This window comes from Carcharhinus amblyrhynchos, chromosome 6 (genome assembly GCF_965287045.1).
Source record: "Carcharhinus amblyrhynchos chromosome 6, sCarAmb.v2.hapA, whole genome shotgun sequence".
NCBI lineage: Eukaryota > Metazoa > Chordata > Chondrichthyes > Carcharhiniformes > Carcharhinidae > Carcharhinus > Carcharhinus amblyrhynchos.
The window spans coordinates 125,435,276-125,668,059 of NC_137329.1; the positions used below are offsets into that span (position 1 = coordinate 125,435,276).

The 232,784-nt window shown below is 45.2% G+C and overlaps 3 protein-coding genes and 1 non-coding gene across 5 annotated transcripts; 2 read left to right on the top strand and 2 right to left on the bottom strand.

The window, feature by feature from the left end:
- The first annotated feature begins 56,246 nt into the window (after positions 1 to 56,246).
- On the top strand, positions 56,247 to 125,008 carry LOC145344388 (uncharacterized). The gene is made up of 20 exons (XM_080191516.1): positions 56,247 to 56,356; positions 65,212 to 65,360; positions 66,531 to 66,702; positions 78,950 to 79,097; positions 82,144 to 82,288; positions 83,983 to 84,088; positions 86,283 to 86,370; positions 90,158 to 90,260; positions 93,346 to 93,466; positions 105,355 to 105,502; positions 107,067 to 107,211; positions 107,658 to 107,826; positions 107,931 to 108,018; positions 109,769 to 109,874; positions 113,373 to 113,490; positions 116,557 to 116,638; positions 120,102 to 120,168; positions 122,616 to 122,730; positions 122,830 to 122,870; positions 124,934 to 125,008. The coding sequence occupies exons 1-20, from the start codon at positions 56,305 to 56,307 to the stop codon at positions 125,006 to 125,008; spliced, it is 2,238 nt and encodes a 745-aa protein (XP_080047642.1). The 5' UTR covers positions 56,247 to 56,304.
- LOC145344675 (U2 spliceosomal RNA) lies at positions 65,704 to 65,903 on the top strand. The gene has a single exon (XR_013886959.1). It is a non-coding gene; the product is annotated as a U2 spliceosomal RNA (small nuclear RNA).
- A 3,854-nt stretch (positions 125,009 to 128,862) lies between the features above and the next one.
- scyl2 (SCY1 like pseudokinase 2) lies at positions 128,863 to 195,087 on the bottom strand. 2 transcript variants are annotated; one of them, XM_080191426.1, is made up of 19 exons: positions 194,948 to 195,087; positions 184,204 to 184,401; positions 174,458 to 174,615; positions 174,205 to 174,349; positions 168,490 to 168,639; positions 160,949 to 161,170; positions 159,744 to 159,860; positions 158,714 to 158,839; positions 155,544 to 155,720; positions 154,447 to 154,458; positions 154,154 to 154,276; positions 151,109 to 151,222; positions 149,695 to 149,827; positions 145,366 to 145,484; positions 140,322 to 140,422; positions 138,636 to 138,699; positions 133,908 to 134,003; positions 130,924 to 131,043; positions 128,863 to 130,704 (listed from the first exon to the last, which is right to left on the bottom strand). In XM_080191426.1, exons 2-19 carry the CDS (start codon positions 184,378 to 184,380, stop codon positions 129,979 to 129,981), a joined length of 2,880 nt encoding a protein of 959 aa, XP_080047552.1. In that variant the 5' UTR covers positions 184,381 to 184,401; positions 194,948 to 195,087; the 3' UTR covers positions 128,863 to 129,978. The 2 variants fall into 2 exon arrangements, with proteins under 2 accessions (XP_080047552.1, XP_080047553.1); XM_080191427.1 differs by lacking the exon at positions 154,447 to 154,458.
- A 2,839-nt stretch (positions 195,088 to 197,926) lies between these two features.
- On the bottom strand, positions 197,927 to 227,815 carry depdc4 (DEP domain containing 4). Its single transcript, XM_080191785.1, has 9 exons — positions 227,743 to 227,815; positions 219,410 to 219,824; positions 217,693 to 217,838; positions 214,764 to 214,959; positions 213,728 to 213,954; positions 210,131 to 210,273; positions 204,877 to 205,002; positions 202,043 to 202,121; positions 197,927 to 198,984 (listed from the first exon to the last, which is right to left on the bottom strand). The coding sequence occupies exons 1-9, from the start codon at positions 227,813 to 227,815 to the stop codon at positions 198,785 to 198,787; spliced, it is 1,605 nt and encodes a 534-aa protein (XP_080047911.1). The 3' UTR covers positions 197,927 to 198,784.
- Positions 227,816 to 232,784: the final 4,969 nt, after the last annotated feature.

A 232,784-nucleotide genomic window follows, 5' to 3' on the forward strand; every position in this document is an offset into this window, starting at 1 on the left:
AAATAAAGAACCAAATAAAGAACTTGCATTTAAATAGCGCCTTTCACAACCTCAGGACATCACAAATGTTTTACCACCAAAGAAGCACTCTCTTCGAGTGTAGACACTTTTGGGATGTTGGGAACTCGGCAGCCAGTTGGTGCACAGCAAGCTCCCAGCAATGAGATAATGTTCAGGTAATCTGTCTTTATTAATTTCGATTGATTAATTATTAATTATTGGTAAGTATCCCCCCCTCCCCCCCACACTTTTCTCCAAAATTGTGGCACGGAATCTGTCCAAGACAGAGGTTGGATTTTCCAGCCCTTCCTGCTGGTGGAATAGAGTCATAGAGGTTTGCAGCATGGAAACAGACCCTTCGGCCCAACTTGTCCATGCTGCCCTTTTTATTAAACCCCTAAGCTAATCCCAATTGCCCGCATCTGGCCCATATCCCTCTATACCCATCGTACCCATGTAACTGTCTAAATGCTTTTTAAAAGACAAAATTGTACCCGCCTCTGCTACTACCCCTGGCAGCTCGTTCCAGACACTCACCACCCTCTGTGTGAAAAAACTAGAATCCAGTCCTGCCGAAGGCGACCACCCCACCCCAATAACGGTTTCCCCAAAGACGGGGCAGGTGAGCCACGCAAAACACCGTAGACATCAGCGGGCCCAGAAGATCCTGCCAACGACCAATGAAGAGCCACCTCCACTGCAGAAAACACGCCACAGGGTGGGGGTGGGGGTGGGAGGGGTCAGGATGCAAAGAAATCCCACCCAGAGTCCTGTGGTGCCCTGACAAAGGGTCACTCTAACTCAAAATGTTGCCTCTATTCTCTCTCCACAGATGCTGTCAGATCTGCCGAGATTTTCCAGCGTTTTCTGTTACTGTTTCAGATTCCAGCCTCCGCAGTAATTTGCCTTTATCTTGTTTTATTGTTTGAACCCAAAAAACAGCACCTCCCTCAGTTCAGCATTCCCGGACTGGGTTTTCCGCTTAGGCCTGTGATTCATGGCCGATAACACACTTTGGAACATTCTGGAATGCTCGGATAGAAATTCCACTCTCACCGAACTGGAATGAGGTCAATAAAGAACATAAGAACATAAGAAATAGGAGCAGGAGTAGGCCATCTAGCCCTTCGAGCCTGCCCCGCCATTCAATAAGATCATGGCTGATCTGTCGTGGCTCAGTTCCACATTCCCGCCCTCTCCCCATAACCCTTAATCCCCTCTCTTATCAAAAACCCATCAACCCGCGTCTTAAAAATATTTAGCGAGGCAGCCTCCACCACTTCAATGGGCAGAGAATTCCAGAGATTCACCACCCTTTGAGTGAAGAAGTTCCTCCTCAACTCCGTTCTAAACCGCCCCCCTTTTATCTTGAGGCTGTGCCCCCTGGTCCTACTGTCCTTTCTGAGCGGGAAGAGCCTCTCCACCTCTATCCTATCCATCCCATTCATCATCTTATATGTCTCAATGAGATCTCCCCTCATTCTTCTAAACTCTAACGAGTACAAGCCTAGTTTATTCAGCCTCTCCTCATAGTTCAACCCCCTCAACTCCGGAATCAGCCTAGTAAACCTCCTCTGCACTCCCTCCAAGGCCAAAATATCCTTGCGTAAGTACGGCGCCCAAAACTGCACACAGTACTCCAGTTGCGGCCTCACCAATGCCCTATACAGCTGCAGCAAGACCTCCCTACTTTTATATTCAATCCCCCTCGCTAATGAAGGCCAGCATCCCATTTGCCTTCCTGACCACCTGCTGCACCTGCAGGCTGGGTTTTTGCGACTCATGCACAAGGACCCCGAGGTCCCTCTGCACCGTCGCCTGCTGCAGTTTTCGCCATGTAAGTAATAGTCCTTCCTCCCATTATTCCTACCAAAGTGGACAACCTCACATTTGCCAACATTAAATTCCATTTGCCATTTCCTGGCCCATTCGCCCAGCCTATCTAGATCCTTCTGCAGACTCTCCACACCCTCCGCACAATTTGCCGTTCCGCCAATCTTGGTGTCATCAGCAAATTTCGACACCATACACTCGGTTCCCTCCTCCAGATCATCTATATAAATGGTAAATAGCTGAGGCCCCAGCACCGACCCCTGGGGCACTCCACTAGTCACCAACCACCGATCCGAATAGCACCCATTGACCCCCACTCTCTGCCTCCTATTTGACAGCCAATCCTCTATCCACGCTAACACTCTACCCCCAACTCCATGCCCCCTGACCTTCTGTAATAACCTCTTGTGAGGCACCTTGTCAAACACCTTCTGAAAATCAAGAAACACCACATCCACCGACTCTCCTCTATCCACCGCCCTAGACACATCCTCATAGAACTCCAATAAATTTGTCAGACACGACTTCCCCTTAACAAAACCGTGCTGTGTCTGCTCTATCAAACAATTCTCCTCAAGATGCCTCGCTATTTTCTCCTTGATCACGGATTCTAACATTTTACCTACAACAGACGTTAAACTAACCGGCCTATAATTCCCCGCCTTTTGCCTGGCACCCTTTTTAAACAATGGCGTAACATTAGCCGTTTTCCAATCTTCCGGCACTTCCCCGGAATCCAGCAACGTTTGGAAAATAATCACCAAGGCATCCACTATCACCTCTGCCATTTCTTTCAGAACCCTTGGATGCATTCCATCCGGTCCTGGGGACTTGTCCACAATCAGTCCCTCCAGTCTGTCGAGCACCGCCTCTCTAGTAACAGTAATGTCATTCAGGCCCTCCACTCCTACCATCTTTCCATCGCTAACACCCGGCAAATTATTCACGTCCTCCTCCGTGAAGACCGAAACAAAAAAGTTATTCAAGGCCTCAGCCATTTCCCCATCCCCTACCACTAAGACCCCCCTCTCATCCTCTAAGGGTCCAACGTTCACCCTAGTCAGCCTCTTCCTTTTTATATATTTATAAAAACTCTTGTTATCCTTTTTTATATTAAGTGCTAGCCCAGCTTCATAGTTTCTCCTACCCTTCTTTATCGACTTCTTTGTCATTCTTTGTTGACATTTAAATCTCTCCCAGGCACATGAAGGAAAACTGCAATTTGATTGGCCATCCTGGTAGAACTATGGGTGAAAGGGATGTGAGAAAGAAAAGAAACATACATAAATACCAGAAATCGCTTCGAAACAAGTAGGAAAATAGTGCTCAGGGGAACCGGCTGAGATGATGTGGAGATGCTGGCGTTGGACTGGGGTAAGCACAATAAAGTCTCACAACACCAGGTTAAAGTCCAACAGGTTTATTTGGTAGCACAAACCACAAGCTTTCAGAGCGCTGCCCCTTCATCAGGTGAGTGGGAGTTCTGTTCACAAACAGGGCATATAAAGATACAAACTCAATTTACAAAATGATGGTTGGAATGCGAGTCTTTACAGGTGCAGGCAATGTGAGTGGAGAGAGGGTTAAGCACAGGTTAAAGAGATGCGTATGGTCTCCAGCCAGTCTCCTGTTAGACTTTAACCTGGTGTTGTGAGACTTCTTACTGAACTGGCCGAGATCAGAGACATTGGCAGGAATCAACTTTTAACATAATGAGTCAAACAAAATCCAGTGGATGTTAGGGGAGGCATCAAGGAACCAACATTTCTCCACACCCCTCATAACATCACAGGGTTTGATGGTTGCCATAGCAGCTGATTTTGATCAATATGCACGTTTGTCTTTCACATCTCATCACAGTCACCCCCTATTCTCTCAATCCCAGTGCTGTCACTTGAAATTCAGAGAAAGTTAGGACTGACCTCCATTTCAACGCAAATACCTACAAAGCAGAGCATGGGTCCCGATAGGTCACAGGTCAGCCCTGCAATCATTGACACACTTGCTCCATTGGACTCTGTACTTTGCATCTGAGGTCAAAGCCAAGACCTCTGCAGAGTGTCCCCCAGTAAAGCATTAACAAGTGTGACCACCGCTTGTCCCTCCCCCAGACCCTGCTCCTGCCATCTGAATGCTGCAAATAAAGACATCTGGACCTAGGCCTTTTACTTCATCAGTTGAAAATGAACATGGATCAAGTGTTGTTTTCATAAATCTTACAGCCTAATTACATTAAAGGGGGGAATCTAAGGGGTGGACGCTATGGAAACAGCACAGCTTATCAGCTGTTCCAATCCAATCATTAAGATAAGTGTTTTTGTTCGTTCTTTCACCCATTGCCTCTGTGACAAATGTTTCAAGTCCTGCCTTGCTCATTACCGCAAAAACTTTGCAATAGTAAAATATTAACAAGCTCCTTTTTTTTTAAAGAAGGAAACTTGCAGTTACCGTTGGCAATAGTGTGGCCCGTATCGTGTGTGCCTCTTCGTTGGCAGCTCGCAGTCAAAAGCCCTGAATGTCAGAGCTGGGATTATTGCCGTTTGTCTGAAGCCACTTATTGGGAGCGCTGCCGCTGATTGTGTGACCCTGGAGGAGGCTCAGAGTGTGTGTGAGAGAGAGGCAGTGGGGCCCGGGCTTCAGCACAAACCCACCACTGTTTACAGGGAAGGCTGTGAGCAGTTCCAGGCCGGGAGAGAGTCACAACAAAACAAAAAGTCAAAATGGTGAATATAGGAGAGAAAAAAAGAGGAAAGCAGGAAAAGTAGAAATAAGAGGTGAGAGACAGAGCAGAAGAAAACTTGTTCAAATAAACTTTGAGTGAAGGAATTGAGAAAGGATGTCCATTTATATAGCACCCCCTCATAACCACGGGCTGCCCCAGGGTGACTCGGAGCCGTGAAATACTTTTGAAGTGCAACTTTTGCAAGCAAGATCCCACAAGTAGCAATGTAGAGCTCAAAAAAAGGCCATTCGGCCCAACAGATCTGTGCTGGTTCTTATACTCTATGCAAGCATATTACGTTCTGGGGGGGCAGTGGCATTGTGGTAATACCACTGGATTAGTAATCCAGAGGCCGAGGCAAATGCTCTGGGGACAGGGGTTCAAATCCCACCACAGTAACTGCTGGAAGCTAACGTCAGTTAATAAACCTGGAACTGCAGGTTAGTCAGTCATGGTGATCATGACATCAATTGTTGTAAAAACCCAACAGGTTCAACAAGGTCCTCTAGGGAAAGAAATCTGCTGTCCTAACCTAGTCTGGCCTACTTGTGACTCCAACAAAGTGGTTGAGTCTTAACTGTTTTCAAAGGCAATTGGGGATGGGCAATAAATGCCAGTCTTGCCAGCAGTGCCCGCATCCCAGGTAAGAATAAAGGATGATTCAGTTAAGTATTATTTGCGTTTTGGACACGGCTTAATTACTATACCTTGTCGGAGGTGCCATCCTTAGATGTTAAATGGATGTCTGCCCTCTTGGGGTAATGTCAAAGATCTCACGGCCAATATGTCAAAAAAGAAGGGAGATTTCCCCCTTGTCAAGGCTGAAATTTACCCTCAATCAAATTCACTAAAATCAGATTGTCTGGTCCTTGTTTAGGATTTCATCAGATGTGGGCATCTGGGCCAGCATTTATTGCCCATCCCTAATTGCCCCTGAACCAAGTATTACAAAGGGGAAGTTAAGAGTCAACCATATTCTGTGGTCTGTTATCAGATATAGACCAGGCTAGGTAAGGATGGCAGATTTCCTTCCCTAAAGTGAATCAGGTGGAATGTTACAGCCATCGGCTCTATGGTCACCATTGCTGAGACTGGTTTGACTTCTGGGATTTATTATTTGAAGTTTAATTCCATCAGCTGCTATGGTGAGATTTGAACCCATGTCCTCAGATCCTGAATGTGAGCTTGTGCCTTGTCAGGCTGGACTTCCAGTTTCCTCCCACACTCCAAAGAAGTGCGAGTTAGATGGATTGACTATGCTAAATTGCCCCTTTGTGCCAGGGGACTGGCAGGGTAAATATGTGAGGTTGTAGGAATAGGGCTTGGGTGTTTTTATTTATTAGTCACATGTAGGCTTACATTGACACTGCAATGAAGTTACTGTGAAAATCTGCTGCTCACCACACCCTAGCACCTGTTCGGGTACACTGAGAGAGAATTTAACATGGCCAATGCATCTAACCAGCATGTCTTTCGGACTGTGGGAGGAAACCGGAGCACCCGGAGGAAACCCATGCAGACACGGGGAGAGTGTGCAAACTCCACACAGACAGTGACCCAAGGTGGAAATCGAACCCGGGTCCCTGGCGCTGTGAGGCAGCAATGCCAATCACTATACCACTGTACTGCCCCTTTTTTAATAGGAGGCTTATTGTTGGTGCAGGTTTAATGGGCTGAATGGCCTCGTGCACTGTAGGGATTCGATGTTTTTTTGCTATCTTAAATCTATATCTTCTACAATCCACTGTCACTGGCAACAGTTTCTCCTTGTCTACTAGATTGAAACCCTTCATGAGTTTGTGCACCTCTGCTATATCTCCCTAATAACCTCCTCTGCTCAAAGCAGAACAATCCCAGCTTGTTTAGTCTCTCTACATTCAACAAAGTCCCTCTGCCCTGGTGCAATTTTAGTGAATCAGGGCGGCACAGTGATTAGAGCTGCTACATCACAGCGCAAGAGACCTGGGTTCAATTCCCGGCTTGGTTCAGTGTCTGCACGTTCTCCCCGTATCTGCATGGGTTTCCTCCGGATGCTCCAGTTTCCTCCAACAGTTTGAAAGACGTACTGCTTTGGCTGTGCTAAATGCTCCCTCAGTGTACCCGAACAGGCCCTGGGGTGTGGCAACTCGGGGATTTTCACAGTAACTTCATTGCAGTGTTAATATAAGCCTACTTGTGATACTAATAAATAAACTTATCAATGCTGAAACATTCCAGTGGCTGCCAACGAGGATTTTTTTTTCTCCTCTTCCTATTAGGTTTTTGTCTCATTGGAGGAGGATTGCTTCTGTGTATTTATTAATTTTCAAACTGCGTTTGTTACACGCCAGGGCACGCCAAGATGTTTCTCGACAGAAGGATCGCCAAGCGTCAGGGGCTGTGTTGGAGTGGGGAAGCCAACCCCTTCCGAGGAAACAATTGCTTTCTATGGAGATACTAAACAAAAGGGCGTTGACCTGAGCTGCCATACCCCCAGCGGGAGGACTGTCGCTTCCTCTCAGCAAATACACCAATGTCTGGCAGCAGCCGAGAAACGCCAAGCCACCACTGAGACTGTTGCTATTTGCACTTCCTATTAATCTGTCACTTGGCTAGTCAAACATTCAGCACAATCTGGACCGCACATTTCTCCATTAGTCACCACTGGGCATTCACTGGCACAGGATGAGTGAGTTACAAGTTGTGGCTCGCATCTCACCGGTACCTTTCCCGTAACAGTGCCACTTTTACTGGAGCGGGAGAGACTGAAGGAGTCACTTTGGGTGCCATTCAACCATACTTGCATCTTTATTATACTGGCTGGCCAACAATAGACTGAAGAGAAAGTGTTGTGGGGGGGGGGAGGCAGGCCCATTCCAAAAAAAAATAGCGTTAACATACAAAGTAGAACTTATCGACAATAAAGCATCATTCCCACTATTGTGGGGCACAGGTGTCTGTGAGTGCAAAGTCGCAATGAATTGGACCGGGTTTATTCTTCTGCACAGTTTCTGGCTACTTGGGGGGGGAAGGAACCTAGTGGCAGCTTCCTCCATGTATTAACTGATTTCCATAAACGGCGATGGAACAAGAAAGTTTGCCTGTGAGGCTGCTGAACTGCAGGGCTATGACATTAGTTTAGACAGCCTTGTAGCAGGGGCATTGTCTCTGGATTATTCACCAGTTAAAAGGGGGGCCTCAGGCTTGCATTATCGCAAGAGGAGGGAGTTTCGCTCCTAAAGGAAATCACTGATTTACTGTAGCCCAGTTTTCCAAGGCACCTGCGGGTTGTACACATAGAAACCAGAACGAAATGTGCTCCATTACACCAATCCCTCCCCCCCCCCCTACTTTCCCCCCCCCCCAAGCCCCTGCTAGCCCAGGCTTACCAATGAATCTTGCTGACAGCTATGAACTTAGTGTAAATCAGCGAATTGTCCCAATTGCTTTTATGGTGGTTCCTGCAATTTGCTACATTGGTTCTGAATGGGATAAAGCAAGGGGGGGAAAAAAGAGATGCCTGGGTCACCTCCCAATCCCACCTCCAACTACCCACCCCCCCTCCCCTTGCTCAGTATGAATAACACACTGTCTGCCCAGCCACAGGGAGAGGAGGCGGGGGGGCGGGGGGGGGTTAGGACACCGTGGAGAAACGGGAGCCGCTGGAAGAAAGAATGGCAGAGGACCGAGGGGGCTCAGAAAAGAAAGCAATGTGATCAATATGGTTTCATTGTTCAGGCCGTGCTTACCTCCACAGGAAAACCATCTGTTTGCTGTCAATGCATCACCTGCTTGTCTGACCTGTTGCTACAGCAACTACTGGAGGGGCTGATTAGAAACCAGAGGTTATGGGAGGGGAAGCCCGGGGAGCGGGGTGGGGGGGTGGGGGGTGCGAGAGGGACAAAAACTGGAGAATGTCACCCCCCCCAGCCCCACTCCCAATGCAAATCAACTTCTAGCAACTTGTGAACTTTATGCTTATTCCCCTGGCTCCTGGGTTCTCTCACCTCAGATTAATATCTTGAAGGGGAGAATTCCAAGAGGAGAACTATTCAACATTTTTACAGTCTGAGTCCACTGGGTATTTGAACCCTGGTTAGAGGGAGCTCTGGGACAGTGGAGGGAATAGCACACACGCGTGGCCCTTCCATGAGTTGGTTTTAAAGTTTAAAGTTTCTTTTAAAGTTTATTTATTCGTCACAAGTCAGGTTTACATTAACACTGCAATGAAGTTACTGTGAAATTCCCCTAGTCGCCACACTCCGGCGCCTGTTCGGGTCAATGCGCCCTTACCAGCACTTCTTCCAGACTGTGGGAGGAAACCCACACAGACACGGGGAGAACGTGCAGACTCCGCACAGACAGTGACCCAAGCTGGGTCCCTGGCTCTGTGAGGAATAAACTGCAATGCTGTACAGTGCAGGGCAAAATCTGACCAAAAACTGGCAGAGGTTTGTTTCCAGTGAGAAAACCGGCCTGGTTCTCTCCAGATGGATTCAGAGGGACAATTTTTTCACACAGAGGGTGGTGAGTGTCTGGAACAAGCTGCCAGAGGTAGTAGTAGAGATGGGTACAGTTTTGTCTTTTAAAAAGCATTTAGATAGTTACATGGGTCCGATGGGTATAGAGGGATATGGGCCAAATGCGGGCAATTTGGATTAGCTTAGGAGTTAAAAAGGGGCAGCATGGACAAATTGGGCCAAAGGGCCTGTTTCCATGCTGTAAACCCCTATGACTCCATGAGATCTTACCAAATTCTGCCAAAAAAAACCACCATCATACAGGGAGGCAGGGCCTCAAAACACTGTCAGAACCCAGCTGCTCAAAGACTGGGAGCCATCTTTAAAACCCTGATGGGAACCTGAGTAACCTCCCCCCCAATCCCGCCCACCATCGAGGTCTCACAGACGCCCCCCCCTACCCATCCCCGATCAGAGTCAGCTCTCCTCAGCAACACCACCTCCAATCATTGGCCCCTTCTCCACCCTCCCCCCCAGTGCACCATCCACCTCAATTTCCCCCCCACTCCCAACAACCATCACCCTCATCCCCAACACCTCCATCCGCTCCCAGCCGTCACCACATCAAAATTAATCCCCACCCCCATCCCCCTGAGACTCCCACAGGGGCCCACCTCTTGGAGTAGGTCGAACCTGCCTCCATCACATTTTCAGGCAGTGTATCCCAGACCCCAACTCCTCAGTCCCCTCTGTTACAAGGAGAACAGTCCCAACCTATCCAATTTTACAGTCCTGGCAACATCCTCATAAATCTCCTCTGTACCCACTTTCATCCTTTCTGTACTGAGGTGACTAGGTTTATCGGCACCACTCACCATCCTGACTTGGAAATATATCGCCGTTCCTTCACAGTCGCTGGGGTCAAAATCCTGGAATTCCCACCCTAATGGCATTGTGGGTCAACCCACAGCATGTGGACTGCAGCGATTCAAGAAGGCAGCTCACCACCACCTTCTCAAGGGCGACTAGGGATGGGCAATAAATGCTGGCCAGCCAGCGATGCCCATGTCCCACAAATGAATTTTTTAAAATTCTTAAATCTAAAGATTATACCTCTCAGATAATTTAACTTAGATATTCACCACATTATATATTGCTGGCTAGACCTCAGCTGGAATATCGTCTCCAATTCTGGGCATTTCAGGAACGATGTCAAGTTGAAATTGCTGCAGAAAATTGAATAGAAAGATACAAGGGACTTCAGTTGCGTGTAGAGTTTGGAGAAGCTTGGATCATTCTCTCTAGAGCAGAGAAGATTAAGAAGAGAGTTAGTTGATGCATTTTAAACAATGAAGGATTTTGGGGAGATTACACAGGGAGAAATCTGGATAGGCTGAGTGAGTGGGCAAGGACCTGGCAGATGGAGTATAATGTTAGCAAGTGTGAGATCATCCATTTTGGCAGAAATAATAGTAGGAGGGATTATTACTTAAAAGGTGAAAAGCTGCAACATGATATGGTGCAGAGGAACCTGGGGGTCCTTGTGCACAAGTCGCAAAAACCCAGCCGACAGGTGCAGCAGGTGATCAAGAAGGCGAATGGTATGCTGGCCTTTATAGCGAGGGAGGGTTAGAATATAAAAGTAGGGAGGTCTTGCTGCAACTGTACAGGGCACTGGTGAGGCTGCAGTTGGAGTACTGTGTGCAGTTTTGGTCGCAGCACTTGCACAAGGACATATTGGCCTTGGAGGGAGTGCAGAGGAGGTTCACTAGGCTGATACCGGAGATAAGGGGGTTGGCCTATGAATAGACACTAAATCGACTGGGTCTGTACTTGTTAGAGTTTGGAAGGCTGAGGGGGAATCTTACAGAGACGTATAAGATAATGAAGGGGATGGATAGGGTAGAGGTAGAGAGATTCTTCCTGCTTAGGAAGGATAGCAGGACTAGAGGACACAGCCTCAAGATAAGGTAGGGGCAGTTTAGATCAGAGTTGAGGAGGAACTTCTTCACTCAAAGGGTGGTGAATCCCTGGAATTCTCTGCCCGTTGAAGTGGTGGAGGCTACCTGGCTAAATATATTTAAGTCACGGGTGGATAGATTTCTGATAGACAAGGGAATTAAGGGTTATGGGGAGAAAGCAGGAAAGTGGAAGTGATCCACTTCAGATCAGCCATGATCTTATTGAATGGCGGGGCAGGCTCGAAGGGCTAGATGGCCTATTCCTGCTCCTATTTCTTATGTTCTTATGTTCTTAGGAACTGCTTCCATGATTATGAAAATCGATAATCAGAAATCACACACTTTAGGGAATTAACAAAGTAACTGGTAGACAAGGAGATTTTATTTTAACAGCATGTTTTAAAATCTCTTGCCAATAAAGCTGTTAATTTTGGGAGTCAGCCAAAATTGAGGTTGACAGATTTTGATTGATTGGAATACTAAGAATCATGTAACCTCAGCGAATAAATTGAGTTGAGGTAACAAAATAATTGAATGGTTGAACAGCCTCAAGGAACTGAATAGTCTCCTCCTGTTCCCATGTTCCTGTGAATTGTTGAGAATGGTGATGGAGTGGATTAATGGAGTGTTGTCAGGTGTCATTGAGTTTGTAAACCTGAGCTCATGCAACATTCTGCAAACTATCACCAAACCCTATTTCTCAAACACTGCTCACTGTTAAGCAATAACTCAATTTTTAATTTCTCATTCTTGTTTCCAAATCCCTCCGAGGCCTCACTCCTCCCTGTTCCTGTAATCACCTCCTGACTCAAGATATTTGCCTCCTCTGATCTCTTATGCATTCCCAATTGTCATGCTTCTACCATCTATCAGTTACTTGGACTCTGAATTCTTCCAAAACCTCCCTAACTATGCTAGCTATGGAGAACGGTAGGTCTGGCCCTAAAGTTAAAATTCTAAATTGGGGCAAGACCAGTTTTGATTGTATTAGACAGGAACTTTCAAAAGTTGATTGGGGGGAGTCTGCTGGCAGGCAAAGGGACATCTGGTAAGTGGGAGGCATTCACAAGTGTGTTAGCCCGGGTTCAGGATAAGCACATTCCTTTCAGAGTGAAGGGCAAGGCTGCTGGAAGTAGGGAACCATGGATGACTCGGGATATTGAAGCCCTGGTCAAGAAGAAGACATGTATAGGCAGCTGGGGTCAAGTGAATCCCTTGAAGGGTATGCAGGGTGCAACAGTAGATTTAAGAGAGAAATCAGGAGGGCAAAAAGGGACATTAGATTACTTTGGCAGATAAGGCAAAGGAGAATCCAAAGAGCTTCTACAAATACATAAAGAGTAAAAGAGTAACTAGGAGGAGATTAGGGCCTTTTAAGGATCAACAAGGTCGTCTATGTGCAGATCCACAAGAGATGGGTGAGATCCTAAATGAATATTTCTCGTCAGTATTTACTGTTGAGAAAAGTATGGATGTTAGGGAACTTGGGGAAATAAATAATGATGCCTTGAGGAATGTACATATTATAGAGAAGAAGGTGCTGGAAGTTTTAAAGTGCATCAAGGTAGATAAATTCCCGGGTCCTAACAAAGAACGTCCCAGGACATTGTGGGAGGCTAGGGAGGAAATTGCGGGTCCCCCAGCCGAGATATTTGAATCATCGATAGTCACGGGTGAGGTGCCTGAAGATTGGAGAGTGGCAAATGTTGTGCTTTTGTTTAAAAAGGGCTGCAGGGAAAAGCCTGGGAACTACAGACCAGTGAGCCTCACATCTGTGGTGGGTAAATTGTTGGAAGGTATTTTGAGAGCTAGGATCTACAGGCATTTAGAGAAGCAAGGACTGATTAGGGACAGTCAGCATAGCTTCGTGAGTGGAAAATCATGTCTCCCAAATTTGATTGAAAAGGTATCCAAGAAGGTAAATGAAGGCAATGCAGTTGATATTGTCTACATGGAATTTAGCAAGGCCTTTTGCAAGGTATCGCATGGTGTGTTGTGCATAAGGTTAAATCTCATGGGATCTAGTGTGAGGTATCTAAATGGATACAAAATTGGTTTGATGGCAGTTGACAGAAGCCAGAGGGTGGTTGTAGAGATTTGTTTTTCAAACTGGAGGCCTGTGACCAGCGGTGTGCCTCAGGGATCAGTGCTGGCCCACTGTTATTTTTCATTTATAGTAATGATTTGGATGAGAATATAGGATGCCTGGTTAGTAAGTTTGCAGATGACGCCAGGATTGGTGGCATAGTGGACAGTGAAGAAGGCTATTTAGGATTGCAACAGGATCTTGATCAACTGGGCCAGTGGGCTGATGAACGGCAGATGGAGTTTAACTTATATAAATACAAGGTGGTGCATTTTGGTAGATTGAACCAGGGCAGGACTTACTCAGTTAATGGTAGGGCATTGGGGAGTTATGGAATGAAGAGATCTAGGGTCCAGATTCATAGCTCCTTGAAAGTTGGAGTCACAGGTGGACAGGATGGTGAAGAAGGCATTCAGCATGCTTGGTTTCACTGGTCAGATAATTGAATACAGGAGTTGGAACGTCTTGTTGAAGTTGTACAAGACACTGGTAAGGCCACACTTGGAATACTGTGTGCAATTCTGGTCACCCTATTATAGAAAGGATATTATTAAACTAGAAAGAGTGTGGGAAGATTTACTGGAATGCTACTGGGACTTGACAATTTGAGCTGTAAGGAGAGGTTGGATAGACTGGGACTCTTTTCCCTGGAGCATAGGAGACTTGGGGATGATCTTATAGAGATCTATAAAATAGTGAGAGACATAGATCAACTAGATAGTCAACATCTTTTCCCAAAGGCTGGAAGTCTAAAACTTGAGGGCATATGTTTAAGGCAAGGGGGAAGGTACAAAAGGGCCCAGAGGGGCAATTTTTTTCACACAGAAGGTGGTGAGTGTCTGGAATGAGCTGCCACAGATTGTAGTAGAGGCGGGTACAGTTTTGTCTTTTAAAAACCATTTAGACAGTTATATGGGTAGGATGGGTATAGAGGAATATAGGCCAAATGTGGGCAATTGGGATTAGCTTAGTGGCTAATATAAAAGAGCAGCATGGACAAGTTGGACCAAAAGGTCTGTTTCCATGTTGTAAACCTCTATGACTATGACTAACTCTGTCTCCTTCTTTATCATGCTCCCTAAAATCTATCTCTCTGACCAAGGATTTAATTATTTTCACTAATATCCCCGTACGAGACACAGTGTCCATTTTCTGCTTTTTAGTGCTTTCATGAAGGGCCAGGGGTGTTTTGTTCTGTTAAAGGTGCTATAGAAATGCAAGTTGTTGTTGAGATAAATGGAGAGCTGTACTCACCCCTGTTGCTCATGAGACAATGAAAAGTCTTCCTACATGGAAGGCAGCTCCCGATACTGACCGTGGGTTTGCTGGATAGAGACTGCGGGGAGTCCCTGCAAGGCTGTGGAGTAGAATTGCCCTCCTTGTCCTGACCATCAACCTCTAGGAAGCATCAGAGAGCCTCAGGAGGTCACACTGTGGAGCTTTACCACTTGTTCCACACACACTTCACTTTTTTGACTTATTCTCTGGATTATTATTTCAATCATTTGCTGTCCAGAGAAAACATTAATTGGAAATCCTCTCTGTGTACTCGAAACTCATTTGTCTCCCGTGTTACACTGGATTTAGTCCACATCTGGTCCAATCACATTGACCTTAATTAGCAGTGATGTGTGGACTGAGATTGTATGAAAGAATAGAAGGTAACAGATGGGCAGCGGTGAGTTACAAGGCAGTAATTATGTCAAGCTTTAACATCAGGCAGAATCCCCAGATTGAATTATTTCATTAAACTCACTGCCAGCTCGCCTTTTCCAAATGTGGCCAATATTTCCCCTGCTCGGAGTGAGAGTTACTTGTCTGCAAGCTTCTTCAACCGGAGCCAGGCTGCAGCAGGAAGCGGTCTGGGTTCATCACCCTCCCGTTCTCTCCATTTTATTCTTGACACCAGCCAGAATCGAGTGGTGCAGGAGCCTAAGATGATCATTCAATATCTGTGAGCAAGAGACTGGATCTAGTGAGCACCTCCCCAGGACGACAGGCTTTCAGAACGAGAGGTTCAATCATAAAGGGGGCTCAGCAATACCAACAACAAACCTGTCCTGGTGTGTCGGAACATCAATGCGTGCATCACCATAACCATTAGAAACATAATCCTATACAATGTTGGTCACGGCTCAGTGGGTTGTGTTCTGACTTCCCCGTCCACTAATTGCTCATCATATAGGAGCAGAATTAGGCCATTCGGCCCATTGAGTCCACACCATTTGATCATGACTGATATGTCCCTCATCCCCATTTTCCTGCCTTCTCCCCATAACCCTTCATCCCGTTACCAATTAAAAATCTAACTCCTCCTTAAATTTACTCACTGTCCCAGCATTCACTGCACTTTGGGGTAGTGAATTCCACAGATTCACAACCCTTTGGAAGAAGTAGTTTCTCCTCAACTCTGTTTTAAATTTGCTGCCCCTTATCCTAAGACTGTGACCTCTCGTCCTAGAATGTCCCTCAAGAGGAAGCATCTGCTCCATTTCTACTTCATCCAGACCTTTCATCATCTCATGTACCTCAATTTGTTCTCCCCTCATTCTTCTAAATTCCAGAGAGTGTCGGCCTAAACTGTTCAATCTCTCTTCACACGGCAAACCCTTCATTCTGGAATCAATCTAGTGAACCTCCTCTGAACGGCCTCCAATGCCACTACATCTTTCCTTAAATAATAAGACTAAAACTGCTCCAGGTGCGACCTCATCAATACCTTGTATAATTGTAACAATACTTCCTTACCTTTATATTCTATTCCTTTAGCTATAACCGCCAACATTCCATTCATTTTCTTTATTATCTGCTGCACCTGCATGCTAGTCTTCTGTGACTCATTGTGGCTTCATCCTCTACACTTGAGACTTGTACGTGAATGCTAGTGTATTGAGAATATTGCACTGTCTAATGTTCTGTCCTTTGAATTCAATGAAACCAAGGTGTTGGCTGCACTCTCAGTTCAATGCAAAGGGTCCTACAGCATCATTATTCCTGGTTATTGCTAAAATAGCAGATTATCTGGCTGTGGCTAACTGTGGGATCTTGCTTTGTGTAAACTGACTGCTGTCATTACTACATTTCAGGAGTGACTGTTGTTACAGCCGTGGACCAGAATCCTGAATTGGATCAGATTAGAGCCCCCAATAACTTTTCTATTTTGACATAAATGTGACGATAGGATGGGTCACTCCAGAAGTAATTCCACTGACAAATTAATGATCTTTTATAGTAAAATAAACTTTATTTAATAAGACAGTTTAAGTATAACTCAAACAAAATGAAGCAGTTTAACTCTTAACAGTTGAACCATAATTAAAATATGAAAGGAACCAACTTTAACTTCTAACTTATCGCTGTTTCAGTTCCAAATAACTAACATTCTGTTACAGACTTAAAATTCCACCTTAAATGCAGTTAGCAACCATAAATATACTTGCTATAAGATTTTTAGCTTCAGAGCAGCTTGCAAACCTCTGTCTTTAAACAAACCCCAGCCAGAACTGAAAGTTATTTCTCTGCTACAAACCTAGCTCCTCCTATCAACTGCATTATCCCATGATCCTGACAATCAAAAAGGCAGGTGCAGAGAAAACAGGGAGCTATAGACCAATGAGCCCAATGTCAGTAGTAGGGAAGTTGTTAAAGTCCATTCTCAAGTATTTCACGGCACAGCATTTGGAAGGCAGTGGTATAATCAGACAAAGTCATGATGTGGATAACCTGGTGTTGTGAGACTTCTTACTATAATCAGACAAAGTCAGCATGGATTTATAAATGGGAAATCATGCATGACGAATCTATCGGAATTCTTTGGGGAGGTAACTAGTAGAGTTAACCAGGGAAAAATGGTGGATGTGGTTTATTTAGACTTTCATAAGGCTTTTGACAAGGACTCACGTAACAGACCTCTATGTAAAGTTAGAGCACTTGGGATTGCTTGAGATGGATAGAAAGCTGGTTAGCAGACAGGAAGTAAACAGTTGGAATAAATGGATCTTATTCCAATTGACAGGAAATGACAAGTGGGGTTCCGCAGGGATCTTTGCCAGGACCCCAACTGTTCACATTATATATTAATAATTTGGATGAGGGAAATAAATGTATTATCTCCAAATTTGCAGATGATACAAAGTTGGGTGGGAGGGTGAGCTGTGAGGAGGATGCAGAGAAAAGTCAGCATGATTTGAACAGGCTGAGTGTATTGGATTTATATAGAAGCTAAAATATCAATCTAAGCAAGGTTTTAAAATATTATTTTAAAAATAGCTTAAATTCTTCTGGTCATAATGGAGAAATTTGACATTCCACAACTATAACAGTAGCTTCTTAGGGTTACTGAGGATGTTTAGCAGTAATTATGAAATTTGTACACTGTTATAAACCTATTCAATGCAGTGTAAATGTTTTGAGTGTTTTTACAGTAAGACACAATTTGAGAATGGAAGTTCTCATTAATTCAGTGTGATTTCTACTGCTTCCAGTCTGGAGGGACTTCAGCAGTTCACCCTCTATAGAAAGGGAGAATCACTCAAAACAACCTCTGGGATGTCCGTGTTATTGTAAGCATAGGCAGACTCTGGTTTCAGTGGAATAGGGACAGTAACCTACCCTTCATATAATACTGCTTTAGCTGTGAAGGCTTTGAGACACCCGGTGTCATGTAAAGTGTGATATAATTGTAAGCCTTCCTTCCTGTAACTCCTTGTCATTATTGCTACTGCGCAGTCTGGGCCATACAGGTACAATGACACTCCCAGTGCAATAGTGACACACACAAGCCAATATCAATGGAATATAATGGCAATGCACTCTGCACTGCGTTTTGCTTCCCATTCACCTCAGGTTCACTGAAGCTCTTCAAACCCTGGCTCAGTGGATAGCAGCTTTAAAGTTTTAATCAAGACATTTTAAAGTTTATTTATGAGTGTCACAAGTAGACTCACATCAAGACTGCAATGAAGTTACTGTGAAGTTGTTTGCTCAAGTCCAATTCTAACCTATCCTGCATTTAGGTGTTGAGAGGTATTGATCGAGTGGATTCTCGGAGGCTATTTCCCAGGGCTGAAATGGTTGCCACAGGAGGACACAGGTTTAGGGTGTTGGAGAGTATGTACAGAGGAGATGTCAGGGGTAAGTTTTTTACTCAGAGGGTGGAATCAGCTGCCAGCAGTGGTGATGGAGGCAGATTCAATAGGGTCTTTTAAGAGACTTTTGGATGAGTACATGAAACTTAGTAAGATAGAGGTTATAGGTAAGCCTAGTAGGTAGGGACATGTTCGGCGCAACTTGTGGGCCAAAGGGCCTGTTTGTGCTGTAGTTTCTCTATGTTTCTATGTTTCTAGTCTTGTTCCCCTATCAGTGAAGCAGTTGAGGTGACCTTATTGAATGTTTTTAAGGCAAGGATAGATACATTTTTGAACACTAGAGGAATTAAATGTTATGGTGAGCGGGCGGGTAAGTGGAGCTGAGTCCACAAAAAGATCATCTACGATCTTATTGAATGGCGGAGCAGGCTCGAGGGGCCAGATGGCCTACTCCTGCTCTTAGTTCTTATGTTTTTATGTTCTTATCACACCTCCATGCTCACTGTCTCATGTTAATTCCTGATCAAGCAATGCCCCAGTTTTAAAATTCTCACCCTTTCCCCTCCATGGCCTCACATCTCCCTGTCTCTGTATTCTCCCCCAGTCCTGCAGCCACTTATGATCTCGGCACTCCTCTAATACTGGCCTCTTGCATTAAAATGGTTTAAGCATTTCACCATTGGTGACTGTGCATTCAGTTGCCTGGGCCCTAACTCTGGAATTCTCTCCCAAAACCTTTTCACCTCACTTTCAGTCTCTCTCTCCACCACCTCCTTTAAAATGTTCCTTTAAACCTACCTCTTTGACCAAGCTTCTGGTCAGCTGTTTCGATATCTGTGGTTTGGTGTAAATTTTGTTTGCTAATGATTCTACAAAGTACCTGGGACATTTTACCATGTTAAAGGTGCTATATAAATATACATTTCTGTTGCTTTATTATTGAGTCTACAAGCTAGAAACAAGCCATTCAAATTAATGATCCTAAGTCTTGTCCTACCCTCTTTCTCCAACTTGATCATCATATCTTTCTATTCCTTTCTCTCTCGTGTCAGTCCAGCTTATCCTTAAATTTATCTTTTGGTCACCTGTCCTGTCCTGGCTTAGTGTTGATTTCGTTGTCTGATTAATGCTTTGCAAACACCTTGGAACATTTTCCTATGATAAAGGCACTATATAAATGCAAGTAAGTTATGTCATAGAGTCATAGTGGTAAAAGTGATCATTTGGCCCATCGAGCCTGCACCCAGCTCCTATACCCATAGCCTCCCCCCCATATATACCCTCCTAATTCCCCCTGACGTTAAGGGGCAATCCACCTAACTTACACATCGTTGGACTACGAGAGCAAACCGGAGCACCCAGAGGAAACCCACGCAGACACAGGGAGAACGTGCAAACTCCACACAGACAGTGATGCAAAGCCAGAATCGAACCCAGGTCCCTGGCGCTGTGAGGCAGCAGTGCTAACCACTGTGCCACCATGTAGTCATTGAAGGCAGCATCTCCTGCTGAATGCTATGAATTGTGATAGTGTTTCCTTCCACACCCAGACACACTCAGCCAATTAGCAACACTGGGGCATTAAGCAAAATAAGAGTATCTTACACCTGCACAACCAGTCCAAGCAAGGACCCAGGGAAGTGTTTCTCAAGCTACCTCCAGATTCTGCATGTTGGGGAGATCCCCACAGAAGCAAGGTTTGCATTTCTATAGCGTCTGTCTCATCCTCAGGACATCCCAAAATGCTTGACAACCAATGTGCCAGAGACCAGAAATCCCACTGGCCAGAGGGCTCATAAAATTGTGCCCGAGGTTTGTGCACAGGAAGCTCCCACAAACAGCAGTGTGATAATAAGCAGATAATCTGCGACACTGGTGGAGAGGGATGAATATTAGCCCCAGGAATTCCCAGCTCAATAATCAGACAGGCTGCGAAATTCATTAATACTGTTTGACAGTGCGTCACTGCCCCTTATTTACCTTTGTATTAATAAACCATCTGAACCCCTCGATTGAATTTGAGCCTTGCAAACACTCCAATTTCATCAAGTTCAAGATGTGCAGCAGGGGAAGCTGTAAGAAGATTTGTAAATTATTTATTAAAATCAAACATGATGGTTTACACAGAAAAGTGGTGGTGGAGGGGGTGGCTTAATTTTAAACTCAATGAAACCTCAGACAGCCAATCGCCCTCTTCATTGAGGAAACAGCATGACCGCCCTTTATTGTGGAGGAGAAAATAATCCCTTTCACGTCGTTCATCGCACAGAACATTATGTTTGTTTTAGGGACACACAGGCACCGACGGGCTTGTTTAGATGGTCCGGTGGCGACAAGGCAGAGCCTGCAAACTCCGCTCTGAGCCCCAGCTTCACCTGCCTCCGTGCCCGCTCCTCGCTTTTCATCCCTGTAGATGTCCACCCGCCGGGGACACAGTGTGTGCTTGTAACAGTGCAGCCTTTGCGAGGCTGCTCCTGGCCCGATTCCACTCTGTGCCGGGCAAAAAAAATAATAAAACACCGGAGGTATCAATCCTCAGAATGTCGGATCCCAGCTCTCACAGGTGAAATGCCTCAGCTATCCGTCATTTTTCCAAAGTAACCGTGCCTGGCTTTCCCCACTGGCTACTGCCCCCCCCCCCAACAACCATCAGAAAATAACGTGGCGAATGGCAGCACTTTTTCATCCCCTCGGTTGGACCTCAAAAGATTTCCAACAGCAGCTCAGTTTGAGTCAAGTGACAGACGAAATGTGCTTCTCGGCTTCTCCATTGTCCGACATCCCAGCAACAATATTCTGGCTGTCAAACCTGCTTAAGGAGAAGCCCCAGGGAGGGACGGCCAGGCTGCAGATCCCACACAAACATAGAAACAAGACAGGTGCCTTCAACATCTGTATCTGTCACTCCCGGTTAGTGGGAACAAGCCGCTGGTTGTTGAGCCTGGCTGTGATGAATTTGGTGTTTTTATTCTCTCACTCTCACTCTCTCCCTGTTAATGGCCCGAGTTTAAGCATCTCAACGCCACTCGCCTTCTTAAAATGACCGAGCAGTGAAGGTTCCTGTGGGCCCTCAGGCAGGTCTGCAGGCCAGAGTTTACTGGCAGCAGTTAACCTGCTGGTACACACCAGCCTTGCCCATTGCCACACTGTGCCAGGGCCTCTGCCATTTCATTTTGTTTCCGCTGCAGTCGCTACGTAAAAATTGACCACCCCTCTCCAAAAAGGCATGATGTGGAGCTGTTGGACTGGGATGGGCTCAGTAAGAAGTCTCACAACACCAGGGTAAAGTCCAACAGTGGGTAAGACCCCTCACCTGATGAAGGGGCAGCGCTCCAAAAGCTTCTGATTCCAAATACACCTGTTGGACTTTAACCTGGTGTTGTGAGACTTCTTACTGTTCAAAAAGGCAGGCAAACTGCGTCAGGCAATTTGATTTTCACAGTCACAGAATTGTTACGAAGCAGAAGGAGACTGTTTGACTCATTGTGTCCACACCGGTTCTCCAAATGAGCATCGTTACTCAGTGCCATTTCCCTGCCTTTTCCCCGTATCCCTGTACATTGTCTCTATTTAAATAACCATCAGATGCTCTCTCGAATGCCTCGATTGAACCTGCCTCCACCATAGAACATTCCAGACTCCAACCACTCACTGGGTGAAAAAGTTTTTCTCACATCATATTTACTTAACATAGAACATAGAACACTACAGCACAAACAGGCCCTTCAGCCCACAAGTTGCACTGATCATATCCATATCTACCAGGCCTATCTATAACTCCCAATCCCATTAAATCCCATGTACTCATCCAGAAGTCTCTTAAAAGACCCCAACGAGTTCGCCTCTACCGCCACCGACAGCAGCCGATTCCACTCAAATTCAATTCACCTTAAATCAGTGCCCTCTCATTCTTGACCCTTTTATCATGAGGGACAGTCTTTCCCCATCCACTCTGTCCAGTCCCCTCATGATCTGGAACACCTCTAACTGCATTTCATAAATTTCTGGGAGAAAGAAACTTCATTTATATAGCGCCTCCCATGACCTGGGGACATTGCAAAAGCCATTCACAGCCATTGAGGCACTTTCTAAAATGTAGTCACTGCCGGAAATAGGAAATGTGGCAGCCAAATTGTGCACAGTAAGATTCCATAAACACTAGTGAGATAAATGACCAGCTAATCTGCTTTTTAGTGATTCGAAAGCATCTAGGCCATAAGGGAAGGAACTTCATTTTTCTTTGAAATAGTGTCAGGGAATCTCACCACCACCTGAGAGTGCAGACAGGACTGCCCTTCAATGGCAAACTCAAAAGGCCACTCCTCAGAGCTCCCTCGGTATTACATCGAGAGTGTCAGTAAGACTCTGGGCTCAAATCTCTGGACTTTCTGAATCAAACGTGAGGGTGCTACCCTCAGAGCCATGGTTGGCACAAGGAATAATTGGTGTTTGACAAACAAGGAAGTTGAGGAAGACAAAACCCTGTAACTCCAAGAGGATGAGACTCATTGCTGAGAGCACAAAATCAACTGAATATCTCTAACTGGCAAATTACAAAAAAACAGCAGTTTCACATCTGAATATAATTGGGCCAATTTTAACCCAAAACCACTTATGGAGAAACTGATGGGATTGGGTTCATGACCTTTATCCCTCCTACTATAAAATCTCCTTCAACCCTACTTGTCTCCCACTCCCAGATCTCCACATTTCTCCAACTTTGGCAGCTTGCCCACCTCAGATTTTAATCGTCCCACCATTGGCAGCCATCCAAAGGCCTTAAGCTGTGAAATTCCCTCCCTAACCCTCTCCGTCTCTCGATTTTTCTCCTTTAAGTTCCTCCTTTAGTACTTCACTTTTTGGCCAGGTGCTCTTATTGGTCCATATAAAGCTTCACAATGGGATTTTCCAGCTGTGCTTACCCCAAAACTGGAAAATCTTGCTTGAGGTCAACAGACCTTTGCATGATCCATCCCTCAGTCACAACGGTTCACGGGTGGGATGAGAAAAATCCCCCCCTCTGTGTTGAATTTTGTACAATTAACATTGGTGTGAAGCACTTTGGGATGGTTTTACTATGTTAAAGGTGCTATATAAATGCAAGTGGTGGGTTATTGTGAGATCTCACACATTTTACTCAAATATTGTCCAGGTTAATTTGCACGGCAATATGAATTTTCTAAGATTAAATCACTACAATAAGAAGCGCTGTGAAAGATCCAACCCTCACGGTACGACTTCCAGTGAGTATTAAATTACCACACCAGGGTTTCAGGTTATATCTATTTGTGGGATATTTTCTTCTGCAATTACAATGCATTATATGCTCAGATTGTGTGACAGGACAATCTGGAAGTTAGTCTGAATCAGGAAGCGAAACAAAGGAAAGACTAGCATTTAAATAGCACCGTTAACAATCTCTCAATACATCCTAAAGTGCTTGACAGCGAATGGAGTAATTTATGGAGTGTGGTCACTGTTGTAATTTAGGAAATGCAGCAGCCAATTTGTGCACAGCAAGATCCCACAGGAAGCAATAGCCAGAATGTTACTGCCCCTCCCGCCATGGGAATCAGAGTGGGTGAGGGGCAAATCATGGGAAGGTCTGTTGATCTCAGATGGAATTCTATAGCTTTGGGACAAGCAAGACCATAAATTCCCACCCAATGTTATAAATGACCTGAAATCTGTTAGTGGGCTTGGATGAGGGATAAATATTAGTTGGATTTGATATGATTTGATTTGTTTTATTATTGTCACATGTATTATCATACTGTGAGGAGTATTGTTTCTTGCACGCTATACACACAAAACATACCATTCATAGAGAAGGACTATTTCCTAGGGTGGATGTAGCTGTTACTAGGGGACATAACTATAAGGTTCATGGTGGGAGATATAGGAGGGATGTCCGAGGTAGATTCTTTATTCAGAGAGTGGTTGGGGTGTGGAATGCACTGCCTGCTGTGATAGTGGAGTCGGACACTTTAGGAACTTTCAAGCGGTTATTGGATAGGCACATGGAGCTCAGCAGAATGATAGGGAGTGGGATAGCTTGATCTTGAGTTCGGACATAGCTCAGCACAACATCAAGGGCCGAAGGGCCTGTACTGTGCTGTACTGTTCTATTTTATATTTCCTAAGGAAATGAGAGAATGCAGAATGTAGTGTTTCAGTCATAGCTAGGGTGTAGAGAAAGATCAACTTAATGCAACATAAGTCCATCAAAACTCTGACAGCAGCAGAGAAGAAGCTGTACCTGAGTCAATTGGTATGCGATCTCAGACTTTTGTATCTTTTTCCTGAAGGAAGAAGGTGGAAGAAAGAATGTCCAGGGTGCGTGGGGTCCTTAATTATGTTGGCTGCTTTGCCAAGGCAGCAGGAAATGTAGACAGAGTCAATGGATGGGAGACTGGTTTGCGTGATGAATTGGGCTACATTCACGACCATTTTGTAGTTCCTTGTGGTCTTGGGCAGAGCAGGAGCCCATACCAAGTTGTGATACAATCAGAAAGAATGCTTTCTGTGGTGCATCTGTAAAAGTTGGTGAGAGTCATAGCTGACATGCCAAATTTCCTTAGTCTTCTGAGAAAGTAGAGGCATTGATGGCCTTTCTTAACTATAGTGTCAGCATGGGGAGACCAGGACAGGTCGTTAGTGATTTGGACACCTAAAAACTTGAAGCTCTTGACCATTTCCACTGCATGCCCATTGATGTAGACAGGAGCATGTTCTCCTTTACGCTTCCTGAAGTCAATGACAATCTCCTTTGTTTTGTTGACATTGAGGGAGAGATTATTGTTGCCGCACCAGTTCACCAGATTCTCTATTTCTTTCCTGTACTCTCATCATTGTTTGAGATCCGACCCACTACAGTGGTGTCATCAGCAAACTTGAAAATTGAATTGGAGGGGAATTTGGCCGCACTGTCATAGGTGTATAAGGAGTATAGTAGGGGACTGAAAATATAACCTTATGGGGCACCGGTGTTGAGGATGATTGTGGAGGAGGTGTTGTTGCCTATCCTTACTGATTGTGGTCTGTGAGTTAGGAAGTTCAGGATCCAGTCGCAGAGGGAGGAGCCGAAGCCCAGACCACAGAGTTTGGAGATGAGTTTTGTGGAAATAATAGTGTTGAAGGCTGAGCTGTTGTCAATAAATAGAAGTCTGACATAGGTGTCCTTGTTATAGATGTTCTTTACTCAGAGTGGTTGGGGTGTGGAATGCACTGCCTGCTGTGATAGTGGAATCGGACACTTTAGGAACTTTCAAGTGGTTATTGGATAGGCACATGGAGCACAACAGAATGATAGGGAGTGGGATAGCTTGATCTTGGGTTCGGACATAGCTTGGCACAGCATCGAGATCCGAAGTGTCTGTACTGTTCTATGTTCTATGTTATCTAGGTGTTCCAGGGTTGAGTGCAGGGAGATGGCATCTGCTATGGACCTGTTGCAGCAGTAGGCAAACTGTGGTGGATCCAGATAGTCCGGGAAGCTGGAATTGATTCGTGCCATGACTAACCTTTCAAAGCACTTCATAATGATGGATGTCAGAGCCACCGGGCAATAGTCATTAAGACACGCTGCTTGGTTTTTCTTAGGTACCGGGGTGATGGTATCTTCTTGAAGCAGATAGGGACCTCAGATTGTTGTACACTTGGGACAGCTCCCCTGCTTACCTTTAGAATAGTGGCCATGGTTTCATTTACACCTATCTGGGAGGGTGGACAAGGAAATAAAAACAGAACATTTTCCAAACAATCAAGTTAACCTTGTTTCTTTCTCCATAGATGCTGCCAGACCTGCTGAGTATTTCCACCACCGTTGATTTTTATTACAGATTTCCAGCATTTTGCTTCCACATCAGGGCAGTCATTTATTGATTCCTATTTATTGACTTCATTAGTAAGTGTATGGAAAACTGTGCGCCAAAGAAGCAAATCCGTGTGTTCGCCAACTGGAAACCATGGATGAACAGGGATATCCACTGCTTGCTGAAGTCCAGGTCCGAGGCAGACGACACTAACCTATACAAGAAAGCCAGATACAATCTAAGGAGATCCATCAAAGTTGCCAAAAGACAATACCCGACCAAGCTGGAGTCGCAGGCCACACCAACCCTCGCCGACTGTGGCAAGGTCTGCAAGACATAACAGGCTACAAGATGAAGGCACGTAAAATCGCCGGCTCCAATGCACCCCTCCCTGATGAGCTCAATGCATTCTATGCCCGTTTTGAGCAAGAGGTCAGCGAGACCATGCCCTCCACTCTGGAAGCGTTGGATGAACTTGTATCTGGGGTCACCACTGCAGATACCAGAGCAGCTTTCTTGAAGGTCAACCCAAGGAAAGCAACTCGGCTGTGCACTCAGATCCTGCGCGGATCAGCTGGCGGGGATATTCACAGACATCTTCAACCTCTCTTTACAACAACCTGACCTCCCTCTCTGCTTCAAGAAGACGACCATCATCCCGATACCTAAGAAAAACCAAGCAGCGTGTCTTAATGACTATTGCCCGGTGGCTCTGACATCCATCATTATGAAGTGTTCGAAAGGTTCTGGCACAAATCAATTCCCAGCCTCCCAGACTACCAGGATCCACAACAGTTTGCCTACCGCCACAACAACAGACTCCATTTCCCTGGCCCTGCACTCAACCCTGGAGTACCTAGATAACAAGGACATCTATGTCACGCTTCTACTTATTGACTTTAGCTCAGCCTTCAACACGCAGCTGGGAGGCTGAAAAATTCCAGCCAATATCTTGATTTTAACATCTCACCCAAAAGATTTTACCTCTAACAGTGCCGCTGTCCCTCAGTACAGCTCTGGAATGCCATCCTGCATGGCCCCTGAATGGGGCTTGAACACACAATCTACTGATTCAGACTTCTACCCGCCAAGCTACAGTTCACAATACAACTACTAAGTGAGGGACTGACCCACATCTTACTGAGTCGAGCACCTCCTGACTCGCTGGTAGTTAGATTTATTCCCTTAACCCTTCAGCTCAATATATTTTAAGTAATTTGCTGGAAGTGTGGACTGATTGGTGAGGAGAATTGGACTCCTGTAACTTCAGTGATGGGGGTCAGTGGTCTACCCCCTAAACCAAGGAGATTCAAGGCTTGAAAAAGAAACAGGACAGAAAAGGAAATAAAGTGAATTTGAGTCAAATCAGAAAGAGAACTGGAGGGCGAGAAAGATTTCATTAACAAGCTGAGGAAAAAAGCCAACAATTTAAAATGTTGTATTATTTCAAGATTCTCTGACATTGAAATTGTTCTATTCTGGGATACAGAAATTAATTGATATTACGTAAACAGTTTATAAAGTTCATTTGTTCACAGGCTGTGAGCATTACTTGCGAGGTCAGCATTTATTGTCCATCTCTAATTGCCCTTGAGAAGGTGCTGGTGAGCTGCTTTCTAGAACCACTTTAATCCAGGTGTCCAAGATTCCGAGATGGTACGAGAGCGAGGCGACTTCTTGCAAGCTGTGCCCAGCATACTTTCTAATTCTATCTTTCACTCTCGTTCTCTATGAATGGTATGCTTTGTCTGTATCGCGTGCAAGAAACAATACTTTTCACTGTATAATAATACACGTGACAATAATAAATTAAATCAGATCAGGAATGGCCACACTCACGGTGCTGTTCAGGAGGAGTTCCGGGTTTTGATCAAGCTATCATGCTTTTAAGGAGGTTATTGTGCTACTATTTATCAGTCCTAACTTTCTGCAGGAAGTTTAATGTATAAATCCAACAATTTCTTAACAGGAGGCTAAGGAGGAGATGCTATTTGTACAAAAGCAAATGGAGAAACAGCCTGAATCAACCACCAAACTCTGGAGGTTTGTAACTCAATGCGTAAGTCCTCTGGAAGTGTTGGCTGTATTAGGCATTGATAGCAACATGAGTCATAATCAGTGTTACTTTTCCAGCAAGATTCAGGGCACGTGCCCCTTAATCTCTGAACCTTATGTAGAAAATTGTGCCAGTACTACAAAAATTGTTCAAACATTTTGAGGCCAACTCTGTTTCACATTCTGTGCTTAATCCCACTACACACAGCTCCAGAGTGACACACATTAATGTATTATCACACGACATATAGTTCAGAAAACAGTGGGGGATGATTGGTATAAAAGGGTTTCTTTATTAACAATATCATTTGAGTGGACTAGATAATTGAAAGCTTGTTTTTACTTGTGGACCTGTAGACTATCTCTGAATCTGTGAATGGGCTCTCAAATTGCCATCTGCTCCTGTCCCATGCCCTCTGCACATTAAAGGAAAGTCGACAACTGACAGGGGTCAAACAGCAAGAGATGACAGCAACATATTCCTTTTGTTTAAAGCACGGTTAACATTGATTTGGAAAGGTCTGCAATCTTACAGAGGGAGGGTCAGTGTAAACCCCAGATGGATATGCCACAGGGGGAATTCTTGCAGATGCCAGCAGACGTGGCCTTTGAATTTTCTTTGTGCTTAAGATTTCTTCCATATTTTAATTCGGAATTCCTTCACACGCTGACGCGACAACAAAGAGAAAAACATTCAGAAAGTTCACTAAGACAGCACAGACAAGGCACTGTCACAAACACTCTGTATAAACTGCTTCATTATCTGTAAACATTATCAGCATATCTAAAACTCTGCAGCCTTTACTTTAACTCTCACCAAGTATCATTCACCTATCATCCCTCTTTGTGATGATCTCCATTGGCTAAGACCCAGCAATAGCTCAATTTTAAAATTCTCCTCCTTGAGGTTCAAATCCCTCCGTAACCTCACCCCTTTCCTATCTCTGTAAGCTCCTCCAACCCTATAACCCCCCCCCCGAGGTATAAGAACATAAGAAATAGGAGCAGGAGTAGGCCATCTAGCCCTTCGAGCCTGCCCCGCCATTCAATAAGATCATGGCTGATCTGTCGTGGCTCAGTTCCACTTTCCCGCCCTCTCCCCATAACCCTTAATCCCCTCTCTTATCAAGAACTCATCAACCCGCTTCTTAAAAATATTTAGCGAGGCAGCCTCCACCACTTCAATGGGCAGAGAATTCCAGAGATTCACCACCCTTTGAGTGAAGAAGTTCCTCCTCAACTCCGTTCTAAACCGCCTCCCCTTTATCTTGAGGCTGTGCCCCCTAGTCCTACTGTCTTTTTTGAGCGGGAAGAGTCTCTCCACCTCTATCCTATCCATCCCATTCATCATCTTATACGTCTCAATGAGATCTCCCCTCATTCTTCTAAACTCTAACGAGTACAAGCCTAGTTTATTCAGCCTCTCCTCATAGCTCAATCCCCTCAACTCCGGTATCAGCCTAGTAAACCTCCTCTGCACTCCCTCCAGGGCCAAAATATCTGCAGGTAATTCCCACCTCTGATACAAGTCCTGATTTAATCGCTCCATCGCTGCTGGTCATATCTTCAGCTGCCTGGACCCTAAGCTCAGGAATTCCCTCCATAAACCTCACTGCCTCTCTCTCTCTGCCCATAGAGTCTTAGAGGTTTACAGCATGGAAATAGGCTCTTCAGCCCAGTTTGTCCACGCCACCCCTTTTTTTTAAATCCCTAAGCTAATCCCAATTGCTCACATTTGGCCCATATCCCTCTAGACCCCTCTTTACCCATATAACTGTTGTAATGTGTTTTAAAAGACAAAATTGTACCCACCTCTACTACTACTTCTAGCAGCTTGTTCCAGACACTCACCACCCTCTTGTGAAAAAATTGCCCCTCTGGACACTTTTGTATCTCTCCCCTCTCACCTTAAACCTATGCCCTCTAGTTTTAGACTCCCCTACCTTTAGGAAAAAATATTGACTATCCAGCTGATCTGTGCCCATACCTTGCTCCTTAAACTTATACCCACGATAAATCTTGAGTTCTGATAGTTCCTTGCATGGCTGTGTCAAATTATGTGTGATAACACTCCCATGAAGCACCTGCTGATGTTTTACGACATTAAAGCTGCTATATAAATGTAGACTGTTGTTATTGAACCCTCTCACCGCCCTGATAGATGGTTGCAACTTTGCCTGAGCTCAGTTGGGCTACACTCTCAGCTCTGAGTAGGAGGTTGTGGGCTCCACACTCAGAGATTTACTGGAATTTTACTGCCTCGCCCATCCAAGGCTCGTAAGATCTTGCCCGAGGCCAACGGAGAATGCCATTCCACAAGCCTCATCCACCCCGGAATCCGGTAAAATTCCAGCATTGAACTCATACCCAGGCTGACACATCGGTACCGTCCTTGTAATAAAGAGTAAGGAAGTATTCCCCAACACCCCGGCTCAAGTTGTTATCACTCAAGTGACTTCACTAAAGCAGATGATCTGCTGATTTAGCCCAATGCTGTTTGTGGGATCTTGCTGTGTTCAAGTTAGTTCCTGCATTTAATCCATTATGACGGAGACTAGACCCACTTCCAAAAGTATTTCGTTCGCTGCAAATCACTGCCAGACATTCTGGGGAGGCTCAGAATTTACCTGAAGCAATCTGAAAGTCCATTAAACAAAAACATTGGCAAAAGTGAAGCTTTTAATTCTGGCAGCAGGCCATCTGGATTCACACAGAGTTCACCTGAGCCTCTGAAATGGGCAGTCAGCATCCTTTAATTACACTTTAACCTAATTGCTGTGAGAATCTCAAATCTACAGGTGAATGGGGGCCACAAATTGTTGCCAACCAGTGAATCTGAAATAGATCAGGAGGTTACTTGATGGAGCAGTGAAACACCTCAGGAGACAGGTGCTGGACAGAGAGAAGGAGCGAGGTGGAGTTTAAGTTTTTTAAGTTTATTTATTAGTCATGATGTTACTGGGAAAACCTCTAATCGCGACACTGGGACACCTGTTTGGGTATATTGAGGGAGAATTTAGCATGGCCAGTGACCCTAATTTACCCAGCGTTGGAGTGTGGGAGGAAAGCAGAGCACCCGGAGGAAACCCATGCAGACACGGGGAGAATGTACAAATTCCACACAGACAGTGACCCAAGCCGGGAATTGAACCCTGGTCCCTGGCACTGTGAGGTAGCAGTGCTAACAACTGTGCCACCCAAAGAGGAAGAAAAAAGAGGGAGAGAGAGGAACTGTGGGAGAGGGGAGGCGTATAGGGAAAGAGAGAAGGAGGGAAGGAGGGAGTATGGGAGAGGGGGAGGGATGGACAGAGGTGGGAGGGGAGGAGAGGGAGAGAGGAAGAGGGAGGGCCGAAGAAGGTAGGAAGGGTGTGTTAGGAAGGGAGAAAAGGAGGGAGAGGGAGGGCAGTGGAGGAAGGGAGGGAGGGAAGGGGAGAGGGAGGAAGAGACAGGAAGGAAGGGGGAGTAGGCCATTTGGCCAGTTGAGTCTTATCAGCCATTCCATGTGATCATGGCTAATCTTCTGCCTTAACCTCCTTTAAGGGGAAATGATGGCCTAGTGGTCTTATCACTCTGTTATTAATCCAGAAACTCAGCTAATGTTCTGGGGACCTGGGTTTGAATCCTGCCATGGCAGATGGTGGAATCTGAATTCAATTTTTAAAAAATCTGAAATTAAGAATCTACTGATGACTGTGAAACCATTGTCAATTGTCGGAAAAACCCATCTGGTTCACTAATGACCTTTAGGGAAAGAAATTTGCTGTCCTTACTCGGTCTGGCCTACATGTGACTCCAGAGCCACAGCGATGTGGTTGACTCTCAGCTGCTCTCCAAGGGCAACTAGGGATGGGCAATAAACGCTGGTCCAGCCAGCAGTGTCCATGTCCCACAAATGAATGTAAAAAGCTCCACTTTCCCACCTGTTCCCTATATCCATTGATTCTTTGAGAGACCAGACATCCATCAATGTTGGTCCTGAATGAACTCAACAAGTGGTTATTTACAGCCCTTTCAGGCGGTTTGGGAAGCCATGGGCAGGAACCCATCATTTGCTACAATGCGGTGTTAATGTGCCAGGAAGGACCCTGGCTGGATGGTGAGACTATTACTGCCCCCTCCAGGCAAATGGAGCAATAACAGCCCCTCAATCACAATGACAGAAATTGCCATTTTCAATAAGAAAATGCTCATTACCAGACAGCGAAGAGAGTTGTGGGACTCACTAACCCAGGGAATAGTTGAGTTGAATAGTATAGGTGCATTCCAGGGGAAAAAGGGTGAACACATGAGGTGAAAGGAATAGAAAGCTATATTGATAGGATGTGATGAAGAGGCGTGAGGGAGTAGGATTGTACAGGACACAAACCCTGGTGCATACTTGATGCCTGTATCTGTCATGTACTGTCTATTTAATTTAATGTAAAAGATCAAAATTCTTCCTACATTTGCTTAATTTTATTGTGATGATCAGCCTGAGCGTAAAGACCCCTGCTTTATAAAACTGTGCTGGTGAGAGGGAGTTTGCTGTTTATTATTAACTCATGAGATGAGGGCTTTGGTGGCAAGGTCAGCATTTATTGCCATCCCTGTGACAATGGTGATGCTGAGCTACCTTTTGTGGAATGACTGAATTCTTTTTGTGGTTTGGTACAATTGAATGGCCTTCACTTGACCTTTTCCGAGATCAGTTAAGAGTCAATTAGGTGGTAGATGCAAATGGAGTGTTATTGTGGAGATTGCATCAATTCACCCATTCCATTTCTCAATACAATTATCTATCTTCACATTTATAACAGAAAATGCTTTCTTTAAATTTTGAATGGGGGCAGCATGGTGGCACAGTGATTAGCACTGCTGCCTCAACGCGCCAGGGACCAGGTTTCAATTCCCGGCTTGACTCACTATCTGTGTGGAGCCTGCACATTTTCCCCGTGTCTGTGTGGGTTTCCTCCGGGTGTTCTAGTCTCCTCCCACAGTCTGAAAGATGTGCTGGTTAGGTGCACTGGCTGTGTTAAATTCTTCCACAGTGTACCCGAACAGGTGCCGGAGTGTGGCAACTAGGGGATTTTCACAGTAACATAATTGGAGTGTTAATGTAAGCCTACTTGTGGTATTAATAAATAAGCTTTTAACTCTTAGTTGTTCTTACTTGTAGAGAGGTTATGTTCCAGTTGTACAGAGCACCAGTGAGACTACATCTGGAGCACTGTGTATAGTATTGGTTACCTTATTTAAGGAAGGATTTAAGAGTGTTAGAAATAGTTCAGAGAAGGTTTACCAGACAGATACCTGGAATGGGCGGGTTGTCTTATGAGGGAAGGTTGGCGAGGATAGGTTTGTATCCATTGGAGTTAAAGAGTAAAAGTCAACTTGATTGAACCATGTAAGATCCTGAGGGGTTTTGACAGGTGGGTGAGGAGAGAATGTTGCCTCTGGTGGGAAAATCTAGAACTAGGGGCTACTGTTTAGAAATAAGGCATCACTAATGTTAGATGACAATGAGGAGAATTTTTTTCTCTCAGAGGGTCATGAGTGTCTGGAACTGTCTTCCTCAAAAGGCAGCAGAAGCAGAGCGAAAAGGCAGAGCGAAATAACTTCTTGGTAAGCAAGAGTGTGAAAGGTTATTGGGGGTAGGGTGGATGCAGGGATGTAAGGCTACTTATCTGGCCAGCCACGATCTTGTTAAATGGCGGAGCAGGCTCAAGGGGCTGAATATATGTTACACACTCCAGCCAGTATGACATTACAGCACCTCTGGTGGTGGGAGGTGATGTTTACATGGATGGTACCCATTATAAATGTGGAAAAAATAATTTACAATGAAAAGTTGGCAGGAAGAGTGTACAAGGCATAAGAACTGGAATTCCTTGATGTTGCACACCCCACTACAGCTGTCCATAAGGACAGAGAATTTGGCGCTCAGCAAATCTCAATTCACATCAGCACAACCAGAGAGTTGTAGCCATGGGCAAGTTTGGAGAATCTGGCCAAGACTTTTAACTTACAGATAGATGCTTCTGAGTCATGGGCTTATGTCAGTAAGAGACTCCATCCATGATTTTAGATTATTCCATCTAAGTCATGGACTCATTAAAACTATTTTTTAGAAATTGACTATTCTGCTCTCGGCCTTGTCTTGTGTCTCTCTGGGTTGATCTTCCTTTGAGATGAAGCGCTCACACCTATGCCATGGGTTTAGCCTCTCGGGGTCCGTGTGAGTGCTCTGGAGCAGTTTAGCCACTAATGAAGACCAATGTTAGAGGCAGGATCCCACCATCCAGCCTACTTTACAACTACTCTCCATTTTTAACCAATTCTTTTTTCTTAGATTATCCTTAGTTTCTCTTCAGATGAGATATTAACTGAAACAGTGCCTGTCCTTTCAGCTGAATGTAAGAGATCCCACGGAACTATTTTTAGGAGGATTAGGGAGATTTTTCCCCAGTGTTAGGGTGATGCCAATCCTCCAGGATTGGTCTGGTGTCTCAAGGAATAAAAGAGAAATCTCCATTGGATAATGAGTCTTTTTGCTTTCCAGTTGGTGTAGGAAGGCTCTGTGTCATAAGGATGCGTGTAGTGGCTGACTAATGTCTGGAGTGTGGGGGCAAGTCATTGATGAAACCTCCAGGAATACACTCAATCATAGTTGACACTACTTCCTGGCCGATCTTTATCCTTCAATCAACATCACTAAAAATATACAGAAAGATTTGGTCATTACCACATTGCTGTTTGTGGGAGCTTGCTGTGCACAAATTGGCTGTTACATTTCCCTTCCCTCATTGCGAATAGGAGACTACCAGGCATGTTTACCAATACACCCAACACCTGGGTGCGTACCCCCTACAATGTCCATCTATAGGCCATACTCTTAAAATCCATTTCTGAGTCTTTTGCCGTTTCTCCTAAGGGGAAATGACAGGAGTTATCCTTCTATCCTGGTCTGAGGGCTGCCCACTCAGTGACTAACCTCATGTAGATCCTGATCCAGCCTCCAGCATAAACACCGTGTCAGCAAGAGAGAAGGAAAAGTATCTGTGAGTGTGTTACAATGTGTTTGGTGCAATTTCCTTCCTTAGCTGAAAGACTGGAGGTATGTGGAGGTATGTCAGAGCTGTGTGGGAGTGAAGAGGTGTATCTGAATGTTTGATGTGAGTCTTGAGTGCTAGGAACCCGTGCTGATGAGTGAGTGATGGGGATGTGCTACATTGAGCAGTGTGAGATGTTGGTGGAGCCGTTGGGAGGAGATGTCATGTGAAAATGCATCTAGTAACCTTGATCACACCTGTGAGGTCGTAGAATGATCATAGAATCCCTACAGTGCAGAAGGAGGCCATTTGGCCCATCGAGCCTGCATTGACAACAATCCCACCCAGGCCCTATCCCCATAACCGCACATATATACCCTGCTAATCCCTGTCATGCTAAGAGGCAATTTAACATGACTAATCCACCTAACCCACACATCTTTGGACTGTCAGAGGAAACAGGATCACCCGGAGGAAACCTACGCAGACATGGGGAGAATGTGCAAACTCCACACAGACAGTCACCCGAGGCCGGAATTGAACCCGGGTCTCTGACACTGTGAGGCTGCAGTGCTAACCACCGTGCCACCCAGGGATGCTGATGCTTTGGTGATGTTGAACTTTGTGAGGCAGTGCCCCCAGGTCCTTGGGATAAGGATCCAGGAGTTGACCTGCTCCCATCGGTACAAAAAAGTGTCCCTTGAGGTCCTCTCTGAGCTGAACTGAAATATGGCCTCAGGTCTCCTTTCGATTTCCCAGGCTAAGGCTTACCGCATGGCACCCAGCAATCTGAGACAACCTCTCCCTTAGCTGTTGTTGAATATGATGGACCATTCCATGTAGCCATGCACACTGCTGGCAGTCAGCAGTAATTTCGGTGCAATACACTCAGTTGCCCTTTAAGAGGGCAGATTAGTTGAACACGTGTTGGCCTCTCATCCTGCTGCCCGCCCCCCACCCCGGTTGAGGGATTCCCCAGCCTGCAAGATGGGTTTGGCTGAACTGTCCCAGTATTAACCAGGGGGCAGTAGAAAGTTTGTGTGCCGCCTGAAACTGCCCATTGGAGGAGCCGGGAGTCCTCACATCTGAAAGCGGGAGCAATCACAATTTTAACCCACAATTTTACTCTCCGCCTTGCAATTTCTAGTTCACTGTCCCGTTAAACTTTCTTTCCATTTATGAAATTCCCTCTCAATTTCTGCAGTTGAGAATGAATCCTAATTTCACTCGCGGTGCAAAAACTTTCACAATCGCCGTGTGTTTCTCCAGTCGAACAGCAATCTCTCATTAGCGACATCAAATTACAATCAGCTTTTTTATTTAAAAAAAGCTGCATGAAAGGAGCAACAGCTTAATTCAGTGAAACAAGTCAAACTCCCAACAATTTGCACTTATCACAGTACAGTAACCAAGGAGACGCCATGTGAATGAGCTGTGCAAACAAATAGCGCTACCAAACTATCTCTCAGTAAAGACTATCAAAGGGTAAATCATCATTCTGGATTTATTTATACTTTATTATTTATAAATGAGTTAGTTCCACTGGCCATGTCTCTTCCCCCCCAAAAAAAGTTGCTATTGTGAACTGTACACCCGCAACTTTTTCCATCCAGTCTCCCTTAAATTGAGGTCCTTCATAACTGGGGAGCTATCGGAGGCGCATTGCGGTCTACACACACTATATTCAGCTGAGCATTTGTTTAATGAGGTTTCCATTCAAACATAGCAACAAATATTGGAGTTGCCAACTTTCCAGCACCTGCCGCTGAGTGCAGTGTGTCATTGTGCCGCCCTATTGGAAGGGAAATTCTGAGGCTCTTTTCATGTGTTTGAAATGCCTGGAGCATTGCTTCCTTGTGGCTCCCTTGCCGCAGCACTGAAAATAAAACTTCCAGGATTGACAAGTGCGGCCAAGCAGATTTGTTGGCCAGATGCGGCACTCCAGCTAAATGGGACTTGCAGCTAAACGGGACTTGAACTCAAAAAAAAACTCGCCACTGGAACTGGCCGCCTGGACAGGTTTCACCTGCTAGAGAGTATAGCATATCATTGTGCTGCCCTTTTCAAAGCAGTTTCTGTCCCTCTTTTCATATGCTTGTTATGCTAAGTATGTATGAAAATGTCGCGAATTAGGATAAGTACAGTTAGCCAATTACTACAGTTAAAGTCTGCACTGTCATCAGGCATTTATTACCACAGATTATAGGCAAAGGTTGCACTCATTCGCTAAGCTCTGGAGAGCAGTGTTTGAGTTTCTGTGGCTGACAGCTCCCCATAGGCAAAGGTACAACTTAGAACATGGATACAAAGAGCTATTGTCCACTGGTCCCCAACAACTGGAGCTAATGTGCGTCTAACAATAGTTCATTTAGAGGATAAATCATTCTCGTTGCCATTATGTGATTTTCTTAAGTGTTTTGCGTTACACATGGACTGTATTTTGCCAAATGCAGTTCATCAGCCACTTAATGAATCATAATTACTGGGCATAAATGCATCAATGTAAAAATGACATTTATGGACAATGATTGATGACACTCTGTGCAAAGGATGCAATGAAGGGATATGAGAATGTGAAAATGAGGAACTGGCCATTTGGCCCTCTGAACCTGCTCCACATTCAACCAGACTGTGGCCAAACCTTTGCCTCAATTCCACCTCCCTCCCAATATTCCCATATCCTTTGACCCCCTTAGTGTCCAAACATCTAATAGCCTCTGTCTGGAATATACTCAACAGTGGAGTGTCCACGGGTCTTAGGGGAAAGCATTCCAAAGATTCACCCCCTTTCAGTTGAAGAAATTTCTCCTCATCTCAGGCTTAAAGGTGTACAAGATTATGAGGGGCATGGATGGAGTGGATAAGGAGCAGCTGTTCCCCTTAGCTGAAGGTCCAGTCACAGGTGGACACAAGTTTAAGGTGAGGGTAAGGAGGTTTTGGGGGATGTGGGGAGACCATCAGAGGATGCTGATGGACTGGAATGCGCTGTCTGGGAGAGTGGTAGAGATGGGTTGCCTCACATCCTTTAAAAAGTACCTAGATGAGCACTTGGCACATCATAACAGTCAAGATGTGGAGATGCCAGCATTGGACTGGGATGGGCACAGTAAGAGGTCTTACAACATCAGGTTAAAGTCCAACAGGTTTATTAGGAATCACAAGCTTTTGGAGCACTGCTCCTTCATTACTGCTGCCCCATTCAACTGATGGAGGAGCTGCGCTCAAAAAGTCATGATTCCAAATAAACCTGTTGGATTTTAATCTGAAGTTATATAACATTCAAGGCTATGGGCCAAGTGCTGGTAAATGGAATTAAGTGGGCAGTTTGAGTGTTTCTCACATGTTGGTGCAGATTCGATGGGCTGAAGGGCCTCTTCTGTACAGTATGATTTTGTGAAATTGCCAACCCTGCCTCAGAGGTGGGAGTTCTGTCAGCTCAGCCACAGCTGGTACCTGGAGTCACGTTTTACATTTACAAATGGTAACACAAGGAGCCTGTTTCTGTCAGAATAGAAGTGAACTGGAGCCTAAGCCCAACAGCAATAATATTTGAAAGGCCAATATGTCCTGACCAATATTTCAATCATCAAAAAAACAGATGATCAGGTCATTACCACATTCCTGTTTGTTGGATCTTGCTGTGCACCAATTAGCTTCCACCTTTCCTACATTATGGAAGTGGCTGCACTGCAAAAGGGTTCCATTGGTTGTAAAGTGCTTTGCGACATCCTAAGGTCATAGAAGGAGCTATAGACATACGTGACTATCTTTTTAATGACACAACAACAGGGAGGATGGACTTGTAGATTGTGGGTTCCACAATCGAGCAAAGTCAAGATCGAGCCGAGGCCACTAACAGCTGAACAGGTAGAAATTTCTCGGAAACAGCTTGTGATGGCGCAATCACTCAATCTATTCGAAGAATGTGCTGTCAAAGATCATGTCAATATACTGGTGCATGAGTGGCATTGACCCATCATTCATCTCATTTGCTGTAGGTATTCATTGATTGTTTGAAAACTGTCCACTAAATGACCATGCACCAGAGAGCAGTTTGTTGAACATGAAGTCATTCTGGATGTCCTAATAAAGTACTCCTCAAGGTATTAAAGTCATAGAGTAATACAGCACGGAAACAGGCCCTTTGGCCCAACCAGTTCATGCAGACCGTGGTGCCCTCCCAGCTAGTCCTAATTGCCCAAGTTAGGTCTATATCTCTCTAATCATTCCCCATCCATGTACTTATCCAAATGATTTTTAATTGTTATTGTATTTGCCTCAACCACTTTCTCTGGAAGCTCATTTCCATGTATGTACCTGAAGAAGTTGCCTCTCTGGTCCTTTTTAAACCTGTCCCCTCTCACTTTAAACCTATGCCTTCTAGTTTTCAATTCCCCTATTCTTTCTAGATGTAAGTTGCCAAGGGCTGGGAGAGGAGATCACGAGATTGGTAACCGGTTGGGGAAGTTTCAGTTATGTGGGGAGATTGGAAAAGCTGTGATTGTTCTCCTTAGAGCAGAGGAGATTGTGGAGAGGATTGACTGAAATGATGAGTTTTGATGGGTTAAATAAAGAGAGACAGTTTGCACTGTGCAGCAAGTTGTTGTGATCTAGAATGCGTTCCCTGGAAGGGTGGTGGAAGCAAATTCAAAAGGAATTTTCAAAGAAATTGGATAAATTTTTGAAAAGGAAAGAATTTCAAGATTATGGTGGAAGAATAGGCAAGTGTAACAAATTAGATCATTCTTTCAAAGAGCTAGCACAGCGTGATGGGCCAACTGGCTTCCTTCTGTGCTGAAGACTTTATAGGGAATCTTGGGCGACGTTTGTCTTCATTGGTTAAAGGAAGGAAAGGAAGCATCAGAGGCAGTTGAAGGTCGAGATCAGTCATGACCATTCTGAATGTTGCAACAGGTTTGATGGGCCGAATGGTCTATTCCTGCTCCATTTCGTATTCTCATGTGTGTTCTTGTGACCAGCTGTTGGTGCTGAGGATGTTGGAATTAGGGAGGAGAGGCTTAAGGAGATATTTGGTATGAGAGATGGATGAGAGAGCAGTTCTGGTGGAGAAAAGGAAGTTCCAACAACACTACAACCCATTCTGCACTTTCAGCCTTTCTGATTTGAAACACTACAGCATTGGTGGCCATGCCTTCAGCAGCCTGGGGCCCAAACTTTGTAACTCCTTTCCTAAACTTCTCTACCTTTCTGTCTCCCCCTTCAAGTTGGTTTTAAAACCTTCCCTTGGTTACGTCTCTTGCTGGCAAGTTGTGTGGCCTGCTGTCAGTTTGATAGCACTCCTGTGAAACTCCTCCTTGTAATGTTTTACAACACAGAAGGCCCTATGTAAATGCAGTTTGTTATTGTTGATCTGCACCCAGCCAGGTCTACAATAAATGATGAAACCAGCATTTGACATAAACATCTTAATGCCGTGCCCACTGGTAGCACAGCCCAAGTAACACTCCAAAACTCTAAAAGCAACTATTAAAGGAACAATAATGAAGGTGCAACTATCTGTGGATTTATCACTCTATAACCAGAAGCAATTTATTTTGTTTAAAGGAAGGGTAGAAAATCTCCTAAAATCCAGGAAGAGAAGTCTGTTATTTTTACAATTACAGTTTTTCTTTTCTTTGCACTGGAGGGGGTGCAGAGGAGATTCACCAGGATGCTGCCTGGGATGGAACATTTCAGTCATAAAGAGAGGTTGGTCGGCTTGGGTCGTTTTCATGGGAGCAGAGAAGACTGAGGGGTGGCCTGATGGAGGAGTACGAGATTATGAGGGACATGGACAGGGTGGACAAGGAGCAGCTACTCCTCTTAGTTGAAGGATCAGTCACGAGGGGACCTAGCTTCAAGGCGAAGGGGCAAGAGGTTTAGGGGGAATGCAAGGAAAAACCTTTTTACCCAGAGGGTGGTGATGGTCTGGGAGGGTGGTGGAGACGGGATGCCTCACATCCTTTAAAAAAAATTTGGATGAGCACTTGGCACATCATAACATTCAGGGCTGTTGGCCAAGTGTTGGTAAATGGGATTAGGTGTTCCTAAGTGTCAGTGCAGATTCAATCTGCCAAAGAGCCTTTTCTGTACTCAATGATTTTTTTGGGATGTGGGTATCACTGGAAACACCAGCAGTTGTTGCCTTCAGACTGAGTAGCTTGTGAGGCCACACCAGGTAGGAGCACGAGTGAACTAAATGGATTTTTTTGGAGAATCGAATGGTTTTGTGGTCACCATTACTGAGACAACTTATAATTCTAAATTTTTATGAACTGAGTTTAAATTCCTCCAGCTGCTGTGATGGGATTTAAGGCACATGGGATACAAGGACAGGTAGCTAGGCGGATCAAAAACTGGCTGGGAAATAGGAGACAGAGAGTAGTTGTCGAGGGGACCTTTTCTGGCTGGAGGCCAGTCACCAGTGGTGTGCCGCAGGGCTCAGTACTGGGACCTCTCCTCTTTGTAGTATATATAAACAACTTGGAACAGGGCATACGTGGTGTGATCAGCAAATTTGCGGATGACACCAAGATGGCAGGATTGGCAGATACTGAGGAGGACTGTCAGGTGACACAGCAGGATATAGATAGGTTGGTATATTTGGCAGATAGATGGCAGATGGAATTTAATCCTGACAAATGCGAGGTGATGCATTTTGGAAGGAATAATGCAGGGAGGAGTTATGTGACAAAAGGTAGACCGATTAAGAGTATAGAGATACAGAGGGACCTGGGAGTGCAGGTGCATAACTCTCTGAAGGTGTCAACACAGGTAGAGAAGGTTGTGAAGAAAGCTTATGGAATGCTAGCCTTTATAGGAAGGGGTATAGAGTATAAGAGCTGCCGTCTAATGCTTCAGTTGTACAGAACGTTGGTTAGACCGCATTTGGAGTACTGCGTCCAGTTCTGGTCACCTTACTACCGGAAGGACATGGAGACTCTGGAGAGGGTGCAGAGGAGGTTTACCAGGATGTTGCCTGGCATGGAAGGACTGAGTTATGAGGAAAGGTTGGAGAAACTGGGGCTCTTCTCCTTAGAAAGACAGAGATTAAGGGGTGATATGATAGAGGTATATAAAATACTGATGGGAATAGATAGAGTAAACAGTGGTAGGCTTTTCCCTAGATTGGGGACAATTACGAGAGGTCACGATCTAAGGGTGAGGGGGGAGAAGTATAATTTGGATATGAGAGGAAGGTTTTTCACGCAGAGGGTCGTGAGGGTGTGGAGGGCGCTACCGAGTAGGGTGGTGGAGGCAGGCACGTTGGACTTGTTTAAGGTTTACTTAGACAGACACATGAGCGAAGCAAGGATGGAGGGTTATAGTAGGGGGTATTAAATAGGGTCAGAGCCTCGGGACGACACCAGAAATGTAGTTTTATATGTTAACATATTGTCTTTTTATTCCACAGGGTCGGTCCACCTTGTTGTCAAACGAGGGGCATGCACATGGTGGGTCGTGCGTGGGCTGTTCTTGGAGGTTCCGGGAGTGGCCTAGTACTTTGTGTCGGTGTGTGTGCTTGATCCTGGACCGGTAGACGGGCACCGCAACAGCTCGGTGACTATCACTGCTAGCTGTGCAGATACATGGATTTGGGCCTGTGTCTGTGGGAGTTTGTGCATTCTCCCTGTGGTTGCGTGGGTTTCCTCCGGGCGCTCCGGTTTCCTCCCACACCCCAAAGATGTGCTCTTAGGCTGATTGGTGTAACAAATTGACACTATTCTCCCCTGAATCTGGCTACATTAGGGGTTTCACTCACATACACACGGGGCAGGGTAGGTGTGGGAGGATGCGGCGGCGCGGGCTCGTTGGGCCGAAGGGCCTGTTTCCCGTGCTGGGATGTTCTTTGTTCTTTGTTCTTTGAACTCATGAACCAGGCACATTAGGTCTATGCCTCTGGGTTACTAGTCCAAGTGACATTACCACTATTCCACCATGTCCCCAGTCACTGCAGCCAGGAACTCCTATCGATTTGGAAACAATTCCAGGCACTGTTCGCTGGATTGAATAGTGTCATTGTGAAGACAAACTTCTCTATTTTGAGTGAGCTTAGTCCCACTTTACAATTAGGTTTGCTGATCGCACTGCCTGCTTCCTCGGAGGGGTGTGATTTACAATGTGCACGTAAATCGGGTCTGAAAGGGTCAACAGAGGTCAAGCTAACGATAACAGGTATAATGACAGGGATGGTTATGGTACACCATAGGTCACAATTTCAAAGGGAGTCATCAGCCCTGGAGCTTTGGGGCTTTTTCACCCCAACAGTCTCTCCTGTCTGTTAAAAACATGACATTCGGCAGCTAAGCTGGAGAGTGTCACAGTTGACCTTAGGGACATGGCCCATTCAATTCAGTCATACCGCCCTCAGCAACCTGCCTTTCCCATTGGTGAGGGTAACACAGCATTACAAACCCACATTACCCCAATCAACAAGTGAGAGAGAGGCAGTTCTACCACTGCCTTTCACCAATGCAGGATCTCGCAAGCACTGATTAGGTTGATTGGCTGTGCTAAATTAACCTTCCTGTCAGGGGGATTAGCAGGGTAAATATGAGGGGTTACGTGGATAGGGCCTGGGTGGGATTGTGGTCAGTGCAAACCTGATGGGCTGAATGGCCACCTTCTGCACTGTAGGGATTCTATGATTCACTTTGCAGCTAAAGATGTACTTTTGAAGTTTAGTCACTGTTACAGAATAGGAACATAGCTTCCAATTTGTGCAGAATTGGCTCCCGCAAACAGCAATGTAATAATGGCCAGATAATCTGCTTTTTAAATGATGTTGATTGAGGGACAAATATTGGTCAGGTTCACCAGGGAGAGCTCTCCTGCTTCTCTTCGAAATAGTGTCGTAGGATTTTATATCCCCAGAGACAGCATGAGAGGATCTAAGTTCGATGTCTCGACAGAAAGTAGCTACCCAATGGATCTATGCATTGGATCTAACTTTGCATTGATATCAGTCTGATTCCAAAGGTTGATATGTTTAAATTTCAGATAATAACATTGCGCTCAGTACTTCTCAACTCTCAGATGCAGACATTGTCCAGGCAGCGGGTGGTTTAGATTAGATAAAGGAGCAGCACTGCCTTGGAATTGCTCTGGGCAAGATGCTGTAATCCTTGTCCTGAAAGGACACTCCCAGCTACATTAGTGTGATACTTTCATTATCCCCATTGGTCATCTTCACCAGCTCATTAAGCTTGTTAATTAGCACTAAATTAGAGTTAGCATTGCACTGTGGTTTCAGCTTCACGATAAACAGATCCATCCCGTCCAAACTCATTGCACATGGCAGAGGCTGCAGTCACTTCAACCTTCGCTGGATCCCAGCCCAGGTTCCCAAGTGTAAAAGGACAGCGCACACACCCACCATGCTTTACATCTTCCACAGAAATGTATTTACCCAGAACAGTTGTCAGTCAATTACTTTAACGTGCTATTTATTTCAAGAAAAAGAGTTTGTATGTCTTCCATGAAATTTCATAGTATGTACAGAACAAAATAGGCCATTCAGCCCATCAGATTCATGCTGCTGTTTATGTTCCATGTGAAAATCCCTCTACCCTGTGTGTTTAATGCATTGGAGATATGCAGAGATGACACACCGGTTTCTATGTCTAAACAACAGCTTTATTTACAATGCTTTTAAAATGACTACTTTCGTGGATACAGCATCTTAATCTCAGTTTAGTTTGGTTTTTTTGTATTCACACTGAGACCTAACTAGTAGTTCACAGAGAACAGTCAACAGATGCATACTATCAAACACAAAAGATGAACAATTGAATACTACAGACCCTATCACCATATCGTTCCATTCCTTCCTCCAACAAGTGTTTATCTAGCTTCATCTTAAATGCAGTGAGGCTATTTCCCTTAACCACTCTCTCTGGCAGCAACTTCCACATCCCCACCATTCTCTGGGTAAAGAAGATTCCCCAGGGTTTCCTACTGTCTTCCGTTTATTACCCATGTTTGGATCTCCCTATAGATATAAATATCTTCTCCACATCCACCCCATCAAACTCTTTGATAATTTTAATGATTTCTATTAGGTCACTCCTCAACCATCTCTGTTCAAACGAAGAGTTCTGACCTTTTCTGTCTTCCCTCAGGGATAAAATGTCTCTGTTTAGGTATTATTCTTGTTATAGTCATGACCCAGCAAAATCCTACACCCCTTATGGTTGTGGTGGTAACATTGGAGTTGTAATACACTAATTCTTTCTTCCATCAATATGCGGCTCCTGAGCTGCACCGTGGTTAGCACTGCTGCCTCACAGTATCAGGGACTTGGGTTCAATTCCAGCCTTGGCACTGTCTGTGTGGAGTTTGCACATTCTCCCCATGTCTGCATGGGTTTCCTCTGGGTGCTCCTATTTCCCCCCACACCGCAAAGATGTGCGGGTTAGGTGGAATGGCCATGCTAAATTGCCCCTTAGCTTCACAAGATGTGTAGATTAGGGGGATTAGCGGGGAAAATACGGGGAGCTATGAGGATAGGGCCCGGGTGGGATACTGTTTTGGACAGTCGATGCAGGCTCAATGGGCCAAATGTTCTCCTTCTGCACTGTAAGGATTCTATGAAACAATAATTCTATGCTGTTATATTAAGGAGAAAATAAGAAACATCTACACCCTTCATCAGTTAAGAAGGGGGCAGATGACAGAGCAATTCTGAGAATTGTTTTGGAAAACAGGTCCACAATGCACTAATCCTTTTCTAGAATGAGACATCACCAGTGAAGCAGGAACTTACTGTCCCTGGCAAGGGAAAGCATTGCCGAGGTGGAGGTGTCCTCTGAGGTTTTCTTCTTTGAGAACGTATTGATTCATCGGAGTGGCTTATTTCAGAGTAATATAGACGGAGTTTCCCCGTCTCTAGCCTCTGGAATTCACTCCCAGTCTGATAAAGCTTCTGTCAAGCGCTTGGGTATATATCTATGTAAAAGATGCCACATGAATGTAGCTCAGGGAGTGATCTTACTAGAATTTGTCAGTGAGAAAAATGGCATGAATCCCTTTAGCAGCTGTGGTGTAATTTCTGACTGAGTCTGGAGCCTGATTAACCAAAGTTTTTAAGTTCATGAGAATTTCACCCGTGGTGATGTCCCCCTGATTCACCTGCCCCGGCTCAACATAATTGCACCAATCACTGGGGAGCTCCTTATTAACGGCCCCTCGGCTCTTGTTCTACAGCAACTGCAGCCAGGAACCTACACCACGATTCTCAGAGGGAGTCCCCGGTAGAATGGAGCAGGGGCAGAATGCACTCTACCCCCACTCCAGCACAAAGCCTTCCAGCAGGGTCACCATCCTTGCCTGGGATATAGTGGCAGCCCCTGGTCAGTGCCAGCTCACTACAGAACAGGACGGAGCAGCAGTGCCGCAAGAAAACAAACCATCTTCTGTACTCATCCAGGGTAATTCAGCCACATGCACGCTCCCCCACACACCCCCTCCCACCTCCACCTCCATCTCTCACCCAGCCACTTCAGTCGTTGCCAACGCCTGCAAGGAGGCTCTCCTACCCCAATCGCCTCGTTCCACCCTATTCGCTGTTGTGCTCCTCACACTCCAGCTCCCACTCAAAACCCATGCCTGGCACACCTCGTCACCATCTCCAATATCAACACTGCTGCTTACACTCTTCCTATGTATGTCATTGCAGGACAATCTCAACCACAGAACGTGTGAGCAAACACGAGCATTCAGGGTCATGTCTGACCTCAGAACCCTCATGCAATTTGAGGAGCAAGTCCTTGAGCTGGCCGGGGAAGAAAAAGAGCAAACCTGCATTACTGGTGAAGTGGGGAGTCAGATCTTCAAGACACACAGTCCAAGTCTGAGTGGGTAATCAATGTCCCCTCCTTTATCTCCTGTGATACACTAATCTCCCTTCTGTTGCTGTCCAAGCAGCCCGGATGAGCCTTGTGACCCCTTGGACTCAATGGACACGAGTAGATCCAAGGGGCACTTCTACAGCCCCACTGTTGAAGAGGTGTCACAGCTGTCACCGTACCTGTCACCAGCACAGATACTCAATGAGTTCACTACGTAGACAGGATTCTGGGTCACTCACTGGTGAGCATCTCACAGCTGAAGATCCATAGCAGGCAGGCTTAGGGATTTCCCCAGGGAACCAGCACTCAGAGGGATTCCAGAGTCCAAGGCTCTGCCGATGATGTGCCCATGGGTCCGGTTCCCAGATGGAGCCGCAAAGACAGAGTCCCGAGTAACAAGCAGGGGTGACTGCAACCCTCTCCGAACTGCAAGGCCAACTGGAGGAGTCCCATTGTCTTCTGTCTGAGGAGATAACACTGTCACATCAGTGCAGCGAGGCCAACACTGCGAGGGTGGTGTCCCCAGTGGAGATCTTGGTGCAGGATGTGCACTCTGTGGCAGGAGATGTCCGCAGTATGGTTCAGCTCATGAACTCCATGTCTGAGGGCGTACTGCACTGTCAGTGATATTCTTCAGATGAGATATTAAACTGAAACCACATCTGCCTGCTAGCGTGCAGATCCCAGAGTCAGTATTTGAAGAGAAGAAGGATTCAGTTAATATTTATCCCTTAAAGAATATTGTTAAAGCAATCTGTTTATCTGGCAATTATCCTGTTCCTGTTTTTTTCAGCATGTTCTCTGCAAATCGGTTATCCTGTTTCCTGAGATTACAGCAGTGACAAACAAGGACTCAATTTGCAGTAAATTACTTTATTAAGAAAAGGGGGTAAAGCATTCGGGCCCTCGAGCCTGCTGTGATTTTCAGTAAAATTTATGGCTAATATTCTACCTCAGTCTCAGTGTTCTCACTGCAACACGGTGACACAGTGGGTTCGCACTGCTGCCCCACAGCACCAGGGCCCCCGGTTCAATTCCTGGCTTGGGTCACTGTCTGTTGTGAAGTTTGCACATTCTCCCCGTGTCTGTGTGGGTTTCCTCTGGGTGCTCCGGTTTCCTCTCACAGTCTGAAAGATTGTGCTAGTTAGGGTGCATTGGCCGTGCTAAATTCTCCCTCAGTGTACCTGAACAGGCGCCAGAATATGACGACTAGGGGATTTTCACAGTAACTTCATTGCAGTGTTAGTATAAGCCTACTTGTGACACTAAATAAATAAAGAAATAAAATAAATAAACTTGCTCCCGCTCCTTAAACCCTTCCATATCCTTAGTATCCAGAAGACCTCTCCATCTATCTGGAACATGCTCAGAGACTGAGAATGTACAGCTGTCTGGGTTAGAGAGCTCCAAAAATTCACAACCTTCTGAGTGAAGCAAGTTCTCCTCATCTCAATGCAGACAGACCCTTATCCTGAGAATGTGCCTTCCTGTTCGAGATTCCCCACTGGATGGGTGGGCAAGGGCTGCCTCTGAGGAGACCTCCCCTATCAAACCGTGGATTCATTTTAAACAAGGTGGCAATGATATAATTGTCCTGTCCTTTGAGAATTAGATTGGAAATTAATTCATACCTGTTCCTTTACAGGGCAAAAGTAGAAGGAAAGGGAAGGAGTGGAGAGTCCTTAGTGCCTGCGCTGGGATTACATTCTTGTCCCAGAGCTGACAGGGTTATTATTCCTACACTGAGTACTGCAGCAATCCCGTCAGGAACACAAAAGGTGGGCACCTAGCTGGACACTAAGTACTCTGACCCGCTGACATCTGAAGGTATGCACTTTCCAATCCTTTAACTGAGCTCATTCATCAATCCAGATATAATCCAACGACAACCAGCAAGCGGGGTTGGCTGCTGAGTGTCATTTTGCGATCCCTTTTCAGAAATACAATGAAATCAACAATGTCCAAAGCCCTTCTTGAATTGAGCTCCTTCTCACTGTGAGGCAGTGATTTATTTCCGAGTGTGGTCAGACAGGAGAGGACACAGAAATTGGAGCTGCCTCAAAAACTCCAGGTAGAAATCTAGGGATCTATTAAAACCAACAATGTGAGGCCTCTGATCCAGTCCTGCTCTGACCCCAGTCCCTGAGTTTACTGTTCTGAACTACTGTTCCACACAAACATTATCCATCCAGCATTTCATTCCATTGTACAATTCATTCCGCATTTCCTCCTGTTTGTTGATGGTGTGAAGATGCCGGTGTTGGACTGGGGTGGGCACAGTAAGAAGTCTCACAACATCAGGTTAAAGTCCAACAGGTTTATTTGAAATCACGAGCTTTCAGAGCACTGCTCCTTCATCGGGTGAGTGTTTATGGTCATCCTTCCTGAGGAGAATTCCTGGTTTCAGAGAAATGCCCATTGGTGATTTCTATTGGAATCAGAGCAGCTTTGCCAGAGGCTGCCAGCTGTGACTCACTCACATTTCCTTGCCTCTGAGCTGGAAGGCTGGGGGTTTGAGCCTCATAAGATAGAGGAGCAGAATCCGGCTCATCGAGTCTGCCCCGCCATTCGATCATATCATCCCCATTTTCCTGCCTTCTCCCCATAACCCTTCATCCCCATTACCAATTAAAAATCTGTCTAACTCCTCCTTAAATTTACTCACTGTCTCAGCATCCACCACACTTTGGGGTAGTGAATCCCACAGATTCACAACCCTTTAAGAGAAGTAGTTTCTCCTCAACTCTGTTTTAAATTTGCTGCCCCTTATCCTGAGACTGTGACCTCTCGTCCTAGAATGTCCCACAAGAGGAAGCATCTGCTCCACGTCTACTTTATACAGACCTTTTATCATTTTGTAAACCTCAGTTTGTTCTCCCCTCATTCTTCTAAATTCCAGACAGTATCGGCCTAAACTGTTCAATCTCTCTTCACACGACAAAGCCCTCATCTCTGGAATCACTCTCATGAACCTCCTCTGAGCTGCCTCCAATGCCACTACATCTTTCCTCAAATAAGGGGACCAAAACTGTGCACAATACTCCAGGTGCTGCCTCACCAATGCCTTGTATAGTTGCAGCAATAGTCTAGTCCAGTAGCTATAAATCTGGTTTCGAATCCCGCCATCGCAGATGGTGGAATTTGAGTTCAATAAAAAATAAATGTTTAGAATTAAGAATCTACTGGTGACTGTGAATCAATTGTCGGAAAAACCCCTCTGGTTCACTAATGTCCTTTAGGGAAGGAAATCTACTGTACTTATCCGGTCTGGCCTACATGTGATTCCAGGGCCACGTGGTTGACTCTCAACCGTCCTCTGAAATAGTCAAGCAAGCCGCCCAGTTCTAGGACAACTAGGGATGGGCAATGAATGCTGGCCCAGCCAGCGATGCCCACGTCCCACAAATGAGTGAAATAAAAATTGTGGCTCCCAGTTCCAGACCCCAAAAAATGGAAATATTTTCTCTACGTCTATCCTATCCAACACATCCATGATTTTAAAGATCTCTATCAGGTTACTCTCTATCGTTCCTTTTCTCATCAGCCCAGCCTGTTTGCCCTGTTTCTTATTAAAATTAGGAAGTAAAATATCTTGATTTCAATGTCACCCTTGATAAAGTGATTCACACCCAGTCTGGCTGGAACCCTCCCTTCCACCAATCACATATCCTGTACTCTGCTGACACCTGCTGGATGCAGAGGGCACTGCCCTGCAATGCAGTGAGTTTTTTTATTCTTTCACGGGAACATGGGTGTCGTTGGTAAGATTGCCCATCCCTAATTGCCCTTGAAAAGTGAATCACCTTCTTGAATCACTGTGGACAGTTTGGTGTAGCTAACCATGGGACTGCAGGGGAGGGAGTTCCAGGACTTTGAGGCAGTGATGGGGCAATTTAAAATCACCAACAGCTCAGCAGCCAGTTTACCTACCGCTGCAACAGGTCCACAGCAGGCGCCATCTCCCTGGTTCCACACTCAACCCTGGAACACCTAGATAACAAAGACATCTATGTCAGACTCCTATTTATTGACTACAGCTCAGCCTTCAACACCATTATTCCCACCAAACTCATCTCCAAACTCTGTGGCCTGGGGCTCAGCTCCTCCGCCTGTGACTGGATCCTGTCCAGAGACCATGACCAGCAAGGATAGGCAACAACACCTCCTCCACCATCATCCTCAACACAGTGGTTAGCACTGCTGCCTCACAGCGCCAGAGACCAGGGCTCAATTCCTGGCTTGGGTCACTGTCTGTGCGGAGTCTGCATGTTCTCCCCATGTCTGTATGGGTTTCCTCTGGATGCTCCGGTTTCCTCCAAAAGTCCGAAAGACGTGCTGGTTAGGGCATTGGCCGTGCTAAATTCTCCCTCGGTGTACCCGAACAGGCACCAGAATGTGACGACTAGGAGGATTTTCACAGTAATTTCATTGCAGTGTTAATGTAAGCCTACTTGTGACACTAATAAATGACATAAACTGGATGCTGAGTCGGGGTTTACCGTCTGCAGTCATTGGGGAACCAATTGAGGTCATTAAAAGGTCAATTAAGGCCATTGATCAGAGGAAGTGGAATTTTGGAATGAGAGTGGCGGGAGAGCAGCACTCCCGGGGAAAGTCACCATTCCCCTCCCCCATACACAAGCTACCTTCCTGATCAGAGCCCGAGGTCACCCTCCCCCTTTACGATGGTCACCCGGCAACCGTGGCCTTTTTTTGTCACAAGTTTTACAGGTGCTGAGGAAAGGGCCTCTTAATCCACTACCCATCGTGGAGGCTGCAGCTTCTTCTGCACAGGAGGCCTCCTATTGGCCCAGCAGCTTCGAGAGCCTGCCCAATATCCTTCATCGGACAGCTGGACAGAGCATTGGTGAGGCCACAGCTGGAGCACTGTGTGTGTACAGCCCTGGGCACCTCACTACAGGAACAATGTGGCAGCACTGGAGAGGGTACAGAGGAGATACACCAAGACGTTACCTGGGATGGAGCATTTAAGCTAGAAGGAGAGTCTGGATAGGCTTGGATTATTTTCTCTGGAACAGCGAAGGCTGAGGGGGAGTGCTGGGAATATGATTGAAGTGTGTAGGATTGTGAGGGGTATGGACAGGGTGAGTAGGAATCAGCTGTTCCCCTCGGTTCAAGAGTCAGTCACGAGGGGGGCAGAGTTTTAGGGCGGGGGGGAGGAGATTCAGAGGGAATTTGAGAAAATATTTTTTCACTCAAAGGGGGTGGGAATCTGGAATGCGCTGCCTGGGACGGTAGTGAAGGCTGGAAACTTTACAACCTTTAAAAAGTATTTGGATGAGCGCCTGAAGCCTGATAACACTCAAGGATATGGTATAAATACAGGAAAGTTGGATGAGCGCGACTTCAGTGGTAGATATTGTCAGTGTAGACTCAATGGGTTAAAGGGCCTTTTCTGCTCTGCATGACTCTGAGACTTTACCCCCCCCCCCCCCCCCACCTAACCCCCACCCCTGGCTATTACTTGGCCAATCCAGTCATATTGCTGCAAGGTCACTGTGTGCCTAACACAGTGCTGGGTCAGGAGCCGCTTCTGGCCTTGATGTCAAAATCCTGACCCAAAGTACGAACGCCTGCCTGTAGTGTCTTAGAGGGCAAAAGGGCCCATCAGCCCATCGTGCTGCGTATACCAGTTTTTTGGAAGAGCTATCCAATTCCCTCTGTCCTCCTCTCTGTAAAGTTTGAGCTTTGGGCAATTCTCTTTTGCAGGTTAATGTTGAACCTTCTTACAGACAGTGCATTCTGAATCATCGCACCTTGCTGCATGAAGAAGGAATGCCACACTGTCAGAGGTGCCATCTTTAGGGCATTTCAGCTGGACCAAAAATATTTCAATGCATTATTGTATTTGAATCAAGGGCAGGAGGCTGCTACCCTGAGTCCTGCTGGAAATTTATTGTTTACTCGGAAGATACGCTGTTGTTCCTCCAGTTTCTCTACCTATATAATCCATTACATTTCCATCCCTCTGCAGCTCTGAAGAAGAGTCATACGGACTCAATACTGTAACTCTGTCTCTCCACAGATGCTGCCAGACCTGCTGGGATTATCCAGCATTTTCAGGTTTTATTTCAAATGGTTTTATTTTGGATGAGAACATAGGTTTGTATGTTTGCGGATGACACCAAGATTGGTGGTGTAGTGGACAGTTAAAAAGGTTATCCAAGATTACAACGGGATCTTGATCAACTGGGACAGTGGGCTGAGGTGAGGCAGATGGAGTTTAATTCAGGTAAATGCAAGGTGATGCATTTTGTTTCAGTGGTTTAGTATCTGATGGAAAGCACTGAGTAAATCTGAGTAAAATCCAGCGTTAGTATAAGGCAAACAGTGAACATTCTGGCCAATCATGGTAAATCCAGCAATGGGGAATTTAAAATTCCTGTGTAAATAGCGGGGATGTGCTTCTGTCGGGATTCCCAATGGGTCCCCCCGTGTTAAAGTTTAAAGTATATTTATTAGTGTCACAAGTAGGCTTACATTAACACTGCAATGAAGTTACCGTGAAAATCCCCTAGTTGCCACATTCCGGTGCCTGGTCAGGTACACTGAGGGAGAATTTAGCACAGCCAATGCACCCTAACCAGCACCAGCACGTCTTTCAGACTGTGGGAGGACACCCAGAGGAAACCCACATAGACACGGGGAGAATGTGCAGACTCCACACAGACAGTGACCCAAGCTGGGGAGGCAATGGCCTAGTGGTATTATTGCTAGACTATTAATCCAGAATTATTATTATTATTATTATTAATCTAGACTATTAATCCAGAATTATTATTATTATTAATCTAGACTATTAATCCAGAATTATTATTATTATTATTATTAATCTAGACTATTAATCCAGAAACTCAGCTAATGTTCTGGGGAGCCAGGTTTAAATCCCACCACGGCAGCTGGTGGAATTTGAATTTATTAAAAAAAATCTGGAATGAAGAATCTACTGATGACCATGAAACCATTGTCGATTGTTGGAAAAACCCATCTGGGTCACTAATGACCTTCAGAGAGGGAAATCTACCGTCATTACCTGGTCTGGCCTACATGTGACTCCAGAGCCACAGCAATGTGTTTGACTCTCAACTGCCTTCGGGTAACTAGGGACGGGCAATAAAAGCAGGCCAGTCAGCGACGCCCATGTCCCACGAATGAATAAATAAAGAACTTAAAAAAAAGCTGGGAATCAAACCCGGGTCCCTGGAACTGTGTGGCAGCAATGCTAACTATTGTGCTACCATGCCATCACATGTATCTTTCAGGTCATGCTGATCCCTGAGTATCTCTGTGAGGTTAACAGCAAAGCAGATAAATTGCGGGTAACATCTGGATATTCACAATAAACCTCTCCCCTAGGTTGCTGCAGCAAATAGCCTTCAATACCAGAAAGTGCTAATTAACCTTGCCATTATGTTATGCACAGTGGTTAGCACTGCTGCCTCACAATGCCAGCAACTTAGGTTCAGTTCCTAGCTTGGGTCACTGTCTGTGCAGAGTCTGTACATTCCCCCCGTGTCTGTCTGGGTTTCCTCCAGGTGCTCCCATTTTCTTTCACAATCCAAAGATAGGCAGGTTAGGTTGATTGGCCATTCTACATTCTCCCTCAGTGCCCAAAGATGTGTAGGTTGGGTGGGGTAAGCGGGTAGTATTTACGGGGTTACAGGGATGAGACTTAGGTGAGATGATCTGTCAGAAAATTGGTGCAGACTCGATGGGCCAAGTGGCCTCCATCTGCACTGTAGCAATTCGACGATTGCAATTGTTATTTTTATTGTCACTCCAATTAGATTTGTCTATTTGGTTATTGACCAAGGGTACTTGTTCTAATAGTTTTAGGTAAACAGAAGAGGTGAAGAGAGAGCAGCTCGAGGGCACCCAGAGAGGGGGCAATTAAAGCAAAATACTGCAGATGCTGGAAATCTGAAACAAAAACAGGGATGCTGGAGAATCCTGCAGCTGGGGCAGGCTGTGTGGAGAGATACAGAGCTAATGTTTGGAGTTATCACAGAATCCCTACAGTGCAGAAGGAGGCCATTCGGCCCATCGAGTCTGCACAGACCATAATCCCACCCAGCCCCTATCCCTACATTTACCCTAGCGAGTCCTCCTGATACTAAGGAGCAATTTAGCCTGGCCAATCCATCCTAACCCGCACGTCTTTGAACTGGAGCCTTGTACAAGTCTGAAAGGGTATCGATACCAGACCTGCTGAGTTTATCCAACATTTTCTGTTGTTATTATCGGCAATAAACGTTGGCTTTGCCAACAATTGTTTTTAAAGTGTGGTCTTAAATGTCAAACTCTTTCTAACAAGCCTCCTGTAATGGGATCCCTCAGCTGAGATTCTGGCAGTGATCTCCCTCCTCTGTTGAGTGCTGTCTATCTCCGCCCTCCCCCTGGTTTCGGTTGGATGTCAATTTTGAGAAGGCGAGACAGGGGAAATCGAAAGTTAATTTTGCAGTTTGTTGCCGAGGAGCGGAATCCTGTGACAGATCTGGGAATGGCTTCCAGAGTGGATTCAAGCGACGGTGAGTGGAGTTTTGGGGATCAAATCCCCCCCCCCCCCCACTATTCTCAATGGGGGAGGGTCACATCTAACCTGGCGTTAATTTCGGGTGTCCATTTCCTTCTGCCCTGGTTCACCACCAGATTGAGATTGCCCCCCAGGGAGGTGGGGCGACTTTACTTGGGGCAGTTACATTCTTGATCCCAAGCTCATATTAAAGTTATATCTGCTGGATCTGGATGACCCTCTGTCTCTGTCCCAGTAATACAGAGTCCCCTGCCCCTGGGTCAGTACCCCCCAGCCCTCCCCCACAGATCCCATTCACACCTTTCCCCTCTCGGATTTTCCCTTTGCAGTTTGTATCAGACGAAACGAAAGTGGAAGAGATATTGGAGCGGAAGGGACATTGGCTGCAAACGCTCTGACAAAGAGGGGCAGAGTCTGCTGGAAAGTTTATCTTTGGGACTAGTTTCTTTCTCTCTCTCTCTCACTGCCTGTATAACATTTATTCAACAACAGAAATGGGCCATTCGGCCCAACGGATCCATGTTGGTATAAAAATAGAAAGTGCTGGGTAAACTCAGCAGGGTCTGTCAGCCTGTGTGGAGAGAGATTTAGGATACCTTGGGTGGAGTAGGAAACTGCAGGGGCTGGGAACATCTGAAATGTGGAGCTTATTCAAGGAGCAGCTACTGCCAGTCCGTGATAAATACGTACCTGTCAGGCAGGGAGGAAGTGGTGGAGCGAGGGAACCGTGGTGTACTAAGGAAGTTGAATCTCTGGTGAAGAGGAAGAGGGAGGCTTATGTGAAGGTGAGACGTGAAGGCTCAGTTAGGGCACTGGAGAGTTAGAAATTAGCCAGGAAGGAGCTAAAGAGAGAGTTAAGAAGAGCTAGAAGAGGACATGAGAAGACTTTGGTGGATAGGATCAAGGAAAATCCTAAAGCTTTCTACAGGTATGTCAGGAATAAAAGATTGGTCAGGGCAAGATTAGGGCCAGTCAGAGACAGCAGTGGGAAGTTGTGCGTGGAACCTGAAGAGATAGGAGAGGCACTGATTGAGTATTTTTCGACAGTATTCACACAGGAAAATGTCAGTGTAGTCGAGAAGAATACTGTGATACCAGGTGGTAGACTAGACGGGATTGAGGTACATATGGAGGAGGTGTTGGCAATTCTTAAGAGTGTGAAAATAGATAAGTCCCCTGGGCTGGATGGGATTTACCCTAGGATTCTCTGGGAGGCTAGGGAGTAGATTGCAGAGCCTTTGGCTTTGATCTTCATGTCGTCATTGGCTTCAGGTATAGTGCCGGAAGACTGGAGGGTAGCAAATGTTGTCCCCTTGTTCAAGAAGAGGAGTAGAGACCATCCTGGGAATTATAGATTGGTGAGCCTTACTTCTGTTGTGGGCAAAGTTTTGGAAAGAATTATAAGGGATAGGATTTATAATCATCTAGAGGGAAATAAATTGATTAGGGATAGTCAACACGGTTTTGTGAAGGGTAGGTCGTGCCTCACAAACCTTATCGAGTTTTTTGAAAAGGTGACCAAAGAGGTGGATAAGGGTAAGGCAGTTGACGTGGTGTATATGGATTTTAGCAAAGCGTTTGATAAGGTTCCCCATGTTAGGCTATTGCAGAAAATGCAGATGCATGGGATTGAGGGTGATTTAGCAGTTTGGATCAGGAATTGGCTAGCTGATAGAAGACAGAGGGTGGTGGTTGATGGGAAATATTCAACCTGGAGTTCAGTTACAAGTGGTGTACCTCAAGGATCTGTTTTGGGGCCACTGCTGTTTGTCATTTTTATAAATGACCTGGATAAGGGTTTAGAAGGATGGATTAGTAAATTTGCTGACGACACCAAAGTTGGAGGAGTTGTGAACAGTGAGGATGGATGTTACAGTTTGCAGAAGGACATAGATAAGCTGCAGAGCTGGGCTGAGAGGTGGCAGATGGAGTTTAATACAGAAAAGTGTGAGGTGATTCACTTTGGTGAGAATAACAGGAGTACAGAATATAGGGCTAATGGAAGGACTCTTAGTAGTGTTGACGAGCAGAGAGATCTCGGGGTACATGTGCATAGCTCCCTGAAAGTTGGCACCCAGGTTGATAAGGTTGTTAAGAAGGCGTACGGTGTGTTATTGGTAGAGGGATTGAATTTTGGAGCCGTGAGGTCATATTACAACTGTACAAAACTCTGGTGTGGCCACACTTGGAGTATTGCGTACAGTTCTGGTTGCCGCATTATAAGAAAGATGTGGAGGCATTGGAAAGGGTGCAGAGGAGGTTTACCAGGATGTTGCCTGGTATGGTGGGAAGATCTTATGAGGAAAGGCTGAGGGACTTGAGGTTATTTTCATTGGAGAGAAGAAGGTTATGAGGTGACCTGATTGAGGCATACAGGATGATCAAAGGATTGGATAGGGTGGACAGTGAGCGCCTTTTACCTCAGATAGTGATGGCTAACACAAGGGGACATAGCTTTAAATTAAGGGGTGGTAATTATAGGACGGATGTCAGAGGTAGGTTCTTTACTCAGAGGGTAGTAAGGGCGTGGAATGCCCTGCCTGCAGCAGTTGTGGACTCGCCAACTTTAAGGGCGTTCAAATGGTCAGTGGATAGGCATATGGATAACATTGGAATAGTTTAGGTTAGAGGGTCATTAGATCGGGTCCACTGGTCGGCACAACATCGAGGGCCGAAGGGCCTGTACTGCACTGGAATGTTCGATGTTTTATGTAATACAGGAATTTTATCACCCCACCTGCAGCGGGGTGGACAATGGGAAGGTCCATTGACCTCGGGCAGGATTTTCCGGTTTCGGGAGGAGCGAGGCTGTAAAACCCCCCAGAGTTAACATTTCTGATGGAAATGATCCTTCCACAGGTTATGGAGTTTATCCAGCATTTTCTGTTTTTATTTCAGATTTTCAGCATCTGTAATATTTTGCTTGTTTTGAGGCTTCATGTTGATGTTTAAAATCCACATTAACGTCCATTCATTCTTCATTTGACCTCATCAGAATCATAACCTAACCAGGCAGAGTCAGCTTAGCTTCAGAAAAGGGAAATGGTGTCTGACTAATTACAATAGAATCATAGAGTCATTACAGTGCAGAAGTAGGCCATTTGAACATAACATAAGAACATAAGAAATAGGAGCAGGAGTAGGCCATCTAGCCCTTCGAGCCTGGCCCACCATTCAATAAGATCATGGCTGATCTGAAGTGGATCAGTTCCACTTTCCCGCTTTCTCCCCATAACCCTTAATTCCCCTGTCTATCAGAAACCTATCTACCCGTGACTTAAATATATTTAGCCAGGTAGCCTCCACCACTTCAACGGGCAGAGAATTCCAGAGAATCACCACCCTTTGAGTGAAGAAGTTCCTCCTCAACTCCGTTCTAAACTGCCCCCCCCTTATCTTGAGGCTGTGCCCCCTAGTCCTGCTGTCCTTTCTAAGTGGGAAGAATCTCTCTACCTCTACCCTATCCATCCCCTTCATTATCTTATACGTCTCTATAAGATCCACCCTCATCCTCCTAAACTCCAATGAGTACAGACCCAGTCTATTTAGTCTCTCTTCATAGTCCAACCCCCTCATCTCTGGTATCGGCCTAGTGAACCTCCTCTGCACTCCCTCCAAGGCCAAAATATCCTTCCGCAAGTGTGGCAACCAAAACTGCACACAGTACTCCAGCTGTGGCCTCACCAGTACCCTGTACAGTTGCAGCAAGACCTCCCTACTTTTATATTCTATCCCCCTCGCTATAAAGGCCAACATTCCATTCGTCTTCTTGATCACCTGCTGCACCTGCAGACTGGGTTTTTGCGACACGTGCACAAGGACCCCCAGGTCCCTCTGCACCGTAGCATGCTGCAGCTTTTCGCCCTTTAAATAGTAATCCCTCCTACTATTATTTCTGCCAAAGTGGATAATCTCGTCTTGTTGCGGCTGTATAGGGCATTGGTGAGGCCGCAGCTGGAGTACTGTGTGCAGTTTTCGGCACCGTACTTACGCAAGGATATTTTGGCCTTGGAGGGGGTGCAGAGGAGGTTTACTAGGCTGATTCCGGAGTTGAGGGGGTTGAGCTATGAGGAGAGGCTGAATAAATTAGGCTTGTACTCGTTAGAGTTTAGAAGAATGAGGGGAGATCTCATTGAGACGTATAAGATGATGAATGGGATGGATAGGATAGAGGTGGAGAGACTCTTCCCACTCAGAAAGGATAGCAGGACTAGGGGGCACAGCCTCAAGATAAAGGGGGGGCGGTTTAGAACGGAGTTGAGGAGGAACTTCTTCACTCAAAGGGTGGTGAATCTCTGGAATTCTCTGCCCGTTGAAGTGGTGGAGGCTGCCTCGCTAAATATTTTTAAGACGCGGGTTGATGGGTTTTTGATAAGAGAGGGGATTAAGGGTTATGGGGAGAGGGCGGGAATGTGGAATTGAGCCACGACAGATCAGCCATGATCTTATTGAATGGCGGGGCAGGCTCGAAGGGCTAGATGGCCTACTCCTGCTCCTATTTCTTATGTTCTTATGTACTCTATCTGCCAGGTCCTCGCCCACTCGCTCAGCCTATCCAGATCCCTCTGCAGACTTTCTATACCCTCCAAGCAATTTGCTTTACCACTCATCTTCGTGTCATCAGCAAATTTCGTCACCCTACACTCAGCCCCCTCCTCCAGATCATCTATACAAATGGTAAATAGCTGAGGCCCCAGCACTGATCCCTGCGGCAGTCCACTAGTCACCAACTGCCAATCAGAATAGAACCCATTGATACCAACTCTCTGCCTCCTATTAGACCGCCAATCCTCTATCCACACTAACACCTTACCCCCAACTCCATGCATCCTAACCTTCTGTAGCAACCTTTTATGAGGCACCTTATCAAACGCCTTTTGAAAATCTAGAAACACCACATCCATCGGTTCCCCTCTGTCTACTGCACTAGTCACATCCTCATAGAAATCCAATAAATTTGTCAGACACGACTTCCCCTTAACGAATCCGTGCTGCATCTGCTCTATCAAACCATTCCTTTCTAGGTGCCTCGCTATTTCTTCTTGGTGACGGATTCAAGCATTTTTCCAACTACAGACGTTAAACTAACCGGCCAATAATTCCCTGCCTTTTGTCTGCTACCTTTTTTAAACAGCGGCGCAACATTAGCCGTTTTCCAATCTTCCGGCACTTCGCCGGAGTCCAGCAAAGTTTGGTAAATAATCACTAAGGCATCCGCTATCACCTCTGCCATTTCCTTCAGAACCCTGGGATACATTCCATCTGGTCCTGGGGACTTGTCCACCTTCAGTCCCATTAGTCTATCAAGCACTACCTCTCTAGTGACAATAATCGCATTCAGGCCCTCAACTCCTACCATCCTTCTATCTTTAATATCCGGCAAACTATTCGCGTCCTCCTCCGTGAAGACCAAGGCAAAAAACTTATTCAAGGCCTCATCCATTTTCTCATCTCCCACCACTAAATCCCCCCTCTCACCCTCTGAGGGTCCAACATTCAGTCTAGCCAGCCTCCTCCTCTTTATATATTTGTAAAAACTCTTACTGTCCTTTTTTATATTTAGTGCTAGTTTAGCTTCATGGTCTATCCTTCCTTTCTTTATCAACTTCTTAGTCATTCTTTGTTGATTTTTAAACCTTTCCCAATCTTCTAATCGCCCACTACTTTTAGCCACTCTGAACGCATCAGCTTTTAATTTAATACACTCCTTTATTTCCTTCGATAACCACAGCTGGTTATCCCTTCTCCTACATTCCTTGTTTTTCTGTTTTGGGTTCCCGGACACGCGTCCTTTGTTTGAATAGAGGGAAATACGGTAGGATGAGAGAAGAATTGGCGAATGTGGACTGGGAGAGCGCGTTGGAGGGAGGGTCTGTTAAGGAGCAGTGGAGGATCTTTAAGGAAATCTTTCTTGGTGCTCAACGGAAATTTATTCCGATGGTCAAAAAGGATAGTAGGAGGAGAGGTAATAAGCCGTGGATAACAAAGGAGGTGAAGGAAAGTGTTAAACTAAAAGCGGAGGAATTTAGAGTAGCTAAGAGTAGTGGGCGAGAAGAGGATTGGGAGAGGTTTAAATGTCAACAAAGATTGACAAAGAAGTTGATAAGGAAGGGTAGGAGAAACTATGAAGCTGGGCTAGCGCTTAATATAAAAAAGGATAGCAAGAGTTTTTATAAATATATAAAAAGGAAGAGGCTGGCTATCCTTAATCAGCAGAGCTACGCCCCCCCCTTTTCCCTCCTGTCTATCCTTCCTAAACACTTGATAGCCCTGTACATTCAGCTCCCAGTCCCTGTCACCCTGCAGCCACGTCTCTGTAATGGCCACCATTTTTTTTTATGTTCTTATGTTCTTTACCATCGGCCCATCGAGTCTTCACTAACCACAATCCCACCCAGGCCCTGTAACCCCTGTAACCCTGCTAATCCCCCCCAACACTGGGATCAATTTAGCATGGCTGAATTGATAAGAATTTTTTGAAGAAGTCTCAACCAGAGTGGGTAGAGGGGAACCAGTAGATGTGGTGTATTTGGACTTCCAGAAGACATTCAACAAGGTACCTTACAAAAGATTATATATTAAGATAAGAGCCCATGTTGTTGGAGGTAGTATATTGCCTTAGATAGAGAACTGGCTCATGGACAGGAACAGCAAATCAGATTAAGGGGTTCTCTTTCAGGTTGGTGACCCGTAACTGGTGGGGTTCCACAGGGATCAGTGCTGGGACTGCAACTGTTTATGATATAGTTTAATGATTTGGAGGAAGGGAGTGAATGTACTGTAGCCAAATTTGCAAGTGACACAAAAATAGGTGGAAAGATAAGTTGCAGGAGGGGTACAATTTACAAAGAGATATTGATGGGTTAAATGGGCAAAAACTTGGCAAATGAAGTATAATGTGAAAATGTGAAGTTTTGGAAGGGAAAATGAAAGAACAGAATATTATTTAAATGGAGAAAAACTGCAGAAAGCTGTAACACAAAGGGATTTGGGGGAACTTGTGCACGAAACACAGATAGCTAGCACACAGGTATAGCAGGTAATGGGGGCGGCTAATGGAATGTTGCCCTTATTTCCAAAGGGTTGGTGTGTAAGAGTGGGGAAGTCTTGCTGCAACTGTACAACGTATTGGTGAGACCACACCAGGAGCACTGAGAGCAGTTTTGATCTCTTATTTAAGGAACAATATTATTTTATTCGAGACAGTTCAGAGAAGGTTCACTGGGATGATCCCTGATATGGAGGGATTGTCTTATGAGGAGAGGTTTATCAGGCTGGGTCTCTACTCACTGGAATTTAGAAAAATGTGAGGTAATCTCATTGAAACATCTAGGATTCTTAGGGGGTTTGATAGGGTAAATGCTGAGAGGATGTTTCCCTTCATCGGAGAGTCTAGGACCAGACGGTATAGTCTCAGAATCAAGGGGCAGCCATTTAAGATAGAGATGAGGAATTTCTTGCCTCAGAGGGTTGTGAGTCTTTGGAACTCCTTGCCACAGAGAGCTGTGGGGGCAGAGTCCAGGGATGGAATCTTCACCATGGGAATCTTAGCAGGTGGGACACGGACCATGCCCATGGAAAGGTCCATCGGTGTTGGGCGGGATTTTCCAGTCTTGGGGCGAGTGTGGCCAGAAACATTGGCCCCTTATGTATATTTAAGGCTGAGGTTAGATAGATTTTTGATCAGGGAGGGATACAGGGAAAGTGGACATGAGGAACGTTGTCACATCGGCCATGATCCTATTGAATGGCAGAACAGACTTGAGGGCCTGAATGGCCTACTCTTCCTATTTTTCATGGTCTTATCAACATTATTCTACAATGCTGTTTCTTCCATGTGTTTATCTATATTTCCCTTCAATACTGCATTGTCAGTGAAGATCCTGGTAATATAAATGAGAAAGGTTTCCATTATGTGCTGGAAATGAAGAGAAGTGAAGGGTTATTGGAATGAGACAAAGGCAAAGGACTTCAACAACTTCTGAAACACTCAATAGCCAGAGCCATTTCCCAATCCTGATTCAGCTCTTCTGGCAGTGCACCTACCCATATCACCCTCCAGGGAGCAGCCTCCATGCCCACCATTCAATTAATGTTAGTCGGTAGATTCTGAAGACTGCCAGAATCCAACTGGGGAGAGCCTGTTGCCATGGATGGGTGGCGCCATTGGTACTGAAGGGAGAGTGTGAGTGCACCTCCTTCTTGAGGCACACTCGAAAGATGCCTCAGCCTTTTTCAAGTAAGTGATAGTGGGATGGGGAGGGGGGGGCGTGATTTAGTTCCATTGCAAAGTAGCTGAAATGTGGTGCAGAGTGTTCAACCCTCAGCGTATCGGCTGAGGTGGTTCACACCCCACCTCTGTCCTTGCCCCATAGAGGTATCAGGAAATGAGCCACAACTTGCAATTTCAGACAACTGGGATACGATACAGGGAGAGGGAACAGAGAGAGAGAGAGAGGGAAACGTGGCGGCCACAGCTGCCAGGCTAGCATGAAGAAAAAGAAACTCCCTCCACGGCATGGTCGATGCCCAGACCTGAATTCCAGTGGTGTGTGACGTGTTCGAACTTAGAACAGTACAGTACAGTACAGGCCCTTTGACCCTCAATGTTGTGCCGAGCTATGTCCAAACCCAAAACCAAGCTATCCCATCCCTATCATTCTGGAGTGCTCCATGTGCCTATCCAATAACCACTTGAAAGTTCCTAAAGTGTCCGACTCCACTATCACAGCAGGCAGTGTATTCCATACCCCAACCACTCTCTGAGTAAAGAATCTACCTCGGACATCCCTCCTGTATCTCCCACTATGAACCTTATAGTTATGCCCCCTAGTAACAGCTACATCCACCTGAGGAAATAATCTCTGAATGTCCACTCTACCTATCACCCTCATCATCTTATAATCCTCTATTAAGTCGCCTCTCATCCTCCTCCGCTCCAAAGAAAAAAACTCCAGCTCCCTCAACCTTTCCTCATAAGACCTACCCCCCAAACCAGGCAGCATCCTGGTAAATCTCCTCTGCACTCTCTCCGATGATTCCACATCCTTCTTATAGTGAGGTGACCAGAACTGAACACAATATTCCAAATGTGGTCTCCCCAATGTCTGGTATAGTTGCAGCATAACCCCACAGTTCTTAAACTCAAACCCCCTGTTAATAAACGCTAACACACTATAATGTGTAAGTAAATGGAGTAAGTATGACAGGTCGGCACCTTAACACAGTTAGCGCTGCTGCCTCACAGTGCCAGGGTCCTGGGTTCGATTCCTGGCGCGGGTCACTGTCTGTATGGAGTTTGCACTTTCTCCCCATGTCTGTGTGGGTTCCCTCCGAATGCTCTGGTTTCCTCCCACAGTCCAAAGATGTGTGGATTAGGTGGATTGGCCATGCTAAATTGCCCCTTAATGCCGGGGGGACTAACAGGGTAAATATGTGGGGTTACAGGGTTAGGGCCTGGATGGGATTGTGGTCGGTGCAGACTCAATGGGCTGAATGGCCTCCTTCTGTACTGTTGGGATTCTATGTATCTCCTCTTTTCTCTTTGTACACATTAATCATTGACTACAATGTAAAAGTACTTCATTCATCTAAAATATTTGCGAGATGGTGAAAAGCGTCATAGAAATACAAAAGCTCAATCTATCATGCAAACCAACCTCCCATCCATTGACCCTGTCTACACTTCTCACTGCCTCGGCAAAGTAGCCAGCATCATCACGTTTCCATGTCCGTGAAATTTATAAAAATACAAATCTGCCTTTCATTCTTTCTTCTCTTTAGAGGAAGACAGCTATGGTGATGATGATTATAGTGATGACAATGATGATAGTAATGAAGATACGAATAGCAGTGATACAGACAGTCCTACTGAAGGAGAATCTGATGAAGAAAGATTGCAGGGGAGTCAGGCAATGAGAACAGCATCTACGGTAAGTGCCTAATTCAAAAAATAATATGGTCAAATCAGGCGCTCAGGAGGCAATGCTTACAGGAGAGTAAAAGTCATGGGAGCCCCATGAGATAGTGGAGATGGAGAACTTTATTCAACAGAGTACACAGTTAAACAAAGTGTCAGATGAGTACATTTTGATAATTGGCATTTCAATCACAGGGACATCATTTTCTCCCCACCGTGCATTTGAAGACACAGCTCACTGGGTGAGCATCAGTCACATGTGAGTTCCAACAATAAGGGTCATGGAGAGAATTCAGCCCCTGGTTGGACTCAAATCCCTCCCTGTCAAGGGCCACACTTCTGGGATTAGGGATCATTTCGCTTCTTGGCTTTTTGGCTAAGATCAAGTGTAGTATCGACATGCTGCGCTCGGTTAAAGTCATTGGGTTACATCTTACCTTCATTTGAAGCAATTTTTTCCAAGCGGCATCTCAGCCTTTTGGCTAAGATGCAAATGAGATCAAGCCTTGGAGGGGGAGCTACGCCTACTCCAATCAGCTTGGATCATGTAGGTCAAGCCCCAGACAGGAGGTGAGAGCCCTGTCTAGTCAGCTTGGATCGGGAATGTCTCAACTTGTTGGGACTCTGGATTGGCTTTAATTTGACTTGATTGGATTGGAATAAAGTAAACAAAAAAAAATCTCTGCCAAGGTTGATATTTATTGCCTATTCACCAGTTGCTCTTGAGAAGGCGATGGTGAGTTGTTTTCTTGAGCAGCTGCAGTCGGTCCCACCCGGGAAAGATGCTGTTATGAGGGAGGCAGTTCCAGGATTTTGCCCGACAATAATGCTGGAATGATAATAATGTAGCCCAAGTCAGGATGGTGTGTACTTAAAAAGGAATAATTTACAGGGATATGGAGAAACAGCAGAGGGAGTGGGACTAATTAGCTTGTCCAAAGAGATGGGACAGGCATGATGGGCCAAATGGCCACCTTCTATGCGATACTATGATTCTCCAATAGGTCCTAATGTCTCCAACCCCTAACAACATTGGTTTCAGCCTTGTGGTTTGTCCATATTCTGCCTCCAGTCCTTCAGCCTTTCTCTCGTGTCTCAGTGACCTGAACTGAACAGCCTGAGAAAACCGTCGGGAACCTTCAACAAAGTGCATCTTAACTTTAATATTTCTCTTTCCTTCCAGCCATGTAAATATTACAACGAACGTAGATGCAAGGACAGGAACTGCAGATACCTGCATGTTTGCAAGTATTACTTCAACGGAAACTGCAAATACGGTGGATCTTGTAGACTGAGCCACACGATGAGTTCTGACACTGAATCATCCTCCTCATCAGATGAAGCCACAGCAGGAAGTGAGTTTGTTTATGAAGGGGATTGTGTGATTGAAACCATCAGCAGTGACATTTGTAAAATGTCTCATATTTACTTTCCAATTTCTCTGCCCTTTCTTCTGTAGCCCTCCAAGATCTCTCAGCTCCCAAATTCTAGCCTCTTGATCACTCCTGATATTGATTGCTCCACCATTGGTGACCATTTGTTCAGATTCCTTGTCTGGAATTTTACCATCATGGGAATCGGAGCGGGTGAGAGGCGGACAGTGGAAATGTCCCTTAACCTCAGGCAGGATTTTACAGTTTTGAGATGAGCAAGGCTGTAAAATCCGACCCCTAATCTCTGGAATTCACTTTCTGTACCTCTGCTGCCTTGTGGCCACTGCCGTCTCGCCGTCTCTGTCACCGCACTGTCTCTGTCGCCTCGCTGTCTCTGTCACCTCGCTGTCTCTGTCCCCTCACTGTCTCTGTCACCTCGCTGTCTCTGTCACCTCGCTGTCTCTGTCACCTCGCTGTCTCTGTCGCCGCACTGTCTCTATCACCTCGCTGTCTCTGTCCCCTCACTGTCTCTATCACCTCGCTGTCTCTGTCCCCTCACTGTCTCTATCACCTCGCTGTCTCTGTCCCCTCACTGTCTCTGTCACCTCGCTGTCTCTGTCACCTCGCTGTCTCTGTCCCCTCACTGTCTCTGTCACCTCGCTGTCTCTGTCGCCTCGCTGTCTCTGTCACCGCACTGTCTCTGTCACCTCGCTGTCTCTGTCACCTCGCTGTCTCTGTCCCCTCGCTGTCTCTGTCCCCTCGCTGTCTCTGTCGCCTCGCTGTCTCTGTCACCGCACTGTCTCTGTCACCTCGCTGTCTCTGTCCCCTCACTGTCTCTGTCACCTCGCTGTCTCTGTCACCTCGCTGTCTCTGTCCCCTCGCTGTCTCTGTCACCTCACTGTCTCTGTCCCCTCGCTGTCTCTGTCGCCTCGCTGTCTCTGTCACCTCGCTGTCTCTGTCCCCTCGCTGTCTCTGTCCCCTCACTGTCTCTTGTCGCCTCGCTGTCTCTGTCGCCTCGCTGTCTCTGTCACCTCGCTGTCTCTGTCCCCTCGCTGTCTCTGTCCCCTCACTGTCTCTTGTCGCCTCGCTGTCTCTGTCACCTCGCTGTCTCTGTCACCTCGCTGTCTCTGTCACCTCGCTGTCTCTGTTACCTCGCTGTCTCTGTCGCCTCGCTGTCTCTGTCACCTCGCTGTCTCTGTCACCGCACTGTCTCTGTCACCTCGCTGTCTCTGTCCCCTCGCTGTCTCTGTCACCTCGCTGTCTCTGTCACCGCACTGTCTCTGTCACCTCGCTGTCTCTGTCACCTCGCTGTCTCTGTCACCTCGCTGTCTCTGTCGCCTCGCTGTCTCTGTCCCCTCGCTGTCTCTGTCACCTCGCTGTCTCTGTCACCTCGCTGTCTCTGTCACCGCACTGTCTCTGTCACCTCGCTGTCTCTGTCACCTCACTGTCTCTGTCACCGCATTGTCTCTGTCACCTCGCTGTCTCTGTCACCGCATTGTCTCTGTCCCCTCACTGTCTCTGTCACCGCATTGTCTCTGTCACCTCGCTGTCTCTGTCACCTCGCTGTCTCTGTCACCTCGCTGTCTCTGTCACCTCGCTGTCTCTGTCACCTCGCTGTCTCTGTCACCTCACTGTCTCTGTCACCGCATTGTCTCTGTCACCTCGCTGTCTCTGTCACCTCACTGTCTCTGTCACCTCACTGTCTCTGTCACCGCATTGTCTCTGTCCCCTCACTGTCTCTGTCGCCGCACTGTCTCTGTCACCTCGCTGTCTCTGTCACCTCACTGTCTCTGTCACCTCGCTGTCTCTGTCACCTCGCTGTCTCTGTCACCTCACTGTCTCTGTCACCGCATTGTCTCTGTCCCCTCACTGTCTCTGTCACCGCATTGTCTCTGTCACCTCGCTGTCTCTGTCACCGCACTGTCTCTGTCACCTCGCTGTCTCTGTCACCTCGCTGTCTCTGTCACCTCGCTGTCTCTGTCACCGCACTGTCTCTGTCACCTCGCTGTCTCTGTCACCTCACTGTCTCTGTCACCGCACTGTCTCTGTCACCTCGCTGTCTCTGTCCCCTCGCTGTCTCTGTCGCCTCGCTGTCTCTGTCACCGCACTGTCTCTGTCACCTCGCTGTCTCTGTCACCTCACTGTCTCTGTCACCGCACTGTCTCTGTCACCTCGCTGTCTCTGTCCCCTCGCTGTCTCTGTCACCTCGCTGTCTCTGTCACCTCGCTGTCTCTGTCACCGCACTGTCTCTATCACCTCGCTGTCTCTGTCACCTCGCTGTCTCTGTCACCTCGCTGTCTCTGTCCCCTCACTGTCTCTGTCACCGCACTGTCTCTGTCACCTCGCTGTCTCTGTCCCCTCACTGTCTCTGTCACCGCACTGTCTCTGTCACCTCGCTGTCTCTGTCACCTCGCTGTCTCTGTCACCTCGCTGTCTCTGTCACCTCGCTGTCTCTGTCACCTCGCTGTCTCTGTCGCCTCGCTGTCTCTGTCGCCTCGCTGTCTCTGTCACCGCACTGTCTCTATCACCTCGCTGTCTCTATCACCTCGCTGTCTCTGTCCCCTCACTGTCTCTGTCACCTCGCTGTCTCTGTCGCCTCGCTGTCTCTGTCGCCTCGCTGTCTCTGTCACCTCGCTGTCTCTGTCACCTCACTGTCTCTGTCCCCTCGCTGTCTCTGTCACCTCGCTGTCTCTGTCACCTCGCTGTCTCTGTCACCTCGCTGTCTCTGTCCCCTCGCTGTCTCTGTCACCTCACTGTCTCTGTCACCGCACTGTCTCTGTCACCTCGCTGTCTCTGTCCCCTCGCTGTCTCTGTCACCTCGCTGTCTCTGTCCCCTCGCTGTCTCTGTCCCCTCGCTGTCTCTGTCACCTCGCTGTCTCTGTCCCCTCGCTGTCTCTGTCCCCTCGCTGTCTCTATCACCTCGCTGTCTCTGTCCCCTCGCTGTCTCTGTCCCCTCGCTGTCTCTGTCCCCTCGCTGTCTCTGTCACCTCGCTGTCTCTGTCACCTCGCTGTCTCTGTCACCTCGCTGTCTCTGTCACCGCACTGTCTCTGTCCCCTCGCTGTCTCTGTCACCTCACTGTCTCTGTCACCGCACTGTCTCTGTCGCCTCGCTGCCTCTGTCGCCTCGCTGTCTCTGTCCCCTCGCTGTCTCTGTCACCTCGCTGTCTCTGTCACCTCGCTGTCTCTGTCACCTCGCTGTCTCTGTCACCTCGCTGTCTCTGTCACCTCACTGTCTCTGTCGCCTCGCTGTCTCTGTCACCTCGCTGTCTCTATCACCTCGCTGTCTCTGTCACCTCGCTGTCTCTGTCACCGCGCTGTCTCTGTCACCTCGCTGTCTCTGTCACCGCACTGTCTCTGTCACCTCGCTGTCTCTGTCACCTCGCTGTCTCTGTCACCGCACTGTCTCTGTCACCTCGCTGTCTCTGTCACCTCACTGTCTCTGTCACCTCGCTGTCTCTGTCACCTCGCTGTCTCTATCACCGCACTGTCTCTGTCACCTCGCTGTCTCTGTCACCTCACTGTCTCTGTCACCTCACTGTCTCTGTCGCCTCGCTGTCTCTGTCGCCTCGCTGTCTCTATCACCGCACTGTCTCTATCACCTCGCTGTCTCTGTCGCCTCGCTGTCTCTGTCGCCTCGCTGTCTCTGTCGCCTCGCTGTCTCTGTCGCCTCGCTGTCTCTATCACCTCGCTGTCTCTGTCACCTCACTGTCTCTGTCACCTCGCTGTCTCTGTCACCTCGCTGTCTCTATCACCTCGCTGTCTCTGTCACCTCACTGTCTCTGTCGCCTCGCTGTCTCTGTCCCCTCGCTGTCTCTGTCGCCTCGCTGTCTCTGTCACCTCACTGTCTCTGTCCCCTCGCTGTCTCTGTCCCCTCGCTGTCTCTGTCACCTCGCTGTCTCTATCACCTCGCTGTCTCTGTCACCTCACTGTCTCTGTCGCCTCGCTGTCTCTGTCCCCTCGCTGTCTCTGTCGCCTCGCTGTCTCTGTCACCTCGCTGTCTCTGTCGCCTCGCTGTCTCTGTCACCTCACTGTCTCTGTCCCCTCGCTGTCTCTGTCGCCTCGCTGTCTCTGTCACCTCGCTGTCTCTGTCCCCTCGCTGTCTCTTGTCACCTCGCTGTCTCTGTCGCCTCGCTGTCTCTGTCGCCTCGCTGTCTCTGTCACCTCGCTGTCTCTGTCACCTCGCTGTCTCTGTCCCCTCACTGTCTCTGTCGCCTCGCTGTCTCTGTCGCCTCGCTGTCTCTGTCACCTCGCTGTCTCTGTCACCGCACTGTCTCTGTCACCGCACTGTCTCTGTCGCCTCGCTGTCTCTGTCGCCTCGCTGTCTCTGTCACCTCGCTGTCTCTTGTCACCTCACTGTCTCTGTCACCTCGCTGTCTCTGTCACCTCGCTGTCTCTGTCACCTCACTGTCTCTGTCACCTCGCTGTCTCTGTCGCCTCGCTGTCTCTGTCACCTCACTGTCTCTGTCACCTCACTGTCTCTGTCACCTCACTGTCTCTGTCCCCTCGCTGTCTCTGTCGCCTCGCTGTCTCTGTCACCTCGCTGTCTCTGTCACCTCGCTGTCTCTTGTCACCTCGCTGTCTCTGTCACCGCACTGTCTCTGTCACCTCGCTGTCTCTGTCGCCTCGCTGTCTCTGTCACCTCACTGTCTCTGTCACCTCGCTGTCTCTGTCGCCTCGCTGTCTCTGTCACCTCACTGTCTCTGTCACCTCACTGTCTCTGTCCCCTCGCTGTCTCTGTCACCTCGCTGTCTCTGTCACCGCACTGTCTCTGTCACCTCACTGTCTCTGTCACCTCGCTGTCTCTTGTCACCTCGCTGTCTCTGTCACCGCACTGTCTCTTGTCACCTCGCTGTCTCTGTCACCGCACTGTCTCTGTCACCTCGCTGTCTCTGTCACCTCGCTGTCTCTGTCACCGCACTGTCTCTTGTCACCTCACTGTCTCTGTCACCTCGCTGTCTCTTGTCACCTCACTGTCTCTGTCACCTCGCTGTCTCTGTCACCGCACTGTCTCTTGTCACCTCGCTGTCTCTTGTCACCTCGCTGTCTCTGTCCCCTCGCTGTCTCTGTCACCGCACTGTCTCTGTCGCCTCGCTGTCTCTGTCACCTCGCTGTCTCTGTCGCCTCGCTGTCTCTGTCCCCTCGCTGTCTCTGTCACCGCACTGTCTCTGTCGCCTCGCTGTCTCTGTCCCCTCGCTGTCTCTGTCCCCTCACTGTCTCTGTCCCCTCGCTGTCTCTGTCGCCTCACTGTCTCTGTCACCTCGCTGTCTCTGTCCCCTCGCTGTCTCTGTCACCTCGCTGTCTCTGTCACCTCGCTGTCTCTGTCACCGCACTGTCTCTGTCGCCTCGCTGTCTCTGTCACCTCGCTGTCTCTGTCCCCTCGCTGTCTCTGTCGCCTCGCTGTCTCTTGTCACCTCGCTGTCTCTGTCACCTCGCTGTCTCTGTCACCTCACTGTCTCTGTCCCCTCGCTGTCTCTGTCACCTCGCTGTCTCTGTCACCTCGCTGTCTCTGTCACCTCACTGTCTCTGTCACCTCACTGTCTCTGTCCCCTCGCTGTCTCTGTCACCTCGCTGTCTCTGTCACCTCACTGTCTCTGTCACCTCGCTGTCTCTGTCACCTCGCTGTCTCTGTCACCTCACTGTCTCTGTCACCTCACTGTCTCTGTCACCGCACTGTCTCTGTCACCTCACTGTCTCTGTCACCTCGCTGTCTCTGTCACCTCACTGTCTCTGTCACCTCACTGTCTCTGTCACCTCGCTGTCTCTGTCGCCTCGCTGTCTCTGTCACCTCGCTGTCTCTGTCACCTCGCTGTCTCTGTCACCTCGCTGTCTCTGTCACCTCACTGTCTCTGTCGCCTCGCTGTCTCTGTCCCCTCACTGTCTCTGTCACCTCGCTGTCTCTGTCCCCTCGCTGTCTCTGTCCCCTCGCTGTCTCTGTCACCTCGCTGTCTCTGCCGTCTCGCTGTCTCTGTCACCTCACTGTCTCTGTCACCTCGCTGTCTCTGTCGCCTCGCTGTCTCTGTCCCCTCGCTGTCTCTGTCCCCTCGCTGTCTCTGTCCCCTCGCTGTCTCTGTCACCTCGCTGTCTCTGTCACCTCGCTGTCTCTGTCGCCTCGCTGTCTCTGTCACCGCACTGTCTCTGTCCCCTCGCTGTCTCTGTCGCCTCACTGTCTCTGTCCCCTCTCTGTCTCTGTCCCCTCACTGTCTCTGTCACCTCGCTGTCTCTGTCCCCTCGCTGTCTCTGTCCCCTCGCTGTCTCTTGTCACCTCGCTGTCTCTGTCCCCTCACTGTCTCTGTCACCTCGCTGTCTCTGTCGCCTCGCTGTCTCTGTCACCTCGCTGTCTCTGTCGCCTCGCTGTCTCTGTCACCTCGCTGTCTCTGTCGCCTCGCTGTCTCTGTCACCTCGCTGTCTCTGTCCCCTCACTGTCTCTGTCACCTCACTGTCTCTGTCACCTCGCTGTCTCTTGTCACCTCGCTGTCTCTGTCGCCTCGCTGTCTCTTGTCACCTCGCTGTCTCTGTCACCGCACTGTCTCTGTCACCTCACTGTCTCTGTCACCTCGCTGTCTCTTGTCACCTCGCTGTCTCTGTCACCTCGCTGTCTCTGTCACCTCACTGTCTCTGTCACCTCGCTGTCTCTTGTCACCTCGCTGTCTCTGTCACCTCGCTGTCTCTTGTCACCTCGCTGTCTCTGTCACCTCGCTGTCTCTGTCACCGCACTGTCTCTGTCACCTCACTGTCTCTGTCACCTCGCTGTCTCTTGTCACCTCGCTGTCTCTGTCACCTCGCTGTCTCTGTCGCCTCGCTGTCTCTGTCCCCTCGCTGTCTCTGTCACCGCACTGTCTCTGTCACCTCACTGTCTCTGTCACCTCGCTGTCTCTTGTCACCTCGCTGTCTCTGTCACCTCGCTGTCTCTGTCCCCTCGCTGTCTCTTGTCACCTCGCTGTCTCTGTCACCTCGCTGTCTCTGTCCCCTCGCTGTCTCTTGTCACCTCGCTGTCTCTTGTCACCTCACTGTCTCTGTCACCTCACTGTCTCTGTCCCCTCACTGTCTCTGTCACCTCGCTGTCTCTGTCCCCTCGCTGTCTCTTGTCACCTCGCTGTCTCTGTCCCCTCGCTGTCTCTGTCCCCTCGCTGTCTCTTGTCACCTCACTGTCTCTGTCACCTCACTGTCTCTGTCCCCTCACTGTCTCTGTCACCTCGCTGTCTCTGTCCCCTCGCTGTCTCTTGTCCCCTCGCTGTCTCTGTCCCCTCGCTGTCTCTGTCCCCTCGCTGTCTCTGTCACCGCACTGTCTCTGTCACCTCACTGTCTCTGTCACCTCGCTGTCTCTGTCACCGCACTGTCTCTGTCACCTCACTGTCTCTGTCACCTCGCTGTCTCTTGTCACCTCGCTGTCTCTGTCACCTCGCTGTCTCTGTCCCCTCGCTGTCTCTTGTCACCTCGCTGTCTCTGTCACCTCGCTGTCTCTGTCCCCTCGCTGTCTCTTGTCACCTCGCTGTCTCTTGTCACCTCACTGTCTCTGTCACCTCACTGTCTCTGTCCCCTCACTGTCTCTGTCACCTCGCTGTCTCTGTCCCCTCGCTGTCTCTTGTCACCTCGCTGTCTCTGTCCCCTCGCTGTCTCTGTCACCTCACTGTCTCTGTCACCTCACTGTCTCTGTCCCCTCGCTGTCTCTGTCCCCTCGCTGTCTCTGTCGCCTCGCTGTCTCTTGTCACCTCGCTGTCTCTGTCCCCTCGCTGTCTCTGTCACCTCACTGTCTCTGTCCCCTCGCTGTCTCTGTCCCCTCGCTGTCTCTGTCCCCTCGCTGTCTCTGTCGCCTCACTGTCTCTGTCACCTCGCTGTCTCTTGTCACCTCGCTGTCTCTGTCGCCTCGCTGTCTCTGTCCCCTCGCTGTCTCTTGTCACCTCACTGTCTCTGTCACCTCGCTGTCTCTTGTCACCTCGCTGTCTCTGTCGCCTCGCTGTCTCTGTCCCCTCGCTGTCTCTTGTCACCTCACTGTCTCTGTCCCCTCGCTGTCTCTGTCGCCTCGCTGTCTCTGTCCCCTCGCTGTCTCTGTCACCTCGCTGTCTCTGTCACCTCGCTGTCTCTGTCCCCTCGCTGTCTCTGTCCCCTCACTGTCTCTGTCGCCTCACTGTCTCTGTCGCCTCGCTGTCTCTGTCGCCTCGCTGTCTCTGTCACCTCGCTGTCTCTGTCACCTCGCTGTCTCTGTCCCCTCACTGTCTCTGTCACCTCACTGTCTCTGTCGCCTCGCTGTCTCTGTCGCCTCGCTGTCTCTGTCACCTCGCTGTCTCTGTCCCCTCACTGTCTCTGTCGCCTCGCTGTCTCTGTCACCTCGCTGTCTCTGTCACCTCGCTGTCTCTGTCCCCTCACTGTCTCTGTCCCCTCGCTGTCTCTGTCACCTCGCTGTCTCTGTCCCCTCACTGTCTCTGTCCCCTCGCTGTCTCTGTCACCTCGCTGTCTCTGTCACCTCGCTGTCTCTGTCACCTCGCTGTCTCTGTCCCCTCACTGTCTCTGTCACCGCACTGTCTCTGTCGCCTCGCTGTCTCTGTCGCCTCGCTGTCTCTGTCACCTCGCTGTCTCTGTCCCCTCACTGTCTCTGTCACCGCACTGTCTCTGTCACCTCGCTGTCTCTGTCCCCTCACTGTCTCTGTCACCTCGCTGTCTCTTGTCACCTCGCTGTCTCTGTCGCCTCGCTGTCTCTGTCACCTCGCTGTCTCTGTCACCTCACTGTCTCTGTCCCCTCGCTGTCTCTGTCACCTCGCTGTCTCTGTCGCCTCGCTGTCTCTGTCACCTCACTGTCTCTGTCCCCTCGCTGTCTCTGTCACCTCACTGTCTCTGTCACCTCACTGTCTCTGTCCCCTCGCTGTCTCTGTCCCCTCACTGTCTCTGTCACCTCACTGTCTCTGTCACCTCGCTGTCTCTGTCACCTCACTGTCTCTGTCCCCTCGCTGTCTCTGTCCCCTCACTGTCTCTGTCACCTCACTGTCTCTGTCACCTCACTGTCTCTGTCCCCTCGCTGTCTCTGTCCCCTCACTGTCTCTGTCCCCTCGCTGTCTCTGTCACCTCGCTGTCTCTGTCGCCTCGCTGTCTCTGTCACCTCACTGTCTCTGTCCCCTCGCTGTCTCTGTCACCTCACTGTCTCTGTCACCTCACTGTCTCTGTCCCCTCGCTGTCTCTGTCCCCTCACTGTCTCTGTCACCTCACTGTCTCTGTCACCTCGCTGTCTCTGTCACCTCACTGTCTCTGTCCCCTCGCTGTCTCTGTCCCCTCACTGTCTCTGTCACCTCACTGTCTCTGTCACCTCACTGTCTCTGTCACCTCGCTGTCTCTGTCACCTCGCTGTCTCTGTCCCCTCACTGTCTCTGTCACCTCACTGTCTCTGTCACCTCGCTGTCTCTGTCACCTCACTGTCTCTGTCCCCTCGCTGTCTCTGTCCCCTCACTGTCTCTGTCACCTCACTGTCTCTGTCCCCTCACTGTCTCTGTCACCTCACTGTCTCTGTCACCTCACTGTCTCTGTCACCTCGCTGTCTCTATCACCTCGCTGTCTCTGTCCCCTCGCTGTCTCTGTCCCCTCACTGTCTCTGTCACCTCACTGTCTCTGTCACCTCGCTGTCTCTGTCACCTCACTGTCTCTGTCCCCTCGCTGTCTCTGTCCCCTCACTGTCTCTGTCACCTCACTGTCTCTGTCACCTCACTGTCTCTGTCACCTCACTGTCTCTGTCCCCTCGCTGTCTCTGTCCCCTCGCTGTCTCTGTCGCCTCGCTGTCTCTGTCACCTCACTGTCTCTGTCACCTCGCTGTCTCTGTCACCTCACTGTCTCTGTCCCCTCGCTGTCTCTGTCGCCTCGCTGTCTCTGTCACCTCACTGTCTCTGTCACCTCGCTGTCTCTGTCACCTCACTGTCTCTGTCCCCTCACTGTCTCTGTCCCCTCGCTGTCTCTGTCCCCTCACTGTCTCTGTCACCTCACTGTCTCTGTCACCTCGCTGTCTCTGTCCCCTCACTGTCTCTGTCACCGCGCTGTCTCTGTCACCTCACTGTCTCTGTCACCTCACTGTCTCTGTCACCTCGCTGTCTCTGTCACCTCACTGTCTCTGTCACCTCACTGTCTCTGTCACCTCGCTGTCTCTGTCACCTCACTGTCTCTGTCCCCTCGCTGTCTCTGTCACCTCACTGTCTCTGTCCCCTCACTGTCTCTGTCACCTCGCTGTCTCTGTCACCTCACTGTCTCTGTCCCCTCGCTGTCTCTGTCACCTCACTGTCTCTGTCACCTCACTGTCTCTGTCCCCTCGCTGTCTCTGTCCCCTCACTGTCTCTGTCACCTCACTGTCTCTGTCCCCTCGCTGTCTCTGTCCCCTCGCTGTCTCTGTCACCTCGCTGTCTCTGTCCCCTCGCTGTCTCTGTCCCCTCGCTGTCTCTGTCACCTCGCTGTCTCTGTCCCCTCGCTGTCTCTGTCACCTCACTGTCTCTGTCACCTCGCTGTCTCTGTCACCGCACTGTCTCTGTCCCCTCGCTGTCTCTGTCCCCTCGCTGTCTCTGTCACCGCACTGTCTCTGTCCCCTCGCTGTCTCTGTCGCCTCGCTGTCTCTGTCACCTCACTGTCTCTGTCCCCTCGCTGTCTCTGTCGCCTCGCTGTCTCTGTCACCTCACTGTCTCTGTCACCTCACTGTCTCTGTCACCTCACTGTCTCTGTCCCCTCGCTGTCTCTGTCCCCTCACTGTCTCTGTCACCTCACTGTCTCTGTCACCTCGCTGTCTCTGTCCCCTCGCTGTCTCTGTCACCTCGCTGTCTCTGTCACCTCACTGTCTCTGTCACCTCACTGTCTCTGTCCCCTCGCTGTCTCTGTCCCCTCACTGTCTCTGTCACCTCACTGTCTCTGTCCCCTCGCTGTCTCTGTCCCCTCGCTGTCTCTGTCCCCTCGCTGTCTCTGTCCCCTCGCTGTCTCTGTCCCCTCGCTGTCTCTGTCACCTCACTGTCTCTGTCACCTCGCTGTCTCTGTCACCTCGCTGTCTCTGTCACCTCACTGTCTCTGTCACCTCGCTGTCTCTGTCACCTCGCTGTCTCTGTCACCTCGCTGTCTCTGTCACCTCGCTGTCTCTGTCACCTCACTGTCTCTGTCACCTCGCTGTCTCTGTCGCCTCGCTGTCTCTGTCCCCTCGCTGTCTCTGTCACCGCACTGTCTCTGTCCCCTCGCTGTCTCTGTCCCCTCGCTGTCTCTGTCACCTCACTGTCTCTGTCACCTCACTGTCTCTGTCGCCTCGCTGTCTCTGTCCCCTCGCTGTCTCTGTCACCTCACTGTCTCTGTCACCTCACTGTCTCTGTCCCCTCGCTGTCTCTGTCCCCTCGCTGTCTCTGTCACCTCACTGTCTCTGTCACCTCACTGTCTCTATCGCCTCGCTGTCTCTGTCCCCTCGCTGTCTCTGTCACCTCACTGTCTCTGTCACCTCACTGTCTCTGTCCCCTCGCTGTCTCTGTCCCCTCGCTGTCTCTGTCCCCGCACTGTCTCTGTCCCCACACTGTCTCTGTCCCCGCACTGTCTCTGTCCCCTCGCTGTCTCTGTCGCTTCACAATACAATGTTTTTTATACGGTTCCTGTGCAATGCCTTTGGATACTTTATTATGTTAAAGGTGCTATATAAATAAAAGTTGTTGAAATTATTCTTAGCGAGTGCAGATCAGGAAAGGAGAAAGACAAGAATGAGCAGAAAGAAAAATCTGTGATGGGAAGTGAAGTCAGAGAGATTGAGTGATAAACAGGAAAATGGAACAAGGCAGGGTTAATGTGTAGTGAGGCGTACCAGGGAACAAACACTGCTTCTCAGTCCCTCGACATCTCAATGTCCTATCAGAGCAGTCGGGGAAATCTCTGGCTGGGCTTCAGTTCAAAGGAAAAGCATTGCCCACATCTCTGCCTTACCTGCTGTACGGTTCCAACCTTTCCTGCAAAACATAAACAAAATCTGGGTCCAAAGAATGGTTCTGATCTGAAGTTTCTGAGAAATGATTCCAGTGGTGAAGTGTCTCTTTGAGAGGCTGTCGTTCCAGTTTCTGCTGAGTTACACTGGGACCTGGTGGGGGGGTGGGGGGAGGAGGGAGACTAGGGAATGGAGAATGACATCAGCAACTGATTATCCCATTTGTACGGGTCACCCTATAACTGGCAAGTTGTGCGAATGTGGAATATTTTTTATCATTCATGAATTTCTTTGCTGAATTATCCTTTTCACAATCCACAGGAAGTGAGAAGCAGCCTGCAGAGAAACATTACCAATGGCAGATTAAGGATGGGAAAGGATGGAATGACATCAAATGCGACCACATAATCGAGGCCCAGTACTCACTGCCTGTGACAAAAGGCATCAAACTTTACAACTCAAGATATGGGTGAGTGGCTAAAACTTACCGCAGTTTATCAAAGCAGATAGTGGAGGGTGCGAGGGGATAAATTGTAGTTGAGGAACAGTCACTAAATTAGACATCCGTGTGTATGTGATTTGGCCAAGATCCAACTATCTTCAGTGGCTTCATCAAAGACCTTGGGTGGGATTTTCCTGGTCCGTCCCACAGCATGTTTGGTGGCGGTAGCCCATCATTGGATGGTGGCAGGATTTTCCAGTCCCGTAGCTGCCAATGGGGTTTCCCATTGTTCGCACCCGCCATTGCCGGTAGGCAGGACTGGCAGATCACTGGGAATGGCTGGGAAAATCTGGCGTTTGTCTCAACCATAAGTTTACTGGTGTCACAAGTAGGCTTACATTATCACTGCAATGAAATTATTGTGAAAATTCCCCAGTCGCCACACTCCTGTTCGGGGACACTGAGGGAGAATTTAGCACGGCCAATGCACCTAACCAGCACGTCTTTCGGACTGTGGGAGGAAACCGGAACACCGGAAGGAAATCCATGCAGACACAGGGAGAACATGCAAACTCCAGACAGTGACCCGAGCAGGAATCGAACTGGGGTCCTTGGCGCTGTGAGACAGCGATGCTAACCCACTGTGCCACTCATAGGTCAGAAGTGAGATTATTTTCTGAATAATGTTCCGGCAAAGGCTGTTCATGTCACAAAGGAAAGATGCAAGACTTTGGTCTCATTCCCGATTGCAGTGATAAAGTAGTGAGATGCAGAAACATGGATAGTAGGGATTCTTGTTGCGAAAATTGAGTGGTTACATTTTAACTTTTACACAGACTAAGGGAAGAAGAACCACTTGAGTCCCAAAGCCAGTGATGTTTTCAATGTATTTGGAACGATTTTTTGGAATAATGTATTCTTCAACCAATAAGACAACATGCCTTCAAAGATTCACTCAATAATGTAACCGTGACCTTCATAGGATAGAATTTGAAATTGGGTTTGATAGGGAGAAGGGTGATTCACAAATCATAACTTACGTTCAACTAAGGGTTATTTTTGAAGAGATGAGCCAGGAATTGCCCACAATAACCTAGGCAGAATTATTCAAAGATAGAATAATCGGTGAGTCAACCAGCTGGGCATTTCACCGGGCAGGGAAATCCACAGATTCACAACCCTTTGTGTGAAGAAGTTACAAGAACATAAGAAATAGGAGCAGGAGTAGGCCATCTAGCCCTTCGAGCCTGCCCCGCCATTCAATAAGATCATGGCTGATCTGTTCCTCCTCAACTCAGTCCTAAATCTGCACCTCCTTATTTTGAGGCCATGCCCCCTAGTTCTAGTTTCTCCCGCCAGTGGAAACCTTCCCTGCTTCTATCGTATCTATTCCCTTTATAATTTTATGTGTTTTTATAAGATCTTCCCCTCATTGTTCTGAATTCCAATGAGTATAGACCCAGTCTACTCAGTCTCTCCTCAGAAGCCAACACTCCCAACTCCGGAATGAACGCAGGATCTGAATCTCCTCTGCACCCCCTCCAGTGCCAGTATATCCTTTCTCAAGTAAGGAGACCAAAACTGTCCACAGTACTCCAGGTGTGGCCTCACCAGCACCTTATATTCCTGCAACATAACCTCGCTGATTTTAAACTCCATCCCTCTAGCAATGAAGGACAAAATTCCATTTCCATGAAGAAAAGTAGATGAGAAATTGTTGACCAATCTTAGGAAGGTGTGCTGTCAATTGTATTACTTCCATTCTTGGTGATGACCAGTAACGAATAGCATGAAGTTGTTTACACATGGATTTTTTTTGTATTTATTAATGGGACATGGGCGTCGCTGGCTGGGCCAGCATTTATTGCCTATCCCTAGTCGCCCTTGAACTGAGTGGTTTGCGAGGCCATTTCTGAGGGCAGTTGAGAGTCAACTGCATTGCTGTGGCACTGGGGTCACATGTAGGCCAGACCGGGTAAGGACAGCAGATTTCCTTCCCTAAAGGACATTAGTGAACCAAATGGGTTTTTCCGACAATCGGCCATGGTTTCATGGTCATCGGAGGATTCTTAATTCCAGATTGTTTTTCATTCATGGATGGATTGATAAAAGATAAACAAAGAAGGGGATATTAATAAATTGATTCCAAAGGAACCTGAGGCAATACATAACAATTTGAGTGAAATAAAGTTTCTTGAGATAGGGAATGCATTATCAGCAAGGCCGTGGGAGCTGATTGAGAGAGACATAGGGAGGAATTTTCCTTTCCCACCCACTACGGGAATATTAGTATGCGGGACAGGACCATGCAAAGATCCGTTGACTTTGGGTGGGAATTTCCCATCTGGGATGAGTGCAGCCAGAAAATCTCACCCTAGATTCCAAAGATAACTTCCGAAAGGGAATTGGATAAAAACTCAAAGGAAAAACATCACAGGGTGAATGGGAAAGAGCAGGGTCATGGGATTGGACGTTGGATAGCTTGTGAACTGTTCATTTATTTGAGGAGAAGGTCTTCTTTCTCCTCCTGGGTCCCTCCCCAGCTGAAAAGGAGCAGTTCATTAGATACCACTGGGTTTGTGCCTTAATACATCTCTCCAAAGGGAAGGCCTTTCCTTGGCACCATCTTCTATTGGCACAAGTGAGATTGAAAAGGGGTAACTGTGCATTGCCTCACTGTGAGGGGCTGAGCTGAAATTTGCTGGATGATGTTTAATGAAGGCAATAGAGATCTTATCCATCAGATTTTCCACTGGATCAAGGACCCCAGGAAAGCGGTGGCTACAGTCGGTGTACACAAGGCTTAGGACACAGGCAGGGGTGAATGTTGGTATGAGGGGTTTCACGTGGTCAGGTTGTAGGGGAAGGGATTGGCTCTTAGGCCTCCTCCCTTCTCAATACTGGTTCCCTTGATCAGGTAGAAGGTGGTGGGATCACTACCTGCCACCCTCCCACATATCTAAATGCCCACCACTAAGTTAGTCATGAGGGAGAGCATGAAATCCACCCACAGGGGCAGTTAGCCAATGTACTGTACAGTGCTTACCTTCAGTGAATGTTCTGTGCTTTTCAGTATGATCTCAATAGATTTCAATAAGATGCAAGTCCGTGGAAAGGATCTCCAAGTTCAGCGTAAGACCTTTGCTAACTTGGCAGGGAACGATGAATGGCTTTGGTATTATCGCTGTAAGCACAAATGGAAAAAATTTTCAGCCAAGGTAAGAGAACAGCTTTCCCTCGTGCTAACTACAGAATCATATTTAACTTTGAAATTACCCAGCCATGACTGAGACCCTTATCCGTTTGTTGGTCTCTTCCAACCTCAGCTTCTCCAACACTCTCTGGCCCTCCTTTATGGACCCAATACAAATACCAAGTCTAACAGTAATATCGCCTGCGCCCCATCCCAAACTAAGTCCTCTCTGCTGTATTTCTATGTTTGCTTTATACAATCAATCTCTCACGGGACCAGTAAACTAATCTTGGGTTTGGTTCATTTGATTGCTCAACACAGACTTACTATAAAGATTCAACAGCTATTGTTAACAGGAGCTGCAGTTCCTTCACACCATGTGCCAGTAGGTAGAACATAGAACATAGAACACTACAGCACAAACAGGCCCTTCGGCCCACGAGTTGCGCCAATCACATCAACACCTATCTATAACCCCCAATCCCATAAAACCCCATATACTCATCCAGAAGTCTTTTAAAAGACCCCAGCGAGTTCGCCTCCACCACCACTGACGGCAGCCGATTCCATTCACTCACCACCCTCTGAGTGAAAAACTTACCCCTAACATCACTTCTGTACTTTCCTCCCCGCACATTAAATCTGTGTCCTCTCGTAGCGACCATTTCAACCCGGGGAAATAGCCTCTGAGAATCCACCCTATCTATTCCTCTCAACATTTTATAAACCTCTATCAGGTCGCCTCTCAACCTTCGTCTCTCCAGGGAAAAGAGACCCAGTTCCCTCAACCTAACTTCATAAGGCATGCCTCCCAGTCCAGGCAACATCCTTGTAAATCTCCTCTGTACCCTTTCAATAGCTTCTACGTCTTTCCTATAGTGAGGCGACGAGAACTGCGCACAGTACTCCAAATGAGGCCTGACAAGGGTCTTATAAAGTTGCAGCATTACCTCCCGACTCCTAAACTCAATCCCTCGATTAATGAATGTCTCCTGGAGATGGCATCGGAAAGTTTTGCCAATTCTTTCTGTTCGAGATCATTTTTCCCCCAGATCCTACTGTTTCTTGCATCATCCATTTTCATGATGATCTAGACCCTCTACCCTGGAGCTTCCTGCCGGCATTCCATTCACTCTGTCCAATCTTGCTCACTTACACCACCAAGGTAGAGCCAGGCTGCTCAATAGCAAAACCCAGGAGCACCTCTTCAGACAAAGAGTAAATAAAGGCTGGAATTCAGTCTCCTGCCTTTATCCCTCGTCACTCACCGCCCCCGCCCCCCCCACCCCCACCCACACCCACCCTCACTCCCAACCAAAAGAAAAGTTGTGAATGCTGAGGGTTGAAGTGATCTTTTCAAGATTAGACTGATGGATTTCTGTTAGGAAGGGTATTTAGGAGCAAAGGGTTCAGCTTCAGGTCAGCGATGGTTAAATGCCAGTTCTGTAAAAGGGTCATTTGGAACAAAACATTAACTCTGTTTCCACGGATGCTGCCGGACTTGCTGAGTTTACCCAGCATCTTCCGGACTTATTTCAGATTTTCAGCATTTTGCTTTTATCATTTAGTTAAATGCCAAAATGCATTCAAAGGGCCAAATGGCCTCCTCCCATCTTTCATCTTCTCAATGTTGTTCTGGGCTGCACCTAATTGGTGATCATCAGAGCTGGTGCTTTTGCTGTTAATTAGTGTCATTAATCAATGCCTCTCTGTTAACAGGGTAAGACCATCGGAAGCGCTGATATTGAAAGTCAATATCAAAAAGACAGACGTAGATCCATCCAGATGACATTCAATCACAAATCCTACAAGATCTGCTTCCACAGTAAGTCCTGTGAAGCTCCACCTGATAGATATATTGTTTATGCTTTCAACCTAAACGGGAAGGTCTAAACAGGATTTCCAAATGTACATTGATAAAGTTAATGGGCTGTTCAGACTCACTGGCATATTCGATATCACATGGGGACAGTAAAGTTCTACATGGAAAGTTTTAAGTGCTCTCTCACTTCAAGTTATTGAGTTCGGTAACATGTTGACATATAATCATATGAGGTAGAATTTTTCCATTGACTGGGAGAGGGTACACCCAACCCAGGAGACCATTAATTTGTGAGTGATGTCTGACATGGCCTCCTGGTGGAATGTCTCAGTCAGTGGGCACAGACGTAGCTGGCAGTACATCCACTGATTCTCTGAGTTGATTTGATTTATTATTGTCACACGTATTGGTATACAGCGCACTATACAGACAAAACATACCATTCACAGAGCAGGAAAGGAGAGAGCGCAGAATGTAGTGTTACAGTCACAACTAGGGTGTGGAGAAAGATGAACTGAGTGCATTCAAAACTCTGGTGGCAGCAGGGCAGAAGCTTGAGTCGGTTGGTAGGTGACCTCAGACATTTTCCCAACTGAAGAAGGTGAAAGAGAGAATGTCTGGGGTGGGTGAGGTCCTTGATTATCCCGGCTGCTCCTCCGAGGCAGCGGGAAGTGTAGACAGAGTCAATGGAAGGGAGGCTGGTTTGAGTGATGGACTGGACTTTGTTCATGACCCTTCATTGTTCCTTGCAGTCTTGGGCAGAGCAGGAGCCCATACCAAGCTGTGATATGACAGAAAAAAATCCTTTCTATGGCGCGTCTGTAAAAGCTGGTGAGACTGACAATAACAGGGGCAGTTGAGGGAGTTTAAAACCTAAGTGACAATAATTGAATGTTGCCATGAGACTGAAGGGCCGTGGATGTCGTCTACATGGATTTTAGTGAAGCGTTTGATAAGGTCTCTCATGGCAGGCTGGTGTAAAAGGTTAAATCTCGAACGTGAACGAGCTAGATGGGTACAGAACTGCCTTGGCCATAGAAGACAGAGGGTAGCAGTGGAGGGGTCTTTTTCTGATTGGAGGTCTGTGACTAGTGGTGTTCCACAGGGCTCTGTACTGGGACCTCTGCTGTTTGTGATATATATAAATGATTTGGAAGAAGATGTGGCTGTCTGATTAGTAAGTTTGCGAACGGCACTAAGATTGCTGGAGTTGCAGATAGTGATGAACATTGTCGGAGAATACAGCAGGATATCGATAGGCTGGAAAATTGGGCAGAGAAATGGCAGATGGAATTTAATCCAGATAAATGCAAAGTGATGCATTTTGATAGATCTAATGTAGGGGGGAGCTGTACAATAAATGGCAGAACCACCAGGAGTATAGACACACAGAGGGATCTGGGTGTGCAAGTCCACAGATCCTTAAAGGTGGCAGCACAGGTGGAAAAGGTGGTGAACAAGGCACATAACCCCATACATTTACCCTAGCTAGTTCCCCTGACACTAAGGGGCAATTTAGCATGGCCGATCCACCTAATCCACACATCTTTGCACTGTGGGAGGAAACCAGAGCACCTGGAGGAAACCCATGCAGACATGGGGAGAATGTGCAAACTCCACTCAGACAGTGACTCAAGGTTGGAATTGAACCCAGGTCCCTGGTGCTGTGAGGCAGCAGTGCTAACCGCTGTGCCACCCATGCCAGGGTGTACCAGCAGTGATCAAACTACCTGGACATGACCGGAGGCCAATGCTACAGAAGGGTTTGCCTCTCAAGGGAAGCAGTGATAATCCTTGGCCAGATGATTGGTCAGAGATGGTCTCCAATTCTGCGGGGGGGGAACAGCCATTGCCTGTGGTTCTGGGACTAATCACTGTGCCAAGAGGTTAGCACTGCTGCCTCACGGCACCAGGGACCCGAGTTCAATTCTTGTCACTGTCTGTGTGGAGTCTGCGCATTCTCTCTGTGTCTGCGTGGGTTTCCTCCGGGTGCTCCGGTTTCCTCCTAGAGTCCAAAAGACACGCTGGTTAGGTGCATTGACCTGAACAGGCACCAGAGTGTGATGACTAGGGGATTTTCACAGTAACGTCATTGCAGTGTTAATGCAGGCCTACTTGTGGCACTAATAAATTAACTTTAAACTTATAAGCTTTCTCTTCCGATTTCCTGAGAAGCAATTATCTTGTCTCTCTCTAGATATGATACAGATCAACTTGGCATCAGGGACAAAGAGAAGACTCAAACGCAGACCAAAGTTACAAAGAACAATGAGCGCAGAACACAGGTTAGCAGCGCGAGACAACACTGAGAAACAAAACACATGAATTTAAGTACCTTGACATTCCAAAGTGCACCATAGCCAATCAAATAGCTGTGTAATGTATCCACTGTTATTAGGAAATGAGGCAGTTTGCACACAGCACAGCCTCACAGAGACATACAAACATGAGCATCCATTCTACTGAAAATGATTGAGGTATCTCAGTGTACATGTGCACAGCTCCCTGAAAGTTGGCACCCAGGTTGATAAGGTTGTTGAGAAGGCGTACGGTGTGTTAGCTTTTATTGGTAGAGGGATTGAATTTCGGAGCCGTGAGGTCATGTTACAACTGTACAAAACTCTGGTGCGGCCGCACTTGGAGTATTGTGTACAGTTCTGGTCGCCACATTATAAGAAAGATGTGGAGGCATTGGAAAGGGTGCAGAGGAGGTTTACCAGGATGTTGCCTGGTATGGCGGGAAGGTCTTATGAGGAAAGGCTGAGGGACTTGAGGTTATTTTCATGAGAGAGAAGAAGGTTACGAGGTGACCTAATTGAGGCATACAAGATGATCAAAGGATTGGATAGGGTGGACAGTGAGAGCCTTTTCCCTCGGATGGTGATGGCTAACACAAGGGGACATAGCTTTAAATTAAGGGGTGGTAATTATAGGACGGATGTCAGAGGTAGGTTCTTTACTCAGAGGGTAGTAAGGGCATGGAATGCCCTGCCTGCAGCAGTTGTGGACTCGCCAACTTTAAGGGCGTTCAAATGGTCAGTGGATAGGCATATGGATAACACTGGAATAGTTTAGGTTAGAGGGTCATTAGATTGGTTCCACTGGTCGGCACAACATCGAGGGCCGAAGGGCCTGTACTGCGCTGGAATGTTCTATGTTCTATGTTCTATAAATACCAGTGGAACCAATCTAGTGAGTCAGGGTTTTGGGGAGAACTCCTTTGCTCTTCTTTACAATTGTGACTGTGAGATCTTGTCCTTCCACCTGAGAGGACAGGACGGACCTTCACTTACACCTCTGACAGTGCAGCACTCCCTCGGTACTCACGCTCAGAGTATTAACCTGGATTGTGTGCTCAGCTGTGTGGAATGAGACGTTGACTCTGAGGCAGGAGGTGCTCTCCACCAGTCTGCAGCTGAGAATGAGACAAACCTTTTCTGCTGGGAAAAGAATTAAAGCAATTCCATTCTTCAATGGTCAAAATCTCTGCCACCTTCCTTTTTACCATATCCACACCCCCTTCCCCCAACCTCCAGACCTGTCCTCCAATGTTCAGTAACATCAGTGTCCTATCTCCCCTTAAAGAAACAAGAATCACATTCCCTACCTGCCATTCCCACCCCCAGCAACACTACTCACCTCAACCCCAGCAAAAAGAAAATCTCCACCCATTTGAGATAGCGTAGTGGCACAGTAGTTAGCACTGCTGCCTCACGGGACCCGGGTTTGATTCCAGCCTTGGGTCACTGTTTGTGTGGAGTTTGCACGTTCTCCCCTTCTCTGTGTGGGTTTCCTCCCACCATCCAAAGGTGTGCTGGTTAGATGGATTGGCCATGCTAAATTGCCCACTAGTGTCCCAGGATGTGTAGGTTAGGGGACTTAGCAGGGTAAGTGCATGAGGTTACAGGAAAAGGCCTGGGTAAAATGCCCCGTTGGAGAGTTGGTGCAGACTCTATGGGCTGAATGGCCTCCTTCTCTACTGTATTGTGAAGATCTCTTCCCCAACACTCACGAACCTCCCAAAACCCATTCTGTGTAAAATGCTGACAGTGTGTGATCCATGATGTGGAGATGCCAGCGTTGGACTGGGGTGGGCACAGTAAGAAGTCTCACAACACCGGGTTAAAGTCCAGCAGGTTTATTTGGAATCACGAGCTTTCAGAGCACCGCTCCTTCATCAGGACTCACCTGAGAAAGAAGTGTTGCTCCGAAAGTCCATAGCTCCAAATAAACCTGTTGGACTTTAACCTGATGTTGAGACTTCTTACGGGGATCCACGTGCAGTATAAACACTGCGTGGACGCATTGTGTTACAAGGTCTGTTTTAGTGTCATAAATTCTCAAATCGTCCGAGTTCCAGCAGCCACATTCTCTCCCGCTCATTCAACCTTCCCACCATTTAATCATCAAATCTCAGGATGATTCAGCATTAGAGGTGACCATTCGGAATATTATGCTGATATTGATTCTCTCGTCAAACCACCAAAGACATGTTTCTTTCCTCTCCTTTCCATTTTTGCCTTGGCTTTATCTTAACCAGTTTAAAAGGGAATAGTCTCTTTGATGTCTTCTTTGTAGCCTCGATTTCAGTTGTTGTGTGAGGTGGTTATGTTGACCTTATATAAAACACTGGTTCAGCTTCACCTGGAATATTGCGTCCTGAGCACCACAGTTTAGGAAGGAAGTGAAGGAATTAGAGGCAGTGTGGAAACCATTCAGGGTTGAGGAACTTCAGTTACATAGATTGGAGAAGTTAGGATTGTTTCTCTCAGAGAAGGGAATGTTGAGAGGAGAATTGAGAGAGCTGCTGAAAATCCTGAGGGTCTGGATAGAGAAGATAGGGAGAAACTGTTTCACGCAGTGAGTGGTTAGGATGTGGAATGTGCTGTCCGAGAGTGTGGTGGAGGCAGGTTGAATCGAGACTTTCAAGAAGGAATTGGATAATTGTCTGGAAAGGAAGAATGTGCTGGATTACTGGGAGAGTGACACCAAGTCAATTGCTCCTCTGGAGAGCCAGCATAGGCGTGAGGGACCAAATGGCCTCCTCATATATTGTAACCATTCTCTGATTCAGTGGAAAATTCCAATGGAATCTGCTTCCGCTCCACTTTCAGACAATTCATTCCAGATCACAACTGGCTCAGTCCTTTAGTCAATCAGATTAAATTTGTGACCTCTGGTTAATGACCCTTCTGCCCCACAAACAATTTCTCCTTATTTATTCTTATCATGGCACCTCAGAATTGTGAATAGCTGTATTAAATTTCCTCTTGAGCTGCCTGTTTGAAGTGTTATGGTTCAGGTCAGAAACTTCAAAGTGTTTTATGGAGCCCATCTGGATCATAAGTTTTGAATCTTGAATTTGGTTCGGATAAACATGAGATGTTTCACTTCATGTGTGATTCAAATGACCCACTAGGGAGCTTTTATCAAACGAATTTTAATTAAGAATATAGTTCTCCTTCCACATTGACATCATCTAAGACTGTGAGCTGCAGAGATAATGATTTAAAAAAAAACAATCTCTTAAAGGGACACTAATGTCACAAAAGAAACACAAATGTCAGTTTCTCCAGGTGAGGTACATAACTGACGTGCCTCATTCTTGGCACCATTCCAGTAGATCTCCTGGCATCTTCTTTAGGGGGCCCTAAAGACATCCTTCTTAAAATACGGTGCCAAGGTTTGAACACAATAATTCAGCTGGGACCAAACCAGAATTTCTTCTTTAACAGTTGAGCCTAGTTTGCTTGGTTTTATATTTGCTGACTCTAATTATAAAGTCCAGAAACCCTTGGACCTTCAGAATACCCTCCTCAGCTTGTACTCACTGATTTCCATTGCTTTCTTTTCCCTTTTCTCAACACAATGAGTTTGAAATCTTCATCTTGACTTAGTCAACTCCAGCCAGGATGTCACTGCCGCAGGCCTTTGCAGTGTTCCACAGGCCTGTGTGTCAATGCTGGCTCTTTCTTCACTAGTTTAAGGTGGGATTTATTTTCCGGTTTTTAGCGGGAGGTCCATCGCTGGCAGTATTCTAAAGTCTGAGTTTTTTTGCTGTGTTATGTTTAGTCTTTCGGACTCAATGAGTCATTTGAACTTCTCCGGGCAACACCAGCAATACAAGTGGCAGTTTTCAGGAAAACATGACAATTGGCATGACTACAAAAGACTGGTAAGTAACTGTTCACAGAGTCATAGTGGTTTACAGCATGGAAACAGGCCCTTCGGCCCAACCTGTCCATGCCGCCCTTAGTTTTTTAAACGCCTAAGCTAATCCCAATTACCTGCATTTGGCCCATGTCCATCTACACCCATCATACCCATCTATCTAAATGCTTTTTAAAAGATAAAGTTGTACTCGCCTCTACTACTGCCTCTGGCAGCTTGTTCCAGACACTCACCACCCTCTGTGTGAACAAATTGCCCCCCTGAACACTTTTGTATCTCTCCCTTCTCATCTTAAACCTATGTCCTCTAGTTTTAGACTCCCCTACCTTTGGGAAAAGATATTGACTATCTACCTTGTCTATGACCCTCATTATTTTATAGACCTCTATAAAGTGACCCCTAAGCTCCTACGTTCCAGAGAAAAAGTCCCATTCTATTCAGTTTCTTCTTATAACTCAATCCATCAAGTCCCGGTAGCATCCTAGTAAATCTTTTCTGCACTCGTTCTAGTTTAATAATATCCTTTCTATAATAGGGTGACCAGAACTGTACACAGTATTCCAAGTGTGGCCTTACCAATGTCTTCTACAACTTCAACAAGACGTCCCAACTCCTGTATTCAATGTCCTGACCGATGAAACCAAGCATGCTGAATGCCTTCTTCACCACTCTGTCCACCTGTGACTCCACTTTCAAGGAGCTATGAACATGTATCTCTAGATCTCTTTGTTCTGTAACTCTCCCCAACGCTCTACCATTAACTGAGTAAGTCCTGTCCTGTCTCAATCTACCAAAATGCATCACCTCACATTTGTCTAAATTAAACTCCATCTGCCATTCATCAGCCCACTGGCCTGATTGATTAAGATCCTGTTGCACTTGGGGATAGCTTTCTTCACTGTCCACTATGCCACCAATCTTTGTGTCATCTGCAAACTTACTAACCAGGCCTCCTACATTCTTATTCAAATCATTAATATAAATGATAAATAACAGTGGACCCAGCACTGATCCCTGAGGCACACCGCTGGCCACAGGCCTCCAGTTTGAAAAACTACTCTCCACAACCACTCTCTGGCTTTTGTCAAGAAGCCAATTTTGTATCCATTTAGAGACCTCACCCTGGAACAACCTACCAAGCAGTACCTTGTCAAAGGCCTTGCTAAAATCCATGTAGACAACATCAACTGCACTGCCCTCATCTAACTATCTTGGTTACCCCTTCAAAAAAAACTCAATTAAATTTGTGAGACATGATTTTCCACTCACAAAGCTATGCTGACTGTCCCTAATCAGTCCATGCATTTCTAAATGTCTGTAGATCCTGTCTCTCAAAACACCTTCCAACAATTTACCCACCACAGATGTGAGGCTCACTGGCCTGTAGTTTCCAGGCTTTTCCCTGCAGCCGTTTTTAAACAAAGGCACAACATTTGCCAATCTCCTATCTTCAGGCACCTCACCCCGTGACTATCAATGATTCAAATACCTCGGCTAGGGAACCCACAATTTCCTCCTCAGCCTCCCACAATGTCCTGGGATACACTGAAGAACATAAAAACATAAGAAATAGGAGCAGGAGTAGGCCATCTAGCCCTTCGAGCCTGCCCTGCCATTCATCGGGTCCCAGGGATTTATCTACCTTTAAGACTTCCAGCACCTCCTGCTCTGTAATATGTACACTCTTCAAGACATCACTGTTTATTTCCCCAAGTTTCCCAACATCCATGCTTTTCTCAACAGTAAATACTGATGAGAAATATTCATTTATCTCACCCATCTCTTGTGGATCTGCACATAGGTGACCTTGTTGATCCTTAACTGTTCTGTGATCAAAGTTTGTGTTTTATGAAGCTTATGATTAAAAAGAGCTGAAACGTAGTCTACAGATACACTCATACAAAACATACTAACTAGGAGCAGCAGGAGGCCATTCAGTTCCTCGAGCCTGCTCTGTCTTTCATGGCTGACCTGTTTGTGTTTCAAATTCCACATTCTAATCCACCCCCGATATTCTGACAGGAATCCACCCACAGTAAGAATGTGCCTTGCCCTACAGATGCCGCAGCTGCTCTGTGTATATTTAGCGCCATTGGAATGTGATATGTCAGCCAAAGTTGGTGATGTACAGGTTCAACCAGGGACTGGGAAAATATCCAATAGTCCTCACCCAAATGCCGAATCTCAGTCCTACCAGGCACTCCCCCCCCACCTCCTCACACCCTCCAACATTGTGAGCCATACGGGCTGGAAATTGACACAAAGTACCCAGGTTTCAGAAGAATGAGGGGAGATCTCATTGAGACGTATAAGATGATGAATGGGATGGATAGGATAGAGGTGGAGAGACTCTTCCCGCTCAGAAAGGACAGTAGGACTAGGGGGCACAGCCTCAAGATAAAGGGGGGGCGGTTTAGAACGGAGTTGAGGAAGAACTTCTTCACTCAAAGGGTGGTGAATCTCTGGAATTCTCTGCCCGTTGAAGTGGTGGAGGCTGCCTCGCTAAATATTTTTAAGACGCGGGTTGATGGGTTTTTGATAAGAGAGGGGATTAAGGGTTATGGGGAGAGGGCGGGAATGTGGAACTGAGCCATGACAGATCAGCCATGATCTTATTGAATGACGGGGCAGGCTCGAAGGGCCAGATGGCCTACTCCTGCTCCTATTTCTTATGTTCTTATGTTCTTTTCTTGATGTGTACAGGTGATGGTATGGCCTCCTGTGCTTGGACAGTTAGTCACCATGAGTTTGTCCACTCTGATGGTTGACAAATGATAGCTGTTTCTCAGATCTTAATCCCACTGAGACGCAATGAAATCCACCAATAGTAGCCAATGACTAACCGACCAATCATAAGGGAGGTAAGCCTGTACCCTCCCCAAACATTTCCATTTAAGCGTCTGATCAGACCAGGTAGATATTGGAGAGTTTTTAGAAGTGGGAGGAACTGATTGGCTAGCTAACCAGAATGAAGCAGAGCAGGTTAAGCGAGGTGGGCCAATCTTGCACAATATTAGTAACATAAAGGTCGTGGCAGTTAAAGGACTTTTTAATGTTGCGTGTTTTCTGACTTTCCCGATATCCAACAGAAAGGAACAAACGCACAATCCTCAGTGAGCAGTGAAGAGATTGAAGCTGAATACTTGAAGAACCAATCAGGCTGTATGACCTTCTTTATTAATAATGACAGATTCCAACTGGACTTCCCGGGTAAGTGGTCTTGGGAATGCCAAACGCTTCAACTAAATGATGTTTCTATGATGTAACCTCATCTGTTTTAAAATTAATTTACGGGATCTGGGCGCCTCTGGCTTGACTAACATTTATTGGCCCCTCCTTAATTGCTGTTCAAAAGGTGATCGTGAGCTGTCTCCTTAAATGGCTGCAGTCGAAGGTGTAGGTACATCCACCGTGCTGTTAGGGAGGGAGTTCCAGGATTTTGATGCAGCGACATTGAAGAACGGTGATATATTTCCCAGATAAGATGATGAGTGGTTTGGGGGGGGACTTGCAGACAGTAGAATTCCCAAGTACCTGCTGCTCTTGTCCTTCTAGATGGTAGAGGTCATGGGTTTGACAGGTGCTGCTTAAGGAACATTGATGAGTTCCTGCTGTGTATCTTGTAGATGGGACACATGTCTATCACTGTTTGTTGGTAGTGGAGGGTTTGAATGCTTGAGGAAGCAATCAAGTGGACCTCTTTGTCTTGAACGGTGTTAAGTTTCTTGTTGGAGCTGCACTCGTCCAGGCAAGTGGGGAGTATTCCATCACTCTCCTAACTTGTGCCTTGTGGAGTCTTTGGAGAGTCAAAAGGTGAGTTCCTGTCTGCAGGATTCCAAGCCTTCAACCTGCTGTGGTAGCCACAGTATTTATAAGGATGGTCCAGTTCAGTTTTCTCAAGGATGGGCAATAAAAATGCTGACCTAGCCAATGTCAGCCAGATCACAGAAAAGGGAAAAAAAGATATTGACCTCAGAACTACACCATTCTGTCATCCTGCATGAATAGGCTGATACCGGAGATGAGGGGGTTGGACTATGAAGAGAGACAAAATAGACTGGGTCTGTACTCGTTGGAGTTTAGAAGGCTGAGGGGGGATCTTCTAGAGACGTATAAGATAATGAAAGGGATGGATAGGGTAGAGGTAGAGAGATTCTTCCCGCTTAGAAAGGATAATAGGACTAGAGGGCACAGCCTCAAGATAAGGGGGGGCAGTTTAGATCGGAGTTGAGGAGGAACTTCTTCAGTCAAAGGGTGGTGAATCTCTGGAATTCTCTGCCCGTTGAAGTGGTGGAGGCTACCTCGCTAAATATATTTAAGTCACGGGTAGATAGGTTTTTGGTAGACAAGGGAATTAAGGGTTATGGGGAGAGGGCGGGAATGTGGAACTGAGCCACGGCAGATCAGCCATGATCTTATTGAATGGCGGGGCAGGCTCGAAGGGCTAGATGGCCTACTCCTGCTCCTATTTCTTATGTTCTTATGAATTCCCTCACTGATTTGAATAAAAACCTTTCTGGTCATTTCAAAGTCTGAAATACAAAATGTAACCACATAACTAATATCTTGTTTGAATTATAGAGTCATAGATTCATAGAGGTTTACAGCATGGAAACAGGCCCTTCGGCCCAACTTGTCCATGCCACCCTTTTTTTTAAAAACCTCTAAGCTAATCCCAATTGCCCACATTTGGCCCATATCCCTCTACATCCATCGTACCCATGTAACTATCTAAATGCTTTTTAAAAGATAAAATTGTACCCACCTCTACTACTACCTCTGGCAGCTTGTTCCAGACACTCACCACCCTCTGTGTGAAAAAATTGCCCCTCTGGACATTTTTGTATCTCTCCCCTCTCACCTTAAACCCATGCCCTCTAATTTTAGACTCCACTACTTTTGAGAAAAGATATTGACTATCTACTTTGTCTGTGCCTCTCATTATGTTATAGACCTCTATAAGGTCACCCCTCAACATCTTACACTCCAGAGGAAAACAGTCCCAGTCTATTCAGCCTCTCCTTATAACTCAATCCATCAAGTCCCGGTAGCATCCTAGTAAGTCTTTTCTGATTGAAATATCTCTGCTTAGGGGACCTGCAATTTCCTCCCTGGCCTCCCACAATGTCCTGGGATACGCTTCATCAGGTCCCAGGATTAATCTACCTTGATGCGTTATAAGACTTCCAGCACCTTCTTCTCTGTAATATGAATTATTTCTTATCAATTTCAAAAACTTCAATCTCAGAAGGTTGGATGTTTATCTGCAATGTAGAGCAGATGAGAAATAAATCATCCTCCCCTTTCACATCTTCCTGATTTTTACTTCTGTAGAAGTTGGTGAAAATTAATTTAAACCACACGGCAGTCACTGTGTCTTGGTGGTGGAGGGTTTGAATGTTTGTGGATGTGGTGTCAATCAAGCGGGCTGCTTTGTCCTGGATGGTACCAAACTTCTTGAGTGTTGTTGGAGCTGCACCCATTCAGACAAGTGGAGAGTTTTCCATCACACTCCTGGCTTGTGCCTTGTAGATGATGGACAGGCTTTGGGGAGTGAGGAAGTAAGGGAGAAAGGACCCCACATACCCTGGACATTCTCTCTTCCACCTTCTTCCTTCAGGAAAAAAATACAAAAGTCTGAGGTCACATACCAACCAGCTCAAGCACAGCTTCTCCCCTGCTGCTGTCAGACTTTTGAATGGACTTACCTTGCATTAAGTTGATCTTTCTCTACATCCTAGCTATGACTGTAACACTACATTCTGCACTGTCTCATTTCCTTTTCTATGAACGGCATGTTTTGTCTGTATAGCCTGCAAGAAACAATACTTTTCATTGTATGTTAATACATGTGACAATAAAAAATCTAATCAAATCAACTCAAATCAAATCAAAGTGAGTTACTCACCACAGAATTCCCAGCCTCTGACTTGCTCTGGTAGCCGTGATGTGGAGATGCCGGCGTTGGACTGGGGTAAACACAGTAAGAAGTCTGACAACACCAGGTTTAAGTCCAACCGATTTATTTGATAGTAGAAAGCTTGTGAGTTTACTATCGAATAAATCGGTTGGACTTAAACCTGGTGTTGTCAGACTTCTTACTCTGGTAGCCACAGTATTTCTGCGGCCGGTCCAGTTCAGTTTCTGGTCAATGGTAAGCCCCCCAGGATGTTGGTAAGCCCCCCAGGATGTTGAAAGTCGGGGATCAGCTGTGGTAATATCATTAAGTGTCAAGGATTTGTTGGTTAGATTCCTCCTTGTCAGAGAAAGCCATTGCCTGTTATTTGTGTGGCACAAATGTTCATTTCAGTTTGAATTTTAAAGTTTTTGATCCAGTTTGAATGTTTTAATGATCTTGTTTTAATCTTTCAGCCATGAAGCAGACGAATCTGTCCACTGGTGCAACACGCTGTGTTCGCCGGATTTCCCTGTTTCTGTAAGCTGCATTTAAACAGGTGCCTGTGTCAACCTAGCAGTGGAAAAGGTGCTTTACGACAATAATTGATGATGCAGCTTTGAGTAACAGTCAGACTTCTCTACCGATACCCGTGCTGAATAATGGACATTAGTATTTGCTAATTACTTTTGAAATCTTAAAACTGCCAAACTTCTGGCACTGCCTTCCTTGACCTTATGCAATAAAAAACATCTCTTGAAAAATTATTTAAAAATCTAGCTGGGAAATCTTGGGGTGGGGATAAGAAACAAGGTGCCTTTATTTCAGACAAAATCAGGGAATGTCTCTGATTTCCTGTCCACTGTTTACTCTGAAAAAGAGACACTTGTACAAGTTTACGCACTGACTACACTTCCAGCAAGTAGAGATTGGCTTTCAAACACAATGGGGAGTTCTTGAAGGAGTTCTCAAGAATCAATTCCTTTATCTTTTGTTTAGGACATTCCTTAAAACTTATCTTTTTGACTAAACTACAGGCCTCATGTCCTAATGTTTCCTTATATGATTAATTCTCATCAGATTGTGCCTCTGAGAAGCTCCGTGGGACTTTAGGCAATATTAAAGATATAATATGAAAATGTAAAGTTATTATTGAGTGCAGTGTTTACAACAATAAAGGAAAGAGTTACATGCAGAGTAAACTTAGATTGGCATTTATTGACGGGGTTAAAATTGAGTGATAGTTGAGCTGCTGTCTGTCCAGTGGTTGGAGTGCTAGCCTCAGTCTCCATGAACTCCCTGCAGTATCAGTGGGTTAAATAGCCGCTAAGCCAGCAACTTTGCATCTCTAAAGGACATTGATGAACAATAACCTCGAAACCTCCTGGTCATTTCCAGATGTTTTAAACTATATTCAGTTTCTCAAACTGCCAAAGGGAGATTAGAACTAAGCTATTAATCTAAACCTGTGGATTATTAGCCCAACGACATAACCATAATCCTATTCTATCCCAATGTTCTTAGCCTGAGACTGTTGTGGGGTGAATGGTGGGCTGGTCTATAGGTGGCTCAAAGCAAAAATATATATTAGCACCAAAGGTTTAAGAGATAGGTAATGATATCAGGAATGTAATCGCTGACTTTTGTGTTAAATTAGTCCTCATCTTTTTGTGCAATGTTGGTGTTTTATATGTGAATAAACTTGAAATGAAATCGTGTTGTTGTTCTTGTACCACTGTCTCTGTAATACACAGCATCATAAAACACTACAGCACAGAAACAGCCCCACCTTCCTGTATCAGCTCCCATATCCTGTAAATTAGCCCCTTTCAATATCCTGTTGCCTTTTGGACATCCTGCTGCAATCAGCTTCACTATTCTTGCAAGTAGAGCCTTCCAAATCTTAACACTGTGCAAAAACATTCCCTCCTATTTACCCTCTATTTTTTGGCAATGATTTTAAACCCTGGATCTCTGGTTACTGACCCACTTGATATATTTGCAAGATGCTGCAAAACTGCAATTAAAAATTCTTTGGAATTCCCACTCCAAATATAAATCTGACAGTCCCCGTTAGATCCATCTGTCAAGTTTAATGTTCATTTCACTGAGCAAGTCTGTAATGTCAAAGATAAACAGCAGAGAGGCCAATCAGCCCAACACTATGTTGATGCTAGCTCTCCAACAGGAACTATCCCCACATTGATTCGTATTTTTACTTCTCAAATAGTCATCCAATTTCTTCTTGTATGATATCAAATGAGGAGGCATGCGGTGGCAGCGAAATACCTCGAATAAAAGATTCATACCATGAATTTCCTCAGAGGCTGCTCTTACTCAGTAAACTGAGCCAGTAATCCATAAGAACATAAGAAATAGGAGCAGGAGTAGGCCATCTAGCCCTTCAAGCCTGCCCCGCCATTCAATAAGATCATGGCTGATCTGTCGTGGCTCAGTTCCACTTTCCTGCTTTCTCCCCATAACCCTTAATTCCCTTGTCTGTCAAAAACCTATCTACCCATGACTTAAATATATTTAGCAGCCTCCACCACTTCAACGGGCAGAGAATTCCAGAGATTCACCACCCTTTGAGTGAAAAAGTTCCTCCTCAACTCTGACCTAAACTGCCCCCCCCCTTATCTTGAGGCTGTGCCCTCTAGTCCTGCCATCCTTTCTAAGTGGGAAGAATCTTTCTCCTCTACCCTATCCATCCCCTTCATTATCTTACATGTCTCTATAAGATCCCCCCTCATCCTTCTAAACTACAACGAGTACAGACCCAGTCTGTTTAGTCTCTCTTCATAGTCCAACCCCCTCATCTCCGGTATCAGCCTAGTAAACCTCCTCTGCACTCCCTCCAAGGCCAAAATATCCTTCCGCAAGTGCGGCGACCAAAACTGCACACAGTACTCCAGCTGCACAGTAATCCAACAGAAACTCGGCCTGAGTGCACAGATGGATCTATCACTAAAATTGGCATTGTGAAATTCTATCAATACTTGTTCTGTGTAAACTCTGGGACTGATCTCCATTACCTGAGGAGGTTGGAGACAAATTTTTCCTGAGCATTTGTTCAACTAACTGTGCTCTTGGTTATCTCTGTTTTCATGGTCCATGATTCATACGAGCATCCTCTCACCCCCACACCATCTCTCCATCAACACACACCCTCCTGTTATTCCTCTTTCGTGTTTATATCCAGCTCCCTCTTAACTGTATGCATTTTATTCACTTCAATCACTCTCTGTGGGAATGAGCTCCACATTCTCACCACTCTCTGGGTGAAAATGTCCCTCCTGAAATTCTCCTTCGAATTTAAAGGTAAAGTTTATTTATTAGTCGCAAATGGGCTTACAATATTTTTACTGTATGTTGATACATGTGACAATAATAAATCAAAAAAAATACTGCAATGAAGTTACTGTGAAAATCCCCCAGTCGCCGGCACCTGTTTGGGTACACTGAGGGAGAATTTAGCATGGCCAATGCACCCTAACTATCACATCTTTGGACTGTGGGAGGAAACCAGAAGATCGGAGGAAACCCATGCAGACATGGGGAGAACTTGCAAACGCTACACAGTGACACAAGCTGGAAATTGGGCCCCTGGCACTGTGAGGCAGATAGTAGTCATGATGTGGAGATGCCGGTGTTGGACTGGGGTAAATACAACGGTCTCAACCAGGATCTTGGGTTCTTGTTGCACTATCTGTAACCCCCATGACTTGCCTGGGTTTGCAAAATCTCACTTACTGTACTGTCTGGAGACAATACACATCTCTTTAACCTGTGTTTAATGCTGTTTCCACTCACATTGTCGGCCACTTTAAGACTTGAATAGCAGGTTAGGTGTAAAGACTCGCATACTAGTCAGTAATCTGTAAACTGTCTGTGCTGTTATAAGCTGTCTGAGGCCAGAACTCTCCATTCATCTCCATTCACAAAGGGGCAAACCCCAAAAGCTTGTGAGTTTACTATCAAATAAATGGGTTGGCCTTTAACCTGCTGTTGTCAGACTTCTTACTGTGAGGCAGCAGGGCTAACCCACTCTGCCAGGCTTTTGTGATTATATTTTTCTGAGGGTAAGAACAGCCTGGAAAGTAAATAACAGGTGACCAGTGAGCCTTGGCAATGGTGAGAGTTCAGGAAATGGTGTCTCAACGAAATGAATCTAAGCCTCCGTGTGGGTGAAGGGGGGTGGATTCCGTGACAAAACTCAGGAAGGAAGAAGCTTTTTAATAACGTCATTCATTTCACTCTGATCCACTCGACAACAGCGAACTGGCTTTTCCAAAGACTCTGCAAATTGTACACTCAGCAAGAATCCCAGTGAGGTCAGGAGCAGCCGGCCCTTTAACCCACACCCCACAAGGAGCAGAAATGAAACTGATCTCAGGAAGCGGAGAATAGGAAAGTGAAAGTAACTTGGAACCGTCTCTTGGTCAGAACTCCCGGCAATTCCTGGATTAATGGAACGTTATTTCAGCTCAGAAGGTATGGAGAACATTGGGTGAATTTGGTGATTTGGGATTGTGAGAACAACATGTAAGAGGTGCTCAGTTTGAGATGAGCCAAATCTCAGCTCCAGCCCATTGAATTATAATATGGGAAAATGGGATTCTCCCGAACCTCCGGCAACAAACTCCCTCTCGCTGGAATTCCGGCTCTCAGCTTGTTCCTTACAGTCTGACCCCGCTTTGCTGAAACAGAAGCCTGGGAGAGGGAGCTGGCTGTCTGCCTCAGGTCCCACTCCAGGACCTGGTGAGCAGGGGAGGCGCGTCCATTGTTTAACCAGGTATTAAAAAGTAAAAATACAGTTTATTTATTAGGTACAAGTAAGGCTTACATTAACACTGCAATGAAGTTACTGTGAAATACCCCTGGTCGCCACACTCCGGCACCTGTTTGGGTCAATGCACCTCTTTCAGACACTGGGGGGTGGGGGGGTGAGAATGAGTCAGCCTCACTGCAGAAAGCTACAACAAGCAATTACATAGGAACATAAGAAATAGGAGCAGGAGTAGGCCATCTAGCCCTTCGAGCCTGCCCCGCCATTCAACAAGATCATGGCTGATCTGTCGTGGCTCAGTTCCACATTCCCGCCCTCTCCCCATAACCCTTAATCCCCTCTCTTATCAAAAACCCATCAACCCGCTTCTTAAAAATATTTAGCGAGGCAGCCTCCACCACTTCAACGGGCAGAGAATTCCAGAGATTCACCACCCTTTGAGTGAAGAAGTTCCTCCTCAACTCCGTTCTAAACCGCCCCCCCTTTATCTTGAGGCTGTGCCCCCTAGTCCTACTGTCCTTTCTGAGCGGGAAGAGTCTCTCCACCTCTATCCTACCCATCCCATTCATCATCTTATATGTCTCAATGAGATCTCCCCTCATTCTTCTAAACTCTAACGAGTACAAGCCTAGTTTATTTAATTACAACTATTCCCAACATAATCCAATGGGAATCTGTGGTCACTGTACCTGGAGAAGGATAATGGGTTAATCCATCGAATCTCTAAAGTGCAGAGGTAGGCCATTCAGCCCATCGGGTCTGCACCAACCCGCCGAAAGATAATGTTACACAAACCCTGCCATCCATCTCCATAATCCTGAGCATGTACCACGGCCAGTCCACCAAACGGCTTGGGACGCTGAGGGAGAATGTAGCAAAGCCAGTCCACCTAACCCACATATCTCGGGGGGGAAACCAGAGCACCCAGAGAAACCCATGTAGACATGGGGAGAACATGCCAACTCCACACAGGTAGTCACCCGAGGCCAGAATTAAACCCGTTCCCTGGTGCTGTGAGGCAGCAGCACTGTGCCACCATACACCCAGATCAACAAGCATTGGGGAGCTGGGGGGATTTGGAGCTGGTGCTAGTAGCTGTTGAAACCTTCAGCTTTGAAATTCTTTAAAAACCTCTTCAAAAATACTCACCAAACTCATCGTCACCTCCGCTAATGTTTCCTTCTGTGATTGGCTGTTAAGTTTTGTTTGATAACATTCCAGCGAAACGCCTCGTGACGGAGAATCGTAGAACAGTTGTGGCACACAAGGAGGCCATTCAGCCCATTGAGTCCTTGCCAGATCTTAGTGGGAGTGATTTAACTGGTTTCACTCCCCTGCACCTTCTCTGAAACCCCACATTTATCTTCATTTTTGGGTGTTTATTTACTTCACCTTTTAAGGTCAGGATTGAATCTGCCTCCACCGCACCCTCTCAGACACTGCGGGTGGGGTTTTACGGCCTTGTTCATCCTGAAACCGAGGATAAGGACCTTTCCAGTGTCCACCCCCCCCACTTGCTCCAATTCCAATGGATGGCAGGAACTAAAATTCTGGCCTGGGTCCTAACCACTTGCTGTGGTTCTTTGCCAATCACCATAAATTTGTGCCTTCCATTTCTCACCAATAGCTAAAGTTCCTCCCTATTTACACACTCCAGAACACTCATAGGTTTGAAAATTAACAAGTACATTTAATTTTTTATATTTTACCATGTTAAGGGTGCTATATAAATGCAACATGTTGTAGGTGTATAGTTGGCGTTGGGTTTTTCTAGGGGAGGGAGTGGCAGGATAAAGAGTTTGGGACTTGGGGAAGGGACAAGTTGGTGAGTTTAGGACAGGCTGACTTTCACAGGTTTCAGCCTTGGACCAAAGACCAAATTCACCCCCGGCGAGTCCTGATTCGAAACAGGAAGAGGAAGGCCCTGTGGAATGACCTGGGAAGCAAAAGAGAGGACAGGTCAAAGGTCAGGGTCAGGCAATCTGTGAAATTTGTGAATTTTGGGTGGGAACTCTTCATCAGATTCACAGCTGCAGGTTTTAGTTCCCACAGGTTTCCAAAACTGACAGATTTGCAGAACCCCCGCCATCACCCCCACCCCCACCCCCACCCCCACCCTGACCACAGCCCCACCCCCACCCCTGACCCAGGGAGCAGTTCCCAGCAAAAAGCTGCCTCTCTAAAGCAACTTCTTAACCCTTGAATTAGCATTATATCATCACAAATCACGCCCGCTGCCATCGGCCAGTTTGTCATTGCTGTTACTGGGTTACTTTTATTGGGTTTAGCCACTTACGTTCATGAAGTTAAACAATGAAACAGTTCATGACATTTCCTTACCTGAATTTGATTGATATTTCATTTATTCTCTTATCACCTGCCCTAGACAGTCAAGGACAGTGTCCGAGTGCTCTCTGTCCCCCAGACAGCGCCTAAAGCAAAATGTGAACTTTTAACAGTAGCATATTAGCCAACCATAGAGGTTTACAGCATGGAAAAAAGGCCCTTCGGCCCAACCTGTCCATGCCACCCCTTTTGTTCATCCCTAAGCTAGTCTCAATTGCCCACATTTGGCCCATATCTCTCCATACTCATCTTACCCATGTAACTGTCTAAACACTTATTAAAAGACAGAATTGTACCCGCCTCTACTACTACATCTGGCAGCTTGTTCCAGACACTCACCACCCTCTGCGTGAAGAAATTTCCCCTCTGGACTTTTTTGTATCTCTCCCCTCTCACTTTAAACCTATGCCCCCTAGTTTTAGACTCCCTACTTTTGGGAAAAGATATTGAGTATCTACCTTGTCTATGCCCCTCGTTATTTTATAGACATCTAAGCTTCCTTTACTCCGGAGAAAAAAGTCCCAGCCTATCCAGCCTCTCCCTATACCTCAATCCATCAAGTCCCGGTAGCATCCTAGTAAATCTTTCCTGCACTCTTTCTAGTTTAGTAATATCCTTTCTAGAACTGTACACAGTATTCCAAGTGTGGCCTCACCAATGTCTTGCACAACCTCAAGAAGACGTCCCAACTCCTGTATTCAATGTTCTGACCAATGAAACCAAGCATGCCGAATGCCTTCTTCACCACTCTGTGACTCCACTTTCAAGGAGCTATGAACATGTACTCTTAAATCTCTTTGTTCTGTAACTCTCCCCAACACCCTACCATTAACTGAGTAAGTCCTGCCCTGGTTCGATCGACAAAAATGCATCACCTCACGTTTCTCTAAGTTAAATTAAGCCTTAATAACTGCTCGATTAATGACTTATTCTTCAGTTGTACAGCAAGGCTCCTGACTTATTTCATCATCTGCCTCTGGCTATAGACTAATTATACAGTAATTCTAGATGCAAACGTGTGAATGATTATAAAATAGAGAATGCAAAGTTACTTCCTGAGCCCAGTATTAGTGCAAAATGGCAGCTTGACCTTGTTAACCATTTGGGAGGTGGGGGGGGGTTGATGGTTAATTGGGGTGAGAGGGTGTCAAGTCAGATCAGGCCAAGCCATGGTCAGGAGGGGACTTGGGGAAGTCAGGTGTGGGAGGGAAGGGGGTTCCCTAGGGGGAGGGGAAGCTGGGGAGTAGGGGGGTGCCCCTGGGAATTTGGGGGCAGGTGGCATTGGGGGCAAAAGTAGTTGATGGGGGGGGGGAGAGGAATGGTTGAGGGAGGGTGGTGGGGGTGGGGTGTAGAGAGAACATTGGGAGTTGGGGGAATGTCAGAGCAGCTGTGCACAACAGTTCCCCAGGATCTAGAAGAGGTTTTAACTCTAATATTTTCTTGGTAATTATCCTCGATCAGAATCATCTGAAGTTTGCGATTAAAATTACATTTTCAGTTGGTTCCCAATGCAGGGCAATTACTGTACAAACCTTACCTGGGAACATCCTAAACAGAGGGGTGGAGTTCCCCAGCTCAGGGGATGTCTCTGAGGTTCTGTTACCCCCTGCCAGCTATGACACCCTGGAGCTCCAAAGTTACGGTCCAATGACTATCTCATCAGCAATGCAGATTGTGTCAAACGTGGCTCAGTTATTGGCACGTTTGCCTTTGAACTAGAAAGTCGATCGAAGCCTTGAGTATGAATTTCAGCCTAACCCCCCAGTGAGGGATTGCTGTAGAACTACCTTCTGGATAAGACATTAAATCATCTCCACTGGAAAGAAAACAATCCCTGGTGTATTTTGAAGGAGACCAGATGAGTTTGGATCCCTTGTCAATATTTATCCCACAATAAATCCAAGATCAATAATAATATTATCTTGCCGTTACAACCGTGCTGTACTCAAATTGCCTGAAACAGTTCCAATGTTACAAAGCTTGGTAATAAAACATTTGAGACAATGTGAAGTATGAAAGATGCCTTGTGTGTATAAATAAGTTAATATTTTCTTATTACTTTGATAGCTGCAGAGAGCAGTCTGGGTGAGAAAGCCTTCCAGTGGCAGATTCACAGTGGGTACGAGTGGTTGGATGTAGCCCATGATGAGATCATTGAAGCACAGTACACATTGCCAACAGCGGAGGGAATATACCTCCACACAGCTCAGTATGGGTAAGTGCGACCCAGAGGCTTTTCCCTGGGTGAGGGCAGCAATAAACAGAGGCCCTGGGTTTAAACTCATCGGTCTGTCAGGAAAAATTCCAATAGTCTGAGAGTTGTAAAGATCTGGAACTTTCTAACTGGAAAGGTGGTGGAATTTTCAATTTGATTTGATTTTTTTATTGTCACATGTATTAACATACAGTGAAAAGTATTGTTTCTTGCGCGCTATACAGACAAAGCATGCTATTCATAGAGAAGGAAACGAGACAGTGCAGAATGTAGTGTTACAGTCATAGCTAGGGTGTAGCAAAAGATCAGCTTAATGCAAGGTAGGTCCATTCAAAAGTCTGATAGCTGCAGGGAAGAAGCTGTTCTTGAGTCAGTTGGTACGTGGTCTCAGACTTTTATATCTTTTTCCCGACAGAAGAAGGTGGAAGAGAGAATGTCTGGTGTGATGATACTGTGTCTTTAAGAAATGTATGTATGTCATGCTTCCTGTAAGGGGTATGTTTAGAATTCAGATCTGTTTCGCAAGGTGCCAATCGGTCTAAGAAAACCTTTAAATAGGTAGTTGGGAGAACAGGATAAATACTCATTTTATACGCGGAGTGTTTGTTTTAAACAGAGCTAATGCATTTGTGTTTACTTGGGTCTCCCTCGGAGGTTACAATGTTGAATTTGGTTAGGTTGATTGACTGGGACAGAACCATGTGTTTAATGGGAGGAGCTAAGCTTACAGGAAAGAAATAGGCTGGAATTCTCCAGACCTGCCAGCAGCGCTGCCCCACTTGTGAGTTTCCTCCCAGCATGAGGTGACATCAATGGGAATTCCAGTTGACAGCAGCAGGACCAGAGAATCCCGCTGCTAGCAGACAATGCATCACCTCCCACCGGCAGGAAACTCGCAACTGGGAGGCTGGAGAATCTTGCCTGTAGTGTTTTCAGTTTCTTTTTTTTTAAAATCAAGTGGTTGTTGCTGTGGCTGCCAGGAGAAACAGTTGTCTCTCCAGAGGTGTTCTGAAAGCTCTAGGACTGGTAACCTTAGTTACTACAGCATGTATGCCTGTATTTTGCCAACTAATATTAAAGAGGGTGTTTAGGTCTATAAGAGGAATATTGCTTGATCTGAACTCAGTGATAGGTTAGCAGTTAATATTTGCATCTTGTCATGTTGAAGTATTGTTCAATTGTTAAATGTTAAGCTAATTCATTTGTTTTAGTTAAAGTGTGTTGTTAAAGGAAGTTTATTTTGATAAAAGCTCCCTTGTTTGTCAGTAGAATCACACCTGGAGTGAAACATCTTATTCTCACATAATGCCACAATAGAAATTTGTTGGGCTATAGTCTGACTTTACAATATACCCTGGGGTTTCTGATCTGGTCCCTAATGAGGGAGGTGGATGATAACGGACAAGCTTGAGGATAAAAAGTGAAGAATGTGGGATTGAGGACAACTGCTTTTTCAAAGAACTAGTACAGAAGTGATGGGCCAAATGGCCTCCTTTTGTGCTGTATCAGTGAATACCAATTGTCCTAACTCCAGACATACTCTTGTCTTTCTGTTCACCTGCAGAACAATCTATCTCGACTTTGACAAGATGGAGATTGTTGGCAACAGTTTCAAACTGCAAAGGCTGGAATTCCCACAGGCCCAAGAAATGAGTGGATACAGCTGGTACTTTCTGGATGATCATTTCTGGAGAGAGTATGGAGTTCAGGTAAGATTACAGACAACTGCAGGCTAGGTAAAAGCTTCTTATTGTTAAAATTCTCCATCCTGACAACACCTTTGTAAATCTCCTCTGTAGCCTCTTGAGTCTGGACAGTGAAGGCACCACAGTCCCAGATGACCACAGGCTGTTCAACCCTTTGAGGGGGGAGAGCTGATTGGTGGTGATTTGACCTGAGGGTCACAACACCTCAGGCTAGGGGCAAGGTTGAGAAGGCGGGGTCTTCCTGAATAACCTCAGTAGGTGCAGGAATTGAACCCACGCTGTCTGCAGTATGAACGAGCTGCCCAACCAACTGAGCTAAACCAACCCCATTGAGTCTGACCACATCCTTACTGAAATCTGTCTCCTGAGGCAGTCCATTGGGGTTGAGGATATTTTGCTTCCATTCTGATTTGACGGATTCTGAGTTGATTGTAAAATCCCAATCACAGATCTCACTGAAATCCAATTCTGTTAAAACATCTGTTCCTTCCTCCAAGGGCACAGGCCGTAAAACATCAACAATTACAAGTTCTGATATCGAACACCAGTTTCAGACGGCCCCTCAAAGTATCTTTCGGTTTCGAATCGGAAATTCAAGTTACACTATTAACTTCCCAGGTATGAAGATTGTTTAGTGTAATTCATGTGAGACAGTGTGTACATCCCGTGCCTGTCTGGTCTGTCAATACTACAGATATTTCTCTTTCCTCCTTCACTCTCAGCAATGATTCAGACTAATGTTCAAACGGGTATGACGAGAAAGGTCAGGAGGAGGTCGCAGTTTACTCCAGAGAGTCAGAACGCAAACAGGTTAGTGCAGTTTCAAAGATAAAAGTTCCCTTTATTTTATCTTGAGCAGTCGTGGAATGTTGAAACGATTTATTCTGAAACAGCAACTTGCATTTATATAGCGCCTTTGATGCAATAAAACATCTCGAGGCACTTCACAGAAGCAAATATTAAACAAGATGCCACACTGAGCCACATTTTCGGACGATATTAGGGTGATACATTAGATAGAAGGGAGATCAAAAACTCAACAGGAGTAGCTGGTTTTAAGGAATGTTTTAAAGGGGGAAGAGTTGGGGAGTTTTAGGGAGGAGATTCCAGAACTTGGGGCTCTGGCATTGAAAGCACATTATGTGGAGAGTCACCTGACAAAGAGGGGAACCTCGAAAGCTTGTGAGTTTACTATCAAATAAATCGGTTGGACTTAAACCTGGTGTTGTCAGACTTCTCACTGTGTTGAAAGCACAGCACAGAGAATGATTAAAATTGGGGATGCCCAAGAGGCTGGAATTGAAGCAGTGTGGAGATCCCAGGGGACTCCAGGGCTGTGGAAAGTTCCAGAGATCAAGTTGGCGGTCACGTGGAAGCCTCAGAGGGATTTGAAAGCAAGATGAGAATGTTTAGAAATCGGATGGCTTTATCCCTGGACACTTGTCAGTTTGAACATGGACTGCAGCAGGTCACAAAGGCAGCTCACTATCGCCTTCTCCAGGGCAGCGAGGGGTGGACAGTAAATGCTGGCCAACCAACGACGCCCATGTCCCACAGATGAATAAAAAATTATTTTTTATCAATTTGTACATCTCCTTATTTTCAAAATGGTTATTGTGCTTACTGTAAAACATTCAGGAAAATGGAAGAAGGGGTTACATTTTCCAGTTCATGGTCGGCCTTTTTGAAGTGTAGCTGCTGTTGTGGTTTTAGGCGTAAACATTAACCAATGTGAGCACAGCAAGATCCCACCAGTAGCACCTGACAGGTGCCACCTCTTGAAGGTCTGCATTGGAGCATCAGCCGGCATTACGTGAGAGAGACATGACCGGGGGGGGGGTGAACTGGGAGACTTTGGGTTGGGCGAAGGGTGGGAGGAGGTGAAGGGTGAGGGAGTGGGGCAGTGCAAGGCTGGGGGGAGGGGGGTCCAGCAGTGCAGGGGGGTTATTCTGGATGAAGTCAAAACTATTTGACATTAAGGAGCAGAGGGATGGGCAGTAAGTGACAGGCAACATGGACGAGTCCTGATCGAGTGATACCCCCCGAGACAGGAAATCTTAAAGGAAAGTCATTGTTAAAATGATGTCAGCATTGACGGGACTCCAGGAGCAGCGCTGTACCAGGGGAGTGCTGGTGTGCCAGGGATGCCAAATCCCTCTGTGCCCTTCGAGGTGGACCTGAAAGATCCCAAAGCCGCTATTCTGACATAGAGAGTTTGGGCAATATTTACCTCTCCTCTGAAAATTAAACAAAGCTGATAGGTCGGTATCACATTGCTGTTTGTGGGATCTTACTGTGTGTAAACTGACTGCCACAGTTCCGACGTTCCAGCACTTGAGGAAAACGTCACTGCCCCTTTTGAGACCCCATGGGGATGTGAAAGGTGCTATATAAATGCAAATCTTTGCCCTTTCTGTGTTGTTTGCCTTTATCATCTGCCAGAGATCTTTTGATCCAGTGGCTTTTTAAGGGTGAGAGAAAGGGGAAGGAGGGTAATGAGGAGGAAAGGCACTAACTCTAAAATTTAAAAAGTCTGTCCTGTTGATTTTGGAACCTGCAGTGTTTTGGATGCCGAACTGACTCCATCCCCACCACCCATCGCCGGCACTGGTTCTACTTGGCAGTTCCGAGGTGATGATGACTATTGGTTGGATTACAGGAGGCGGGTAGGTGTTTGCACCATCTGGCCGTGTGCCCAAATCTGGAGATTCAAATCCAGTATTTAAAAAAAACAGCATCCTGGAACTTCACCGAGTCGCTGAATCCTGGAGCTTTACAGCAGGGAAACAGGCCCTTCGGCCCAACTTGTCCATGCTGCCTTTTTTTTAAAACCCCTAAGCTAATCCCAATTGCTCGCATTTGGCCCATATCCCTCTATACCCATCTTACCCATGTAACTGTCTAAATACTTTTTAAAAGACAAAATGGTACCCGCCTCTACTACTACCTCTGGCAGCTCGTTCCAGATACTCACCACCCTCTGTGTGAAAAAATTGTTCTTCTGGATCTTTTTGTATCTCTCCCCTCTCACCTTAAACCTCTGCCCTCTAGTTTCAGACTCCCTTATCTTTGGGAAAAGATATTGACTATCTCGCTGATCTGTGCCCTTCATTATTTTATAGACCTCTATAAGATCACCCCTCAGCCTCCTACGCTCCAGAGAAAAAAGTCCCAGTCTATCCAGCCTCTCGTTATAACGCAAAGAATTATGTTCCAGTAGCATCCTAGGGTATCTTTTCTGCACCTTTTCTAGTTTAATAATATCCTTCCCGGGGAGGAAATTGGTTAAGCCTCAGGTACGGAAATGTGGACTGGCTGAACTATCACCTTGCTGGAAATCTGTCCCGCTAAACAAGATGTGGAGTTGCCGGCGTTGGACTGGGGTAAGCACAGTGAGAAGTCTCACAACACCAGGTTAAAGTCCAACAAGTTTATTTGATAGTAAATCCACAAGCTTTCGGAACGCTGTTCCTTCGTCAGGCATGTGGAAGGTTCTGATCAGAAACAGGGCATATAACAGCACACCCAGTTTACAGAATACCGATTAGAATGTGAGTCTTTACAACTAACCTGCTGTTCAAGTCTTAAAGATGCAGACAATGTGAGTGGAGAGAGCATTAGCACAGGTTACAGAGATGTGTATTGTCTCCAGACAGGACAGTTAGTGAGGTTTTGCAAACCCAGGCAAGTCACGGGGGTTACAGATAGTGCGACATGAACCCAAGATCCCTGTTGAGACCGTCCTCATGTGTGTGGAACTTGGCTATCAGTCTCTGTTCAGCGACTCTGCGCTGTCGTGTGTTGTGAAGGCCGCCTTGGAGAACATTTACCTGAAGATCAGAGGCTGAATGCCCGTGACCACTGAAGTGTTCGCCAACAGGAAGGGAACAGTCTTGCCTGGAGATTGTCGAGCGATGTTCATTCCTCTGTTGTCGTTGTCATTGACCTCTTCAGTGGTCACGGGCATTCGGCCTCTGACCTTCAGGTAAACATTCTCCAAGGCGGCCTTCACGACACACGACAGCGCAGAGTTGCTGAGCAGAGACTGATAGCCAAGTTCCGCACACATGAGGATGGTCTCAACAGGGATCTCGGGTTCATGTCGCACTATCTGTAACCCCCATGACTTGCCTGGGCTTGTAACATCTCACTAACTGTCCTGTCTGGAGACAATACACATCTCTTTAACCTGTGCTAATGTTATCTCCACTCACGTTGTCTGCGTCTTTAAGACTTGAATAGCAGAGTAGCTGTAAAGACTCACATTCTAATCAGTATTCTGTAAACTGGATGTGTCTTTATTTGCCCTTCTCTGATCAGAACTTTCCACACACTTGACAGAGGAACAGCATTTCCAAAAGTTTGTGGGTTTACTATCAAACAAACTCGTTGGACTTTAACCTGGTGTTGTGAGACTTCTTACCGTTAACCAAGGCCAGGAAAATCCCGGAGAGGTCTGGGCAGATCAGTGAGTCTTATATCTGTCCACTCGATCCAGCCACCGCCTGCTGCCCCCTTCACCAGGTCAAGAAGGATTTACATTTTTCTAACACTTTACAAGGCCAGCAGACTTCGTAAAATGCTGTACAGGAAATGAGCAACATTTAATGGTTGCTCGCTGTTGTAATGTTGGAGCCAATTTGCATCACCAAATTTCCATAGATAGCAGTGATCATCTGCTCTTTGTGATGTTGATTCAAGAATGTGTATCAGCCCCAGGAAACTGGTGTGATATCCCCGTTCAGCTTTCAATTCGAGCCATTCCACCAAGAGGGCAGGTAATGTCTCAACCAAAAGACAGCACCTCCAACAGTGCGGCGCTCCCTTGGCACTGACCCTCTGACAGCGCGGCGCTCCCTCAGCACTCACCCTCTGACAGCACGGCGCTCCCTCGGCACTGACCCTCTGACAGCGCGGCGCTCTCTCGGCACTGACCCTCTGACAGCGCGGCGCTCCCTCGGCACTGACCCTCTGACAGCGCGGCGCTCCCTCGGCACTGACCCTCTGACAGCGCGGCGCTCCCTCGGCACTGACCCTCTGACAGCGCGGCGCTCCCTCGGCACTGATCCTCTGACAGCGCGGCGCTCCCTCGGCACTGACCCTCTGACAGCGCGGCGCTCCCTCGGCACTGACCCTCTGACAGCGCGGCGCTCCCTCGGCACTGACCCTCTGACAGCGCGGCGCTCCCTCGGCACTGACCCTCTGACAGCGCGGCGCTCCCTCGGCACTGACCCTCTGACAGCGCGGCGCTCCCTCGGCACTGACCCTCTGACAGCGCGGCGCTCCCTCGGCACTGACCCTCTGACAGCGCGGCGCTCCCTCGGCACTGACCCTCTGACAGCGCGGCGCTCCCTCGGCACTGACCCTCTGACAGCGCGGCGCTCCCTCGGCACTGACCCTCTGACAGCGCGGCGCTCCCTCGGCACTGACCCTCTGACAGCGCGGCGCTCCCTCGGCACTGACCCTCTGACAGCGCGGCGCTCCCTCGGCACTGACCCTCTGACAGCGCGGCGCTCCCTCGGCACTGACCCTCTGACAGCGCGGCGCTCCCTCGGCACTGACCCTCTGACAGCGCGGCGCTCCCTCGGCACTGACCCTCTGACAGCGCGGCGCTCCCTCGGCACTGACCCTCTGACAGCGCGGCGCTCCCTCGGCACTGACCCTCTGACAGCGCGGCGCTCCCTCGGCACTGACCCTCTGACAGCGCGGCGCTCCCTCGGCACTGACCCTCAGACAGCGCGGCGCTCCCTCGGCACTGACCCTCTGACAGCGCGGCGCTCCCTCGGCACTGACCCTCTGACAGCGCGGCGCTCCCTCGGCACTGACCCTCTGACAGCGCGGCGCTCCCTCGGCACTGACCCTCTGACAGCGCGGCGCTCCCTCGGCACTGACCCTCTGACAGCGCGGCGCTCCCTCGGCACTGACCCTCTGACAGCGCGGCGCTCCCTCGGCACTGACCCTCTGACAGCGCGGCGCTCCCTCGGCACTGACCCTCTGACAGCGCGGCGCTCCCTCAGCACTGCACTGGGATGTCAATCTGTATTTTCATGCCCAAGTTGCTGGAGTGGGACGTGAACCATAATCTTTGGGAGATGGATGAGAGGATGACTCAGTGAGTTGATGCCTGTAGGTGGTTATTCTGGTGTCCTGTTTAAATTCCACAGGGTGAAGGCGGGATTTGCTCACTCAGTAGTCAGGATATTGAGCAGAGTTACCAGCTGAATCCCCACGGATCGCTACAATTCACTGCTGGCAGCTTTCGATACACACTGGATTTCTCAGGTAGAACGTTGCATCGATTCGTCCGATCTCAAATCGAGCAGTACAGACAGTCGTATAGTCAATGTATCGTGCACCTGTGGATAAACTGTGTAGTTTGCTCAACATCTCAACCTTTCACTAAAGATCAACTCTTCCCCGATTTTCTTTTCCCCCTAAACAGTATTTATCCATTCCTTTCTCAAAGTTATTTGTGAATCTGCTTCCACCACCCTGTCAGCAGCACGTTTCAAAATCCTCTCTGCTCCTGAATTAACTATCCTGAATAAGTGAATTAAGGGCGTTCAAATGGTCAATGGATCGGCATATGGATAACATTGGAATAGTTTAGGTTAGAGGGTCATTAGATTGGTTCCACTGGTCGGCACAACATCGAGGGCCGGAGGGCCTGTACTGCGCTGGAATGTTCGAAGTGTTCTGAGGTTACTGATCCTGCTTTTCTTTATTCCATCCAAACCCTTCGTGTTTTTGAACAATACCAGTAAATCTGAACCTTTTCTGCTGTAAAGACAATCCCAGCTTCCCCAGTCTTTGATGTTTCACATTTCACGTGAGTGTTTCTGTCAATTAATGTAACAGAACATCAACAAACCAAATATGTATTTGACCCTGAAATTGACAGCAGCATCCACCCAGACAAAGTTAAAGACAGGAATCCAGAAGTTTCTGTCGGTGAGCTCCCACTCTTCCATGAGGTGCGATGTTGAAGTATTTCCACGGCACGGTGGCACAGTGGGTTAGCACTGCTGCCCCACAGCGCCAGAGACCTGGGTTTGATTCCCAGCCTCGGGTCACTGTCTGTGTGGAGTCAGCATGTTCTCCCTGTGTCTGCGTGGGTTTCCTCCAGGTGCTCCAGTTTCCTCCCACAGTGCAAAGATGTGCAGGTTAAGTGGATTGGCCATGGTAAATTGCCCCTTAGTGTCAGGGGGAACTAGCTAGGGTAAATGCGTGGGGTTATGGGGTAAAGGACTAGATGGAATTGTAGTCGGTGCAGACTTGATGGGCTGAATGGCCTCCTCTGCTCTGTAGGATTCTATACCTCACTCATTCAGGTGGAAATCACTGAATTAAGAACAAAGAAAATTACAGCACAGAAACAGGCCCTTCGGCCCTCCAAGCCTGCACCAACCATGCTGCCCGACTGAACTAAAACCCCCTACCCTTCCGGGGACCATATCCCTTTATTCCCATTCTATTTGTGTACTTGTCAAGACGCCCCTTAAAAGTCAGTACTATATCCGCTTCCACTACCACCCCCGGCAACAAGTTCCAGGCACCCACTACTCTCTGTGTAAAAAATCTGCCTTGTACATCTCCCTTAAACCTTGCCCCTCGCACCTTAACCCTGTGCCCCCCCAGTAATTGACTCTTCCACCCTGGGAAAAATCTTCTGACTATCCACTCTGTCCATGCCCCTCATAATCTTGTAGACTTCTATCAGGTCTCCCCTCAACCTCCATCGCTCCAGTGAGAACAAACCAAGTTTCTCCAACCTCTCCTCATAGCTAATGCCCTCCATACCAGGCAACATCCTGGTAAATCTTTTCTGTACCCTCTCCAAAGTCTCCACATCCTTCTGGTAGGGTGGCAACCAGAATTGAACACTATATTCCAAGTGCAGCCTCACTAAGGTTCTACAAAGCTGCAACATGACTTGCAAACTCAATACCCCAGCTGATGAAGGCAAGCATGCCGTATGCCTTCATGACTATCTTCTCCACCTGCGTTGCCACCTTCAGTGACCTGTGTATCTGTACACTCAGATCCCTCTGCCTATCAAATACTGTTAAGGGTTTTGCTGTTTACTGTACATTTCCTATCTGTATTAGACCTTCCAAAATGCATTCCCTCACATTTGTCCGAATTAAACTCCATCTGCCATCTCTCCGCCCAAGTCTCCAACTGGTCTATATCCTGCTGTATCCTCTGATAGTCCTTATCGCTATCCACAAATCCACCACCCTTTGTGTCATCCTCAAACTTACTAACCAATCCAGTTACATTTTCCTCCAAATCACTTATACATATTACAAACAGCAAAGGTCCCAGCACTGATCCCTGAGGAACATCACATGTCACAACCCTCCATTCAGGAACAACTTGAAATTAACTTGAGTTTTCACTGTTTACACAATTCATCTCAGTTCGACAACCCTTGAAAAGGTTACACCTTGTCCAATGAGATGTAATTGGGTTTTTTTAAAGACATTGTGCTAATTTCTCATGAACAACCTCTCTGGCCCTGAAAAACAAACCTTATATTTCCTGAGTACCAAATTTTTCCAATCAATGAAAAATATTGCAACAACTTCATAAAAGTTGTAAAAATTTTTGTCCACGCTATTTCAGCTTCCATCATAATCCCATGTGTTTGTCTCAATCTTAGTTTTACAGAAAGTAAAATAATTTTTCTAAAACTGTTTGTTACTTTCTGGTTGGTTGTGGGAATTCTTCACTGTGATTCGCTGCTTAGCCTGTTGGATGACATCAGTTGATGGATGACAGAATGAAGTTTACGTCGAGAAGGTGAAATCTATTACACTGATCTGGTTGGATCGGTCTGCAGCTTCCTTCATGGTGAGGGGTCAGCACGATCCCCTCACCGCAGGCCACCATGTCCATAGAATTCTTACAGTGCAGAAGGCCATTCAGCCCATCCAATCTGCACCAATTCCCCGACACATCACCTTATCCCCATAACGCCACATATTTACCCCATTAATCAACCCATCTCAGGACACTAAGGGTCAATTTAGCACGGCCAATCCATTTAACTCATACAACTTTGGACTGTGGGAGGAAACCGGAGCACCCGGAGTAAACCCACACCGACACGGGGAGAATGTGTAAACTCCACACAGTCACCCAAGGCTGGGATCGAAACCAGGTCTCTGGCACGGTGAGACAGCAGCGCTGGTCACTGTGCCATGTGTCACCGTACACTCAGACTGTCTAAAGTCTTTGGGAGACAGATCATTCAACTCAGTCAGTTTGTGTTAGTGTTAATCTTCCACATGAACAAATAACTCTGATGACAGGAGCACTGACCATGCTTTTGAACTTTTGCAGCCATGACACAGACTAATCTTTCAACTGGCACCAGGAGAGCGGTCAGGTGTTTGGTAACTCCCAGCCCCGGGGGAGTGAGTGGGTGAGTGTGTGGAGTGTGTGTTCATACGGCAAACGCAACTGGGGTATTGACTGGGAATATTGGTGTGAAATGTAATCAGTCCAAACTGTACCCTCACTGATGTACAATTCACTCTCCATTGTTACTGATGGGGGGAGGAAAAAGTAGAACAATGGACAGGCTACAGGGAGGCATTTGAGGGACTCATACTAACTGTAATTCCAAAGCTATAGTAATTTATACAAGACGTTGTAACTCGGTGGGGGTTTATTTACAATACAGTAGCTCTTTTATCAAGGATTCTCATGTGTCACTGGTGGAGGGAGTGAATGTTTAAGTTGGTGGATGGAGTGCAAACCAAATGGATTCCTTTGTCCTGGATGTTGTCAAACTTTGAGTGTTGTTGGAGTTGCACTCATCCAGACAAGTGGAGAGTATTCCATCATACTTCTGGCTTATGCCTTGTAGCTGGTGGACAGGCTTTGGGGAGTCAGGAAGTGAGTGACTTACTGCAGGATTCCCAGCCTCTGGCCTGCTCTGGAAGCCACAGTATTTATATGGCTGATCCAGTTCAGTTTCTGGTCAACGATTACAGCCCAGTGTGTTGATAGTGGGGGATTCAGCATAGAACATAGAACATAGAACATAGAACACTACAGCGCAGAACAGGCCCTTCGGCCCACGATGTTGCGCTGACCAGTTAAAAAACAATGACCCACTAACCTAAACCAATCCCTTTTCGTCCATAAACCTATCCATGGATCTCTTAAACGCCCCCAAACTAGGCGCATTTACAACCGCAGCAGGCAGGGCATTCCAATCCCTCACCACCCTCTGGGTAAAGAACCTACCCCTGACATCCGTCCTATAACTACCCCCCCTTAATTTAAAGCCATGCCCCCTCGTGCTAGCTTTCTCCATCCGAGGAAAAAGGCTATCACTATCCACCCTATCTAAACCTCTAATCATCTTATATGTTTCAATAAGATCCCCTCTTAGCCGCCTTCTTTCCAGCGAAAACAACCCCAAATCCCTCAGTCTCTCCTCATAGGACCTCCCCTCCATACCAGGCAACATCCTGGTAAACCTCCTCTGCACCCTCTCCAAAGCCTCCACATCCTTCCTGTAATGTGGGGACCAGAACTGCACACAGTACTCCAAGTGCGGCCGCACCAGAGTTGTGTACAGTTGCAACATGACGCTGTGACTCCTAAATTCAATCCCCCTACCAATGAACGCCAAGACACCGTATGCCTTCTTAACAACCCTATCCACTTGATTCCCAACCTTCAGGGATCTATGTATACATACACCTAGATCCCTCTGTTCATCCACACTATTCAAAGTCCTCCCGTTAGCCCTATACTCGACACATCTGTTATTCCTACCAAAGTGAATTACCTCACACTTCTCCGCATTATAGGGAGTGACACTGAGTGTCAACGGGCAATGGTTAGGTTCTCTGTTGTCATTGCTTGGCACTTATGTGGTGTGAATGTTATTTATCATTTATTCGTCCAAGCCTGGGTATTGTCCAGGTCTTGCTGCATTTGGCCATGGACTGTTTCAGTATCTGAGGAGTCACGAATGGTCCTGCACATTGTGCAATCATCAGTGAACATCTCATCTTATGATGGAAGGAAGGTCATCGTTGAAACACCTAAAGATGGTTGACCCTAAGACACCCAGGACCCTAGGATGTTTGACCCTCGGTTGGATTTGTCCAACTTTTTTGAGTCTTTGTATGGCTTCCCTGATCATTGAAGACTGGGATAGAAAAACCCAGCAGGTCTGGCAGTGTCACAGAAAGAAAAACAGAGTTAACGTTTTGAGTCTAATTTCTGACTCTTTGGACCAGATGATGGGGAGGTGGGTCTGTCAGTGTGTGGAATTCGGTGTCTAATTGAGATATTCCTCCAGGACTTTCTCTCAGAGCCTGAGGGACAGCTTTGATAAATCAGCTGTTATTTTGTGATATCAATCTGCATTTTCAAACAGATTTTTATACTTGCCCAATTTACTGATCCATTTCTGCTGCTGTTTACCAGAGAAAGAGAAAACACTTTTTATTATTTAAACAAAATCCGAAGAAGATTCACACAGACTCGAAACGTTAACTCGGTTTCTCTCTCCAAGGTGCTGCCAACACACTCTTTATTTCCGATCTCGAGCATCTGTATTTCCCTTTGATTGAGGAGGGGGGGTTTGGTGGGTGTGGATTCAGAGGCAGGTGAAGAGAAAGCAATGTCAGAGATCAGGAGCTGAGTTACAATTAAACAGTGACTGGAAAAGGAAGAGGCCATTCATCATTTTCTGTGCTTTAACTGATGGGAATTTTAATAACTAATTTACCTTGATGGGTTTACTGCCAGGACTGCAGGGTCACTCGCTTCAGCTGCTGAAACCAAGACTGGCCAAACTGCTTCATAGAATCCCTACAGTGCAGAAGGTGGCCATTCGGCCCATCGACTACACCAACCACAATCCCACCCAGGCCCTATCCTTATAACCCCATTCATTTACCCTAGCTAGTCCCCTGACACTAAGGGGCAATTTAGCATAGAATCATAGAACTCTACAGTGCAGAAAGAGGCCCTTCGGCCCATCGAGTCTGCATCGTACACAATCCCACCCAGGCCCTACCCCCGTATCCCTACATATTATACCCACTAATCCGTCTAATCTACGCATCCCTGGACATTAGGGGCAGTTTCTTAGCGTGGCCATTGAACCTAACCCACACATTTTTGGACCGGGGAGGGGGGGGGGAGGTGGGGGCACCTGGAGGAAACCCATGCAGACACGAGGAGAATGTGCAAACTCCACACAGATTGTGACCCAAGCCGGGGAATCGAACCCAGGACCCTGGAGCTGTGAAGCAGCAGTGCTGACCCACTGTGCTACCGTGCCACCCATCGCCAATCCACCTAACCCGCTCATCTTTGGAGTGTGGGAGGAACCTGCGGAAAACCCATATAAGGTCCTGGTCTGTCAGGCAGACTGTCCCCTTAAAGACGTTCCAATAATCTTCAGTCGTGTATTAACTGAGGTAACAATGTCTACCCTGATGTTGTCTACGTGCCATTCTCAACTCTAAGTCAGAAGTGGGTGAATTTGAAAGGCATTCTGGAGACCTGAGCCTAGCATCGAGGTTGGCACGGCCGTTCATTACTGTCTGAGGTGCTGTGTATTGAATGAGATGTTAAACTGAGGTCTCTGTCAGGTGAACATAAAAGATCCCGAGAATCAAAACAAACAGAGTTATCTCCGGTGTCCTGGCCAATGTTATCCCTCATCCAACATCATAAAAACAGATTAGTTGGTCATTATCACATTGTGGGATCTTGCTGTGTGCAAATGGGCCGCTGCTACATTTTCAACATTACAACAGTGACTACACTTCAGATGTTGTGAAGCACATTGGAACATCCTGAGATCATGAAAATTGCAGAATAACGACATTTTACTTCCTTCTATTTCACAGACGTGCTGTAAACAAGAGAGTGTGGCAGTTCATAGATGACTTTGGGCAATGGAAGGAGTACTCGCAGGTTTGTTAGGTTTTTCTATTTGAAGTCTAGCTGTAGAATTAGCTCCACCTGACCTTCAAGAGTCCAAAGTGGCCACTGAATACATCGCAGCTTGTAAGCTGCTTCACCCAGCGCTGTTACTATTGAGGAGGTCACATCCGGGGGGGTGAGAATTAATGGAGCTTTTTGTGTATTTCCCAGATAGAGCTGGTAAACTTCACCGGAGCAGTTAAGCAGAAGCCTTGTTGGCCTGAAGATAGAATTATAGAAACCTTATAGTGCATTCGGCCCATCGAGTCTGTACTGACCAGGCCCTATCCCCGCATCCCCACAGATTTACCCCGTTAATCCCTCTAACCTACGCAGCCCAGAACACTACGGCTATGCTAAAATTGCCCAATCAACCTCACCCACACATCTTTGGAGTGTAGGAGGAAAGCAGAGCACCCGGTGGAAACCCACGCAGACACGAGGAGAATGTGCAAACTTCACACAGACGGTGACCCAAGCCGGGAATCGAACCTGGATTTCTGGCACTGTGAGGCAGCAGTGCTAAACCACTTTGCCACTGTGCTGCCCTCATTTTCACCGCGCACACAATGAAACACAAAAATCGGAGGAGGCCATTCAGCCCTTCAAGTCTGTGCTGCCATTTATTATGACCATGGCTGATCATATAACTCATTCCAACCCAATAGACAGATTCCCCCCTCCCTGCCACTGCCCCTATGAAAGAACCAAACCAGAAAAGTCACCAACCTCATTCTGCCTTTTCCAATTCCACATGCTGTGCATTTCCAGTTATTTTGTTATTTAAAGTATCTATTGTTTGTAGTTTATTTGTTGTTTTTAATTTGAAAGGAAATGAGAACATGAGAAATAGGAGCATAAGTAGGCCATTCAGCCCCACAAACCTGCACCATCATTCAATGAGGGCTAGACTGATCTATTAAATGTTACGACAGGCAGGAAAGTGGAATTAACTCCCCTTGTTGATCAAAAATGAGCCGGAACGTGGGGAATGCCACCCTCTGGTGGGGAAAAGGGAATCATGCAGCAAAAAAGCATCAGTATGGAATTCAAGCTCAGTTGCTTAAACAACATGAACCCCAAAAGAAAATATCTCAAACAAATCATAAAAACTTAGTGCAAAAGGCAACCTTTCAGTTCACTGTGACTGTGCTGGTGCTTTATAAGTGTGCTTAGTCACTAGAGAAACTTTTCCACAGAAGCTGTCAGACCTGCCGAATTTCTCTAGCATTTCCTGCTTCTGTTTCAGATTCCACATCCAGAATAATTTGTCTTTATCTTAGTTACGCTTAGTCTTACATCCCCAGCTTTTGTTCTTGTCATTTCCTTAAGCACCTACAGTCTCTGCTTTATTTATGGAATCAGCTTCCAATATTTTTTCAGGTCGAGTGCTTCAGACCCTGACAACTCTGAAAACATATCACCTCCTCAGAGGGTATCCCTTTTCTCTACTGGCATGGTGGCACAGTGGTTAGCACTGCTGACTCACAGCGTCAGAGACTTAGGTTCAATTCCAGCCTTGGGTGACTGTCTGTTTGTGTACAGAACAATAATTTAATGGCCAAATACTCTCTTGCCAAGCTTACCTACAACACAAGAACAAAAATTATGATCGGGGAAGGGTTTGTCAGCTATTCGAAAGATCTGTCCAGTTACTCCCACACCCTGTGCTTACTCTTATAACATGACAGTCGTTTTCTTTTGCAAATACTTATCCAATTTCCTTTGGAAAGCTGCTATTGAATCTGTTTTCACTGCCCTTTCTGACAGCACACTCCAGCTCACAATTCTAAACAAACTCTCACCTTACTGCTGGTTATCTCAGAGTCATAGTCATAGGTTTACAGTATGGAAACATGCTCTTCAACCCAACTTGTCCATACCGCCCTTTTGTTTTAAAACCTCTAAGCTAGTCCCAACTGCCCACATTTGGCCCATATCTCTCTACACCCATCGTACCCATGTAACTGTCCAGATGCTTTTTAAAAAGACAAAATTGTACCTGCCTCCACTACTACCGCTGCAGCTTGTTCCACTCACCATCCTGAGTGAAAAAATTGCCCCTCTGGACTCTTTTGTATCTCTCCCCTTTCACCTTAAACTTATGCCCCCTAGTTTTAGACTCCCCTACCTTTGGGAAAAGATATTGATTATCTAGCTGATCTATGCCCTTCATTATTATATATTTAATTGATGTCTTCTGGTTATCAACCTTCTGGCCAATTTAAAACAATTCCAATTATTTACTCTGTCAATGCTTAATAATTTTAAGCACCTATTATAGTTTTCCCCTTAACCTTCTCTGTTCAAAAGCAAACAATCCCAGCTTCTCCAGTCTCCCTGATTCCTTGTACTATCCTAGTAAACCTGCTCCGTTTATTGTGTTCTGCAAATGTTGAAGTGCTGTAACAGTAACTGTACATGACATTTTCACACAGCATGGAGTCTGCAAGTCAGTGCTGAGTCAGGACATTGAAAGAAGTTATCAGATGAATCCACAGGGTTCCATGACGTTTACTACTGGACTGTTTGTGTACAGTTTGGATTTCTCAGGTAAACCACATCTCCATCAAAACCAGAGCAAAAACATTCACTAGCTGCAGTTCTGTTCCAAATGAAATTAAACTCTCTGCCCTACGTTATCTGTTGCAGCCATGACACAGACCAACTTGACAACCAAGAAAGTTAGACAAGTACGTCGTCTTTGAAGAAAAATCAGAAGTCTGAACAAGAAAGCAAAGTGGGGGGTGTTCCAATCAAAACAAGGTGTTGGCAGGACGAATGGAGACCTGGGAACCAAACGAAGGATTGAGTGTACAAGAAGTTCATGAATTATCAGGTAGCAACGTCAGATCACAACCTTCTAATTTCAGTAGATGAGCTTGAGGTACGTCAGTGCAGAATTGAGGGAGTTCTGCACCATCAACAGTGTGTCTGTTGAATAAACTGAAGAGGAACAGAGAATGTCTCCATGTCTATCAGAGCTGCTCAACTATCAAACCACAATAAACAGAAAGGCTCACCACAACCTTCTCAAGGGCAACCAGAGACAGGCAATGAACACTAGCGATACCCACGTCCCAAGAATGTTTTTTCAATGCACATCTAATGCAGCACAATAATTAGTCCTCGTGACATTTTGATAAGTTATATGTTTTACAGTTACTAGGAAGAAAAATCAAGCAGTTTCTCAAGATGGAAAAAGAATGGAAGGATCGAGAAGAACAATAGTAGCAACAATATTTCCCATGTTAAAGATATAGTTACTCTGGAGAAAAGCGATTAATTTGTTAGCACACCAAAACCCCAAACTGCTGGTGTATAAATGTTGGATATGCCTACATTTCGCACCCATTAAAACAATAAAAAGACCTCAATTGTGTAGTTCCATTGAAAGTATTCTCTTTGGTAAGGAATTGCAAATAAAAAATGGTACAATCTTAAATTAGATCAAATAAGGATTGAAACCATGAAGCACATTTCATACACAGTAGTAGACATCTGGAGCTCTGTCCTCCCAAAACACTGTGGATGTTGTACGTTAAATGCCTCTTTCAGAACCATGATTGCTAGATTTTTCTTGAGTATGGGTATTATAAAAAATAGGTGTCATGAAAATACCAGGGAAAGTTAAAAAGTTGGAATATTTTCCACTAGTAATGTTCTGGTTATATATTTTAAACTGTGGGAAAACATGAGGTAATTAAGATAGGGGCAGAGTGACAATGTAAATGGAATTATGTTGAAGAACTTAGCAACCTTGTGAGCAGATGTTTGCCTTAGGCAAGTTAGTAACAGGGAAAAGAACATGTAAAAGCTGTTAATGATTCAAAGGAAGGATACAAGATATGATATTGAGATGTCACAGGAGATGAATAGAAAGAGTTTACTTTTAAACTCTAAAAGCTAAAATCAAGAGATGATGGTCATTAAGCCTGGGGGAGGATAGGTCAGATAATCAGGTTAGATCAGATAATCAGATGCAGCACGGTGGCATAGTGGTTAGCACTGCTGCCTCACAGCAACCCGGCTTCAATTTTAATCTTTGGGTCATTGTGCAGAGTTTGCACGTTCTCCCCATGTCCGCGTGGGTTTCCTCCAGGTGCTCCAGCTTCCTCCCACAGTCCAAAGATGTGCCGGATTAGAGTGGGTTGGCTATGCTAAACTGCACTTTAGTCTCAGGGAGATCAGCAGGGTAAATACGTGGGGTTATGGGGATAGGGACTGAGTGGGATAGTTGTCAGTGCAAACACAATGGGCTGAATGACTTCCTTTTACACTGATTTCTTTCCCTTATCATAGAATCCTTAAAGAGAAATAAATGAAAGGAGATACTGAAAACTGTGCAGACAGCTGTGTTTTCTTTGAGACTTATCACCAGCAAGAATCGTTGTTTAACGCCCAACTAGAAATATGTGTGAAAAAGCTTGAATTGAAGCGATTAGTTTATCTCAGAAGCAACCTTAAAGAGACATAACTGCATGGTGTGGTAACATTAAAAAATGATTTTAAGATCTGTACGACATTGTGGAACAGTTAGGGGAGACTTTGAAAGTAGTTAAGACTGTTTGGAGGTGTTAAATTAGTGATACTGTGTATAGTATTTTCTTAGTTAAGTATACTTATGGTTCATTTTTTTTTCCTATTTCTGAATAAAGATTTAATTTAATAAGATCACTAAAAGTCTAGGATACCCTTCCTTGTACCAAATTGCAAACATGCATTTGAGGGCAGTTGTGTCAAGTTTGTGTTCTAGGATCTGAACAACTCGACATTTACTATCAGCTGTGTCCTTAAGCGATTTGCAACCAAGGTGGGTAAACGGAATTGAAGTACAGGTTAGCTCTAGTCTGAAGGCTGCTTTTGAAGTTTGAGAACATCCCCAGAAAAGGGGATGGTGCACTGTTCCCAGAGATACTGCAATACCGGACCAATACAAGGAATGGACAGAGCAAGCCCCCAGGCACAATAAGGGGCTGAAATGCCTACTTGTCAATATTTCCTGTTATGCACAGCCTGTTTCCTTGCACATTCTGGTCTACTTAAGGTTGCTCAGAAGCCCTCATGTGGGCTCACCTTAAATGGAACACTGATTGTGTGCAGTCTGTATATTGCATTACTGGATTACAACACAATGCACACCCCATGCAGTTTAAGGGGAACATTGTGTTACCATGTTTCTACAAGAATCAGCAGGAAACATATACCATTATTAATATACTGTTTCACTGAATGGAGGAAGATCAGTCCAGAAGGCAAGAGAGATTCTGGGCCTAGATGTATTTGAATTTTGACACAAGCTATTTTCCATTGATCATATGTGGACCATGCCACAAGAGGATCTCTGGCCCAAATCCAAACCAGTGCCTCTACTTGTCCAATTTCTACTCCATTTTGGGTGAGGACCTTTATTCAAAGCCAAAATATGAGATCTGGGCTCCAGAAGTTAAATTATAAGAGATTACATGACCCAGGTTTGTGTTGTCTTGAGGTTAAATAGTTATGGGTGATTTGATTAAAGTTTTCAAGATTTTAAGTAGATCTAATATGGTAGATAGAGGTTATTTCTGCTATTTGCGGAGTCTAGGAATAGGGGAAGGGGCGGAAGTTAGATTCGGACCTTTCAGGGCTGAAATTAGGAGACAGTTTGACACAACAGCACTGCTACCTCACAGGGCCAGGGACCTTAGTTCGATTCCTGGCTTGGGTCAGTGTGCGTGTGGACTTTGCACATTCTCCCCGTGTTTGCGTGGGTTTCCTCCAGGTGCTCCGGTTTCCTCCCACAATCTGAAAGATACCAGATTGGGTGGGAGGGTGAACTGTGATGAGGATGCAGAGATCCTTCAGAATGATCTGGACAGGTTGGGTGAGTGGGTTAATCAGTGGCAGATGCAGTATAATTTGCATAAATGTGAGGTTATCCACTTTGGAAGCAAAAACAAGAAGGCAGATTACTACCTGAATAGCTGTAAATTGGGAGAGGGGAGTGTGCAGAGGGACCTGGGTGTCCTTGTGCACCAGTCAAGGAAGGTAAGCGTGCAGGTGCAGCAGGCGGTAAAGAAGGTAAATGGTATGTTGGCTTCATAGTGAGAGGTTTCGAGTACAGGAGCAGGGATGTGTTGTTGCAATTATACAGGGCCTTGGTGAGGCCACACCTAAATTACTGTGTGCAGTTTTGGTCTTTTTGGAGGAAGGATGTTCTTGCTCTCAAGGGAGTGCAGTGAAGGTTTACCAGGCTAATTCTGGGGATGGTGGGATTGATGTTTGAGGAGAGATTGACCAGGTTATTTCCAGGATTATTTTCGCTGGAGTTCAGATGAATGAGGAGGGATCTCATAGAGACTTTTAAAATTCAAACAGGATTAGACAGGGTAGATGCAGGGAGGATGTTCCCAAAGGTGGGGGAGTCCAGAACAAGGGGTCAGTCTGAGGATTCAGGGTAGACCATTTAGGATGGAGATGAGGAGGCATTTCTTCACCCAAAGAGTGGTGAGCCTGTGGAATTCATTACCACAGGAAGTAGTTGGTGCCAAAACATTGAATGTATTCAAGAGGTGGCTGGATACAGCACTTGGGGGCAAATGGGATCAAAGGGTATGGAGAAAAAAGCCGGATTAGGCATTGAGTTGGATGATCAGCCATGATTGTAATGAATGGCGGAGCTGGCTCAAAAGCCAAATGGCCTCCTCCTATCTTCTATGTTTTTGTGTATTGGTTAGGTGCATTAAACCCAAACAGGCACCGGAGTGTGGTGACGAGGGGAATTTCACAGTAACTTCATTGCAGCGTTAATGTAAGCCTTGTGACAAAATAAATAAGAACATAAGAAATAGGAGCAGGAGTAGGCCATCTAGCCCTTCGAGCCTGCCCCGCCATTCAATAAGATCATGGCTGATCTGTCGTGGCTCAGTTCCACTTTCCTGCCCTCTCCCCATAACCCTTAATCCCCTCTCTTATCAAGAACCCATCAACCCGCTTCTTAAAAATATTTAGCGAGGCAGCCTCCACCACTTCAACGGGCAGAGAATTCCAGAGATTCACCACCCTTTGAGTGAAGAAGTTCCTCCTCAACTCCGTTCTAAACCGCCTCCCCTTTATCTTGAGGCTGTGCCCCCTAGTCCTACTGTCTTTTTTGAGCGGGAAGAGTCTCTCCACCTCTATCCTATCCATCCCATTCATCATCTTATACGTCTCAATGAGATCTCCCCTCATTCTTCTAAACTCTAACGAATACAAGCCTAGTTTATTCAGCCTCTCCTCATAGCTCATAACCTTCATAAACAAACGGTAACAGAAATTTTGAACACTTTCACAAATGGCAACTAGTGATAGAATTTTTTTTGGATTGATAGATTGATATTAAGGGTAATGGAACAAATTAGGTATATGGAGTTAGGCTGCTGATAAACCAGGATCCCATTCAATGGTGGAACAAGGTTAACGGGCTAAATGGTATCTCCTATTTGGGGGCAGTTTCCAATCACCATTGCTACAGTTACTTTCCTGAATAAATTTTGTAAAATCAATCACATTTGGTCATTCTTAGCCCGTTTGGTTGTGAATTCAGCACATTATCAACAATTAATCCAACCTTTAAAACAAATACAGTAAAGTGATACTGAGAGGAAGGGCTCCCAGGTTAAATTCAGACCAGGTAATATATTACATATTGAAAAATATTACTGCAGAATGGCTATCAGCTACTGTCAGTAATTATCAAGCAGGTCAACACAAATATTTACAGTTCAATAGGGTAGTTTGACTTGTCAATTCCATTCCCTCCATGTACACATCACATACATAGCTCGTCCAATCAAGGCTTTGAGCCAAACTGATCAACGTCTTCATGGCAGGAAGGTGGAAGGTCAAACAAGGTGGAACCAGGTGGAGATCTAGCAGCTTCTGCTTCTCAACACCAGGAAAAGATTATAATGCAAATCCAGAGAAAGGGGTTGTCTTTACTTCAGAGCAACTAGACTAGACTGCCTATTCCAGATCGGGTACTGACACCAAAATCAGATAAAGCACCTTTCACAACTTCAGGATATGAGCCAATGATGTACTCTTACTGAAGTCACTCCTTGTGGAAAATGCAACAATTTGCACATAGCAAGATTGCAAAAGCAGCAATGGAATGATAATCAAGCAGTTTTAATGATGTTGCTGAACGTTACCAGGTAAAAACTCCCCTGCTTTTCTTCAATACTGCAGCTCAGGGTTTTCTACACCCACCTGAGGGGGTTATGGGCCTTCAATTTAACATCTAATCTGAAAAGCGACAACGCAGCCAATCCAGCACTGTCTGAGACAGGGGGCATCAGTTTGGATCTGGTGTTCAAGTCTCTGGAATGGGACTTGAACTCTCAACTTCCTGAGTCAGTCAGTCAGTCAATGATATCTAAAATCAGGATGAAGCCTAAATCTAATCAACTTATTATCAATCATAATCCATTTTGCGCAAAATTGCTGTGTGGGGAACTGATGATTTACAGCAGGGATGGGTCACAGCCTTCAAGTTACACCTGTTGTATCTCAGACATGAATACGTTTGTAAGCTTCAGATTATACACCGATACCTCTCCCTCCCCCACTAGAGAATATGGGGATCACTACATAACTGTTAATTCGCTCATCTCTCCCACCATGGAAAAGCTGCACGCAGGTATACACATACACAATGCAGACTCATTTTTTCCTTTTTAATGTTAAACATTGTAAGAGGCTTCTTTTTCCCCAGTCTGGTATTTTCACTTTCTAAGTGCCAAAACAATACCAGTTATTTCTTTGTTCCAGTACAAACCGATTTATTATTGCTGAATACTGCACATTTCAACTGATCTGTAATTTGGTACAAGAATATCTATGTTCTATTTTTTCTTTAAATACCTGCAGTATTCAGCAAAGATGTACAATATTGCCATGCTGGACAAAGCATCTTTGAACAAACTATCACAGAATTCATCACAAACTTACAGTTAGACAGAGACAGGAAGTAACCAATGCACAAAATAGTGCACAATATATTTCATCTTCACCAAACCATTACAATCAAACAGAATATCTAAAAATAACCTAAGGACAATTTCAGAAGACACTCAGGTGCCTGGAATCTAGGATTAACAGGAATGTTGATATGTTCAATTACTTTGGACTGCCCACTTCTATATCCCTGAGGTACAGAACGGCAGTGAGTATTTTACAAGGGGGTTTGACACGCGGCTCAGCCAGTTTGGAAAAAAACTGTCTTCATCTCTTGGGCCACATTTATTTATTGCATAACAATAAAGAAATGGAGAGAACGGGCTTCACTGCAAGTCATCTGACTTTCCCCTCATGGTGATTTTGGTTTGTCTGTTAGGTGCTAAGGTGGCAAAGTGAACCCCCAGAGCCACTTCTGTACAAGAACTGGAGCAACATGTAGAATAAATTAAAATTGCTTTGCCTAATATTGCTGTACATTCATTAAGGCTGCAGAACTGGTCCCAGACAGAAAGCTTCTTACCAAATGGAACTAAAACAGAGCATGGCTTGGAAGTATAAAGTGGACATTCTTCTCACAGGAAAAAACTGCCAAAATGACAACTTGCACTACCTAAGACCACTTACGACACATGGGGAACTGCTACTTTTTGAGGCATTGTGTGGCTTTTACTGTGTAAGGCCGTATGGATTTCACAGCAGCAAAAATGGAACAGGAACAAACTTCTGTATAAAAGCACAAGGTACCCAAGTGGAACTGAAACATGTTTAATTGGTAGCGACCCGCTTTCAAAAGGTCTGCAATAAAGGAGGGGATAAATACTAGCCAAACAGATCTTTCAGGTCGTTGTTAGCAGAGCTGCTGGGCTGCACAGAGTTCGTTGGCAAGCTCGGCTGTGTGAAGTCCTGGGGTGACATGAATGGGTTGGCCTGTAGTGAGGTCATGGTGAAGCTGGGCTGCCCCATCACACCGGGCTGAGCCCCTCCCATTGGACTGTTTGTGGCTGGCGAGCCTTGGGCCGGGACAAACTGCTTTAGCCACTGGTTCTGAGCTGCTGGTGGCTTCTGCATTGGCTGGGCCATCTGGTTCAAGGTGACCTTATTGTTCTTCTGAGGGCCCAGCAGGTTGTCCAAAGCCGAGAGATCTACAGTTTTGCCCGGCTGTGAAATGGATCCAGGCCCGGGCTGGCCCAGTGCGCCCATGCTGGAGTAGGTTGGCAGGTTGGCTGCCGATGACATGGGCACTCTGCTGATTCCTGTGGCACTTCGGCTTCCATAGAAGTTTTGTCCTGTGCCAGCCATGGCCATGCTGTTGCCGTACGTAGTTTGGAACGCCATGGAAGTGTTGAACCCCATACCATTGCTCATGCTTCCCAAAGAATTCAGGCTAGTGCTGGAACCACTGAACCCCATATTAGTGTTGACTGGGGAAGGTGAGGAGAAACCACTCGAGGAGACAGACTGCACAGGACCAGGCTTGGATGCATTCATGGAAAGGGAGTTCATGGAGGACATGTTTTCTAATAAACTACTTGTCAAATCTTTGGTCTGTGAAAAGAGAAAAAAGAAAAAGGGAAGACGTGTTCAAAAGCTTATCAGCGGAAATCATTTCAACATAGCAACCGGTGTCCAAGGCAGTTTTACACTGTTTGATATTCATAGATTACAGAATATAAAACATATTTTATAAATGGATAACTCGATAATAAAGTGAATAATTAGGCTGTTGACGTGCTTCCAAGAGTTGACGGCTTCACAAAGATGTACCTGCTTGCTAGGGGCTGAAACTTTAACAGCCTTTGGGGCAAGGGGCTGCTGGTTTCGAAGTTTCTGAACCTGCTCCTGCTCTTTGGCCAGTCGCTGTTTTTCTTCCATTGTGAGAGGAGCCTGGATGCAGAAGAGAATACGTTAAAATTATTTAACAAAATGGTATAATTTAACAGCACAGGAGGAAGCTGTTCAGATCACCAGGCCCATGCTGGGCATCTGAAAGAGCAATACTTCCCAAACAGCCGGAAGAAAACTGTGTTTCAAATTATTTTTATCCACTTTCCTTTTCAAAGAATCTCACATCACATGAGTCTCTTCAGTTCATATAGCTGTTCTGACTCTCTGACAGAGTTCTCCAATTAGACCCCTGTTCTTTCCCCTTAGGCCTACAGCTGCTAAAGTTATCATGGATTCTGTCTTTGGTTGAGAATGCCATCTCCTAGCAACTCTCTGAATCAAAAGAAATTCTCCAAGCTCTTTTTTTGTTCTTTTCGGTGACCGGTGGAAATAGTTTTTCTTCTCTATTTCCCTGAACAAAACCACTCATATGTTCACTACATCCTCACAACGTTGTTCTGAGAGAAATAGTCCCAAGTTTCTCCAATCAATCCTCACATTTAAACCTTTGGTACTACCTTACTGAATCAATCCTGTCTCCTCTCCATTGCCTGGACATTCTTCCTGGAAATGTCCAAAACACTAACCACAGTATTCCAGCTCAGTCCGAACCACTGATTTGTACAGTTTTAAGTTTGTTCTATGCCCTTATTTATTAAAAACCTTGGAAACCACATTGCTTCAATCACTTTGCCTGACCATTTTTAAATTGGACTATATCAGAACCCGCAAATATCTCAGCTCCCCATTTCCTTTCGGAGTCTCACCTAGACACTCGTACGTGAAGAATGAATGTAAATTTCTTTGAAGAACGAGACAACGGGAATGTACATAGGCTGGGAATATTAACAGGAGATCAAGGAGGAAGAAGCCACCACTATTTCAGTAGTCATCATGAGGCACAGAAAAAGCATAGGTGAGGATCCTTCCATTTCTAAAATCAAACAACCTTTCTCCTTCCTTCCTTAGAGTCTACAAAAGGTAACAATGGCAGAGAACGTGGGCAGACAGTCTAGGACAGAAAGGCAGCTTGCATTCAAAAAGCACCTTTCACGATGACCTGGACAGCCAGTGAAGCACTTTATTGAAGTATAGTCAATGCTGTAGGAACCGCAGCAACCATATTACTGTATAGTAAGATCCCATAAATAGCAATCTTTGATAAATGGCCAGCTAATCTGTATATAGTGGTCCTGTGTCAGGGTTAAAATTGGTCAGGACACTGGGGAGAATACCCCAGCTCTGTAAAATAGTACCATGGATACTCCATACCCGAGGGAGCCACTGGAGGCCCTCAGTCAGTAGCACATCCGTAAGCAGTGGTGACAGCACCGGACCCTAACACTGTGAGCTCAGAGTCTGAAGTGGGACCTGAGAGGATACTTCGCATTGAGTCACAGTTAATACCACGGCACTGTGAACTGAATTCCCTCAGTCGACTGTGCAGAGATGGAGACTGAAAAGAGCGGAGAGCCATTCTGAGACAGCTCCCTACAATATAAAATATCCTGCTGGGACTTGATGGCATTGACACTGGGAGGATGTTTTCTTCTATGAGGTAAACTACAACACGGGGACAGTTTAAGAATAAGGGATCTCTATTTTAAGGCAGAGATAAGGAGAAATGTTTTCTGCCAGAGTTATTGTTGTGTGAAATTCTCTTCCCAGAAAGTAGTGATGGCTGGGTCTTTAGGTCAAGGCTCAGTTAGATTAATGATTGTCAAAGACAATGAGTCAGGGGTTATTGGGGCAGACAGGAAAGTGGAGTTGAGACCTCAATTAGATCAGCCATGATTTTATTGAATGGTGGAGCAGGCTCGAAGGGCTGAACGATCTGTTCCTGCTTCCAAGTCCAGTGTTTTTCTATATGTTCCTGACACTGCATTTCTATGGGGAAACATCCCAGGGTGGGCTTAGAAGAAAGAATGTTGGAAGTTCCGTTTAGGCTAACAACTAATTATACTACCAAAAAGCCACCCCCCCCCTTCCCCACACCCCCACCATCTGAGGAACCCTCTGGTCACAGTTCCTGGTACTAAGACTGGAGGGGGTTGCTCTCAGAGCTGGAGAGTCCAAAGCGGAAAAAAAGGACACTAACGCAAAAGACCAAAACCAGACTTGTTGGGGGAGGGGGGGGGAGAGATCCCTGTCCAACCAGCTGTGACCCTCATTATTTTAACATATGCATAAGGCAAACAGGGAATCCACATTTCCCAACCATGCAGTATCAAACTCCCCTGGGGAGGCATCCATTTGGAGATCGTTCTCGGTCCTCCTATTGAGCCTCCCACTCCCCTTGTCCGTCACCCATCTCTAACTGGATGGGCTTCTTGATAGGTCGCCTCTTGGCAGATTGTAACTGTGTCCACCCACTTCCAGGTTTTCAGTGGAGTATTGAACATAGAACATAGAACATTACAGCGCAGAACAGGCCCTTCGGCCCACGATGTTGCGCCGACCAGCTTTTAAAAAAAAACACTAACCCACTAATCTAAACCAATCCCATTTCGTCCATAAACCTATCCACAGATCTCTTAAACGCCCCCAAACTAGGCGCATTTACAACTGCAGCTGGCAGGGCATTCCAGTCCCTCACCACCCTCTGGGTAAAGAACCTACCCCTGACATCAGTCCTATAACTACCCCCCCTTAATTTAAAGTCGTGCCCCCTCGTGCTAGCTTTCTCCATCCTAGGAAAAAGGCTATCACTATCTACCCTGTCTAAACCTCTAATCATCTTATATGTTTCAATAAGGTATTGAGGCCAATTTCATCAGTACCCAGCTGAGAAAACCCAGCCCACTGAGCCAGACCACACAGAATGGTAAAATCAGGACTAAGACTTGTTTCAAAGTACACCTTACCTTGACCTGCTTCTGTGAATTGGAGGCTGATCCATTCTCTTTCCTATTAGCTCCTGCACTTACATCCACTCCAAAACTGGTGAAGATCTTGTCAATCTATTTAGCAAGACAACAGTACAAATCAATAATTAAACAGAACAGAACCATCAATTAAAGTACAGATGGGGTAGGCGCACAACTGGTCCAAACAAAGAATTTCCACAAACCCCTCTCAAGCCATTCAAGTTTCAGAATCCTAGGAACTGTAGCAGAGGTGGTGACCTTTTGATGCACCGCACTTGTATCATGCTAGTTCAACAAGCACTTGTGATTCTAATCCCATTTTCTGCCCCCTCCTAATACCCTCCAGTTTAGATTTACTTTTACATAATTCTCCTTAAATGACAGCACTCCCTCCACCTGTGGCTACTTTCAATAAAGCATTCCAACTTTTTGTTAAAAATATTTTAACTGACTCCTCTCGTTCTTTTCAGATTTCCTAACGCAAGCACACATTCACTGGTAAATTTCATCAGTTTCCAGCTATACCAGCACACTCATATCATCAATGCATGGATTCTGATCTCTTCCCCTCATCAATCTGTTGTTTGAGATGCTCAGATCTTTTTGCTGCATAATTGCCAGGGCTGGAAAGAGTCCTTTGTAAACCGAGAAAGTAAAACAAAGAATACCCAATGCAGCCAGTGAGGTTGTAAATCTTTACATTGATGAAGATGGGCTGACAGAATAATTCTAGAGGACATGATAAATGGGAGATTATGGTTAGTTTCATGAGTGTATTTTTTTTTAAATGATAAAAAGGCAATATAATACAAAAGCCAGGTCCCACAGCTAAAAGGATATTAACAAGTCTCACATCACCAGGTTAACAGTCAATAGCTTTATTTGGAATCATGAGTTTTCACAGCACTCCAAAAGCCCATAATTCCAATTAAACTGTTGGACTGTAACCTGGTGTTGAGAGACTTCTTACTGTGCCCACCCCCCAATCCAACGTCGACATCTCCACATCATAGCTAAAAGGATAACTTTCACCCATCATACTGCTACTGAGTGGCACAAAACAAGAGGCCATGCAGCCCATCACACCTACGATGGCCCACTGGTTGAGTTAGGGCTAACTGATCCTGGTCCCCTCCTCTGTCCCCATTACCTTGTTAATTATTTCCCAATTCTCTTTTCATCGTTACGGTTGAATCAACTTTGGGAATATTTCTAGTGGAAGTTTGGTTAAAAATGAGGTACAATTTCATATTGCAGATATCAAAAAATTGTCAAGCTTTCTTAAAACATGTGGTAATTCTGAACTGTGCACTAAAACTGACAAGCAATTTCCAGTCTTCAAAGATCACCAACAGAACGATTTTTGATAAATTTGACCCGACACTTATCCGATCACAATTTAAAGTTTAAGGATTACAAAGGACAGAGTTCTTCTGAGTGCATTATGTGCAACACAACTATCTTAGAAACAAGCGGCAGTCACTGAGTGTTCTTCCACCATTCTGTTATATCGTGGCTAATCTGCAACTTAATTCTGAAATAGAAACAGGAAATGCTGGAAAAACTCAGCAAGTTGGGCAGCATCTGTGGAGAGAGAAACCGAGTTAGCGGTTCAAATCCGTACGACTTTTTCAGAATTAGAGAGAGGGAGAATTCATTTGAGAGAGTTAGCTCAGAGTAGGTGGGAGCTAGGAGAGATGATCATGAGCACAAGACAAAAGGAGGGTTAACGGTAACTCTCCTGTCTGCTGAACTTCCTGGCCCACTGCAGGTTCTCCTCTAGGGTCCAATACCTACCTTTGCTCAAATATTGTATGGATTGTTACCTGCTGCTCTGACAGCTACAGATTCATCCTCACGAGATTGTTCCCAAAAAGCTCTGAGGGCTTGAAATCTTTGCCAAAGATAGTTGGAGGCAAAGGAGATTTGCAGAAAAGAGTGAAGGATGTGAAAGCAGGAGACACTGAAGGTGCTGGGAATATACCAAACAGTAGGGTACAATTGAAACAACAAATAGGACATGTTTGACTCTGCATTTATTCAATCACAATTTCAAGTTTAAGGACTACAAAGGGGAGAGTTACAGAACAAAGAGATCTAGGGGTACAGGTTCACAGCTCCTTGAAAGTGAAGTTACAGATGGACAGAGTGGTGAAAAAGGCATTTGGCATGCTTAGTTTCATTGGTCAGAACATTGAACAAAGGAGTTGGGACATCTTGCTGAAGTTGTACAAGACATTGGTACAGCCACACTTGGAATACTGTGTACAGTTCTGGTCACCCTATTATAGAAAGGATATTATTAAACTAGAAAGAGTGCAGGAAAGATTTACTAGGATGCCACCGGGATTTGATTGTTTGAGTTATAAAGAGAGGCTGGATATATGGGACATTTTTTCTCTGGAGCGCTGAAGGCTGAGGGGTGATCTTACAGAAGTCTATAAAATAATGAGGGGCATCGATCCATTAGCTAGTCAATATCTTTTCCCAAAAAGTGCGTTTGATAAGGTCCCCCATGCAAGACTTCTTGAGAAGGTGAGAGGGCATGGGATCCAAGGGCCTTTGGCCTTGTGGATCCAGAACTGGCTTGCCTGCAGAAGGCAGAGTGTGGTTGTGGATGGGTCTTTTTCTGAATGGAGGTCAGTCACCAGTGGAGTGCCCCAGGGATCTGTTCTAGGACCCTTGCTGTTTGTCATTTTCATAAATGACCTGGATGAGGAAGTGGAGGGATGGGTAAGTAAGTTCGCTGATGACACGAAGGTCGGTGGTGTTGTGGATGGTCTGGAAGGATGGCAAAAGTTGCAGCAGGACATAAATAGGATGCAGGACTGGGCGGAGAAGTGGCAGATGGACTTCAACGCGGATAAATGTGTAGTCGTCCATTTTGGCAGAACCAACGGGATGAACGAGTACACTATCAAGGGCAGAAGTCTGAGTAGTGTTGAAGAGCAGAAGGATCTTGGGGTCCGGGTCCACAGGACTCTTAAATCGACCTTGCAGGTGGAGGAGGTGGTCAAGAAGGCGTATGGTGTACTGGCCTTCATTAATCGAGGGATTGAGTTTAGGAGTCGGGAGGTAATGCTGCAACTTTATAAGACCCTTGTCAGGCCTCACTTGGAGTACTGTGCGCAGTTCTGGTCGCCTCACTATAGGAAAGACGTAGAAGCTATTGAAAGGGTACAGAGGAGATTTACAAGGATGTTGCCTGGACTGGGAGGCATGCCTTATGAAGTTAGGTTGAGGGAGCTGGGTCTCTTTTCCCTGGAGAGACGAAAGTTGAGAGGCGACCTGATAGAAGTTTATAAAATGTAGAGAGGAATAGATAGGGTGGATTCTCAGAGGCTATTTCCCCGGGTTGAAATGGTCGCTACGAGAGGACACAGATTTAAGGTGCGGGGAGAAAAGTACAGAAGTGATGTTACGGGTAAGTTTTTCACTCAGAGGGTGGTGAGTGAATGGAATCAGCTGCTGTCAGTGGTGGTGGAGGCGAACTCGTTGGGGTCTTTTAAAAGACTTCTGGATGAGTATATGGGGTTTTATGGGATTGGAGGTTATAGATAGGTCTATAGATTGGTAGGTGTTGATGTGATCGGCGCAACTCGTGGGCCGAAGGGCCTCTTTGTGCTGTAGTGTTCTATGTTTAAAGGTAGGGGAGTCTAAAACCAGAGGGCATGGGTTTAAGGTTAGAGAGGAGGGATACAAAAGTGTTCAGAGGGGCAATTTTTTCACACAGAAGGTGGTAAGAACATAGAACATAACAGCGCGGAACAGGCCCTTCGGCCCACAATGTTGCGCCGACCAGTCTTATTTTTTAAAAAAAAACATTGACCCACTAATCTAAACCAATCCCTTTTCGTCCATAAACCTATCCACCAATCTCTTAAACGCCCCCAAACTAGGCGCATTTACAACTGCAGCAGGCAGGGCATTCCAGTCCCTCACCACCCTCTGGGTAAAGAACCTGCCCCTGACATCCGTCCTATAACTACCCCCCCTTAATTTAAAGCCATGCCCCCTCGTGCTAGCTTTCTCCATCCGAGGAAACAGGCTATCACCATCCACCCTATCTAAACCTCTAATCATCTTATATGTTTCTATAAGATCCCCTCTTAGCCGCCTTCTTTCCAGTGAAAACAACCCCAAATCCCTCAGTCTCTCCTCATAGGACCTCCCCTGCATACCAGGCAACATCCTGGTAAACCTCCTCTGCACCCTCTCCAAAGCCTCCACATCCTTCCTGTAATGTGGGGACCAGAACTGCACACAGTACTCCAAGTGCGGCCGCACCAGAGTTGTGTACAGTTGCAACATGACGCTGCAACTCCTAAATTCAATCCCCCACTCCTAAGTGTCTGGAACAAGCTGCCAGAGGTAGTAGAGGCGGCTACAATTTTGTCTTTTAAAAAGCATTTAGACAGTTACATGGGTACGATGGATATAGAAGGAAATGGGCCAAATGCGGGCAATTGTAACTAGCTTTGAGGTTTTAAAAAAGGTCACATGGACAAGTTGGGCCGAAGGGCCTGTTTCCACGCTGTAAACCTCTATGATGCTATGTGTCTGAAAATCAAAACCTCCATTAAAAACTTACTTGTGTGTCCAAAATTCTGCTGCCCACAACCAAACTCGCACCAACAGCTGATCATTCATCATCCCAGTGCCTGCTGACCATTTTCTTAAACTGTGCATTTCTCATGAGCTTACACTCAGGAGCTTGTACCTTACCTGACTGTCTGTGTTTTCCTTTGATTCAGCAACTTTACTGAACTGGCCAGGTAGATCCAAACTTCTGAAAAAGAGACAAAACATCACTGTTGTTTTGGCCTAAAAAAGAATGAACCTGCATTTATATAGCACCTCTCAGAGGGTGCCAATGTAGTTCACATTCAATGGAATAACTGTGAACTGCTGTAATGTAGAAAATATGCACACAGTAAGCTTCAGAAATAGCAATAACGACGAGATAACCTGTTATAGCCATGCTGCTTAAAAGATAAGTATTAGCCCCAATACACTGGTGACCAGATCCAATAATAATCAGAGGGTTCAACTCCCAGAGCACGGATGTGAACATTTTGTTTGTCAGGTTGTAGTTTATACCTAAGGTTGAGCAATTTTCTTTTTAAATTAGCTTTACAAGAAAAAGACAAGTTGAAAATCATTAGGCCTGTTATTCCTGGGTCAGCTCTTTTATCAGAGTAATCCAGTTGGTCTCACTCACCTGTTCTTTCCTCATTAACTCTGCACAATCTTCTTTTTCAAGTATATATTTAATCCCTTTCTGAAAATTACACTGATCCACCATCTTTTCAGACAGTGCATTCTAGATCATGGTTTCCTTCATAATGTCTCATCTCCCCTCTAGTATCTCAACCATTTAAATCTGTAACTTCTGGTGGTTGACTCTCAGGACCGTGGAAACAGTTATATTTAATTTACTCTATTACACAAGAAATTTCAACTTGAACACAATCTTCTGTTTCAGACTCAAGGAAAACATTGCAGGTCAGCAAGAAAAAATCGTGACAGACATAATTGGTAGGGGGGTTGCCAAAGTGATGAAAGGACAGGGTAGGTAAAAACTGTGTTCAGCTCATGAAATAGTGTAATAGTGTTCATACGTTGTATCTGATGTAAAAAAGACAAAAATATTTTGGGAGCAGTTGGATTAATGACTGTTAAATCATTTTACTATAAGTGGCGTTAACAGAAAATTGTCTCAAATGCAGTCTACTACAAGTTTAGGGTCTTGCTTTAAATATTTCCTCAAAAGCAATAAATGATCTGTCATGCTTTCAGGAGTGTGTCTTATTTCCTGAAATATCATTGAATTTAGCATTACACCCTTCTGATCTGAAGCTGATTTCCTTGTTTCCCCCCCACATCTAACACTGTTTTTTTGAAGTCATTGGGTTCACAGGCAAAGGGGGCCAGCGACATCCCAAAACATAGAACAAGCTGCCAATGCAGGTTAATGAATTGCTTGTTTAGGAATCTGGGGAAACCAACAAAACTTAGCATGTAACCAACGGCTGCCTCAGTGACCACCTTTCTCTTAATTTGTGAGAACACATACCATTTTTAAAAAACATTTAAAATTAACCATTTTCTTCCCCAAATACTTGCTATGGAAAAGTCGGTCAACAAATTCTGAAACTCAACACTGCAATTTCTCCAGTAGCCTTTATTGCCAAATTGGGATACAAGAACTGCAGCACAGGTTAATTTGGACAGACATGATCGCTAAAAAAAAGTGCAGATTTGCTGTTTTCACTGGATTTAAACTTTCTCTCTCTCTCTCCCTTTCTCTCAAGAGTCCTAGAAGCTCACGAGTAGTCCATGTGCCTCTGTGGCATAAGCAGACTGCAGGCTGTCACACTGAACACAAAGCACATTGCGAGCACTCATTACCTCTGTTGTTCCTGCATGTGGTGTAGCTGTTCCAGTTTGGTCTTGTGCTCGGCCTCCAACTTACTTAACATTTCCTTGATTACGCCCATGAAGGAGTTAAACTACATTAAAAAGAAAGAAACTTGAAGTGATTTTTGGAAATTATATGAAGAGAAACAGTTTTGAAAATCATCAATCCCGCGCTGACCATGGGAGAACAGGTTGGGGAATAGGCACCAGTGCTACCAGCTGTCTCAGGCTGAGGTCCAGTACAGCCAGATCCCCCATAGAATCATACTCTCAAGGACATGGCGAGCAAACATAAAACCATATGAACCTCAGTCCCTTTTTCTGAAGTCCTCATTCAGGAAGGAGATTGTGTCTTTAGTGTGAGGTATAAAAATCCTCTGTGAAAATGATCAATGTCACCAAGCTAAGTTACGCAAGCATGAGAAAAATTGATTTTTTTGTAAGCTTAGCTGTATTTACATTAACAGCAGTCTCAGTGTCAAGTAACACTGCATCAATGTGAAGTAATTACATCTTAAATTAACAGGCAGGACCCAACAGCTTTGAAACAAGCCAGAGTGAGATGGGGGAAGGGGCTACCCTCTCCTGGTGAGGTACATCTTCACCGGGATGCAAACAAAGCCCAGTTAAACATTCTAGAGTCCCAGCTACCTACATAATGTACAGGCTACAAATCAAATTCTCATTCTATCCTTAGTAACATGTGGTTTACAGTCCTTGATGGCTGCATGCCTACATTTAAGATTTGCAAGATGAGTCCTTTAGGAGTGGAGCACTTCAAGAACGCCAAAAAAGAAAATGCTGTTGAAGCTTTTCATCTTGCACTCAGCAGAACAGATATGCAAGACAAACCAACAGTAAAGAGAGCCACAACTTATACAACAAGAGAAGAGATTGGTTGACAAATGGACTGTAATCACTGGAGGCATTGAAATGCAGAAAGCACCAGAGAACAGTTAACTGCCAAGCTTTGATTTCAAATACAAACTGGGCAGGTCAACTCCGATTGATCAAGGCGTTGCCCGGAGGAATCTCAAAACATAGGGCAGGGTTTTCCCTTTTGGGACACAGTCCATGACAAGGGTGGGAAAGGGGAGAATTTCCTGCCATGTAGGCGATGGGAATTTGTGCATATGAATTCGGGAATTTCCCAATATCTCTTACAGTGGGTCAGACTGGATGATGTGCCCTCATAACCAGGTGCCATATTAAAACACATCCTTACTAACAAGGTCAATCCACATGGCAAGAAGGGGGACAAGAACCTCAGGCCCCAAAGTTTAGTTACACGTCCCTGGGCACCCACCACATCCAGGTGGAGGACAGGAGGGATGTTTTACATAAGAACATAAGAAATAGGAGCAGGAGTAGGCCATCTAGCCCTTCGAACCTGCCCCGCCATTCAATAAGATCATGGCTGATCTGTCGTGTCACAGTTCCACCTTCCCGCCCTCTCCCCATAACCCTTAATCCCCTTGCCTATCAAAAACCTATCAACCCGCGTCTTAAATATATTTAGCGAGGCAGTCTCCGCCACTTCAACAGGCAGAGAATTCCAGAGATTCACCATCCTTTGAATGAAGAAGTTCCTCCTCAACTCCGTTCCAAACTGTCCCCCCCTTTATCTTGAGGCTGTGCCCTCTAGTCCTTTCTGAGCGGGAAGAGCCTCTCCACCTCTATCCTATCCATGCCATTCATCATCTTATATGTCTCAATGAGATCTCCCCTCATTCTTCTAAACTCTAACGAGTACAAGCCTAGTTTATTCAGCCTCTCCTCATAGCTCAACCCCCTCAACTCCGGCATCAGCCTAGTAAACCTCCTCTGCACTCCCTCCAAGGCCAAAATATCCTTGCGTAAATGCGGCGACCAAAACTGCACACAGTCCTCCAGCTGCGGCCTCACCAGTGCCCTGTACAGTTGCAGCAAGACCTCCCTACTTTTATATTCAATCCCCCTCGCCATGAAGGCCAGCATCCCATTCGCCTTCCTGACCACCTGCTGCACCTGCAGACTGGGTTTTTGCGACTCATGCACAAAGACCCCGAGGTCCCTCTGCACCGTCGCATGCTGCAGTTTTTCGCCATGTAAGTAATAGTCCTTCCTACCATTATTCCTACCAAAGTGGATAACTTCACACTTGCCAACATTAAATTCCATTTGACAGTTCCTCGCCCATTCGCCCAGCCTATCTAGATCCTTCTGCAGACTTTCCACACCTTCCGCACAATTAGCCGTTCCACCAATCTTGGTGTCATCAGCAAATTTCGACACCATACACTCAGTTCCCTCCTCCAGATCATCTATATAAATGGTAAATAGCTGAGGCCCCAGCACCGACCCCTGGGGCACTCCACTAGTCACCAACCGCCAATCCGAATAGCACCCATTGACCCCCACTCTCTGCCTCCTATTTGACAGCCAATCCCCTATCCAAGCTAACACCCTACCCCCAACTCCATGCCCCCTGACCTTCTGTAATAACCTCTTGTGCGGCACCTTATCAAATGCCTTCTGAAAATCAAGAAACACCACATCCACCGGCTCTCCTCTATCCACCGCCCTAGACCTATCCTCATAGAACTCCAATAAATTCGTCAGACACGACTTCCCCTTAACGACTCCCCTTTACACCCAGCTGATGGGAAGAGGCAATCCAACCCTGCACAGGAAGAGGTAGCTGCTGCAGTCAGTGCCTGGGACCTTCAGGAAAGGTTAGTAGTCGAATGCTAGGACAGAATGAACAACCTTATCCACACCACCAGGGTAAGTGAATCCTGAGTGACTCACACTAACCATAATGAATGGTCCAGGGACAAATGGAATTCAGTGGCAACACGATATGCTCATGCCTCACAGGCCCCTCAGCAGTGCCACTCTGCTGCCCTCACCTTTCCATGTGGAAAGGACCTACGTCCTGTTTGGAAGGATGGATAGAGGTTGGGAAGTGGGACAAGTGGGGGTGGGGGGGGGGGGGTGCAGGAATTCAAGATTTTTAACACCAGCAAGCTCTGCAAATGACATGCCTCTCTCTGAGCCTTATCCCAACATCTGGATGGACTCACCGCTCTGAAGGTGGCAGCCCTGAAGCTTTCTGGACAAACCACAGTACATTCCTAACACATCAAAAAATCCAGCAAGCAATCTCTAAGACTAGGAGTGTGAGAGAAACACGAAATTGCTATGTGAAAATGGATGTTAAATACAATTTCCGTCGACCCATCTATGTTCTCTTTGAGCAGGCGAAGTTGGGTCATATGACCAGTGAGACAGCAAAGACCAGAGGACACTTTCACAGCAACTTCACTGCAGTGTTAATGTAACCCTACTTGTGAGATTAATAAATAAACTTCAAAACTTTAAATTTCAGATCGGCCACACTTGAAGGAAGTGAGAGGTCGATGAACGGTCATTCCAGCTGGCAGGGGTGGAGCAGAACCAGGCCACTGCAGATGGAGATTTGCAAACGCGCTCCAACAAGGATCTATGCATATCAAAGAAACCTCAAGGTCAAAGCCACCTCCATGCTGGAGGCAACTGAAGGTGTCACTTGCTCTCTCTTTTCTCACTTACAAGTGCCACCATGAAGTGGGCAAGGGCCAAGCAACAGGAAAGCTTGTTGAGCTCTAATGCAAACTGAAACCCAGAGAGGAGCAAGGACATCACACAAGAGTGAAGTGCAACTATAGAGCCGTTGTGCTAAGAATTATGCTAAAAATCAATTTAAGATCATCAGTTGGACCTGCAGTTTGGTATTCTTATACATACGAGAAGCCACATGCATTCACATGCAGGGCCCTGAACTTTACAGACAGAAAGAGCACGTCTTTTCCAACTAAACTTGGGGACAGCCATTCCGTGGTTTTTTCCTCATGCAAATACCTTGACCAGAGTCGACCTGCCTGGCTTGAATTTGAAACAAAAGCTTAGCAGTTAACAGCTCTCTGCTGCATTCTCCATGGCAACGCCTCTACCACTCAGAGACTGTCAATCAATTGGCACTCTCTTCATACAGTGTGAATTGTTGCTCCGCTTTATTGCTAGGTTTACCTTGCAGAGCTATCTTGATGAGTGGAAGATGAAAAACTTTGATAGCAAGTTTTCAAGATAAGTTAAGCACAGCTTGACCCGTTGCTTCAAGGGTTCTTAATGTGGCCAAAGTGTCCATTTGTGGTATTTTGTTGCTATTTTTGTACTTGTTGGAGTTTAGAAGAATGAGGGGAGATCTCATTGAGACGTATAAGATGATGAATAGGATGGATAGGATAGAGGTGGAGAGACTCTTCCCGCTCAAAAAAGACACTAGGACTAGGGGGCACAGCCTCAAGATAAAGGGGGGGCGTTTTAGAACGGAGTTGAGGAGGAACTTCTTCACTCAAAGGGTGGTGAATCTCTGGAATTCTCTACCCGTTGAAGTGGTGGAGGCTGCCTCGCTAAATATTTTCAAGAAGCGGGTTGATGGGTTTTTGATAAGAGAGGGGATTAAGGGTTATGGGGAGAGGGCGGGAAAGTGGATCTGAGCCACGACAGATCAGCCATGATCTTATTGAATGGCGGGGCAGGCTCGAAGGGCCAGATGGCCTACTCCTGCTCCTATTTCTTATGTTCTTATGTTCTTATTTTATTGGAGATACTTGGTGTCCATAATTAAATGATTTAACTTTTTTAACAAAGGTCCCAGGGGAGAAATTTCTTTCCACAGCGTTATTGCTACTGGAAGATTTACGTCGATTCCCGGGGGCCAGGCAGTACTGAGAGACGCACAGATAGTTAGAAGCTGCACACACAAATAAACTCCCCCTAGCCCTGCCCAACACTATCCTCCAACTCCCATCTGCACTTACAGATTTCAAATGCCAAAGGTGTGACACAACCCAAGTACTGCATGATTGGGCTAAAGATATAGACATTCTGAAACACGTATTTTTTTTGTTAAAGGGTATAGCTGCAACTTGCTAATTCCGAAAAAGAACAGCAAGCTGGAGAATACTGAATCATTTCAAGAGTACAGCAGGGGCAGTGGAGGTGGTCTGACCTGGTTCAGATTCAGGTTGCTGTCAATGCTGAGGGGTATGAGGTGTGGTAGGACTTTTGAAGCCAATTGCTCTTTGGTAATGCCCAACTTCTTGTGGCTGAATGTACATTTGTAGATACCTGAAGAAATAAAAGCCAATAGAAATATTTGTTAAAAATCACTGCCAAATATTCTTTCTTACTTGCTAACAAAACCTGCAGCAAGAAATATCCTCCAAAATTTGGCTTGCAGGAACCTTCTCATAGAACATAGAACATTACAGCGCAGAACAGGCCCTTCGGCCCACGATGTTGCGCTGACCAATTAAAAAGCAATGACCCTCTAACCTAAACCAATCCCTTTCCATCCATAAACCTATCCACGGATCTCTTAAACACACCCAAACTAGGCGCATTTACAACTGCAGCAGGCAGGGCATTCCAATCCCTCACCACCCTCTGGGTAAAGAACCTACCTCTGACATCCGTCCTATAACTACCACCCCTTAATTTAAAGCTATGCCCCCTCGTGCTAGCTTTCTCCATCCAAGGAAAAAGGCTATCACTGTCCACCCTATCTAAACCTCTAATCATCTTATATGTTTCAATAAGGTCCCCTCTTAGTCGCCTTCTTTCTAACGAAAACAACCTCAAATCCCTCAGTCTCTCCTCATAGGACCTCCCCTCCATACCAGGCAACATCCTGGTAAACCTCCTCTGCACCCTCTCCAAAGCCTCCACATCCTTCCTATAATGTGGGGACCAGAACTGCATACAATACTCCAAGTGCGGCCACACCAGAGTTTTGTACAGTTGCAACATGACGCTGCGGCTCCTAAATTCAATCCCCCTACCAATAAACGCCAAGACACCGTATGCCTTCCTAACAACCTTATCTACTTGATTCCCAACTTCCAGGGATCTATGTACACATACACCTAGATCCCTCTGTTCATTCACACTATTCAGAGTCCTACCGTTAGCCCTATACTCCACACGTCTGTTATTCCTGCCAAAGTGAATTACCTCACACTTTTCCGCATTAAACTCCATCCTCCATCTCTCGGCCCAGCTCTGCAACTTGTCCAAGTCTCCCTGTAAACTATGACACCCTTCCTCACTATCTACCACACCTCCGACTTTGGAGTCATCAGCAAATTTACTAATCCACCCAACTATACCCTCATCCAGATCATTTATAAAAATTACAAACAGCAGTGGCCCCAAAACAGATCCCTGAGGCACACCACTTGTAACTGAACTCCATGACAAATACTTACCATCAACCACCACCCTCTGTCTCCTATCTGCTAGCCAATTCCTGATCCAATTTCCTAAATCACCCTCAATCCCATACATCTGCATTTTCTGCAGAAGCCTACCATCGTGAACCCTATCAAATGCCTTACTAAAGTCCATATATACCACGTCAACTGCCTTACCCCCATCCACCTCTTTGGTCACTTTCTCAAAGAACTCAATAAGGTTAGTAAGGCACGACCTACCCTCCACAAAACCATGCTGACTATCTCCAATCAGTTCATTACTCTCTAAATAACTATAAATCCTATCCCTAATAATTTTTTCTAAAACCTTGCCCACAACAGAAGTAAGACTCACCGGTCTATAATTCCCGGGGAAGTCTCTGTTCCCCTTCTTAAACAATGGGACAACATTCGCTATCCTCCAATCTTCTGGCACTATACTTGTGACCAACGACGACCTGAAGATCAGAGCCAGAGGCTCTGCAATTGCCTCTCTTGCCTCCCAGAGAATCCTAGGGTAAATCCCGTCCGGCCCAGGGGACTTATCTATTTTCAAACCCTCAAGAATATCTAGCACATCCTCCTTATCAACTGCAATACTGTCCAGTTTACAACCCTGTAACCCAGTGTTCTCCACAGCTGCATTTATGTCCTCCTGCGTGAATACCGAAGAGAAATATTGGTTCAATGCCTCTCCAATCTCTTCCGGTTCCACACATAACTTCCCACTGCTGTCTCTAACTGGCCCTAATCTTGCCCTAACCAATCTTCTGTTCTTAACATATCTATAGAACGCCTTAGGATTCTCCTTAATCCTATCAGCCAAAGTCTTCTCATGTCCTCTTTTAGCCCTTCTTAACTCACTCTTTAACTCCCTCCTAGCCAATCTAAATTTCTAGTGCACTACCTGAGCCCTCAAGTCTCATCCGGACATAAGCCTCCTTTTTCTTTTTAACCAGCGAATCAACTTTTTTAGTGCACCACGGTTCCCTAGCTCGACCATTTCCTCCTTGCCTGACAGGGACATACATATCAAGGACTCGCAGTAGCTGCTCCTTGAAAAAACTCCACATTTCGGACGTTCCCAGACCCTGTAGTCTCCTAGTCCAACCTATGCTTCCTAATTCTCTTCTAATAGCCTCATAATTACCCCTCCCCCACCTAAAACTACTGACCCGAGGTTCATGCCTATCCCTTTCCATCACTAAGGTGAACGTAACCGAATTGTGGTCGCTATCACCAAAATGCACACCAACTTCCAACTCTAGCACCTGGTCTGGCTCATTTCCCAGCCATGATGTGGGTGATGAGAACTCTCCATTCACCTGACGAAGGGGGTAACCCCGAAAGCTAGTGAGTATATTATCAAATAAATAGGTTGGACTAAAACCTGGTGTTGTCAGACTTTTTACCTCATTTCCCAGCACCAAATCCAATGTAGCCTCACCTCTAGTTGGAGCAGAAAGATCAGAAAAAGCAATTTAAAAACAAAATACATTTGCTCAGTGCCAATTAGAAGCAGCTAAAATGAATCACTGGGGCAGGCAGGAGAATAAAGGAATGAAAGTTAAAGATGTTGAAAATTGAGATTTCTTGGGAAAGATGGAAGAGCAGGTGACAGAAGTGTTAGTGAGGGATCACTTTGGGACCAGTGACCGTAATTCCACTAGTTTTAAAGATAGCTATGGAGAATGATAGGTCTGATCCAAAAGGCCTGTGACCAGTGGTGTGCTTCAAGGATCAGTGCTAGGTCCACTGTTATTTGTCATTTATATTAATCATTTGGATGAGAATATAGGAGGTCTGGTTAGTCAGTTTGCAAATGACACCAAGATTGGTGACATAGCAGACAGTGAAGAAAGTTATCTCCAATTGCAACGGGATCTTGATCAATTGGACCAGTAGGCTGACGAATGGCAGACAGAGTTTAATTTAGACAAATGCGAGGTGATGCATTTTGGTAGACTGAACCAGGACAGGACTTACTCAGTTAACGGTAGGGCACTGGGGAGAGTTGCAGAACAAAGAGATCTCGGGGTACATGTTCATAATTCGTTGAAAGTCGCAGGTGGACAGAGTGGTGAAGAAGGTATTTGGCATGCTTGGTTTCATCGATCAAAACACTGAATACAAGAGTTGGGACATCTAGTTGAAGTTGTACAAGACATTGGTAAGGCCACACTTGGAATACTGTGTGCAATTCTGGTCACCCAATTATAGAAAGGATATTACTAAACTAGTAAGAGTGCAGAAAAGATTTACTAGGATGCTGCCAGGACTAGTGGTTTGAGTTATAAGGAGAGGCTGGAAGACTGAGACTTTTTTCCCTGCAGCATAGGAGGCTGAGGGGTGATCTTATAGAGGTCTATGAAGTAATGAGAGACATAGATCAGCTAGATAGTCAATATATTTTCCAAAGGTAGGGGAGTCTAAAATTAGAGGGCATAGGTTTAAGGTGAGAGGGGAGGGATGTAAAAGTGTCCAGAGGGGCAATTTTTTCACACAGGGGACGGTGAGTGTCTGGAACAAGCTGCCAGAGGCAGTAGTAGAGGCGGGTACAATTTTGTCTTTTAAAAAGCATTTAAATAGTTACACAGGTACGATGGGTATAGAGGGTTATGGACCAAATGCAGGTAGTTGGGATTAGCTTAGGGGTTTAAAAAAAAGGACAGCATGGACAAGTTGGGTCAAAGGGCCTGTTTTTCTGCTGTAAATCTTTATGACTCTCTACATCTCTCAAACATCTGACACTGCTTTAATATAATTAATTACTGTACAATGGAAAGCAAGGGATGAGGCAACAGAGATAGGACACTCATTCCATCATTCTGGGTTTGATTCAATAACATATCCCGGAGATGAACAGCTAAAGGATAGCCAAGCCTTTTAACCGTGTGGGTCACATTGCTGTATCTCCGAGGGCCTCATAGGCCATTTGTGATAACACTCTGAAGGGCCCTGGGATATTTTACCATGTTAAGGGCATTAAATACGAGACAGTTACAGTGGTTGTTACTCAAGACAACTGAAATTAACAAATTAAATTTTAGAAACACTGCAACATAAATCGCTTCAAATAGTCTCACCTAAAATTCCCATGAGAACTGCAGGCTCCCGGGATGGAATCTGCTGCAGGAAAGGCAGGATCTCATCCAGGACAAACCACTTGTCCAGGTACTCCAGGAGCTTGCCCAGGCAAACCAGTGAATTTACACGCACCTGTAGAGATTGAAAACAGAATAAAAGTCAAGATAACTCAACAGATTAACAGACTGCAGAGAATGGAAGTTACAACTGTCTAGTTATAAGTTGGCCAAGCTTAACCCAGTGAGCAGTTGAGCTGCTGTGAGTGAAGAGGTCTCAGGTTCAAGCTTAGGCTAAAGATTCAAGTGACAAATGTTGGGTGGCAGTGAATAAGGTTGTCATTGGCACAAAACCAGCTGTGATGTGAGGAGAAGAGAAACGTAGAGGAAGGCAGCCAGGGTTCCAGCTCCTGATCTTTGACAGCAAACTCATGCTGGGATTGTGGGCATTCGTACATATTGCACACAGCAGCTAAGATGCTGAGTAGTTTGTCAACGGTCACTGGCAGATTAGGACCACATGGACTCGCCAACCAACTTGCACTTGCCCCTGCAATGTCTCCAGGAGTAAACAAGAGAGGAGAAAAAGGGGCATAAACAAATTGGTGACCATCCTTAAATATTGCTTCTGCTTTGTGACCTTTAATCAAGCAATTTCATGACAGCATTTGTTGAACAAAATGTACTGTAGCTTACAAGTCTCGCTCTCCTTTATCCTAATCCAGAGATCAGCAAAATGGCATCAAGCTATCGCCATTGTATATAGAAACTCACGGAAACTTCTAAATGTTGATAGGCCCTAAATTATAGTCAAAGCAGAAAATTTGATTGCATTACCAACCAATACTGAGTCAAATGATAAAGTTAATTAATTTTCTACCACCTGTGGTTTAGTGGGTTGCACACTTGTCTCCAAATATAAAGATTGTGGGTTCAAGTCCCACTCCAAAGACTTGATCACAAAAATATCTCAGCCGACACTCCAAAAAGGAGTGAGTGCTCCTTTGTCAGAGGTGCAGGATGAGAAGTTAAACCAAGGTCCACCTGATTTGGATGCAAGAGATACCTGGCACTATGTTTGAAGAGTAAGTGAGCTCTGCCTGGGGGCTAAGCCAGTAATTACCACTCAACCAAAACCACTTCAGAAAATGCTCTGATCATTATCACAGTTGCTGGTTTAAGGAGCTTGTTATGCATAACTTGGCGATTGCATTTCTGACACTTCAGAAGTATTTTGTTGGATATGAAGTGTTTTGGGACACTCTGGAATCGTGAAAGACACTTTACAAGTACAAATTTCATAGCTCCAAGTCAAGTTTAGGCACATCAAGCTTCACTCCACTGGAGAAATTGCTGGGGTTTGCAGTAAAATTATTTATCAAAGTGAGAATGACTGTAAGAATACAAGTTCACTTACTGCAAGGGAGGAGGTCTGTAAACTGGCACTCTTAATGCGGGGTATCAAAGCATTCTTCATGGATGGATAATCTACTAAATTTGCAAACGTAGGAATAATGTTGAGGCAGAGTTCCTAAAAGGCAAAGAAGATAACTCAGCACATATTCATAGCCATCACAGCAATCTCTGCTTCAGAGAACACCGCAGCACAGGAGCAAGCCCTTTGGCCCACCAAGTCTGAACCTACACAGATCCTTTCTAATCTAATATTTTCTTGCATCTACTTGGTCAATATCCCTCTATTCCCTGCCTATTCATGGATCTAATGAGATGCCTCTTGAATGTTGTTATAGAATCTACTTCCACCACCTCCTCCAGCAAAGCGTTCCAGGCATTCACCACCCTCTGTGTGAAAAGCTTGTCCCTTGAATCTCTTTTAAAAACTTTCCCCATCTCACTTCCAACCTATGCTCGCAAATAATTGACCTTTTGATTCTGGGAAGCATCTGCCTTGATTCTTATTGAAGTTGAGTCAGTAGACCAAAAGTCACAGTAGCACAAGTAGGCCATTTGGCCCCTCACGTCTGCTCCACCATTCAATGAGATCATGGTTGATCTGGTATGATAAGCCTCAACTCCACTTTTCTGTCTTATCCCTATAACCCTTGATTTCCTTACTAATTAAAAATCTGTCCACCTCAGCCTGGAACATTGTTAACAACCCAACCTCTAGAGCCCTATGTGGTAAAGAATTCCACAGATTGGTTACCCTGAGAGCAGAAATTCCTCCTCACCTTGATCTTAACCGGGGGACCCGTTAATCAGATCCTGTATATTATCTTTAGTGGCAGCATATCTCTAGACTATACACCTACCTGATGATACATTAAATTGAAATCCCAAGGTTTAGCTCAGTTAGCTGGATAACTGGTTAGTAATGAAACAGCGTGGGTTCAATTCCTGCACCAGCTGAGGTTATTCATGAAGGCCCCACCTTCTCAACTTTGCCCCTTGCCGGAGGTGTGGTGACCTTCAGGTTAAATCACGACCAGTCAGCTGCCAATCTATGGTCATCTGGGGCTATGGCAACATTACCTTACTTCAGTAACTGCATGATATTAACCAGGGTGATTCCCTGGATTATTTTAAGATGGTGAGGGAGGAATTTTCCAGATTTTCGACTAGGTGTTTTATCTGGCCTCTTCCAGGATATCCCATGGCCTTGGATTGAGTGGCACAGGCAGTTATGATATCAATATCAGGGATTGTGCGATACAGGATGAATGAACCAGCTGGTTTTTCCTCATCTGTTATGCCTCGTATTCTGGCAATCTCAAAAGATCTCTGCAATTTAAATTTGTATGGTCTAGTGGAAAATGCCGAAAATCTCTCTCATTCCTGACAATCTAAACCTGCCTTGTACTCATCCAATGAGATTAAAGCAAAATACTGCAGAGGCTGGAGAGATCAGATCTAAAAACAGGAGATGCTGTAAAAACTCCGCAGGCCTGACAGCATCCGAGGAAAGAGAAACAGAGTTAAATGTGTTGAGTTGAATATGTCTCTTCTTCAGAATTCTGCTCAAAGAGAGTTCTGGTGAAGATGTAAGAACATAAGAAATAGAAGCAGGAATAGGCCATCTAGCCCTTCAAGCCTGCCCCGCCATTCAATAAGATCATGGCTGATCTGTCGTGGCTCAGTTCCACATTCCCGCCCTCTCCCCATAACCCATAATCCCCTCTCTTATCAAAAACCCATCAACCCGCGTCTTAAAAATGTTTAGCGAGGTAGCCTCCACCACGTCAACGGGCAGAGAATTCCAGAGATTCACCACCCTTTGAGTGAAGAAGTTCTTCCTCAACTCTGTTCTAAACCGCCCCCCCTTTATCTTGAGGCTGTGCCCCCTAGTCCTACTGTCCTTTCTGAGCGGGAAGAGTCTCTCCACCTCTATCCTATCCATCCCATTCATCATCTTATACGTCTCAATGAGATCTCCCCTCATTCTTCTAAACTCTAACAAGTACAAGCCTAGCTTATTCAGCCTCTCCTCATAGCTCAACCCCCTCAACTCCGGCATCAGCCTAGTAAACCTCCTCTGCACTCCCTCCAAGGCCAAAATATCCTTGCGTAAGTACGGCGCCCAAAACTGCACACAGTACCTCCAGCTGCGGCCTCACCAATGCCCTATACAGCCGCAGCAAGACCTCCCTACTTTTATATTCAATCCCCCTCGCTATGAAGGCCAGCATCCCATTAGCCTTCCTGACCACCTGCTACACCTGCAAGCTGGGTTTTTGCGACTCATGCACAAGGACCCCGAGGTCCCTCTGCACCGTCGCATGCTGCAGTTTTTCTCCACGTAAGTAATAATCCTTCCTACCATTATTCCTACCAAAGTGGACCACCTCGCACTTGCCAACATTAAATTCCACTTGCCAGTTCCTGGCCCATTCGCCCAACCTGTCTAGATCCTTCTGCAGACTCTCCACACCCTCCGCGCAATGCAATTTGTGTTTGTGAACAGATGTTGCCAGGCCTGCAGAGTCTTCCCAGCGCTTTACTTATTTCTGTGCTTATCCAGTACCTTCATACACTCGCTGAGCTGCAGCCTAATAAAGACAACATCAGCTTCTTGGTATTTTTTTGCATACAATGCATCCCAACACACAACATTTGGCTTTGACAGCAGGCTGCCTGTCTGCACTTTAGGCTGGGGTACAGTCTAGATTTACACCAAATTAAAACAGCGTAGGTTAAAATAGTACAGGGAGATTAGGAGACTCTTTTTAAATGTAGAAAGTTGTAATAATTTAGAATTCAGTGTCTGAAAAGTGGTGCAAGCAATTTTAATAGTAACTTTCAAAGAGAGATACCTTTGAAAAGGAAAATGTTGCAGAGCTCTGGTGGATGAGGCCAACTGGTTAGCTATGAGCTATCACTGACATGATGGGCTGAATAAGCTCCTGTTCTCCATGATTCAGATTTTTGAAAATGCATTAACTTTGCACATGGCAATTGCCGCACTATATACCTTGTACCAACATACCTTTCAATAAAACCATACCTGAATCTGAATTGACGGTGCTTCCAGGGCCCTGTAAATCATGGGTAATACCGTGTTCTTTATATCCTCTGGTGGGGTTTTAGTTAACAGTAAATCCATCTTCTGCAAGAATATCAGCAAAACCTATAGAAACCACAAAAATATGTCAAGGATAAAGTAAGTCAAACGATGTGCTATATGCTTCTATACATGTCCTCATAAAGAGCACAAAAGTAAGACTGTTAAAAATGCATCAGCCAACACTGCGCTCCTGCTTTCTCTTTATATTATGTAACGATGTACATCAAACTCACCATGTTGCTAGCCTGAAGCATGAAAAGCAAAAGGATAACTTACTCACTTGAAATGAAATGCGGAATTTACAAACACACAGGAGAGAGCATCACCAAGGTTTTTAAGTAAGCATAACACATCATATAAAAGCAATCCATCACAGCAGAAATTCCAAACAGAGCGACACGCAGCAAGCTCTTGCTATAAGCAATATCAGTCAGTATGCAGCAGCAAGGTCATTGTACAATTCGGCCTCAGAGGGACGGATGAGAAGCCGGCTCTAGTCAAAAATCAATTAACAGCATCAGCTGACTGGGACAGAAAATGCTGGAAAACCTCTCAACAGGTCTGACAGTATCTGCGGAGAGAGAATAGAGCCAACCTTTCGAGTCTGCACCTTCTAGACTGGACACTGAGTTCAACATCTTCACAGCATCAACTCTCTCCTCCACCTTCACCCCATTTCCATTTATCTTATTTCATTTTTCATCTCATTCATCCATTTTATCATCTTTCTTTCTCTCTTCCAATTGTTCACTTCTCCATTCCAGCTCTCCTCCTTGCACCCCCACCCCTGCCACCACCACACTCTCAAGGCAACTACCATATTTCTGTCAGTCCCTCAACCATTTGTACCTCTGTTCCACCAATCATGCATTCTGATCACTTAATGAATACTTTTTAGCACCTTTTCAGTCTTCTGTATCCTCTGTATTCTGTATCCTTTGTCCAATTCCCTCCCTCTACCCTCATAGTATAAAGCTCTGCTGATTCTCTGCTCTTAGCTCTGACGAAGATTCACCTAGACTCAAAACATTGCCTCTATTCTCTCTCCACTGATGCTGTCGGACCTGCTGAGATTTTCCAGCACTTTGTTTATGTTTCAGATTCCAGCATCTGCAATACTTCGCTTTTATATCACCTGTCCGTGTATTGTGCACATCACCCAAAGTCGTCCCATCAAGCACACCCACCCACCAGTGAGTGTGAGGGAAAATTGACTCAATTCCTCTTGATTATTTGGCTGGCTGGTGATATCAAACCACTTACATACTTAAAACAGAAAAAACACAGTTCTGCAACACTTTGTGGCTTTTCCGGCCTTGATTTTCCATACCTGAATGGGTTCCTGGAGTCGGAAAACTGGAACGAGGTCTGGGAGAATTAGCTTGACGTACTCTTCTTTGGTACATTCTTCAACAATGAGGAGGACATTGGGTAGGACAAAGGGCACCATGTCTGGGTTCACAAACTCAGAGGTCAAGTATGGCAGAATGCGCTGTATTACAACCCGCTGAAATCAGAAAGGAGCAGGAAGAGGTTAATGCGTGTGACACTCGGCCTCAGAATACAGGGAAACACACCTTTCAGGGGACAGATTGATAAATGCTCCCTTCGTCCAAATACTGGTCGGTCTTGTTGATAAATTGTAGCAAGAACCAAATTAACTGATTCACTGACTGTGAACCCCATCAACATTCCCTTCTATTCCTTTCTCCCTCATGTGATTACCTAACATTTAGGTTTCAAATGCATCCATGCTCAATTACTCCAAGTAGTACTGAGCTCCACAGTGCAACTTCTATTTGGGTAAATAAATTACTCCTCAATTTCCTTATGGATTTATTAGTTATAGAGGTTTACAACATGGAAATAGGCCCTTCGGCCCAACTTGTCCAAGCCAGCTTTTTTTTTAAAACCCCCATACTAATCCCAATTGACTGCTTCTGGCCCATATCCTTCTATAACCATCTTATCCATTTAACTGTCTAAATGCTTCTTAAAAGACAAAATTGTACCCGCCTCTACTACTGCCTCTGGCACCTTGTTCCAAGCACTCACAGCCCTCTGTGTGAAAAGATTTCCCCACTTGACACTTTTGTATCTCTCACTTCTCACCTTAAACCTATGCTCTAGTGACTATCTTATATTTATAGTCCCTAGTTTTGGTATTCTCATAAATATATAATATTTATGGAAATAACTTGACATCTAACCAATCAAACCTCTTTATAACCTTAAACACCTCCATGACGTCAACCCCTAAAAAGGTTTAGTTATTCGTCACAAGTAGGCTACATTAACATTGCAGTGAAGCTGCTGTGAAATTCCCCTGGTCGCCACACTCTGGTGCCTGTTGGGTCACTGCAGCTAACCAGCATGTCTTTCAGACAGTGGGAGGAAACCAGAGCACCTGGAGGAAACACACAGACATGGGGAGAACATGCAGACTCTGCACAGACAGTAACCCAAGCCAGGAATCAAACACGGGTCCCTGGTGCTGTGAGACAGCAGTGCTAACCACTGTGCCACCATGTCGCTTGCTTTCCCTTTGAGAGTAAGAGCTTCAGCCTGTTCAATCTTTCCTGAAAAGTATAACTTCTCAGTTGTTGTCATTCTAGTAAATTTTTTTTGCACCTTCTGCATTGCCTCTATATTTTTCTTGTAAAGTCAGACACCAAGGTTCCACAAATTTAATATGATTATTTGCTTTTCAATTTTATCCGTCTAGAAATGAAACCCAATGCTGGCTTTGCTTTTTCTATTCGTTTGTATCATCAGCTTAAGTGGTTTGTGTATCTGCGCCCCCAGAACCACATTTACCACTCCTTTAGCACATTCAGTGATTTACTTTCCAAATAAATAATGATAAACAGCTTTAAAACTGCATTCACTCTTTCAAAAAGTTGAATCTGTGGAAGTTTTTTTTAGAAAACACTATATTACTTCAGGAGAATTTCAAAATCAAATACTTCCAAAAGACAAGTAGCACATGCTGGGGTTTCAGCTTTGCTGGCAAGCCTGTGTCATGAAAGGAATCGTGGCAACATGGAGAGGGAATTGATTGAGTGACAGAAAATAGAAAGTAGTGAATATTTATTTTTTGAACGGGGGGAAGGTTTCTAATGGTTTGGTTCTAGAACATTTGCTTTTCTTGATAGATATTTGAGTGAAAAGAAGAGGCTGGCTAGTCTGGGGCTTTTTTCTCTGGAGCTTCAGAGACTTACGTGTGATCTTATAGAAGTCTATAAAATAATGAGGGGCACAGATCAGCTACATAATCAATGTCTTTTCTCAAAGGTAGGGGAATCTAAAACTAGAAGGCATAGGTTTAAAGTGAGAGGGGAGAGATACAAAAATGTCCAGAGGGGCAATTTTTTCACAGAGGTGGTGAGTGTCTGGAACGAGCTGCCAGAGGTAGTAATAGAGGCGGGTACAATTTTGTCTTTTAAAAAGCATTTAGACAGTTACATGGGTAAAATGGGTATAAAGAGATATGGGCCAAATGAGGGCAATTGGGATTAGCTCAGGGATTGAAAAAGGGGCAGCATGGATAAGTTGGGCCGAAGGGCCTATTTCCATGCTGTAAACCTGTATGACTCTATAATATTGATGGCTGCATGCAGAGGCACAACTTCCAATTTAAAGAGGACACAAAACTTTTAACTAGAGTGACCTGAGAGAAGAAAGTCATCAACTTCAAGATAAAATCAGCAGAGTCGCTGAGCAGAGATTGATAGCCAAGTTCCGCAAACATGGGGACAGTCTCAACAGGGAACTTAGGTTCATGTCGCACTATCTGTAACCCCCGTGACTTGCCTGGGTTTGTAAAAGATCACTTACTGTACTGTCTGGAGACAATACACATCTCTTTAACCTGTGCTCAGTGTTCCTTCCACTCACGTTGTTGGCCACTTTAAGACTTGAATAGCAGGTTAGGTGTAAAGATTCATATTCTAATCAGTAATCTGTAAACTGTCTGTGCTGTTATATGCTCTGTCTGAGGCCAGAACTCTTCATTCACTTGACGAAGAGGGGAACTTCGAAAGCTTGTGAGTTTACTATCAAATAAATCGGTTGGACTTAAACCTGGTGTTGTCAGACTTCTTACTGTGTTTACCCCAGTCCAATGCTGGCATCTCAACATCATGACTTCTATTTATAAAGCCAAGGATCCCTTTATCTTAACCACGTCAACTTGCCCTGCCCTCTTTAAATATTTGACTTTGTGAAGCAGTTATTCCTAATTTCTCTTGTGACTGGAGTTTCTTGTGGCTTTTTTCCATTCGTCTTGCTATTTGTTCTACATTCATCCTTAGAATAGATTTGTCCATCTTTCAGTTCTGACTGTGTTCCCCTCAGAAATCTGCATTTTCTATTTGTATTTTAAATTCCAAATATTTCTACATTTAAAAAAATGATAATGCATCTCATTATCAGATCAGATGTGAGAACAGCACACATTTCACTGTCAACCATATCAAGTCACTACTGGACTAACCATACCTTCGGAAGCTTCGCCAAGATTTTTGGCAGACCTTTGTAAAACTGCGATTTCTGGAGATTGTCTCGCTGAAATAGTGAGTCAAAATACTGCAGAGTCATGGCGCCGACATCATCAAAGAAGGGAATCTGAAAAAAGTGCAGAGAATTCATCAGAAAGGAAGGAATTCTGTACAAGCTGCAAGACTGAAGTGGCAGGACTATGGACCGGCACAGTGGTTAGCACGACTGTCTCACAGCACCAGGGACCCGGGTTCGCTTCCCAACTTCAGTCACTGTCTGAGTGGAGTTTGCACATTCTCCCTATATCTCCATGGGTTTCCTCTGGGTGCTCTGGTTTCCTCCCACAGTCTGAAAGGCACACTGTTTAGGCGCACTGGCCCAATCAGGTGCCAGAGTGTGGCAATTGGAGAAATTTCATAGTAACTTCATTGCAGTGTTAATGTAAGCCTTACCTGCCACTATAAATAAACTTTAACTTTTAACTTTAAGCTGCACTGTCAGATGTGTGTGTGTGTGTGTGTGTGTGTGTGTGTGTGGGGGGGGGGGGGGCGGCGCGCGCGCGACGCGACCAAGGGCACGCTGCACTGTCGGGAGGGGAAAGGAGTGAGGCAATACCACAATGTCAGAGGGGCAATACTTAAGGTATGCTGCACTATCAAAAGGCAGTACCAAGGATACATTGCATTGTCGGGGGGCAGTACTGAGGATATACTGCACTGTCAGACATGTGTTGTAGACCTAAAAGAACTCATAGCAATATTTGGAACAGCATGGGAGTTAATTTCTATATCTCAGCCAAACATCACTAAATCAGGTTATCTCAACATTTATTATTTGTGGGAATGTGCAAACTAGTTGTTGTGTTTTCTAACGTTACAACAATGATTACTCTTCTAAAAGTAGGTCCACAGCTGAGAATATTCTGACGTCTGCACTGAATAGAAAAAGACAATTGATCGGTAATATGCTGAAGAATGACAATTAAAAAAAAACATGATTTCATGTTCGTGTCTGCAGCCTGATCGCTTACCTTACTCAGCTGGTCAGCATCTGGTCTGACATTCGGAGTAACGTTGAGCAACAACTTCAAGTGCTCCCGAACCTCTTCAGGAACTTTATGCAGTATGTTGGGGCCTAAACGGGTGAGCTGCAAAAATTGAAAGGCACTCATAGTTTAATCAAAGTTGTATTTATACAACACCTTTAACATAAGCAGACAACCCAAAGGACCTCATACAAGAGGTGTGAAAATCAGCACAAGACCAAAGGAGATTATAACAGCTTTTAATGGAAAATTTAAAAGGAGGAATACAACTGAGGTGTGGGGAGGATTCTATAATCTTTAAATTAGAGTCAGGCCATTTGGGAAGAAGAAATTTAGACCTCCCTTCCCCACATTACCAGGAGTGAAATGAAATTTGAGACGGAAATTGACAAGATTTTTGACAAAAGGTCTACAACTCGAAAGGTTAACTCTGTTTCTCTTCTGATAGAATGCTGGAAAAACTGTGTTCTTGTTTCAGATCCTAGCACTGCCGTATTTCGCTTACTTTTGTAAAGTTTTTGTTGGGTAAGTGAATAAAGGGACATGGAACAAAAGCGAGTAAAATAATTGAGGCAGATACCAGCTGCACTCTAACTGCATGATGAAACAAAATCAAGGGACCGATCCTATGAAAGAATCCGGGCCAAGGACATATCTTTGTGTTACCCCAAAGGAAAGAGTGTGGTAACAGACACTACCCGTTGCTGAAGATACTCTTAATTATAACTGGGCACATAAAAGAACCAAAGGAGGTCAATTCCACTAATCTGGAATACAGAAGAGGAATGTTGGTGAAGGGTGGTGTGGTGTTGGTAAACTAGAGCAAGATGGGGGAGGAGTGTATATTGAAGGACACGATTAGTGAATGATGAGGGACAGTTCAGGAATATGGCAGGGGAGAGATTCAAGCATTGGGGTTGTGGGAAAGATATGCCTAGGTTTGGAGACTGACAATTCAATGATAAAGGGGAAGTTGGAGATGAAGCAATAAGTTGCAAAGACACGAGGGGTCGAGCTGTTCTTTTTGAGGATGGGGTCGCTGCAACATCAACTAGAAGAACCACAAAGGGAAGGTGGATGGTTAGCAATCAAGGGAGTCAGAGTTCAGTCTGATGTTATTTCAAACTGGGGTTCAGGGCTATGGTGCAGGGATTTGGCAGCGGTGGGGGACAGGCTGAGCAGGATGTTACCTGATCCAGTTGTCTGCTGAAACTCTTGAAAATATCTTGCTTGTTGACCTCGAAGATAGGCTTGCCATCATTAAACACAGCAAACATGACACCTCCTAATGAGTACATATCACTGGCCAGGTCACAACTCACGGACAGGATGTACTCTGGAGCGACATACTCGGGGTTAGGGAGGCTCAAAGAAGGAAGATTTGGGTCCCATTCCTTGCAACTAAATGTAAGCTATACAGAACACAAGCAAAATATTGATTGACTTAATTAAATTTAACTTCTAAAAACAAATTTCTTCAAAATAAGTTCACATAATTAAAACCCTGTATCTACATTTCTTCAAATCCAGCAGTGCCTGATTTTTAAAATTCTTAACCTTGTGTACAAATCTCTCTACAGTCTGACCCCTCCTCGTCTCTGTAGCTTCCTGTAGGGGAATATCCAAACTAAAAAGCTGGAGTATGCCATTTAGCCCTGAGCCATTTGATAGGATTATGGTTGATCTTATTGTGGACGTAACTCTAGTGAGTACCTCCCTACCCTTTGATTCCCTTGTCAGTCATTACTTTCTGTGGAAGAGAATCCCAAGAGACTCACTACCCTCACAGAAAATATTTCCCCCTTACCTCTTTCTTAAATTCCTTTTCTTCAAAAAAGGTATTTCTGACTTGTAGTCTCTCCCACAAGGCAAAACATCCTTTCAGCATTCACCTCCAGCTCTATAAATTTCCAAGACCTCTGCTCTTCTCTTATTTGGGTCTCCTGTATCTCTGATTTTCTGTGCTCCACCATTGGCTTTCCTAGACCCTAAGATCTGGAGTTTCCTCCAAAAACCTCTCCTGTCTGTCTCTCTCTCTCCTCCTTTAAATAAACCCTTTGAAGCTCCCTCTTTGACAAAGTCTTTTGTCACCTGCCTAATATTTCCTTAGACACTTTAGTGTCTGACAAAAAGACTATTTGATAAATTTCCTCGTATTATTTTAGTTTGTTAAATGCAATTTATCCAACAGGGAAAAATCAACTGTCAATTCTGTTGTCTCTTTATCTATTTGCTTTTCTAAAGTGGTAGTGATGGTCTTGACTTAATTTTCCGATCATTGAAAAGTTGTCTCCTTTCCAATTCAAATGAAAAAATAGAAAAATTAAATATAGCATTTGCACTCCACATGACTGGATGCACGGATGGCAGTAAAGAGGCAGCAAGACATTGTGAAGTACTGGGCGCAGGTTTGACAACCAGTTCCACCCTTTCCTGGTCTCCGTTATGCTGAGTAGTAGAAGTACTGGCAGTAGCTACCCTCACATGGGAGCTATGTAACAAGACAGAATGGTTTTGCCAGAGTAGTTCCTGCAGTGTAGGACCACAGACATTTACTGCACAGCAGGCCATTATGAGAGCAATCCAAAACAAACCCCTTTTGACCTGCTCATTCCTCACTGACCTACAACCTCCTATGGTTCAAAAGTTTATCAACTCCTCCCTTACAAGCAAAGCATGCCACACTTGAAAAATAGCCTGTGTAAAGATGACTTTCATAATGCAATTATAAATCATCACTGGCCCACACTATGAAAAAACCTGTCTGGTTCTACTGACCCTATCAAAATCTACAGTGCTACATAAACAAATTCTATTAAATTTCCGCTTACCCTTTCTTCTCCAGAGGAAAGAGACCCAAAGTCTAAAGTCTTGTCTCATAACCGGTGTTTATCATTCCTGGTCTCATCATAAGGTTCAAAGACGAGGAGGTGAATTACATTAATTAGAACCTCCACTTTGTACACATTATTTCGCACTGATTGCCTCTGAAGAATCACCATTTTGCTAAATCCGTTTTACAGTCCACCCATGAGGCAAGATGACATGTTCAGTCCGTACTGTGCCGAGTGTGCTACCCTTTTGCAGCCCTATTACAATGCACAACTCACTAAAAACCTTTGAAGGGAGGCAGTCAGTTGTTTTGCTCAATTCAGACTTTGTCATAAACGAAATGCAGCTGATGTCATAAAATGTGTCAGAGATGAAGCATGCACAAAATTTATTTACAAATCAACAGCACAACTACAGGCGCCTGCTTATAAATATTGCTGCTTCATTAGAGCCCAAAGCGGGAGCCCAGTGAGGGAAGAACACACCAGGAACTTAGTACCTTCTAATAAAATAATTTAGCTCTAACTTAGGATAAGAAAAGTGATACAAACAAATCAAGATAGGAAAAAGCTCCAGGAGTAAAAAGATCATACCAATTCATGGAGAGGAGAATAATGCAGTTAAGAAAAACGATTTTGTCACAAGATGAAATGGAATGCCCATTTTTCTACTAAAATTAAACCATTCAAAAAGCTTACAATCAAATGGCACAAATGTCATCTGAATCATGTGACAGATTTGGTCCTGTCGTGACTGCATGTCACAAAGTTTTCAAACTCTCAGTTAAATGCTATTTAAACATGACTTCTCAAAAGGAAGACAAATTGTTGGAAGAAAAACTTGGGACTGATGTACGAGAATACATTTATTATGGAATGGTAGTCAATACTGGAATAATTACTGGTTAGAGGGGTGGAAGTATTCTGGAGGAAGTTGAGATGATGGAGCTCTTGGGTTCTATGATAGGATGACTGAGTTAACTACAAGACTTCCTTCATCTGTACTTATCCTTTTGTTATTATCAAGGTTGAAAGGAAGGGTCAGTATGCAGACTATGATTGAATTTCCTGTCTAAGTAGCTGTTCTTTTAATCAAGGGTTTCATTAAGTTCAAGGGCTTTGAAATTTCATTTTTAAAGTGCCTGTGTTGGTAGAAATAACACAGGAGTCCACTCACATAACATCTCAGTAAATACAGGAACATTATAACCGATAGCAAAAAAATTCAACTTCTCACATCCTAACATGTGAGATTCAACAATAATGACGGTGCTAACTAAGCAGAGTGATCCATCTCAATCAGCTTATCTACAACAGACAATGCAGAGAACCAGGGAAAAGTTACAGCACACAGGGAGGCCATTCGGCCCATCTTGTCCATGCCAGCCTCACGACACCCAGATGCTCTTTCTAATCCCACCTTCTTGTGCCCGGCCCATTGCCTTGTAGCTTACAGCAGTTAAAGTGCAGACCCTGGTACTTTTTTTTAAAAAAGAGAGTTTAGGGTCTCTGCCTCCACCACCAACTCAGGCAACAAATATCAGGCACCCGTTTTCTTTCTGCATAAAAAAGTTCTTCCCCACATCCCCTCTGCACCTACTGCCAATTACCTATAGTCCCTGGTTCAAAAATTCTCCACTGAGGGAAACAATTTATCCTGCCCACTACCTCTTCCCCTCATAATTTTGTACACCTCTATCAAGTCACCCCTCAGCCTACTTCGTCCCAAGGAAAATAAACCCAACCTATCCAATCTCTCCTCATAGCTACACTTTTCTAGTCTGGCAACATTCTTGTGAACCTCCTCTGCACTATCTCCAGAACATGAGACAAGAAGCCACCAGTGTGGAGAGCTTGGAAAGCCAAGGCTCAAAGTTACCTGTTCATCCAAAGCTCTTTAAACTCACCTCATGTAAACTCACCGCTTGTCATGTTACAATTCATGACTGCTTTGCTGTATGAAACAGCACAGCAAAGTGTGGCCTCCATTGATGATTTTGTAGACTCTAGCTACCTCATGGACCTCCTTTCATCAGAAGTGTAATTATTCATAATTCCTAATTATTCATAAAGCAGACACTACAAACCTACAGCAGGACCTGGACAACATTCAGGCTTGGCTTGGTGACTGATAAGAGAATGCCAGCAAGACTACCAATCACCTGCCCCTGACCTTCCAACACTACCACATCAAGCTGCTCATCATCAAGGTTTTGTGGGTATCACTGAACAAATAACAGTACAACACAGAGACAGGCCCTTCGGCCCACCAAGTCTTGCCAACACAGATGCCTCTCAAATCTAATATTTCCCTTCTACGTGGTCCATATCCCTCTTTTCCCTGCTTATTCATGTATCTATCCAGATGTCTCTTGAACATTGTTATAGAATCTGCTTCCACCATCTCGTTCAGCAGCGCATTCCAGGCGTTCAGCACCCTGTGTGTGAAAAATTTGCCCCTTACATCTCTTTTAAACTCTTCCCCTCTCACTTTCAACCTATGATCCCAAGTAATTGACCATTCGACCCTGGGATAAGGACTCTGACTATCCACTCTATTCAAGCCTGTCATAATCTTGCAAACCTCTATCAGGTTTCCCCATCCTCCGACACTCCAATGAAAACAATCCAAGTTTGTTCTACCTTTCCTCATAGTCCATATCCTCCAAACCAGGCAATGTCCTGGTAAATCTCTTCTGCACCCTTTCCAAGGCATCAACATCCTTCCAGCAGTGTGGCAACCAGAATTGTACACAAAACTCCAAATGCTACTTAACCAAAGTCTTATACAGCTGCAACTTCATTTTCCAATTCATATATACCCTGATCAATGAAGGCCAGCATGCCATACGCCTTCTTGATCACCTTGTCCACCTGGAATTGTGGATCTGCATGCCTAGATCCCTCTGTATGTTAATATTTCAAAGGGCTCTGCTATTTACTGTATACTTGCCTTCTGCAGTAGACCTTCCAAATCACATCACCTCACATTTGTCCGGGTTAAATTCCATCTGTCATCTTTCAGCCCAGGTCTCCAACCAATTTATAGCCTGCTGTATACTTGACAAGCCTCCTCACTATCCGCTACTCCCTCAATTTTTGTATCATCTGCAAATTTACTAATCAGACCACCTACATTTTGCTCCAAATTAGTGATATACATTACAAACAACAGAGGCCCCAGCTTTGATCTTTGTGGAATGCCACTTGTCACAGTCCTCCAGTTAGAAAAGTACCCTTCCACTACTTTCTGCTTTCTATGTCGGCCAGTTTTGTATCCATCTTATCAGCGCACCTTGGATCCCATACGACCTCACGTTCTGTATCCACCTGCCATGAGGGAGCTTATCGAAGGCTTCACTAAAACCCACGTATACAACATCCACCGCCCTGCCCTGGTCAATTTTTCTTGGCACTTCCTCAAAGAGCTCAATATAGGTTTATGAGATAGCCTTCCGTCCACAAACCATGTTGCCTATCACTAATAAGCCAATGCTTTTCCAGGCACGAGTGTATCCTGTCCCTAAGAATCTTCTCCAATAATTTCCCCACCACTGATGTAAGGCTCACAGGCCTGTAACTTCCCGGATTGTCTCTTCTGCCCTTCTTCAACAGAGGAACAATGTTAGCTGACTCTCCAATCCTCTGGTACCGCGCCTGTAGTTAAAGAGGATACAAAGATTTTCGCCAAGGCCTCAGCAATTTCTTCCTTTGTCTCTCAGTATTCTGGGATAAACCCTATCTGGCCCTGGAGACTTGTCCACCTTAATGTTATTCAAAAATTCCAATACCTCCTCCCTTTTTAATCACAACCTGTCCGAGAATGTCAACATGCTCCTTTCTACACTCACCATCCACCACATCCTTCTCCTTTGTGAAAGCTGAAAGGCAATTAAAATTGGGCAGTGCATGCTGGCCTTGCAAAATTCCATGATTGAATTTAAAAAAGTTGAAGTGGACCAGGCATAACACTGACTACAAGAACAGGACAGAAGCTGGGTCATCTAGAATGAGTAGCTTACAACTGACCCCTGAATGCATCTGACTCCACACTAGCTCCAAGGCATGGTGGCACTGCTGCCTCAAACAGCCAGGGACCTGGGTTCGATTCTTGGCTTGGATCACCGTCTGCGTGGAGTCTGCATGTCCACTGTCTGTGTGGGTTTCCTCCAGATGCTCCGGTTTCCGCCTACTGTCTGAAAGACGTGCTAGTTAAGTGCATTGGCTGTGCTAAATTCTCCCTCAGTGTACCTGAACAGGTGCTGGAGTGTGGCAAGTAGGGGATTTTCAAAGTAACTTCATTTCAGTGTTAATGTACGCCTACTTGAGATACTAATAAATAAACTTAAGTTAGGAATGTGATGGATAACCCGTCACCTCACTTAAACGGGCATGGTTGCAATAATTAACAAGTTTAATACTATTTAGGGCCAAGTAGTTTGCTTGATTTGTGCTCTTGTTATTGGATGCAATAGCCATGTTCTCCATCACTGAAGCACTGCGGGTGCAGTTTATCCTGTCCACAGCACACAGTGCAGCAGTTCAGTATTATTACTTTATGAGGGTCTGCCATCAAGCAGAACAGGAACAGAAACACAGACGAATTGTCACATTTCATCCTAACCTCAATATATACCACTGCTTCTTAATCATCATTGGGTCTACTTCTTGGAATTTGTGACTTAATATCACCTATTTTATGGATTCACAATAACTGGGAGCTCAGGGAGTTGGATTGTTTTAAAGTGCTCTGCTTCTTCCCGCTGTACCATAGCCTCCATCTAACATCGATCCAGGAAACAAACAAAATAGTTTATTTACCATATACACTAACCAGCTACAGTGACCAAAGTCCATTTGCTGAGATAACTCACACTCCTCAGCTAGTGTTAGTACTAGAAATCATATTGATTAAAGACTTGGGGAGCTTGATCGAATCAGCTGGGAAAGATGGAAGAGATAGAGAGAACAACATGATCTCCTGATTGAAGCAGGAGCAGAGTTGCAGCTTCACGCAGACCTGCCCATGTTCCTTAAACGTCGTCTCCACCTGAATCCCAATCCTTCAGAACACAACTCCCAACCCACATGCTTTACACTTATGTCTGGACCCACATCCCTCACAGGATTCTCTCCGAGCCCTGCTCCCATCCTGCACAGGATTCTCTCTGACCCTTGCACTCATCCCTCCCCTGCTCACACCCACATATACTACACAGCTGGCATTAGCCTCCACTCCCATGTTGCCTGCAAACTACATTTCAGAGCCAGGTTACTACAACCAAGCAAGATAGACAAGAGCTGGTCAAAGTATGCTAGACTAATGGTCATCGCATTCATCTCGCAACCCAGGGACCATCAGTTCAAATCCCACATTAACAAATGATGAAATTGATGAGTTGAATCAGAACAGCCAAATTGTCTTAAAAGCTCAAGTGATTCACAAATGCCTTTTGGAGAAGGGAAGCTGCCACATTTCTTGGCCTAGCTGACATTTGACTTCAGCCACGCAATGTTAGGTTAATTCTAAAATGCCCTCTGTAGTGGTGCAGCCAGCACCAAGTCGCGAAGGGGGCAATAAATGTAGCATTGCCTTTAGGACCCACCATGCACAAACAAATATTTAAAAAGCTACAACATGACCAAAAACAAATTCTCTCCTCAAAAGTGTTGTGCAAATCTTAAAAAAATCCATAACATGAAGAGTGTTAGACAGAAGAAAAAAACAATTTAGCTTACAATCGTCAGAATCAATGAGGACTTTGTAGTTCATTTATTACCAAGAGAATTCATGTTGGGGGCTCTATTTTAGTTCAGGAGATAACAGACTATTTTAATAACGCCCTGCTGGAATTATAAATAGAAGTGAAACAGCAAGTTGAATACTCAATTGTCCTTACCTCCTGTTCAGAGGGATTAGATGAAGAGATGCAAAAGTCAAAACCCATGATTTTCCAGGCACCACTTTTATTCAGAATGATATTCTCTGGCGTCAGGTTCCCATGAATCATTTTCACACTGCTGTGTAAAAAGGACAAGGCTTCGCAAACCTGCAGATTAAAGGATTGTGACATTACTCTGTTCCACAGTGCAATTTAAAATGGTTTTAATTAAATTAAGGTTGTGCATCTTCTCATTTGCGACATTAAGTGCTGATAGATTGGAAGTGCAGGTGTATGGCAATGAGGCGACTGGGGGGGGGGGAGACGGACGGACGGACGACACAAATTTCCCGACGAAATAATCAGGTGAAATTTTGGGACGACTTACGACAAAATCAGAGAGAAATATGATGAAGAAGCAACATCGTAGCACAGTGGTTAGCACTGCTGCTTCACAGCTCCAGGGACCTGGGTTCGATTCCCGGCTTGGGTGACTGTCTGTGTGGAGTTTGCACATTCTCCCCACGTCTGTGTGGGTTTCCTCCGGGTGCTCCAGTTTCCTCCCACAGTCCAAAGATGTGCGGGTTAGGTTGATTAAGGGGCTATTTTAACATGGCCAGTGTCCTGAGACGCATAGGTTAGAGGGATTAGTGGGTAAAATATGTAGGGATATGGGGGTAGGGCTTGGGTGGGATTGTGGTTGTGCAGACTCGATGGGCTGAATGGCCTCATTCTGTACTGTAGGGTTTCTATGATTTCTAAGAAGTCTTCTGAGGTTGATATTGGGAGCTGGCACAGTGTACTGGACCACAAGTTTTTTTTCATTTGTTCAAGGGATGTGGACTTCACTGGCTAGGCCAGCATTTATTGTAAGTCCCTAAATATGGAGAATTGAATAAGACAGAGAAAGAATTTAAAGCAAAGCTTATTTATTAGTCACAAGTAAGGCTTACGTTAACACTGCAATGAAGTTACTGTGAAATCCCCCTAGTTGCCACACTCTAGTGCCTGTTCGGGTCAAAGCATCTAACCATCATGTCTTTCAGATTGTGGGAGGAAACTGGAGCACCCGAAGGAAACCCACACAGACATGGGGAGAACATGCAAACTCCACACAGATAGTGACCTAAGCTGGAAATCGAACCTGGGTCCGTGGGGAGGCAATAGTGCTAACCACTGTGCCACCGCGCCGCCCATTAGCATTCCTAAAAATGGGGAGTTTAGAACAGAGTTGAGGAGGAACTTCTTCTCTCAGAGGGTGGTGAACCTCTGGAATTCTCTGCCCGTTGATGTGGTTGAGGCTACCTCATTGAATATATTTAAGTCACAGGTAGATAGGTTTCTGATAGACAAGGGAATTAAGGGTTATGGGGAGAAAGCAGGAAAGTGGAACTGATCCACTTCAGCTCAGCCATGATCTTATTCAATGGTGGGGCAGGCTCGAAGGGCTAGATGGCCTACTGCTGCTCCTATTTCTTATGTTCTTATAACAACTTTGCTGAACTTGGGACATCCCAAAGTGCCTCACAGCTGATTAATTAGTTGCAAAGGCAGTCATTGTTTTGTCGATGGACAAAGTAACCAATCTGCTCACAGAAAGGTCCCAAAATCATCAATGAGATAAAAAGCAACCTATTATACACGCTGGAAATCTAAAATAAAAATACAAAATGCTGGAAACTCGAGTCCAGCGTATCTTTTAGTGGTGTTAATTTAAGTATAAATGCTGCTATAGGGAAGCCCCAAGAGAAACCCAGTCTAGACTGAACAGCTGCTTCTCTTTTAAACTAAGTGCTCTGATGTAATACATAAAAATCATTTAAAGCCTCATCTAATCTTTCAGTAATGGCAAAGGACAGATGCACGCACGAACACAGAGTCCATTCCAGGCCTCGAGTACAATATTAAAGCTGATACAGCAGGCAATACTGAGCAAGTGCTGCATTGTTAGATGTGCCATTTTTGGACAAAATCATCAAACAGAGGTCATAACTGCTCTCTCCAGCCGACGTAAAAGATCCCCACAGCACTGCTCGGAACAGGAGTAGGAGAGTTCTGCCAGTGTCTTGGTGAATATAGATCCCTCAACCAATATCTCTACAATAGGATGATCAGTTTTCTTTTAAGTTAGTTATTGGTTATGGGAGCTTGCTGTGTATAAACAAGCTGCAGTGTTTCCTACGTTACAATAGCACCTACACTTCAAATGGCACTTAATTTGCTGTAAAATACTTTTGTGATGGCGCTAACTACCTAAAGGCAAGATTTTGTTCGTGCCGTGCGGTCTTCATCACCCATCTGAGCCACCAAAATACAGCTTTCAAAGCTATCTTCTTCATTAAATTCACAAATACATCTACGTTGTCAATGCTGCCCCATATATATGTATAAGACAGCACGGTGTCACAGTGGCTGGCACTGCTGCCTCGTAGCGCCAGGGACCTGGGTTCAATTCCCAGCTCGGGTCACTGTGTGGAGATTGCACATTCTCCCCATGTCTGCATGGGTTTCCTCCGGGTGCTCCGGTTTCCTCCCACAGTCTGAAAGACGCGCTGGTTTGGTGCATTGGCCACATTAAATTCTGCCTCAGTGTACCCAAACAGGTGCCGAAGTATGGCAAAGGGAATTTTCACAGTAACTTCATTACAGTACAAATGTAAACCTACTTTAAACTTTAAATAATGCAGCCATGCTGCTCATGACAATGCTGTAACATAGTAATGGTGTCATACAGAGAGTAACCAAAGCACAGCCTGAGAACACCTGGCATCCTGGTCAGGAAATTTAGGCTGACGCAATCTGGCTCAGGGAATTGGAGGTGTTCAGGGGGATGACTGGATCACAATAAATAGTCATGTTCAGTTCTTATTTTCATCCATCTTTTATAAATTCCAGTACCTCAATATCCATAGAACCTGCTCTTGCTGCATGTGTTTTAATGTTTCTTTTTACCAAAAAACAATCTCAACTTTTAAAACTAATCTATAAAATGAGAAGTGTGGCATTGATTTAGGTTTTGCTGTTCATCTTTTTCGTCAATTATTAATATTTTATATCCCTGAGGTCATTGCTGTAGTTTTTTTTAAATATTTATACAGCAGCAGTCAATCTGCTCCAAATAGAACATGAATTTGTTGATCCAACGGGCTTTCGCTTCAGGATCCGAGTACATGATACGGGTGAAATATTAAGCCAAGTCTATCAATGTTGGTGATTGAGATGATTCCATGATGCTATTTAATAAACAGCAGAATTTTACTCTTGGTGTTCTGACTAACATTCCTCCCTCAGCCAACATCAAAAACATTAAATAATTCAACTGGTCATTCACCTCAAATGCTGGGTCTTACTGCTACATTTGCTTATTGAACAGCGACTGCACTCTGCAATAGTGAATTGTGAAGCAACTTGGGACATTTGGAAGAGGTGAAATGTACCACATAAATGGCACAATTGGATGAATGGCTTCCTTTTTATTACTTGTTTGCGACATGGCTGCATCACTGTTATTTCCTATCTTTAACTGTCCTTGAGAAAAATAATAGCTGCCCTCTTTATGCTTTATTATTTGTTAATTCTTGCCTTTTTTGGACTGTGTTTTGAATATAATTCTACTGTTGTTACGTCAGAGCAGAGTGGATAGGAGGCATGCACTGGCTGAAACACTGTACAGGGGTTATATTTCAGTCAGAATGATTGATGAGGTGTTGCAATTTAACAGTTGTCCTTCTTAGACATAACACCATTTTATTTTTTTTTAAACAGTCAGTTTGTACTACAGGAGGTTAAATATTAATGAAAAGGGACATGTTGCCAAAGCTTTTCATCTTGCACTCATCAGGGCAAACACAAGAATGCCAAATTTCACATAATCACAACAATTCTACCACAGGCGGGACCCATCCTCCACAAACAAAACCATTATGTTTCAGTCTGATGTCCTTTTTGAATTACCCAGGAACCTGGAAAGTTCCTTTCTTCCTGGAAAGGCCTCAGCTGATCAGAGTCAACTTGTCAACCAATCAGCATCCTTTTCAACAATATAAATTGTTGTTATTGTTTGAAGTTTGGTATTCTTGTGATTGATTAATTATTTATCCTTTTTTTTCTATTACCTAATTCCACAGATGGCACAGTAGTTAACACTGCTACCTAATAGTGCCAGGGACACAAGTCCAATTCTGGCCTTGGGTGACTGTCTGGGTGGAGTTTGCACAGTCTTCCCGGGTGCTCCGGTTTCCTCCCACAGTCCAAAGATGTGCAAGGTAGGTGGATCAGCCAGGGTAGATTTACACTTAGTGTCCTAAGATCTGTAGATTAGGGGGACTGGCCATGGTAAATGTGTAGGGTTAGGGGGATTAGAAGGGGAAAAAAGGGCCTGGGCAAGATATTCTGTTGGAGAGCTGGTGCAGACTTGATGGGCAGAATGGCCTTCTTCTGCACTGTAGGATTCTATAAATGCATGATGAAAGGTTTCAGCAACATGCTTCTCTTCTCAGCAATGTAAAAGGAACACCCTGTTGAATTTCAGTGTTGATTGTTGATATGCCAATTAACATTTCCTGACAGTGTCAGCCTTTGGTCAGTGATAACACTCCTATCTCTGAACACGAAGTCCCCATCCAGAATTTTAAGAGTGTAATCTAGATAGAAATTCAAGTGCAGTACTGAGGAGCTGCCTTTTGAACCAGGCATTAGACCAATGCCTAATCTGCCTGCCCAGGTGGAAGTAATAGATTCTGTTATTTGAATAAGAACAGTAAACAGTCACCAAGTGTTCTGATCAACATTTCTCCTTTAACCATCATACCAAGAAACAGATTCACTGTTCATATAAGAGGATGCTAGATATGTTCATAAAGGGGAAAGGAATACATTTTGCTGAAAGGGTGAGATGAATTAGAGTGTGAGGAGGTGATTTATGGGGATAGGACCTGGGTGAGATTGTCATCGGTGCAGGCTCAATGGCCGAATGGCATCCTTCTGCATTGTAGATTCTATGAGGATCACCAGCACAGTCCAACTGGCCCGAATGGCCTGTTTAAGTGCCATGAATGTTATGTAATTCATTTGCTGTTTGTGGGGTTTCTTGTGCAAAATTGCTGTCACAGTTGCCCACTTAACAATTCACATACTTGAAAAGTTGAATCATTGGTTATGAAATATCTTTGGGGTGTGAATGTTGGCATTGGTTTTCTTTAACCAATACGCTGACACCATTGAAACTACTCATGAAGGCTGTTCCATAACAGTTTGCACATTCTCCTCGTGTCTGCATGGGTTTCCTCCAGGTGCTCCGGTTTCCTCCCACAGTCCAAAGATGTGCAGGTTAGGTTGATTGGCCATGCTAAGAAATTGCCCCTTAGCGTCTAGGAATGCATAGGTTAGAGGGATTAGTGGGTATAATATGTAGGGATGAGGGTAGGGCGTGGGTGGGATTGTGTTTGGTGCAGACTCGATGGGCTGAAGGGCCTCTTTCTGCACTGTAGGGTTCTATGATTCAGATCTGCATGTGACCTGCATGGTGAAAGGAAATTAAAGAGCTGAGAAATACCAGCTTTTAGTCTGTGGGCCTTGAATCCTGGAACCTCATGCATTTTATAAAACTGCAAAGCTCCAAAGATTAATATAGTTGGGAAGTGGAAAAAGTCCAGCCAGCTAAGACAGTGGACTGAGAGAGGTATACAGTAACCCATCAATCAGCACAGAAATCTGAATATCCAATAAATTCACCTGCAGCAGACCGTATTTGATTTCCACATCATAAAGTTTGTATTCTTTAATTTCCGTAGGTACAGGAGAAGGTAGGTGGTCATAGCAACCAAGGACATTGGCTAAACTTGCAAAGACGGGCTCCGTGCAAAAGGCTAAACAGTCTCTGTAAAAAAAAATTCAGACAGTTTACCCACAAAGAAACCTCAGTTTAAAGAACAGGTTAACCTTCGTTGCTGGTCATGAAAAGTAAACAATGTGGAAATTCCTTTACCTGGACTCCTCTAATGGGTGTTGCACAGTCAGTAAGCGTGGATGTCTCAGTCTGGTTAGCTGCTGTGCACCTTTTTTGAGTGAATCGAGAATGTGGTCCTTCTCAAATTTTTGGTACTTCTCAATTAACTTTTTGTCAAAAACAAACACAGCCACTTCCTGAAAAAGAAAACAGGAAGACTAAGCCTGGATTGATGCTGGAGAATTGAAATGGTTTACATCTATCTGTGTTGCATCATTGATTGTAGCAGCACATCTTAGTGTTCTGATTCAAGGTCTATCTATTTACAACTCTCTACAATTGCTTCAGGGCTCCAATGCCAGTTGCACCACCAGTAGCCATGCCTTCAGGCCTTTCAACAGCATCTTCCAAACCCCATGACCTCTGCCATTACAAGGACAAGGCAGCATGTATCTGGGAACACCACCACCAGCTGCAAGTCTTCTTCCATGCCACTCACCATCCTGACTCGGAAATATATCACCATTCTTTCACAGGCACTGGGTCAAAAACCTGGAACTCCCTCCCTAAGAAAACTACACAGTACCTACAACACATGGACGGCAGTAGTTCAAGAATGCAACTGTCAAAGGCAATTAGGGATGGGCAACAAATTCCAGTTAACACCCACATTTTGTGAAATTTTTAAAAAGCTGCTGCAAATCTCTCCCTAAACTTCTCCAACCCCTACCTCCTTTTGGCACTCTAAAAATCTGCTACTTTGACCAAGCTTTTGGTCGCATTCTAAACCTTCCTGTCGTCTGACGGTGTCAAATTTGGTTTGATAATTGCTTCTAAGAACTGTTTTCAGGTTTTTTTTTGCTAAATGAACGACATAAAATGCAAGTTGTTGCTGTTGCAGCACCAAGGCAGGTTTTATTAACAAAATACTTTGTTCAGCAGAGATTTCAAAAGCAAAGTGTGACTGACAGCACTGCTACTAGATTGGTTAGAGTTCTTTACTTATTTGTGTCTGACTGAAAACCTTGGCATCAAAACCATTATTCATGGAGAATCGCAGCATAACAACAATGAAAATATACCAGAAGGCAACTCTGTGTACTGAAGCCAGTCATGCTTGGAGCACAATTAAGGAGGACATCCTCAGAAGCACTAATTAATTCCCATGGGTTCCGCATAATGCTAATGATTACATTCTCAACGGGGTGCCTCAAATAACCAGTTTTAACAGAACAAAAGTGACCCACGCACATAATAGTCATTCCCCATCCAGAAAGACAAAACATACATTTAAGAAATTCATCATAAGATATCTCAGGAAAGATGAACACAACTAAATAAAAACTGACAACTAAAAGCATACAACTTTAAGGGTAATAGAAGTAAAAACAAGGAATAATACTTGACATATATTCAACTTTAGACCAAAGTAGGAACAGTGTGAACTTCAGAGCACCTCATTAGAAGAATACTGGGGCCACTGGAAAGCTTAGAATGACTGCAGTAATCCCAGGAACAATGGGGAGATTAAACACAAATTGACTTACATTAAACACTGCAATGGAGATACTATGAAAATCCCCAAGTCACCACACTCCAGCGCCTGTTCGGACACATAGAGGGAGAATTTTAGAGTGGCCAGCGCACCTAACCAGCACATCTTTCAGAATGTGGAAGGAAAGTGGAGCACCCGGAGGAAACCCATGGAGACACGGGGAAAATGTTCAAACCCCACACAGACAGTGACCCAAGCCAGGAATTGAACCCAGGTCCCTGGCGCTGAGGCAGCAAATGCTAACCACTGTGCCATCGTACTGCCCTGAAAAGAGGAGAAATAGGTGGCGGTCTTATGATGATTTTTAAAATTATGAATAGTTTGAGAGCAAATAATGAAAGGTTATTCTTTTTTGGTTGGTTGAATCGGTAACAAGCAGCACCAGCTGAGAATTATCAAAATGGGGGAAGCTAGGAGAAATCTCTTCATACAAGAGATAAATAAAACAGTTTAAACACAGTTGACTATCAAGGCAAAGATGACACAGTCTTTTGAAATGATATTGGATAAATACTTGAAAATTAAAATAATTAATATGCAATGTATCATGTCATTGTGAAGTGCTTCACGGCCAGTGAAATGCTTATGAAGCATAGTCACTTTGTACTGAAGGAAACAGGGCAGTACATCTCCTGTCAGCAAGCTTCCACAAACAGCAATATGATATTAACCAAATAATCTGACTTTTGGATGAGTTGAAGGTTAAGTATCAGCCAGGATACAAGGGACAATGCATCTGTGTTCTTTTAATTTAAAAAAAGGTTTACAAAAATATTCAAAGAATGCTGGACATGAATGATGGCCAGATGTACAAGAGCATTTCCACTGACATCAATTCAAAAATCAACATGTTCTTGCCATGTTGTACAGCGACTAAAACTATTAAATATTAACTGTCATGAATTAGCAGTATTCGATATGTCGAGGGCGTTTCTACAACTAGACCTTTGGACTGGGATTTAGTTTAGAAGTTAGAGGTTTTGAGGTAATCAACAACATCGAGGCGGGTCTCAGGCCTTTCAAACATTACCAGTGATTAACTATGGTCAGTGTTGCAAAGTCAGAAAGAGGCCAGGATACAGATCGCTCATTGCAAACACAAATGCTGTGCACACGGTGAGTGGGGGACCTTCAACATTTCCAGCAAATCCATACTTAATATATTCCTTTCTTTGGATTGTCATCTTGCCCTGATGGTGGACAGGCTTCAACGCTGCGTTAATCCCAAGAGCGATGATGTCAAAAGCTAAAATTCCTGGCAGGGTCACCCATGACTTAAGGCCATAGGGGAGGAAACAAGTGCAATCCAAAACCAGTCCTTAACGGTGGAAGAGGTAGAAAATGACCCTATGGTATCAACGGCTGTGATTGTGGATGAAGGCTGCAACATTAGGGAGATCCCCAGTCATCAAGGATCCCTTGCCACTGGAATTGGATGTACCATCTGCCGATATGCCAAGACATTCCTATGTTAAAAGATGTCCTGCACCGGGTGTCTTCCTAGAGGAACCAATACACCCCCACACAGACAATCCCTGAACTGATCAGTGGAAGATGATGGGACCGTGAGGTCTGAAAGTTCTGAGCTTCAGACCAGCATGTAGGCGGTGGAATTTGATTCAGTCGTCTCACTCTTGGAATAGGAACAGGAGAGCTTTCCAACTGCTTTCTTTATGACTGAGCAGCTGTTTTCAAGATCCACTCTGCTGAGAAAGGGCTAGAAAATATGCCCTAAAAATAGTCTGTTCCACAAGAGCACACAAGAAATAGAAGTGGTTGCCTGCACCCTTCAAGACTGCCAGTCATTCAATACGATCATGGCTCATCAACGACAGCCTCAGCTCCTTCTATGCACCATTTCCCCATTGCCCTCTATTCCTCAATCTATCAAATATTTAGCCGCCTCCATTTTAAATACTTTGAACAATCCAATCTCCACCACCTTTTGGGACACAGAATTCCAGGGATTCACCACCCTCTGCGAGAAGAAATTTCTAATCACATCAGCTATGTTTCCTTGTTCAAGGCTCTCCCACTCATGAAAAAGTTTCACCATCTACCCTGTCAAGCCCTCTCAGGATCTTATATGTATGACTAAGGTCACCCCTCTCTCTTCTAAACTCCAAGGAATACAAAGCCAGAGTAATCAGTTTTTCTTAATAGGACAGCCCTCTCATTCCAGGAACTAGCCTGGTGAATCTCCATTGGACTGCTTCCAATATTACTATATCCTTTATTAGGTATGGAGACCAAAACTGTGTACAGTACTCCAGGTAAGGCCTCACCAACATCATGTACAATTGTAACAAAACCTTCCTATGTTTAAACTCCAACCCCTCTGCAATAAAGGCCAAAATGCCACTTGTCTTCTTAAATCGTATTGGAGCTGCTTGCTAGCTTTTGAGATTCATGTATGGGAACATCCAGATCCCTCTGTATTTCACTCACCTGCAATCTCTCCATTTATATAATAATCTGCCTTTTTATTCCTCCTACCAAGTGCATGGCCTCACACTCCCCCACATTTGCTCGGTTTTTGCCTAGCCACCCTATCTATATCCCTTTGCAGAATCACAAAATCCTCATCACAACAACTGTTTTCAACCTGGCCGTAAAGCCACATCCAGCAGACTCAGCTACCTGTGGTCAGAAAATCAATGTTAAACTCAATCTTGAAACCTGCAATGTACAAACCCTCTTGGAACTTCAACTTTCAAATCACTGGCCTGCAAGAGATCCAAAGGGCAGCTGAGGGAAGATGATGATGGTTTCACTTAATCCGGAGAGAAAAGCTCGGCAATCAATCTAGGACACATGGGATTGGATTCAGGGACAAGACTCAATTGACTCTTAGACCTCCCTGTTGGCATCAACAAACATCTCATGACCTCCCTGTCTACAACATGCCAAGAGCCAGCAGACAACGGTCAGGGATGCTGACACCCCAATCATTGATGCCAACAATGGGTCCAAAGAAAGCTTCTGCTTCATCCTGGACACCATTCTCTCCCGAAGGCAAATAGGATCATCCTCCTGGGGGACTTCAACACCAGGATTGGAAAGGACTCCCAATTCTGGAAAGGGACCATGAGAAAGCAAGGAGTTGGAAAGTGTAACTGCAACAGGATTCTCCTACTTACCAGATATGCAGAATATCCAACTTGTCATAACGGACACACTGTTCTGCCAAAAAGACAAATTCAAGAAATCCTGGAGACATCCACGATCAAATTACTGGAATATGATTGACTTCTTCATTGTCTAATCCCAGACTAAAAGGATGCTCTCTGCACCAAAGCAATGACCAGTGCTGATGACTGCTGGTCAGACCACCACCTCACCCTCTATGCCCATCAAACTCCACCAGCAGCAGCAGAAGAATCACCTTAAAAAATAAGGTCAACATTGAGCGGCTTCAAGAGCCGAGCATGCGACTGGACTTCCAATAATTCCTTTTCCAAAATGTTCATTCTAATTGAGTGGAGGGAAACTGGAAAAAGCTGAAGAAAGTCATCTTCTTAAGCTGTGAAGAAAACATTGGCTACAACATCAGAAATCAGCAAGACTAGTTTGGCGAGAATGACAACATCCATCCAACAGCACATCGACAAGAGTAAAGCTCTTCGCGCCTGGCAAAATGGCATAACCAGCAAGGCAAAAGTACAATAAATATCTAGAAAAATCAAGAACCGATGGCGGACTGGGAAAGCTCAGGAGCTGTTAACTCTTCACCAACAAAAACACTCGCGTTTTCTTCAGCGTCACCAAGGCAATATGTGGACCCACAACCTAGGCCTCAAACTACTGTGGATTAAGAATGGAACCTCGAGAGACAGGGAAAACTTCGAAGAGCTCCTAAACTGTGATACATAGCAGTCAAAGGCTGGCTGAGCAGAGAAATTCATTAACATCCTCCTGCTCCTATTTCTTATGTTCTTATGAGTCCACCATGACAAGAGATCAGTGACAGTTCTCACCAACAGGAATATCTGGGGTCAAGATCAGAGTCAAGCAAGGATATGTCATCATCTCCACTCTTTTCTCTATCTTCATCGTCATCTCCTTCAGCTTGGAAGAACAAGCTTCACAATGGAGTGCACATTGACCAGCAGATAGATTGAAAATCTTGCAACCTCAGCCGGTTGAAATCCAAGGAGAAAACAGCACTACCACCACTCGTGGAACTCCTGCATGTGGATGACATCGCCATCTCTGCTCTCTCAGTAGACAATCTCCAAGCTGTGCTTGACACCTTCACAGGAGAAGAAGAACTGACCTCAGCCTCAACCTCAAGAATACTCGAGTTCTTTATCAATCCACCCCAGGGAAAGATCCAGTCTCTCTCTCCATCAGGATCCACGGAATAATCCTCCCAAAACCTGGAATATTTCTCCTTCCTGGGGAGTCACCTCTCATCGAAAGTGGACACAAATGCAAAGATGCAACATGGTATCCAATTTACAAGCTCTGCCTTTGGATACGCAGCTGGAGTACTGTGTGCAGTTTTGGGCGCCGCACCTGCGCAAGGATATTTTGGCCCTGGAGGGAGTGCAGAGGAGGTTTACTAGGCTGATACCGGAGTTGAGGGGATTGAGCTATGAGGAGAGGCTGAATAAACTAGGCTTGTACTCGTTAGAGTTTAGAAGAATGAGGGGAGATCTCATTGAGACGTATAAGATGATGAATGGGATGGATAGGATAGAGGTGGAGAGACTCTTCCCGCTCAAAAAAGACACTAGGACTAGGGGGCACAGCCTCAAGATAAAGGGGAGGCGGTTTAGAACGGAGTTGAGGAGGAACTTCTTCACTCAAAGGGTGGTGAATCTCTGGAATTCTCTGCCCGTTGCAGTGGTGGAGGCTGCCTCGCTAAATATTTTTAAGAAGCGGGTTGATGGGTTCTTGATAAGAGAGGGGATTAAGGGTTATGGGGAGAGGGCAGGAAAGTGGAACTGAGCCACAACAGATCAGCCATGATCTTATTGAATGGCGGGGCAGGCTCGAAGGGCTAGATGGCCTACTCCTGCTCCTATTTCTTATGTTCTTATGTTCTTATTCATTAGTGTCACATGTAGGCTTGCATTAACATTGCACTGAAGTTGCTGTGAAAGCCCCCCGAGTAGCCACACTCTGGTGCCTGTTCGGGTACACTGAGGGAGATTTCAGCAAGGCCAATGCACCTAACCAGCATGTCCTATGGACTGTAGGAGGAAACCCACGCAACCTTGGGGAGAACGTGCAGAGTCTGCACAGACAGTGGCCCAAGCCGGGAATCAAATCCAGGTGCCTGGTACTGTGAGGCAGCACTGCTAACCACTGTGCCACCATACTACCCCTAAGGACAAGAGTCTTTGACAACTGCAAAATTTATGCTAACACACGATCCTGAATGTTCAAGGCAGTCATTCTCCCAACTCTTCCATATTGATCAGAAGCTTGGACGATGTGTACACACCACCTGTGGAGGTACTATCAACCCTGTCTGAGCTGGATTCTCTATCAGCTGGGAGGACAGGTGTGTTAACATCATAACATAAGAAATAGGAGCAGGAGTAGGCCATCTAGCCCTTTGAGCCTGCCCCGCCATTCAATAAGATCATGGCTGATCTGTCGTGGCTCAGTTCCACTTTCCCGCCCTCTCCCCATAACCCTTAATCCCCTTGCTGATCAAAAACCCATCAACCCGCGTCTTAGAAATATCTAGCGAGACAGCCTCCACCACTTCAACGGGCAGAGAATTCCAGAGAGCGTGCCTGAAGGAGCACTAGCATTGAGGCCTGATCTGAAACCAACTCCGCTAGGCTGGCCATATCCTTAGGATGTCAGAGCCCTGAATGCCAAAGCAAATCTTTTTCACCCAGCTCAAGAAAGGTTCCCAACCAAGAGAAGGATAAAGCAAGCGCTTCAAAGACAGCCTAAAGGCTTAACTCAAGAAATGCAACAGGGACATTAACATGGGAGACTCTTGCTCAGAAGAGACCGGCTTGGAGGAATCTCCTGATCAGCACAGATTGAAAGGATACAATTCGAAGACAACCAACAAGGAGGAGGCCTGGAAAAGGAGCCAGAGAAAGGGATCCCAGTGATCCAGAGTCCAAGGATCAAACCCACTTTCCGGAAACACCTGCCAAGTGTGCAGTCGAAGATGTAGCCCATCAGCCATGCAATAATCCATTTATTTATTTATTAGTGTCACAAGTAGGCTTACATTAACACTGCAATGAAGTTACTGTGAAAATCCCCTAGTCGCCACACTCCAGCACCTGTTCGGGAACACGGAGGGAAAATTCAGCACAACCAATGCACCCAACCAGCTTGTCTTTGAGACCCACAGAACCCATGTCTAATAACAGAGTTTCTTCGGTGGACAATCATACTCGTTAGCAAGTGATCGATGAAGAAGAACTTCACATATTGGCAAAATGTGAAAGGAAGCTTTTTCACGACATCAGAAACTAACTCAGATTCTATGGCTGAGTCAGACAGTCTGCTTTGCAGAGTGAAAACGACCTGCTCAAAAACCAATTTAAAATTATTTTTAGACAGTCTGGGTAAATCCAGACTGTGTGAGATTGTGTGGAATGGGGAGATAAGATGACAGTGGTCCATTTTGCCCCACTCCCCATTTTCATTCCTATTTGAAGTTACCAGTTAAAGCAGCATGCAATCCATACATGCTCATTTTACAAAGCATACAATGTCAACACCTCAATGACACTTCAGCCAATCCACATTGATTTCAGACAAAAGCAAAATACTGTGGATTCTGAAAATCTTGCACTCATCAGGACAATTCACTAGAATATCAACTCCCAGTTTGAGCCATTGACTGTGCGGAGTCTGCACTTTCACCCTGTGTCTGCATAGGTTTCCTCTGGTTGCTCCAGTTTCCTCCCACAGTCCAAAAAACACGCTGGTTAGGTGCAATGGCCATGCTAAATTCTCCCTCAAATAGATGCTGGAATGTGGCGACTAGGGGGATTTTCACAGTAACATCATGCAAGCCTACTTGTGGCATGAATAAATAAACATGAACAGAACAATTTATACTTCATAAGAAGAGTGTGCCGAATGATTGACAAATGGATTCTGCTCGAGGCGCTGCCATGACAAATGCACTGGTTACGAATGAGTTAACTGTCCAAGGCTCTGTTGCAAATTCAAACCAGACAGGTTGACTCTGATCAAGGCATTGCCCTGAGTAATAACCCAGAAAATGCTAGCAGCTATTCTATTTAGCTGAAACAGGCACAATACATGTTTCTTTCTGCCAAACAGAGCTCTATGTATATATGTAGCTTCTAGCACATGCAAATGTACCGCACTGCAAATCCAACTGATAATCCTACATTGGTTGTAAGTGTAATTCTTAGCATACTCAGGATTGTTTAACAAAATGTTGTCCAATCATGGAATCACATCTAATGCTGGACACTGTGTTTTGAGTTTTGCTAACACATGCTGGTTGGGTAGGATATAGTCCATAGTCTGCCTGTTGCGAACAGCAGAAGGGACACATGATCCTCACCAGTCTTTGTGATATATGGCCTACATACCCAGCATCACGCTGGCACTGAAATTCATATATCACATTACTCATTTGTGTGATATGCAGAATGTCATCTTGGCTTAACAGCAGAATCCTCTAAGTGGAGAATACCAGTTGTGTTGTGACTGCATAGTCACAATGTGAAATAGCTAGCTTCAGCTGTTGCTCAATTGTTTGAGATACCAGGCCCTTCCAGGGTAATCGGAGGTAGACTGGGCACTTTTCAGAACTGAAAGTGGCGGCTCTGGACCCATTCATGAGTTTACACAATACACAACAAGCAATGAACTGATCAGGGTAGTCATTATCTCACAGGATGGATGTGAAGCATTAAGCTTCCACCATGAGCTTGCACCCCATTGTTACTGTTGCATTCTCCATTGCAACGCCTCTACCAGAGTCCACTTTACCAACCAATCAACACTCTTTTCCCATGAAATATACATTGCTGTTCCCTTCATATTAGATATTCTTGCAAATGTCCTGATGGATGCAAGACAAAAAGCTTGACATGTGAATTGCTGAAAAAAAAGACAAGTTCTGTACTACCAAGCAACTAAGGTCATTTGTACAACAACAAAATAGAAATCCCCTTTCAATGGAGAAATTATTCAGCCTGGCTTTATCTCATTTAGTTCGAAAAATAATTCACATTTGCATTATAGAAAACATTAGAGACATTACCTGCTTGGTTGACTTCTTTACACCATGGAAGATCTTCCAGGCCATTGCTGGCCCGCCACTAGCTATGTGGCGCCCAACTTCAAACTCCCTTGTAACAGGGTTTCCCATCACTGCACTGGTAACATCTGCTGTTACCTTAGTAACAGTACTCTTCAACTTATTAAGCATGGACTCCATGGTTTCAGGTGAATAGCCTACCTGCAGAAATAGGGTATGAAGAGGAAGTCAGTAAAAAGAAACCTCCGCTTATTTTCTTAGCTGTGGAGATGCCTTTGGCAACATTGCATTTAATACCAATCCCTGGATACTCAGAGGGGTCTGGTAAATTTCATTTAGGAATTCTTTTCACAACAAGTTGTTTTTAATACATATAAATGGTTCGGAAGAAAACACAGCTGGTCCGATTAGCAAGTTTGTGGATATACTAAGATTGCTGGAGTTGCGGATAGTGATGAAGATTGTCAGAGAATACAGCAGGATACAGATAGGCTGGAAAATTGACGGAAAAATGGAAGGTGGAATTTAATCAGGACAAATGCGAGGATTTGAAGTATTTTGGAGGTCCAATTCAGTTGGGAGTTATAAAATAAAATGACATAACAATCTGGAGCACAGACACACAGGTCTGGGAGTCCAAGTCCACAGATGGAAAAGGTGGTGAAGAAAGCATATGGCATGCTTGCCTTCACCTGCCAGAGCATCGAGTACAAAAGTTGGCAACTTATGTTAAAGTTATGTAACGTTTGGAATACTGTGTCCAATTCTATTCTCCATACTACCAGAAGGATGTGGAGGCTTTTAGAAATACAGAAAAGGTTTACCATGATGTTGCCCAGTATGGAGGTTATTAACTATGAGAGACTGAATAAACTGGGATTGTTCTCCCTGGAAAGACAGAGGCTGAGGGGTGACCTGATAGAAGTTCATAAAATTATGAGGAGTATGGATAGGGCGAACAGTTGAAAGCTTTTCCCAGGGCAGAAATGACAATTACACGGGGGCACAAGTTCAAGCTAAGGGGGGAAAGGTTCAGTGGAGATGTGGGGCAAGTTTTTTTTTACACAGGGTGCGGTGTGGGCCAGGAATGCTCTGCCACGCGAGGTAGTTGAGGCAGACACACGAGCGAATTTAAGACTTATCTGGATAGACACATGAACAGGCAGGGAATAGAGGGATACAGGCAGTTGATCTAGATTGGACAACATGATCGAAGCAGGGTTGATGGGCCACAGAGCCTGTTTAAGAAAAAACTTTGTTAAGTCACGTGTACCGTGTTAGTCAGACGAGACAGAAATGGCAGATTCCCCTTCCTGAACAGCTGGGGCTGTTTTCTTTCAAGAACAGAAAGCTGAGATGAGATTTAATGGAGGCGTTCAGAATTTATGAGGGTCCAGGCAGAATAGAGAGAGAGAAATTATTCCCACTTGCAGGGGATTGAGAACAAGGGGATGCCAACTAAAGGCGATTGGTACAAGAATCAAACAGAACATGAGAAAAAGCTTTTACACCCAGTGACTGGTTAGGATCTGGAATGAATTGCCTGGGACAGACAAATACAATCAAACTCACATGTGAATTAGATAATCACCTGGAGAAAAAAGATTAGCAGGATTCTAGGGGAAGGGCAGGCAAGTGAGACTAACACAGTTGCTACTGCAGAGGACAGGCATGGATACAACAGGCCAAATGCCCTCATTCTAAACTCTGCCTTCTCAGGTACATGGAAAAGCTCCCACAGGACTAAACAGGAGGGTTGGCTGCTTCGCTGACCGATACGCATTTCTCAGACTTCACCAAAGCAGATATTTTTCAATGCTGTTGTGGTTTACACAAGTTTGCTGCATGCAGACTGATTGGTGAGTTTTCCTGCATGAAGACAGTCAATTATACATCACAATCGTACAGCACTGGTTGTCGGATGGCCGAGCTCAAAAAGGATGCCATATTAACACAAGCTCCGCCTTTCTTTAAAAAGACACTGTAGAATCTACAATGTAAGTCTGGAATAACAGGACAGGCCTGACTGCAGAACACACAACCTTTTTAAAACCCTTTAGAGAATTGCGCACAAAGAACTTGATGTTCAAAAAGATGAAAAGATTTGAGTAATTTCCTCTTCCCCGTGAATACCATCAAAATCCAAAGATCAGAAGCTAGCCTCAGCTGTTAACTGACTGCACTACATGAATGACACATCTATAACTCCAGCAGCAGTTCAGTAGGAGCAAGTGTTTGATTATCTAAATCTCTGGCTTTTACTCTGCAGGTTTGCTGAGCCACAAAGTCATTTATTGCAAGGAGGCTGCTATTTGGCCTACTGAGTCTACGCTAGACTACGTAGAGTAGTTCAGTCAGTCCCACACGCCTGCTCAGTCCCCGTAGCCCTGCAAGTTTACCTCCTTAAATTATCCATCCAATTTCCTTTCAAAATCACTGTCTCTGCCTCCAACACCCTCATGGGCACCAAGGTCCAGGTCATCTCGGTGTGTAAAAAGTTCATCTCACTCTTGCACCACTTAACAGAAACAGCTTTTATTTGTTCCCCTTCTCTATTCTTGTACACCTCTATCAAAGTTTCCCAGCTTCAAGGTGAAAAGCTGCAGCTGCTCCAACCTAACCTTGGAGCTAAACCATCCCCTCCCCCCCTCAATCCTAGTACATCCATACAGGACATCCACCAGTTCCCCTTCGTCTACTGCACACATGACTCCTTCAGACAAACTCCAATAAATTAGTTAAACATTAGCCTGTAGTTTCTGCTTTCTGTCTCCCTCATGTTTTGAATAAAGGAGTTATATTTGCCATCTTCCAATTTAATGGAACCTTTCTTGAATCTAGGAATGTTTGAAAAATTAAAACCAACGCATCAACTACCAATTAGCCACTTCTTTCAAGACCCGAAGCTGAAGTCTAGAAGGACAAAGGCAGCAGATACACGGGAACACCACCACCTGCAAGTTTCCCTCCACCTCACTCAGCATCCTGACTTGGAAATGTATCACTACTCCTTCACTAGCACTGGGTCAAAGTCCTGGAAATTCCTCGCTAACAACATTGTGGGTCAACCTACTGAAGATGGACTGCAACAATTCAAGAAGACAGCTCACCACCACCTTCTCAAGGACAACTAAGGATGGGCAATAAATACTGGCCAGCCAGCAACACACGTCTCATGAATGAATAAAAATAGTTTAACAATCAGTCTTGATATCCTCACTAGTTTTCTCTTGGACTCTGGCTTTTCCCTCCTGCTTAATCTTCATTATTCTTGGATGTTCATTTATTCCACCCAATCTTCTGACCTGCCACTTGTCTGTACGCAAATGGATGCTTTTTCTTTAACTTTAACAGTGTCTTTGATTTTTTTTAATTAACCATAGATGATGGGCCCTCCCCTTGATATTTTTCTCTCATTGGAATGCATCCATTCTACGTATTCTGAAATATCTAATACTGAACATCTATTGATCTATCCCTTAAGCATACTGGTCAGTTTACTCCAGCTAGGTCTGCTTTCATGTATTCGTAATTACTATTATTTAAGTTTAAAATATTAGTTTTGGACATAATTTTCTCTCTCTCTAATCACACGTAAATTTCATAGTACGATGGCTTCTCCCTATCAGTGCCCTCACTTGGAGGATAGCAAATAATCCCATCTCGTTACATGTAGTAGGTCCAATATAGCCTGCCCTTTGGTTGACTCTAGGACGTGCTGTTCTAAGAAGGTCGCCCACCCACTTCTACATGAGCAATTCAATCACAGTTTTATTTCATCCTCAGCTGTTAGATTCAGTGTATAAGCACAGAAACAGGCCATTCGATTCAGCTGGTCAATGTTGGGCATTTATACTTGACACAAGCCTCCACCTATCTCTCTTCATCACATCATACCAGCATATCTTTCTATTCCTTTCTTTGGAAGTGTTTAACTAATTTCCCCTTAAATGTATCAATGCTAAAAACTCCATTCACTGTCTGAAGAAGCAGATTCCACATTCTGATCCTCATTGGTTATCTCTCAAGGATGACATTGAATCAGGATCACGAGTTTCTGCCATGGGTCTTCATGTGGCTGAACATCCTGATTCTCAATCCACAGATCTTGGGACACATGGGGCAGGATATTCCATAGTGTACTGGCACCCAGAATACAGAACTGGCTTCACTGACTTTCCTTCTCTGCTGTTAGACTGCCTCATCGTTAAGACATTTGTACTCAAGTGTGATGTGGCTTGATGGATAAGTTGTCAATTTGACCGATTGGTGGCACACATTTCCAGTCAACGTCCATTGACGTGCTTGAAGGAGAGCTTCGATGCCTCTCTGAAGTGCTTCCTTGGTCCTCCCCTGGAATGTTGACCATCTGAGAGTTGAGAAAACAGCTCCAAGCAGGGAAGATGCTTTCAGCCATTTGGACACAGTCCATTGATTTTGCAGGTGTTTTCCCCAATGCTTGTGGAATTGGTTTCATGAATGACTAGCATTCATTAACGGTCCTACCAGTCAATCCAGACAATGTGGCGGAAACATTGTTGATGGAATTTCTCTCCGCTCTTATATGCCCCTGATACATGGCCCAGGTTTCATTGCAATACACAAGTGTTGTGACAACAACTGCTTTGTATACTCGGAATGTGGTTGACTTGGACAAACACTCATCACAGCTGATCCAGTGTTGGACCTGCTCATCATTAGTAGCCTTTTGAGATAGGTGGTTACAAAGGTATGGGAAACGCTCAATGTAATCCAGAGTGTGTCTTCAAATGAGAGATGGAATATTTAACTGTCTAGGTATGGGCAGATGTGACATTTGTTTTGGCAACATTCAAGGACAGGCTGAGTTGTTTGTACGCAGAATTAAAGAGATCAAGAAATAAGAGCAGGAACAGAGTACATGACTCTCCTATTCTGCCCTGCCGTTCAACATGATCATGGCTAATGTTGGGTTTCAATCCCACTCCTCTGCCCGCTTCCTCATATGCCTTGATTCAGAGACACAAAATCTGTCTATCCCAGCCATAAATGTTTGATTTGATTTATTGTCACATGTATAATATACAGTGGAAAGTACTGTTTCTTGCACGCAATACAAACAAAGCATGTCATACAAAGAGAAGGAAAGGAGAAAGTGCAGAATGTAGTGCTAGGGTGGAAAGAATGTAGTGCTAGGCGAGATAGGTCCATTCAAAAGTCTGATGGCAGCAGGAAAGAAGCTGTTCTCAAGTCGGGTGGTATATGACCTCAGACTTTTGTATCTTTTTCCCGACGGAAGGTGGCGGAGAGAGTTGGGTCTTTAATTATGCTGGCTGCTTGTCTGAGGCAGCAGGAAGTGTAGGCAGTGTCAACGGATGGGAGGCTGGTTTGAATGATGGACTGGGCTTCATTCATGACCCTTTGTAGTTTTGTGCGGTCTTGAACAGAGCAGGAGCCATACCAAGCTGTGATACAACCAGAAAGAATGCTTTCTCTGTGCATCAAAACATTGGGGAGAGCAGTAGTGGACATGCCAAATTTCCTTGTTCTCATGAAAAAGTAGAGGCGTTGGTGGGCTTTTAACTATGTTGTCAATATGGGATACCAGGACAGGTTGTTGGTGATCTGGACACCTGAAACCCTGAAAGCTCTTGACCATTTCTATTTTGTCCCCATAGACAGGGGCATGTTCTCTCCTACACTTCCTGAAATGGATGACTATCTCCCTCGTTCCGTTGACATTGAGGGGGAGATTATTATCATTACATCAATTCCTCTATCTCTTTCCTGCACTCTGTCCCATCATCGTTTGAACTCTAACCCACTGTGGTGGGGTTATCAGCAAACTTGAAAATTGAGTTGGAGTGGAGTTTAGCCACACAGTCACAGGTGTATAAGGATTATAGTAGGGGGCTGAGAACACAGCCTTGTGGGGCACCGGTGTTGAAGATGATCGTGGAGGTGTTGTTGCCTATTCTTACTGATTGCGGTCTGTGGGTTCGGAAGTTCAGGATCCAATCGCAGAGGGAGGAACAACTTCTCTCAGAGGGTGGTGAATCTCTGGAATTCTCTGCCCATTGAAGTGGTGGAGGCTACCTCGTTGAACATGTTTAAGTCACAGGTAGATAGATTTCTGATAGATGAGGGAATTAAGGGTTATGGGGAGAAAGCAGGTAAGTGGAACTGATTCACTTCAGATCAGCCATGATCTTATTGAATGGAGGGGCAGGCTTGAGGGGCTAAATGGCCTAATCCTGCTCCTATCTCTTATATTCTTATGTAGGAGCCGAGTCCCAGGTCACAGAGTTTGGAGATGAGTTTTGTAGAAATAATGGTGTTGAAGGCTGAGCTGTCGTCAATAAATAGAAGTCTGATAGGTGTCTCTGTTATCTAGGAATTCCAAGGTTGAGTGCAAGGCCAGGGAGATGGTGTCTACTGTAGACCTGTTGCGGTAGTAAGTGAACTGTAGTGGATCTAAGCACTCTGCGAAAATGTGTTCAATGATGGAGCACCTACAACCCTCTAGGATAGAGAACTGCAAAGATCCACAATCCTTTGAATGAAGTAATTTTTCCTCATCTCAGTCCTAAACAAGTGGCCAGCTATCCTGAAACTGTGCCCCCATACTGTGGATTCCCCAACCAGTGGAACAATCTCTCAGCATGGACCTGACCAAGACCTGGAGAATCCTATGTTTCACTGAGATCACATTTCATTCTTCTAATAAAAATAAACCCATAAGCTCAGCAACTCATTATCGGACAATGTCCTCGGCCCCAGGATCAGTTCAGCAAATGCTCCCTATACTGCCTCCAGGGAAGCATATATTTGTTTAAAAATGGAGACCGAAACCGCAGACACTACTCCAGGTATGATCTCAGCAAAACCCTACACAGCTCTAGCAATCTTTCATTATTCCCGTACTCCAATCCCCTTGCAGTAAAGACCAACGTGACATTTGTCTTCCTAATTGCTTGCTTCGCTTGCATGTTCCCTTTTGCAGTCTTTATGAGCACACCCAAGTCTCGATGGACATCAAAACTTACAAGTTTCTCACCTTTTAACAGCTCTTTTTAGAGATCTAAAATGGCTAGCCATTCTGATGCAGTGGGCAATGACACTGTTGTCATCAGGAAACTAAAGATCAGTACATCCATGAAAGTAAGTTTAGCTTTGGCACAGAGGCAAGTGAGGTTAAAGAGTTTTCTAACTAATTATATATCGACACCAAAGAGTGTTGACCTTGGATGTCAGGGAGATTATAAAATAGAACAGGGATTCTCACACAACCTTGCTTGACCTCGGTGCAGATTTTGATGACAACGTTTCAGCTCTTTCACTCAAGATAGTTTCAGTCATATTCTGAAGACGTTTTTGAGATCATCCAAATCCTTGGAGCACAATTCACAGAACCTCACAATTTACTGAGTATTTGATTTGATTTATTGTCACATGTATTAACAGTGAAAAGTATTGTTCCTTGCATGCTATGCAGACAAAACATACCGTTCAAAGAGAAGGAAATGAGAGAGTGCAGAATGTAGTTCAAAGCATAGAACGAGAGTAGAAGAATTAGAAGGTATGCAAGCAGTCGCTTCGCTCCAGCGCCATGTTGGAATCTATTTGGTCAGATGGGTGAATATAACGAAAAGTTCCTGGTGTTGTTCTCAACATTTTTCTGTGGCAACAAAGATCTTGTTGGACGTTCCTCTGGAAGGTCTTACGCCATAAAATGTATTTACTGACTCATCATTGTTTGAGGTTGGAGAATAATTGTTCAATTGGGGAGTTGCACTGCCATTGAAGGTGTCTTGTCAGTTTGATGTTGCAGGAAGCAGCATAAAATTAGTTATTTTGCATTTGTGATGAAGTCTGATGTCTCAATCTGCTCGACAGAATCTTTTAAAAGCAAAATAAATAAATCTCCAAACAAAATATTCTCTGATCTGAGTCTTTAATAAATCAATAATTCAATTCTGTCATATTCATTCACAACAAGGGAGTGAAGTTCAGTCTACTGCCATTCCTGGACAGAACTATGCATGTAGTTTTTAAGCAGGATTTCTTTTTAATTTACATCCCAATCTGCTGCTGCATTATCTTTGACGCGACACATATTTTGAGGGATACAACAACAAATGAACTATGAATCAGAAGCAAAATACCGCTGATGCTGGAAATACTGAGCAGGCCAGGCAGCATCCATGAAGAGAAACAGAAGGAACCATCAAAATGTGAGTGATCTTTCATTCTGATGTTATCCTGACCTGAGGTGTTAGCTCAGTTTATCTCCAAAGAAACAATAAAGCCATGTATGTTTAGATCATTCAGGTTAATGAAACAAGTCTTTTGCGCCTGACGCATATAGAATTTAATCAACTGTCAATTTAGAGCTTTTATCACTTAATAAATTAAAACTGGAGTTGTTAAAACACTTGTTGAAGAAGCAGTCTTTGTTTCCGTCATGTCAAACTAAAACATGATGCAAATCAAATACCGCAACGCATCACAATATAGCACCTTCACAACGAAAACCAAATCTGTATCTGTTTTCTGCCTCCCATTGGAACATAGGACTTGGAGCAGGAGTCAGCCATTCAGCTCTTCAATAAGATCATGGCCGATGTGGATGTTGGTTCAATTCCACATTCCTGTCTGCCCCACCAGTCTGTATTGTCAACGCTGGCTCCCAGATCCAAGTGGATACGTCTCTCTCAGAGGCCAGTCTCAGCGCTCTCAGTGCCAGCTCCCTGTGACTCCCTTATCGAACTAAAATCTAACTCAGCCATAAATAAAACTAAAGATCAGTCTCCACTGTCTATTTGTCATTCAATCCACTGGCACACTTCCAGAATCCAAGAAATTTTGGAAGATTATAACCAATGTATCGACTATCTGCGCTTCCACTTCCTTCAAGATCTTAGGATGCAGAACATCTGGCCTTGGGGAGTTGTCAGCCTTTAGGTCTAATATTTTTCTTACCATCTTTCGTCTGGAAATGGTGATTGTTTTGAGCTCATCTCTTGATTTTCTATTATCTTTGGAAGTTTTCTAAGGCTTGTAATGTGACAAAAGACATAAAATACGCATTCAGCACCTTTCTTCATTTTCCATCCATTTCCAGACTCACTTCCCAGAGGATCAATTCCATCTTTAATTACTCTTTTCCTGTAGAAACTCTCACTACCTGTTTTTAATATCAGTAGCTATCTTTCTCTCAATCTGTTTGATTTTATTACCTTTTTAGTCATTCTTCACTAGTTCTTAAAGTCTGTCCAATTGTACGGCCTGTCCCCAATCTTTGCAGCTTGTTGGAGTCTCTCTCAATTTATTATCACTGACTTCCTTATTTAGGTACAGATGCTGCATCCATATGAAAACATATCTGCTCAGGTGACAGATTTCTCCTTCTCTGGACGTCAGTGTCAGATATTGAACTTCATCATAAATCTCAGGACCCAACAAAAAAAAACCTTGCCTTTCAAATAATACCTTCACCTCTGGACATCCCAAGCACTCTACAGCCAATGAAGTACTTTTTAAAATGCCATTATTGTGATAATGCAGCCAATTTGCACACAGCAAACTCCCAGAAACTGCAAACAGGTCATCTGTTTTAATGATCATCACAGATCATAGATCCCCTACAGTGCAGGAGGCCATTCAGCCCATTGAGTCTGCAACAATCACAATCCGACGCAGGCCTATTCCCGTAACCCCATATATTTACCCCACTCATCTCCCAACACTTGGATCAATTTAGCATGGCCAACCAACCTAAGCTGTACATCTTTGAACTGTGGGACGAAACCCACGCAGGCACAGTGACCAAGGCCAGAATTGAGCCTGGGACCCTGGTGCTGTGAGGCAGCAGTGTTAACCACTGTGCTGCCCTAATGATGTTGGGTTAAGAGATAAAAACAAAATCCCCAGAAAAGGAGAATCACCCTTCAGTTCTTCAAAATAGTGCTATGGTTTATTTTACTTCCATATAAGATGAGGCCCCTGTTTAATAGTGAACCCATCATAAAGAAAGTATCTTTGATGGTGCAGTACGAAACATATCCCAAGTGCGCTTGGAAAATAGGTACAAAACTCTGAAGTGGGACTTAAAGCTATAGCATCCACCTCCCATAGATAATAAAAACACTTCCGAATGGACCTACCTGATGTTAAATTGATCTTTCTCTGCACTCTAGCTATGACTATTATACTACATTCTGCACTCACTCCTTCCCTTCTTGATGAACGATATGCTTTGGCTGTATAGTGTGCAAGAAACAAGACTTTTCACTGTAAAGGAATACGTGTGGCAATAATAAATCAAATCAAAGGGAACTGTCTAATGAGGAAAGGTTGAGCAAGTAGGGTCAATGTACACATAGGAGTTTAGAAAAAAAGAGATGAGAGTGCTGTCCACTGAGCCACAGCTGACAACCTCCCAATTCCAGGTCTTTGAGCTCACTCCCTGGGTTCTCATTCTGTCCCCCACAGACTTCCCCCCAGTCTGTATTGTCAGTGCTGGCTCCCAAATCCAAGTGGATACGTCTCTCTCAGAGGCCAATCTCAGTGCTCACAGTGCCAGCTCCCTGTGACTCAGCCCCTGGCTCAGTCTCTGTCACAGTGTCCACCCTGCTTACCCCTCACAGCCCCGCTCCCGGCTCTGCCTACCTGCCTGCCTGTCCCTGTCTAACAGGGCCCGGCCTTCCCCCTCCAGCCTAGGCCCCGGCCCAGCCCCGTCGCCGGATAGACAGTCAAGCGGTCTTACCTGAGCCCTCCGGGCGGTTGGATTGTCGGACAGTGAGCGGCTGAGATGCCGGGCCCACGCGGCCCTCCCTGCCGGAGTCAGTCACTGAACCCCCGGCGAGCTCACAGCCCCGTCGCCGGCCCCTCCGCCATCACAACACTGCCCAGCCCCCACCGCGTACCTCACTTCCGCTTCCGCTCACACCTGCCCTCAAGGGGCGGGGCCACAGGTACAGTAAGGTCCAGAGACCCCGCCCCCCATGACCTCAAGTATGTCTATTATACTTGTGGAGCTCTAGGGAGCTCCACATAGGGTCCACACTCTCCCCCTTGCACCGCCCGGAGCGCATGAAGAAATTGGTCTTTTTGGACTGGGATAGTGTAATATTTGCAATTCTCCAGTCCTCTGCCACCACCCTGGAGTCTAAGGAAGAATGAAATATTAGGTCCACTCTTATAGTATAAGTCCACAGAAGACTTTTTACAGTTTATTCATTGGTAACACAAGTCAGCTTACATTAACACTGCAATGAAGTTACTGTGAAAATCCATTAGTTACCACACTCACATTGAGGGAGAATTTAACATGAACATTACACCCAACCATCAAGTATGTCAGATTGTGGAAGGAAACATACACAAACATTGGGAGAACGTGTAAACTCCATCCATACAATAACTGCTGCAAAGTTGAGTTTGTGAACTTGGAACTTGATGTTGGGAAAGACTGCAAAAATGCTAGCGGGGTAAAAACATTATGTGGTCCCTTTAAAAGCCAGTATAATGGTTCAGTGATTGAGGCTTTGAAAAGAGGGACCAGACTAAAACATTTGTATCAAAGGCTTTAGGTATGAAAATGTTTTTGAAGTCAGCCCATCAATTGAAAGCAGACACTCAAATACCATTTCAATTTGATGGTGTGGACAAGATCGGACCAATCCTATTGGAAGAAAATTAATAGGTCATCACTGGTATGGGGGGGGGTGGGGGGAAAGCAGATTGAAATGCTACCTCTCAACTCTCGAAAGGAAGAGGGTTCTCAAATCTGCCAGCTTTATATATGCCTTAACAGAACACACTTCTTACCAGCAAAAGGTAAGAAATCAGCAAGAACTTAGAGACAGAGGAATCAACAAAACTCCAAAGGTTACTGAAAGCTACAAAACTGGTTTTTTTTTGAGTGACTGAATTCTATCATATTATTTTTGTTAATGAATGGATATTGTGTTTATTTGAACAGCAGTCCAGTAGAATCTTCAGTATGTTACTTGTTTAGTTACACTTCCATTAGTTAAGTAAATTGTTAAGTGTTCATTTTAAACTGAGTGTCAGGTATTTCTGAGTTAACCACTAATCGTTACTGAAGAACAGTTCACACCTTCGCACACATTTTTAACAGATTACGAGGCAAGGTATTCCTCTTCAGGGGATTCGGCATTACGTCTCAAAGGGGACAACCTCCATGCCCTAACAGTGACCCAAGCCAGCAATGAACCTGGATACCTGGTGCTGTTAAGCAATAGTGTTAATGACTGTGTTGCCCCTTTGGCATTCCCTTTAATGTTGCCTGCCAGTCTCTTTTCATACTCCATTTTTGCTTTTTTTTTCACCTCCCTTCAACATTCTATACTCAGCCTGGCTTTCAATTGCATTTTGTACTTGACATCTGTCAGAAAAATATTTTTTCTTCATCTTAATTTCTCCATCTCTTTCCTGATGGAGCTGTGGATTTGTTTGCCCTACCTTTCCCCTACAAGGGAATATACCTTGGTGCCTGAATCATCTCTTTGAAGGTTACTCATTTTTCAGCTATTTTCCTGCCACCTTTGACTTCAATTAATTCAACCCAGATCCATCTTTTTTTTTTATCTCCATTGAAGTTGGTTTTTCACCCAGTTAATTTTTCTTACTCCAGATCGCTCTTTGCCTTTCTCCATAGGCAACCTAAGCCTCCTGAAATGTCCCCGAAATGTTCCCACATCGACACTTGATCCACTTGGCCCACCTCACATCCAAAAATAAGGCCGAGCATTGCCTCTTTTCTTGTTGGACTTCGCACATTTTGCTGCAGAAATTTTTCCTGAACACAATCTCAGAACTCTTGCTCTTCTCCACCCTTTACACAATCACTATCCCAGCCAATATTTGGGCAATTAAAGCAACTCTAATTCTTGTGCTTCTGTAATTTTTTTGCAAATTGGTTCATCTTTCATGCTAGACGGTGGCTTGTGGACTACACTGTACATGTTACATCTCTCAGGATGTCCCAAAGCTTCATATGCATTAAGTGAATTTCACATATTACTGTGGCTACACAACAAAAGCACACCATCATTTTGATACACAGAAGAATAGTTTGTTAATCTGGTTGGTGGCTCAGGTTGAGGGATGAACGTTGACCAGGACACAAAAAAAAGCATCAAAATAATGAAAGCAAAAGGCAGTGAAGGAAACCATGATGCAGAGAAAAATGCAAGTCACAAACATAAAATAGTTCAAGTCAAAACAATTTTCCATCTTTTAAAATCTGAAAAATGCAACAATACCTAATGGACAAAAAGGCTTTAACGGAAATCAAACAGTAAAAAGCATTCAAAAAAAATTGCTAGACCAAAAATACACATTATTGAATCTGTTTTTTTATTACATGGTAGATAACCTGTCTTTTCCAGTGTGAATATTATTTTCTTTATTCACTCATTGGACATGACCGTCACTGGTTGGCCAGCATTTCTTGCCCATCTCTAGTTGCCCTCAGGGCAGTTGAGAATCAATCACATTGCTCTGGAGTCATATATTGGCCAGACCAGGTAAGGATGGAAGATTTTCTTCCCAAAAGGACATCAGTGAGCCAAATGGATTTTTCCAACAATCGACAAAGTTTTCATGGTCATCAGTAGATTCTTAATTCCAGATTTTTTTTTAAATCGAATTCAAATTCCACCATCTGCTGTAGTGGAATTCAAATCTGGATCCCCAGAACATTAGCTGAGTTTCTGGATTAATAATCTAGTGATAGTGTCACTAGGCCATCACCTCCCCTTTTCCACAATTAATCTTATTCCATCATTTTACATTTTCTCAGTTACATTATTTTAAATTATTTATTCTGATCACATGCAAGCTGTCCAGAAGGCCATCAATTCCCAAGTATTAAGCATATTTCTACTCTTTGCATTCATGCCCTTGACCCACGCTCCCCAGGCAACACCCCGTTTGAGTCTCCTGGTGTACAGAGTTTAAAACATTGCCTAAAAGACAGAGCAAGAAAGGATCACATGGCCCATCCTCCCTGCTCCAGCTGGAGTTCATTCAATCATGATAAATACCTGCCTCATATTTCACTGGAATGTCTCATGCCTTTCATATTCCTGTGATCACAGGAGATTCATTTGACAGGTGGGAGGGGCAATGAGTTCACAATTCTGGCCTGGAGTCTCACCAGCCGATTGTGTCCAACAAGAATTATGCTACCTGTAATCAACGCAGCCGGCAGATGAGGCTCCCCGGTGGTAGCGCCAACTCAAAAGAGCTGCCTGATATACAATTTAAGGAAACAAAAGGTAAACAATTGTTCCCACTGAAATAGATGCAACATAAATCAGTGGCGTAAAGGACACGTTACAATGCAGACAATATGATAACTATCATTCAGTGCAAAATAAATTAATAATCAAATAGATAAAACCATTACCCAATATTTTAGCAGAGAAATTTACATATTAATGTTAAAAGTGCCAAATTGCCAGCAGCATGCTGTAATTATTTTCAAATCAAGGTCAGTGCCATTAAATTGCTGAAATTACTTAAAATGTTAGTTTTTCAAAAATGCAGTAACAATCTTACTGATATCCTCCTCCTAAATAATATTTGAGAAGTACTGAAGAAACACTAAAGGATGATGTTTCCGGAACTCCTGAAGCAGTCTGTTTCTCTCTTTTTCAGAAATGTTGTTGTTTTGACTGATGTCCTGGGCTAATTGTTGAAGTTGCTCCATGGTGACCTTGATTTTCTGCTCATCAAACTCCTTTTGTGTAATTTGCTGGCAGAATGCAAAACCTGGCACAAAATTTACAGCCAAAATTTGAAATATTCACCAGGGATGGAAGCATTACATAGTGAACAGCCCATAAAAGATAACTTCATTCATATAGCATCTGGTGACATCCCAAATATTTGCTCCCTATTTTGCACCCAATGATTTACTTAAAGTCACCATTTTGTTATGTAAACAAATGTTAACAGCCAACTTGCACATAGCAAGATCATTAATCTATGAAATTGTTCTAACTGTTTCCTAGTAATGATGGTTGAGGGAGGCATGCTGATAGGTATTGGAGCTGATATGGTTGTTAGAGAGAACTCTTTCCTCTGGTGAAGAATTCAGAATATGGTGGGACATTACAGAAAATTTTGAGCCAGACTGTTTGGGATGTTATCAGGCAGCATGTCTTCACACAACCCTATGCCCGAAAATGTCTATAAAAGCTGGTGGTCAGTTTAACAGTTCAAAGCTGGGATTACCAGATTAATGTCAGATAAAAGATATTGAGAGATATGAAACTAAGGCTGGTAAACAGAACTGAGGTGCAGATCAGTCACAATCTAATTGAAGAGCAGTTTTGTGTGGCTGAATGACCTGCTCCATTAGTGCAGTGGGAGTTTTAGCATCCACTTGAGCTATCATTACAAGTAGACAGAGTCTGAATTTAACATCACTTTAAATAGATGGTGCATTAACACGCTTGATACTGCACCAGAATGTCAGACTGAATTTAGTGCTCATCTCAAAGAAAAGGCTCAAAGAAAAGCTTTTTGATCAACTGTTTCAACAGTAATTACTGGTGGGACTAATTCAAGCCACTGATCAGTTCAAACGACAATTAACATTCTTGCTGCAGTAGCTTCTCCAAGACACTGAGGGGCACTGCAGACAATTCACTGTATGCTACTCATTTCCCACAATTATCCACAATTGGTGTTTGTCTGAAACCTCAACATGGACATTGTCTCAAAGCACCTAACCTGGGAACAGCTGAAAGAAATATAAATGATGGTTACTGATACTTGCTACAAAACTCAAGCAGGTGACCTTGTTTGACTGAACAGGTACTTTTGGAGAAGATGGCAAGAAATGTAAATCCACTTTTCAAAACCATAAAGAATTTGCTGCAGCACCATTTCTGCCACGGGGAACTTTTGCCAATTTAAACTGCTGTCAAATCTTGGCGACATTTCTTTATGGAATGCTGCAGTATTTTTTTCGTACTCTTTCCCCAATTTTGAAAATATCGAGAAGATCAAGGAGACAATCAGCGCCCTTTTAAATATCAAAGGCACCAGCTGTGATCATCAGCCTTTGATTTTCATATCCACTGTGTTTCGCAGCTTGAGCCACAGATCTTCAAACAGACATCTCAAGTGACTCTCAGCATTTTATACGATACCATCAGCATACTGGAGTTTATCATTGTTTAGAAACGTAACTGGATTAGCCATATACATACCGTGGCTCACAAAGATAAGACAGTGGGAATCCTGCAGAGAGTAACTCATCTCCTGACTCCCCAAAGCATGTTCACTATCTACAAGGCACAAGTCTGTTGTGTGATGGAATACTCTCCACTTACCTGGATAGATGCAGCTCCAACAACACTTGAAGTTTTGTCCAGGACAAAGTAGCCTGCTTTGGTACCCCATCCACAAACATTCACTCCCTCCACCATCAAGACACAGTAGCGACCATGTGTACCATCTCCAAAATGCACTACAGGAACTCACCAAGGCTCCTGGCATATCACCTTCCAAACCCATGTCCACTACCATCTAGAAGATCAAGAGCAGCTGAAACTGGAAACACTACCATTTGCAAGCTCCTCTCCGAATCACTTACCATCCTGACTTGGAAACATATCACCATTCCTTCACTGTCGCTGACTCAAAAACCTGGAACTCCCTCCCATATAGCACAGTGGATGTACCGACATCACAACGTCGTATACTGGTCGGGAGTGCCAAGTCATGGCATTGGAACTCTCTTGGTGGAGGAGGGGGAAATATTGGTGTAGGTCAGTACCATGGTTCCCACAAGCTAGAAGTGGTTCTAACTCTAACTTTTCTGGGTAACTATTGCTGTTTGACACTTGTAATCATCTGAAATTTGCAACTGAAAGTACATTATCAGATGGTTCCCTATGCAGGGGAATTGCCCAAAAGAAGCTTGAATTTCCTGAGCAATTGCCATGCAATCTGTACCCAAGAACATCCAGGAAAGTTTAAGTTTTAAGTTATTTACTTGTATCATAAGTAGGCTTACATTAACACTGCAATGAAGTTACTGTGAAAATCCCCTAGTCACCGCACTCCAGCGCCTGCTCGGGTACACAGAGCGAGAATTTAGTGTGGCCAATGCACCCTAACCAGCACTTCTGTCGGACTATGTGTGAAAGAGGGGTCTCTCCAGTGCATCTGTGGAGTACTCCCCCAGATACACTGCCCCGTTGTAAGTCATTGGTCATTGTCTTTACCAGATTTTCCTCAAACTCAGCATACAATCAAAGGCTGCAATCAGCCAGAGGTCCCACCTTTCAGATGAAGCATGAAAGAGTCAGCCATATATGCTGGATCCAGTGGATGTTTAAGATTCCCATGGCAGTAGTCCCTCACAACCAACTGCACTCAAAAATAAAACTATGAATTGATTTTGAAGCACTTTGGAAAATCAAGTGGATGTAAAAGGTGCAACATAAATGCATCTTTCAGTAAAACAGGCTCAAATGCACCACGAGTAAAACAATTACCAGGACTAAGATTTTCAAATCCAGTAATACTGATAAGACACTCCACTTTCAGGTGGTTTCATTCATTATCCTCTCCACAAGATCAGCTCACAACCAGAAAGCAAAGTTAAGCTTCTCAGTTGTGTTAACTTGAGCTTTGCATTGTTAGCACAGAATTAAAGTTGAGACTTCAACTAGATCATTCTGCATTGTCTATTCAACAAATAATTTTCCCTCAATATAATAATTCCAGAGTGATGTTAAATATAAAGTAGCTAAAACAACCAAGGGAATCAAAGAACTTTGCATGCTTTCAATAAGCAATGTACCCAAAGTACCTGTGGAAGCATCAGGGTCCCCTCCTTCCTGAAGCAGGAGAAGCTTCTTCCTGACCATATGAAGCAGAGAATCAGGGATCTATTTCATTGAAAAACAGGGGAGAAACAAAATATTAAATTGTCATGCTCAACTTATCGATGTTTAATAGTTCATTGTCTCTACTTCAAAAATACAAGTAGTTTTAAGTACTTTGCTAAGATAGAACTCAACCAGTTAAAAACTGTTGACAAACCACTTCATTCTCAATACCTACCCTGATACCCTGAGGAGGAACTTCTTCACTCAAAGGGTGGTGAATCTCTGGAATTCTCTGCCCATTGAAGTGGTGGAGGCTACCTCGTTGAATATATTTAAGTCACGGGTAGATAGATTTCTGATAGACAAGGGAATTAAGGGTTATGGGGAGAAAGCGGGAAAGTGGAATTGATCCACTTCAGATCAGCCATAATCTTATTGAATGGCGGGGAGGCTCGAAGGGCCAGAGGGCCTACTCCTGCTCCTATTTCTTATGTTCTTATATGTGAAAATCTGAGCTTAAGGGACTAGTTTATTTATTATGGTGTACCAGGTTTGTAAACTGCAAGTAGAAAACAACTTTAGAACAGTCTATTATGCTGCAAATTTCAAGTATTTGCAAAACAAAAGGAGACAGGAAAACAGAACAAGCACATGGAGTGAACTGCTGCTTATGTGGAGAAAAACAACTCATGTTTTCATCGCTCCTTTAACAGAGAAAAATCTGCAGGTGGTTCACAACAAATTGAAAAAAGGACATCCAACAAACCACAGAAGAAAACGTTATGGGATAAGCATGAAGGAAATCTGAAAGCAGTGGGAGAGGGGAAGGTGGGGAAAGTTTAGGGAGAGAATTTCATTGCAGGTAACTATGTGACTGCAGGTACAACTGGAGGTGGGTGCAAATTGAGAGGGGGAATGCATCAAAAGTTAGTCAGGCAAATAGAAAGCTCAAATGGAGATGAAGGGCGTGAAGAAGTTAAAGAGACAGGGAAGGGTGAAGTCACAGTGATTTTAACAATAATATTGGAACTTGAATCTGGTGTTGTTGGGTGACCAGCAGCCAAGATCAGTAAGAACATTGGGTAAACAGCACAGTTGTGCAGGAATCAAAGCTTATGGAGGATGGAGGATGGGAGGGTAGCCCAGAAAAAAAATTCAGAATAATCACTTTGAAGTGATAAAATGCAACAAATGGGCTGAGGACAGGGTGGAGATGGAGGATGTTTGCTAAGGTGGAAGTTTATTGGCCTTGCTGACTTGGTTCTAAGCTTAACTCAGGGTCAAATAGGACGTTAAGACTTGAAACAGTTTGTATCAGCCTGAGAAAGTGGCTGGGAAGGGAAGAAAAGGAAATCAGTGCCAAGGGCACTAGTTTTCACTGCAAGAAATAGGAGAATTAAGCCAGACAGCCTCTCGAGTCTGCTCCCTCATCTACTGGACTATGGCTGATCTTCTACATCAAACCCACATTCCTGCCCTGTGAAGACAATGGGCAGATCCAGCAGGATTGGGAGCAGTGATGCACTTCAGGACCCTGACAAAGTTCTGATGCTCACACATGCACTGTCATTCCCTGGCAAGTTTAAATTTCTGATTGGCAAATTTAAACTACCCCAGGCCCATCACCAGAGTCTCTTACACTGATCCGTGCCAGAAATTCTGGTTAGATCGATGGTACTTACCCAGTTACTGGCGGTGGAATTGTTACAGAGTTTAATTTCTGGTGTAACACAGTTATGAGTAATCCATACCAACTCAACCACCTCCCTTGACCAACCTAGCTACCTACTACCCCGTCACACTCCCCAAACTCAACTTCCCACACCCCCCCCAACCCCCATCCTGTCACATCCCTAACCATACAACCAACCCAACTACTCACTCCCATCTTGCACAGCCAGCCAGCTGCTAATCCCACTGAAAGACGTGAAACTTGAAAAATAAAACTTGAAAAAACAGCAATGTGGTTAAAAAAAAAAGGAAGAATGTACTCTGTGGTGTTCCTCTTCACCACTTTTATACCAGATTGCTGCATCATTCCAGCCAGGACCTGAAAGTGTGCAGAAAGGTAAGAATGCAATCATCTTTGCAGTCAACAGCGATGTACACAGCATTACCACTGACCACAAAATCTGGCTTAATAGCTTCTATCCTTAGAACAATCAACCACAGAAAACTGTGCTTCATCCAAGACTCGGTTCAAACAAGCAAAAGGCAGTGGAGAATTTAGGAGGTGGTGAGGACAGAGAGCTGGGAGCCAAGCAGCCTACAAGTTGAAGCTAACCATCCACCTGTGGATGAGGGGCGTTATCCAGATGAAGATTTGGCTGTATTCTTATGGGAATTCTATGGGCAACGGTGCAAAGATGGGGAGAGAAGACAATCCAAGAGATATTCTGAGTACAGCAGTCAACCCAGTCAAACAATGTTGCTTATATTAATTAATGTTCAAAAAGCATTGGAAAATGCAGAATTCAGGACCAGAAAATGGGAGGGATGTTGAGGAACACAAGCAGGATAAAGAGTGCACCATTCTGATGCAGGAGCTGAGAGGATATCAACACAGACTAGCTGAGTTGAATGGCCTCTTTCCCTATTGCAAATCTGACAAAGTTCCGCTTTCAGAAAAGACAGAAATTCTCAGGAGTCACAACATAAAAAATTTCTTCAATCCCTGCAGGGTCCTGGCTTCAAACAGCAAGCCATGTTCACTCCTTTCAAGGAACAAGCAACTACCAACAGATAAAGAAAGCGAGAATATCCAATAAAATGATTTCCTCAATGGACCCCTCCACCTTTCTAGTCAATACACTACCTTGAAAACATCAGTGTGGTTATCCATTAGGAATATGACCAGTGTCTCGGCTTGCGTTTTTGATAGTGATTGATTTTGTATGATAGCTTTGGTGAAAGTTCTCCTTATTACAGTCCTGTTGGTGTTCTGCAACAAAAACATTAAAAATCAAAGGGTTAAAGCACAAGGCCTGGCAGCAACAATGAGTCTGGATGAACACTGGTACAGCCACATACACACAGTGTACAATTCTGATGGTCATAAGTCAGCAATATCGAGTTGCTGGCAGCAATGCACAACTGAAACAAAGAACATACTTGAATTTCTACAGACCAAGGATTGTGATATCCCAAAGCACTTTCAATTCAGTGAAAAGCTTTGGAAATGTAGTCACTGTTGCAATGTAAGAACACCAGTAGTCAATTTGTGCAAAGTAAGCTCCCACAAAACAGCAACCTGCTGGTGACTAGATTATCTAAGATGTATTTTAAGGGATAAATAATGGCCAAGACGTGGGGAGAACCCTTGCTGTTCTTTGAATAATGCCATGGCATTTTTTATAAATGAGGAGACAGTGGCATGGTGGTATTATCACTAATCTAGAGACCCAGGTTCAGTTTCTGGGTAGTGGTTTCACATCCCACCATGGCAGATGGTGAAATTTGAATTCAATAAAAATCTGGAATTAAGAATCTATTGATGACCATGAAATATTACCGATTGTCGCAAAAACCCATCTGGGTCACTAATGTCCTTTAGAGAAGGAAATCTGCTGTCCTTACTTGGTCTGGGCTACATGTGACTCCAGATTCTGAGCAATGTGACTCTTAAAATGTGTCAGGGATGGACAGTAAATGCTGGCCCGTCAGCAACACCCACATCCCACAAATGAAATAAAATAAAACGTAAGCTTAAAGTGCCCGAGCTATAGGCTGAAGAGCCAAGGATTACTCAATATCAAGAAATAAATCCAAAATTTTCAAGGGAATCTCATTCAGACATCAGTATTCACACAATGTATGCCCATGCAGTTTAAAAGCAGAAATAGAACTGCTGTACCAAATTAGGATGGCTGTCTCTGATCAGAATTGAACTGCTGGTAGACAAGCCAGCAGAATAAAATAAAATCAGATGTTAAACCCTCCCCATCACTTGTCTCTGCATACCCTTCCTACACTAACGCTCAAAAGATTGTGTCAGCATTGTTAAGTAGGCATGTTAATCGAGTAATTAGTAAGTTAATATTAGATTTTATGAACTCCAATGACCAGTGAGCTTGTTCACACCAGTAGGAGAGAGACTGCAACCGGGGGAGATTCAGCCAGAGTGGGGGTATTGGAAATTTGGCGCTAAGTGGGCATTTGGCGCTGAGGGAAAAGAAGTGCTCATTTTCAGTGGGAGTGGAGGGGTGGAACCTGTGAGGGATACTCGAGGGCAAGTGAGAGGTAGAAAGAAAACAAACCGTAACGTCACAGCCAGCAGGTAAGTGATTGACTGGTAACCGCTAAGTAGTTTTTCTTGGCATTGTAATTTTTGTTTTAAGTTAACTTAAGGGTTAAATGATGATAGAGATCCCCGACCAGTGTCATGCTCCTCTTGTGCAATGTGGAAATTCAGGGACCCTTCCGGTGTCCCTGGCTCCTTCACATGCAAGTGTGTCCAACTGCAGCTGACTGTTTGATGGCTCTGGCGCTATGGGTGGATTCACTTTGGAGCATCCACAATGCTGAGGAAGTTGTGAATAACACATTCAGTGAGTAAGTCACACTGCAGATAAAATTTACTGTAGGAGATAGGGAATGGGGGACCACCATACAAAGTAGGAAGGCAGTGCAGGGCTACCCTGCGGTCATCACCCTCCAAAATAGATATAACATTTTGGCTACTGTTGGAGAAATTTAGGGGAAGGTGGCAGCAGCCAGGTTTATGGCATCGTGGCTGGCTCTGCTGCACAAGAGGGCAGGAAAAGGAGTGACAGATATCATCATAGGGAATTCAATTGTAAGGGGAATAGACAGGTGTTTTTGCAAGACTACAGGGCTTTCTGGAGGGGGACTTTAGTAAAATCTTTGATACGGTTCCTCATGGCAGGCTGAAAAAGGTAAAGTCATGGGATCCAAGATGAGATGGATACAAAACTGGCTTGGCCATAAAAAGCAGAGAGTGGAGTGGAAGCGTACTTTTCTAACTGGAGATCTGTGACAAGCGGTGTTCCAAAAGGCTCAGTTCTGGGACCTCTGTTGGAGTAAAATATAGGTGGTCTGATTAGTGAATTTGCATATGAGACAAAAATTGGGGGAGTAGCGGATAGTGAGAAGGATTGTCAGGAGGATACAGTGGGACATAAATTGGCTGGAGATCTCAGCCGAAAGATGGCAGATGGAATTTAACCCGGACAAATGTGAGATGATGCTAATTGGAAGGTCTACTGCAGATGGAAAGTATATAGTAAATAGTAGAGCCCTCAGAAATATTAACATACAGAGGGATCTAAGCATGCAGATCCACAGTTCCCTGAAGGTGGCAAGTCCAGTGGACAAGGTGGTCAAGAAGGTGTATGGCATGCTGGCCTTCTTCAGCTAGGGCATTAAGTATAGGAATTAGAAAATAATGTTGTGGCTGTATAAGGCTTTGGTTAGGCCGCATTTGGAATGTTACGTACAATTCTGGTCACCACACCAGACGTGGTGACCAGAATTGTACATGTTGGTGCACTGAAAAGGGTGCAGAAGAGATTAACCAGGATGTTGCTTGGTTTGGAGGATATGGACTAGGAATAAAGGTTGAACAAACTTGGGTTGTTTTTATTGGAGCGTCGGAGGATGGGGTGGGTGGTGGTGGTGCACTGATAGAGGTTTACAAGATTATGACAGATTTGGATAGAGTACATAGTCAGAATCTTTTTCCCCCAAGGCCGAATGGTCAATTACTCAGAGGTATAGGTTCAAAGTGAGAGGGGGAAGTTTAAAAGAGACATAAGGGGCAAGTTTTACACAGAGGGTGGTGAATGCCTGGAACGCACTGCCGGAGGAGGTGGTGGAAGTAGATTCGATAACAACGTTCATGAAGTATCTGGATAGATACATGAATAGGCAGGGAATAGAGGGATATGGACCATGGGGAGGTAACATATTAGAGAGGCATCTGTGTCAGCATGGAGTTGGTGGGCCAAAGGGCCTGTTGCTATGCTGTACTGTTCTTTGTATGGTTAGCATGCACTACATTTCTTTAAAAAACTAATATATTGGTACAATTCCCTTCTATACAATTTATCTCAGTTGCATTCTGTAATGCTGTAAATAGACCCTCTGTTTGACAGGGAATCAAGGGATCTGGATTGCATTTTCCAGCACCTCTACACAAGACATTTGTTTTAGACGACCTGTACAGGGCACTTTTAACGCACTAACCAAAGATGATTGAGGAACATCAGTGAATTTGCATCTAGAATTGTGGCAATCTCTCAAATTAGATTTTCTCAAGTACGTGAAACCACATTAACAATGTTCCACCTGCATGTTCAAATCAAAACCCCTCTTCAGTCTGTGCTTATTCTACCACTGCCCCATCTGCCCAAATTTCTCTCCCTGTAACCATCATCTCCTGCCCCTTTCTCCATGTTCAGCCTTAACAGGATTCCTTCCTTGCTCAGCAACATAGGAATTGCAAGACAAAAAGAGATTAAGGTTCACTTGTTCACCTTCTACTATCTGAGTGGACACATAACACAATGATAACGGAATTATTGATCAATAGTAGTGATCAATCTCTATGAGTCTACAAGAGACCCAGACATAATGTGAGGAAAACCAAGCGAAGAGATTTGGAAATGAGTGTTCCCGCTGCCAACCTTCCTCCCAAAGCATGTAATCTACCATATCTCATGTCATCAATTACTCATCCTTATAAAACACTTTCAAATGGACTTGTGTGCTTGAAGATTGCTGCATAAAAGCAACATCTTAATAATGCAGTGCTAATCGTCACCTCACACTCAGAAATAATTAGTTTTATATAGCACGGCTAACTGCCATCGGTTCACACCAGTTGCTGATGAATAAATGATAATGAAAATTAAAATGCATTCTCCATTAAACTTTAGCTTTAAGTTGCAACATTTAAAACTCCAACCATGATGCAGGTTGGTTCAGTTATGATTTCAAAGTGAAGCACATATACATATAAAATACATGTGCGCACCCAAGAACTTGATGCAAACTCTCCTCTTGGTAACCAGGGGCTTCAGTACATAAGCCAGACTCTCACTCCCAATGAGGGCTGTATTGTCAAGGATGTCTCCTTTCAGGGGAGACATTCAACAAACTTGTTTAGATGGTGTGTAAAAGACCCTGCAGAAATTATTTCACAAAGGAGGAGTGTTCTTGGTGTCTTGATCAATATTTATCTTTCAACCAGCATCACTAAAAACAGATTATCCAGTTATTTATCCAATTTTTTAATGGAATCTTGTTGTGTACAAATTGGCTGACATATTTCCTACAATAGTCATTTGTTAGCTCTAAGTGTACTGGATGCCCCAGGTTCATGGAAGGCACAGTTCAAATAAAAATTCTTCCTTTTTAGCCCACGTTCTAGAAATTGATTTTTGGACATTGTCACAAAGCTGTTTTAGAACATAGAACATAACAGCGCAGAACAGGCCCTTCGGCCCACGATGTTGCGCCGACCAGTTAAAAAGCAATGACACTCTAACCTAAACCAAACCCTTTCCATCCATAAACCTATCCACAGATCTCTTAAACGCCCCCAAACTAGGCGCATTTACAACTGCAGCAGGCAGGGCATTCCAAACCCTCACCACCCTCTGGGTAAAGAACCTACCCCTGACATCCGTCCTATAACTACCACCCCTTAATTTAAAGCTATGCCCCCTTGTGCTAGCTTTCTCCATCTGAGGAAAAAGGCTATCGGGGCAGGCTCGAAGGGCTAGATGGCCTACTCCTGCTCCTATTTCTTATGTTCTTATGTCCACCCGATCTAAACCTCTAATCATCTTATATGTTTCAATAAGGTTTTCACACAGAATGGTTCAGGAACAAAGGAAACAAACAGTTTTCGGCAAACACAATCACTTATGTTTGATATCTGCACATTTCCTTTCCTGATCCTTAAGCATAACCAATCAATATTGTCCAAATATTGTTTCCATGTCCTGGTCTTTTGTTGAGAAATGCTTGAAAATGGATTCAAAAAATATTTTCAAAACATATTTCTCTCATCAAGGTTTTCCAATTAGTTTTAAAATGTTAGTAACCTGTTTCTGTAGGTTGCAGGCACCCGGGGCAGCAGCAACAGCCATGAAGGACAGCAATCTATGCAGTTCCTCTCGTCTGCTCGGCTCCAACAACCCAATACAAAGCTGTGTAGCTTCCAGAGCTTGACCCATCTTTCCACTCTCTACAGTTTTACAAGAAAGAAAACAAATACATCATTTATCCAGTGTTTTTGTGGTGATTCTTCTCTAAGATGGGAGTATTACATCATAAGAATATTTATTTTTCTACTACTTTTAAGAACAAACTACGCTATGTTGATGTAGTTACTGTACCAGCAACTACATTTCATAGGTACTTCAATAACTTTCAAACACTTTTGGACTTAGAGGTCAAAACCTGGTTCTTTCAACTCTTTAAATTAAACTAATTTAAATAAACAGAGACAAAATTAAAGGGGCAGCCCCTTAAAGTGGGACTGCCCCTAAAAAAAACAAATCAAAGAGGAAATTTAAATCAATTGACTTATTACTGACTGGTACTTGTCAGTTCTATATTGGAAAGTTGTGGATAGGGAGGAAATTGCAGGATCCCGAGCTGAGATATTTGGATCATTGATAGTCATGGGTGAGGTGCCTGAAGATTGGAGAACGGCAAATGTTGTGCCTTTGTTTAAAATGGGCTGTAGGGAAAAGTCCGGGAACTACAGGTCAGTGAATCTCACATCTGTGATGGGCAAGTTGTTGCAAGGTATTTTGAGAGACAGGGTTTACAGGTGAGACATAAGGGCCGATTAGGGACAGTCAGTATGGCTTTGAGTGGAAAATCATGTCTCATAAATTTAATTCAGTTTTTTTTTGAAGGGGTAACCAAGATAGGTGGATGAGGGCAGTGCAGTTGTTGTCTACATGGACTTCAGCAAGGTCTTTGACAAGGTACCGCATGGTAGGTTGTTGCATAAAGTTAAATCTCACAGGATCCAGGGTGAGATATCTAAATGGATACAAAATTGGCTTCTTGATAGAAGCCAAAGGGTGGTTGTAGAGGGTTGTTTTTCAAACTAGAGGCCTGTGACCAGCAGTGTGCCTCAGGGATAGTGCTGGGCCCACTAGGATTTGTCATTTATATTAATGATTTAGGTGAGAACATCGGAGGCATGATTAGCAAGTTTGCAGATGACACCAAGATTGGTGGCATAGTGGACAGTGAAGAAAGCTATTTCCAATTGCAATGGGATCTTGACCAATTGGGCTGACGAATGGCAGATGGAATTTCATTTAGACAAAGGCAAGGTGATGCATTTTGGTAGATTGAACCAGGACAGGACTTACTCAGTTAATGGTGGGGCGTTGGGGAGAGTTACAGAATGAAGATCTAGGAGTACATGTTAATAGCTCCTTGAAAGTGGAGTCACAGGTGGAGAGTGGTGAAGAAGGCATTCGATGTGCTTAGTTTCATCAGTCAGAACATTGAATGCAGGAGTTGGGACATCTTGTTGTAGTTGTACAAGACATTGGTAAGGCCACAGTTGGAATACTGTGTGCAATTCTGGTCACCCTATTATAGAAAGGATATTATTAAACTAGAAAGAGTGCAGAAAAGATTTACTAGGATTCTACGAGGACTTGATGGATTGAGTTTTAAGGAGAGGCTGGATAGACTGGGACTTTTTTTTCCCTCAGAAGTGCAGGAGGCTTAGGGGTCACTTTAGATGATGAATGGGATGGATAGGATAGAGGTGGAGAGACTCTTCCCGCTCAGAAAGGATAGTAGGACTAGGGGGCACAGCCTCAAGATAAAGGCGGGGCAGTTTAGAACGGAGTTGAGGAGGAACTTCTTCACTCAAAGGGTGGTGAATCTCTGGAATTCTCTGCCCGTTGAAGTGGTGGAGGCTACCTCGCTAAATATTTTTAAGACGCGGGTTGATGGGTTTTTGATAAGAGAGGGGATTAAGGGTTATGGGGAGAGGGCGGGAATGTGGAACTGAGCCACGACAGATCAGCATGATCTTATTGAATGGCGGGGCAGGCTCGAAGGGCTAGATGGCCTACTCCTGCTCCTATTTCTTATGTTCTTATGTTATAAAATAATGAGGGGCACAGAAACAGTAGATATTCAATACCTTTTCCCAAAGGTGGGGAAGTCTAAAACTAAACCTATGTCCTCTAAGGCGAGAGGGGAGAGACAAAAGCTGCCAGAGGTTGTAGTAGAGGCAGGTACGATTTGTCTTTTAAAAAGCATTTACATAGTTACGTGGATGAGTATAGAGGGATATGGGCCAAATGCGGGCAATTGGGATTAGCTTCAGGGTTTTAAAAAAAAAGGCAGCATGGGCAAGTTAGGCCGAAGGACTTGCTTCCATGCTGCAAACCTCTATGACTCTATGAAACATAAGAACAGAAATTGAGTAGTCAGGTTGTTTACCCTGTTTCTGATCCCTCATGTTAATTGGTGGTTACTGGGTGAACCAAATTGATTTTGATTCATTCACATTTAGTCAATGAAGGTTTGATTGATGACTGATCACGTAGGTTGTTGTTTCACAACTACATTTTGGAAAGGTCTGGCAGTCTGATGTTATAACTCAGTCAAGTGGGACACATCAGAATGGCACGATTCAGCACTTCAAAAATATACAAAATACCAGACTGTCCCAGAGGTGTGTCCCGATGAGTCAGAGCATCCCATCTCATCAGCGAGGGACTGCTCGTCAGTTACAGTGATCTCCACTTTCACTGAACAGACTCCCCAAAAGTAGATTGAGAAACAGTAGAGTGAGGGGGCTGCACAATCTCGTATCTGATCCCTACCACTTCCACCAGGTTTCCTTGCTTAAGGCTGCCCATCCCCATATAACTGCCAGAGCAGAGTCTCTCAGGCTCCAGACAGGAGACTCAAAGTGTTTCCAGACCGTAACGTCCCATGGTTTCTCACTCACACAATTAGTTCCAGACCCAGCCCTCCCCTCCCTCCACCCTCCAAGACAAAGACCTAAGAGTCTGTTCACCTCCAGTATTCAACCACAAATTCCTGCTCCCCCTTCCCCCATCTCCCTACAGACCTTTCCACTGTAGGGTTGTGTCTTTCCTTAAATATCATCCTCCATTTTTTTAAAGCTTAGTCACCTCTGACATCTCACAGCATCCTGATTTCCTCTGATCGACCAGCAAAGGCAAAAGATAAGATAGCAATCACATTAGCAGGGAAAGATTGGCAAGAGCCCTCCAGAGACACACATTGGAGAGAGACGCACTCAAGATTAGAGAGACTAGCAGAAAGCATAAAACAGAAATAACTGGGTGGGGGGGTTGGGTAGATAGCAGCGATGCAAATATTAGGAATGAGTATGATGAGTGTGACAACCAAAAAGAGAACAGATAAAGAAAGCAAAGGCAAAAAGAGCACAGAAATAGTTATTTATTGCAGTTTTTGGAATGTGAGCTGTTCCATCTGTCACCACTCATGGCAATCTACAATTTTGCATAATTTTAAATTACCATGTCTTCTAACTTGCTGTGAAATTCTATAAACATTTGCAGCCAAGGCTCATCACACACAAGCAATGAAAATCATGTTGGCCCAATATTTTGGACCAAATTATCAATCTTATTTATACAACTCTTAACCCAGTCCCTTACCTAAAAGTTCAATGATCCCTGCGTGGATGGCGAGATATCGTTCACAGAGAAGTGACTCCCTGCTCTGACTGTAGTGCCTCGCTATGGTTTCAAATAGCACCCTTTTGTGGGTCTCTGCAACCTCTCTGTCATTTATGATCTGAGATAGCAGTTCACTTGCATGCACAATCAGCTCATCAGGGAAATGTTCCAGACAATCAACTGCAGCCACGAACCACTCATCAGTGCTGTGGACACAAACAGAACAGAGACTGAGGAAACATATCACATGCACAGTTTGTCTTGACAAGTCACTCCATATTCCTGCCCAGAAATTTCAAGATTAGCTTTGGATGAATTTCAGAAGTTTGGTTCATGGAATATTACAGCAGAGGTGGTGGTCATTCAGCAAATCAATTCTGTGCCACCTCATTTGAAGAATAATCTTGCACTTTTCCCTCATATCCCTGAAATAACTCTCCAATACCCTTTTGAGGGCTACAATTGAATCTGTATCCAGAACAGAGCTTTTCTTTATTGGGAGAGTATACTGATTTCTTCAGTCTCTCAGCTCTCCTCCCACTCAACCCAGTGTCCCAGTTATCCCCTCTTCATTTGTGCTCAAAAACAAATGAATACTCATCCCATTTTTCTACACTGTAAAAATGTAATTTACAGGACATTAACACCCTGACCTAATTAGGTTGAAATAGTACAACAAATCCCCGAGGAAAATTGGTCCGAGTCTACATTTCTATAATGTGCCATTTGAATGGTGTACCTGACATTTGCAAAGAATAACACATTCAAAGATGAAAGGGCAGCTGAGTGTGGGGAAAGATCAATAGAAGATTATGCATTTTGAATTATTTCATACAAAAATCTAATGTTTTGCATTCTTTCATGGAACCAATGAGAGGGACACAGAGGTTTACGATAAATTTTTCATTATTCTTTTCTTCTCAGCACAGTAAAAATTTTAACACTTCATCTTAGATATTAAACGCTGTTTATTCCAAGCTCTTTGAATGGGATGAAGTTATTTGCAAATACTAACTAGGGCAGATTTAGGCTCTTAGAAACCTCTCGATCCAGGAACGTGTTGGAGATAATGAGGTCAGTTTGTCGATTGAACTGAGATCGTCGCCTTCTTTCCACCTTCAAAGGAGACTCCAAGATGCTGTCCAAGATGGGGAGGTGAATTAAATGTAGTAGCTGCAACAAAGTGATTTGCTTCCAAACATCCTCTACAACTGTTGTGGGGCAAGTCAGACCCCAGTATTGGAAGTAGAAGGGAAGCACAGTAGAAACATTGTTAGTGTTCACATGCTTGGTTATGAAGAATCACATAGCCATACAGCAGTTAGTTAATGCATGCAATTCGCACATTGAAATGCAACACTAAATTCTGTATTTAGCTCCTACAAAAAGGGAATTTGGGAGCGAGTAGAGAAAATAGAATAGTTAAATCTGTGAATACATGAAATTAATTGCTGCACTTCCCCCTGCCATTTCAACAACAGCCACATTGGCTGTGAAGGGGCTGACTGCAACAATTAATCACAAAGAGACACCATTTAAATGTGCTAGGTATTGCTCCCTCACTGAAAATCCTGGGTTGAGAAACAATTAGCAGTTTGAAAGGGAGCATAAACAGAAAACGGAAACTACTCATTGGTCAACACAGTTCGGCTTTGACTTCATGGGTTCCTTGCTCATGAGTACAACTTCCCAATACAAATTTCTCATTTCTGCCAGACCAGTAATAGATAGCATATGAAACTCAAGTTAGTGGGTTAGACACCAGCTCCTTCAGCGCAGCCTGATGTAATGAATGTCTCCTCTGTTTGCTGGTTAAAAGGATCCTTCGAACTGGGTTTGAGGGTTCTGAAGCTGGCATTCACAGGCAATGTCACCCAGATCCATCCAGGCAAAAAAAAATCAAAGCACAAAAATTGCTTCAGATTCTTCAAGTGATTATGACACTCAACCAAATAGTCGATCTAGGCAATAAAGTATACCCCACAGTGGTGCGGTAGCAGTTAATTTCTGATAGTAGGACTGTTACACATTCTTCAGGCAGAGTAGAAGGAACTTACTCTGTATCAGGGAAATAAAGATTGTCCAAATCCACATACACTTCTCACATGGACCATATGTAAAAGTGAGATTAAAATTGATTAATGGTTGTAATAGTTGAGTCTCACTTGCCAAACAGAGCAGTTCACTCGAAGGATTTCCCTTCCTTTCCCCACCTTAATTCTTGGTAAATAAAATGAATAAGCAATACAGAATTGGGAGAGCAAAGAGGTGAGGGAGGGTGTTATCGGACAACAAATTTTCTGAAATTGGGTACCAATATGGAAGCAGACTAAAGCTGCACTCAGAACCTCCCCACTAAAGATCACAAGGGAACAGATCCAGACAAGCAGGCAAAAAGACATGTTTTTTAAATGCAAACGAGGGCTAGCACACAAAGGGAACCGGACAGAATGGCACCTACAGAAACTAAATTAAAAGTATACGCCCATCTAATCAAATCAGCACCGCTGATCTAATCAAGTAAACCTCTATGGAGGCACCTAAGGATTAACATAACTAAGGAAGCCTCCCTGAGATCAGCCAAACATGATGTGGGTATGCCGGCGTTGGACTGGCATAAACACAGTAAAAAATCTGACAACACCAGGTTTTAGTCCAACCGATTTATTTGATAATAGACTCACAAGCTTTCGGGGTTAGCCCCTTCGTCAGGTGAATGGAGAGTTCTGGCCTCAGACAGAGCATAATACTATCTGTAACCCCCGTGACTTGCCTGGGTTTGCAAAACCTCACTTACTGTACTGTCTGGAGACAATACACATCTCTGTAACCTGTGATCAGTGCTCCATCCACTCACATTGTCAGCCACTTCAGGTCTTGAACAGCAGGTTAGGTGTAAGGATTCGCATTCTAATCAGTAATCTCTAAACGGTCTGTGCTTCATATGCTCTGTCTGAGGCCAGAACTCTCCATTCACCTGACGAAGGGGCTAACCCCGAAAGCGTGAGAGTCTATTATCAAATAAAATCGGTTGGACTAAAACCTGGTGTTGTCAGACTTTTTACTGTATCAGCCAAACACCCATTGCTCAAACCCCGGAGATTCTAGGCCATTGATAAACCCAGACAGAAACGATTAACACACACTTAAAAACATCATTACGATACTTGAAAACATCGAAACAGAATGGCCAGTCAAATACTGTAAACAAATCATTAACATTTGAATCATACAATGTGTCAAAGTTTGAGTATAACTGTAGCCCATTGCAGCAGGCCTTTAGAGTGCTTTCAGGACAGTTCTGTTGTATGTCCTGACTGCACCTCTGTTGACGTTAAAATAAAGCTGTACCGCTGTTGAACCTGACTCTGAGTCCATAGTGGTCGTGTCCGCCCACTCGTGCTAACAGAGGGGAAGCTGAGGAAATCATGTATGCTCAGCTCACTCCAGTCATTGAATAGTAGTTGCACCGATGCCAATGACACAGACTGCTTTGCATACCTCTACCTGCAGGGGGACTAATATTGCAGGACTGGATGCAAGAGAAGGTCAAAATGGAGAAACTGAGAATCCAATTTGAAATGCGAGTGCTGTCGGAGCTGAAATCTGTGTTAATCAGCAAGTGTGCTTACATATATTGCCAGTAGGAGCTGAGGAGATTCCTACTGTTATTTAAGTTATTTAAAATGACGTGAGCACAAAACCTGTATTTTGTACCCCATACTAGGGAATAAAATTAAATGGATGGCCAATATTTACATTGTGGGCCTTTATGAAATACAGCACTGAAAATATTTACAACATTTAGTTACTTTGCCTTGAAGAAAGTTGAATCATATTTCAGATGAAACACAGCAAAAGAAATATACATAGAAAAATGAAATACTTTGGCATAAATGGGTCCTTGTGGCCACAATGAAATTGTGAAGAAATCGCAGGTTCACCTTTTTTTGACAGCAGGGTGGTTGGTCTCTTTCTTTTAAGGTTTGGGGATATTGAGGGATGGAGGTTGATCATTTTCAGAAGCTCTTCAATTCTTCTATCGTGAGCTTCCATGACAACAGGATTCAAAGAAGTTACTTTATCCAGTCTGTTTAAAAGAGAAACAATTCGAATTTAATGTCAGGATGCACAGAATACCTTCTAGTCATTGATTACTGAAAACTAGTATTACAAAATTTCAACAGCTGGTAACTAAACACTGAAGACATAAAATGAAATATTTTTGAAATGTTGCCTGCAATTTAGAGGTATCAGCTCTCAATTCCAAAACACTATTTGCAGTGCACTGAATACTTGGTCATTTTTGGTAGCCAAGATGTGTCACATCATAGAATCAGGGAAACTCTACAGTGCAGAAAGAAGCCATTCAGTCCATCGTGTCTGCCACGACCACAATCCCACCCAGGCCCTACCCCCATATCTCTACATATTTACCCACTAATCCCTCTAACCAATGCATCTCAGAACTCTAAGGGGCAATTTTATCATGGCCAATCAACGTAACCCGCACATATATGGACTGTGTGAGGAAACACACGTGGACAGAGGTCAATGTGCAAACTCCACACAGACAGTGACCCAAATCAGGAATCGAACCCAAATCCCTGGACCCGTGAAGCAGCAGCGCTTAACCACTGTGCTACCGTGCTGCCCATCACATCTAGATTCATGCCCAAGCAACAAAAGGCAGACGAAGACTCCACAGATTGGCACCTTCACATTCCAGTCATTATTCTCACGTGTAGCATCAATGGTGGCATGGGCCAGTTGGACGAAGCGACCTGTTTTTGTGCTATAGACTTGATATTCCATACAATCATATGACCCTCTGCAGCAACACGTTCACTAACTTGGCTAAGTCAAGGGAAAAAAACTTGTTAAAAGAACAACGAAGGAACAATTGACCTAGATTGAAAAGCTAGAGAACAGTCAACATGAAGTGGTAGTGAATTGTTTTTCAACAGGCAGCTGTAGGTCCAGAACAATCTATGAAAAAAACATTCAAATTATGTACATTCAAACTGCATTTTGCATTAGTATATTTCATAATAATTTAGCATTATATTTTAAACTAACATTCAAATAGACTAAGTTATTGATATCGTATATATCCATCAGTTCCCAATAGACAAGTATCTGAAGTTAATTTGTAAACCACTGGTGTTATAATAAGAACATAAGAACTCAGAGCAAGAGTCGGCCATCTGGCCCCTCAAGCCTGCTCCGCCCTTCAATAAAATCATAGCTGATCTTTTTGTGGACTCAGATCACTTACCCGCCTGCTCACCACAACCCTTAATTTCATAAGGGTAATTACATTACTGGAGTAGTAAAACACAGAACAAAATAGCATACCCAACCATGACAATGAGAGAGTTTGAGTTCAATTTCTTTATAAAATCTGGAAATAAAAATCTTATATCACTAAAGGCGAACCTTTCCAATTGGTACAAAAACCAAACTGGTTTGTGAGAGTTCTTTAAGGAAAAATGTTGTCTTTACTTAATCTGGCTGAATATTTGATTTTCATTCCACACCAACCTGGTTAACAACGCTCTCAAAGAACACAGCAAGCAACTTTGTTTCGTGGTGGACAACAAACATTGGCTTTGTCAACAATGCCCATATCCAGAGAAGGAAATGAGAAAGAAATCTTACTTGGGACATTGCCTCTTTGGCACAGATCTTTCGTGACACAACAAATTCTCCATTTCTTGGTCCTTTCCAGCTCCAGGCAAAGTGTAGCTGTCCGGAAATTTATAGAGACTGCTACTGCGATCCTCAAACATCATCTCCTGCTCTTTACCGAAGAGTCTCGAACCAACGGGATAAAACACTTTGTGATCCATCAGAGCTTGGCAAAGGCGAGCCGCATTCAAACGTGAAATGTCATTGCTGCTGAAGTAGACGTTCTGCATGAGGTGGCTGAGGACCACATCAACAGCATCAGCGCCAGTGAAGCAATCAGTGTGCATTTTCCAATGTCGTCTCTGCTGCCTCAAGTCCACCTGGGTCTGGAGGGCATGAATAATATTGTTCCAAAGTTGTGTTGCATGAAAAGGTTCAGAGTGCCCTTAAAGAAAACACAATGTCTCATTGAGAAATGACAATGCTTATTAAAGAACCTGTATTTTTATTGTGCCTCATCACATCTCCCCATATATCCTAAAGCTCTTCACATCATTTGCTGCATAAGGTTGTCATTTTGTATGTTGCTGGCTCCCTGGAATCCATCCTTCCATTAATGGAATACTGTGGCTGCCATGTGTACAGGAATCACTGCAGCAACTAAGCAAGACCACTTAAACAGCATCTTGCTCCAACAAGAGGAACAGGAGCACGATGTCTTGAGAAAACCACCACCTGCAACTTCACTCCCTATGACCCACCATCCTGATCTAGCCATTCTTTCACCATTACTGGGTCAACATGCAGCTAGTATCACTGTCATTGTACTACCATTACCAGCGCTATAGTGATTCAAGTGAGAATGGACAAGATATGCCAATCTTGTATGCATCCACCCATCTGGCAAATATTTTTAAAAATCTCCGCCATGCTGTTATTGTCCTATGACTGATGAAAAGTCAACAACTGCAATGAAACTCCTCTTTCAAAGTAAAATAAAGCAATGCTGCCCATGTTTCTGCAAAATTTCTATTCCTTCATGCACATTCATTACAGCACAGAAACAGGCCATTATTTGGCCCATCCTGCTGTTTATGCTCCACACAAGCTTCTTCATCTAACCCCATCAAAACACTGTCCAGTGAAGGTACACCCTAGTCACCATTTTATGTATGGACCGTAGTTGTAGGAAGCTTCTGTGACGGTTTTATTCTTTTAAAATGGACGCTAAGCAGATTTTTAAGATGACCGCCAAGATCAGGTGACTTTCGCCAATTCAACACAAATGACAACAAACTTCCAGAAAGCTCCAATCAAATTACCCTGGGTGGGGGACTCCCTTCGAATAGACATGCCCAGACAACACCCTCTGTGGAATTCATGCCTGCTGTTATTCATAATTTATTCCAAACTCAGGGCCATTGGAATTCTAGGCTCCACATATCCAACTTAGAATTCAACCTGTACGACTGCAGAAAACTCATGTCTACACATGGTGGTGAAAAGCCATCGTCTACCTCCACTGTATAGCAATGGCATTCAGTTTTAAGCCACTCTAGGCGGACAATAGCAATTCAAAATGTGACCAAAACTGAATTCTGACACCAAAATCTTTTCTTATCCAACGAGCCAGAGATACCCAAGCAGTCTGCAAAGAGCACCACTGCAGACCAATGCAGTAATACTTTAGTCATTTTAAATTTGCAGGTGGCTATATTTTAAAAAGCCTCCCAAACTGACCCCTAAATCCAAGTCCACCTGTAAAAAAAGATGGACTTCCTGATATGAAAACTGCGAGCACCTGGACATTCATCAGTTAGAGAGAATCTTGCAATAATCATGATATCTGACCATTCAAATGCTTCTAAAGTGCAATTCAAGAGTGGAAAAGACTTCTTTCTTTATAGGGCCTGCAAATGCTCCCCTACAATGGGCCAGACACATGAATTACCAACTGTTGCTTTTAGCTTGTAAAATTGCACTAACTGTATTTTTCATGCGTTTGCCTCTGTCGCTATCTGCAAGCACACTAGTGCTGACTGATCGTAGCATTTTGACTTTAAGGCTGAATGCGTGAAAAATAAATCCTTTATTTTTAACACACAAAAGCTTGCTGCTGTTACTTAAATTTCCAGTACACTCTGGGGAAGAGGCTAAGTAGCACAAATCCTCCTCTGCAAAAACCCGCCCCAGTTACAGACAGGAAGGGAAAGGGTACAAGATTTCAGTTCTTCTGACCCTGTCCATGACTTTCTACTCTTTTCTTCCTCATGTGGTTATCTAGCTTCCCTTAACTATATTTCTCTTACTCACCTCAATCATCCCTGTGGTAACACGTTCCACATTTTCACCACGCTCTGGGCAAAGGCCTTTCACCCGAATTCCCCATTCAACTAGCGACAATTGCATTTTTTCAGCCACAGTTCTGGTCTTCCCCAAAAATCCAAAGACCATCTTTGCCTCAACCTTATTAAAGCATTAACAAATTTGCCGTATGAAGCTGCTCCCACAATACAGTGTGGGAGAGACGTACAGGAATTTGGTTCTGTGCCAGAACATAAACTCTCTTCATTTGCAAACAATGCAACAAATCAAAAATACATTGGTAAATACGTAATCTTCAAAATAAATTAAATGCAAGTTATGTTGTGCAGTTTCAACCTCTGGGGCTCAAGCCAACTAATTTCATGAAATGTATATTGCATCTCACACAAAGAAATGCTTAAACTTAAGTCAGTTTAATAAATGGGTTTATCCCAAAAATTTCCAGGACTCGTTTACGAAGAAATTGCTGTGCAGCAATACTTTGATGTGGGTAGTTAATTCTTAATAGAAACTGTGGAAAGCCAAAGTAAGCTTTGAAAATTCAGAAAATGAAATTGAAAAACCTAAATTGAAGTGCCAGTGTAATCTGTGTGAAGTGGTTTCAGTCTCAGTTACATTTTGAATAACCACGTACTTTCACTTTTCACAAAATATGTAATTATCATTGTTATGAGATATTCCGCACAATATACACATTATACCAAACTTCTCTACAATTCACTTTGTAATCACTTTTCACCAGCTCACCAAGGGCACAGAATTTGATATTCTTCAATTAAGGATACAGTGCGTAGAGTACATTCCAGGGGATCAGATCAACCATTATCTATATGACTTAAGATACTTTAGTTCAGTGGAACCTATTGCGCTGTCCTTTGCAAGAAATTGGGAGAAAATAAAAGACCAATAAAAATTCCAATCTATCAATTCAACGGTGAGTTTTTGGAACTGGACATGGCAATTACTGCTCAGTATAAGCTGAAGCCAGGCAATTCCATCAATATTACCAATGACGATGGATAGGACATTAAAGTGAGGGTTTCAGAACCACAAAGCAGATTCAACTTGAAACTTTCCCAAAGACTGTAAACCAATTTCTCTGTCTCAGTAAATGGATAATCATCTCACATCCATTGTATTGCTTCCAGACATGTGGCAGGAATTATCTGAACTGGACCCAGATATTGGATTTGTGACAGAAGAGGTGAAGAGAAATGGATAGAGAAGTGTCATATTTTGTCAGACTAAGAGATTGCACAAGGGTGCTTATGAAATCAAGAGCCATTCAGCCAAATGAGCTTATTCCATGATTCACATTTTTAAATTGAATCACAGGGTGTGGGTGTCACTAGCTAGGCCAACATTTATTGCCCATCCCTTGAACCGCTGAAGTCCAAGTGGTATAGGTACACACACAATGCTGTTCAGGAGGTAGTACCAGGATTTTGACCCAGCAACAATGAAGGAATGATGATATTATTCCAATCCAGGATGTTGAGTGACAGAGAGAAACTTCCAGGTGGTGGTGTTCCTTGTGCCTGCTGCCCTTGTCCTTCTCAATGGTAGTGGATTTGAAGGTGATGTCTTAGGATTCTTGGCGAGTTTCTGCAGTGCGCTTGTAGATGGTACGCGTTCTATCTACACTCTGTCATAGCCTGCAAGAATTAAGTTTCAATGAGATCACCTCTCATTGTTTAAAATCAGTCAAGGCAACCTATTGATCTGGGAAAGCGTTGAGAGTTTATCAATTTTATATTACTGTGCAAAGACAAGTTGTACAAATTTACTTAAGCAAACCTAATCATAATGTTACTTTATAGGTCTGTCCACTGTGAAATAAAGCTACTTAACAATTGGGGAAGGACACAAGGGATTTACAAAGACACAAAACGTTCAGATAATTTATGGGAGCATTTGAATTCCAGACAATTTCTAAAAGCAGGAGCCAAGATTTGTAATAATGTATTGCTGAAACAATTTTAAAGGGGTAATAAAAATGATTCCTGATTTTAACTCCGGGTGCTCTGGTTTCCTCCCACAATCCAAAGATGTGCAAGTCAGGTGGATTGGCTATGCTAAATTGCCCCTTAGTGTCAGGGGGACTAGCTAGGGTAAATGCATGGGGTTATGGCAATAGGGCCTGGGTGGGATTGTGATTGCTGCAGACTTGATGGGCCGAATGACCTCCTTCTAAACATAAGAAATAGGAGCAGGAATGGGCCATCTAGCCCTTCGAGCCTGCTCCGCCATTCAATAAGATCATGGCTGATCTGAAGTGGATCAGTTCCACTTTCCCGCTCTCCCCCCATAACCCTTAATTCCCTTGTCTGTCAAAAAGCTATCTATCCGTGACTTAAATATATTTAGCAAGGTAGCCTCCACCACTTCAACGGGCAGAGAATTCCAGAGATTCACCACCCTTTGAGTGAAGAAGTTCCTCCTCAACTCTGATCTAAACTGCATCTCCCCCCCGCCCCCCCCCTTATCTTGAGGCTGTGCCCTCTAGTCTTGCTGTCCTTTCTAAGCGGGAAGAATCTCTCTACCTCTACCCTATCCATCCCCTTCATTATCTTATACGTATCTATAAGATCCCCCCTCAGCCTTCTAAACTCCGAGTACAGACCCAGTCTATTTAGTCTCTCTTCATAGTCCAACCCCCTCAACTCCGATACCAGCCTCGTGAACCTACTCTGCACTCCCTCCAAGGCCAAAATATCCTTGTGCAAGTGTGGTGACCAAAACTGCACACAGTACTCCAGCTGAGGCCTCACCAGTGCCCTGTACAGTTGCAGCAAGATCTCCCTGCTTTTATATTCTATCCCCCTCGCTATAAAGGCCAGCATACCATTCGCCTTCTTGATCACCTGCTGCACCTGCAGACTGGGTTTTTGCGACTCATGCAGCTTTTCGTCTTATAAATAGTAATCCCTCCTACTGTTATTTCTGCCCAAGTGGATAACCTCACATTTGCTAACATTATACTCTATCTGCCCAATCCTCGCCCACTCGCTCAGCCTATCCAAATCCCTCTGCACTTTCCACACCCTCCATGCAATTTGCTTTCCCACTCATCTTTGTGTCATCAGCAAATTTCATCACCCTACACTCAGCCCCCTCCTCCAGATCATCTATATAAATGGTAAATAGCTGAGGCCCCAGCACCGATCCCTGCAGCACTCCACTAGTCACCAACCGCCAATCAGAATAGCACCCATTGATACCAACTCTCTGCCTCCTATTAGACAACCAATCCTCTATCCACGCTAACACCTTACTCCCAACTCCATGCCCCCTAACCTTCTGAAGCAACCTTTTGAGAGGCACCTTATCAAACGCCTTTTGAAAATCTAGAAACACCACATCCACCGGTTCCCCTCTATCTACTGCTCTAGTCCTCATAGAACCAATAAATCATCCTCATAGAAATCCAATAAACTCGTCAAACATGACTTCCCCTTAACGAATTCGTGCTGCGTCTGCTCTATCAAACCATTCCTTTCTAGGTGCCTCGCTATTTCTTCTTTGATGACGGATTCAAGCATTTTTCCAACTACAGATGTTAAACTAACCGGCCTATAGGCCGGTCCACACTGTAGATTTCTATGATTCATCTACCATTGTATGAAGTCCATTTTCTGTCCATCCTCTTACCTTTATATTATGAATTATACATTTATATTTGGTGTGCATCATACAAATTAAAATTTAAAATGTTAGAAGGAGGAAAGCTGTGGCCTGCACAGTACAAATTCTGCTGTATATGGGCACATTCAAGAAGCATGTCTAAAGCTCACAAAATTTGAAGAATAGCAGAGACACCCTCTCACAATTGGGAAAGAGAGATGTGAAAACATGTTCCAAGAGTGATCACGGGACAGCCAGACTGACAGCTGTTAAATAGTGGAAGCTGGTGACACATCTACCAAGGTGCAAAGAGAAATTAGAGGATGAATACTGAGGGCACTGCCTTGACAAACATGTTTCCAATGATTATCTAAAGGGCAATGATTGGGAGCAAGACAACCACAAGGAAAGATCTTGCACATTGGAAAATTTCCCAAGAACAGAAAGATGAAGTGCAGGCAGATTTGCAGAAGGATGCAGAGAGTAGCAGCAGCAGGCCATTTGGATCTTCAAACCTCTGCCATGTGTTGGGACTATGGCTGATAGGGGGGGGGGACAGTGCGAGGGGTGGGGGGGGGGGGGGACAGTGCGAGGGGTGGGGGGGGGGGGGGGACAGTGCGAGGGGGGGGGGGGGAGACAGTGCGAGGGGGGGGGGGGGAGACAGTGCGAGGGGGGGGGGGAGACAGTGCGAGGGGGGGGGGGGAGACAGTGCGAGGGGGGGGGGGGAGACAGTGCGAGGGGGGGGGGGGAGACAGTGCGAGGGGGGGGGGGGAGACAGTGCGAGGGGGGGGGGGGAGACAGTGCGAGGGGGGGGGGGGGAGACAGTGCGAGGGGGGGGGGGGGACAGTGCGAGGGGGGGGGGGGACAGTGCGAGGGGGGGGGGGGACAGTGCGGGGGGGGGGGGACAGTGCGGGGGGGGGGGGGACAGTGCGAGGGGGGGGGGGACAGTGCGAGGGGGGGGGGGGACAGTGCGAGGGGGGGGGGGGACAGTGCGAGGGGGGGGGGGACAGTGCGAGGGGGGGGGGGGACAGTGCGAGGGGGGGGGGACAGTGCGAGGGGGGGGGGGACAGTGCGAGGGGGGGGGGGACAGTGCGAGGGGGGGGGGGACAGTGCGAGGGGGGGGGGACAGTGCGAGGGGGGGGGGACAGTGCGAGGGGGGGGGGGACAGTGCGAGGGGGGGGGGGGACAGTGCGAGGGGGGGGGGGACAGTGCGAGGGGGGGGGGGACAGTGCGAGGGGGGGGGGACAGTGCGAGGGGGGGGGGACAGTGCGAGGGGGGGGGGGACAGTGCGAGGGGGGGGGGACAGTGCGAGGGGGGGGGGGACAGTGCGAGGGGGGGGGGGACAGTGCGAGGGGGGGGGGGACAGTGCGAGGGGGGGGGGGACAGTGCGAGGGGGGGGGGGACAGTGCGAGGGGGGGGGGGACAGTGCGAGGGGGGGGGGGACAGTGCGAGGGGGGGGGGGACAGTGCGAGGGGGGGGGGGACAGTGCGAGGGGGGGGGGGACAGTGCGAGGGGGGGGGGGACAGTGCGAGGGGGGGGGGGACAGTGCGAGGGGGGGGGGGGACAGTGCGAGGGGGGGGGGGGACAGTGCGAGGGGGGGGGGGGACAGTGCGAGGGGGGGGGGGACAGTGCGAGGGGGGGGGGGACAGTGCGAGGGGGGGGGGGACAGTGCGAGGGGGGGGGGGACAGTGCGAGGGGGGGGGGGACAGTGCGAGGGGGGGGGGGACAGTGCGAGGGGGGGGGGGACAGTGCGAGGGGGGGGGGGACAGTGCGAGGGGGGGGGGGACAGTGCGAGGGGGGGGGGGACAGTGCGAGGGGGGGGGGGACAGTGCGAGGGGGGGGGGGACAGTGCGAGGGGGGGGGGGACAGTGCGAGGGGGGGGGGACAGTGCGAGGGGGGGGGGACAGTGCGAGGGGGGGGGGACAGTGCGAGGGGGGGGGGACAGTGCGAGGGGGGGGGACAGTGCGAGGGGGGGGGGGACAGTGCGAGGGGGGGGGGGACAGTGCGAGGGGGGGGGGGGACAGTGCGAGGGGGGGGGGGGAACAGTGCGAGGGGGGGGGGGGACAGTGCGAGGGGGGGGGGGACAGTGCGGGGGGGGGGGGGGACAGTGCGAGGGGGGGGGGGACAGTGCGAGGGGGGGGGGGACAGTGCGAGGGGGGGGGGGACAGTGCGAGGGGGGGGGGGACAGTGCGAGGGGGGGGGGGGACAGTGCGAGGGGGGGGGACAGTGCGAGGGGGGGTGGGGGGGGGACAGTGCGAGGGGGGGGGTGGGGGGGGAAGGGAGGCCGTGCGGCCGGGGATAATGCCAATGCAGAGTGGGCAGCTTGATCGGAAACTCCAGCTGAATTGCAGTGTGGCCCCCAGTTGAGCGGGAGCTGTTCCAGAGCCCGGGCCTCCCGCACCCGGTACCGATACCTGTCCGCCGCCGCCGCCTCAGGGAACTCGCGCTGCTCAACCGCCGGAATCGCGGAGTCAAATTCAGCGCCATTGCCGTCGCGTCACATGGACACGCCCCTTGATCACGTCGCCGGGCTACGTCATTAGACACGCCCCTCTTCACGTCTCCGGGACGCGTCCTCTCTCGCGTAGCCGCGACACGCCCAGTGCGTACGTCGCCGCGACACGCCCCCTCTCAGCTGTCGCTCTTATGGCATGGGACACTGATTGAGTGACCATTGGGCATTCTGAGTGAGCAATGCATCCAAACGTTTAAATTAGGAGCAGGAGTGGGCCACTCGGCTCTTCCAGCCCGCTCCGCCATTCAGAAAGATCACACCTAATCTAATCATCCCTACAGAGCAGAAAGAGGCCATTCTGCCCATCGAGTCTGCGCCAACCACTATCCCACCCAGGCCTGACCCCCACATATTTTACCCACTAATCCCTCTAACTTCGCATTTCAGGACACTAAGGGGCAATTTTTTAGCATGGCCAATCAATCTAACCGGCACATCTTTGGACTGTGGGAGGAAACTGGAGTACCTGGAGGAAACCCAGGTACTTCGCCTCAGTATTCACAGTGGAAGGCGATCTGGGAGATTTTGTTATGGATTTGCAGCAGATGGAAAGGATTGAGTACGTGAATATTAAGGAGGAGGATGTGTTGGAACTTTTGAATTCTATCAAGGTAGATAAGTCGCCGGGACCAGATGGGATGTACCCCAGGATACTGTGGGAGGCGAGGGAAGAGATTGCAGAGCCCCTGGCGATGATCTTTGCGTCATCAATGGAGACGGGAGAAGTTCCAGAGGATTGGAGGATTGCGGATGTAGTTCCTATTTTTAAGAAAGGGAACAGAGATAGCCTGGGAAATTACTGACCGGTGAGTCTGACCTCAGTGGTTGGTAAGCTGATGGAGAGGCTTCTGAGGGACAAGATTTACGAACATTTGGAGAGGTTTGACATGATCAGGAATAGTCAGCATGGATTTGTCAAGGGCAGGTCGTGCCTTACAAGCCTAGTTGAGTTCTTCGATAATGTGACTGAACACATTGACGAAGGAAGTGCCGTGGACGTAGTGTACATGGACTTCAGCAAGGCGTTTGATAAGGTCCCCCATGCAAGACTTCTTGAGAAGGTCCCCCATGCAAGACTTCTTGAGAAGGTGAGAGGGCATGGGATCCAAGGGCCTTTGGCCTTGTGGATCCAGAACTGGCTTGCCTGCAGAAGGCAGAGAGTGGTTGTGGATGGGGCTTTTTCTGAATGGAGGTCAGTCACCAGCGGAGTGCCTCAAGGATCTGTTCTGGGACCCTTGTTGTTTGTCATTTTCATAAATGACCTGGATGAGGAAGTGGAGGGATGGGTAAGTAAGTTCGCTGATGACACAAAGGTCGGTGGTGTTGTGGATGATCTGGAAGGATGGCAAAAGTTGCAGCAGGACATAGATAGGATGCAGGACTGGGCGGAGAAGTGGCAGATGGACTTCAACGCGGATAAATGTGTAGTCGTCCATTTTGGCAGAACCAACGGGATGAACGAGTACACTATCAAGGGCAGAAGTCTGAGTAGTGCTGAGGAGCAGAAGGATCTTGGGGTCCGGGTCCACAGGACTCTTAAATCGGCCTCGCAGGTGGAGGAGGTGGTCAAGAAGGCGTATGGTGTACTGACCTTCATTAATCGAGGGATTGAGTTTAGGAGTCGGGAGGTAATGCTGGAACTTTATAAGACCCTTGTCAGGCCTCATTTAGAGTATTGTGCGCAGTTCTGGTCGCCTCACTATAGGAAAGATGTAGAAGCTATTGAAAGGGTACAGAGGAGATTTACAAGGATGTTGCCTGGACTGGGAGGCATGCCTTATGAAGTTAGGTTGAGGGAGCTGGGACTCTTTTCCCTGGAGAGACAAAGGTTGAGAGGCGACCTGATAGAAGTTTACAAAATGTTGAGAGGAATAGATAGGGTGGACTCTCAGAGGCTATTTCCCCGGTTTGAAATGGTCGCTACGAGAGGACACAGATTTAAGGTGCGGGGAGGGAGGTTCAGAAGTGATGTTAGGGGTAAGTTTTTCACTCAGAGGGTGGTGAGTGAATGGAATCGGCTGCCGTCAGTGGTGGTGGAGGCGAACTCGCTGGGGTCTTTTAAAAGACTTCTGGATGAGTATATGGGGTTTAATGAGATTGAGGGTTATAGATAGGTCTGTAGGTTGGTAGGTGATGATGTGATCGGCGCAACTTGTGGGCCGAAGGGCCTGTTCGTGCTGTAGTGTTCTATGTTCTATGTTCTATTAAACCCACAGAGACATGTGAAGAATGTGCAAGCTCCACACACAGAGTGATCCAAGCCAGCAATCGAACCCAGCTCCCTGGAGCTGTGAAGCGGTACGGTGCCACCCTGTAAGCCTACCTAGGTTGAAGTTCACAGGATCCTACAGTGCAGAAGGAGGCCATTCAGTCCATCAAGTCTGCACCAACCACAATCCCATATCACCTTCAGACCTTTTCTCTGTACATACCCGCCCCTGTACCATCAGAAAATGGCAAAGGTTTTTCCTTAGTTACCTTATGCAAAAGTTATGCAAACCTGTCATCAACTTTTAGGTAAAGTTGCCAAAGTCCCAGTTGGCCATAGGCTGCTCTCCCCTTTGAGGGGGAGAGCTGACTGGTGATGATTTAACCTGAGGGTCACCACACCTCAGGTGAGGGGGCACGTTTGAGAAGGCAGGGATTTTGTGAATAACTTCAACCAGGATAGGAATTGAACACTCACTGCTGGTGTCGCTCTGTATTATGATCCCTGCAGATGACACTAAGATTGGTGGCGTAGTGGACAGTGAAGAAAGTTATCTCCAATTGCAACACGATCTTGATCAGGAAAATGAGAAGGTCTCTTCCACTGCTTAGCCCACAGCAACACTGCACCAGCGGCTAATCAGATTGTGGCTCTAACTCCAAGATCCTGGTTGTTCCCCCATAACCTTCGTCTCTCTTGAAGATAAAAAACCTGTCTAAATTAGTTTTGAACATATTCAATGACCTAGCCTCCAGAGTAGAGAACTCCAAAAATGAACAATGCTCTGAGAGAAGAAATTTCTCCTCATTTTTGTCTTAAATGGGAGGCTCCTTGTTTTTAAACTTTGCTTCCTGGTTCTAGGTTCCTGACACCCTCTCAGTATCTACCTGTCCAGCTCCTCAGAATGTTATAAGAACATAAGAACATAAGAAATAGGAGCAGGAGTAGGCCATCTGGCCCTTCGAGCCTGCCCCGCCATTCAATAAGATCATGGCTGATCTGTCGTGGCTCAGTTCCACTTTCCCGCCCTCTCCCCATAACCCTTAATCCCCTCTCTTATCAAAAACCCATCAACCCGCTTCTTAAAAATATTTAGCGAGGCAGCCTCCACCACTTCAACGGGCAGAGAATTCCAGAGATTCACCACCCTTTGAGTGAAGAGGTTCCTCCTCAACTCCGTTCTAAACCGCCTCCCCTTTATCTTGAGGCTGTGCCCCCTAGTCCTACTGTCTTTTTTGAGCGGGAAGAGTCTCTCCACCTCTATCCTATCCATCCCATTCATCATCTTATACGTCTCAATGAGATCTCCCCGTTTCAATATTTTCACTTTGAAACCCCAATGAGCACAGACCTAATCTGTTCAATCTTCCCTCATCAGGCCACCCTTCATCATTTGACTCAAGATCATGAACGTTCTGCAAACTGCCTCCTTAGATAAAGAGACCAAAATGTACACAGTGTTTCAGGTGTGGTCCCACCAACACCCAGTTATCGCAAAAACTACCTTGCCTTTCTTTAATATTCCATTTCCCTCAAAATAAATGCCAGCATTCCAGTTCCTTTCCTATTTACTTGCTTTACCCAGATATTAACTTTCTGTGTTTCATACACAAGGACTCCTAGACCCCTCCATACCACAGCAACTCCCGTTCAAATACTAGTCGCCTTTCCTCTGAACTAACATGCAGCACTTTTTGTTCTATCTCAGTTTTGGTGAAAGGTCACTGACCTGAAGTATCCACAGGGATTTTACCAGCTGGGTGTGTGACGGATAGTTTCCCACTATCACTGCTGTGTACAGGACTGGGTGCAGTAGTAGTTTGGCTGATGGGTGGCATGCCAACAGTATAACGCCTCTACTTTCTCGGAACACTAAGGAAATTTGGCATGTCACCTATGACCCTCACCAACTTTTATAGATACACCACAGAAAGCATTCTTTCTGGTTGTATCACAGTTTGGTATGGGGTCCTGCTCTGCCCAAGTCTGCAAGAAACTACAAAAGTCATGAATGTAGCCCAATCCATCATGCAAACCAGCCTCCCATCCACTGATTCTGTCTACACTTCCTGCTGCCTCGGCAAAGCAGCCAACATAATTAAGGACCCTATGCATCCCAGACATTCTCTTTCATTGTCTTCCAGGAAAAAGATACAAAAGTCTAAGGTCACGTTCCAACCAACTTAAGAACAGCTTCTTTCTGCTACTTTTAACAAACTTTTGAATGGACCAACCTCGCATTAAATTGATCTTTCTCTACACCCTAGCTATGACTGTAACACTACACTCTGCACTCTCTCCTTTCCTTCTCTATGAACGGTATGCTTTGTCTGTATAGCACGCAAGAAACAATACTTTTCACTGTGTGCTAATGCATGTGACAATAATAAATCAAATCAATTCTGTTAATCTGATTAATTGAAGTATTAATGGCCATTTTGTGACCTTGGAGCACTTTACCAGTGCTGGAATGGACCCATGCTGCACAAGGCAACCTCCCAGAGTTTTCCTACTGGATGGTTCTGGGCCCATGGATACCCACCATCCTGGCATTAGTTGCCCCTGTGGCTCCATCACACTGGAGGGTTCACTTCACTGGTCAGTAGGACCTGACTGGCTGGCCCCAGCACATTAAAAAAAACTCCCCCTGGCCTGGTGACTGAGTGACCTCGTTTCCTTCTCCCTGCCATAGATACCTCTACTGGTGACACTTTGCTTCTGGCCCTCTGATT

Coding starts and splice junctions, on each gene's coding strand:
- LOC145344388 (XM_080191516.1), top strand. CDS start 56,305: ATGAGAAGACTTTGGTGGATAGGATCAAGGAAAATCCTAAAGCTTTCT. Junction 82,289..83,982: donor GGAAAAAATTTTCAGCCAAG/GTAAGAGAACAG, acceptor CTCTGTTAACAG/GGTAAGACCATCGGAAGCGC. Junction 120,169..122,615: donor AATGGAAGGAGTACTCGCAG/GTTTGTTAGGTT, acceptor ATTTTCACACAG/CATGGAGTCTGCAAGTCAGT.
- depdc4 (XM_080191785.1), bottom strand. CDS start 227,815: ATGGCGCTGAATTTGACTCCGCGATTCCGGCGGTTGAGCAGCGCGAGT. Junction 217,839..219,409: donor CCAAAGAGGCAATGTCCCAA/GTAAGATTTCTT, acceptor TCTTTTAAACAG/ACTGGATAAAGTAACTTCTT. Junction 205,003..210,130: donor CCTGCAACCTACAGAAACAG/GTTACTAACATT, acceptor TTTTTGTTGCAG/AACACCAACAGGACTGTAAT.
- scyl2 (XM_080191426.1), bottom strand. CDS start 184,380: ATGGAGTCCATGCTTAATAAGTTGAAGAGTACTGTTACTAAGGTAACA. Junction 138,700..140,321: donor CACATGCAGGAACAACAGAG/GTAATGAGTGCT, acceptor TCTCTTTTTCAG/AAGTTTGGATCTACCTGGCC. Junction 131,044..133,907: donor ATTCACAGAAGCAGGTCAAG/GTAAGGTGTACT, acceptor TTCTGCATCCAG/GCTCCTCTCACAATGGAAGA.